Source organism: Helicoverpa zea, chromosome 7 (genome assembly GCF_022581195.2).
Source record: "Helicoverpa zea isolate HzStark_Cry1AcR chromosome 7, ilHelZeax1.1, whole genome shotgun sequence".
NCBI classification, from domain to species: domain Eukaryota; kingdom Metazoa; phylum Arthropoda; class Insecta; order Lepidoptera; family Noctuidae; genus Helicoverpa; species Helicoverpa zea.
In genome coordinates, this window is record NC_061458.1 from 6,036,326 (window position 1) to 6,266,646 (window position 230,321).

General features: G+C 36.0%; 10 protein-coding genes and 2 long non-coding RNA genes across 20 annotated transcripts; 4 read left to right on the forward strand and 8 right to left on the reverse strand.

The window, feature by feature from the left end:
- Positions 1–32,234: 32,234 nt before the first annotated feature.
- Positions 32,235–33,410, forward strand: LOC124631796 (retinol dehydrogenase 14-like). Its single transcript, XM_047166402.1, has one exon. It carries the CDS (start codon positions 32,301–32,303, stop codon positions 33,258–33,260), a length of 960 nt encoding a protein of 319 aa, XP_047022358.1. The 5' UTR covers positions 32,235–32,300; the 3' UTR covers positions 33,261–33,410.
- A 359-nt stretch (positions 33,411–33,769) lies between these two features.
- On the forward strand, positions 33,770–34,837 carry LOC124631797 (retinol dehydrogenase 11-like). The gene has a single exon (XM_047166403.1). It carries the CDS (start codon positions 33,866–33,868, stop codon positions 34,820–34,822), a length of 957 nt encoding a protein of 318 aa, XP_047022359.1. The 5' UTR covers positions 33,770–33,865; the 3' UTR covers positions 34,823–34,837.
- A 2,209-nt stretch (positions 34,838–37,046) lies between these two features.
- On the reverse strand, positions 37,047–38,335 carry LOC124631979 (retinol dehydrogenase 14-like). Its single transcript, XM_047166633.1, has one exon. It carries the CDS (start codon positions 38,092–38,094, stop codon positions 37,138–37,140), a length of 957 nt encoding a protein of 318 aa, XP_047022589.1. The 5' UTR covers positions 38,095–38,335; the 3' UTR covers positions 37,047–37,137.
- A 4,204-nt stretch (positions 38,336–42,539) lies between these two features.
- Positions 42,540–43,683, reverse strand: LOC124631951. Its single transcript, XR_006984562.1, has 3 exons — positions 43,548–43,683; positions 43,233–43,444; positions 42,540–43,164 (listed from the first exon to the last, which is right to left on the reverse strand). It is a non-coding gene; the product is annotated as an uncharacterized LOC124631951 (long non-coding RNA).
- Positions 42,728–45,595, forward strand: LOC124631949. The gene is made up of 2 exons (XM_047166595.1): positions 42,728–43,171; positions 45,214–45,595. The coding sequence occupies exons 1-2, from the start codon at positions 42,728–42,730 to the stop codon at positions 45,259–45,261; spliced, it is 492 nt and encodes a 163-aa protein (XP_047022551.1). The 3' UTR covers positions 45,262–45,595.
- On the reverse strand, positions 45,594–49,695 carry LOC124631950. The gene is made up of 2 exons (XR_006984561.1): positions 49,103–49,695; positions 45,594–48,945 (listed from the first exon to the last, which is right to left on the reverse strand). It is a non-coding gene; the product is annotated as an uncharacterized LOC124631950 (long non-coding RNA).
- A 13,394-nt stretch (positions 49,696–63,089) lies between these two features.
- LOC124631793 (alanine--glyoxylate aminotransferase 2-like) lies at positions 63,090–68,446 on the reverse strand. The gene is made up of 10 exons (XM_047166399.1): positions 68,296–68,446; positions 67,356–67,438; positions 67,138–67,256; positions 66,766–67,000; positions 66,205–66,298; positions 65,563–65,777; positions 64,586–64,805; positions 63,856–64,100; positions 63,490–63,664; positions 63,090–63,330 (listed from the first exon to the last, which is right to left on the reverse strand). The coding sequence occupies exons 2-10, from the start codon at positions 67,415–67,417 to the stop codon at positions 63,250–63,252; spliced, it is 1,446 nt and encodes a 481-aa protein (XP_047022355.1). The 5' UTR covers positions 67,418–67,438; positions 68,296–68,446; the 3' UTR covers positions 63,090–63,249.
- Positions 68,447–73,905: 5,459 nt separating this feature from the next.
- LOC124632181 (zinc finger SWIM domain-containing protein 8 homolog) lies at positions 73,906–94,783 on the reverse strand (the record flags this gene model as incomplete). Its single annotated transcript, XM_047166896.1, has 27 exons — positions 73,906–79,866; positions 80,337–80,486; positions 81,394–81,627; positions 81,721–82,004; positions 82,112–82,540; positions 82,899–83,104; positions 83,488–83,665; positions 85,461–85,558; positions 85,633–85,745; positions 86,080–86,247; positions 86,476–86,837; positions 87,255–87,422; positions 87,940–88,131; positions 88,209–88,302; positions 88,384–88,601; positions 89,216–89,515; positions 89,677–89,891; positions 90,021–90,105; positions 90,186–90,335; positions 90,475–90,744; positions 90,854–90,961; positions 91,482–91,610; positions 91,759–91,954; positions 92,149–92,459; positions 92,954–93,120; positions 93,376–93,624; positions 94,510–94,783. Coding segments are annotated over 27 exons (5,415 nt in total), but the record flags the coding sequence as incomplete, so codon positions are not given.
- Positions 94,784–95,953: 1,170 nt separating this feature from the next.
- On the forward strand, positions 95,954–111,581 carry LOC124632163 (probable E3 ubiquitin-protein ligase HERC4). Of its 3 annotated transcripts, none has more exons than XM_047166861.1 (20): positions 95,954–96,265; positions 96,577–96,748; positions 97,894–98,130; positions 98,386–98,542; positions 99,784–99,892; positions 100,441–100,572; positions 100,976–101,158; positions 102,053–102,076; positions 103,794–103,985; positions 104,250–104,429; positions 105,038–105,172; positions 105,448–105,609; positions 105,687–105,863; positions 106,030–106,296; positions 106,484–106,661; positions 107,006–107,184; positions 108,656–108,847; positions 109,153–109,295; positions 109,378–109,486; positions 109,613–111,581. In XM_047166861.1, the coding sequence occupies exons 1-20, from the start codon at positions 96,200–96,202 to the stop codon at positions 109,763–109,765; spliced, it is 3,147 nt and encodes a 1,048-aa protein (XP_047022817.1). In that variant the 5' UTR covers positions 95,954–96,199; the 3' UTR covers positions 109,766–111,581. The 3 variants fall into 3 exon arrangements, with proteins under 3 accessions (XP_047022817.1, XP_047022816.1, XP_047022819.1); XM_047166860.1 differs by lacking the exon at positions 102,053–102,076 and adding an exon at positions 102,676–102,750; XM_047166863.1 differs by lacking the exon at positions 102,053–102,076.
- Positions 111,582–111,823: 242 nt separating this feature from the next.
- LOC124632164 (altered inheritance of mitochondria protein 3) lies at positions 111,824–147,499 on the reverse strand. 6 transcript variants are annotated; one of them, XM_047166865.1, is made up of 11 exons: positions 147,350–147,499; positions 146,894–147,005; positions 142,506–142,648; positions 122,506–122,612; positions 121,715–121,885; positions 117,830–117,891; positions 117,173–117,616; positions 116,542–116,764; positions 115,033–115,151; positions 114,314–114,403; positions 112,656–112,802 (listed from the first exon to the last, which is right to left on the reverse strand). In XM_047166865.1, the coding sequence occupies exons 3-10, from the start codon at positions 142,625–142,627 to the stop codon at positions 114,356–114,358; spliced, it is 1,296 nt and encodes a 431-aa protein (XP_047022821.1). In that variant the 5' UTR covers positions 142,628–142,648; positions 146,894–147,005; positions 147,350–147,499; the 3' UTR covers positions 112,656–112,802; positions 114,314–114,355. The 6 variants fall into 6 exon arrangements, with proteins under 6 accessions (XP_047022825.1, XP_047022820.1, XP_047022823.1 ...); XM_047166869.1 differs by lacking the exon at positions 121,715–121,885 and having other exon boundaries at positions 111,824–112,802; positions 147,350–147,498; XM_047166864.1 differs by lacking the exon at positions 114,314–114,403 and having other exon boundaries at positions 111,824–112,802; positions 147,350–147,498.
- Positions 147,500–165,244: 17,745 nt separating this feature from the next.
- Positions 165,245–219,831, reverse strand: LOC124632100 (short neuropeptide F). 2 transcript variants are annotated; one of them, XM_047166767.1, is made up of 7 exons: positions 219,740–219,831; positions 197,635–197,662; positions 180,398–180,499; positions 171,778–171,953; positions 168,200–168,310; positions 166,427–166,513; positions 165,245–166,005 (listed from the first exon to the last, which is right to left on the reverse strand). In XM_047166767.1, exons 3-7 carry the CDS (start codon positions 180,495–180,497, stop codon positions 165,943–165,945), a joined length of 537 nt encoding a protein of 178 aa, XP_047022723.1. In that variant the 5' UTR covers positions 180,498–180,499; positions 197,635–197,662; positions 219,740–219,831; the 3' UTR covers positions 165,245–165,942. The 2 variants fall into 2 exon arrangements, with proteins under 2 accessions (XP_047022723.1, XP_047022722.1); XM_047166766.1 differs by having other exon boundaries at positions 166,427–166,525.
- A 4,948-nt stretch (positions 219,832–224,779) lies between these two features.
- On the reverse strand, positions 224,780–226,464 carry LOC124632137. Its single transcript, XM_047166822.1, has one exon. The coding sequence runs from the start codon at positions 226,387–226,389 to the stop codon at positions 225,175–225,177; it is 1,215 nt and encodes a 404-aa protein (XP_047022778.1). The 5' UTR covers positions 226,390–226,464; the 3' UTR covers positions 224,780–225,174.
- Positions 226,465–230,321: the final 3,857 nt, after the last annotated feature.

Consider the following 230,321-nt stretch of genomic DNA (forward strand, 5'->3'; position numbering starts at 1 on the left):
CTCCTAACAAACTGCCGCGGATTTTTATCATGCACTCGGACCGGCTCCACTCTACCGAGAATAAACAAACATTTGTCTATTATGCATTTTTTATCCAGTCCATATATCAAAAACTATCACGGCCGACAAAAACAAACCCTGCTGTTGGATTGTTCGGCGCAGTGAACTTTAAAAAAATCTTTTCATTGTTCCAACAATGTTTCAATTTTTATGCGATGTAATTTCGCGATAAATAAATATGCACGCTTAACGGATTTTTGTGTTTACGGAAAACGCTTTCAAAAATGTTTTGAAGTTTTATGGCTAGTAAAGCATTTAAAACTTAAAAGCAAGCTTTTTGCTAGGTACTAAAAACTTTAAAATGTGGCGATTTGGTATACTTAATAGGCTGGCCAGTTGCAAAAATCTTATTGTAGGTACTTGGTATTAGATATAATTTAAAGTTTTGTGTTGTGACTTTTACATGTGAGAAACCCTGACCATTTCATTCAATTTAATTTTAGAAGCCCATAATAGATAAATAGCGCATACAGTAAAATGTTCATAGCAGTAACCAAAACCGATAAAAAAACGTTTAAAGAACCACGACTTATTGAAGCTGTCGGTTTTACTTCTACAACTTGACTTCATCCCACAAAGGCAAGTGACACAAAGGCTACAATAAAGATAATTAAACAAATCCGCCGTACAAGGAAAGTCTCCGCCAAGAAAATCGGGGAAATTTATATTTGACGGGAACATAAAGAGTCCATTTGTAGCGAGTGACGTGTTAAGGGACCCTTGTTTATGGGTGCCACTTAACACGGAGCTAAGCCGTCAGTCGCCGAACATTCCGGAACACTTGCTAGTACACTACTACGTCATTTTTATACCGCCCCGGTGAATTTGTTATCTGATAACACTCGACGACAAGTGTACGTAGTAAACGTCGTGTCATTTTTCTTTTTTCGCAGATAAGTAAGACATTATTGCCTGTCATGACTTGAGGAAATGCTTTCGACTCACAGTGCTAGTTACGATTTACGTAGCATTAGTAAACCTTTGAAAAATTATTAACATAAGTTGATATTTAAAAGATGGACAAATAAATTTCATTATTTAAAGAATAATGTGCTACTGTTTTATGGTAAAAAAAAAATTCGTGTTTTTTCTACTTTCTTAACTTTTACACAAATACATAACAAAGGTAATTGAATTCAAGCGTAAAATGTATTCCCAGAGTATTATATGCACCGGACATTGGACATGGGAAGCGCAAATAGTCATTCTAAGTATAAAAGAGTGTATTGGGCGAAGCATGTGTCAGCTGCAGCTACAATCTAATTTTCAGGTTGTCCGAAGGTCGTAGTTTGTGCATGGTGCAGTGATTCCTACGGCCGAACGACGAGAACCGAATCGACGTCGAAAGCCGAAAGCCGAGAGCCGAGTACCCCCGCCATATCAGATTTTCCTCTTAGCTCGGCGAGGAAATTGATTTCAAGAGTTCTCTTAAATGTAACGTAGGCTGTCAATGGCGCTCACCATTTAATGATTTATCGCATTTCTGTGACCGCTTTCAACTTCTGATTGAGATTATAAGTTTCAAGTTACAAAGTTACGGTCTTAACTTGATTCTGTATGAATCATACTTAACTTTTAATATTGGCGTGTTTAACGGTAGGTGTTTTCGAATGAACTTGACGATAAATTGATAAGTACTGTGCTTAATTAACATTTGAACACACTTATTGGTTCTTACATCGTTTTAGAGCTCTAGTTCAGCTCGTAACTAGGCCAGTAAATCCGAAATAAACTCGTGACAAATTTCTAAGGTTGTTATTAACTTGAGGTTTATATTACATTTGAATTTCATGATGTGCCTATTTATATGAATGAAACATGTATTATATTATTCGCTCTTCAAGGAAACATGGAGTGGTAAAGATTCCTACATCCTACAAGTCCTTATTCTCATATTGATAGCTTAAATCTTTTTGTTCTCAAATCGCCAATGCGCCTTCATCAAGCGTGTTGATTGTCGCTCATTGTTTTTCTGTGCTGAAAAGAAATGAGCATTTATATCAACACGCGATGTATCAGGATCCAGTTTTTACACGTGGCGAGCAGTTTGTTGACATCATCTTTCGGTTTAAAGCATTTTACATGCATAAACGAAAACTGCATTTTACATGCATAAACGCACCTCATGTTTCATACAGGTAAATTATATTTTTAATTGCCGGCCCTATTCAGGCTCCGGTAACTAGTCTCCTTAGCTATTACATTTACGGTAACGCGAGGTATTCGCCATAGAACCTAAAAAAACAATATCGACGGTCTACTAAAGCGAAAATACGACACAGAAAGCGAATGAAAAAAGCAATATGTCGCAGGACACATATGTTTGCGAATCTGGCGTTAAAAAACAGTGGCATATCAAAGAAACTCCTTCAGGAAATCAATCCGTAGTTTAACATAACGGGACGTGAGGCTGGTTTTTGTCAATGCGGCTTGCTAACATATGGCGGTAATATGTAAGTTACACGATTGCTGTTCAGTGATCTATCGCCGTGACGCTCGCGCCTGTTTACGATTCACTCCGACTCCGTTCAACGAAACTGATATTTTTATGTCCGAAGCGCTTTGCAAGGGGAGCGATTAGATTTGGGTCGTACCCTTGTGTATCCTTTGCTTCCTTGGGGTTTTGTGAAGTTTGAAAAGAAACAACCAATTTGTTTAAGTGCAATTTTCTATTTGATACATGCAGAATCATGTAAACTATCTGATACAATAGTGATAATGATAAAGAGCCAATTTTAACTCTTGTTTGACGTTGATCATTTAAATGAAAATTAAGTTCATGTTGAGGTTTTTTTTTACAATTTCCTATCTTGATTTAGCATTTGCCCTTGCCATGAAAAAAGCTTAAGAAAGCTGGGAACTTGTACCTACACACGAAGTCATTTTATGACACGTAATTTAATGTTTATTACAATCTTACAATCTACACGTAATTTAATGTTTATTGCAAAAAAGGGCACTTGACAATTTTGTTAGTACAAAAAATGCAATGTTTCTTGAAAATTGTCAGCTGTCAACTGCACAAAACATTCGATATCGAAAAGATATACAAACAAGTAAGTAGTGCAGCCTCGGCCGATTTGATGCAGTCGCGGCATGTGCGGTCGGCAGCCAGCATTCAAAACGTACCTTAACAGTACTGATCTCAACAGAATGCTTGGGCTGTCTATGACATTAACTGTCAATATTATTGATAGTCAATAGTTGGAAAACGTAACGTGCGCATTATACTTGCCTACCGGAGATCGTCACAGTATCACTACATGTATGTACATAACGCAAAATACTCACAAATTAGATGAGCCCTATTCTTTTCGTAGTATACATTCAAAGTAGTGTACATTCAGTATACATTCAAAGATACATTACTCAGTGAGGAAAGAGCAATGGACACCGTTCGCTGACCGTTGCATGTCTGTGGTCGACCGCGACCCGAAAAGCAGTGTTCAACGAATGAGTTCTATAGGTACCGTACCTAGGTACCAGTTAGGCATTCAGTGCGCGACAGACCGACGAAGTGCGCTGTAAATAATTTTCACGCTGGTTTCGTTTGAGTATTTTTTTTGTCCATTTTTTGCACTGTGTAACTCAGAGTACACGCTAGTTGTTTTGTCTTTGCTTTGAACATTAAAATGGCGGGACTCGAGTTTTTCTGTGTACACGCTTATATTAGCTTACTAGCTTTTGCCCGCGACTTCGTACGCGGATCCTGTTGCTTATATGCCAGCGATAACGAAGTCGCCAAAATCAAAGATTTTAAAGTCTGATGTCGAAGTCTAAGAGCCCATTTCCCAAAATAAATTATAGCTTATATTTTGCCCAGGCTTAATACAATAAACTATACAAAAACAAATAACTTTCTAAAAAATCTTTATAAACAGTATTTGGGATTTTTCCTTCAGGCGCTAGTATATACAGACCGGAGGCGTTGCTGACCCTTGCTAAAGCAACATATAATTGGCCATGAGAAAAGCATCGGGTTGTCAGGGCAACACCAACTGCTTTATGCGTCTGCCCCTGTGACTTGTTATTATGATCGGAATGCTCGATTTCGTAAGACTTTAACACCAACGCCATCGCAGCTAGAGCGAAAAGAAAGCGTCGAGCGTTTTGTCCAAAAAAAGTAAAAGTTAGATATATGTCCGAATTATTTTGTAAATTATTAAAAGCTTGTTTTTAGTTTTTTTTTTAATATTTTTATAAATAAATCCATATGTAATTTCGAAAATATAAAATGAAATAAATCTAAATCGATAATTAGTGGTAAAACGAATCAATTACAGCTACTTAATTACCTCTTCTAATACATTAATTGGAATTAATAAGTAATGTGCATTTGCGTCACTTCTCATAGCGTGCTACATGTTTGTTCCCGGACAATACACGCACTCAACGAAGCTTGTTTATTTTTATTTTCTAAGTAAATTAACTATGTGCCTATTTAATTGGAAATTCATGTTTTCACATACTTTGCATGCGTGGCAATATAGAAAGGAAAGTTACGGTTATAATGGATAATTCCTTTCAATACCTACATTTATACAAGAACAGTAAGAAACAAAAAAACAAGGAACCAAAGTCTTTGCTCAGAAAATAACTTAGCGACGCCCTCAGAATAACATTAACAGAAGTTTTGACCAGCTTCGATTTACAATTTGTTGTAACAAAAATCAATCAGAATTAAATTATTCAAATGACTCTAACTCTGATTAAAATCAAAGATATTAACTAACTTTCATTTTGGTTATAAAGTCAGAACGTCCACATTGGTATTCAAATTCAAATTTGGTCTAACACAAAAGATCCATTCTCTCCTCACATCGAGGCATCCGGCCATCAGCTTTATGCATACTTCGCTCCCTTATCGTAAAGAAGTCGCAAAAAACCTATCTAAAGAAGTTATCTATCGTATTTTGTACCTTTCTGCCCTATCTGGGATTTCAATCCTTATCAACATCCATTCTCATCGGACAGCACATAAATAACTGTTTCAATTCACTCCTCCAAAAACACAAACTGATGTATAGGTATTGTGTAACATCAGTTTGCAGAGTATTTGTAAACGACACAAACTCATATTAAAGTTTTATCCCTGTTTTCGGTTTTAAACCCTCGCATATTAATTAAGTTATTAGTAGTGTGAAATAATACGAAAGTTTACAAGTGTTGCGTACCAATTTCAATTCTAAATTAACAGACTACATAATTAAGCCTATCCCTTTTAATCGATTGTGGATTAGTTTGACTATGTCATTAAAATTAATGCAGGTTTTGGTGCTAAACCTGGTTAATATTGTATGTGCACCGAGAGTTCTAATGATATGAAACAGTAACTACGTAAGTGTCGGCCATCGATCGACGCAGTACCGCAGTAATAATGTGACCAGGGAGTACGTACATTTCCAGTAATAGAGCAAATCGGTAGGTCGTTACCGCAATCGAATGGCTTAATAGGCTGCGTTAGGCTAACGCACCATTTAAAAAGTCAACAAAACTCGTTCAAAGTACTTTTCTTTCATTGTTTCCGGCCGTGCGGAGTGCCCTCAAGACTCGAGGAAATTGACAATGAAGGTAAAGTTTATCTTCCACCGTCAGCCGTTTGAGGGTCCAAGACGTGACCCGACCCCTTGATTCCATTACGGCCTCGCCGCGACCGACAATAGAGAATTAAAAGTTGAATTTTTACAGAGCCAACGAGCCGCTTATTCAATCGCAAAATCAATATCGCTATTCTCATAAATGAAGTGTTTCTTCGAGATTATTTTCTTGACTAGAGTTTTTGGTCGTACCTACCTACTTATACATTTTTATTGAAACTTCTATTCAGAAACCAGAAATCGTTAGTATTTATAATAAAAATAGCGTTCCAATTACTACATAATAATAAATTGCTTTGCCTTTGAGTACTTTCAGAGTTATTACATTCTATACTTAGATAAATATTACCTGTTCTAAACTGTCAGTAGTCAAGACATTTTACAAATATTTCTAATTAGAAGTCCTCTGTAATTAAAAGTGGACGGGTGGCGCGTGGGGAAAGAAAAAATAAAGCGGACATTAATAATTCGTAATAATAAAACTCAACAAATACGCTTTAGCTGAGTCCGTGCGCCTACACACCTTTAATCTTTGCAATACGCTGGGCACCTAAGTACCTGCTTGAATGTGAATAGCGGTCGCGGGAATGTTCCATTTGCATAATTATTCCAAAGATTTTGCATACTTTTATAGCTGCTCTCTAGGTTATCGCAGCGATAAGTTACCGACATTACCGAAAAACTACAGGCATGGGGAATCGGCATCTGAGAATTAAGGAAACATAATCGCACCTTTTAATGAGGTCATTACCGTTCATTTTAATTTGTAATGGTAATGAACGGATTCAAAAATTGTCAAATTTAATCATTTAGTTTTTCAGGAACAAATGTGCCATTTTAATACATATTAAGTAGCATTTCAGTATTCAGCCATTAGTTCACTTAATTTGTGGTTCTCGAGGTAGACACCATTTTCCGTAATAGGCGTTCAGTTCCTGCGATGTTGTAATAAATTACTTCATATCATTTACTTATTAGCAACCGGCCGTAAAATATAACACTAGTGCCTCCAATGACGTTATAAACGTTTGAATTTGGGTCACACACTGCCGAACCTACTGATATCGGTCACTTCATATTCAAATTTCAGTAGTTATAACTACATATTTATAATCTACTAGCTTCCGCGATCGGCTTCGCCCGCCTAGAGTACGGTTATCTCGCGTTTCCAAGAGAATTCTTCAAAAGTCCGGGATATAAACTCCTATGTTCTTTCTCAAGGTCAACTCTATCTCTGTACCAAATTTTATTAAAATCAGTACAGTGGTTTAGACGTGAAAGCGTAACAGACAGAGTTACTTTCGCAATTACAATATTAGTAGGGATTTACAATTGTATATTTTCTTGTTTCTGAGAAAATAAAATATCAAAAATCACAATATGAGCAGAAATAAAAATAAAAGCGTGATGTATTCCTAGCATAACAATAAGCTTTTACAGACTACGTTGAATGATCGATGAAGAGTCCGTTGCCAATTTCACTCCAAATGATTGCTTTTTAAAAATGGGTAGCTCTAAAGATTTTTTAGGGTACCGGACATCCAAAGAAAACTGGACATTTGACTTCTCTTTAAAAACAGTTTACCTATGTTCGTTACAGAAATATTAGTATGCATAGGAATACCCTTGGTGAACAAAACCGCCTCGATTTATTTTATAGTTATTGATGTTGAATTTACATAAGATATCAGGGTATATTATTCTAAGAGTTGACAGAACTATTATTCACGAAACTTCAGTATGTCCCGTCATCGATGCAATGAACCGATGCATCATAATTTAATGATTGCAGATGCAGTAACTGCTCTCCACACATAGTTGTCCTGTGTTTCATAAAATCTATCCGTGTTTTTCATTTTCATACAGACGTGAAATAATCTTACGATTTTTCCTCCAATTTCTAACAATAGCCACTGATAAGGAAATATTTCATAAAAATTGCTTCAGGTTTTTGTGGCGCAATTACAGATTTTATACAAGCTTCATGTTACAATGATGGACGCCGGAATTTCTTACTGGTGTAAAAAAATCAAATACAATCTTATACTTATTCTAGCTAGCTATACCAGTGGAATAGGTATAGATATCAATAAAATTATAAGTTTAAATATTCAATTATAATGAAACGATAATATATAAGTATACTGCCTCTGCCTCGTTGGTCTAGTAGTCGCAAGCGCGGCTGCTGTGCTCGAGGTCTCGGGTTCGATTCCCGGGTCGGGCCGAAATCGCTTTGTGGGTTTTCTTAAGCTTTCACAAAGCAGCCCGTTCTGGAAGTTGGTGATTGATTCACCCGTGCATCGGAGAGCACGTAAATGTCGGTCCTGCGCCTGATCTCTTTCCGGTCGTGTCGGATTGCCGTCCCATCGGGTTATGAGAGTGAAGGAATAGGGAGTGCACTTGTGTCTGCGCAAATGCTCGTGCACTATAATATGTCCTGCGCAGCTGGCTGATCTCCTTAAAATGAGAGCAGCCGCCGTGGCCGAAATCGGCCGTGGACGCCATTATTATTATATAAATATGTATAAAATACTAGTAATACTGATTATAATGTATTGCGAAGTGCAGAAAAGTAACAGAATCGAAATATAAAATAAACGCCACGCAGCTTTGTAACAAAACCCGATAGTTGTACACGTGGAGGCGACTACGAAAAATGATGAACAAACACTTATCAGAATATTTTTAGGTAATTTAGTTATTAAGTAGACGTAATTAAGTAAAGAAAAACTTCTTTGACGCTAATTACGTTATTTTATTTTTATCTAGTACCTAGAAACGGGTCTTTCGTCATCTCGACACACTTAACTCACCACGAATGTGTTCAGTTGGTGAAACTCAAAATTTTAACATTTATCATGTCGTCAACTCGACACGTCAAGATTTTGATGCGTGTCCAGTTGGTGAAACTTAAATTATTCACTTTTATGTTTTCACCAAGTCGACACGTTTTATAATTTAACCCGATTTCAAGCAAAAAGTTCGGGCAACTACATTCATTTTCTGTATCACAAACATCATTGGCCACTGAACGTCCGCTTAGCAAACGCTTGAAACGAGAACATGGATTCCCAAACTACTTACACGCATCAAAATCTTGACGTGTCGAGTTGACGACATGATAAATGTTAAAATTTTGAGTTTCACCAACTGAACACATTCGTGGTGAGTTAAGTGTGTCGAGATGACGAAACACCCCTAGAAACTATCATTGCTGTCGACAAGACTTCAAATTCATTTTACAATTTTGAGAAGTTCGTAAGTCGAGTATTTGGTTTCCATGTCGGCTTTAGCAACAATCTCCTTTGGGATCTGAGCACGGGCGACATGCCCGTCCCTAGCCTTCCGAACAACATCGCAAACCATTTCAAGCTCAGTCTTGTTATAAATGGAATGCAGCTTTGTGTAAACATCATATGCAAGTAATTAATATCAGATTTCATTACATCTTTGGCTTTTAAACTTTTAGAGTTTTCTGTAGTATTTAGCTCAATTGGACAAATATAAACAAAAATCCTAATTCCGCATGTACCGTATCTTTTCGAATCATTTTCACTCCCAAAACAAAACACCACATACCTACAGCACGAACCGAATCTATTGTTCCGTAGTCAATGAAGGCTCTGGGAATGTATACAATTTATTACTGTAGCCTGTCTACTCATCCGCCTTCATACAAAAGTAGGTACTACTGACGCTCTTTCACATGCAAATAAGTATGGAACCGCGACTCTACAGGCCGGGGGATCCTCTCACGGCCCTAAATGGGCGACACGGAACACGTTTTAGATATCGAATGCGATTTCATTCTATTAAATGTTTGAATCGAATTGCTCCGACAATGACGCTGGATACGACGCTGCTATTGGAACTAATTTGCTTACTATGTACCCATACCTATCAATATGCAATAATGTGATTCCATTTCTATCGCGATGCACATTCATCTCAGCGGAAAGACGTCCTGTTGACCAAATCCTCCCCTTGTTGTGTTCAAAACTTTGCAGTTTTCAGAAACCTTCATCTTCTACTTGCTTATGACCTTCCTTAGGTAAATCTTCCTCCCATATAATGTAGGGCTTGCCCACGCTGAGCCTATCGAGGTATGGTCGAGGACCAAGAGAATGTTATAGCTTTATTATTTAAAAGTTTAATCATGTTTTTGATGGTATCTACAAATTTTATTAATTATATAAAGAGAAAAAAATATCCTGTTTACGCAGAAACAATATAACTTAAAAGGTACTGAACATTATTATTAACTCCAGGCGAAATTCTTTAGATAATTTTCGAAGTAAATTTCCTGTAACGAAATTTTTCAACCGCAACATTTTAAAAAATCTTTTTAAATATTAAGTAAGCAAGAAAGAAAAAACCATTCCATCGATCAAATTAATTACGTTATAGGATACTTTCCTTGTGGAAGTTTTAATATCTCATTAAGATAATTAAAGAAAAGTATGGTGAGGAGGATAAGTTATCTGGAAAAATCCCAAAAAAGTGAGATTATAAATTATCTTCAGTCATTTCTTTATATAAGACCGAGTAACTGTTCTACTTGAACTATTGGGTAAGTATTTGAATAGAACGGGTTTCCCTGAAGTTGATTCTAATTTGCTTTTATATTAACTTAATTAAGTAGAAATTTATTATAAACAACGACTCCCACCACAGGTTTTTGTCTTTGTAGCTTTTTGTGGAAAAGGGTTTTAAGATGACTTACAGTTTTGCTTTGAACCTTGTTCAAAATCTATATAATGAACGTTTGATCTAATAAATAATAAAATGTCTTTCTATGTTACTTAATTGTATGTTTTTGTGAAATAAAATCAGCCAAAACATTAAGTCATTGTCGGGCTTACTAAATGTAAAATATATATTTTAATTTCAAAATAAAAAGTTAAATGATATTAAAAATACTTACCAACATTCTAGTGTTTATGTGTATTAGGTATAAGAATAGAGTCGCATTTAACTTTCGTTTGAGACATTTTTTAATCGTGCGCTTCTACAATCGACCCCGACGCACTGATGTCTTACTTTCCTCTCACCCTCCGAGCCTTTTTCTCAATTATGTTGGGATCGGCTTTACTTTGCTCTCTTATCAATAAAAAATATATCATAGTATATGGTTGAAAATATACCTAAATATGCTCATTATTCACAGCGCGGAGCATTATTCTATAGTTCCCCATATAGAGAACTAACCACATACATACATAAAAGGTTGTCCGAAAAGCATTTTTAATCCGTTTGTTTGAATCAAAATAATTTTTGGCATACACTCATTTCATTTTGGGAAATTATCGTTATTTTAACCACAAACCAAGTTCTGTTTACAATTTTATTTAATAAATGTGTTATTTGATCCGGATTTTGTAATACAAATAAAATATCACGTATTTTATTAGCACGTTTTATGGTTAATTACATGAAATGGGTGCAATTTAATTGAGCACTTGGAAATAAATACAAATAATAAGTAAGTAGATACTCCTGCTACTTAACGAAACCAATATAATCAATAGCTTACAAAGGTTGTATCGCGTCATATTTCTTTAAAAATGTAGCACTTTTCAGGGATTCCTATCTTTGATCCTTTTCCACTTTATGAAAGAGGAAGTTTTTGATCATACAATTTTTTATTAAAATACCCACGGCAAGTCTATGCCTATTAACAACAAACAAAAAGTAAGCATATAAGCACACCGTTTTCAGCCACTTAAGTAACAAAGTTATATAATAAAAGTCAATTTGCTTCAATAAAACGTTTATAATGTACATTCACATAACAAAAAGCTATAATTATTCAAATAGCAGTTTAAAATACAGTCGCTTGCTCTCAAACAAGAACACAATGAATAAAAGCTCAAACTATTACCAAAAAGTAAAACCACATGGTAGCGTGACAAAGTTCGTTTTCAAAAGTTAAATTAAATTTAAAAGGATACATAAAACCTAACGTAGGACATATTACGAGTTGGGAAACTCAATAACAACTTGTGTAAAGCCAACATTGCAACTAATTGATTTCGTAAACTTGTTTTATTTAATTGGTCTCGAGCGGCTGCCTCCCAAGTTTTTATTGACTGACACGCAATTCCAATTATTTTGATCGAATTCTAACTTTAAACGAATCAAGATTCGCTTTTTAATCAAAAATAAACATTTAATTCTGCTGTCACAGTGGCCATTATTTATAGAACTAAGCTAAGAAAACAGTTTTTCTTTATTTTCTCTTAGAAAGACTTCACTGGATAGCATGCTGTTCTGTATATATTGTGAGAAATAGATAGGTACGCATGTGGACTATACGCCGATTACTATGGCTTTTGAAGACGAAGAGAATTTGTACATCTTAAAAAAAAACAAAGAAAATAATAGATACGTAGGTAATATGTAAAAGTATTACATGAAAAGAAAAAGGGGGCACTTCTTTAAGCGACGGCAACGTGAAAATCAATTGATATATCAATAAACACGAAAGTTGTTTCACAACGTTTCGTGCAATAGGTACTCAATAAGAAGTTATGTCAAACAAATCGCAGGCCGTTGATTCAGCTCTCGAATCAAATTACGTTTATTTAATTGAACACTCCTAAGCTAACGACATCGGCGACTTCGTAGAAATGTACCAATTTAAAAAGTTTGTTTACTATGACATCGTATTTTTCTATTAAACTCTTCCAGTGATTAACTGGTACAACCTGTTTGTAGCCTGAAAAATTAAAAATAGGTAGGTACATGATTAATATTTTGCAATTCTTCGAAAATAGTCGTCTATGAAAAACACATGGATGGTGAAATGTATCATGATGCCCCCCTAAACAGATATAGGTATGTACATAATCAGTAACCTTGAAGGTACATAGACAAACCTATATGCTCCATTTAAAAAGTAGTCAGCATCAAATGCCCCAAAAAATAATGACGCAAAAATATGGCGCACAAAAACAATTTCAAACCAAATAGATGTCCTTTCTAGACTTTAGTAACTTCAAATGCAGCTAATGAGCTGGTCATAGTGTACTATAAAGTCCTCACACACACATAGACAAGAAATAAACAGTCCACAGCAGTAGATCGTTAACAGTCGGCCGCTAACTATGAGCACTGTGACCCATATCTGCCACATAACAGACGTGATAAGCCATGAGTTGTTGCTTCAAACTTACAACTTCATGTTTGATGCAAAATCTAACTTTCGTATGTTCTGTTCGTGTGTTGAAATTAATAGTAAAAGTTTAACTGTAATTTCAATTGCAAAACATTTTACAGAAATAGCAAATAGGTACGCAGTATCACACCTTTAAAAGAAACAGACAAGAATAACAGTACTTATTATGATTCCCAATTCCGGAAACTTATTATGTCCCTTCATTTCTGAAAAAAACCCTTTCTGGAATTCGCTCAACAAAATACCTGTCTCTACACATCAAGCTACGTACGGACTTCGAGAAATGCGTCCTTCATATACGCAGATGAAAAAAGTATTACCTAGTAATTAAAAAACATAGTAGCGACAAAAAAAAACACCCGAACGAATACATCCTCAGTATGAAGTATTCAGTGCTGGAATGCCGCAGGCAACCATATGTATTTGTTTTTCTATTTCTCGGAGCAGTTACGTGGAATCCGGGCACAGACTCGTTGAAACTTTTCTGATGCGAGAAAAACATACAAAAAATATTGTTGTGTTTTGTGATTAAAAGCTATTACAATAACTAGAGGTTTTAAATATTCCATAAAAATAAAGTATAATTTTTATACTAAAGTGGTCACATATTATATTTAAAACTCAGTCCATCCTATTGGTTACATTTTATTATGAGAGATAATCCTTTGCTTTTTAGTTTTGTTATAAAAAACTTTTTTACAAAAAAATTAACTTTTCAGCGTTTTGGGAAGTCGGTTTAATTTTTTTGTAAAAATGTTTTTTATTTACAGCTTTTCAGTGATACGAATAGTTGTCACTATCCATATAAGTGGGAAGTTCTCATCAATACAAAGAATATAAGTCCAAATACGAGGTATTTTACATATTCAGTTGTCGAGTTCCCTCGACTTTCTCTGGTCTCCATCATCAGGTCAGCTCCAAACCTACACTGTTGCAAAGGTCTTGTCAATACAAATAATTTAAGCCCAAACACGAGGTAGTTTACATATTCAGTTGTCGAGTTCCCTCGGCCCTCTCTGGTCTCCATCATCAGGTCAGCTCCAAATCTTCACTGTTGAATAGTGCTTTTAGGCGTACACCTGAGTGTCAAGTCAAGTTTTTACCCTATGTATGCCTACAACTTTCGAAGGTTGCCCTCGATTTCTCAGGGTTTCCATCATCAGATCCTGACCTGATGACTATGGGACTAACTGGCAGCTATTCCGAGTCGAACAAAAAAAGAATCACGTAAATCGGTTTATAAACCTCGGAGTAATCGATGTACATACATAGAAAAAAAAAACATACCGGCCGAATTGAGAACCTCCTCCTTTTTGGGAAGTCGGTTAAAAAATGAATATTATTATATGGATGATGTATTAACCAGTCAGCTTTGTAGCAGATACGGAATATATGTATTTTGGTTCTATAGGTACAAAATTATGTAATGTAGAACTACTAATAAGATATCATGTCACGCGACAATGCCTCAGACGACACGACAAGGCACTAAATATAACTTTGTACTTAAGTTAATGCTAAGCGAAGTTATTTCGATCTTCTCTAATATTTATGCATGAATTATTACACACAAGTATAATTCGAAACTGAGGTTATTTATTTATTTATTCTTAGGAAAGCTTACAGACTAATGATAATTTTAATAACTTACTATATTTCTAATTTGCTAACAACAAGCTTCCGCCAATAAAAGACATAATATAGTACTTATAACTATCGTAGACCACATATAACAACAGTTTTGAAAAAAAAAGAGTAAACATTAACAATTAAGTGATACAAATTTTATGTAAAAATTAAAGTATATATAATATGTAGGTATAGTTTTAGGCAACGCATTAAGGATATTAGAGATCAACATTTATAGACGCGAGTCAATCTTTTAAAAAAAAAATATTCGCTAATAAACGTTTCACTGTGAGAGCTTTTGTGCAAAAGAGATCTACATCCAAGTCTTCTGGCATATTATTGAATGCATGTGCTGCACGCAAGAGAAAGCTATTTTTAAATTTATTATTTTATAATGTTCTTACTATTGTATCAATCCTTCAAATTCTTAGGGTATTTAAACAGGATCAATTTTCGTATGATGTATTTAATTAATCTTACTACAATTCAGAGCAAGTGGAAACCTTGTAAGCGATCGTGTTAAATGTTAAACATTAATGCACAGACGCTACAATGCACCACTGTGCAGCGACAGGTGCATATTGTCGATAACACGCTCCCAGTACACGATCACCATTTATTATTAAACGATAAGGGTTTATGACGTCATAGTTTGAATCTAGTTAAACTGCTATACTGGAAGTCCACAGATATTATAGGTTTCCAATGAGGATATTATCGGCGCTCGACAGGGAGATTACCATCGTATCCTACATGTTATTGTCTATGCCACTTTACCAAATTCGAATGCCGTGTTTGGAACCAAAACATTCCAAAGTTCGTGATTTGAAACCTGGCTTGTTATTGTAGCTATTTGTAATCCATCTTTCTCGAATTGTTTTGCTATTGTAAGTAGTCTTTGGCTGTATTGTTCCACAGGCATCTCTTGCATATCAAGTTTTCGTGTGCTTGAAGTCAACACTGACTTCGGAGTCACCAGAAATGAAGTGTTACTATTTTAGTTTTGTTATTTCCAACTTTCTTGACAAATATATAAATAATTGTAAAGGAAAATGTTTCAAGCCTCACAAAATTATAGTTTCATATAATTATACTGGCTATCGATCTGCCTACATCAATTAAGCACAAATCACCCTACAATTTTGTGAATGATAGTTTTCCGCTCCATACTAAGCTCATACGTTCCATTTCACTAATTATCGAAGCACGTTCCGATAATTTTGTTGTTACTTTACGACACAAAAATCATAGACTAAACAACAATGTCGCGTGTACTTGTTTGCGGCCAGCACGCAATATGCCTCGGTCGATTGTACCCTGAAACTACCACTTTTTCAGTGCTGCTTTGTAATACGAAATAATATTTGTTGCCAGCGCAGCTGTTATTGAGGCCTACACTATCCAATTATGTATTTTATGAACAATCTTTCCGCTACAGATTGAGAATTTTGAATACAGAATTTGTGAAAGAAAATTACAGGATCAGTAAAAATCGTCAACTGTATGAATAAGCCTAAACAATAAAGTAGCCATAGATGAGAAAATCACTATTTATTTTTATGTGTTTTATTTTTTACTATTGCGCGTTTTGAATCAATCCTACCTTGTCACCGTCCGTTGGCGTGCAGTTTCGCCAAATTCCCAACAAACAATCAAAATCTATTCAATTCGTTGAAACTTCCCTAACAAAGGGTCCTGACTCTGCACATTTCGAATTGATGGCTAGCAAACACCCCAAATATTCACGATGAAGAAACAAAAATATACAAACAGGAAATTTTTAACACGAAATCAATACCTATATGTACCTACTATATTTTTTGATGATACCTAAACTTCTTCCTAAATAAGCCACTTAAAAACATTACCCCCTCTACGTCTCAACAGCACTTGGCTAAAACAATGTCGCCAAGAAAAATACTAAAGACGATTTTTCCGCATAACAATTTTAAGCGACGCCTCCAGATACTAAACTTAAGAATATTTCAGTGAAAATTTTATCAGGAAGTAAACTATTATATCTACCGGAGCCCCGAGAATCTTCCGATTCAGCGCGGTATTATTTAATAGGCGGTTCCCTGGCACTCCAAATTGAATAACAAAGTGGCGATTAGGGGACAATACAAAAAAAGGGAAAAGACGCCAAGAGCTCGACGCTCAGTTCGTTATCGATGTTTTAATAAAAGATAATGACGAGTTCAGTAACAGTTCTCCTTTTTAAACTAGACTTTTAGAAATAGACAGCGTCGTTGTTGGGTTAGTAGGCTCTGCTAAGCCATTGATTTTTTTAGGTCGTTTGCCGATAAAATTAACATGGTGTACGGTATATACTTAAAATCATTTTTGGAAAAGGAAATCTATCATCCTTATCGTTGTTTATTAAAACTTTCTTTTACAAAGCTTCTTACAAAGTTACAAAACCCAAAAAACCATTAACTGCTATCCCATACAATACAGTTATAATGTAGTTAATTAAATGTTACTAACTGACTATAATCCAGTTAATTCCAATTAGGCAATAGGTAATTGATATCTCGTCTAATTTAATTAAAACAATACATAAGTTCTTGACATCTAAAGCGTTCTACTCAGCTATATTTGAGAATAAGCAATTTCATATTACCCCCTGTGATCTAACTACCTTGTGATCCCACGACGTAATTGCGTATTTGACTCAAGCGTTCAATTTCGATGGTACGGAATTCTAGATTTTGAGAACATTTACGTTAACAACAGAATTGTAGATAAAATAGATGATATTTTAAGCTAACTGAACGGAAACAAAATAAGGTAATACCAACTGTTTTCATAATTCTCTTAAACCTTAAAAAAAATAACCATACTATAAAACTTGGTATCTCAAAACTGTATTACTTTCTGTTCAGTTCCACAAGGAAAATCATTATAATTGTGTTCAAGTAGATTCTCTGAGAAAGCGTTTACTATGTTACATTAAAATGCATCGTTCCAAGCGCCCTACAAGGGTACGTACCTACATACCCTTGCCTCGTTGGAACACGCAGTTTCAGATTGAACATGTTAAATATTCACATAATAGACTCAGTGTTCCGGTAGTTTTTAATCTAGTGGTACCGTTATATGCTACTTTTGTGCAAATACATAAGGAAGGCACAGTGTATTTACATACCTATACATTACTCAATACGCTACCTTATAATAGCACTTTTTGCTGTAAGTACCTACATGATTATCCAAGTGGAACATAAAGCAAGACGGAAAATAATACCTAACAGTATTATTTACATGTTATGCTTTTATAAAGTGCATAACAATACTTATCCATATTGCAAACAATCGCGGCTGTTACAACAACTCTTTCACACAACATTATTCAACAGTAAAGAAAAATATTAAAGGCAAGAAATTGAAATCGCTACAATACAAAAAGTTTAATATCTCCGAATCAAGTGCATTCATTTCTATCGACTTCATCTAATGCTGTGGCCCACTGCTCGGGACCAATTCAATTTACTTTCATCCCTCTGTACGTAAAACAGCTTTAATTCGAAACTCTCCAGTTCTTGACTGAGTCTTAAGCGCACAAATAGTTTTACTAAATGATTTAGTGTTCATGACGCTACTTTTACTCACACTTTAATATTATTTTTATGAACTATTTTAGAGTAAAATAGGTAACGGCTTGCTAGCGGCGGTGTTTACAAAACTCTCGGATATTATAGTTCGGCCATTCAGAGAATGCGTTCCTGACACGTCGCGATTGAACTGACGACGTAACTTTGCAATGGCGTTGCAGTTACGATAAAAATATTTTTGCTGGTTGTTTACCGTTTTAACAATTGAGGAGCATTAAAACAACATTATTATATCAATAATCAATGAATGTAGTTACGTCGTCAGTTCAATCGCGACGTGTCAGGAACGCATTCTCTGAATGGCCGAACTATAGTCTGTGGTGTACAGCATGAAAGTCTATTTTTGTTTGCATGTGTACACAGTCGCGTGTTGAAATATGCCATCCCCTCCAATTAAGGGGCAGGCAAAGTGCGACGAGTGTACGTAAGCAGGTCGCGGCGATATCATAACGTTTACACATGACTTTTAAACGAGACTCCGCAACGTTTATGAAGCTTTCCGTTATAAAACGCACGCGATACACTCTGCATCGCTGCACCCTCCTTGGAACTCACCAAAGTTAAACTTAGCCACTTGTAATATGAACAAATGAGAATAGTGAGTATTATGTAAAAGAGTTAGTTCGAGATTTGCCAGTTTCTCGACGTGTGGGCTTTTCCTCATTCCAGGGAAAACTTTCAAGTTCAAAACTACTTCATAAAAGTTACTTACTATTTTCGCGACGAGATGTTACTTATCTTCGTATTTCAGAACAAAAAACCAAGGCATTTTGGAGATGTGTCTAAAAAACTTTCTCATTCACAGGCACCACTTACGAACTGACATAGAGCCTGAAAATACCGTCTGTCAAGAACAGCAACTTATATAGTGAAATATCATAACATGAATGTAGTCAGACATATCTCAATCTTGATTCGCGGATTACTTGCAATTAGCAGATAAATAAACGAGTCCATTAGCTTTAGAACAGTGGACCGTAATTACGCGGGCGAGGTTTCTGTTAGATTCACGGAATGCCAGATTAGGGGTAATTAAGTCTTGTGGGAGTGCAACCCAGCGACGACCATTATATGGGATAATGAGGTGTCCAGTCAGCCGCCTCTTGTAATATGTAAATTGAATTTTCTATGCCCTCCCGAAAGGACGACTAGTTTTAAACAAGTTAGACAGAGTTAAAACAACGAATTCAACCTTTTTACGGTCGTTGTTTCTATTCGAAATTCCAATTAGTCACACAACCGCACTAATAATTAGGTTCAATCACAACAATCATAGCAATCAAACGAAGTAGGGCGTGTCGTTTCCTTTCTGTTCATAATGCTGCCACAACTAGAACACAGGTACAACCATTATTTTATTTATTAAAGGACAATGAGCGTAATTTACATGACCTGAGTTACAGTGTGATGGAACATTGTAAAGCTTTAATTAATGATTAATTGTCACGCAATAAAGCATTTAAATCACACTAAAAGTATTTCAGTTCCATGCTCTACGCCATATATTTTGGCCATTTTGGCCAAACCTTTCACTATCAACGTAGTTGTTACCAAAAAACTATATAATTTTATGTAGCCGGCCAAGCATTTGAAGAGCCTTTGTGCGGATTTGGCGGTATACGTTAATAAAAACGGATAGGTGTCGCCCACACACCGCTATAAAAGAGGTCCACAATTATTTCTACGGGTCCCTATCTCCCGTGCCCCTGAAAGAGTCGTACAGCGAGCGGCGAACAGCGTCAAAAATTCCAATACCCTGTGTTAACGCCGCCACTGTTGCGTGCCACACGCTTTCGGGTCACACGAACCACTAGCAGAAAAAGTAGGCTAAAATCAAATATTCATTCCATCTAAACAGAAAAATCAACCAGCCAAAGGAAAATTTCACGAATCCAATGAGCGGCTTATGTATTATTACTAGTACAATGATTCCACGAAAGCATAAGTATTTAATGAAGTATACTCGGTAGTTGTTTGCAACGAGATGAGCTGAAGGCTCTAGAGTAATCTTATTAAAATTAACGAACTTCATATTTTATTCAAGATCGCTAATTACTTAATTTTTTTAAGCAAGATCTTGTGAATGAAACGTTATCCTCAAGGGTTTATTTCGTTAAAAGAGAGCGCGTCAAAATATGAAGTAACTAATTCATTAAAAAGACGCATTTTTTAAAGCATACTTGATTATGCAAGCCGTTGTCTATTTTTTAATGCCTTCTAAATCCAAAATGGTAATAACAGGGAATTTCTTTAAAAAGTGAACGTGACAAACTTACTAAAAATTAATCGGATTATATAATTATATCGATGTCCAGACAATTTTAAGGGTTTAATAGGTAACAGAAAAGCCGAGGATAAACAGTTTTGTAGGTATACCGAAGTCAATGAGTGTTGTGCGCTCAAACCGTTGTGGTCGCCATCCAATTTACCTTTGAGCTTCACGTGCAAAGCTGAATCTATGGAACCGACCGTGAGGGTATCAACTTTGTTGCAAGTTAAAGTTTGCATGTGAAATTCGGATATAATTAGTGTGTTGTTCTGAACAAACATGTGTTTTAATAATGGCTATTCGTCTTTGAGCTAGGTTGGTCCTATTTTTATATAAAATCATCTATCTCATTTATAAAACATATTTATATTAAATAATCTGAGGACTTACTAACACATTTTGCGGAAGAATCTTATTTAAAGAAAAATTGTTGCAAGCTCAGGAACTGTAAGGTTTTTAGGTTTCAACCAACTTACCTACCACTACCACTTACACTTAACCTTTCATTTAATGTCGACGAGTTTATGGCTCTTGCTTGATGATCGATTTCATTATAAATCAAATTAAATGCAAACTTTGTTGGATGTAAACTTTAAGTTCATCTCCTATGTTTCCCAGAATCCACAACATGGTCCCAACTGCTTTTATTTGCCCAACAAAAATAACGCTAGGTATCGATATTAAAATTCATCGATCCCGTGTATGTATGTATACTGCAAGCAAACACTGGTGGGCAATAGAGGGCCATACCAAGTATTTTTTATTACTTTCATCATGTTTTTCCAACAAGTGTAGTAGAGCAACTTTTCAATAACCGTTAAGTTGACAGATGAAGTATTTTTTTCCAACGCATATTTTTTATCGTTGACGTATATGTATATACAGCTCTCCAACTTTTAGGCTGTGCCCTGTCGGGTTCATATTGTTTCTAGATGATAAAATGTATCACCTGTATAAGACATGAAATGGTTATAAAGAATTGAGTAGGTAAGTACTTACCATGCATGAACAAAGACAATTCCCTTAATTGCTAACCATCAGATGTATTACTTCAAGTCTTCAACAGTCCACTTGACCGGTTGTATTTGAGGTATCCAACCGATTACGAGCCGATAATCGTAACACGTCCTTGGTACACTACCTACATAATTGATAACCATTCAAGCCTCTAATGTCATTACAGGTAATCTGGCGGCTATGGAACTAAAACAAGAAGAGGATCAGGATCGACTGACAAACTACTCTGTTACAATATTTTTGAAAGAAGAAGTGTCCCGCGGTTCCATTCGCGTCTCGTGGTAGGTACTTACCGCATTCTTTTAAATATAGTAAAATAGACCATGTTCATTCTGTAGCTCAAATATAATTATTCTGTCATTTTAGTGTGAAAGAGCGACAGACAGCCATAGTTACTTTAGCATTTGTAATATTAAAAATAAGTTATGATTAGCTCACGACATAAATACCTAGCAAGATACAGCAGAAACTCTTAGTATAAAGAAACAAAAAGGTATTGTCCGTAGGGTTTGGACTTTGTCCAGTTTTCTTATCAGCACCCTGCTCGCTACAGAGGAACACCTGTATTTTATGAGTCCTATGTTCATTTATTCCTTTAATTGGGCACGTAGCCAGGTTCTAATCTGCTACTGAGGATTTCATAAACAAAACTCAACATTTACTTTTGTTTACCGTGAGAATCGAGAAAACAGATCTTGAATTGTAAGTCTAAAAGATGAAGTTTGTGAGGGCGTAACATCTGGATCTACCAAAACGTTTTTTTTTAATGAATAAATATTATGTCTCATAAATTGTTATGTATAATTAACAATTTACTTTATTTTCTATGAGTACCTATTCCTATTCTACGCACTCTTCTCAACTAATATAGTTTCGCATAGGCCGTGAGAAAAAGCTAGTCTACAAAAAAACAACAAGAATACTGAAGGCACTATAACAGCCTCGGTACAGCATAGCCCTCCTAATGTTCAAGTAAATACCACTTAAATCACTGCTCTCCCAGTAAGTTGCGGAACGTGACCAACACATAGAAAATATCTTTCTAAACTCGTAAAATCTCAACATCGCAGTAGGTACACTCCCGTTTCCCGTCTTTTTGACTTCGGAACAAACTTTGTTGGGGGTTTCCTTGGCCCGCCTCTTATTGTGTCGTAAATACGGAAAAATGTTTAGAAATTGTATAGTGTCAACATCATTGTAATTAAGTAATCAAGTCAACTAATTTGACGTTTCATAAGAGCCTGCAAAGGCCTATTTGAAATAAAAACAATTTGATTTTGATTTTGAAAGTAGGTGAAAAAGTTGTGTCAGAGACATAGACGTGTCAGAGATCACACTGACACGTTGATTCACCTTGGTTATAAGATTAAGATCAGCACGTCACATATTTGTGTGGACTTTATTTTCTATCCAACAAAGGTTTCTGCCGTAGGGGACCAACAATTTAAAATTATAACTCTTTATTTTTACGATAAAAACAACGCCTGTGTAAAAATTACGAGCAACTGACACGTTCGAAAGCTTGCTATGACAAATATTAAAGGAACACCTGTCCGAAGAAGCTAAAAAAAGACCACCAAACCTAAAAATTAAATCAAAACTCAAATATAAACAAATCATTATAGATTTGGGACTAGAGAGTAATAATGAGGCCCGAAAGCTGTAGATTCATCGCGGCAAGGCCACTTAAATCGGCAAACGTAATTAACTAGGCACATTAAAAGGCCCATCCGTGGGTAAACCAACATTAGAACTGCGAAGCCCTGGTATCAGATTGAATTTATCTTTCATTTACTAAATTAGGCTTTTAGTTTTTGTATAATTTATATTTTAGGTTTCTTTACATTTTATGAAAAAGAGGCAAGAGAAGTTTCATAATAATAATAATCTATTTCTAAGTAGATACCTATCCTACGCAAAAAAAACATAAGGAATTTGATAGATATTTATAATACTTATTCTATATTAGTAATTTTGCTGATTATTGTTATCGAGGCAAACTCGCACCAGGTCCGGCTATTTATTCTCTTGTCATTTTTGGTTGTGCTGAACAAAACAATACGTCTGTCTATTATTTAATCAAACAACTATTGCATTACAAAGATGAATGTACAAATACAATATTACTCCGAACCCCAGTATCTAGTCTGTAGCAAATACTGTCGTTTATAACTCGTAGACAACACAAATACTGAAACACAAATCTGTTGTCTAAACCCAACATCGTTCGTAAGCAGACTAAAGTCTCTGCAACATATAGGTGGGACCTAGTTCCCGTATATCATTAACAAAACAGACGGAACCCGTTCGAATAAGTCCGGCAAACAAGACTCCGCCATGACGGTACCAGACCGGCTAAACGTAATCTGTCAGTGGATTTGCGGTCCTCTTTAACAGGCATCCCCTATCGTTGCTATCGAAAATGTCACGTATATGTATATCTATAAGAAAAACAGGTATGCAGATTTCATGTATTGTGTCGCATTGTTTTTTAATAAGCATATGTGAGCTTTTTTCTGTGCATACACAGTTATACCCAGAAATAACTTGTTCCATGCAAAAATTGTCTATGTAATAAGCATAGCAATCACCAAACTCAAACTGTCCTATAAACATTTTTCAATGTATATTTTAATGACAAAAAGTCCTTACCTACCTACTTCTATTTCTGCATCTACATTAGAAAAGTTCAAACTGACCAAATCGTTAAATGCTGATTCGATCACATTGGGTGCCGACTTAACTGTGTGACCTATATAATAATTGCTTCGAATTAAGGTGCTCGACCGCAATCAATATTCTGGATACACGTTCTTGGTAATTACTAGACATTTTTCAGCGCAAGAAATAGCGATTTGGGAACTAACATTTGTAAAGCAAAATGTACTAAAAGCTAAAATCTTGTGTTCAACAATTAGAGACTATTTGCACATCATCGCCTTCTTTGACAATTGTCCCATTTAGACAATGTCCCAAACACTCAAATAGCTATTGTGTCTATCGTACAGTCGGCTCGAGTAATTAAAGTTAAATTGTTATTTTGTAAGTCTTCTGCGCTTAATATGTAAGAAATTGAATGTATTTGTAAGAATATTTATGAAAATTAAGTATTCATCATTTAAAATAAAGATGTAATAAATAGATAAAACACGCATTTAAGAACATCATCAATTAACACACACAGAAACAGTTTGCATTGTTCTTAGAGTATATATTTGCGCAGTAGATATTGCTCGGGCCATGTAATAATTAAGAAAGGTACAAGCAAAAGGAAGGAAAGTGCTATGACCCTTGAAGTGGACCCTCCTCTATTGTTTAAAATGAGGCACAAGCCTCACGTAATGGAATAAGTCTAATTTTGTAAGGAAACTTCTTACATCGTTCCTAATTAAAATGAACAACGTAGACTATGTCTGTAAGTAGTGTAGAATAAGCTATTTTAATATTGGTATGCCTTGTTTAATTTGCTTTTAGAACAGCCTAGCTAGAACCACGATGAGCTCACAGAAAAATAAATTACCGTCGTCATCAGTGTCTTTATTCATTATTTTTATCAGCCATTTTTTATTTAATTATTCACCCCGCCACCGCTGCATCATAGGTGGCCCGAGATCTTCTTCTTTTAGAATTTTTGGAATTGACTCCAAAGTCTCAAAGTGTACCTATTCCTCTATGACATTAGAAACTTACAACCTTTATCTCCTTACAATATTAATGAGTAGGCACCACTTAATACCACCATTTAGTATAAGGTTCAGGATAGGCTCCCTTCACAACTCATGACAGAATATGTTCACACTGGCGATAAGATTTATGCCTAAAATTATTCAACGCCTTGTTTTTTTTCTAATTACTACGCTGACCCAACACAAACCGGATTATCCCTTTGAGAGACCAGCTTTTGAAAACCTGTGAACAGAACATCCAACAAGGCCATTGTTTTTCGCAAAATATTTGTTCTTTTTTACTACGGATTGACTTTATTCTTTTGTTTTTCTATCGCACAGTCACGCATCATAATTGAATTTTAGTCATCATCTCGGTATTTGGTGCAATTAACATTGTGCTATAAGATTTATCAATCGAAAGTATAAGTCTCTTATCTGTACATATTGAATTTACCTATTTACCTCATGATCATCACGTATGTAGGTACATAACAATCCATGACTTTCGTGGACAGATAATGGAGCGTTGCTTTATAAGCGCGTGCTCTTTGGCAAACAAAAATATGCTCACGCGCCTCTTATGGCCTCTGTCACGTTCTGCGCATGCAAATTATTCAGTCTTCGTCTCATGTAGGGTCAAACGATCATGTGAAGTAATTACCTAAGTGTCTTCAAAAATTTAAAAAATTCTTACTTAATAATTCTGAAATAATGGGTACAACCGTATCCGTACATATTTATCTACAAAATCTAACTGTTAAACATTTGTTTCCCAGAAATTCCATAGATTGTTCCGTTCTGGTAATATAGCTCTTTGACCTTGTTATCAAAAAGTAATAAACATTTATAAATAAAGATATTCTCTGCTTTAGTTATTAGGTAGGTATAACATAAATATTTCATGAAACGCCAAAAAATGTCTAAGTAATTTTCCGCCCTCACTACTACACGGACGTATGCTAATGGCTTTCCTTAGGTGTGTCAATACCATATTCTGTTATATCACAGATTGCTTTCCGAGTTTCACGACATTTATCGCGAAAATATATAAAAATATTTTCATCAGAAGGAGCGGAATATTTTAGCATCGCATAAGGTCTTCGAAACGTATGATTTTACACGCTACTGCTCAGTAAAAGGCGCAAATTAGATTTCAGGATTAAACATTAAATTGTGTTTACTTATGCATTTGAGATTTGGAGAAGATTTGCCGTAAAGAACCCCGAATTTGACGCCTCGGCCTCGGGTGAGGCTTGAATGCTTGGAAGTGACTTAAACCTTGACCTCCTTTGGATTTTCTTCGGTAACACAAAATAATGCTAAACTATGTATGGATCTGAGTATTTTTTATATGTGTAATTATTTTTTATTTAATTATTCATGGCCTATTTCATCGCACGTTCCTCTTGACAATGTTTATCGAGACAAAAGATGATGTCATTCTTGAATAACAGTTTAAAGCCCATAAAACATTGTAAAGATTTAATCGACCTATTCAAGGATAGTTTGTCCTTAATCGCACATTATTTCCTGCGATATCGACATAAACATTCAATATTGCACGGTCATAATGATCCGCTAAAAAAGTACGGTAGACACAAAACGACACTTCATGGAGGTGATTTACTCGAATATGCAAGTATAGTATCAGCACGGAGCTTTGCCAATACCATAAAGGACTCGCTACACATTTTCGTTGACCATGTTCACTATAAAACCAGCAATTCAGTGGCTTACCACGGTCATTGTTGCCCGGCGTGTACCGTGAACAAAAACACAAATTGTGTGTCCACTCTCCTTTTGCATCGTCCCGACTGTTAGGTGCCAACTGCGCCTAATTGGTCTCGAACTAATTTCGACTTAATATAGTCTTTAATATGCATATGACTAGCGAACTCGGGTTTGCAAATCGTGGGTTTAAAACCTTCGTATTACAAGAGTATTTGCATTTGTAATCCGGTTATTATGTACATGTTACATACGCATGAATACTAATGTTAGGCACTCAATGAATCATCTGAGAGGTAATTAACCTTTAATCATTGACTTTGTACCTTGGTCTTGGCACTGATGTGGCAATTTACTGTGAATATTTTAATTACAACCTGTTTTTTTCAACAAACATGATAAGGTTTGCCGACTATTTGTATACTGAATATAGGTAATGCAATATCAACGTGTAGACGGTGTAGTGTATACGCTCATAATTAGGTACATATTGCAATTACAAGCCTGTTTGCGTAGCGCTGTGATTATGCAAATTCTATATGAGTTTATTGCAAGCATCTTGGATAGGTAGTTTCATGTACATAGTATCATGAACTAGATCATATTAAGGAACGTAATACGTAAACTGTTAACGTGCGATGTTTATTACATTTCTGTATATTATTATTCTTACTATATCGGATCTAACAGAGTTACTCATTAGAAAATATCGCATTCACGTGCCATCAATATGTATACCTAACCAGATAATTTTACTGCATCCCATGGACTTAATTCTGCCACTTTTGAACAACCTCAACACTACGTATACAACTAAACATTTTGCTTATTTTATTTTAAAATTCTGAATTTAACAAACAGCAACAACATTTGCAAAATCTCAGAGACACGAGATTTTCACAAAATAGTAGTTCCAGCTGGGTCACCTGAACCTTTCGTTTATTTTACGACGTCTCCTGGGAATAAACGAAGCAGGCTATTCTTTTCCGGGAAATAGGTACACGTCATACGAGTAATGCCTACTTTTATATGTAGATAAGGTATATTATGTAATTTACTAGTTTATATGTAGATGAGTGTAGAGAAAATTTTCTCTATGATACTAAAAAAATAAATATAGAAGAATGGCTGTGCAATGTGAAAAAGTTCATCTTTATCAAAAGTTCATATTATGTGATAAAGATATTTGTTATATACTTATTTATATTTTTATGATTCACTGTAATTATCTACATTGTGAGCTAGTATGTTATCATATCTTGGGTTCAATAAATAGGTCGAATAGATAAGTATAGTAATCTTTGACTGATAAAGTTAAAAATCACATAAAAATATAAAATATTGTTATGGTGTAGATCAAAAGAGATAGATAAACTTTTAGGCACACATCTTTTCGGATTGTGATTTTAATAAGAAATCAAAGCCATAAATAAAATAAAGCTGAATAACTGTTTCCATAATATTCATGATTATCTGGAGAACAATGTAGACAATAATAAAGAAAAACATCTAAGCAGAATATTAATAGTTTTAAAGTGGTCAAAGGAATTCCAAGGCCTTAGTTATTTCTTTGACCAATTGGCTCCTAGACTGGGCACTAATTTGATTAACAAGTGGCTACGATACTAATATTGACGGCAGCGCCTTGCCACCACACAAACTAGAAGCAATACTACCATTTGCCAATCTTCGTCCAATATGAACATATTTTGAAAAGAGCTAAATCCCAGCTGCCGAGATTTGGAAACTGCACTTCTACTAACTACGAACTGGACTGCATTCAAGAACGTCAAAGTAAATTATGAGGCTAACCCGCGGTAGTTCCAACATTATTTGAACGTATGTGTAACTGAAATTACTCACTTCTCTCATTAATTTCATCAGCCTGTAATCAGTCCTTTATCATCCAATCACACTTACCTACACGAGTCACTAAAATAATTAAGTAGGTACATACTTAGTTCAGTAAAAAAAGATTAACCCAATGACGTTTCATTCGTGCTGAGCTCGCAGTAAAAGAGCTAGACTGAGGAAATCCTACCACTACGTAACTTCTACCTGTATTTACCGCTAAGCAGCATTGCTGAGTTACACTGAAAGGCACATTAGATTTTCTAACTTTTTATTGGAGATGTCCAAATGTTCAACATTTTTGCCGTTCATTGGGGATGCATTTGAATTTAGAATGTTTTAAGTGTCGATATATACATAGATATACAGGATCTTTTTGAAATACTGACTGATGAAGTTTTAAGTAATGAAACCGATTCAGGGGAGTTATTAAACTTGAAGCAAAAAGGTCCACCTAAATGGCAATTTACCTTGAAAAAACGAGTATTTTTTTTTCTACTTTATATTGCTAACTTTGTTCCGAGATTTTCAAACCTAAATACAAAGGTGAAGTGTACCTTGCATAATCATGTTTCCTTTTTTATGAGAAGGGTTATCTACGTAGTACTTAATGCTACTGATTTGTATAATTTAATTGTTTAGTTTTAACGTCAACAATTTGTAAATGTTTGCACGCCGAATGGCAAAATATGGCAGAACTTATTTATTTTTATTATAACACCGTTTACTTTTGTACCCATATTTGCAAAATAAATATATCTTTATCTTTACGTAATGTTCTCTTTAAAAAGATCCACAGATTAATCGTAGTTGTCAGAAGTTCATTACAAAGTCTGAACTGACTCTCAGTTCAGAACTGTGAAAGAAGAAATTAAATGACGGTGTTATTCGCAAAGTCTAGTTTACCATGATAATCATAAAAAAGTAGTAGTAAATGTGGAGGAAAACCTTTGGGAGCGCACTAATTGAAAAGAACTTTATAACAAATAAGTATAATAAGGCATGTAGAACACCCTTTCAATTCCTATGTTTTTAATAAAGTGTTTCAGAATTTACCATACTTTTATCACAGAAGTAATATTATCTACTAGGTAGTAGGTATTTGTTTCTTTAATTAGCCCCCTATTAATTAAAAATGTTGCAATATATCTGTAAGAACGTTATTGTGCGAAAAACGAGTAATAAAACTCATGCAAATAAGTTAATTTGCGTCAGACACGGAAATTAGACGAAAATCCCAACGTGGCCATGTTACGAGAATATATTTTTTAGTCACCAAAAAGGCGAACTGAAGAGAATATGCTAATATTGTTAATTAGTGGCGTCTGCTGTCTTCCGGACGACTGCGAGAGAAAAATATGGGCACTGCCACTGACTTATGGAACACATTAATATTGTCCGCACTTCCGACAGCTAACTGCCTATTTTCCAGCCTCTAAATCTGACCATACCAAATCACGTGAACTGGCGAAATGTTACTCTAACTAAGGAATGGTCAAATCTGGCAAAATCATGTACCTAGTTATTACATTCTTTACGAATTAATTCGTACATAAGTTTTGCGCTTTGAAATTGAACAAAGTGTGTAGGTAGGTACTTGTCTGAGTAATATTGCAATACTAAAAAAACATAGCTCAAATCGAGATCGCGAAATATTTTTGCTGATTTGAAATGTAATACGAAACGTATTTAAAATACGATTGCTGTAGGTACTGTAATCTCTAAAACAACACGGGGATTTGAAACCACTATTTTTAATCGGATATAGACTAATAAATTAAAGTTGTATAAACCGAAATTGTGTGAGTATATCGCCGCAAAGCCCCGCAAACAGTGAGGTGAGCAAGCACAAAGAGCACTACTGTAAATCAGATGTACCGCGCGGGAGATTTATGAGCAAATAAAACGACCACAGCGACGCCCGGCCATCGCATGGAATAATTTCAATTTAACGCCAACTACGTACGATAAATTAATGTTAAGTGTACACAGTACAAACTATTGGTACTCTCGTTAGTGTCCACTAATTATATAACTCGTAATAATCGAAAATTACATAATGCGTTGAATAGTCCATTCAGCTTCGTGATCAAATTACAGGTTATTAGGTAACTGCCTTGTAATTTGCAAACATTCGGTGCGTATTTTAATTTAAAAGATTGCTTTAAGTTTATGGCTTGACATTTTATTCTGCGCACTTATAAAGGTCGACAGGTGACAGAGTTGCAACTACATAATTCATTCCTGCAATTAAAAAAAACGTCATAACTATTTCTCATTTACCTGGTAAGTATAAGCGATAACGACAATAGCGCTAGTAAATAATATATTATTACGTTGCTTGCAAAAAAAGTAAAACCTCCAGTTACACAACTATTCTAACAAGTATGGTAAATAGCACGATGTTTAGGTAAATAATGTCTATAATACTCCCTGTCTTGTGAAAAGTCTTGGAAACCATAACGGGAATACCGTTTGCATCTAACTAAACAGCAATAAATAGCGATGTGTCTTAAGACCACAACGGTGCTTAGCGTTGCTTGAATAATTGCTGGACCATTACTTACCTATCATAATCACCTATATCCGTCACTCAGCGGCTGTGTGTACTACATCACAGACTCTGATTTACGCGTAACAGCACTTTAACGCGCTGCTTGTAATCTCTGAACATACATTTATTGAACATGCATAACGATACAATGGTACATTTTGTCACGATACGTTATTGTATACTACGAAGCTGAAATTTATAAGATTGTTGGTTTAGAATGGCTATGAAACTATTTTAGTACCTCTATAAGTACATAGTTACACTTCCTATATTTTACTACTCGTAAAATAGTGCTTGCTTTCCCTGAGGAGTTTTGTAGAAGTTTATCTAAGCACATCTTCAATGCTAGAAATGTTCTTGGGTAAGTAAAATATCGCAGCTATCAACTCATTTAAAACCTAACCTCATTCGACGACCTCGATGGCGCAATGGTCATCATGCCGGACCGCCGAACGGTCGTGTTCGGTCGACATTTGTGTGATGAGCATGCTTGTTGGCCGTGGTCTGGATGTTATGATATGTATTTATAAATATGTATATATGTAGCTATATGTAGTTTATCAGTTGTGTTAGCACCCATAACACAAGTTAATGAATAACTTACCATGGGGCTAACCGACCGTGTGTGAAAAAGGTGTCCCGACATTATTTATTTATTTAACACTACCTGTAGGTATACCTATACGATTTGAAGTAACGATATAATATGCATGATGAAATAAAGGATCTAAGTACATTTTGTATTATTTCTTAACGATTTCAATTTTTGCTTCATAATAAAAGTCACCGTGACTCGGCAATACAAGTTTTTTATCACACAGCAACTGCTCATACGATAAAAAAATAGCCACTTCATACTACAAATAGGACAATATTCCCATGTGTTAATGATTGCATTGACTTAGTACCTGCTACTAATTTAATTATCTACAAATGAATAATCATACTAGAACATACAACCACTTTCGTGCAAATAGAAACCTTGTTGAAAAATCTTCCGGTTATCTTTAAGTAATGCGATTAGATCATATTTCATATTCTTGCATCATTTCGTCCTTGGTACATATATACTAGCCATTAAATTATACTAAGTTGATATTCATGTCGAGTGTGTGCAACTAGTGTTGTTGTCTGCCATGATTTTCATTGTATCAGTGATAATTTTGATTATCACAACATTATGTGTTGTATTAAAAGTTTATTGTAAATTGACAACGGGAATATGTAAAAGTAGTAAACATTTAGTTGGTAAAGTTGCCATAGTGACGGGTGGTAACAAAGGCATTGGTTACGAGACGTGCAAAGATTTCGCTGAACGAGGAGCTAAAGTTATCCTCGCGTGCAGGAGCGAGCGATTGGGAACAGCCGCACGCGACGCTATCATCTCCGCCACGGGCAACTCCGACATTCACTTCAAAAAGCTTGATCTCTCCTCACTGGCTTCTGTTAGAGCATTCGCTGAAGATATAATCAAGACTGAAAAACACATTGACATACTAGTCAACAATGCTGGTGTTTTTGAAGTAGAAAAAGAAAAAACCGAAGACGGACTATTATTAGCGGCGCAAACGAATCATTTTGGTCCGTTTTTACTGACCAACTTGCTCCTTCCGTTATTAAAATCTTCTGCGCCCAGTCGGATTGTAAACGTGTCATCAGAAGCATACAGATTTGGGAAACTCGAATTTGATAATCTGAATGCAGAAAAAGAAACTGAAGAGACCTACAGCTATAGCCAGGTGTACCAAAACACAAAACTGTTTAATATATTGATGACTGCTGAATTAGCCAAAATACTAAAAGGAACTGGAGTCACAGCGAATAGTTTGCACCCGGGTTTCGTAGCCACAGACATAATACTGAATGTTAAAAAGGGCTTTTTCAGACTGTTCGCACTTTTTGGAAATGCGTTTAGTAAAACTTGGTGGGAAGGAGCCCAAACAACAGTATATCTTGCTGTTTCCCCTGAAGTAGAAGGCGTTAGTGGAAAATATTTTTCTGATTGTCGTGAACAGAGTTTGAGAGGAGTTGCTAACGACAAAGATTTGGCAAGAAAACTTTGGGATGTTTCAGAGAAGTTAGTTGGACTTAAATGAAAAATATATACTTACATTAATATTAATATACATTTTAAGTTGTTTATATAACATGTATTAGTGTATGATTTAAAGTTGTAATATTTATGTATAGTATTTTCTATGGGCCTTAGATGCCTAATTTAAATAAATAAATAATAGATTAATATTTGGTTTAATTCTGAGCCTAACCAATATTTCTGGAAAATCGTCTAAATTGTTAATAAACAATGGATTTAAATGTATGGAATCAAAAATTTAAACAATCGTCGTATTTTAACACGCCTAACATCGGACTTACTTAAATATGTTACATTGAAACGTGGAAGTCTTTGCGCTGCACAATTTATACCCAGACATCCAACTATGTATAGGTTATTGAGTTTTTAGTCTCCTCAAAGTATTGATTTGACAATGTAAGTATGTATAGCCATTATAATACGAAGCAATTTACCTAATAACTGATTGTTTCAGAAAATTGTGCCTTATTATTCCTACATTGTATTTCAATGTCGTTCATTCAGTATAAAACCACTACATATCACGAGTATGAAACTATCTTATCAGTGCCTTCCTGAGTATAGGTAATGATATCGATTTAGTTCATCAAGGTCTGTTACCTTAAGATGGCGTTTTTAATATCATTTGTAATTATTAATATAATTGTGCTTGTTTTATTGAAAGTGTATTTCAAACTGACGACGGGCATATGTAAAAGTAGTAAACATTTAGTGGGTAAAGTTGCCATAGTAACAGGTGGCAACAAAGGCATCGGTTACGAGACGTGCAAAGATTTCGCTGAACGAGGAGCCAGGGTTATAATAGCTTGCAGGAGTGAACGACTGGGCACAGCCGCACGCGACACTATCGTCTCCGCCACGGGCAATGATGATGTTCACTTCAAACAGCTTGATCTGTCTTCACTGGCTTCTGTGAGAGCATTTGCTGAAGGTATAATCAAGAATGAAAAGCGTCTCGACATACTAGTCAATAATGCCGGTGTGTATGAAGTAGAACATCAAAAAACCGAGGATGGACTATCACTAGCTGTACAAACTAATCATTTTGGACCATTTTTATTGACTAACTTACTCCTGCCACTACTTAAATCATCAGCACCAAGTCGGATTGTCAATGTGTCGTCGATAGCTCACAGTGGTGGAAAAGTCGAACTTGATAACCTCAATTTAGAAAAGGAAACTAAGGAAACTTACAGTATGAGTCAAGTGTACCAGAACACCAAGTTGTTCAATGTGTTGATGACTGTTGAATTGGCAAGAAGACTAGAAGGAACGGGAGTCACTGCAAATAGCTTACACCCGGGAGTAGTAGCAACAGATATATTATTCAACATAAAATCAATTTGGGTACAACCGATTAAATTAATATTGAGTGTGTATAGCAAGACTCCTTGGGAAGGAGCTCAGACTACAGTACATCTTGCAGTATCCCGTGAAGTGGAAGACGTCAGTGGAAAGTATTATCGTGATTGCCATGAAGCGAGTGTAAGCAGTCTTGCTCAAGACAAAGATATGGCACGCAAACTTTGGGATGCGTCTGAAAAGTTAGTTGGTCTTAAATAAAGTAATTGAGTGAAATGTTACTTTTATTTCTTATTTTGCATCTTTCGGAAGACCTGCTCAACTGTGTTCTTAGTAGGCAGCACAAATTCGGGGGACCTGTCTTGCCAAGAGTTTTGGCACCACGCGACAGTTTCATTTGTAGTGTGTGTAAGCCGTAGTAAGTATATCATTATATTGTGCATGTACGTTTTAGCTAAGTAAGGCATTTTCCGATTGAGTGTGAGAAAGGTCACAATAAAGTAAATTTATGAAATGACGGGCCTGCCGGGATTCGAACCTGCAATCTTCTGATTGATCGCACCCGACACTTTACATTAATTGATATTTTACCTAACCACACACAATAAAGAAAGAATACTTATCCATCTGAATAAAGAGCAAAAATAGAACAGAGCGGTAGTTGTCTAGACATCTATTTGCCGTAAACGTCTGAATTTCCTAGCCGGAAAGTCTTCATTGAGAGACCTGTACTAAGGTACGAGTAATTCTACTCTCATTTAGTAACGTTACAACTGATCCCGAGAATATTTAGTTAGACGGAGCTCATCGTATCTGAATTATTTTACATATATGTATTTAATATCCCATTTTACTAGTGATGCTCAAACAGAATGGTTAGATAATATAGGTACTTTCAAAAATTAAAAAAAAAAACACGTCCATTCTGTGCGTGTTAACACATTTATATGAAAAAAAAGCCAAAATATTCTGTTCGAGGGAGTCACTACGCTTACATTAGATTATGATTTTCAGGGATGCAAAAGTTTGATGTGCTATTGCATACTTTTTTTTTCCGACGTCAAAAATCATCAAATGACCCCTCCCGCTGTGGGTTAGCAGCGGTGGGGGAGTGTCAGACTCTTACTGACTAAAAACCGTCGTGTTCCGTCATAGGCCTTTTATGTACCAGGGCCGCGGTATCTCTTTCGAACAACCCGCAGCCCCGGCAGGCCTTGGCCCTGCTGGGCCCCGCTGGGGTTGCTGACATCTCTTTGAGGAGCGCGTGGAACAACGCGCGCCGTCGACACGGGTCTGTCGTCTAAGTAGACAGAGGGACGATGAGCCACCCGAACTCACCGCCCACAGACCCACGCCTACGGTGGCCGGGAGTCATCTCGCGACACCCGGCACCCATGGTGTCTACCTGGTCCAGCGCGGCGGCCGGGATGAGAGGTGCGAACTCTCTGGCGTTCCGCCTCCTCCTTCTCGAGCATGACCGCTTCGCAGAAGGAGGCGACGGCATCCCATTCCCTCTCGCCCCGGACCATGGCCTGAACCAGGGCCGGACGCGAGAGGTTGCCGCTGCCCAAAGCCTCGACGAGGACCCGGCGGTGCCCCTCCCATGCGGGGCACACCTGGACTGTGTGGTCCACCGTGTCCTCGGGGCTGTCCGCACAATGGTGACACCCGGGCGCCTCCTCACGACCGATTCGGTGCAGGTACCTCCCGAAACAACCGAGTCCGGTGAGGACCTGCGTCATGCGGTACGTGAGGGCGCCGTGACTCCTCCCGAGCCACTCCTCAAAGAGGGGACTTACCGCCACGATGGTGGCTTGCCCTTGCTATTGCATACTTCAGCTCGTAACACCAGTTTTTCGTGATTATAATTACTATGGGTAAAATTTAAAAAATGAGTTTTTTATTTAGTCTTATTACCGCCGAGTGTAAGCGGATACAATAATTTCTCATCGGTGGTAGGGAAATGAGGTAAACAGAAAAGGAACCAGGTGTTACTATAAAGGTTTTTACATAAATAATATAATTTAAATAATTATACTACAAAAATATGGTTCTTCACAACAAGATAAGCGATGTTGTAGGAATATATTAATTACAAAATGTGCACCTACACGTAATCTACTTAGTGACGAATAGATCTAATCGATTTCGGGCATAAGCACGTGATTTGAATTGTATCTAATAATAATATAGTTTTCTCAGATTCCTGTACAAAGAAAAGATACATTGTATTATTTTAATGCAGTTCATAGCATTACGTGCTAAATGTTGCAATAAGTGTAACGTGATTGTTGCACGGACCATCAAACAAATCGATTCATGACCTACTATTATAATACTCTTGAATGATTTACAGGTCTTACACGAGTGCTCAAAATTACTTTTAAACATAAGGATGTCACATAATACATCATAAAAGCTGCATACTTATTCCTTATTCATCACTTCAGAATGTCGCACAGATAGGGTAAATAAAACACAGATACTTAGGAAAACATTTATATAAATAAACTCTTTTAAATACATCCTTTATCTACATTATAATATTGTGTAAATTGTACAGTATTAATTAAGTACTAATTGTCTGGCAAAGTATATTTAACTAATTTCTCCGATTCTAGCCACAGCCTCTTAGCCAGCTCAGCGTTTTGCGAACACTTGGAAGGCATCTTCTGACGGCAGTCACTAAAGTATTTACCTGTCACACCCTCAACTTCTGGGGAAACTGACAAGTAAATAGAAGTTTGTGCAGCTTCCCAAGGAGTTTGGAACGTAAACCCTATACATTTTTCTACTATATTTCTAATAATATTGCTAGGAATGTTCCTAAATATATTCGTTGCCGCCACTCCGGGATGGAGAGCGTTCACTGTAACCCCCGTACCTTTCAGTCTTGAACCTAATTCTAGTGTCATTAAATTCAGGAAAAGTTTACTATTAGCATAGACTAAATAATCACTCCAATATTTTTCCATATTCAAATTTTCGAAATCTAACTCTCCATACTTATGTATCATTGATGATACATTGATAATACGGCTTGGGGCAGAAGACTTCATCAAAGGCACTAACAAACAAGTTAAAAGGAACGGAGCAAAGTAGTTGACTTGCATTCCTACGTGAAGTCCGTCAGCTGTTTTACCGTTACCGAGCCCGCCAGCGCCGGCATTGTTGATGAGGACATCGACACGCTTCTCGGTTTTATATATCTGATCGCAAAAGTCCCTCACTGAGCGTAGCGATGCTAAGTCTAGTTGCCGGACGTGAACATCAGTATTGCCACTAGCTTGAATAATTTCTTCCTTAGCGGCAGCAGCACGCCGCACGCTCCTACATGCCAATATAACCTTTGCACCGCGACTCGCCAAGTCTTTACAGGTCTCCAAACCTAGTCCACTGTTTCCACCAGTCACTATCACCACTTTACCGACCATATGAGCACTGGTCCGACATATTCCAACAGTCAGTTTTTGGTACACCTTCACTATGAACACTATCAATATTGTGATGCCGAATATTGCCCACAAAATCATTTTACTGATTAAATTATTTATTACTATACGGATGGAAACGCTCGTTGTACTAAATGGTGACGACAAGTAGGTAATCAGTGAAGGGGGTCATGTAAAGTAACCTCAGTCATCAGACGCGCGAGCCGTATCAACGAGTTTATCGGCGATAAAGTGTTCGTATATATGTACGACTACATTTTTAGACGTCTTGACTAGCTACACTCCACTCATGGCCGTATTTCTAACTACACTAGTTGCCAAACGTGCGTACGCGTCGGTGCGTCGTCGTCGCGGCCCGGCGACGACGTTACATAACTATGTCATTGAGTAGCTATATAATAGTATGTTCGTTTTAAACCGATATTACCTTGAGTTTATAAAACACGAACTCATTTTAACTACAGAATAATCTCCGGCACAAAGTCCGTATTTTTTGCTACCTACTACTATTATAAATTGTTCAGGATGGTCGTCGGATGGTAGCAGTGATAAGGCCGATTGTCACTTGCTTGTCTAAAATTGATTATCTATTATACTGACCACAATTATTATAAGCCCTTCACACTTTAACTGCCTAACTATTGAAGAAAAGACAGATACATTTTCTTCTGAAAAGAGCAACGGTCATACATATTCTCGACTGCACGTGCCCAACTTACTTTAGAACTGATAGAACAAAGTCACCCAAAGGATTGACCTCAATTCACCCAAAATTAATAAAATAATTTAACACAACTTTTATGATGGTATCTATGGAATTATTTTAATCATGGAAATGTAGTAGCAAAACTCAATTCGTTACTTTATTGCGATCATAATATGTTCAGTAATGTCTTTTATATGGAGCGTACGTTATTATGTCTCAAAGAAAATTGTTTACGAGTTGGCAATTAATGCTTTATTGTAATAAACGTTGCCTTTGAACACATTTTGCTCTCATTCAGAATAAGGATTTCTCACGAAACTTATATAAGTAGTCCTTACTTACAAACTTTTTGAAGTAACCTACTTGGACCTAAGTTATTTGTTAAATTATAAATAGAGATCTTTCTGCAACTTTTTTGTAGAAACTTTTATCAACATTCAAATATTTAACTAAGTACCTTCCACTTAGTATCTACTTCAATAGAAAATCTTGATGGAAAATCTCTCCTCCATATTTTCCAAATCGTCTCACTAGTAACTTAGCGCATAAACCATATGTAACATGCGACAACAATTTTGTGAGGCAGCAGCACTAATGAGGTACGTATAATAGTCCAATAATATTATGTTTGTAAGCAAACAAACAGTAAGCTTCCCATTACGTTAACATAAGGGGCTCCCATAAGGCCACATTCAGTTTAGTTGACGCCGTTACACTACATCATAACAACTTGGATCACTAAACATAATTGGGATCCGTTCCATTAGACAAAATGCCTGTCGCCGCTAATCTGACAATGGATATGTTCACTGAAATTTGTTGTACTGCTTTATTCAGATTGGATATGATATACGGATCATATGAAACCACATTAATTATTATTGTCTTTCTGACGCAAAAGAAATAGAAGTAGATATGCTAGTGCTAATTTGATTAACCAGAGAGGCTACTTACCTACGAGGTACCTCAAGATTGAAAGTATGGTTTAGAATTCAGGGTACCAATGAGACTACTCTACGTACTTACACGTACTACCCACGTATCTACGTATATTTCAGTGTGAAACCACTGACTACTTGTTTTGTACTAAAAACAACAACAATCTTTATGAAACCAGGACTAAAAATATGAAATAACACTGGTTCTGCTTTTACTCCTCTGTACTTACTTTTACTTTGTTTTTATACTATCAACAGTTTTCAACCTTTTAACTAGCAGGAACTATGAGAACGTTTGAATTCTGATAAACGATGTAACTGTGAGACGAAGTTACTTTAACACAACATACAAATTAAAGGAGCCACCCGGGTTTATAATGAGACGTCGAACGGCGTATGTCGTTTAAGTGTCGAAGGTGTTTCTCGAGGAATTGCTGAGCAATTTGTCGCGTCAAATCACATCAAACGACCTCATTACGGAGGCTTCCCGTGTGTCCCGAGGTATCGAGACACAACTTATGACCGGGCCCCTAGTTTCGCTTGTATACTGTTTGTCGGCTTCATTCAGAATGCTGTTTCTATTCACCAGGTGTTTCTGTTTTTGTTTTGCAATACTTATAACAACAGATATACTTATATGTGTGTTAAATTTTCATAGACAAAAGTTAGGTTAGGTATCTATTTTTTCTAACAGTGATTCTGTTATCTTTCTAATGCTTGGTATTTATAAACGATAGTAACCATGCATGATTAACGATGTTTTATGTATAACTAGCTTCCGCCAGCGGCTTCGCCCGCGTGGTGTGTTGATAAAAAGTAGCCTATGTGTTAATCCAGGTAATCACCTATCTACATACCAAATTTCAATCAAATCGGTCCAGCCTTTTGCGTGATTGAATAACAAACATACATCCATACATTATCACAAACTTTCACATTTATAATATAAGTAGGATTAAGAAATTCTAAGTCCTATCAGTACAGGTGTGTGTAAATTATGATAATCCTCAAGCTAGGTATTCTAGATATTGATAACGATACATAGGTATATGTCAATGTGGGATATTCTAGCTAGGCAGAAGTATTTTTTATTTGTACTAATTTCCATGAAACTACCAGAAAACTCGTAAACTCGGACAGAACCTAGGCAACTGCATTTAAAATCCATAGACCTAAACAACTCAATAAATTAACATTAATTTACTTAAGTAGGTATATCACAATATTCGTAAAGCATCAGCAGCATAAATAAAACTTAGTTGAAGACTGATAAATCGCACGACGAAGTGTAAAATCTTGTAATAAATTAATTATGATCTACTTACCTAATTAGCCATCAAACAAAATTGTGAGAGCATAGAGTGTACATACTTCGGCCAGGGTGCTTCGTTTTACGGGCCTGTTAAAGTCTTATTGTTGAACTTTGGAGCTCGTAATTCCCCAACGGCAATTAATGTCACTATAAAAGCGATTTTATAATGCGCTCTGTAGTAGGTGCGGCTATGAAACAAATCTGTGGTATTTAACGTGTGCTTACCTGCATTGTTAATTTGTCACTTCGGATAATGGTATCCAATTGAGGTCCTACCAACAAAAACTATGACCTAGGTATCTACGAAAATAATGTAGACGCCTGTCACTAAAGTTATAGCAAAACGTCAAAATGGAATTCTTCCATTTTATAACCGTAGGCGTTACAAATCAAGATTTCATTAGCAAAAATTATCTCAACACTTGTCGGGCATATTTTTATAATGTTTATTAATTTATCTATAAGCCTCAAGTATTTATTGTAAGTATTAGCTCCTCTGGACTCAAATATAACGTAGGCGTAATAATAGGTACGTATTTCGAAAATTCTATTTTTGTATCAACTATTTTTTGCTTTCTGGAAAAATAAATGTATTATCAAAAAAATATTTGACTTTCAATTAAATTTATTGCCATCGTATTGTTGCCAAGAATAATATTACAGAGATTTAAAACACATTGTATAAAATATAATAAATCACATTGACGTTGGCTCAGATCTAATCTTTTGCACACAAAACTTTGGCTATGAAATATCAGCAGAAGTTGTAGAAATAGCATTCAAAAAGAGCTTGTATTGAAAACATCGAATATAGACGACTTTGCGAATACTGAAGTTTTGAGCAAAACTTTACCAGATACTTCTTTATTCGTTTCAATATTTTAAAAATAAAGTTATAAGTTGATTTGTTATATAATGTATTCGTTGAGTACCCACATATCTCTTCTAGCATGAATTCTAAAAATAAAAGGCTCTGCAATATTGCCTATAGTTTCAAGTTGCTTTGTTCAAAAGGCAGCTTAAATTTAAGGCATTGGCCGGCAGACTTCTTGTCATGGCAGTGTTTTGTTGGTTCAGGAGACGGGTGGTGTCTCGGCGAACGGTCCACGGGAATTCGATATTGCCTCAAGTGAAGCGTTCTAGCAGCATTGTGCACTTTTATTCGCTATTGTCAGTGTGAGCGATGCCACTTCGTCGTGCTCGGATGATTGCGGTATCGTATTCTTTCTTTAGAAAACACTTAGACGTGAAAAGGATTGAAATTCTGATATTCTAACTTGAAAAGGATTTTCCATTCCTTAATGAAACAAATCAATGGCTAAAAGGATATTACATTAAGAGCATTGTGCTGTAAAATCGTCTACTCGAAGCTATCTTTGTTCCTAAAATGATTTTTGTAAATATAACATTAAAGCAACCGTCGAATATCAGGAATTCCAAATAGAAAATCGACAAATTTTATAAGAATCCCGTAATTCGTTATTAATTATTTCGTACCTTATTCATCTCTTATTTCGTTCCTACTTTTAGGCACTATGCACCTATATGAGGTAAAAATAAGAAGTGTTCAGTGGTTTAATGATTTATTTCAAAAAGTTTTGTTTTCTGGAAACTTTTCTCATCTTTATCATAGACCATCTGTAGATCTGTACTGATCAAATATGTGACAGACTTTTGACAGCCTTCACATCTGCATAAATTAGGTTAGGATGAATACAAATATAATAAAATTAATGTGAGATTAATTGCATTGTCAGCATGAGTCGTGTGGACGAAGCGCCTACCACCCATGTAACACCATCCTACTTTTGGGAATGTGTCACTTTTTCCAGCGATTGTCCATTCTTCTCAATCCATGATCCAAATTTATATTACTTTGGGGTCGTTATAGTCTGTTTGTACGCTGCGTTTTTGCTCATGATTCTTGCTGACTTGAAATTTTATTGGTCCGTCGATCATTTCCAACATCAAATAGATTATTACATAAATTTAGTAAGAAAGAAGGTGAGGCAAGTGCAGTTGGACCAGAGGAGATTGATGTCAACGCAGGAGAGGACAGAGAAACAGTTGAAGAGAAGCGAAGATTGCAAGCGTGTCGTGACGGGTATCAGAACAGCACTAACGATGGACGACCCCAGACAATTTACCGAGTTGACATCGTACTTCGCTGACACAAAACCTCCCAGCAAGAATACCTGGAATGTAAGTGTCATTAATTTTTCGCCTGGATAACACTGTTGCGTCCGGGCCGCTCTCCGCATACCTATACAAACTTATTTTCAACATCGGACGGCAAAATTCTGTCGCTTGTAGTTCCGTTATATTTTCAGCTTCTCGTGCAGATATTTGGATCGAAGGCGAGTCTCTGTTTGCAAAAGCAAATACCTTTTATATTTTATCTTTCTTGTCTTTTACACTACGTCGGATGTAAAACTCAGTTCGAGAGACAGTTGCCAGAGAAAGATAATACATTATCTGCAAAGTTATAGCTTGACGTTAGTAATTCTTGAAGAACTTATTTATTTTATGACTGAAAAATAAATTTCTAAGTACAATACACAACAAAACTATAAAATACCTTCTCAAACTACTAACTAGTTCACTACTCCATTTTATCAAATTCGAATTTGTGAATTTTCCGTTTCAAACGTCTGCACAATAAAGTTACGCAAGTGAGAACAAAATAAGTACCTAAAGAGTTTTATCTATGTTTCCTTGACTTCCAGCAAACTTATTTAAAGTTTCTTGTTGTTGAAATACTTGTACCTCTAAGTTGACTCATTCCAATACTTTGTGAACATAAATGTTTCTTCGTGAGTAAGTATTTGCGTCATAAAATTAGACTGGGTATGAAGCGTATAAAAAAAGATAATTTAATATTTTCTGCCAATATTACAGCCATAAATAATATATCAGTAGACGGTACATTTTATAAAAATACAGATAAGCGAAACGTAAAATATCGTAGCGGAGTGCGAGGTGTGAAAAATCGGTGCAGCCCGAGATTAAACTATCGCGTTCAAATGTAACTTGTTCTGCTGAAGTTAGAAATATGAAACGGGTATGTGAGCTTGAATAGAATTATTAAACTAGTCCTAGTTCAGGCTCGTATATACGTAAAGGATTTATAAGTACGAAGTGAATAAAAATAACTTTGAATATAAATCTGTTACTAAGATGTATTGTTTTAATAAAGATGGATCGCGACGCTCCTACAATAGAGAACGCTACATCACTAAAGATAACTAAAAAGAATGAGAAATATGATAATAGTACAGTAACTACCTATGTCTCTGTTTTTTTTAAGAAGATACAGCTATGACTATTAAGTATTTAGATTATTATGAAAATTAAAACGCACAACTAAAGCTGCATTAAATCTCAAAAAATTAAGAAATGATTTTTAGATCTATTTTGTGTGCTATTAAGGTAAATCTGATATGAAACTTAGGGATTATAATAATCAGCCAATAAACCTTAGATACCTACATTTATTTGAAGGGGTTGTGGGATATTTGCGTTTCCTGCATTTACTGTTGGAAGAAAAACTCAAATAACAACTAGGAAAAGGAAGCGCTTTATATCCATTTATTGGTAGCTAGTTTTGCGAGATAATATCCATTGAAAGTTTTATGTATAGGTAGGAAAGACGCCCAAATATTAAATACTTAGGGCCTTATCATACTAGCGGATTGCGAGCGTCTTCAAAGCGGAACGGACGCGCAACGAATACGTTACGGGCGCGCAACGAAGACGCTGCGCATGCGCAGCGAATTCATTGCGGACGCGCAACAAATTCGTCGCGAAAAGCAGTGTTTTTTTCGTTTGCAAAAAAACACAAAGTAGTCGCTCTCTTCCATTCGATTATTGTTTGAATCCATTTTGTTACTGAGTATATTGAACGTCGTTAATTTGCTACAAATACGCGACGAAAACGTTGCGAATTTGCCGTACGTCCGCGACTTCTTCGCTGAACAGCCGCAGCGTGTTCGCGTCGCATTCGCTACGCGCCCGCTCTGCTTTGAAGACGCTCGCAATCCGCTAGTATGATAAGGCCCTTTGCATTTCTTCTTATATTTAGAATGGCTTCAAATGGTTCTGGGTCGTCAGGGTGGAGATAAAATTAGGTCTCGAGAATTGACCTGACCTGATTGAGGCACTTATTTTTTTAAAATAAACATATGACCTAAGTATAATGTTTAAGTGGGATCGAATGTTAACACTAGGTATTATTATTGTTTCAGGCAACACGGCGGTGCCCGCAGACCGAAATAAGCGACTGGTGCTTATAAAGGCGTTATGTGGGAAGTAAAACAAATTGTGCGTCACCACGAATTGGCTCTGGTTTAAAGTTAAGCAATTACGAAGAAGCAAGCTGTGAGATTGCATCAGGCGAACTTCTTGTTTTCCCTACTGAAAACTATCTTCATTACGCTGGATCTGTGTATCTGCTATCTAAATCGTACACAAACATTGTTTTGCAACCACATTCACGTTGCACATACCCTGTTTCCCGAACTAGATTTGGTCGTATATGGCTAAACAGTTGGCTCAGCTCCAATCGCTTCCTTAACCGTTTTAAAATTATTTATTCGCAGAAAGTAAAATAAATAAAACCAAAACATAGTTGTTTTTGTATTTAATTCACACAAACACACGCACTGTCATACATCTCTAATAAATAGTTACCCTAACTAACCTATTTGTTAATTTTATACAAAGCTTTGGTTTAACATACCAGTTTCATAATACAGTTACTAAGATTCTCTTAATACAAACATCTAAGATCTTAAATACAAACATATACTACAATGTTACACTACAGTAAGTTTGGTGTTATTCGGTGGCCTTAATGTCGGCAAAGAACAATGAACAATAATCGTTAAAACGAAAACTTAACATAAAATTAACAAACACAGCCATGATCAATAAATTAACAATAATATCACAATTCAAACTTAACAACAATTCAACGCTTACAACTATGTAACATTAACAATATTAATTGTTCAACAAAATTATACCAAATGGTAAAAACAATAGGTGCGTAATGACAATTTTATCCCCAGTTATGTCCTTTATTCTCAATCACTTTTGGAGCTATTGGTTGATAGGTTTAAATTTCATTATAAGCTTAACAATGCAATTTACATCGCTGCTGGGTAACTAGACGCTCAAATTAACAATATTGTGTGTGCAGGTAATGATGCTTTTACCATAACAAAACGTTATCGAGGGGACAAAACGGTCATCAGGCTAGTAACACTAACACATAGAAAATGGACCATGATTATAGCATTTATTGAAACATATTACAATTCGTGATATTGAAGTCTTAATTAATATTATTAATGTAATAATACTTAGACATTCAATAGAAAATGTAGATGCTCATAAATAGCCACAATGCATGGTCAAAATGCATCTAAATAGGATTATGACGACGGTCAAAACCCTATTTGGAGGCAAAGAACACATATGAAACAATTTCAGGCACATAAGGTTATTAAGGCACGGCGTGATTGTTTCAAGAAATATAAAACAAAACTTAACAAAATGAAGAAACTGAAGAAAACTGTCGGAAAGGAAATTAAAATTTTCGTTAAGGAATTTAAAAAATGAGAAAGGCTGAATATTTCAAAAGGACAACGTATGAATTAATATCAGAATTTTGGGTTGAAGGAAAATTTAAGAACAAAACAAAAACTTAAATTTTATTTAACAGTCAAATCAACAATTTGGGTGGATAACGTAACCTAGCCATAAACAAAAACTCAACAAACTATATTACAAGAATGGATAACAGTGTGTCTGAATTAGGATAACCATACTGAGAGTATAGAAAGTATTCACTGTATTAGATACTGAAGTGAACAGTACTATGTGAATCTGTATTTTTTTTAATAATGGGAAAAGTATTTTTTGTTCAAACGTACTAAGCTTTTAAATTACATAGAAGTACAAATTGGTATTTCACAAGTATGTCAAGAAAATTAAAACAATACACGAAATCATGTGTTTGAGTTGGCAGCTAGCAACAAAACAAAAACTTAACTTGAATTCAACAGTCAAATCAACGAGGCAGTAACTTCAGGCATAAACAAAACTTAATAAAAACAATAGATGAGGTGATGAAGGAAGTTATTGAATTGTTAACATAAAAGGAAAGTTTATGAGGGAGGATTTCGTCTTATGAGTGCGAGTAAGGCGTGTTGAAAGATAAAAGGGAAGGGAACTTACAAGGAATTTGCAAACAGTACTTTTGGTTCTGTTTTATGAATCTACGAGGCTTGAAAATCAAAACAAAACAATTGAAAACAGTGAAATCAACTACTTAGTCAAACGATTAAACAAAAACTTAACAATGCTGTAACAACTTCGGTGGTAGATGAAATAAACGCTGAAAATACTCCAGGCTCTTATTGAAAGAATACTAATTGGTCTATTTCGTGAGTTACCGAATTGTGGATTTCTATTTTAGTATTTTATTAAAACAAAACAAAATACTCTAATCGCTTGAGTTCAAAATTTTGTTTTGTTTTATTTAATCAGAAATATCTAAGAGCGCGTTTGGACAATTGTGATTTCAAAGGATTTGAAACTGAAATGAACAAGATAATAATACAGCACAAAGATAAACTTAAACCAAAATAACAGTCAAATCAACGGTTAAGAAGCATCTAGTATCAAATAACAAAAAACTTGAACGGTTTTGGTGAACGAATGAAAAATTAGGTGTTAATGCGACTTTATCAAAACTGAAAATGATACTGATCAACAAAAACTAAAGGTAACTTTAAATCAACAAATTCAAAACGAGAAGTTCCGGAGGTGTTAACAAAAAAAAAACAACAAATTAACGGCCAACTCGGAGCAAACTTGAACAGCAACAAAACATGTAACGGTTTGTGAGTACGTTTCAACAAAACAAAAAAAAACATAATGATTGATTAACTTTTGGTGTTAACGAAAGTGGTTTGGACTTTCTATTGAAAAACAAAAAATCAACAGATTTTGAAACATAAACTTAACTTGACATACTGAAATAAGGTACGTTAACAAATGATTACGCTCCCAGTCCAGCTGGTTTCCGTAAATTAAAACAAAAATTCAACAATTTTAACAAAAACATTGAACACAAGTTCTTGGTGTGCGATACCATTGTGTTATGATTGGTTAACGAAAGGTAACTTTAGAACTTTTGTAAGACCTAATTATCTGAGTTAGCCTAGATAAAATACAGTAGTTTAATGTTAATTACCAAGTATGTACACACATGTTGCAATTATAACTGAAAATAACAGCTGCATGTACTGTACATCGCAAATACTGAATTTTAATCTGGAGCCAAAATTAACAGAAAACAACTACTTTAGTAAAATACAACAGATGTAACAATAGCAAAAACATGTCCAAAACATGAACAATTGGAACTGGTGCAAACAAAACATGAAACGTAACTAAGTTTTGACAACAACACCGATCATTAAGGCACTTTTAGTTCAAATTATGAACTACGATGCTCTTAAAATTTGATCCAAGTACTTATCTAAAACCTATTTTTAACTAACATAGTGAATAAGGCTTCATTGGAGGTTAAACTAAATGAAATTTTATGTACATTAATTAAGGTTTTACCATAGAGGTATTAACTTAATTCCCTAAGTCACACGAAAATCTTAAGTTCTAAGTACGCCTATCCTATCTTTGGGGAGTCTAGAAATGATGGTTTGCATTCACCTCAAGTGGTCTCCTTTGGTTTGTTTGCTTTGATTTCCATCGTTGATACTGCTGGGTGGTAAGCTGTCAGGCTGTTGAGTTGCCATAGTGATCATTGGTACTGTTCACTGGTAACCTGTCAGGCTATTAAGTTCCCATAATTATCCAGCTTTGTTAATATTGGAATTTGGTAATGTTGATAATTTGAAACTTTTCCTTCCTCATTCTGTTTACACATTACTCTGTGTTCTCATTATCTGTAACAATAAAATAAAAAAAACGTTAGTAAAGCCACTTCATAATTTCTGTTTAAAACTCTGAACTGAATTCTGTTTAAAACTGTTATTTTAAAACCTGCAATTAAAATACACGTCACCGAACTTAATTTTTAAAAGTTAAAGAGAAGTAACTTACTTTAAATATCCGTAGGACAAGTCTCGGCTTCAGTCGTGAAGATTTTCTCATTGTTCACAATTTTATAGTTTACTTAATAGTAAATTAGCACAAGTTATTTTTGAACTCTTAATTCAAACTGAAGTTAGTAAAGAAATCTGGCACCACCGGGGGCGCAGTGGTGCGGTCCCCCGGAGCTGTGCACTGTAGCGCTTACTGTTTGAGTTTGATGCTACGACCAGGATTCTGTCCCTTTTATTTGATTCCCGAAATCCCTCCCCATTTGACCGTGGGAGCGCGCGCGCACGTGGACTCCTTGCGTAAGCGCACACAATGGTTCCCTGTTCTTTGTACGCTTTGATTTCGTCCCCTCGAACGTCTTACCTTCTATCTGTTACCTGTACTTTAGGGGAGAAACCCTGCTCGGTGGGAACTTGTGTAATCGTAACTGAAATTGAATTATTGTAGACGATAATCACACGATTTTATAAGAGGGTTGGCTTCTACTTTCACACGGTACAGAGTATTGTTATGCAAATAGTTCTAGAATTATCGGATCGTAATACAGAATTTGCCGTTGACTATAAGTATACTTAACATAGACTAATTAAGGTAACAGTAATTACCATACATATAATGCCATCCTGTTGATGCAGGCAGCGCACTTGCAATATTCAGAGCTAATCGACAAAGTTCAGGTCTCGCATAACATGTTTAGGTAATACCTACAAGTGATGTGCAACGCTGCTTTAGCAATATTGCTCAAATCGTGATACATAATCCTCGTAGCTTTTACCGTATTATCAAACCTTTAAACAAGATAAAAAACTGTATTTTGCGGCAAGTAAATGTCCGTTATTGCAGTTAAACTTTGTAAACTTTCTACTTAGCAAAAATAATTGTAATCCAAAAAATAATTTGTAACACACTTTACAAGTTTAGTTAAAATACAAACTTCCTTGAGAAGTATCCAAAAATAGCATTTCGCCAACTGCAACTCTGCAACAATTCTGCTGCATTTTGAAACTACTTACATCGTATTGTGAATTTTATCACAGATTACAGTAGGTGTACCTTCTACGGTTAACATGGTATTAAACATTTTGCTACAAAGTTCGTCAAGTAGTTTTGGTTGAAAACAGTATAGCGATTTTACCACAGTTTACCAACATCGAACTCAAAGCTCAATTACTCGAATTCGGAGCCAGTCTGTACATAATAATTAAGAGCAAGTGAAAGCCTACAAAAATCTAATAGGGTGTAAACAAGAGAGGAGAAACTTTAGACTGCGTACGCGACTCAGTACTTGTTAGTCATTAATTTGCAGGCTGGCACAAAGCTTAACGGGCCTCGCTCCACGATTGACTCGCCCCAAGTGTTTTGCTGCCGAACAAAAGATCTTTTCAGCGATACCGGAGAACGTGCTTTGCTTAATATAATGAGGCCTTTATTTTATTAAGGTAAAAGAGGGTGGGTAATGCAATGATTCTTTGACTTTAAGTTGTCCAGACCAACTTAAAAATACTTGGCTTTTTGCACAGAAATAACAGCGGTACGCTTACTTGTTCAACTTTTAGGCATAGAACTTTTCTCTTAAAGAAAAATAGTGAAGAAAAGAGATTCAGTATTTGTATCAAGGTTTTCATTTAGACCGTGATGTAATTAATTTGGGTGTCAGTGTAAGACTTTAATCTGGATCAATTAATCAGACTCGGACGCTAGACTTAGAAAAAGTCCGCACTAACTGGATGAGACTGTACTGAAAAGATATCATAGAAAGTGTTTGGGATAGACACTTTAAAGATCTTTTATTTTATTTCACCACGACTTAAGGTGCTTGAAGTTTGTAAGTTAATCGTCTTGACTGGCTTAAAAGAATGATCCTATCTTCAGCGCGGGCGATAATTTATTAGAGGTAATTGTTGCCCACAGTAATGGTCTCTATTTCGCAATACTGTGTTTAAAGCAAAGGATACATCCTTTCGCTGGTTGAACATGTATCTCGACGTGCAAGTTCCGTTTAACTTCATTTCTATTAAAGGCGGATGGGATACAAATCGATATCCTTGCGGAAGCGACCAGGTGCATGTTATCCACCCACAATACCGTCCGCTTTCTCACGCTTGCACAAATACAAACACTACTGCACTACTGTAACGCGTGTTACATGCCAAAATATCGGATATTCCGATTGTAGCACAAATTCTGTGCTACGATTATGCGTCAGATTTGAACAATTTCGGTATAAAATCCTCGGTGAATGTTTCTGATATCTAATTTAAGCCGCGTTCGCAACAAGCGAGTTATGGACACTCCACGTGTCCTATCAGTTCTGTGCCTACTGAACTTGCAAATTACTAGAAAATGGAGGTGGTTCTCTATTTGACACTTACATTTACTAATTTTATGTAAGGTTAATTGAGATGACTCATGTGAGTATGTTTGATGAAAGTCACTTCTTAAAACTCGTCTCTGTCTCTCAAAGAAGACAAGTTCCAAAATGATAAAATTAATAATTCAATACTTGCATCGCTGCTACGTACTATACAAACAACGAACACTTATGAATCTGAGCATTTAATTTTAATGTTCTTTCACCAACCCGACATCGATGTTAAATAATGAGTGTTAAGCTTTTTATCAAACGACGCAGGTTGAAAAGCTCCATTATGAAATATCATTGCAATGGGTACGGTTGTTATAATTATTGTACGTGGCTGTGAAAGAAAACATTTTTGTGGATTTCCTATAAAATTCATATAAAAACTTGAAGTTCCACATTATCAACCATAATAATTTATATTCTTGAAGAGCACACAATTTACTAGGTAACCAACGAGTATTGAGGCCATAGGCAAAATCTATATCACCAGAAATTACAACTTTTTCATAAAAGTGATCGTGAAAATGTGACGCAGTATAAATTTTCCCTTATTTGTCTGCGGGCGGGCATGTCCCTCTTCCCCGAACCAATCGAACTGTGGCTATGCACTCGGTTTATGCTGCGCCGTCTATTTGCAATGTTTCCACAGGGAATTATTTTCCTAGTATTCCGCTCGGATGTCTCCTACATAGGACCGTTATACATTATACAATACTTTCACCTTTTGGACAGTTAATAAATATACAGAAGCTTAATATAGAAAGAGGGAAAGGACTTGGTAATACTTAATTTTCTGCTATGTCCACCTTGGGAGTCGTTTAAGTAACTTTAGAAACGTTTTTTTATGTTAAAGGAGTTTTTAAAAGTGTAAGAAGACTAATTTTACGTGGACATTTAATTTTAAATTAAATAGCGTGTTGGAAATTATACCTTTCTAACATGTTGAGGATTTGGTTTTCCGATTCGTGATCTTGATGGACTTCACTATGGAGTCCAATTCGATTTGTTCAGTAAAATGGGGGTCTCCATTTTCAAGTTAGTATGAAGCCAATCAACTCTGCTCACACAAGTATTCTACAACTCTACCCTCTTGTCCTTACGAACAAGGCAGCGGAACATACCTACCAATTTATTGAAGAAATAACAAAAGGAGTGGCCTTTGTCCAACGGTTGCATACGTTTGAGCTATAAATGCATGCGCATGTAAGGTCTGGTTACATCAAGACTCGGGCGATTCAGACGTCCCACCCGGGGGAAATGCACGTGTGCTACAAAGACAATGAGATCCAACTCGGGCTCAATTTGTAATACCTTCGTGCATTTATTATTTCTCTTGTTTACCATCTTTTGTGTACGTGATTTTGTTTTGCTAATACTGTATACTGAACTCGGCAAAGTTCCGTATCTATTTGAGAGGTAATTCACATCGTGTGGATGTTGCAAAGTATTTTATTGTCGTGTCGTGTTCTATATTTTTATTTTGGGCATGTTTGCCAGTGTGTATATTTTAGCAAGCTCGTTTTCACTTATAATATTGCAGCCAATATCCGATTCGAGCAGATTTTCAAATTGGGAGTTCTCGTAAATACGGATTTGGATCCCAGGAACTATATCTAACCTACATATATCTGTCTATGTATTTTATAATACGGGTCAGGCTTTCTGCACCAGGCTACCCAAAACCACTGTCATATATTTCTGTTATAACCTGGCCGACGGTTTAATTATCACCCATCCATTGGCTAACCGCAGAAAACGCAGCTTAACCACGCGGGTTGATTGTTCCCCGGAGTAATATTAGTATTGTAGTGCATTTTTTTAATAATCATTCGTGTTTGAAGTACTTACCTAAAATTAATATTGTTACATAATTAAGTACACAGTATAGTTCGGCCATTCAGAGAATGCGTTCCTGACACGTCGCGATTGAACTGACGACGTAACTACATTCATTGATTATTGATATAATAATGTTGTTTTAATGCTCCTCAATTGTTAAAACGGTAAACAACCAGCAAAAATATTTTTATCGTAACTGCAACGCCATTGCAAAGTTACGTCGTCAGTTCAATCGCGACGTGTCAGGAACGCATTCTCTGAATGGCCGAACTATAGTAATAGTCAGCTTTAATCCACTCTTAGCAGTCATTAATATTAAAGACTTTGGTAGTTAAAATTACTTCCGAAACTTGTTCGTTATTATTAATCGTAATAGCGTCTTAGAATACATTAACGGGTAATTAACAATTGTGCCTTAGGTTAATGTCACTGCAATTAATAGGATTATTAGGAAAGCTATTAATTGTGTTACTCATAAACGTAGAATGTTACCAATACAATAATGTACATTGCACTGTATTTTACAGGATAAGTACTTATAGGACATTGTCATCTTCGATCCTAAAAAGAATAAGGCGTTTGTCCCCTTATCGGGAGCGATCGCCTTATTCATAATTTCCAGAATTAAATCAGTGAGGGAGGTAGACCGAGCATTACATACAGAACTTATTCAGTGCGCATCCTGTCCTTATTGATACAATTCAAATAAACCCGATGAGGAAGCACCTTTACGTAAGTTTGGCGTAATTAGTAACAACGTTGACAGAAACAATCGAGCCGGAAAAATCGATGTTGATATTTCAGTATGCTGGTCATATGTATTTAACAGATACAGCAAAGGTAGACGAACTATGTCGCTTATTCTTCATTTGAGGATACCTACTAACTAAAGAATTTCCGTAGGAAAGTTCGTAGGTGACAAAAAGAAAACAATTTCCTTTAGTTAAGTAAAATTCAAAAGTTATATTCCTATGTATCTCTGACTTAAATATTAAAGTAGATTTATATTGTACAAATTGTATGGCGTAGCGTGCATAATAAATAAAATGCGTCGTCTAACACATTCTCATATTTTATTGTGCGCTCGCAAATTATAAACGTTTTGTCGCTCGAATAGAATAGTTTTACATTTGAGAAAAATATTTTAAAGTTTATCTTAAATGTTTATTACGTATAGTAGGTACAGCTTACTTAGTTTTAACAAAATATAAGAATATTGTAACACCACCAATTCACAAAAAATCATATACCTGCCTAATTCTCATGAAAGTAATATTAAGATCCTGAAAAAAAAACGTTTATAACTAGGACAGCTATTTTTATGTTCCTACACTACTTACCCTACTTACACAGGTAATAAATACAAGAAAAGTGTGACATTCCATACTTTGTTACCTTTTCATTTTTCAAATTGCCCAACGTGTTCAAGATCATGGTATTATATAATATTTCACGATCGTATATCTTACAAAGTTTTATGTAGGAGATTGGTAGGATTTATCTAAGACGGGGACACGGGAAGTTCGGGAATGGTGGCAGCCGATTATCATAACCCGCTTCACTGCCAAATCCCTTCCGAAAACAGATCCCGGTGTATGGCGGGAATAATAAAACTCTAAATTGATTAATGTGAATCTTTTTTAGAGGTGCTGTTTTATTTATATTCCAAGAGTTTTTTTTTCAGGCATTATACAACAGAAATCCATGAGCACCTATAGGTACTTCGTTCAGCGAGATTTCTCTGGCAATATGCTTAACAAAGCGAAGTTGCCTTGATTGAATACGTAACTTTAGGTGCTGAAGCGAACCCGTGCAAGCAGCGTGGCGCACTTCCCAATGAGTTTTGTTTAATACATCTCCTCACAAGGCGGAGCGCCTCTCCTCAATTATTTACGCACACACTCGTTTTCTGGCCCCCGTTCTTTTCATGTGGGACAAAAGCGGATTCAGGTCGTGGCAACAACGGAAAGATTGCAAAGGACATACCTATGTAGAGTATAGGTAAGCAAGGATGTGAGGTGAGCTTTAAGCTTTTAATATTAAGCACCCAGAACGCGGCCGGGCCAACTTTATTACGCGATACCGTCACATGCAAACGACTAAATACGCGTATAACATTATTATGACACGGTGAATACGCTGGGCTAGCAGTGTTCTATTTTACTAGTAGTTTTTGTTCCAAACCCAAGAAAGTGTTACGGAAACAAAATAATTGGCTAATACTCTTGTGCGTAGGTAAACTAACCGAAAAGTAAATTTCGTAAAGCTCGAGAGCATGTAGAATTTGAAGAAAGCAGTTATTCACCAAGATCCTTTGAATCCTAATTTTAAAAACAAAAGTAAGTAGACGGTATTGTTGCTTCATAAAAAAGTATTTTCTATGAGCTACTGGCAATTTTATTACACATATCACAATTTCTGTGACAAAGTAAGTAGAATAAGCTTTCCAATATAATCAAAAACATCAATAGGAGGTCTAAATAAAACGTTTTTAAATAGAGTTACATTGTGACAATACAAAGATGAAAGATAACAATGGCACACAGTTTTTGCAGGTGTGGCAGCTGTACGAAGCCAAAATCCATAACATTACCAAAGCCAAGATTTTCACAACAAAAGTAACAATTGATTGACATGATTTGATGGACTGCTCAAGACTTTACAAGGAACTCATTTTACCGTCAATGCGAGATCCAATAAACGGGTTTCTTTTATCACCGTACTCCCATGTAAAACTGTTTATGTGGATAAAAAAACTCGTTCTACGTTGTAGTCCCCCTGTTTGATATAGCACTGCGGAATAACCCCAGAGTCCTTTTCAAATTCGCCCTTATTCTGGGCGCTCGATTGAACGTAGGTTTTTTATAGCGCGGATACAGTAATCTAGTTCAGGTGTGCTCTCGAAAACTCCTCTCGGATCTGAGGTCGCATACGTTTCCCGATTTTATTGCATATTGAGACGTACTATTCCTCAGAAATCTCCCCATAGCCCCGTATTATATAGAGGTCGTTCGCCGTTAAACTATTTGATACGAAATTTTGGGACACCTTATCCATTATCGTGGAGAATAACTTCGAAATGTTTTATAAGACCGATATGTCTTAACAAAAAATTTTAAGAGTCTTTCTCTGTTTTTTTGGTGATTAACAATCCTATCAAAGCACCAGTCGAGCTGTGTATCAATGATTTTTACAACTTCATACGTTTTATAACTTCATAGTTTGACAATGTCCATAACATACCTACCTACCATTAATACGGAAATACAAATTCAATTTTCTTGCTGAAAGCACTTGGAATTATAATAATAAAATTTATACCAATTTCAGTTTCATTTCTCATGGCACAATTAAAACATAAATCTGCAGCGACAAAGCCAAAGTGCAGCTAAATGTTTTCATTAGTTTCTCTCGTACTTTTGAATCTACTTTACAGATGGTCGGTCCCGGTCCCCTAACGAAGGAGTTCGTACTGATATCGTGGGAAAGCACAGCGAAGGTGCAAGGTGTATCTAAAATTTGCTTTTTATTCAACCAGCTGGCAACGATTCGAATAAAATTGCACGATTTCGGCGCTGCATTTTAAGCAAAAACTATTCTTATTCTCCGCTTACAACGTGCTCTACTGATAAATCACCTGTAGGTAGGTAGTGGTATTCTAATGTTTCGTTTTTTTTTTAATCAAAGAAGGACAATTCTGTTTTATGCATACTTAATTATTGTTCCCATGCTGTAGTATTTAAAGCGCCAGCGACTTTTTTTCTTTGTTGCTTAACTAGGCATTTTAAATTTTAATTTCCCATCGATAAACAGATCAAGTTCAAAACCTACATACATAATTAATGACCTATTGTATTTAAAGTCACCGAGGTCAATTTTTTTAAACTATTTTACAGCTATTTTTAAATTCTAACATAAGAATTTCGATCTTATATTACCATAGTAAATAAATGTCTGTAGTAGGTGTTCAGTATTGAAATCGAATTCGTCGTCATCTCGAGATCGTTATTGTAAAAGCATTATCTGGGATCGAGAGTTCGGGACCGGAATATAAATGTTGGGGATCGCGACGGACGTTTAGAGCAATATGTCAGTTGGGATCGGTCGAGGTGTCTGTCATTCGGTCCTTCGCTGCAACTACTTTCCAGAGTACGTCTGCAGGATGATTGACAGTCCTCCTGATACCCACGTCATAGCGATCCCTTGAGGTAAAGTGTGACGAATGCCCTGTTACTTGAATTAGATACTGATAGTGTCATTACTTGCAAACCGAGAGCCGTTAACGGGGACAGATTTGTATCAACACAAAAAAGGATTCACCCACGATTGATACAATCGAGACGTTCTACGATTAGATATATTTCATAGAAAGTGGATTGTGGATTCTATGAAATATGCTTGCAAAAATAATAATAATTACCTAAATTGTAGCTTTATTGTCATTGGATTAAAAAATAAAAGTGTTAATCAAATGTCAATGCAGTGTAGTGCAGTCGCGTGCCGCCCGCATACCCACAGTACCTATTGTTATTGCCGACATCATCGTTCTATCGCCAAAGGATTCACACGTTTTTTTATTCATAGACTATCGATCCCGAGTTGACACTTCTGCGAAGGATTATAATATTCCACTAACACATTCCTAGTCAGGAATACAATTTTTGCCTAGCACTTGACCATAATTAAGTAAGTATTCTAATCTTATATACAGCTACTAATACTTAAGTACATATTAAATTGACTTAATTAGACAACGCACATACCAAAAATTTGACTTCGTTAAAAAAGTGTCAGTTTTTTCTTGAGCATCAAGTGCATTCCCGAAAAAAAGCACTTCTAATCAGTCTCCAAGATATTCTAGCTTTGCTTCCTAGAGGTGGACTTAACCCTTTACTTCAGCTCTGAGCCTGTTATTGAATCGACACGTATCACGTTAGGTTTCAGGCGCCTCGCTACCGTGTTACAGCTTGCTACGTGGTGGTACACAGCTTTGATTTTAGGAAGTGTAGTCGGGCCGCGATATAGGATGACGTCACCAACCGACATGTGCCATCGCATGTCACATGCGGGCGTCGCGCGTGCCAAACCACTTACGTTAATCGTTTCCCAACATAATTGCTCCCCTATCACTTTATAATATGTGAATATTTTGAAACTCACGCGACTGTGGGATGAAAGTTCGCGACTTGAGATCAAGACTTTGTTCAATTAAACAATTAGCGCAATGTGGAACTCACGGAATTAATAATTAGAGTTATTTTGCAAAACTCCTTTATTAGAAATGTTTCTCTACGTTAACGAACTCACACGATGTCTGATTATTATCTGTTCCAATAAATAAGTTATCTGTACCTACATAAGTACATATAGGTAGGTATGGTATGTCTGGCTAGGGTAACCGTTTTATTTAACCTTGTACAGTTTGAATACCATGGAACGAAAACTCGATTAACATTTATCTTGTAGTAACGGCGACGGTTAAGAAAAAAGATAGGTAACCGCTACACAAACGCAAAAGACATTGTGATCACCCCAACCCTTCGCACGTTAAAATATACGGAAAGTCCTTTGGTACGCCTCGATATCTGCGAGGTCATCCCTAAGATCAGAACCGTTAAATAAATCCGGCTAATCGCTGCAGCACGGGATCCTCTCGCATTGTCCAGACGTTGAATGCCTTCATTGTCTACGGAAGGTGCCGGAACACCCGGTGACATAACGTCGTAACCGCTGCAAGGAGTACAAACACTTTTTTATTCAAAAGCGAGGGGACTAAGAACAGAATTTTAAAGGATCCGTGCAAGAAAAGCTTGCACAAAACATACCAAGGTAGACAAGATTGATGTAACGGTCGGTGGCAAGTTTGCGCACGTGCTTGGGCCGGCTGCGTCTTGCTCGTAACATAAAAAATATTGGACCAAACATAAAGAATACGGCTATGGGTTCTTTGTATAATATCGACACTGATAAGACTATTTATTTTTATTCTGGTAATTCAATAAAAAAAGGTTCGACAGACCCAGCGAAATTTTTTGAGAATTGGGACCTACACAGGAAGTACCTAGTTCCGAATAAAATGTAGCGTCTGCGACCAAAACGATTAATAAGTGAGTTGAAAATTAAAATTTTGTGTTGGGAAAGTATGGTGCTAACTTTAAAAGTGTCAGCTTACCGCCAAATTAATTAACATAGGTACGTTGCAACTTGCAACACAAATATGTAGACTGAAGGCTGGAACAAACAATCCAAAAAGCTATAGGTAAGTATGAGCACGTAGTGGCTCTTTAAAAATTACAATCATGGAAGAATCCTCATTATCAATCACTAGGATGGGTAAGTCTACGAGTACCTTACTAGTTATCTACTATTTATCTACACATAACTAAACTATGGCCGAGTCGAGAACATCTTTTTTGGTAGTCGTTTAAATATCGAAAATAATATTACTTATTACTGCATCGTAAGCACAAAAAACGTGCCAACGAAAGTACATTCAGCGTCGAAAGTTATTGTATATTTTTTTATTCAGCCAGTAAAGTCGGTTTGCTCAATAGATGGCTCAATGATAAAGACAGTTGGAAAGGTCTGATTTCTTTGTCGGAAGACTACACGCATTGACAATATTTGGAGCGGAAGATTTTGTGATTTATGTTTTTGTTCGCGTATAAAATAAATATGCTTGAGAATTGTCTGCAGAATCGTAGATTTGGAGATGGCAAAAGTTCTTACGTAGGGAATATCTCTATGCGATAATGAATGTCTTAAGGTGACGTGGCTGGCTAGGTATATAAAAAATAGTTTAGATAAATAGGTACCTAGGTAGGTAACTTTCGCAAACGTACCTAAGTATAGTTATCGGCACGAATCTTAAGCTCTGACCTTCACCTGCGCAGTAGTAATTTATTGGATCCCTTTTGTGGTATGAAGTGAGACGCGGGGGCGGGCTAAAGCGGTGATTGGCCCGCAGTACATCGCGTCATAGCCGTCACTCGGGATTGGTTCTTTGCTAATAAATCACTTGTGCGCATCTGACCTACATCTGTAGGTCAGAGCTCAAGATTCGTGCCGATAACTATAAGTAGGTTCTATACATATAACTCTTCCATAACGGGCCTGCTAGAAGGCACTTCTCCAGGAATAAGCAGTTCTTTCCATTGTTCTTGATCGTTTTATTGTTCTTCTTGTCTCATAAAGTGTGTAGGTTTATGAATAAATAAATTGGCACTGTACAGATTATTCAGAGTTATTCAGGTAACTATACCTAGTACATGAGCGTGTGGGTCAATAAGGGAGTTTATAAGGTGGAAAATAATGGAACCTATAAAGGACTATGGAATGACATAGGTAAGGGAGTATAGTAATTGGGGTATTAATTACCTACATAAGGAAGTACATAAGGGAGTATAGGTATTGTATATTTCTAGCTGTTTTCCTGCGGTTTCATCCGCGTTCCATGGGCACGACTTACTCTACTGCCCGTACCCATTTAAGATATAGGCTATATGTATTATTCGGAAGCACCCCATAGTGGAAGAATTATTCAAATCGGTTCTTTAGTTTCAGAGCCTCTAGCTAGGGTACAAACAAACAAACGAACAAAGAAATGATACCTCTTTATCATATTAGTATGGATTGTGCTAAAAATAAAATGAATTGCCCCCTCTGTACATAATTTAATGATCTGCACTTGAAGTTTGAACACACATTTTTTGAAAATTTTTAATTTTTCACATGTTTTGAAAAAAAAAACAAATCTCAAAACCTTGATCTTTGACGTCAAATATTTTCAGAATTTCGCTCTGGATTGATGGGGACTTTTGATATTTTATATAATGGTGAACTTAAGGCCCCACCAAAACTGAGCTATGTGCGAATTCATGTTATTTGACCAAAACATTCAATGATACATTTTTCGACTTCAAGTATAATAAAATAACAAACAAGTGCAATATAATTTTCGATCACAGCTACAAGTTTGCAGCTACGCAAAAAAATAAGTACCTACCTATTTAATTATTTATATCCTTGTTTTATGATTACTTGAGTCCTGATTTCATTATCTTATAATATTGTCAAAACATCTGTTCAGTCGACACGCATAGAATATAAGTTACTAACGTCAGTCACTGTGGCAGGCAGACGAGCATCGCCTTTGCCTGCGCCGCGGAGCAAAAACGAAACGAATCTGTTAAAAAAATTGAAACTAGATTTGGCGGGTTGTTGGTTGACTAAAATTAAATATTGTTTTTATTCTACCCCCATATAAGTCGTTGCCTAGCCAGTTTATAAACCTTTTGATTGTTGCATGCTGCATTATCGAGAGAGACGAGTAAGTACCTTAGAAAATTGTTCGCTGTTAAAACTAGAACTTTTAACAAAGTACGTAAAAACTAGTCTTTGTTGATTAGTTATTGTAGTTGTTTACTTATGCTTAAATCACGCAACTTGTAACCGCACAATAATTTGCCAAGACTCCAGAGAGACATCAAATTTTCACTTCCTTTTTTCAGGTTCTAAAAATGACGAGAAATCAAAAACAAAGGCATGGAAATGGAACCACGATCAAGAAACTTGCGAATGAATTAAAACAATGCCGGGTATCTGATGAGCCAGAGCCTACTCCGACTGATCCAAAAGGTAACATTGTTTTAGAAAGTGAAATTAATCCTGAACTTCTCGTAAAGTGGCCTAAACTAAAACATAGAGTACCTCCAATATTTCTGCATAAACCAGCCCAGTTTCAACAACATGTCAGAAAAATATTGAACATGGGAATAAGGTTTTTTCAACCGCTCCTCAATAAAAACTTTGCTAAAATTACTTGTGAAAGTTTGAATGACCACAAGCACATGATAAAATATTTTGAAAAAAAGAATTTGCCGTTCCACACATTTGGTAATCCTTCAAAGAGAAAAATGAAAGTCGTCATCAGAGGAATACCAAAGGAGACTGAACTGACCAAAATCAAAGATGTTTTAAAATCTGCTTCTATTCCTATAATTAGAGTGCACAAAATGTACACTAAAGAAGAAAGAAAGGATAATACTATGCTTGTACTGGCTGTAGTGCCTTATGATGAGGAAGGAAAGAAAATTTTGAGAGTTACACAACTGTTGGGACACAATGTTAAGCTGGAGCCACCAGAAATTAAACCTAGACAATGTTATCGCTGCCAGAAGTGGGGCCACTCTCAGCGGTACTGCCATGGGGCATTGAAGTGTGTTAAATGTGCCGGAGATCATTTGTCCAAGAAGTGTGACAGGGTTTCAAAGCAGGATCCGCTGAAATGTGCAAACTGTGGTGCTGACCACACTGCCAATTATAAAAAGTGTCCTCATGCTCCTACCTTGTATAAATCTAAGATTATGCAAGAACTCAAAAAAGTCAGCAATGCTTGTTTTAAATCAGCTCAACTTGTGACATTGGATAATTGTACTGCATTATTCGGAAATGGAGATTAGATCAATATGTTCCTATTTCACTTTGATCCACAAAATATTTTGTAAGTTTTTTTTTTTTATTAACTGTTAAATTTATATTAGTTTACTAATGAATGGTCAAGAGACTGCTACAAACAGTGTTTATAAATGCTTGCCCAGTAGGTGTAGGTAGGTACTTAGAAGGTTTGTTTTTGTAACTTTTTTCTTATTTTTTCATGTCTTAACAATTTTACTAGGTTTTGTTTAAGTTGCCAATGTTAATTGTCGTATTTAAAGTTTGTTTGTTGTTCTGCTACATCTGAAGTTATTCATTTTGTTTGGACGTGAGTCAAAATAATAAAAAACATTTTTGAAAGTATAAATTTACATAATTATATTATTCTTAAAAATATTATTGCATTGATTCTTTTTTAAAGTAGGTACTTATGTTTAAATTATCCTAAGTACATATTTCTATATTTACAACCTTAATATTCGATTAATACTATTTTACATTAATATTCTGGTCACGAACTTTTGATGCTCTGCTTAACGGTGGTACTTAACGCTGCCTCGTTTTTCGTTTCATCAATCGGCGTTACTAGGACCTGTAAATAATATCGGAATGAGTAATTAGCCAAAAAAAAATATGTACCTACTTATTATTAAAAATATTCAACCAACTTTTAACACATCAGAACATAATAGCTGACAGTACTAACAGTGGGGAACTTAAAAAATCTAAAAACTTGAAGGTTTAAAATTACCTGTAACTTGATGTTGGTAACTGATGTTCTTGACCCGTCTAGCTCTTCAAGAACTCTGTCTAACGTATCGACAAGGCGATCAGCGTCTTGAGTTGAGAACACCATAGGCGGTTTGAATTTCAACACGTTGCTGTCGGGACCGTCCCGACTTATGAGAATCTTCTCCTCCCTCATTCTATAAATATGATATTAAAATAGTATCAATAACATAATTATGCGATTTAGTTTGTCGGTTAGGTACGCATTCTCAACTAAACCGATTGATTAGAAATTTGCCATAGATGTAGAATAACGTCCTGATTCGGGTGTGGTAAGAATTTCATTCAACAGCTAGTGCTTGAAAATAAATAAAATAAAGGCCCCTACCTATTAACAACATGCTTAGCTTCCGCTGTCGCTGGAGTCCTGGTTTCTCTATCCGTTACTAGCTCCACTCCCACGAACAAGCCTCTACCACGAACGTCACCAATTAAACTGTGCTTATGCTTCAGTTGTTGACATCGGTTCAGTAAGTGGTTGCCGACGCGGTTGGCACGCTCCATAAGACGTTCTTCTTCGATCACATCCAGGACTGCGTTTGCGATGGCGCAGGAGACAGGGTTTCCACCATACTGTAAAAAATACACAAGAATGAATTAAAAATATTACTTGGCAATAAGTAACGGTAGAAGAAAAGATTCAGTTACTATATCTGAATACATTTTACCTACTTTTTTATTATGATTTTGGCTACCTGCTGATATAGGTACAGAAGATAATGTAACAGATAAAACCTATTTATTTTTATCTTTATATTTAATACAACAAAGCAGTGATAGGTCACGCACGTCAACGATATTCATAACGAGCTGATAACGTAGATAAATATTTATGTCTGTATCCATAGGTATCATATCAGCACGTTTTGCCAAACAATTAGCAGGTCAATATTAAAAACGTGGGTTATATCACTCCATTAACAGTGATATGGTACTGTTTGAAAGACTTATATTATTAAATCGCTGTTAATTAGTTATTTTTCCGTTGCTACATAGATAACAAGCTTGACTCATCTTGTACGAATATAGGTTGTTGTCGGAACCATTTCTATAATTACCGTGTTGAAATATTCCACTCCAGTATCGGCGAAACTTTTTGCGATTTCGGGCGTAGTGATAACAGCTGCAACAGGGTGACCATTGCCCATCGGTTTGCCCATGGTAACGATGTCGGGCACAACGTCTTGCGTCTCAAACGCCCACATGTGTGTGCCGACACGGCCGAATCCGACTTGGACTTCATCAGCTATGCACACACCGTCAGCTTCGCGAACGTGTCTGAAATTATATGAGGCATTTTGAAAATCTGATTCAAAATTTATCGTATCGTCTTTAAGTTATAACTTTAGGAAGTTGTTAGCCGTAGATATTTTACAGCTGAGTGCATTTTTTAAGTTAGGGAAGTGTATGATTCAGAATTAGATACGATTTACCAAAAAAATAAAATTCGATTCGGCAAATAACAGAATCTTCTTTAATATCCAATCGCCATGAAATCAAAGGCAATATTGTTTAAATGTTCTCCTACTACCTACTAGCATAAATAGAGCAAGTAGATACAAGGCCAATTGAGACAATTATTATATATCGACATCTTATTTGACATTCATTAGCAGAATGTATTCATATTCATATTATTTATTTGCATTCCATAATGTATATTGGGTAGCCCGGGTAACTGAGTTGAGGAGGTCAGATACGCAGTCGCTTCTTGTGAAGCACTGGTACTCAGCTGAATCCGGTTAGACTGGAAGCCGACTCCAACATAGTTCGGAAAAGGCTCGGGACAGAATGTATATCCTACTTATATTATAAATGTGAAAGTTTGTGAGAATGTATGGATGTATGTTTGTTATTCAATCCCGCAAAAACGGCTGGACCGATTTGATTGAAATTTGGTATGTAGATAGGTGATACCCTGGATTAACACATAGGCTTTTTATCAACACACCACGCGGGCGAAGCCGCTGGCGGAAGCTAGTAACTTTATAATTTATAAAGACAGACTAATATTGGATCTTAAATAGGTACTCACTGGAATACTCGTTTGAGGTAGCCATCAGGTGGAATAATTTGACCTCCACAGCTTTGAAGACTTTCCGCGATAAACGCGCAAACACCGCCATTTTTGCGTTTACTTTCCTTGCAGATCTTGCCGACCTCGTCAGCGTAAAGTTTCCCTAACTCTTCTTCATTTTCTGAGTCGTTGGGATATACGTATTTGCCTCTGTATATATCGGGAACAGGTGCCTGAATGGGAAAATTAAATATTAAGTATATTTTCGTTTATACTCATCTGTTATTTGTAATGCAGATATCTTGAGCGCAATTAAGACTGGACAGATATTAAACTAGATTTAACTATTTACATGGACTAATCACTCAAGCTAGGCAAAATAGTAGTTATCTACCAGACCCAAAATATTATTTTTTAAAGTAATGCACTTAACTTTATTTTAAGAAGAAATTAATTAATTACAGATGATAGCTCCTATCTTCGCTTCAAGTTACAGAGATTGTATTTATCACATTTTAATTGTAACAACAGAAATAGATATCTGTACAATTACATAATATCTTTCAAATATAGTCTCGAGATAAGAACAAAGATAAGGTTTGTCCTACCAACAAATTTAGCTCGAGATCGTGTGCAACCCAGTCAATATGTGTAACTTACCACATGAACCCACTCTGGCTTCTCTGGCCCTCCGGGTAGGTTTAATTTGTAGGGAGACACATCAATCATAGACGTAAGGTGACCATGATATGCGCTGTAACAAACAGGCGCTAGTAGCACCCTAATAACACTTCGACTAGTTCGAAGCAACGACTAAGGAATGATGGGGACCTCAATGTCAAACGAGTGTTGCATCAGTCAGCAACAATATATTCGGTCATAGATAAAGCTTATCGAACATGTCTCATTAATTAGAGATATGCGTTGGTACTTAAAGTATGTCTTCTTTATTCCGTGTTTTCAAAGACAGCCCATTCTTATACTTTTGGAAGGTAAATTCTGTCATCGTGGGTCCCTTATATGACTTTCCGGACATGACGAGATTATCAGATCTAATAGGTAACATTACTGTAGCTGGACTTTTATTGAATAATAATTAAAGTTAGGAAAATACGTTAATTGCCGATAAGTTTCATCTTACATTAAATGCCCGAATTATCCTAACAAGAGAAATCCCCGAAAATTGAGAATATGAGGTAAAAAAAAAGATAAAACACTTACTGGTCTAAAGTTATAACATCTTTGTTCTTGGTGTGAATCTTGGCGAGCCTCAAGGCAAGATCGTTCGCTTCCGAGCCTGAATTCACGAAGAAACAAACCGACAGTGGGTCTGGCAAGGTTTTGACGAGCCTTTCGGCAAGGATGACTAGTTCATCATGGAGGTACCGATTATTTGTCGATATTAAGGACATTTGGTTTCTACCGGCTTCCACAACGTGAGGGTGGCAATGGCCAACTGCAAAAGAAATATATTTTTAGATTGTAGTCTACGTAATAAAGTGATAGTCATTCAGTATCAGCAAAAATCAGTTGTTACAAAATCCTAAAATAAGCACAATGCATAATGCGTAAAAAGATAAGAGGAAAACTAACCGTGTGCAACATTGTTGATACAATCGAGATATCTTTCACCGGTCTCATCATACATGTACTGGGCGACACCCCGTACAATTTTCAAGGGAGACGAACGAAAGAAAAGTTGGCAGGCAGCACTGAAACAAAAAATGGCTTATTCAATAAAATACATTAAAAAATAGTACAAGTAAAAATATAGAAAGCTCAAATAAATTTCAGGTGTCTTGTTGACTTACCCAACATGTTTTTCGCGAAGCCTGATGGTTTCAGATTTGGGCATGGACTGTAGATAAGCCATTTTTAATTATTCTATTATTATCTGTAACAAAACAGCAATTAAAACGTCAGTAAAAATAAATATGAAAATGTTAAGTATGCGCACAAAGCCCCCTTTAATAATTATTGGTTGTAGTTACACCTTTATTTTAATTTAACACTTAATTCTGAAATATTAATTTAGGTTATTGTTCGATTCAAGTGTTTCAAAAATGTACTTAGCAAACACAGCCCAATAACTAGAAACAAAGTAAAGATTGTATTCGCGGATAAACTACTCAAATACAATAATCTATGCGGCTGTTTAATCAGTGCTGCGAAGGGCAAAATACATTATGGCACGGTGTCAAATAGTAAATAGATGAACCTACCTATAGGTACTCTATGTCTGTTTGCTAGGCGTCGCCAATATTACTAATCAGTAAACAGGAAGACATTCTATAATTAATTATAGTACCTACTATCTTTAACGGAACTACCGTAAACATAAGGTGGTCTGTATCTTGCAACACGATTTAAATGATTTTTTAGTGCGTTTCTGAATATGATCAGTAGGTGCAGTTAAATAGTATCTTTCAATTTCAATACTGAGGTAACTTGGACAGTATTCTGTTTTTTAAAATCATGGTTCAGACTTCAGCCGTATTATTCATGGTGGATGACCTTTCGACTATTACTAGTTGCAAACGTTAACTATGTCCGTTGAATAATTTTCGGCTAAAAATTACTTTCGACCACGATCCTGTTATTGATTATTCCCAAATAATTAATTTGGAGCTATTTTTGTTCGTTCATAAAATACATGAACAAAATTAGCTCCAAATTATACCAATCAATTCGTTACTATGTATGAAAAAAATATGTAACGAATTGATCAGTTAAGTTATTAATAAGACTTACCGTTAAAGAACTAAAATTAGAACTATTATTAGGGTATGATTATGTTACGTTTGATACAAACGTAACGCGACAAGCGCGGCGCGTGAGCAATAGGTAAATGTAGAAGTATTTTGATGTATGTCGATTTTATAGAGGCAGGCGGGGGCGCGCACGCCCTCCGCGCAGCCAATGAACACAAAACCGCTCATATTATCAGTGCAATAGCGTCGAGATAACGTTACATGATGACAAAAGTCACCGACCACGCGGCCAGCGTCACGCTGCCATAGGACGAGCGCATGAGCACTTAAGGCGAAGACACATTTTAAAATATTAAAATAAAAGTATTTTTTTTATTAAGAGACTTATTTTGTTGTTAGGAAAAAGGAAATTCCGCTTAGTAAGAGTATTTTTATGTACCTAATTTACTTTGAAAAGATGCTAAATAGTCCACGTCTTCATAGAATAAAAAGTATTGAAATAAAGACTGTATTCACTTAAATATTTGAAACTTTATGTTAGCTGTGTGTATTACAATGTAAGATGCTTAATTAGGAGTAGCTTCTGCAATCATTAACATGTTTAATTAATTCACGACAACGAGGGCAATCAATTAATTCGAGACGTACCTAGATATCACAGGCACTGCCTGTTTGCAAATAAGCTAATATCGATTTATCAAAGCGTAGATACTTGTAACATGAATTATGTTTCTTAGTCAGACCCGCCTTTGTATACTATTTATTTCTTCGTCCCAGTATATTTCACTTATAAAAACTATATTCAGGGAGACGCAAAATTGCAACTATAATTTATACACTTACATAAAAAAGAAAGTGTTTCTACTTATTATTTCATAATCACGAACCATTAAGATATTACGTTATTATTGTTAACAACTAAGTAGTGCTATTAAAATACCAAATAACACGTAGTTGCTTTAATTTGCTATCTGTACTTGTCTAGTACCGACTTTAAAACCTTGTCAAATATTTATCCATAGAAATTATAGGACGACACAAGGCACAAATGAGAAAATAAAAATATTTTTTAGACATGGTTGCATTAAGTACCTACCTATGAATTACTATCCCGAGCCTTTTTCCCAACTATGTTGGGGTCGGGTTCCAGTCTAACCGGATTCACCAGCGCTTTAGAAGGAAAAGCGCTGGTACTCAGCTGAATCCGTAAAAAAATTAAAATATGCAACATTTTTTACACAACAAAGAATTCAGAAAAATATTGCTGCAAGTAAAATCATAGCTTATGTCATCAATGCAGATGTTGTCAAGTTAAAGTTATCTCAAACAAAAGCGACAACATGAAGTCAAACTTCATATCAAATCGCATTTTCTTATTGCATCGTATTGAAAATTATGACTCAAAGGGAAAATATGTGTAATTCAATTCTAAACATACACATGATACAAAAACAATCTTGCTGAACAATGTGTACAATACTTGTTGAGTATAGCATTTCAATATTATAGTAGGCAAAACTTTTGTCTTTTTTTCCTAACGTTACAAGTTATTAAAAAAATATATCAACACAGTTGAATGTTGATACTACACACACTGTAGCGATACTATCATTAAGTAATAGTAGTAGTTAAACATTACTTAAACAAACATGTACTCTGTATTCGTATGGAAAGGTTATTTTCAGTGGGATTTTCCATTTAAACATCTTATACAGCGTGTTGTTCTATTAAAAATACGCACTAACAAATATTTTCATGAACATCCGGTCGGAAATGAAAAGGTGAAATGGATTTTTAACGCGCAAAAGCATTATGGTTTTTTTTTTTTCTATTTGCCGAAATTTTCGTTATTTATTGTTTATTTTCAATTAAAATAACCACAAAAGGTTTTATTTATTTTGGTGAGTAAAATTGTTTTTTCGCGCATTGAAATAAAAAGCGTCCTAAAACGATATTCGAAGTACTTACTATATTTAGTACCTGGTAACCTACAATCGTTCATTATATTTTTGAAAACCCTTAAATGATATAAAAGTCCGTTCGAGATATAACATCACTTTAACGTGACGTAAGCGTCCTATTTACTCTAATAGCTAATTGAACTTATTCATCGATACCGGTCAAGTCATTTGGATTTAATTAGAGCCATTAGAGCCTTGAAGAAAAACAGTGTAAAATGTGCGCAAAACAAAAGCTCTGCAGAAATGCGTAGTTAAACAAATTGTGGTCATAATTTAAATGCACCTACCGTGAATCATAGTAATTGTTTTGGTACCTTCTTTTGTATGTAAGTTTTTTTTTTTCATTTCAGTCTCAATATTTAACATTTTCACGAACGAACTAACTTTGTTACCGCTCCTTTAGCTTTAGGTATTTGTACCTGTGTAAATCATCTTTAAATACTCTCATTATTATTTAATTAACTTTTAATACATACTGCAATCAAATACAGTTTATGGTTGGCACAGATGTTTACGAAGGCTATTAGGTGTAACAAATATGTAAGGCGATCAGTAAATACCTAACTACGTCAGATGCCTAGTAAATACCTAAACTAGCACAAACAAACTAGCTAAATGCGTCAAATTATTTGCTTATCGTTGATGAATATAATAATAGTACCGCTAGATAGCAAGGACATTACCGCTTGTTTATGATCTCTAGGTATTAAAACGTTCTATTTTAATTACGCTTTACCTAGGTTGCTTATTGCTATGACTTTGAATCGCAACCCTGATTTCTTCAATAACTTATTATTTATTGGACATTTACAAGTCCAACTAAGAATAGATATATTGTTATCTGCAATCTAATTCCATAATCTAGAAGTTATTAAAATAAGTGTTTTACCCTTACTATATTACAAAGCAACTTTTGTCGAGTTTCATGCCTGCCTACGCTACAAGAATCACGCTTAATGAGACGTAGAAACATTTCTATATCACTACCTAAGCATTGTCACAGTCACACCTTCCTTGTTAACAATCCGCTTTATCAACTGTGCGAAATTGCGTTTATGTCATTATGATAGAAAATGATAGTAAAATTGCAACCAGTCTTATCTATGTAAATACCGACACCCACTGTGTACATTAGCTCAGTGCTCACGTGCACAAATCAAGGCAAACTTCTATTTTCCGGATTGTTTCGTGTACCTTTTCTGTACATAAATATATTGTCTGAACAATTGATATCAATACAAAGTTTCATAAAATAAAAATCGCAAAACTCAGAAATTCCCTAGTTATTTTAAATCTCTGATGAAATGTAAACAGCTTGTTTTCAATGATGCCATATCTTCACGACTTTGGTTCAGCTTCTTGGTTTAACATAGAATTGATTTTCTGAAGGCAAGCCTGAAGTCATGCCTGTCTATGTATATTTCCCTTAGGAATGCAACGCAAATAACATCGCGCGAAAAAGTTTCGCGATCGAACCCCTTATCATTTTGTTTTGAAAAACAACATAATTATTGTAAGTTTGCAAAACATATCAATGAACTTATTTTTTGCAAACACGTTACTCCGCTATATTATTAGATTCAGTTATCAATGTTTATGTGCGTAAGTACGTCGTCGAACCGAAAAGTAGTGATGTTTTGCTATCGGTATACACGCACGCGTGAATCACGCCGGCCTTAGTGGATACCATGCGTTCCAGTGGCCGGTGAGCCTCGCGACGCCGATCTTATCGGTACTCCACCTTAAACACGTACTAATCGTACACTTAAATTTTGGTGTACCGTAATGCGATTAAAAAACCGTAGAAAATTTATTATACCTATTAACATAAAATAAAAAACTATTAAAGCACAGGGTAAAATTATTAAACTCCAGAAAGTAAACCAATCTGATATTCACTAACCTTTTTTATTAGAAGCGTCAGAGGGTTGTGATAACCCGAAGCCGTTTGCGCAAGTCGCCAGTTGCCCTACTGGATACACCTGGATTTCTACTGGCATCTATAAAATTACAGTTCGTTCTTTATTAAATAAAATATCTCAATTATCTCATTGCACTTGCACTATGCACCAGTCAATATTTACTTACATGTAAATGACCATACCGTTTTACTAAACATACTTACCCGTCATACGGAACCCACATCATTCTACAGCAAAATCCTACGTCCGACCTACATGATATTCGGTATCATCACTTATCATAATTTAAGCGCACGCTTATTGTAACCTAAGCTATTTAGATAGTCCTGCAGATGGTATTATCGGGGAACAAAACGATTAATTGGTTATGTAGGTATCAGAATTGATAAAGGGGCTCAAGTATATATCCAATTAATTAATTCTGAATAATATAGAGCATGGACCATATTTGAAGCCAAGGTTTTTGGGTTGATATTTATAGCACTTGTTGCTAAGTGTACGTGCACACCTATCATGCTATCTACATAACAATAACAGCATTTTTTAAGAATGCTCTCACTTGCATTTTATTCTTAGTCCGAACTGTCCCACTGCTGGGCAAAGGCCTTCCCCCATTTGGCTCCACACCTCTCGATCCTTTGATCGTTCCCACTAATCAGGGTTGCAGGTTTCCAGGTCGTCTCGCCTTGTGGTATTTTCAATTGCATTGTGGAAAAATATTTGTTCGTCGATAACATCCTTATAAGAAACTTATGTTGTTCTTGGTACTATGTAAATCTAAGTATTTACACAGGGCCAAATAGAAGTTTGTAAAAGTTGTGGATACATACCTACATCCTGATATACCTATTCACTTTTGTAAATTTTCCTTTGACATAATCTTCACAAAATATCTCTATTACTTTAACCTCTGGGGACACGAGATAATATTCATAATCTTTTTAAACGTATCTATTTATCTTCGCAAACGTTCACTCTTATCTTAGTGATGGATTGAAAAAAAAATGCATCTTTGGAATAGCAATGACACAAAAGGCTTACGGCCAAGAAGATTAGAAATAAGTATTTCGGGGAAACATTTTTTCGTTTATTTATACCCCAAAGGCTTCGAAACTACTGAACTGATTTGAAAAATTATTTCACTGTTACAATATTCCTAAGAAAAATAGGTTTTATTTCATCCGGGTACATGCAGAAACCGGGACGCGAGTGAAACCGCGGGAAAACAGCTATCTATACTAATATTATAAAGAGGAAAACTTTGTTTGTTTGTTTGGTTGTAATGAATTGGCTCAAAAACTACTGGACCGTTTTTGAAAATTCTTTCACCATTCGAAAGCTACATTATCCACGAGTAACATAGGCTATATTTTATCCCGGTACGGGCAGTAGTTACCACGGGACGCGGGTGAAACCGCGGGAAAACGGCTAGTTTCTAAATAAAATAATAATTTCTCCTTCATGCGTTCACTAATATCTCAAAATGTCAAAGGTCTAATGTTAAGATAAATTACCTCGTGTTAGCTAAATGTGTAATCTATAGAGGTGTCATATTGACTTCCGTTTATAATAAGATTTTCCTTATCAGTATGTATTATGGCTTCAGTACCTATTGCTTATTCGAGGTCTATCGCTCTTTGGAAATAGGAAATCCTTGAGGTAATGAAGGTAGTTTAAGAGATAAAATATTTGAGTATAACGTTTATAGAACTAGAATAAACTAAATATAACAAAATACGGGCGAAATTTCTTTAAAATAAAACACAATTTTCTTAATATAGATAAGTATATTGAATAATTAAATAATATTACTTCAAATATGTTGCCAAAAAAGACTTAGGTATAGTGTAATCGTAAAAGTAATAATAAAACGTTCAAGAGGTCAAAATATTTCGAGTTTGAGTAGAAACATACATTTTAAGTGGGATAATATTGCAATTAGGTTTAATGTACCGAATATCGAAAACGTTGTGGGTTGACATGCAACCAGCTAACTTCAGAGCAGAACTTGTCATCACAAAGTGTTCATATAATTCGTTTGCATGAGAAGTGACAACGTGTGGAAGAGTTGACACGGACAAACCAGAAGTCGTGCAAAACAGTCTATCATTTTACTAATTAATATTAACTATACTTTTATAATTACAACCATTTGCGACAACGGAGCAAAATGTCTAGTGCTATATATTTAATAAATACTATATGTATGGGCACTTTCTATAAGTAAACAGGATGCCATAAAACAATTTGTTCCAAATCACAAAAGGAATAACTAAGTAAATGTTAACCAGATCAAACGTACAGTACATGATAACAGTATCGTTTTTAGACACCCTGGATTACATTTAAGACTCCACTTTCGACTATTTCAATGTTCTTGTCAGTCTTACGTCCTGCAAGTAAACATGGCGGACAGTTTGAAACGATCGTGGCACAAAAAATTAAACAGTTCGTTTGATATTTGCGCAAAGAATGCAATAATGTAATACGAGCTGAAAAATATTAAACTTGGATACGTTGGTAAGTGTTTACTGTTTCCTATGCACTGTTCCTCCGTGTGTTGCACTTAAAAAGTGTAACGACAAAACAAGAAATGTCACTGTGAAACTACGATAACACCATACTCGTTCTTACACTTGTTGTTGATTTATTTATTTATCGATAAAATGATAAGTGCAACAACCGGTATGACTTTCACTAAAACTCTTATGATAGTCGAAATTATTTAAGTAAGTACTTTTAACCCGTTAATGTCAAACGTAGACGTTCTTTGTTTTGCAACTACACTCTTCAAGTAAGATAATATGCGATATGAACAATAAAAATATCATCATTATATAAATTTATTACGTACACTAATAAGTAGCCATTCGAACTCTGTAAATGGTTAAATACTTTAATAGGCGGAGACACCACACTTACAAAGTGCAATAATTAAACTACAAATCCAGATGTATAAAATAATTATGCATCTTCGATTTAGAACTAAACAAACTTGCTAGACTGTTATTCTCAATACCACTAACTGACTTGTGATGTGACGTAGTTCGACATGCATACATTGCCATGAGTATTAAAGAACAAAACTCAGTACAACTGTTGCAGCTAACGACCCATTGCCCACGATCCTGAATTAACAATATGCTCTAGTAGTCGTGCCCTACCAATCTAAAGATGCAGACCAATATTGTGGAAAAGACATACGATTTCCTCTACATCTAAATCATTACGGTTACATTTATCTGTTCTATTAGATAGAGGCACTGGCGGCTTTACGCCTTCATTTGCTGTTCAACTGTTCAACAGACAGTCGTCCCAAACCTGGCAGTCGTTCTTTACAGTTCATTCTGCTGTATGTCCAATCCACATTACGCCTATGACTTAGAAGTTAATTTAATATTTGACGCTACAATACAATCTTTGAATTGTGATTTAATAAAATTATGCTCATTTCAGAAGTTGGATACTATTGTTCTGACGTTTTGCCAGTACAACGTGTCCCAAGTGAACTACGACTGAACTGATATGTGATACCGATAACTGCAAATCAATGGGATACCGCAACACCTCGCGAACTTGCCTGACACTGGGCGAATTAACTCTATGAACATGCATTAAACGACTAATTAAAATATGCTCCGTACTAACATTCTATATTTACGAAACTAACGATATATTTAATATTTTTTTTTTTTAGTTTAAATACGCTTTATAGTGTAAAAATAGTTTTCTTGAGACAAAAATGTCAAAGCGCTCCTTAATGCCAATCGCGAAATGAACATGCTTTTAGATAAAACTATACCAGTAAATGTTAATAATGCCCGACGAGCAATATAAGATAACCATTCGTTAATATTGGATTATAAATATGTACGTTGTATTGTTTTTACTTCTTAATAGGAAGATATTATGAAAGAAAGACTACAGTTTTACAGAATTGCAAATAAATTTCTGGACGGCAAATCTCTATGATAACTATGTCTTTCCAAATATCATTATTTATATAATAAATATTTCATGTGAATGCGTTAAAAAGAATAGATTTCGTGTAATCGCAACTTAATTAATCCAAAGGTTCACGACATAAGGAAGTAGGTATACCTATTCTGATAAATAGAAAATAACATTTAACAAAATTATTATGTGAGCCATTGAAGAGACCAACTTGACGTGTTTTAACCTAATGACATTAGATAAACTCTTGATTGCTAGATTTCTAAGTCTGGTAAACGAGGTAGTCAAAATCAAAATAAATAACATGACTGAGTAAATTAACGGACGCGATTGGGAGATTGACTGTTAATATACCTACAGAGAATGTTTATACAAACAAGAATTCCTATTCAGATTTCATAATGATAACAATTTATGTTTGTATTTCTTTAGTCCTATTTTAGCAGGTATACAGTATCTGAACAAATAAGACGGTACGAAATACTATTCCTTAACGATCACACAAGCGAGACCAAAACTCAAAGTGCATTATTAACGAGTTGGCAACGGTAAAACCTTTTGTGCAGAAGATCTAAACATGATTATCAAACTGACAATACTATATTCAGGGAACTCTATACAACCATCCTTCTGAGACATTCTGAACGTTATTTAGAAGACATTAAAATCATAAACCTTAGCTTTGATCCAATTGTTAATTACCTTCAATTTATACTAACTAGCATTCTAAAAATTTACTATCTACTGAATGCTGAAAACATCCACACTTAATGAATGCACATAAACATCTAATTTTATAAAGATATTGAACTAAGCCTACTTGATACTTGAGCTGGCAATAAATTCCATTCCAATGTCAGACCAGTATTCTGTCAATTAACAAATTGCATTTTGCGCAGCAACTTACATAACACTAAAACAAGATTAAGACTGTGTTATAACGAGGCCCAACACGTTATTTTTCTGATTATATTGTTATTTGAGCAATTTCATACAGTTTTCTGGGAGAATGAACTGAAAAACGCGAGATGGAACTGTTCGGGACGAGATAATACAAAGCTAAGTAAGTTACATCATTTAAATTCATCAGGAAATATAATCTTACTTCATAAAATTTGCAAAAGGATATTCTCTTTTCTGTCAATCTTCATTCTTCAAGAAAAAATATTAACGAAATAAATACCAATTCATTAAAATTCCTGGCATTGGCCAATGTGATATCAGTCCTTTAAAAAATAAGACATTGTTATATTATCTGACTGTGGAATGGCAAACATAATAAACTTAATTATAATGAATGAATTAATTATATATTTATTTGCAAGGTATATAAATTAAATGAATGCCGTAGGTCTTGAAAAGACACTAAAAGTCGCCTTTAGCAATGATACGACCGTCATTTAGAAAGGGATTTTTATTTAGGTAGTGGTACTAATTTATTGCCAGCGCATCCATCATAATACATAAATTACATATATTTCGGAGGCTTTCAACGCTACTATGCATTACAATATATTTATTATAATTATATATATTATAATATATAATGTAATAAAAACGTGTAAATAAAGTTACTATAGTTAATAGAACGTACGTCTACATTTATCTCCGCAAGACGTTATTACTTAACATTCATGAAACTGCAATTTCGACAAGAGAATATCAAAAATAGTGTATCGACGGTCATCGCCTACATTCTGTCTAATATTCTGTAGTCTAATGACGCTATTTAGGTCACTTGAAACATCTTAAGCCAATTCACATTATAATATGGACTATGGTTTAAAATGAAATTTCGTAATTTTTGCCATAATAGTTAAGAGTCACATCCAAAAACATTGCGATTTATAAATCGACCACAATAATTACTGTTCTAGGATTAACAAGTCTAAAATACATTCAGTAAACAGACAGCATGTATACTGTAGTCGCTTTATTTTGTATAATAGTTCACATAAGTTCATGTAACAATACGTTCTTGAGAGTAGAACCCAACGAAGTAATATAAATAGCGCAATTTATACTTAAACAAATAATCAAACATATACCGTAACACAGTCCTCTACTTCCACATCTACGAAATAGGTAATAACCCACATTACACTAAAGACGGTGAAACGCGTACAATAAATGAGTGACGTACTATTTTCTAAACGCTTACAAAATGATAGAGATCTTCACGATAATCCGCTAAGTGGACACTGATTCATAATTAAGTAAGCAACGCCTTCATTCCTTGATCTTGGTAAGAAATCTTGATATAAATGTCCACGTCAAGCTATGAATAATCCAACGGCAATATTTAGTTCTTCTGATAGGCCGAAACTCATGGAGCTTATATCGATACTACGACTTGGTTAGAGGGGTAAAACTAATATAAGCAACACATCTCCCTACTATTTTTCCAACAGTAGTCAATTCTTCTATATTATCAGATGCCCACCTAGCATATAGAATTAACTAAAAGCAACAAAATGCTAATCATAACTGAAACAATTCGGCTCAAAATTTGCATTTAAATTATGGTTATAGTTTCTGCTACTGATTAACATTCTTTATTAATTCGTCATCATTTAATACCTTTTACGCGAATGCAGTCATAGGGCACTACTGGCCCCTATGCATAAATAGACATTAAATTCAAACCAAACGTCTTACATTACACTATTCAAAGAAAAGAAAACTAAATGAGCTACAGTTATGAAGTTCCACTGGTTCTCCAAATACGGATCCTCAAAACCACTGACTAGTTAAGTGTGTCAAGAATATTCAAAATTCACGGAAAAGACAAAAAGAAGTTAGAGATGATATTGTGCAATGCTTTATACATTACGCATGCATTTAGAAGACGAAGTTGTTAACATTAGAAGTTACACTGCACACTCTAAAAGAAATACAAATTAAATGTTGCTAAACTCCCCAATAATTAAATAGCAAAGGTGCAAATATGATTTGTCTTACAATAAAACTTCAATAACAACCAAATCTCAGACTATTTAAAGCACAACCTTCAAATGAGCTTAAACTTGCCTCTCATGTTAGTAACTTGAGTTCAAACAACAATGAAGTATGACTAACGAATGTTCAATAATCTCTTGATATTTACTACGACACTAAACGGACGCTTCTCGCGGAATTCAAAACGTACTGAAATTATACGACCCATACGAACATTGTATGAGTGTGCCAAAACGTTCAAAAGAATATTAGGAGTTAGCAACATTTTTCTGTGATCATCGATACATTCCGTTTGTGTATATTGAGATCGATTACCCTCAAAGTCGAGTGTTACTATTACTAACAGAGGTTTTCTATCCTTCTCCAGTCGGAATTATATTATTTGTAATTTAAGTTATCCTCACCACAGTACTTTAGGCGTTCTGCTCTTTCAAGTACCAAGATTTACAAAGCATACATACTATGCCACAGATATATCAGGAAAACGTCATTTTCTTTTTAATATTACTGGCGTGTATTCCATTCTCTAATCTGTAATTATGTTATCACTATGAATCGGAAGAATAGTTTTGGCAATCAGAACGACTTCTGTAACAAGATGATGGCGTGCACATAAATTACAAATAACACAACATGTAATACAGTTAGATATTATGTAGATGGTATACGAGCCGATAACGCGGCCATCGCCTGTGTTGTGACAGTTTGCGCGCGGTACACCGCACTCTACAAACTATCGGCTGCCGACGTCATTTGCCGTTTGTCTGCAGAGCCGCATTCAGCTGCGTCCACAGATCTTTCTTGCAGGATTTTGATCTGAAGATAAACATATTTCTTTCTCACATCTCCACATATAGATTGAATTTAAAATATAATATAAAGCTCATCAGTTTATTGAAATGCTATTCTTGGGTGATTATTCGGTTTATTATTACAGTTTTTTGCATACAGTTTTCAGGAAAACTATTATACACAGCTACCTAGTTTAATCCATTTAAATGCAACCTTTGTTGCCCAAAGCCATTGCTAATATCCGTACCATTATTTATAAAATGAGCAAAAAAATCACGTTTGTTGTATGGGAGCCCCCCAAAATATTAATTTTATTTTAGTTTTCAGGATACATCATCTGTGAAAATTTCAACTCTCTAACTATCACGGTTCATGAGATACAGCCTGGTGACAGACGGACGGACGGATGGACAGAGGAGAGGCGAGGGAGCGAAAACAATAAATTAAAAAGGAAACAAGACACACCAGCTTAGATTTAGAAATAAAGTACAAACCTGCGCAAGGAAGCAAGCCACTCCTTGAACTGTGTGTTTCCCTCTGGTGTGAGCTGGAAAGCAGTACGGGCCGACAGAACGATGCTCACAAATTCCTCATACTCCACTGTAGTCAAGTGGTACAGCTTCTGATGAATGCATTGAATGTACCTGTGAAGAATATTGCATTTTTTAACTCAATCGTCGTCATGGTAAACAGTGTTACCTATACATAATAAGAGAATCGACCTATGAAAGCAAATTGTCGCGTAGTGTCATTCTCCGAAATGGCATTGGATATAAGATGTCAAATAGCCACCGGCGTGCTACATTACCTAAAGCAAAATTATATGTCATAATATTGACCAGGCATGCCTGGGTACAAACAAGTAAACAGTAGTGACTGCAAGATACCCAACGGAAAGTACATCACAATAACCTGACAGTTGGAATAACAAATGAAACAAGTAGGGCTGAACGCTGACTTCTGACCGACTTTTTGTAGGATATGTGCGTTCCGGTATTGTTAACCAATTTGCTAAAAAGGAGGAGGTGTTCAATTCGTCGTTTTTTACGTATGTTCAGCACCAACTCACAGACGCTTGGACCGATTTGAACATTCTTTCTATTGTATATTTCCCAGGTGGTCCCAGTCTTTAGGTCATGATGGAACCTCTGAGAAATTGAGGGCAAATTTCGAAAGTTGTAGACATGTAGGATAACAACTAAACACTTAGGTTATGTCTGAAAACATTACGAAAATAAAGGCTTAAAGCTGACCTGATGATGGAGATAAGCAAACATTTTGGGAACTCCGCAACGGTATGTAATAATTACCTCGTGTTTGGGTGCATTATTAATCAATAGGGTATTGATTTCTGACATTTACGCGCATATTAGTTATTTAAATAAATCTATTTTTACGGATTTTATCGCGGTTATATTAATATAACTGCTATAAAATCAGTACAAGTAGTTTTATTTAAAAACCAACAGCGTCGGTTCTATTTTTCTCCTACAAAAAATCGGTCACAGATTATCGGAGGTAAGCGCGCAGCCTGGAAATGGTAATACTTACATCTGCTGACACTTCTGCACGAGCGGCGCCAGCGTGCCGCGCAGGTGCTGCATGACGAGGTGGTGCGGGCCGCCGCGCGCCAGCCAGTGCGCCGACTCCACGCACAGCTCGTACAGCACGAACGGCGACACCACCGAGTTCACCGCGCACACGCAGAACTGGTGCAGGTATTGAGCTCCCAGCCGCTTTGATATGCGGAGCAGCCATTTCACGTGCTCGCCGTATGGTGGGTTCCTGTTGTAAAGAGGATGTGAAGATTTATTTAAACCATTTTGTTGAATGCTAGATATGTTAAAAAAAAGTCGTGGTGGCCTAGTGGCAACATACCTGCCAAATTTATTCTGCGGACGATCATCATGTACCCGACGGGCTTGCGTCTCTAGGGCCAACATGCCTACTCGATACGCCGCTAACAATCTCCGCAACTGCGTCTGATTGACGGCGGGGGCGGGGGCCGCGCCGTTGGGCGGGGCTCCGTTGCCTACGCCCACATTGGGGGCGGGGCCTACTCCGTTCACGTTGCCCACGTTCACGCCGGGAGCGCCTGATACTCCGGGTACTGGCACTATCTGTTGTGGAGCTGGCATCGGAGGAGGAATCGGTGCTGGATGCTAAAGAAAAGAAGTGTGATTTTAGGAACAATTCTTCACTACTGGTCAGGTCATACACGTTAATTTAGCCACAAAGCGCCATGAGCTTTGAAGATAGATATACTTACAACTTGATGCACAGTCGCGTTGACTTGTATAGTCTGTGGATGCGCAACATGTTGCGGCATGGGCGGGTGTGGCGCGAGTCCTGGATGCTGCATCGGTTGATGCTGAGGATGCGGCATCGGCTGAGTATGCTGTAACGGTTGAGGATGTTGCTGCAGCGGCGGATGCTGTTGTAATGGCGGATGTTGAGGCAATTGCTGATGTTGGGGGATCGGTGGATGTTGGGGGATCGGCGGGTGCTGTTGCAGCGGAGGATGCTGTTGGAGCGGCGGATGTTGTTGTAGTGGGGGGTGTTGTTGCAGCGGGGGGTGTTGTTGATGCTGGGGATGTTGTTGCAGTTGCGGGGCTCCCGGCGGTGCCACGATGCCGCGGACGAAATACGGCGGCAGCGCATACTGTGGTGGCGGATGCGGTGGACCCGTTCCAGCGTACTGTAAACCAAAAATAGGTATTTATAATTTATTGTCTCAATCTTATGTGTTAGGTTGTTTTTAGGGTGTCCGTTTATTACTTCGTAAGCTTTCATAACTAGCTAGATTCTTCTAATAGTCTTATTACTATTTTCACCAACAAATAACGAAATTTAGGGATCTCCTAAGAGCATTTAGAGAACACTTAATCAGAATTTCGTTTTCACCAAAGTTTTGGTGTCCCTTATAACCTTGAAGTAGGTGTTCAAATTGGGGGAGCTTTTATTCTAAGTGACACTCAGTTAACGAAACGGGTAAGAGATTGTTGGTGAAAACGGGCATTAGTCAATTAACAGATTTCAAATTGTTGTGTACTAACCGGCAGCTGGTATATAGCGGGCGGGTACGGATGGTAGGTGAAGGGGTACGGTATGGGATAGGGCACTGGCACGGCCAGAGGCGGCGGCTGGGCTCTGTACTGTGGCTCATCCAACAGCGGCTCTGATTCTTCGTTAGCTTGACGTAGATACAACTCGTGCCAGTAGCGTGCCACTGTGTATAGTACTTCGGGATACACGCCGCCACCTGTATAACGGTAAATTAAAGTAAGTTAGAAAGTGTAATATATTTTTTTTTTCTGAAAAAATGATACACATTGTATTTAAATGCATGTGGTCTGACTAATACCTGGTTCCAAAAATATGAGTCGATTTTTAGGTACCTATACGCCTCATAGATAAAATTGCCTCAACAAACAACTTCTTGTTTATATAAATCAGGCATATACGCTTCCCAAGTATAAATTAAGATTTAAATTTGTGCAAAACGTTAAGCTTTTAGCTTTTCAGACCTTAGCTATTAGCGGTGCCGTTATAATCTTCAACGTATTTTCTATCTATTGCATGTTTCCCTTACTTCTTCGAAAGTTTTACAAATTACTTATACTGAACCCTTTTCGTCGTGAGTACCTTTAGCAGCAGCTTCAACGGTGAGGCAGGCTCGTTCCAGCATAGCGTCGCTTTGTTCCTTGCACTGCAGCACGGCACGTTGTATCTCATTGTAGTTGAGAGCGTGAGCGTGAGGCAGCACGGATAATGCTAGCTCGGCGGCCGCACGGACTGTGGGTACGTCACGACCGGACGACGCCTGAACGAAAGTAACAAGTTTGAAAAGTCACTATACAAACAAACAACAGAACAAAAATCTGGGCTGATAACTGTTTTAAGAAGTATTTTTTTTATTGTAATGATGTCAAAAATCATCAAATGATCCCGCTGTGGACTAGCAGCGGTGAGGGAGTGTCAAACTTTTACTGACTAAAAATCCACCATGTTCAGTCGTAGGCCTTTTATGTACCAGCGCCGCGGTAACTCTTTCAAGCAACGTCGCAGCAACGGCGCACTAACGTAGATTTGACCAATTTAGCTGGCCAAAAGTTTTTTTTTTTTAATAAAGGTTATCATCAAATTTTGGGTAAAATGGAAAGAGGTACCCCAGCAACAAGAATTTACCACATCTACCTACCAAACATGCGATATGCGCTTGCACCAGTAGTTAGAACTTGACCTAAGTGCAAATTTTACGTTATACGTTTTTAGAGATCTCAGTAGACGGTATTAAAGAAAAAATATTTTTGTGCTATCTAATTGATATTAAGCAACTATTGTGATGGATTCGAGTTGTGCAGGTAACAGTTATTATATTTTAATGTATTTTAAGTGTGATCACTTAATTTTTTATAGTATTATTTCAATTTTAAAAGAGGGTGTGTAAGCAAAATATTTTTTTAGTAATTTTCTTGTTTAAACACAATTTTGTTATATTATCGCGTTCGACCGCGTAACATTTTTTTTTAGTTTTAGATATTTGACATATTAAACTAGCTTGCGACATATTTTTTGGCTGCGGATAGCTGCGGATGTCCGACTTACAGGCTTTTTAAGATTTGAAGCTCATACAAAAATAAAATACTTTTTTCTTTAAAATGTAACAAAGTGCATTTTTTTTTTTGCTTTGGGTACCTCTAGCGTAAAAATAGTGACCCTACGTTATATTTACAATAAAATACAATAGCAAGATCTGACTAATTTGGACGAAAAACTAAATTACCTAGGAAACTATCTTTTGATCTATTAGGGTGACACACCTGATAATATAAGCAGTTTTAAACAAAGATTTGCATATTTTAAAACAGCTATGAAAGTAAGAAACTGAAACTGTAAAAAAAATCCTTAAAACTAATGAGAATTGGTTAAGCAGAACATTTGAACGCCCGACAAGTGTTGGAAATCGACCGGGCGGCCATCTAAATCACTTAAAGATTGTAGTGAGAGGACTAAACGAAGGAAAACTAAAGAAATACGAAACTGAATAAATATGACAAACAAAAAAAGCATCAAAGCAAGATTATTTTGCCCTGAAACAATAAAATATGCTACTACCACCTGAATCAAACACAGAGTCTGATATATCAGAAGCAAAAAGTGAGGAATAAAAAAAATATTAATTATTTTTTTACTACATTACATATTATTTTGAAATACATATAATAAAAAATATCATAACTACTTCTGTAATGAAAATATATAATACTCTACATTTTTTTTAATTTATTTACGGTTTTGTTCAATAAAACATGCTTATTATCAAAATGCAATGCTTAAATAAAATAAATAATAAAATAATGATAAAATAAAGATAGAAAAAATGAAATACATTGTAAAATATTTTTGGCCGCCTAAATTGGTCAAATCTACGTATGTGCGGCGGGCCTTGGCCCTGTTGGGCCCCACTGATTTAAGAAGTATCAAAGCTTGTTTATATTTCAAGTGCACAAAGTTATAAACTCAGGAAGTGGATGAAATCGTAGGGAACAGCATATATTCAATAAACATAATTGAAGAATAATGATTACAAACAATGAAATTAGTCTTCCACTTACCTTATCCGCAATGCTAGCAGCTTCGGGAGGTGTCAAATGACCTTCCCATGCGTCAATCAAGAATAAGATGGCAGGTGCGCCAATATCCATAGCTTGACCTACAAACAACAATCAATATGTAAATAAATAAACATTTGCACAAACCTTAAGCTTGTTTTGTATTAATACTTGCCTGTGATCCAACTAACGTGTGATGAATAGGTACGGCTGAGCCAATTAGCGCTCACACAGTTATGTAAGCCGAGAGCGTAAAGTCCCAATTGGAAAGCCGCCATGTGTAATCCTCTGAAAAATTCACAATTGATCAAGTACTTTGTAAGGCAAGCAATTTGAAAGTAGGTTTTTTTTGCAAAGTCTAAAGCGCTTTGTACACAAATCAACTTTAGTTGAGGGAATGTATGTAAATGGCTAGTTTGTTGCTATTCAAATAAAACTACTTTTAAGGATTTTACCGCGGTTATATATATATTATTTAGTCCCGACGTTTCGGATCATTTACAGCATCGAATAGACTATAGTAGTTTACTTTAAATGTCTAATATTCGCGTAAGTGTCAGAAATCAATAGCCTAGTTGCTGCAATAGTTTCTCCATTTTCATACTTCGTCCTTCGTGCTTACCTATGCGGTCCATGATGTTCCCTAGCACACGACGGCTGAGTGAACAGGCTTGTACTTGAAGAGCCGCCGGCTTTGAACAGCACGGACTTTGCCAACTCGAACATAAAGTGAGCAGACGCTTCAGAGGGTTGGTTCGGCACTGAAGGGTATAGGCGCTTGCCTTTGTATCTACAAAAATTAAAACAAATGTTATTATGATAATTGTTCTTCAATAGGCATCCATGTGCAAATTTTGTGGCAGATTTTTTTATTACTATTAGCACTCTTTGGCAGCAATAAGTAGGACTCACTTGGAAGTTGGCTACTAGTGAAAATATATAACAAATCACAACTTTGGAATTAAAATGTAACTGAAGTGATCTAACTCAAATTCAAAGCACACAAAGTGATAATAACCTGGAATCCTTCGCCCTGGAGATGGGCGGGTGCGAGGAGGAAGCATGTGGCGTCGGATGCGGCGTGTGCGTCGTATGGGTTGCGTGCGTCGTGTGAGACGTATGCGACGCGTGCGATGCGTGCGACGCGTGCGACGCGTGTGATGCGTGCGACGCGTGCGATGCGTGCGACGCATGCGATGCGTGCGATGCGTGCGATGCGTGCGATACGTGCGACGCATGCGACGCATGCGACGCATGTGACGCGTGCGACGAATGCGCGGGAGGCGAGGCGCCGCCCTCGGACACCACCAGACGCTCCATGTCCCCGCTCAGGCTCGCCGTCTGTGCTCGCCACTCATTCGACCCGCATTGCGTGCTCATCTACAGACGTCACATAGTAATTAGTATAGCGGACAACAATATTACATTTACAGGTGCTCAAGCGTTTTATGTGTGAACTGTTTATAAGACTACAAAGCTTTATTGTCACAGTTATGATAATTTGGTGCACTCATTTTTGGTTTCAAGACGTCTATCATATTGAATATCAATATCAAAATAAGTCAGAATAGGTACTGCAGAGAGCATTGTTCTCAAAATTTAGTTATCCATTTATCAAAAAGAGACATTACAGAACAGAAAATAATATTTTAATTTTTGCTTCATATAGAATGGCCGCATAAAATCATGAATCTATCGGATGTTACTGAGCAACACTTAGATACATAGATCTACAAAAGGCATCAGCTTTGCACACTATAATACTACATCAGTTCTATAGCAGTAAAACATAGGTACCTGAGATGGAGTGGCGCTGCTACAGTGCGGCGGGCTGGGGTGCGCGTGAGCATTGTACGCGGGATGCGCGGACACGTCGGCGCGGTACGCGGCCAGACGCGGGTTGTTCATGTAGTACAGGCTCACCATCGGACTCTTCGTCAACTGGTGGATTTCGCGGTCTAGAAGCTGTGTGGAACAAACAAGGATATTGTGGTATATTAATAGTGGTAAACAAGATATATGTATAATATAATTAAGTACTTTTAAATTTTGCATGCCTGCTGGCAGAATGTACGAGGATTCAATTTTCTTGTAACACCTGATTTATGTACCTACAGTTTTCGCAAATAAATGATTTCTATTTCTATTGTGATAGTGTCATTATTTTGTCACCAATCATCATTAACATTGAAAGAAATTATCATAAATTACTTTAGTCTGAATTCTCTAGCAGCGACAGATTCGCGAAGTGTATATAATTATTTACTTGCATTAAGTAATACTAAATAAGAACACAATGTAATTTTAATATACATATTATATGGGTATATAAATGTCTTAAAATATAATAAAGCTCAGTCGCATTTTACTATTAGAGCCATCCCTTGAAGATTGAGTATTATATGACAACTTGATTGAGTAACTATAGTTCATATGAGTGTACACACCATATACGTAAGTATGAGTATAGTATAGTGCTTACTTTATTCATAATCCTGGCCAGTTTGACCGGATCGTCCTTATAGAAGGAAAGTAGAGTTAGAGACAACTCTCCTCGTTGCCTTCTTGTTCCCTCACAAAGTAGAGGATGTTCTGCCTCAGACACATTTGCCTTCAGTCCTAAAGCTGCAACGGCTGCTTCGAACCCTAAGGTTTCATCGTTTGGCGATCTTGCCTAAGGAACACATATTAAAAGATTAGCTCACAGGATATTTGTGTCCAATGTCATTGAATTAGTTAGAGAACACTTACAGGATGTTTATTCTCTTTATCAGTAGCTGATAAAACGAGAACATCGAAAAGGAAGCTCGCCAGTGCAATCGGCAATAGAGCAGGTCCACGGTTCCTATAAAATAGTGTGAATTTAATAATTTAGGTTAAATACACAACAATTTACGGACATGACATATAATTACGACATTCTTACCTCAATGTACCGTCACGCAGTTGCTCAGCCTTCTCGCGAGCTAAAGCCAACTGTTCGGCCCCTGTCGGTAGCTTCTTCAGAAGAGCAACCAATTCCGTCTCTTGGTTGTTCAGTTTTACTTCCAATGCTTTGGTACTCGCCGGCGGACGAGCCATCTCGAGCGCAAATAGACCTATGCGGAATGCAAGCTCGTGATGTTCGCTGAATTCTGCTAGAACCTAGAAAACGGCATAACTATGATAATAATTATTAGGAGATTCAATGTGTTACTTTATATTGAGGTCTTAGGTATCTTATGGGGAAAGCATTTGGGGCTCTACCACGAACTTTTAAAATTATTTAAGGACCATCCACTTTGGCACTTAAGATTAACCTTTTGACCTGAAAAAACCTTAAACTCAGTTTTAGACGAATTAGCAGCACAAAACAAGTAAGAGTTCATGGTAATGTTCCCCCTGAAATGTACTCACAGTGCCGAGGAAGGCGCACTTCGATAGCGTGGCAGAAGCGAGACATAAGAGGCGATGCGTGGCCAGTCTAGGGCTGATCGTATGCCGCGGTCTGGGCCGGCTGGGATCGTACGGGCCTCGCTGCTGTCCGCTCGGGGCGGCCGGCCGCGCCACCGTCTAAACGGGTACAAGTTTTAGGAAAGAGAAAACCTTTTCGTAGGGTACTCACGGTGCAATTTGCGAGCGTGGACGACACACACAAGAGGCAGTGCTAGGCAGCGCACAGTCTAGGACTGAGCGCATTTTGTTGTCGATCGGATCCAGCAGGCTCGTTGACGTCACAGAATCATTCCGGAGTAGTGAACATGGGAGGTGTTACTCACGGTGCAGAGGAAGGCGCACTTGGCGAGCGTGGCGGAGGCGAGGCAGGAGAGGCGGTGCGAGGCGGCGCACAGGCGCGGGCTGGGCGTGTGGCGGCGGCGCGGGCGGCGCGGGTCCAGGGCCGGCAGCAGCGGCGCGGCGCCCAGCGCGGGCGGGCGCGCCAGCAGCTCGCGCGCCAGCCGCGCGCCCAGCGCGCACGCGTCGCGCGCGTGCCCGTGCGCGTGCAGCCCCTCCGCGCGCGCGAACGAGCCCTCCCAGCCGCACGCCCAGCCGCCCGCGCATCCACTGCCTGATGCGATCGCCTAAGGACAATACACGGTCAGACTAACTGCTTCAAAATTCACATCTATGATTGTGCATCCCCTGTTAAAGTATCACTAAATGTCACACTGTAATTTAAAAATCATTAACCTAAGTAGGTATATTTATCTTACATTGTCTTATTAACAAACGTGAAACTTACAACACCGGAGCCGGAGCTGGTTCCCTCCCCCGAGACAGCGCGCCTGGCAGCCGCCGTGTCGTAGAAGTACAGGTTGCAGTCGTCATCCGACACCGATTCGTCATTGGACACGCGCCGCTGAGCATCATCAGACGAAATGGGAGGAGAGCTAGACTCCTGAGAATCCGTGTCTCCACCGCTCTGCTGAAGAATCTCCTCTTCGTTCTCACAGAAACCTAGATAAATAAGTTAACTTTTGTGTAGTACAATTGCAAAATACACTATGTATTATAATTTTACTGAGTTTCAGTTAGCAATGAGTATATGAGGCAGCAGAATGACATAAAGAGAAGTACATAAGTTACCTTCAGAAGAAACACTCGAGTGGTTTCCATCGCTTGGTCCTGAATCACGCGGAGGATCACTTGGTCCTTCCTCAGAGCCACAAGGCTACATAACACACATTTACATTAAAATTTTCAATAAAAGAACATTATTTAACGCTTGGTATATTTACTATTATACAATACCTGATTTGAGGGTCCAGGAACAGCTAAGTCCACATTTATATGACTATTCCTATGAATGGTAGTACGGTGTCCTAGCAGTGAAGGATCGGGATTTGTCAGCCTATAGCTCAATGACATCTCGTTATTCAACACTGCTTTAGACGAATTTACCTGAAACACTTTCGTAATTACACAAAGAAACCACTGTGCATTTTAAACAACAGCCTTATATGGTGTGCGGCATCCACGGTATTTTACGCTTTTCAACCGCAAAGCATTTTACATTAACACCTTACTAAAACCCACATACCTGATGTACACTATCATTCTGTTTATCAGCATGTCTAAAGATAGTGAAAGGGCTGTGGTACAGCGGGTTCAAGTCTTTAGTGTAGGTCACCCCGGGTATCTGATAGTCATCCCACTCTAAGAAGCAAGCTTCCATAGCTGGGTGGAACCCTGGGAACACTTCGTTCTCGCTGATACCGTTGATGTAAGGAGAATGAGAATGAGATCGCGACGCGTGTCTAGCGTGCGAAGACGAACTTGTAGTTATATGGGTGTTGCGATTCTTTGCCACCTGTTAAAAAATAAACTAATATTTAAGAACAATGTTGGTTACACAGTACAAAAGTTTTAGCAGCAACTCTTTGCCCACTCAACTTCAAAGTTCTGTACGTCGGTCTTACCTTATCAAGTACTTTCATGTGCCATTGGGCAAATTGTTCGTGAAGCGTATCACGCTCGTGAGGCGCCAAGGCCGGGTTCAAAGCAGCGAGACGCCACAAGACGACAACCTGTCACAGAAACAACACCATTTATCACTTTGAAAGGGATTTAGTATTTCAGTGATTTGAATAGTGTTATAGTTCGGCCATTCAGAGAATGCGTTCCTGACACGTCGCGATTGAACTGACGACGTAACTTTGCAATGGCGTTGCAGTTACGATAAAAATATTTTTGCTGGTTGTTTACCGTTTTAACAATTGAGGAGCATTAAAACAACATTATTATATCAATAATCAATGAATGTTATTACGTCGTCAGTTCAATCGCGACGTGTCAGGAACGCATTCTCTGAATGGCCGAACTATAATGGGCCGAAATTTCTAGGGCAAGGCCGGGTTTCACAGGTTACTTATTAAGTGTCCAGATAAAGGCTGGTTATAAATTCTGACAGATATTTATATCCGAGACCTGTGACACCAAGGTTTAGATAGTCAGTCAAATAAGTTCCTTCATTGTCATATCAGACTATATCAGCAACCTGTGAAACTGGCCATAAACTTCGATACGATAGACAATAAGTACAGTTACCTCGTCACAAAGAGAGGAGCAAGCATGCTGTGCAGCAGAATTTCCTCCACTGCCGCCATGCTTACCGCCGCCGCCGTTACTGCCCCAAGCCACTAGGGCCGCCTTAGTCGTGTACCACCACACTATAATCTGCGAAGAAAGAGGAAACGACTGTTTCTTCAACGATACAAAAAGATAGTGACGCGACGACTTTGTGTATCGTTGACTTTGAGCCGAAACTCATAATAAAATATCTTTCTAGTAAAAAAAACCTTGAATTTTATTCCTAAGACCTTACCTGTTCACATGCCATGACCTCTTCAGTTATGATTTCCAGAAGGGGTATAGCATTTCTATCGTTCCTCTTGAACATCTCTCTGACGATGGAGAGCAAGTTCCACATGCCTTCTGGCTCCCTGCCACGCAGCGGTCTCAACAGTGACGACCATTCCGCCGCGGCAGGGGGCGCGCTTGTACTTAGATAGTTGACATCGCTGCAGAAACGTTGAAAAACATGAATAAAACGATTTTGTGTGGATTACTGATAATCCACACAGTTTCAAAATAAAAATTGTCATTCCATGAAAAGTAATGGGGTGTGAAATCGAAATAAACTTGTGTATTTGAATCTTGAAAGAGGAAATCAATAACTTCAACAATTTTATTTGAAAAATGCATTCGACATTACCTAAACACAATAGGCGTTGGGACGCAAAATTTGACTAAGATCTTGTTGATGTTATTGTGCAGTGTCTTCTCATCAAGGAACCAGGACGTGTATTCGTAGGCCGAAGCGCCCGCGGTAGGATCCGGTGCACCACATGTGGTGTTTATGGAGTTCGGCTGTGCCGACAGCAGTTCGTCTAGTATACGTTGCGCTGTTGGCAAAACTTGCCGAGGCAACTCCGATATCAAGTACTGTGCGAACTTCTGCAGTTGGTCTCTTCGCAAACGCTGCAGAGATTCCGACACAGGTGCTCTGAGGCATACTTGAGTTGGCTAGAAGGGATTAACCGCAATTAACATACAAGTTTAATTAATTGTTTAAGTAATATGTAAATAATATAGAACTTTAGTCACTTTTATAAATAGATGTTTATTCATGCAAGGAAATCAGACTTGTGAAGTTTACTGAAGAGTCACTTCAAATGCATCTGACTCATTTATACTTTTAGAATTACTAGCTCTTTAACCAGGGTAGAGTATTTTAATAATTCATTTAGAATCTCAAGTGTAATACACATAATGCTTTTGAAAGACTTTTATAAATAAATTACCTAGTTGCAAGTTGGGTCAGTAATTTCAAAAGCATTATCAAATTAAATAGATCATGACACTTTACGAACATCAAATTAATGAAATTCAGCCACTAAATCACCATTTTCTGTTTCCAAATCAGAAACTTCACAATTCCTTCTAAGACTTTAATTAACAAGCAGTTGTTAACAAACAAAACATGGAAATATTTATTGTCTGCACACATTATTACTTACAAGATGTATCCTGTACAAGCACACAGCTACAATATGAGAGCACCAATGCGCCGTTGAGGAGCAGGTGCAGTTACATGACGATATTCTTTGTCTGTCAAATGTGACAGCAACATTGAACTGAGCCCGCGGCATGCTTAGAACAACCACTGTTGCAGACAAGTGAAAACCTACGAAGATAAGCAAGGTTATGTACATCTGTATCTAAAGAGACACTCTTGAATAAAATACTCAATTTCATTTTGTTTTATTTATTTTGATTAAGTATGTACTTTAAACAATCAAAAGAATATTCAATTTAACTTTATTTGAATAAAATAGAGAATGGAATTTATAGGTGTTACAATATTTGTAAATTAAGGAAAATGAGCAAAGCTAGTCAAATTCCAATGTCTATTTATAGCAATCAAGATCAGAAAACTAACCAATTTGTAGAACGTCTTTCACTGCTCTATCTCTGAACAGGTGTTCTCCTTTCTGAAACTCATCAGCTGAGCCATTTGCAAGGCAGGAGTACAACCTGATGTCATCTTCACTGTCTGGGAAACTCCAGAAAGCAATCTGGAGTTGCAGTTGCTCCGGTACCGGTGGATAGACATGTTCAACTAATTCAAATGGTATGTGAGATGCTACACATTTTGCTGCTAGTTCACTTAGTGTTGAAACTGTCTTTTCTGTAAAGTTTAATTTATATTGTTTCATGTAACTACTGTAATTCTGTATCGCCACGCTATAATACATATTATAATAAAAGAAAAAGTATATTAGTATCTGAAAACAAACTTAAAATAATCAATTCTTTAAAATAATTTGTTTGCCTACAATATTAATACTATGGTACAATAATATTGAAAACATAATAATATTATAATTACATATCAGGTATGTAAGTATATTATCTAATACAAATTAATGTGTTTATAATTTATTGCATGTAATTTTATTTATAATCAAAGAATTGTACAATAATACATAATAAAATTTGTATAATAACCTATTCAAATAAATAATTAGCTTTAGCTGCATATTTAGCTGCTATTCTCATTTGTTTTGAAATGTATTCTTTGTTATTCCAAAATATGTTACACAAAATCAATACATTTTCTTCCATTTTAGAACTTTACTATCTGATATTGGAATATCACTCATGTATTATTACATAAACACATATTATCCACCTACAAACCTCAGTGAAAGTTAGAAAGTTGCCCAGAACCAAAATATTCCATTCACTTTGGATCAATACTTAGAAGGATCCTGATGCAGTAAAAAATGCAAGGATTTGAAACCTAAGGTATATCACTGTACTGTTCACTCAAAGGTAAATGACTTTTAGCACCTGTTCTTTGTATCACTGAACACAATGTATATTCAATTACTACCTATAGATCATGACATCCAAAGTATTTACTGAAAATATGAGCTAAATAAAGCTACTTATACAATTCATGACATAAAATTAACATAATATCGCCTGTAAATGCATGATTCGTCAACAAATGTTAAACACTGTCATCATTTCGTTAGTTCGAAACAAAGAATCAGCTGTATAGAGTTACCTTGAATATTCTTTTTAGTTGATCGGGATCCAAATGAGTTCTGAAGATTTGGACGCCGCCATCCTCGCCAATTGTTGCATAGGCTCTCGGGCTCTGAACTCCAGCTACACAGGGAATCTTCCTCGAACCGTTCAGAATCCTCAAAACTAAAATGGTCAGCCTCCTCCCAGTCGAGTAAGGGAGACCCCACATCGACTGGGGCGGCTTGTCGGCCCCCTTTGCCATTATTATTTGATGCCCCCGCCACGTTAATGAGATTTATTGAAATAATCCCTCAAGAAAATTCGCTGGAACACTTCAGCGATCTACCACAAGGGGGTATCCACGGTCACTGAATTAACATAACTCTTTCGTTTTTTGAAGATATTATGTCACTAGATAAAAAAATTCAAAAGGAGAATACAATGAAACAAAATACATCACAGAATGTAAAACTTTCTAGTTTGAAATCAAACGATATATATAAATCCCCATCAGCACAATAACAAATATGGCCGAACAACGTCCCATAGTCTACATCTATCTATATCTATGTATCTATACCCTACGTATGAGTACATAAATATAGATTTTATACATACAATAGAAATCGACTATTGGAAAAATCAATAATCGAATAGTAAGAAAGTTAACTGTTGAAAAAACTATTCGATGTAAAGTCTACTTTGAAAAACCAACACGTTTTAATCGAAATAATGTATTACTATCGTATTTATTTGTAGCATGACTGTTTTTTTGGCACAGTATATCGGAGAATCCATGTCCTGTTCTATCTATAGTTTCGTATGCATATTCAGCCAGAATATTTAAACTAAAGGCAAAATTTTAAGCTGGTTAGCCTTGGACCATTTTACATGCCCAGTTCGTGAAACTAGTGCATCATCAGGTTCCCATTGTACGATTTGCCTTTGACGACCACTGAACTGGTACTTTTGTAAGGCGCCCTCTAGACATCCAAAATAATTCTTTATTATAAAAGATATATTGTGCACTTAAAATGTGTACCGCTAAAAAATCATTATTAATCTTATAATCAATAAATTGGCTCAATATCGCAATATTACGCAACTGCATTGTGAGATCTAGGGACCGCCTAACTCTGGAACCATCAAAATGCAAAATCGATCACGATAACAATGTGAGCGTCAAACATGCTAATGTTTTTTTGTAATATCACCATAACTCCCTCATTTCTAAGAATGTAAAAATAATATTGTAAGCCATTTTGTATGGTAATGGTATGGTGTAAGGTGTGGTGAGGTGACTGCAGAGTACTTACTTTATTAAACCACGATGACTTATACATTTTTTGAACATTGAATGTATTTATTTGCATGATTGTAAGAATAACAAATAAAAGAATATTTCAGCCAAAAAATAATGCATTCTAAAAATCGACTAAAACTTTCGACCTAAGATTCTTGAAATTACTGAACGCGACTTGTGCGACATAAATTTTGAGTTTTTGACAGCGCGAACGACAGCCGAAGTTGAAGATTGTTCTCGACTTTTGAAAATGCTTTTTTATTATTTTTATCCACTATGTTGCAAATAAAATTAACTGTGTAAAGTCACCGGTTTAGTATAATCAGATTCCTAACTACCTCTCAATCAGACTGATCTGGATCGGAAGTAGAGGTTATACATTAGTTGTAAAATTTAAAAGTCATTGCAAAATAATAGCACAAAAATGTTTTGTTGGGGTAATGCGACTCATCATGAACTGTGTATAGAAGGACCGGAGACTCTGGATTTGGTAAGTAAAATTAAAACATTTCTGTGGTTATACAGCTTTACAAACGGATTAGTAAGTAGCTTGAGTCTACTTTGTAAATACTATTGCATAAATTAGATTTACGTAGGTATTCTCTGCGTTGAATTAATCGAACAGATAACCAAGTGATGTTAAATTAGTAGCAACAATCTTATCTTTAACTTTCTTTTATTTAAAAACATGAAATGTTTATGACTGTCCAAATATCGACTGGTTTAACTGCATACTTATTGCGTAGGTAAATAGATTTATATTACACGTAAATATTCCTTTATAATTTTAATTTTTACCAGGTGATTAAACCAACATTATCAAAATGGCGTGAGAGTAACCATATAAAATCAGTAGCTGCCGGAGAGTTTCATTCAATGTACCTTACAAATACTGGCCATTTATATTCCTGTGGAAACAATGAGGTTGGCCAACTGGGACGCCATACAGACAATAGAGAAGGAAAAACTCCAGGTATTGTTACAGTTTTACATTTTTAATTTTAGTTTTGTATTTCGAAGTGGTGGTCCTTTTTTGATACTAGGTGAAATAAACCTATTCATAGTGTTTGGTTATTAGAGACCAGAATACAATCTAATCTAAATGAATATGATGAAAATATCTTGAGTATTGTGTAATGTCAATGTAAAGTTGATAACCTAGCTAATTAAAAAAAGATACAAATAGTATTTGAGTGCAGATAGTATTTGAGTGTAGAAAGGATGCATGCACAGAATTTTTCAACAAAAAAATCTTAAAACTTATCACAAAATATCTTTGATTTAATTAGAATTAAGTGATGCATATCCCAAAAGACATTTGTTTACCATACCAAACAATATAAACCTATGTATCCACATGAACCTGTCTGTTATTTAGATGAGACTTAATAAAGCTAAACAAAAATCTAGTAGGTAACGTTCGGCCATTCAGAGAATGCGTTCCTGACACGTCGCGATTGAACTGACGACGTAACTTTGCAATGGCGTTGCAGTTACGATAAAAATATTTTTGCTGGTTGTTTACCGTTTTAACAATTGAGGAGCATTAAAACAACATTATTATATCAATAATCAATGAATGTAGTTACGTCGTCAGTTCAATCGCGACGTGTCAGGAACGCATTCTCTGAATGGCCGAACTATAATATATTTATTATTCATACACACACATGTTACACCTTGATTTATGGGGGAATACTTTCAGCTGAATTTCAGTTTCTGTCTGCATCAATATTTGTGTTATAGTTCGGCCATTCAGAGAATGCGTTCCTGACACGTCGCGATTGAACTGACGACGTAACTTTGCAATGGCGTTGCAGTTACGATAAAAATATTTTTGCTGGTTGTTTACCGTTTTAACAATTGAGGAGCATTAAAACAACATTATTATATCAATAATCAATGAATGTAGTTACGTCGTCAGTTCAATCGCGACGTGTCAGGAACGCATTCTCTGAATGGCCGAACTATAATTAATGTACAAAGTAAAGGGATGACTATAGTTTTTCTTCTTATCATAATTTACCTTCAGTCAGTATCTCAATATTGCAATATTATCTTCTTCTTGTAACGTTTATCATGTTTATCTTTTCAAACATTTTTTTATTTATTTTTCAGCACTAGTTGAGACTTTCAAAGACTGCACTGTATCGGCAATAGCTTGTGGTATCCAGCACTCAGTGGCTCTTGATGAATGGGGCCAGCTATTCAGTTGGGGTTCAGACAGTATGGGACAGTTGGGTAGCAATCTAGGTACACATGCTCAGGACAAACCTAAGTTTGTAAAAGGTTTAGCGACAAGAAATGTCATACAAGTTGCATGTGGTGCATATCATTCCATAGCGTTAACAAACAGTAAGTAGATTTGTTATGCATAACCAATACATTGCAGAATACAAAAAATACAGTAAAATATTGGCATAAACTGTGAGGTTTTGACACTGATGTTATAAAAAACGAAGATGCATGTTTCCATCAAATAATGTTTGTAAACAATACCTCTTATCACATCCATTTATGACATAGTAGTAATGTACAAAACCAAAGGTTACTTAACTTTACAAAACAATTTAGTTGTCCCAATAGCCATAGTGTTTATTTTTCTTCTAGATGGTGACCTATTTTCTTGGGGTGCAAATAGCTATGGCCAATGTGGATTAGGTACAATGACAAACAAGGAAATGATACCACAAGCAATCACCTCTCTGCTTGGCGTTCCTATTGCTATGATTGCATGTGGCAGTAACCACACATTTGCATTATCTAAGTAAGTGCTTATTAGTTACTATTAAACTATTCATTAAAAACATCATTTAACACTCACCAAAAATGTTGAAAAATAGAAATATATTATATGTATTTATTTTTTGGAAATAGATGGCAATGCAACCATTTAGATTTGAGCTCAGTCAAAATGTAACCTACAGTACCTAGTTCCCCTTAAGGCCTCATTTACGGAGACGCGGGGCGTCACGCGTTGCGTTGAGCGGCGCGGCCCGCACTGAATTCAAATATATGGCGTTGTATGAGTGCGTTTACGGAGAAGCGATTTTAGACGCGTTTGTTTGAATTAGGGCGTTTTTTGCGGCCGAGCCCGCGGATGGCACCGACGCGTCCCACGCGGCGTTTATCGCGGCGGCGCACGCAGCGGCAATTCTCGAGGAAGCTATGTCCAATACGGAATCTTCTGTCAGTCTTATTTAGAAATCGCGTAACACAGACGTAGTCACCGTCGCAATGGAGCATGATATGATCGACTTTTTTTTAGAAGAAAATTCAAAACTAGTCAATTTGATCGAGGCGAGCGTGCGCTGCCGCGATGCCCGCCGCGTGCTTCGCTACACGCCAGAAGATTCGCCGCGGGCGCCGCGGCGGGCACCGCCACGCTTCCCGTCTCGCTTCTCTATGAACATGGAGGTATATTGCTATAAGTTTGTGTTTACGCGTGCGATGATGCGTGCCGCTTCACGCGCCGCCCCACCGTATACAGAAAAAACGTCCGACGCGCTGCGAGACGCCACGCCACACGCGACGCGAAACGCCCCGCGTCTCCGTAAATGAGGCCTAACATTGCCAATTCAGTTGTGCAAATAACTGACTTAAATGTAAAATGAGTATGTATAACAAACATAAATAATGTAAATTGCTATGATGTAGTGCATCTCATAGTGCCACACGTTCCACTGTAAACAATACACAAACTAAAGAAACTAGTTTACATAGAATAACAATTCCAGAAAAGTATGGAACACATAAACAGTTGTTATCACAAAGTAGGTATATTTTGTTAAGTATTATAGAGCTTTATCAAATTGTGGTCAGATAAAGTTTGGTTTGCAAAATGTTCATACAATATTCTGCCGTGTCATTTATTATGAATAATACTAAGTATTAATAAATTGAATCCAATTTATCTATACATTCTTTTATCTATTGATCTAGGTATGCTAGAAATTACAAATCAATGCATTATCAGTCATTAAATTTAATTAAATTATTATCTTGCAGATCCGGCGCCGTTTTTGGATGGGGTAAAAACACGCACGGCCAGTTAGGCCTACAAGATAGAGAGAATAAGTGTTACCCTTCGCATTTGAAAACTTTGAGGAATGTTAAGGTATCAGCAATATCCATTTTGATGTAGTTTGATTCCAATTTCATTAAATCGAGTAATATTTCGGTTAAGGGAGCGTTCAAGTATTACGTAACGCAATTTTTTATTCCCCCTCCCCCCACTTTAACGTTTTGTAACGCTTTTCTGTCCCCCCCCCCCTGTCTTAACGTTACGTAACACTCAAGTGATCATTTTTACCCTGAAGTCGCAAAAAGTTATGTTATAATTTTTATCCTTGGTATAGTTTTAATTTTCTACTACAGCAATCTACATAAACACTAACGAATACTAACAATGACGTACTATACAATCTAGAGATTCCCCGTAAAACGTAAACGAAAACGGTTGCCAATTTAGGAGTTTTAATTCCCTAATATTTTATATAAAAAAAAAGAAATAATATTACGTAACGTGTTGTAAAAAAGACCCCCTGCCGCCCTTGTCACGCATTGTAACGTTTTAGGAGACCTCCCTGCCCTCCCCCAAATTGCGTTCCGTAAAACTTGAACGCTCCCTAAGCTACAGTAAATATAATCTGTATATTGTTCTAGGTGTGTCATATTGCATGTGGAGAAGACTTTACGGTGTTCCTAACATTAGACGGTGGCGTCTTCACATGCGGAACTGGTGAATACGGTCAGACTGGACATGGCACCACAAAGGATGAGCTTGTTCCCAGAAAAGTAATTTGTTATAATTTTATAGTTGAAAATACCCTAAATTAACTAAAACCAAAAGAAGAAATGTTTTCTTTTGTAATCTGATATTAGGTCTATTTTGTACTCACTGGCAGACACATAGCTGATGCAATACGTAGTACCTATTGAAGGCTACTTTCATTTCTCAAAATATCAAACTCACTTTTGCATCATACTCCAAAAACCAATATCAACTTTCTCCAACCACAAGCCCAAAAAAAGCTTTCTTAATTTTTTAAAATAAATTTACCCCCACACTCGGAGACATTTAATGATTACCTACTTAAGTCACTCCTTAGTGACAGATTCTCATAGAAATTCTGCACTAAGGAACGGCTTAAGTAACCATTAAATGTCTCTGAGTGTGTCCATTAATCATGTTTCCCAGGTTATGGAGCTTATGGGCAGCACGGTAACGCAAGTGGCTTGCGGGCGCCGCCACGTGCTGTGCCGGGTCGGTGACCGCATCCTCGCGTGCGGGTACGGCGCTCGGGGACAGCTGGGCTGCCCACACATGGCCTTCGCGTTAGTGCCCACGCCGGTCAACTTCACGCCTAATGATGAGTCGCCTGTAAGTCGCTTTGATTTTAATTTATCAACTTAGGGTTGATTTATATTAGGCCGGGCCGTGCCGTGCCGTGTCCGGGCTTTTACGAAATTCTAAAGACGAGCGTCGTTTGTGGCCACGGATCATGCACGGTGTAATATAAACTGCTTCATACAAAATGTATGTAACGTTTCACATCCGTGCCCCGTACGAGCCACGCACACGGCACGCCCCGGACACGGCCCGGCCTAATATAAATCACCCCTTACCCTTGCTTACATGTAACGTTGTAACGGCCGATCCCAACGTTCTAAATATATTTGCATATTAGAGATGGGTTTGGGGCTTATGTCAAAATTCTACCTCTGGTAAGCAAAACATCAGGTTGATAAAATATTGGGAACTGTCTTTAGTCGGGTCCATAGATTCCGTGTTACGGAAGGCACGTTAAATACATTCTTATCATTTGTTACAAGTAACTATAAGAAACGTAAAAAAAGGTAAAGTAAAAGGTCTGAAAAGCAGCCTTATCAAGTGGTATTAGTTTGACCAATTTGCTTGTCCAGCGCTGTCGCATTTTATTTAAATGGATTAACGATGTAGCGCGGCTGAATCTGAACGCGCCAAATGCCTTGTGTGTTGTTTGTTAAAAGAAGAAAATTGTTGTCAAATGGGTACAGTCATTAAGAGATGTTAACATTATTCAATAATGCAAGCCAGGCATTATTGATTTCTTTGCGTGTATTCAGCATTTCCTATTGCTAAGTAACATAACGCTCAGTATTTTAATGCTCGCATTATTCAATTATATGTTATAATAATATATAGTCCACTCTGCTACGCCCATTTGATAGCCACATTTATTAACTAGTAAATTCATTTCTATCATAACATTCAATTCTATTGTTTTCAATACAGACTGAAAACCCTGGCCAGAGTAAGGTAAATAAGTATTTTGCTAAATTATAAGGCCGTATTAGTTTGTAGTTTTCATTCTTTCTTTGCATTTTCTTACTTTTTGACACCTTTAGTGTAATACTAGCACAGTGGTACTATCTGTGCTATACAGTCGATCAGTTTCTATTCAGATGATGGTGATGTTCAAGCCAATTATAGCGACTTTGATTAAAAATAATACTATTCCGTATGACCGATTGTATAGACATAGATATGTATAGACTGTGAAACTAGTCAGTTTTATGTAGGAGTTTATTTCTTATGGATTCCGTTCTGGTTGCTAATATTCTTGTTTTATTCTTTTGACTCAACAAAAGGAATAATAAAGAAATGTTTTTAACCTAGTAGTGAAAGATCGGCTTGCCACTCTTACTTATGCGAAGCCTTAGAGTGGCTAATGGCTATGTTTATTGAAATTTAATGGATATGTTACTCATATCGTTAACAATTATTTCTATGTTTTAGAGATAAAAAACAGCAGTTTTATTTACATTTCGATGTTTATGATATTACCATCAATGTTTAAGTACATTGGTGTGATAATAGCCTGATACGGGTTATTAACATGAACTATTGTTCTTCAGCTTAAGAAGAAACCGAAAGTCGAGGCCGCGACAGCAATATCTCGAACTAGCAACGCGGGCGTGTCCAAACTAAATGTTGAGTCATCTGTATAATATTATAAAATGTATTAGTATTATGTTCAATGTGCTGCAGTTTATCAAAAAATACTTAGATTTCTATGTAATGGTCTATTCTGTAGCTAGGCCTTTTTATTTGTTTTTAGTTCTATATCATATTTTTTCTTGTAGCTAGAACTGTTAGATAGTTGCATGATAATTTTTATTGTTAGTAGTTAAATCTAAAAAAAGTGATTAAATTACAATGAAAGGTATAAATCGCGCGCTAATCTGAAGGCTGGCTACGGATCTGAACTGTATGCTGTTATGTATCACATGATTGTTTCAAATGTTTTGGGGACTTCCCGTAATTACGAATGCAATTTTACTGTGCTATTTAAAGTCTCGGCGCGGGCAATCCCCTAAACAAGAGGTGGTTGCTAATGACTACTAATGAGATTGTCACACGGATGTGTGCGCCTAATAACCAGTATACCTATACAGTAGCGATAATTTACCACGATGTTTGATATATTGACACTATTTTGTGTAAAGATAAAAGTTTATTTCTAATTTGAACGACCATTTTCTACATTATTGTCGTCAGCTTCAGGTTTGAATACGTAAATGGTGTCAGAGGTTTCTTAAACCAAAACTAAAGACCTCTAACGAGGTGAGGTTACTTCGTAATTTATTTATCAAAAACATTTTAACGATCCCATAGCCTGCCTTCTCTAACGCGCGATATTTTATCTCTTAACTGCTATCTGTGTCTAATGACAGTGCATCGATAAATAAAATTGCTTTATGCACTGTAATATAAATGTCATGTCATGATCATAATGAGGAAAATAATAATTTACGTTTAATGTTATTATTAATTTAATTAACAGGGTGTTTATTTGAAGGCTAGGCTTGTTTAAAGAAGGTGATAAATATAGACATCAATTCAAATATTTATAATTTATATTATTTTTTATATCCTAAGAAATCAAATCACCTAATTTAAACATGCTTAGAAACAAATATTCACCTTGTATCAAAATCAAATTAAATTAACAAAAATTTTACGTTGATTGCAGTTCTCGCAAGAAATCTTCAAGGGTCCTATAAAGGTGTTTGCAGGCGGGGACCACAGTTTTCTGATCATAGACCATGATAGGTCTGGCCCCGTAGATTTCCGTATTCAAGACCATACGAAACAAATTATGACCCTGACTTTATCGAAATTGGCTGCTTGCGAAGTATTTAAAGACTGCGATGTTGTTAATCAGGTGAAATATGGTGTTTTTCTACAATGTCATAAATATTTAATTAATAATACTGTTAGGTAGATCTCCTAAATAATGTTGGTCAACTTGGATCACTAACAACATAAACGTCAGATTTCTTAAAATATGTATTACTATCAATAAGACGTTTAATTTTCTAAGTAAACAGAACTCAGGCCTTACTATCTCAAATTTTATTATTTTTATTAAAACGTGTGTGTACATAAATTCTGCAATGAAAAATCAAATTGTATCATTGCCTTACAGGATACACTGGCTTATTTAGAAACCGTGTTCGGATCCCTGGCATGTGTAAACGGTTCGTTTTTAGCGGCTAACAATGCCCACTTCGGCTGCAATACTAAAGTGCCTGGCGTTGATCTAAGAAAGGCTGAGGAAGCATTCACACTAGTTAGCAGATTTGAAAATACTACTATAAAGGAACTCGTAAGTATTATATACATAGTTGACTTCCTAATAGAACTTTTAGCTCAGTTACTACTGCAAGCTTTATCGATTCAGGTTAAATTGTTTGTTTTTCGACCGACCTCTGATTTTGAACTTGACCTTCAATTTCATACCGATTGGCGTGAGCGATCAAACAAACATGCAATAGTTCTATTGAAGTGTGATTGAGAATTCTATAGAACTTGCCTATGTCAAGGCCACATTTGTATTAATGCAGGTTATGTATAGAGGCATACGTAACCTGCGCTATTGCACGTAAATGTGGCGTTTTGCTACATTTTAAATACTGCACAGATTTTATAGACGTATCCTGCGCTAATATAAATGTGACCTTTTACTACATTTTAAATACCTACTACAAAGAGAATCTTTGTTAAAATGTTTTATCCTGGATTACCCATTCCTGCTTCTCTGGTGAACTACTTCCGGATAAAGAGAATATATATTATTCTAAAGTATAAGCTATATTATGTCCGAATTTAGTCAAAATTCGTTCAGGCAAAATTTCCAGAAAAAGTAGCAAACAGAAGGATTCACTTTTGTATTATTGGTGTGTGTAAGAAATAGCCCATTATGTTTTCTTCCAGATCTTCAACCATCTAACAGAGAACATAATAAAGAAGATGAAAGTGTCTCCCCCTGACGCGGAGGCACTCCGAATGTTCCTCATCTTGCCTCTGTATCATGAAATGCGTAATCCTCGACGACATGTTGAATTGCAGGTAAAATTGCCTTTTGAAATGTTATACATATTAAAGCATCTGCATTTTAAATGACCTAAACAATAATAAATCATCAATTGACTTAGCACTTCTCAGCAGTAAGAGATTGACAGCACATCTCATGATCTTCTTACCCACTGAAATGTGGTTCCATAAGAAGAAGACACACTGGTAAATATACCTTCGTACGAAAGAGCACGGACTCCTGAAAATTCTTCCTTCCTCTAACAGAAACACATTTTATTCAAGTACTTACACAAATTCTTGCTCCCCAGGGGCCTTTTGCGGAAGCATTCAACAACTTATCTACACACCCTCAGAGAATAGTAAATCTATGGTGGGAGGCTCAAACCCCGGAATATTTCGAAATGCTAGTCGATATATTCAAAAGTGTAATTGTTTACGAACTTATGCAACCGTCAGTGAGAGCGAACAAGGTAAAATATAATACACAAAAAATATGTGTAAGGAATTTGATTTCAAACTATCACCGCCGATATCTTTCTGTTTACAGAAAATATACTTTACACATAGCATAATACAAATTTTGAATACTCTGTCGTCGTTGAACAAAATAAACTTCACAAATCCAAAGAAACCGAAAATCCCAGCGGAATGTTTTTATATTGAAGACTTGTGTGATCATGTGGATATTGCTACCGATTATATTACGTGGCTTTCTGATCATGCTGTAAGTACTTACCTTGACAATATTGTTACATGTTCTACCAATTGTCAAATACTCCTTGCTTGATGTGATGTTCTCAGTTTTTTTTCATTAGAACACCGGATACCTACTTACACATTATCTAATTAACTTTAATGCATTTTGTAATAGATTTTGTGTAACTTTTCAGTCTGCCCATCCTCATATGTGTAACTACGCGTTCCTATTCGACGTTCAATGCAAATCATTGTTACTAAAAATAGATCAACAGTTGCAAATGCAAATAGCTATAAGTAGAGCGGCCACGCAGATATTCACCCGATTGTTTATGGATCCTACGTATGAGTACCAAAGAGACCAGTTCCTTAACCTGACAGTTTCTAGGAACCATATTGTAAGAGACACCATGACGCAAATCAGTAACCATGAAACTTCGCAGTTGAAGAAACCGCTTAGAGTGAGTATTTGTCAACACTCCAGATAAAAAAAATCTTCAGTCAGTTTGTAATAATTTATTTCTGAACACATTAACAATAGAGTAGAGTACTAAAGTAACAAAGAAATAATTTACATATCTCCTTAGTAAAAAGGCAAAAGAGGAATAAAAATTGCGACAATTTTCGTGACATCCAATGTTCTTTCAGGTAGAATTCGTTGGTGAGGAGGCCGAAGATGCCGGTGGTGTGAAAAAGGAGTTCTTCTTATTGCTCCTAAAGGAGATATTTGACCCAGTATACGGAATGTTCAAGCAATCTGAAGAAACAAACATGATTTGGTTCTCTAACAACCCGTTCGAAGATGATGTCATGTACTATTTGATTGGTAAGTCGATGTCCAGTCTATGGATATCTGAATACCCTTAAGGATATCATCAACCTCCTTCCGATATCCCAATTTTATTTAGGGTCGGCGCAACATATTTTTTTCACTTTCATATTAATCTACCTGCCATCATCATTGTTTCTCTACTTTTTTAAAAGTATATAGTATTACGAAATAGGTTCTGTAGCTGCTATAAGACCACACATTGTACCCACAATTATTAGAACGATGGAATTTTTCTATTCAAATTTGTCAATGGGTAGACTGTCTATGTTTCTATGGTCAAATTGATATCAATAAATTGAGTTTAATTAATTTTATATTATTATTATTCAATGTTATAGGTGCGATCTACGGCCTAGCTATATACAACTCGATTATAATCTACGTTCCGTTCCCGCTGGTTTTGTACAAGAAGTTGTTAGAAGAAGCTGTCATGTTGGATGACTTGTCGGATCTGTATCCTACGCTTGCCAACAGCCTTAAAAGTTTACTGGATTATCCCGATGAAGATGTAGAAGAGGTGAGTTGAACTTTTATTTAATACTTATTTTAATAAAAGATACTTATAGACACAGGCAGCTCAACCTACCCGAATCTGTTCAACAGGCATGATGACAGTAATCAAAAATCATTAAAATAATATATTTATTAAATTAAACTTGAAGCTTGGAATATAAAACGCGCATTGTTTTCTTTATTAATAATGTGATTAATGTGTATTTTTATAAAATAAAATTACGAAATAAGGCAATCCGCCATGATATCTTGAACACCAATCAGAGCTCGTGACGTCATCTCTCGAAACAACTCGCGCGAAAGCGCGCGAACGTCACATTTTGTTATTGTGAACTTCCACTGCGATCTTTGTTTTTAATTAATTAATTGTTCATAACACGAGTTATGGAGCCCGGATTTATCAAGGCAAACAGCGCTAATTTGCCTAGAATTGAAATCATAATGCTGGGAGAGTTTTTCGCATCAAATAAAGATTTTTGTTCAGCTGAATTTAGAAATGTTAAAACTTCCATGTAGGTATACTAGTTTAATTAAAAAAACTTCCATGTAAGTGTATTAGTTTAATTAAAAAAACTTCTATGTTAGAATATTCGTTTAATTAAAAACAATTTTAGTTATAAATAATTCCTTAAAATTACTTTTGACAATGTATTTGTTATCAGGTGTAAATGTTAATGAAATCTATTGTCATGGTTCTACCCTTTATTTATAAATTGATTTTTCTTTTAGGTCCTCCAGGCCATCCTATGGTGATGACGCTGTGAGTTGCGTACAGCTGAAACGCAAAAAATAAAACAAAAAAATAAAGTTGTACCCTGGGCAATATTGCTTTTGAATCTCGCCTTGCAAGTTTAAGCCACTTGTTTCGTATTTTTTTATTGTGAGGAACGTACACAAATAACTTATCAGGAGTTGTTTTGGATGTGTTCTTACACTGGGGGACCCCACAACACCTATGCACTTTCGAATTCATATTTAATAACACTAAAAACTTAATTATTGCACGTGCGTTGTTTACTTGCGTCTTGTAATTTCAGTCGTGACGTCACAAGTGACGACATGACACTGACAAGCGTTTTCGCGCCGGATTCAAAGTGGACAGAGAAAAATGCAATTATTTGATAAAAAAACTTCGCATTTTCTTAAAATTAATAATTTTTCATATAAAATAGACGTATACCTACATCATACAAAGGAATTTAAAAATTTGTCATCATGCCTATTTTACCAATCGAACATTTACCTTTCACTATTGTGATAAAGTTGAAAATCTATTGACATTTGCTATCGTCAGTACAATTATGTATTGACCTTTATTTGTCGTCCCATGATGATGAATTTACTGAACATTGTTGATATCGGTGCTAGACTCAGTCATCGTATTGTAATACAGGTTGGGCGCAGCCGTATCTTGTTCCTCTAACACTGAAATTATTCTAATTGTGTATATTAATTAGTCCTGTCTCCTCCAACAGGTATTTAGCTTATGTTTTGCAGTAAATACAGAAGTTTTCGGTCAGATACAAGTACATCCCCTTAAAGAAAATGGTGAAAACCTTCCAGTAACACATGAGAACAAACAGGAGTATGTGGAACTATATGTTGATTTCTTGCTCAATAAGTCTGTTGAAAATCAATTCAAAGCTTTCAATCAAGGGTTTCAGAAGGTAAGAATTATTTTTTAAAGGTTTACACACGATAAGCTGTAGGTCCCAACTGTCATTTGAACATCTTTGACAGTTGTTACGAGTAGTCAGAAGCCAATAAGTCTGACAACCAGTATTACCTAAGGGTATTGGGTTGCCCGGGTACCTGTGTTGAGGAGACCAGATAGGCAATCGCTCCTTCTAAAACACTGGTACTCAGCTGCATCCGGTTAGACTGGAAGCCGACCCTAACATAGTTGGGAAAAGGCTGGGCAGATGATGTCTTATATTTTACACTTTTGTTTATCTTCGTTTATATTTTACAGGTATGCGGTGGTAGAATAATCAAACTATTCAGATCACATGAAATGATGTCCGTTGTAATGGGCAATGAAGAATATGACTGGGAAGTGTTTGAAAGTAACTGTGAATATAAAAATGGTTATACTGCTAGTGATCCACAAGTCAGGTAAATATGTTCTTACAAGAAAAGATGCTTATTAAAATTAGATCTTATTACAAAATATATAAAAATATTCCATGTTTTACAGGTGGTTTTGGGAAACTTTCCATGAGCTTCCATTGGAAGATAAGAAGAAATTCCTTTTATTTTTGACTGGCAGCGACCGTGTGCCTATTCAAGGAATGCGTGATATTAAGGTAAGTACATAGTGGCAAAACATTTACAGCTAATAATAGATAAGATGGTGTGGATGAATGGTATGGGAGTAGTAAAGAGTAGTAAAGATTTTAGGTTTCAACTAATGATATTGTATTTTGTTACAGATTAGGATTCAAGCGGTAGCTGACGACAGGTACTTTCCAGTAGCCCACACATGTTTCAATCTCTTGGATCTTCCGCGCTATAAAACTAAGGAACGTCTCAAATACCACCTTGTCCAAGCTATTCAACAAACACAGGGATTCTCACTCGTATGATTCTGTAGTATGTAGTCTATTGAAATTTTACCAAGATTTCAGCTGTATACACACTGCGTATTAACGCCGCATTCGTATTCAGTGTGTATAAAGCTTAGCACTATAGGCTGGGGCTTAGAGCGTAGTAGTGGAAGCGAGGTTTTTGTTGCGTCTAAAATATATCAAAAGAAATCGTCCAGCGAAATGTGCGAACATTCGTTCATACGTAGAACCGTTATAACTCAAGGAAATTTCATTTACACAATATTATTTCGCACGTTGTGTGTTAATAACTATTACGATTGAAAGGTTATACCTCCTCTACACTACTCGCATAATTCCTTGACGAAGTGCGTGGGAAGGTTGAACGAAGTTAGACGAAGTGCGACACTGCACACTTGAACTTCGCGGAGCTCTTCGGGCCCTTTGCCTCGGTCGAAAAACCACCGACAACAAGCGGTACTCGTTCGAGGCAAGGTGAAGTTGGACGAAGTAAGACGAAGTACCTTTAGACACTCTTGTATTCGCCAAACTTTGGTCAACTTCGCGAGTAGTGCAGAGGAGGCATTAAGAAATGACTTTCCGTCGAGGTTCCAGTCTGATGTGTGAGAATGTAGCTCATATTTTTGATTGCTATTTATTATAAATTTAAAGTACACGTGGGTTCGATGCCTCGTTTTTTAGCTGAACTCCATTTAGAATAAACACATTTGAATAATGCAACAAAAATATAATTACACAAACTAATTATATTTTTGTTTTGTTAATGTTACGAAGCTGTCAAATAAATATTTGTCATATAAATTGTTTTAAGTGATGACTTTAGCATACTCACGGTGCCTTTCCATGAAAAAGTATCGATATTCCTGATATTTATATATTTTATATTTATATATTTTATCGTGTAATAAATCAGTTATGTTATGCAACTTTTATAAAGAGGAATGTTTTATTTATTAGTTCCGATGTGGAAAATTTGCATTTAATTGAATGCTGTAAATCTTTATGTGATGACCGGGAGTATTCTGATACATAGCTGGGAATGCGTAGTTTGGGTAGCTATGTGTCGAATAACTTTCGATGGTAATGTAAAAGCCGAATCACAATAATGTACCCAAAAGCACGCACTATTATGACAACATAATTTAGACCATATGAGTGATCTACAAATTGGTGCGTTTCCACGCAATTAAGCAACGCATGAGAGAATTGGCTTTCTATCATTTATGACTTATTGACTTTCGTTGTGAGTTGATATCGGTTAACCCTCCGCCATCTTTTCAGAAGACAGTAAGTAGGTATTGACGGCTGCACATAGTATTCGAAATGCAGGACAGATTGGGATTTAAAATATTGGTTGGCCGAAAACATGACAACTGTATTTATTGATAATTAATATTGTAAAAATATCGGTGATTGCGATGCCTAGGTCATAGTCATATTAGTGCGTGCTTGGGTTGTTGTTTTAGAGCTTTAGAAAGTTATCAATAGTGTGGGATGCCATTTATTACAGTCTCGAACCTTCTCATGGAGATGTCTGGGCAGCCTTAACTATGGTGACGAAACATGTAGCCACAATGATTTTGTACATAAATCGGCTACCTCTGTGATATTAAACGTATGTCATTGGTTACATTCGGCGACAATACAACGGCTTATTAATTGTTACTGTATTTTGTTATAAATTGTACATGTTGTACATATTCGTACTGTACGTAGCTTGGCTAGATTGCTGTTATTATTTGGAAGCATTTATTGAGCACCTCAGTCTAGGTACTCGGCGTGGTTTGTACACGATGTATGTAATGTATGATAATATAATATTTTCATACACAAATATCGTTTTATTTCTCTGCTAGCTACCATAATTTATGAAACTGGTCCTAAAACTTCAGTAATTTTGCTCATATTAGATGTATACCCTGTCGTCAAACTATACCCTTGCCCATTCTGCTGCAGGGTGGCAATGAATAGCCTTGGAAATTCCTAATGCTTCTTAGCAAGGTGTGAAATTGTGTAAAAGCTGGAGTAGTTCTGGTATGATACCTCACACCTGCTTACAAAAAAATAAAATTCAAATTGGCATTTAATATAATTTATTTAATTTAAAATATAATTACATAATGAATACCAAATCGATAAAGCCATTTAACATTTTATATACAAAATATTCGTATAATCTCTTCATGACTAGGAAGGTACAATAAGTTTAGCCAATTGTTAATTGTACGTTGGCGAAAGCTTCGAATTTATAATTATCCAATATCACAAACATTTCCTTTACATACTATGATATTTTATTTAATAGCTGTTATATTAAATATGAGTGTTATATTAAAAATCTAAAAAAAAAACTGTTTATGACATTGGGTAGTTGAGCATTATTTACAGTTACATTTAAAAGCAACTTCGGATTTGTTCGCAATTTATAAAGCCGCACTTTTATAAAGAAATAATATAATTAAACGAAAATGATATTATTATATTTTTTAATTATCATTTATGAACATGACTGTTATTTTTATATATTTTTTTAAGTTTATATATTTACTTACATCCTAAATAATGGTTAAAAATAAATTAATCCTACAATTAAGTACTGATTGAATTCCAATTCGTACATGCCTCAAGACTTTATCACCTAAAGTCTATACAAGTACCTACTCAAAATCCCCGCGCTTTAAGCGAATCAATTAAATTGATCGATGTTTACTTTGATGAGATGATAACTACTATTTTTGTTGACGTTACAAAATGTTTTGTCCCCTAATTAATTAGATATGTAGACACTGGACATTCTGACATGAGTAAAGTCAACAAAATTAATTAAATCGAATTTGAACATCTTTGTGAATATTCCCATTCGGGTTATAGACCGATTGTCAGACTATAATATTCATTGTAGTGAGGGATATGTTAGTAAATACTAAGATCTAATTTAGTATGAAGATCGGCCTGAGTTGTCATCATAGTGTTGTGTGCCGGGGGGCGCGCGGTATCCGGGGTAGTTGTGGTTGAGAGCATGCTGCGCGAAGAAGCTTGAATAGTCCTTCTTAACCTGTAAATAGAGTACAGAATAGGTATATCACAAAAATTGGTCTCATACTTACGTGCTTTTCGCTATTTTTATGGACCTAAAGTCTCTAAGACTTCGAAATTAATTATGGAATCGGTGATTGCAATGATTGAAAAATCAATTTAATGGGGTATTAAATAATGGTGCTCGCTAATAAAATACTAAACATCGACATACGTTCACATAGATCATAGACTCTTGCTAAAACGTTATATATTTTTTTTTAATGTTGGAAGTAATTCAGATTTTCTAGAAACCATGCACTTTCGATTCTAAACCTCTACATTGCAAAGCTTTGCAGAAATTGAGGAAAATGAATGTCTTGGTTTAAAAGAATGATCTTAGTCTATTACATGAATGGTCGGTGAAATAGGTGTACGACTCCGTGATCTCAATAATTGTGGCCTATATGATTTGAGTAGTGGGTAGGTATATTTACCAACCTATTGAAGGAGTTGGTATATTTATGATACCTAAATGATGAATTAAATGTCATCCTCCGAGCCTTTTTCCAAACTTAGTTGGGGGTCGGCTTCCAGTCTAACCGGATGTAGCTGAGTACCAGTGCTTTACAAGAAGCGACTGCCCTATCTGACCCCCTCCAACCCAATACCAATACCCCTTGGTTAGACTGGTGTCAGACTTACTGGCTTTTGACTACCCGTAACGACTGCCAAGGATGTTCAATGACAGCCTGGATAGGTCCCGGCTGTCATTGAACTATAGGTAGTTTAACGTGCCATCCGAAACACAGTCATAGGTGTCTAAGGCCGCGAACGCACAGGCAGGTGGCTTGCTTAGCGCCTAGTGCCTAGCGGCTTTCATCCTGGCTATTCGACGAGCTAGGCGCTAAGCGCGCAGTGCAGCCGGTCGCGTTCATTTTAGAACGTTCGTTTTACTGGGCTACTGGCTAGGTGACGCGCTAGACACTAGGCGCTAAGCAAGCCACCTGCCTGTGCGTTCGCGGCCTAAGATATACTTAGAAAGTACATACAAACGTAAAAAAGTTGCACTGTTAATTGCCTGACCTGCAATCGAACCCACACCCTCATACTCGAGAGGTTGGTTCTCTGCCCACTGGGCCACCACGACTTTTTAAAGGCATAAAATGTAACCCACCTTAAAATCGCTTGCATTAACAGATGATTGATCGTCGGCTAATGTTGTAACATGTTCCTCAAGTGTCAGCAAATTACTTTGGAACTTATATTTGATTTATTAATCTTCGTAAACAGCCAGGAAAACAGGTGAACAATAGACCGAGTAATTATTTGCTAATATCTCATAAATTAACACTTGTGTAGTATCGGTCTTCATGTAAGAGTCGTACACCTAAATAAAGATATTGCAAAGCCTACTACAGTGACTATACTACGCGAGTGAGGTGCTCGCGACTATAAAAGAACTAGGTTTGCCCTTCACCAAGTGCCGAGATCTGTTAATGGAAAGTTTGTCCAAACATATAGTAGCACTATGACCCAAACTGCACTTACACCTTCGGTAATAAAGTCCGGCTATGTACGGACTGGGAACGCCTACACCTCGTTCATTGCAACTAATTCTGCAAGCGAATATTGGCGCAGCTAAAACAGACAACGGTTTTGTTCAACACTGTAGGTACGTCATTCTATCAATTCTCTAAGTTACGTTTTTCTCCTGAAACTTTTCTTAACAACTGATGTTCTTTTTAATGTAGTTAACGTTAGAGAATTAACTCCGTGGTGTGAGTGGAAGTCCCAAACTAATTCCCTTTTGGGAGATTTCTAATTATATCTGTAGTAGAGGTGTTCTGTATTTTATACTGTGTCGTTAAGATTTCACTTTATAAACTAGAAGTTATGGAAAAACTACTTAATAGATTTTATGATAGGCGTTGTAATATTTGAGATGTGATATATTTACAAAGTGTGTTAGGTCAAAAGTCAAATATTTACATCATAATTATTAGCTAACGGTTATAAACTTTATTTTCTGTTCTGTGGTTGTGAAAGAAAATAAGTACTCAGAAAATTGCATGAAATAGTTAAAACTTAGGTAGACAGATCTATATACAGCATGCGGGCTTGTTAGGTTTGAGGAGGTGTTTTTTTATATAATTGCTTGATTTTTACCCGAGTAATCAATCTTAGTTTTATTGTATTTCGATAAGACTTATGTTTTTTACTGATAATAATTTACCGTATTATGTTAATAAAACAGAGATCATGATTACCTTGCGCGGTCTGCAGGCAGGGCCCCTGGCCAACTGCCTTCTGGCTTCGTTCTCAGCGGCAACCGCCTCCTTCACCGACTGCGGTGGCCACTTCTGGTCCCCACGCATGTTGACGCCTCCTGTACAATCGTAAGCCCCTTCATTAATATTCACAACGTTCATCTATTTATATCGGAGCCTTAAAATATTTACTTTTATCAATGTTTCTTCAAAATAACTCATGACATGCTTCTAAAACATTCGTTGGTATGGAAAATTTGCCAAAATTCCGGCGACAGCAAACATATTCTTAATGGCAGTGTTGTCATTGAGATTACAATTCACAACTGCTGCTGTCGATCCTCTTGGCATAATCCTTAAGTCACCTTTTGTTGTTATTTTATTTATAATCTAAAATGCGGAATAGATTTGGCTTCAGTTAGGAGTCGGTGCACTGATTAGTTCACGACACCCCTAGAGTATTTGTGCCGAGCCGTCGACACATTTAGGGTTAGTTAGGCATCCATCAGTTTGAGTCTGTTAGTGTTTAGCTTAGCTTTTAGACTACGACTGGAGCGACAGAGGATTACAGAGGTTCCGCTTGTCTCCTCGGAAACGGCAATTAATTGCAAGTCTATTAGCAGCTCTACGTCTCATCACGGTTCTTAATATCTTACTAATAGCACATCAGTAGGTACTTCTGTTTGTTTAAAATAAAGTTTCTTATTAAGGGGCAATTTGTAAAATCTTTTCGAAGATTTTTTTACAATTTGACCTAGAACCTGCTGAGTGCCTCTTCTTTTTGGAAATATTGTTCTTTTTTTGGCAACCCTAAATCCCAGCTTGCGACGTTTTCACTTTGTCTTGTGGGATTGGCACCGCATAGCGCACCTGCCGTGTTTCTAGTTTTGCTAAGGACGTATTGACATTTTGTCACTCAACATCATGATGATTTAAGATCTTATTTTTTTTAAAAATTTAAGATGCTTAGACTAAATAAAATATTTTATTTCAGACTAGGTAAGTACTTTTAGTTTTCCATTAGATAGGTAGTAATGTATAGAGTGACAAATGCCATTGACGCATTAAAGCAACGTGTGACAATCTTTAGTCTAATAAACGAGACAATATGAGCAATAATTGAGTAAATAGTAAAAGTCTTAACGCGTCGTAAGTCTCTTTTCTAAAGCGACATCGCATAAAAAAGCGATTCTATAAACAATACACGTGGAACTCAGCATATTATGTTTGCGAAGGCGTCTTCAAAGTACCCAGTTTCTTTATGTTCGTTAATATTGCCATTGAAAGAAATGAAATGCCATCCCAGTTCTCAAAAATCTGGTACACGATTTATTTGAATGCATGTTCAAACGAGGTAGACTCTCAGAAATAAATGCGATTCAGGTTATAGATTCCTGTAAGTAGGTAGGTACATAATACCTTAATATCCGCCTCTTTCTTTTGCTAAGTTCCATTTCATATTAAGATATCTAAAGGACTCTAAAAATAATTTTAAGTGAGAGGACCAACCTTGAAATGAAGCTGTGGCGGGTTGACTAGGGAAAACCGGTGGAGGTTTCTGGTGCACAGGCTGTTGCTGACGAAGGGTGATCGTCGCTGGTGGGGGCTCGAACTGCTTCTGTGGGGCCTGGTACGAGGGCTCCGAGTACGATGGCGAGTACTGCGGCTGTGGCGAGTACTGCTGAGGCGACAGCTGCTGCTGTGACGGGTACCCCGGCTGCGAGCCTTGGATCTGCACACAGGAACACTGATAAAGCATATAACCAAAAATTAAATGTAATTGTTAATCAGATACAGCGCAGATTATCACAATTGTGTTCCACTACATGTTTACAAGTGAGTAGGAAACTAAAATAATAACACTGCGTCACCACCTTGCAATCAATTCTTGCTTAATAACTGATTGAACTTATAACATCAGTTTGCAAAGTGGCGACGTTTGTACAAAGATCACTCTAAATTAATTGTAGATTCCATTCCAGAAGTATCCAACAAAAAAGGCATAGCATTCGTTATGAAATAGCGATCTGCATGTACATACTTACCAAGATAAAATTAGTAAATGAAAACGTGCAAGTCAGTAATGAAACTAAATTCTATTCGACGACGTTGACGTTGCAACTTCATTGGTTCCTGGTACCTGAGGGGAAAGAGGGGCTGGTACTGGTGCCCAGCGGCTTTGTCCCGGGCGATAGGGCTGCGGCGCGACGCCTGGTGATGGTGGGCCTGGCCGGTAGGACGCGGTAACACCGGGACCGACAGGGATCAGCTTACTCAGCCCTGTGGCCTCCTGTCGCCGGCCTTCACAATACGAAGGATCCGACTCGGGGGCTTGGTACTGAGGCTGCGGGGACTGGGGTTGCTGGTGGTACTGGGGTTGTGGTTGGTACTGGGGTTGTTGTTGGTATTGCGGCTGTTGTTGGTATTGCGGCTGTGGCTGGTATTGGGGTTGTTGCTGGTACTGGGGCTGTTGCTGGTATTGGGGTTGTTGTTTGTATTGGGGCTGTTGTTGTTGGGATTGGTATTGGGGCTGGGGGGAGGCTGGGGATTGCTGCGCGTTGTTGTAGTACGCAGGAGTCTGTTGCTGTTGGGATTTATAATGTAGCGTATAATACATATCGTAATACTTGTAATAGCTTCGTTTTGCATGCAATTATTGTTGCTTCGCCACCGTAAAGCGTTTGCTATGTGCAGCTGTGATGTCATTTGCATCTAAACCAATCCCGTATGTACATACATAATGTATTTGTGTTTCGATCTGAAAGGTGGTAATTATAATGAACTGTTACTTAATTACCTGTTGTGGTTGATGATATCCGTTCGTTTCGGGCACTGGTGGCCACACTACTTTCTTCTGGCCTGCAACAATGTAATATCCTCGTAAAACAGTGTGTTACATAAAATTGGTTTGGGTATCGTGCCAGGCAGAACTTTCAATTTTTGTGACATGCGTTAAAAATACTTGTTTCTCGAAATGTTCGTAATCAAGACGTACAATCTCAATCGTCGGGCGATATGATCTTGAGACCACGAGACTCGCGGTCTTCAACACTATGAAATGCTTATTATGACACATCTCTCTTTAAATTAGCGCGACCCACCAAGCAGTTGGAAGTACGCCAGACCATCGAAAAAACAGATTTCGAGGATATAAGTTCGTTTTATTGTGGGCGAACACAGATTTATGATTCAACCTGGGTATTCCGGGAGCTTACAATTTGTTCCAGCCAGTAATGACTGACAGGAATGCCAGAACACTAGATGAATGACATGTTAGCACTATCTAAATAAATGTATCTGTTTGAGTTTTATGTCTGAAAAATGCGTAGGAATACTGGAGTTACGATAAACAGATGCTGTAAGCCTGCAACAGAAATTCTTCAGAACGAAATAAACTGGAACTCGGCCTTGCATTTCTACGTGCATAATAAAATCTAATTAAATGAGGTAACGACAGCATACGACTGTTATTGATGTAACAAATGTACTGTGTACAATGTCAACAAGGTTATGAGATAATTTCAGTGTTGAGAATTTGAACAATAATAATATGCTTGTTATTTTGGTAAATAGATACGAGTACCTACATTGTAATATTCTAGGATGCAAAATCAATAATGCAAATTGACTTATCGATTGATCGCTCTGGGTATTCTTAGAGGCTTGCGGAAGTAACGTACTTATGCAGCAAGAAAAGTAAAAACCAAAACCTTTATGAAACTATTTTAATAGTTAACGCAAACTTTTTGATAGCTGCTATATACTCCAAACACGACAGAGCGAATTAAAAATGAAAATAAAACACATAAAACATTTTTCTATAAAAGCCTGACTTAATCAGGCTTCTATACCAAACATTTTATAAACCTACTAGGTCCACCGTGGTTATACGTTTCTGTCCGAGAAAGTCATTGGTTCTTGCATTACCTAACATTGTTTGCAAGTTCGACCCGCGATATGTAGGGAACCTATTGAGTTTCAATTTACTCTGTATTAAGGAAACCTCCCTAACTATGTTCAACTGTCCAGAACTAAGTTACTTAGCTGAAGTTTCGGCAAAATAAACCTGTTTATCCTTTAATATGTGAAGTCCTTTACTTACTTAGTTGGCAAATAATGTCACAGTTGCACTCAAAGGCTAAGCAAACATAATTAAATAAGATAATAAATAAATAATGCAATTCAGTCAAGTTTGAAAGCTTTGTTCAACTGTAATCCGGATCTGGCAGGAGTGCACTCTCAATGTGTAAAAAAATAATGATAAACTAAAAGCTGTCAGGCCAAACGAGTTAGATAAAAATGATTAATAAATCAGGAACTCACGATTAAATTAATCAATTTGGGAAGTAGGTACGTGAGACGCGGCAGCCGGCCGGCCGGAGAGCACTACGTTTGACTACTCGACTAGCCAGCAGGTGCGACGAGCGCAAATATCTACCGCATATTATATTTTGAGAACGCACATTTTTAGGACACTCATTCGCTAACTCCCTCACGCCCGATGATACCCACACCTGAAAAATGGACACACCTACTAAAATCTATGACCTTAGACTTCAAGCACCCTAAACGTGCCTAATAATAATTTATAGCAGTTGGAATAGAAGCATAAAACCATTTACATTAGCTACGTACACTCCACAATGAGATCGTAAATTCTAACAAAACGGCAAGACGGAAAATATATTTCACCTGTTGCGAAACTTGCATACCAACACAAGTGATGAAGGTGCATCATATATTAAAATAACAGCCATATTCCTAGAATATAATACGAGGGAAATTGGTACCTAAGCAATTAGTGCAGTAATCTGATCCATTTGGGATTATGGGACGCAATTGCAATTACTTCATCCATTGGTCCATGAGTCGTACATAAATTACAAACGGTCCACATAACCGATAGTCGCCGACGGCCACTTGCAAGTTATTAACTTGTTTGAACGATTTAGTGAACTTCAACGTCACTTGACCAGTTTGATGGGCAGGACGAAGAAATAAATAACGATTAGAAATCAGAGCCTCGGTCGCAAGATGATGTACCTAATTAGGCTGAGTTAGGTACGTGCCTCGGCAGGAAAATTTGTACTCCCATTATAGACGTTATTAACAATTTTAAAGAAAACCAATAAACGATCAAGCAAACATATTTACCTAATAAACAGTCTTTAAAATTCTGTATAATAATTTCTATATCGAAGGCAACTGTAAAGTTATTGGCGAACATATTGCCAATAACTAGGAGAGTGAACGAAAAATCTTGCTCTCAAGAATAGTGCACACCTGGAGAAAACGTGTGAACTATGATACTTATGTCGTTTGCATATTCAACACCTGCTGTAAAATTAGATTCTGATTCATGAGCCTACTGAGAGGAACACAAGTAGAAATAGTCTGCGTGACGTCAAACAACGTTTTTATAGATTTTAATCCAGTATCAATGTCTAGATTTCATAGAAATACGAATAAATCGCTTTCTTGTAAAATGGGTTTGTGATGCTAGATTATGTATTTTTAGGATGCACGGTATTCTTGGAAACCACAGAGATAAATTCACAATTGAGATCAATAACTTATTCCCTAGTAAGTACAAGAATTTTCATCGGCTATAGGAGTACAATTATAATAATTACGCGTGGACTTCGTTAAGCACTTTTTACTTCTCCGTTCCTATCATACCGACAGGTGTCTAGGCACTGTTGGTTTCTTTGGAAACATACTTCTTCTTACAGCTATTTTTATCTTCAATAGATATCGACACAGAATAGGACTGTGAGTAGAAATGAACTTTGTAATCGTCCCTCATATACTTAACTATTTTGCGAAAATTAAAAAGGTACCAAAAACACTTCGTACCTAGGTATTATTTTCGTAATCAAACATCTGAAACATTCATGTTTAACTTCACGGATATAAATTAGGTTTATATTCACTAGAATCTTCCTACGTTTATTTTCGTTAGCGAAATGGTTAAGCTAAACATTCCGATTTCAGGCACTTCAACAACTTTAGCACTTTAACAAATTAATAATAACGAGCACTTTACCAAGGAACACTGTTTCAGCCATATTTTCGGTTTGTATTCTTCCGTTGTCGACTGTGTACTACTAGAAGAAATAGCAGGTAAAAGCACATTATGCGAAGCTTCCAATCCTTGCCAAATGCTTTCCACTAATGAACATTTAGTGGGCGATTTTTTGACAATACCGAGACGAACAAAATAACGGATGTGATTGAACGTTAGGACGTTACTCTCATCCTCAATGTTTCATTCATTAAATCGAGATCAATGAATCATCTGGTGTCGTCTAAGCTTCATATAACGTCTGGTAGCTGAGGGGTTTCCTGTTGAACCAGTTAGTTGTCTGTGTAATATTAGCAAGTGTAGCGGCTTCTTTGTGCGTGAGTTTAACTCTACTAAGGCATACGTCCTCAATGCAATATGAAGCAGCATTTATTAATCACATAAACGAAATGTATGGAATTTTTGATACATAAAGTTAAAACCACGATCTACATTTGTCTACTATTTGTAGGTAATAAAAATTGTGACGCCTAGAAATTAAAACCAATGGCTTTGATTGACCGATGACGGATTGATGAGATCTGACTGATGTTACGAGTTTATTTACAGAGCTTGCACAGTCAAAGCTGCATCTATTCTACCAGGCTGTGCTGGTACCTTTAGTAGCCTTCATAAAGTCTGAATAAATATTCCCTGTGGCGTTGAGCTGGCCATCCCAGCTGCGAGCTGATCGCATCCTCGTGTTATCCGGAGGCCAGTACCGGTCAAAGGGATGGCGCATGTATACCATGTTCCGCTTGATCGCCAGCACTTGGGTGGGGTCTAACTCTGATAAAGCAGGGAAACTATTAGTTGATTAATAAGCTTACCGTTCTCGTTGAGGGGTTTGAGTGTGTGAAATGTGAAGATACCTCATCAAACGTGTGTTTTAAAGTGAGATTGAAGGTGGTATTTATCAATTTCAGTGCGCGATACGAAACGGGATCATTCGATAGTTGTGTCTAATTGTTGTGTGTGACTAACAAATTAAATATTAAACCTTTCTGCAAGTTGAACAGAAATGCAGAAACTATTCAAGAAAGTAGGGAAAAGGATCAGGTGTGGCTAAGAGAGCTTACCTAATAGATTATATTATTATACTCGAGCCAGCTAGGTGAAGGATCTTGAAGGACGAGTGAAATGTTCCAATAAATTTATTTCACCTCGCCATTTCTAGACGCTTACTAAGAAGAACATACAATTTATTTTGTTCTACAGTAGGTACTAATTGAACTTACAAAAATTGCATCATTCAGTTTGATATCTAGTACTTACTACATTAAATATGTATAGGCAGTAATACAACATGAGTTAATTAAAAAAAAAATCGAGTTCCCAAATTAATCAGTGTATTTTGTAGGTATGAGTTAAGAAGGTTATGTATAAAAATAATTTACTAAGTTACTCACTGGGGCGTCCCCTGCCACGGTTGCGTTCTTCTTCCTCGAGCATCCGCAGAACGGCAGAGTTGGCCAAGTTCGCGGGCTTGTCTGTGGTCGGGTCACTGAAGTCAATCCTGTCACAAAAGAAAAACAAAGATTAAATATGGAATTATTGTACAATAAATAAAAAAAACTTTTAAGAGTACCTATTCTAGAAATTATTTATATTAATTATTTATATTATTCTAGAAAATAATATTGATTAAGAACAAATCCCCTTTAGTTTCGTCAATTTTAATTAATAAATATACTTGGTACACCCCTTTAAATGCCTATGTTCATAATTACACGTTACCCGAACAATACGAACGCGACCGATCATTCCGATTCAAACATGTTATCAGGTACCTATCAATCATAATGCTCTAACTATTAATTATTTGATTTCTCAATTGCTTTGTGATTGATTATAATTGTCCCCTATTAGTACATGTTAGCTAATTGGGCAGAAAGATGGACTGCGATTTTCAAGTAGCTAATGGTTGGTTTTAGTGCCAGAACACTAGTCTTGAACAAATTATACGCGTCGGTAATAATTACTTCAGTTTGTTATCACGCGATTTTGTTTACGAGTGTCTTTGACAAATGTTTTGAACATCTGCAATTCCTTTTTAGCATACCGAGAGTAGTTTTACCTTCTAACCAATAATACAGATTTGTAAAAAAATAATATCTGACTTTGTCCAGACAATTCGTTGACACCACGAACGTATGTCAACCAACCTGTAAATATTTGTGTCATATTTTACGACATCTCGTTTCAAATTAGATTTGACAAGCGCTATTTTTTATTTCAGTTTCCGAGAATATGTTGGCAGGGATAATATATAATGCGTAAATATATTTATTATAATGACAAAATATACAATGTTTGAACGTCATAGAAAGCTGTTTAGTTTTACAACACGTGTAATTTATTTTAAAAAATATCGACACCCTCGACACTGGATTCGAATTTATGTTCAAGGAATGGACCTCTAGAGCTCTATATTCATATTTTCCTTTTATTGGTGAAAAGGTAGTTCCTGCTTCATTTGAATTTTCGTAGCGACAAAGCTTAGTAAAATCTAATGAACCGTCGGTATTCGATAGCTATTACGAACTTAATTCCTTATTGTTTTTCCCTCAATCAATTTGTGAGGGAAATAAACAGTTAATATTCATAATAATCTATACATATAATAAATCTGTAGAAAAGTAATTTTTGTACATTGAAGAAATTGACAAAAAAAATAGCCAGCATGTTAAAGGATAACTAACAGAACCCATTTCCATCATTTTTGTTATTTTTGTCTGTTTGTCTGTTTATCTGTTTGTTTGTTCGGGATTCACGTAAAATCTACGAATTAAATGCAGACAATGCTTATATACAAAAATTATACGTAACTTGGGGTATTACTTAGTTTTTGTTTCATCGAAATCGATTCACTCTATCGAAAGATATGATTAATTTTGTGAATTCAAGATATAAAATATTACGACACGCAATCTATTTGTCAAAACTGTACATTTGAATGTTGTACTTATATTAGTTGATCGGCATATTATTATCAATCTTTACACAGAAAATCACACCTTTATAAGTAACTTCGGAAGAAAAAAAAAATGAAAATTTTGTTTAGCCAAGGTTAAAGTAGCTTCATCTGTGGTAAATAAAATACATCCAATTTGTCAAAGGAGCGAGGTGGTAAATGACAATATTACCATACATTCTTTATAGAGGATTATTATTTCAACAGATGGAGTTGTGTATTTTCCGTAATTCACCATATTTTAACACGTAGTGTAATTTTTCGATAGACATTTCAATAGTGTTTGTCAGTTTGCCGTGCCACATCAAAATCCAACTAATAATTATTACCTTGATGAAAAGAAAATTAATAGTTCTCAGCCAAATTTAAAACGGTGCCATCTAAATTATTTTTTGAACATTATGTCAAAAATGATTACTTTAGTGGAACAATTAATTATCATTTAAAGTTACAGATGGAGTTCATATCAGGATTTTTTCATAAACATAGTTTAGCTTATCTTCCACTAATGTGGTGGCCTTAAAACAAATTACTTTGAGTGAGTAGTATTAAGTAGACCTTAATTTTTTTTTTCTGATGCAAAATATGTAAACTTAATCCTAGAAGAAATGAGGATCTATCTCTCGCAAGCGCTGCTAAGCGTGAGGTAGGTAATGTAGGATTCTGTAGCTTTAAAAACAAGCCCAGATACAAAGTGCAGATAAGAAATGGGAGCTCTCTCTATTTAATACCATACACACGTAAAATGCTTTATGCGTCTGAAAACGTACAAATTACGCGCCGCATATCAGAGACATGCTTACTTTCAAATTCTGATCGCAAATACACTGTTCACGATTACGAACAGTCTCAGTAAGACCCGAGCCAAGTCTAAAAACCCTAAAAAACACCTTTTATATAAAACTACGTTTGATGTCATTTAATCACAAAGACAGAATTGTTCTCTGTTGCAAATCCTATCCACCTATATCCTATCCTAATCCAGAATGCATTGCAGGTGTGCATTGCACAAAAACCAATGGTATCCTATTCGAGAAGTCAAAAGAGTTGGCCTGCCAACGTCAGCTTCTGCGCTAAGCAAGTGTTCTTAATAGTACCATCAGAATTACATTCATCGTTGAATGAGGTGAATAAATTTTCAGAAACCACAATAACAGTAGGAGCCAAATCGTATTATCGCTTCATAGAGTTCTGATTGGTCCCAGGTGACCAAGTCAGGTCTGATTTGTTCGTTCATCAGATCTTTGAAAGTGTTTCGGTGGATACTTACTGTCGTCCTGTTAACGTGTGACACAAAATATGGTATATAAACGTCCTCCGCAAGAGCGAAATTTTCCCGGTGTGCGGTAGTGACGCACAGTATACAACACTTATGTTTCTTTTGATTTGCTGGCTCCACCAAGAAATGACAAATTGCGAGCGTACATTCTGAAAATCTTGGCAAAACTGCAGGTTTCAAGTACGAACACATGAAGTGGACTCTCACAGATACGTACATTTTGCCTATTCGTGAACTAATGCAAACATTTCGGTTTAGTCCCGGCTTAGGCCTCCCCCACATTAGGCGTGCGCGATCCTCGGGCGTGTGAGTAGCGCGGGCGCCGCGCGTGCGTCGCAAGCGCGTTGCGTGAGCGTCGCGTTTTGCTGCCCTGCGGCATTTGCAGCGCGCTCGCGGCGCGCACGCGCCGCTCTCCTTGACGTTTAACTGCTAAGGCGTTTAGCGGGCGGCGGGGATAGCGGGCGAAGGGTTAAGAACGCAACTCGAGCGCCGCGTGCTCGCCGCGAGCGCGTCGCTTGCACTCTTCATACATGCCGCAGGGCAGCAAAACGCGACGTTCACGCAGCGCGCTCGCGACGCCCGCGCTACTCACACGCCCGAGGATCGCGCACGCATAATGTGGGGTCAGCCTTACCATGAGTAAGTGAAACTATCCTACCCTATGCGCCTGCTGATGATGATGACTCATTTTATCATCCATCCAGCTATTCCCCAACTATGTTGGTGTTGGCTTCCAGTCACTGAATCTGTTTGAGTACCAATATTTTGCTTGGAGCGACTACCTATCTACAATCCAGTCAACTACACAAGACGATATCCATATTATGGTAAGACTGACAGACTTTCTGGCTTCTGATTAGTCGCAGCAGCTGCGGAAAATGTACAAATGACAGCTTTGTCAGACTCAAAGCATGTAGACATAGATTATAGCTGTTTCCTGTGAAAATTACTTACGCACCATACGTAATAATTTTCCAAATTGGCTGAACAACGACACAAACTTTACTTCTTTTGTTTAGATAAATGGTCACATCCACAACACAACCTTGATCAATGAATCTATGCGACTGCTAAGTGCTAATCCTAATTATACTGTCACGTGAAAGAATGCAGCTACGGGATAAGTAGTATTTTGACGATTCTAAATTGCCCACGCAGACGAAGTTGCGGGCAACAGCTAGTTTGAAATAAGAACACTAAAAAGATGAGTGAACTCTTACATTTCACTTAACACTTAAACGAAAAGGATCTGCCTACGTGGCAATGATTTTAATAGTGTGTGGGCTGTAAATGATGTTGATTAATATTTAAGCATTTAAAAGAAAACCTACAGCTATTTTGAGAAATATTTACAGTCTGTACCTTCAGGCTGAAAGATTTAAATTGTGTACCAAACTTTTTATTGAGTGGCGTCACTATTATTAATCAAAGACTGAAACGAAAACAAAATGACGTTAATTTCCTCAGAATTCGTGAATCAGTCTGTTAAGCAACTTTCACTCACTTTCGAACTAAATCGATTATCATAGCCATTCGGAAAGTCATGTAAAAACATTAACTTGGTTATACAAACACAGGAAACTACGTGGGAACCTGACACAAGAAATCGTGACAAAGCGTTGACTCCACCTTGATTGTGTTACCGAGTTTAGCCGATCAATCCGCGTATTTAGAACCGTACCAGCCTGTTACAAGTTCTTGTTATTTATTGTCTTGGATTTTGTACGCTATTATATAATAATTGGATACGTGAAAAACTTATTTTTGGGTGCTTTAATCACAGCCTATTGAATCCTTTATACTGACAGCTATAGAGCTTATAATAGACACGTATCTAATATTTCATTTTATAATGAGAAACTGTTTTCAGCTACTAATATTAATGAAACTAAGAATTCCCATAATTTCTGGACTACAAAAGTTAGTGCTTGTCACTCTTTTTACATGCAAAAGGTTCGATATACTTAGTTACGAATAGGTAGGTTAATTACGTCATGTTTTCAGGACTTACAGAGTGCAGAGGCCTCTTGAAGTCCGCATAACATTTGCTATTAAGATTATAAACTTTAAATAGGGTAAATCAGGCATATGTGCCCCAGTCGATAATGTGCCCCACTCGCAGAACTGACAGATGCATTTTGAACTTGCCGCGAATTTGGTCCGTTCGGGTTAGCGACAGAAGTATGGCGTCGATGTAAACAACTCAGTGCTGTTATTTATTTGTTTTAACGAAGAAAAAGTGGTCACAAGGTATGTATCATAGTCTGAAAATGTTTTGTGTCTGTTGTAACATTGAGTTAAAGTGTTTGCTTTATGTTTTTTTTCCGTTTTTAAAGTTTTATTCTAAAGCTAGCCTCTTGGAACTATTGTGCACCTACAATTGCGTTTCGTTTTTCTTAAACTTCTTTGTTGAAATCAAGTGGGGCACGTTGTACTGAACTTTGGCTAATGCGCCCCGATTTCTTTCGGGTAATGTGCCCCAAGTCTGTATTAGTTTAATATTTTTATTTTTAAGTATTTCTGATCGGTTATTTTATTTTAGCAAATAGTGAAGGAAAAAGCTACAGATTCAAGAAAATGGACAAAATAAAATACGAAAAAAGCTATAGAAGATGTCATAAGCATGTATTTTGATATGTATTTTAAGATTTTATTGAAAATGTTGACTGAAACTGATTTAATTGGTAAGCCTGAAATAATTTTCAACATGGACGAAAGTGGCATTCAAATTAACAATAAAAATGGAATCGAAGGAAAGGAAAGAAGACTAAGAAATGAGAAGCTTTATTGAGGCACATATGACTGATGTCAGCCCCGGATCTAGGGGGGGGGCAAACCGGGGCCTGTGCCCCGGGCGGCAAATTTAGGGGGCGGCAAAACTCACACTTCACAGACCAATGGATAACTAATTTTGACCACGGAAAAATTAACGGTTAAATAAAAATAGCACAAGTACAGCCATTTCATGGCCATATCAACTTGACCGATACCCTGAGCGCCGAGTGAGACATGCTGCATGACTGCACGAACATTTATTATTCACGAGGCGAAGTTTTAGCAAACTAAAAAATTATTTGCGATCATCTATGAGCCAGGAATATCGCATATTTATTTTTATTTTAAATCCTACATTACAGATTACTGTAATAGTTACCTACAGCGCCATATTAACCTATGGTGCAAGGTGTGCGAATAACCCGGGCGCCTCGGTCTCAGGGGCGCCCCGGGACGCCCCACCACCAGGAATTTTGGATGAAATTACACCCGTTTGATAAGGAAGTTCCACATTGTATCACGATACTGACAAGCGAAGTTCCTAAAAAAGTCGCCTTCGCTTTGTTTGATTGATCATTTTGATTATTTTTTACTTTTAACATCCTCCAACTAAGTAAAAAAATTCTCGCTCGCTACGCTCGCGGTTAAATGACAATGTATGTCCTGTTTTTCTGATTGTTTATTATTTTTATTGACTCGGTCGTCGGTCATTGATTCGGTCTCTAATCACGTTTTTTTTTTTTATTTGTACGTAATTCCCAGTTTAATTTGTGAGTCTTGTCAGTGTACTTGATCAGGTAATTTTGTGTCATAGGCTCAAAAAATTTCGCGCTCGCTTCGCTCGCGAAATATTATACATACATTGCCTTGATAACTTCGTAAGTCAAGTCCACGCTGTCTTACCTTTTATAAGTCAAATGTAGAAAGGATGTTTTTTATGGAGTCCTCAAAACCACAAAAAGTTTGCGCTTCCGACTGCTTGTTACTTACAGCGCTTTTGAAAAATTTATTAACTTTTTGTGTCCCAAAATTGAAAAATTTGCGCGCTCGCTTCGCTCGCGCTACTTTTCACAATTGCATTGATCTGTCTCGACTTTCATAACTTAAACCTGGCCAACAGTTTGAGCCTACAATGAATTGGACACATTTTCTAAGTCCTTTACCTACCAAAAAAGTGCACTTCATTCGAACGTTCTTATTTATATTCCTTGTAACTACTGTAAGTACTTCAATACATAGTTGGCGCTCGGGTGATGATTGCACCCAAGCGCTACATGAGCTAGAGACAGCCCTGCCTGCCTACATATTGATAGCTAATATTATATAGATGATAAAGGTGAAAATAAACATAAGTAGGTAGGCAGGGCGGCATTTTTCAGTTTTTGCCCCGCCTAATAAAAATTGAAGATCCGGGGCTGACTGATGTATCCGTGAAATGTGCCCCACCCTAGACTTTAAGAAATCGTTGATATCAGCTATTTTAATTACTTTTAAGAAGTTTTTTTTTGTTATTGTTATACCTATTGAGTCAGAGGTTTAGACTAATTACTTTAATAAACATGCTTTAAATAACACTGTTTATTATTTCAATTTTTCGAATGGTGGGGCACAATTGCCAGGTTTACCCTACATTTTATACAAACATTATTCGTATTGGATGTTTATGCAAACGTAACCGATATAATACAATAACCTTTTTTTAGATTAATGTTATTGTAACTGATCGCGACGCCCTGTATACCCAAAATAAATTATGTTTGCCCATTTTGATGAAAAATTCTTTATCAAATTATTTTGAGAAAAAACGACTGTTATCTGACCTCAATCATAAAGCCTTCTTATATTTCTTATTATTTATTTAAAGTAAAATTAAAACCTTACTACCATTGTTTCAATTCGATTGGAGTTTTGGAAAAAAAAGATTGTTTATAAAATGCAGACATCAAACAATGATTTGCTAATTACTTACCTACCGAGTCAACTAAAATGTAGCGAAGATAATTTAAACGAGTAACAGGTGCGTGGAAAATTTACAGAGAAATCTTTGTCTATATGATCTATACAAAGAAGTAGATATGTATCATTAGGAAAAGGGGAAAGATTTATCTATTAAAAATGTTAGTAGCGGTGCCAACATTTCTTTTATAAATGAGCTTTAAGTCGTAAAAATAAATAGAGAACAAAGGATGTGTCTGGCAAAGACCCGATTGAAGAAACAATTGAATGTAAACATACAATGCATGGCACCATCGCATGTGTGTTGTTGCATGATACCTTTTTTGTTTAAACCAACTGCAGGCGGCCAATTGAAAGTTTAAATACACTTTCACTCGACTTCATTACCGCCGTACAAAGTTCACGATCGTGATCAATATCAACATTACCAAATCGTGCGTTCTCTCTCGTTATGAAGATTATGTCATGGCGCATATTACGTCTGCTTATAGGAGAATAATTATGGAGGTTTGAGAAAGTACTTGACACCAGTCTAAACGTGAATCAGCTGAAAAGACGTTACTATCTTCACTGCGAACTTTTTTATTCAAATTTTATTTAAGCATAGGAAACATGGCCTTTTAATACTTAACCAGATTATAAAAATGTTGTTAAGTTAGTAATCAAGTTGTAACATCAACGATGGTTAACGCGGTGGACCCTGACCGAGTAGGTACACACGTCATTAAGCTCAAGATTACATTATATATTTTTAATCTAGACGAGAGCATGAAGTTTATCGCCTAACGCCCACACGTAATTGATACAATTAAGTACTATAAGTAAATATTTTGTCCTTTTCGTAAAATTACAAGGAAAAAAGCTCTGGTATTTAACAGAAGTTTAATTTGTACTGTTAAAAAGCACATCAATTAATAAGTTTTCAGGAAAATCTATTATATGATAATGAAGAATTTTTCCGCTTCTTGTACCTAATGTATAATTCGTCATACTCTTGACAGAGTTCGGGAATAAAACAAGTTCATACACAATTTCAAGGATATACTATAACTCTATAACTATACTTATGACACACAATGCCTCATTCTTAGCTTGCCAGCAAAAATCCATGATGAGTAACTTCTTTATAAGAGCAACGTAAATCACGCGAAAATGTTTAAAACAACACGCCGTTTGCCGTTGTATTACTTATTGTTGGTTGTATTTTTAATGTTTTATGCCTGCTACAATGTGTGTGTAAACTTAGTAGGTACCTAATTGTTATGTCTACTAAGCTTCGTATTTTTGGTAAAGCTTAAGTTATATTTTAAATATCTGGATCAGTTCATTTACCTACCTATTAAATAATAATTTAAATTGATTATATGTAAAATACGCCAAAGCCACTACAATTTTAAAGGCAAGCACTAGGTACTCTACGAAGTTCAGTTTCCGACGTTCATTAAATTTTATGCGTTTAAATGCATATACGGTAGAACACGAAGATAAATCTAGAAAAACTTTTAATGGTTCATGCATCATAGAAAGCAAGTAGGGGCAGATAACCTTTTTAGTATCGCGCTAAAAGAACCTACCTGGGCTGGTCTTGTTTTAATTCACAGCATTTTAATATTTCAGTGAACAACGCTACGCCTGCATTAATTGGTAAATGCGATACTTTAGGAAAAGGGATGTATTACACAGCCTTCGATAACGATCTCTGATTAGTTTTGATGGAAAACCATTGAAACGTCTCTTTAATTGAAATTATGTACCCTACTCAAAATGTTAACTCCTGCTATGGTTTGGTTTTTAGCAATAATTCAAATGTTATTATATTATGCCCTTCACTAATTCTACAATGTTAATGTCGGGCATCTTTTTATTTTTCTATATTCCCAACAGATACATAGTACAACAAACGCATATACTCATACGTATATTTCATAATCCTGCAGAGATGTGTGATTCAGATCTATAGGGTGAGTCTATACCTTCGGCCGCACTTAGTGCAGTTATATATAGAGATGTACGATGATGTACAATGTAGGCACTAAATCGACATTGTGCTCCAGAAACACTACCCTGTTTATGTGTTGAGCTCTGAGACTGAGATACGAAGCTGGTATTCTATAAGCTTGTTGCATCTTTGACGTTTGCAATGCAGATTGCAGATTAAATTGATTTTGGGATGTTTAAAATTGTGCCGTCTTAATAAATTACAAGGAGATTCAATCATAAATTGTATTTTATTATTGCAAGTTGCATTTGAAATAAGTTTTAAAACCTTTTTTCCACCTCCCCAAAAAGAAGGAGGTTTCCAATTCGTCGCAATACCTGATTGTTTTTTATATTATGGTTAAATAACCAAATTGCATTTCATAGTATCAATTCCCAACACCTAGGCTTAACCATGTCACCAAGCCTATAACAAACAGCTGCCATATAAAGAAATCGAGTTTACATTCACCTCAGTGCACCTTTATTGGCAACGTGATCAGATGTCAATGTCAGATAATTATATCTTGTGTCAGTGCACAAATATAACAGCCTGTATGTGAAATGGTTATTCCGTCATATTGCAGATTGATGAGTCTTATTAAGTAACTACATAGTAATTACATTTACGCAAACAATCTTGTTGTTAAATATGTAATTTAGAGTTTAAGAATCTCATAAATCTTATTACTGCGAAAACTTAAGTTGTTGCATTTTCCACAATAATAAATAACAAATATTAAATGAATGAAATTCTTCCAATTAAACCCATAAATTGGCCAAGTTTCCACACAGTCATTTATCAACCAGAACACGTAAAATATTGATTTATAGGATCGAATAAGTACCTCTTATAGAGCTGTATTGAGAATATTAATGGTGAATTAATGTAAATATTACAAAGAAAGTAATTACTGCACGCCAATAACGATCTACACGTCAATAGGTGGTCTGTCTTCCGTCTGTTTTGAAGTACATACTTATTTGAATAAAACGCAGGCACGTAAATTCCCAATAACCTGAATATTTCTTACCCGTTTGTCTCGATGACAGTACCCATTGTAACTAGCACTCACAGTACACTTTAGGACAAATTAATTAGCTCGACAATGTATTAATTCTCCTTTATATTTATATAGCGATGAGTGTGCGGTCGGTTTTATGCCAAATCCTGACTCGCTCGTGAGTCTGCTTTGGTTCAGGCTAACTTCTATTTTTATGATTATGATATCACTGTGATAATTTTGCAGGAGACAATGCAATGAGACATTCAAATGGGAGTAGTATTTTATCAAAATATACATATAAATGCACTTCAGTAAAAATATGATTTTTCCATATTAAGTAATTTCAAATTCCACATAAAATATCAGTCAAATATTGTTTACTTCTTTACATAAAAAGTTTTTAAATTAGCAGCTATTTATTTTTTACACAAGAATTAAATATGAATTTTGAATTATGAATATGGAATTTGAGTATTCGCGCGCATGCGTGTTGTGCGCGGTTACGGCCGCGTCGCGACTGTGCCGGCGCGTGCGCCTTCTTCCTCATTTGCTTGTTTATTTCCACTTTTTGTCGCTTTTGCCATTAATAACGAGATAGGAGATAAAACACGGCGTTAGGTAGCAATTACTCGCACGAAATAACATTCAAAGTGATTCCATTGTACTGAATACATTTAATTTGTTGATTAAAGTAATATTATGACCGTAACAGGGGTTTCTTATTTTTTGGCGAACATAAATTATTGCGTTTAATTAAAAGGTGGTTTTGCATTCATTTACAAAGATAGAATCTTTTGGCCCTATTTGCAATAGGTTGCTATCTCCGTAAGGACCTCCCTACGCAATGTCGAAAATTCAACCTTTTTTGCATTGCATTGATAAACTGTGTTAGATCTTAACTACTAACAGCGCCTGATTTCATCCTGGCTAGGCACCATTACTTTCCATACACACCTAAATCAAAACGCAAGCAATCTGTCTTACATCAGATAATACTCTCAAGCAAAGCAAATACACTGAGTGCTTCCATCACTAGCGTTGAACGCAGACATTTACCAAGCGTACTTAGAACGTTCCAACACAAAGGTATCATGTATTGCACCAATTTATTTTAGCATTACTTTGATGATCCACATGCACAACGGAATGCCCAGTATGTTGGCGCGCTGCTAAATTTCATCTGCGTAAATGTCAGTGCCCCTTCGGTAGCGCGCACTCCATAATTGATCGGTCAACGGCATTCAAATCGGCACAACGTTTATCTTTGGATGCAGTCTTCAATGAAGGTACCTTTGTCAACAGGTTGGTGTCATTATTAAAGGCCGTCTATCAATTGTTTATAAATGAGAGACTGCGAGGCAACTGTGTGTGGGAGCTCCCGAAAGTAAATGACACCCGACACACATCACAATGAATTAAAGTAATGTCTGTAGTACAAAATGGGCCTCGTTAAAAATGAACACTTCAGCGGTCAAAGCTTGTTTTTAATTAACAAGTTAGGTACCCTTATTCAGTATTCTATCAGCAGATGACAGTGTAACCGGCGATGGTGGGTGGGAGGCAAAACATGTTTTGTAGACTGCACGCATCTATAACTTATGTCACCCGTTTAACGTGAGGCAGGTTAAGGTCAACCTGCAAAAACGGCTTGTTTAAATATTTATGAGTAACTCCACGCCTCTTTCCAAACTTGTATTAATACAACTTTATAGGCGAACCAAATTTGACTTATCATTAATCAAGTGGTGAAACAACGCTTTATACTGTTAAGGGTTTGCGTAAACCGCTCTTCAGTGTAGGTCTGTGAGCGCTCCACACTTCCCAGACTGGGTATTGTAGGTTGGTTAATTGGTAAACAATGTTACGCTTGCATCAAAGTCGTTTAGCTGGAAAGTGAGGACGGTCAGTAATTGAAGCCACATCTTGGGTGTTTGACCTTCAAGATATAGCCGATATAGGTGACCCAGATATTATATTGCGACACCAGTCAACAACAACAAAATTACATCTTGTTTATTTTATCAATTTATTGAGGCTGTGTCTACGTTTTTAAGATATTCATGGAAAAATGTTTTCAGGTCAGCCTAGAACCTAAAAACTTATCGCTTTTTACGACCTTCACTTGAAATCGTTCATCTTACAAGAAATATTTCCTTAAAGTTGTATTGAAGGTGGGGTTTCACAAAAGGATAGAATTTTGAAGAAGAGAGAAGTCGTATAAAAGCCAAAACAAATGAAGCCATTAAAATCAGGGCGGGATACTTTCTTTGAACAAATGGTTTTGTTTAAGAGTCATCCTGTATTTTGTTCACCTAAGCCGGTGGCGTCATCTATATGAGTGACTATTTGTTCGTTTTTGAATTGCACTTTCGAATTGGCCTGTCGCCCATAAGATAAGACACGGCTGCGGCATGTTAACTGCGACAACAATCTGTAAATCATTGTTATTGCACCGGTTAGGATTAACAGGTGGTAATAAAATGTATACTATTCAGAAGCTTTCAAGTAGCAGTACGTCGTATGGAAAGACGGCTTTCCGTAGGCGTGGGTCTGTGGGCGGTGAGTTTGGGTGGCTCATCGTCCCTCTGTCTTCTTAGACGACAGACCCGTGTCGACGGCGTGCGTTGTTCCACGCGCTCCTCAAAGAGATGTCAGCAACCCCAGCGGGGCCCAGCAGGGCCAAGGCCTGCCGGGGCTGCGGGTTGTTCGAAAGAGATACCGCGGCCCTGGTACATAAAAGGCCTATGACGGAACACGACGGTTTTTAGTCAGTAAGAGTCTGACACTCCCTCACCGCTGCTAACCCACAGCGGGAGGGGTCATTTGATGATTTTTAACGTCGGAAAAAAAAAAGGTGCGTTTTGATTGCTAAGTATTTTCAGTTTCTTAATCTTACTTTTTTTTATAAAGTTACTGCAGTCTCAGGTATGAGAACTCGATGTTAGTCCATTGTTACTAATTTTGGATGTATGTTACCTATATAATATTCGCTTCACCTACTTAATGTATCGCTATCGATAAATACTTGAATATCGAGGGAAGCTCCTCATTCGAAACACGATCCCTACCCTAATGTACTCTTACTGCTTCTTCCATATTAATTATCATAGTGATCTTCATATCAGAAGCGCTTAGATAAATAAGATCGTCATGAAAGCTCGTAAGATTATGGTACAATCATGGGTTTTAGCTAAACAAGCAAAGACAGAAAATGGGGGCGAGAAGCACGGTACGAATATTTGAATATGATTCTACAAATTGATGACGCATATACCAACCCGCATTGATCAAGTGAGGTGATTAACGCTGAATCCTTCTTCGTGTGAGGAGGCCTGTGCCCAGGCATCGGAACCATAAAAAGGCTGATAATGATAGTATTTTTGTGCATAGACCACGTTCTTTACTAATTGGATAATCCACATAATACGCGATGTTTAAATATTTTCACGTAACTATTCCTTTTTATTTTTAATGTTTATGGGTTTACAAATATCCGAATTTTAGTTCAAGCGAATGCGTTATCACAGTCAGTGATTCAAATAGGCTCACTGCACATTGTATTAGCGTCATAGATTTAGTTAGAGCTCTTCCATTAGAGGCTCACGTGAGCTGTTCATATATTTCACAGATAGAAGTAATGTTTAAACGGATAGATCATATTGATTCGGGGTGACTATGACTCATGGACCGCCTATTGGCACGTCTATTATTTTGTTTTGTTTCCTATGTTTGCGTGTGTGCGACTTTATTTATAACTCGCGACTATTATTTTTAACGCCGTGCAGTCAGTCTACATTCCGATTAGACGCGATAATGTTAAGTATTTTAGTGGTTTAGTTCGGGATTTATGCACAATGTGAAAGTTCTGTACGAATTATGTCTAGGTATAATTTGTGTAAAATATTCACTTTCGCTCTCAATACACTGTATAAATTCTAGATTTTTTTTGATTAAAATTAAAGGTTATCTAATCAGGTGGGTATATCTTTGTAGAAAAAATGTGCGTGAAATACGGTGCGTTACTACAAGAGCGAATTCTTTTGCCTTTGTTGTACTATTGATGTTATCGGTTGAATAGACAAATTACTCCACAATTGTATCAACAAGACGTCATCACCCTGGCAAATGGTCAAATACCGTGAAACAATTACTGAACTACTCATAAATAAACACTTTCTTGTACTTTTGACATTCCTATTTGTATTGCTTTATTTTTACACAGCCAATTAGGAACTTGTAATAGGTGATATATACAAAAATCATCAGAGCAATGCATCTAGCTTCGCTTAGGTGTTATAATGAAATAATGAAGCATAAATTAATTAGCATTATAACCATTAATTAGAAACCAAGTAATGACTGGTTTTATACAGGTGTTTACGGATACAACCGACATTAATTGCAACGTACATTTAATGTAATCAGTTTTTAAGTCTACGCACGTGTCTTCTTACCGGAAAGTATTTTGTTTTGAATTTGCTTTCATTTAATTATATATCTTTGTTCCCATTTAATAATCTAAGATAAAAGACGAGTAGCAATGTAATTTCTTATTTATTAGATAGTATTAAAAATTCCTGGGCGGAAAGTTGAAAATGATTCTTGCTTCACAATAGTGAAAGTAGAGATAAAATAAAAATCTTAACAAGCGGAAACAATAGAAATGAGTTATATTTTATTGAGTTCCAACGCTGTAAGTAGTTTTTGACATCCAACCAGAAAATATGTAGAATATCTGCCATTGGATTAATTTCAACGCAATGAAAAAGGAATTCAATGTTGTTTACTATTTAAGCATTCTACTTAAATAGTAAATAAAATTGCCGGTGTACCTAGTTTTAATCTCCCCGAACACTCTGTATTTTTCATCCAATGACATATCTAATAGTTAATATAATTTCATTTTGTTTTGCTCTGTTGCGTAAGGAAATAAACAATTGTCAATTCTATAGCCGAAACAAGAATACCGCCTGAAAACTTTCAATGTGATACCGCCTGAAGACTTTAAATATCAGATACGTATCTTACTGTTTCCGTTTGCACTTGACTGTCTGATGAGAACGACCTGCTTCCTACGCTTAGAAGTCAATGCCTCTCAAAATCCATAAATGCAGTGCTGAAAATAAATATAAGCTAAATATTTGGCATTTTGCTCTACAATAAATTCTAAGGTGACAGACTGACCATGTTGCCAAAACGGACCTTTTTTAACAAGATCATTTCATCACGCTGGGCACCAGACGCGTATTCTTTATAACAACGAGACCCTTATTCATCAAGTAAACAAGTAAGCAGGTACCCAATAGGATTATTGCCTTATTTATTACCGGAATGTAAACAAAACATGTGACAGTTACATAGACCTTAATTATTTATACTGCTTTCTTTTTAGTCATGTAAACATGACCCTAATCTCGGAAAATATTTTGGGTCTCCCATTATCAAGATTGAAACGTACCTAACTTTAGTCGTGGTCATTTCCATGATTTTTCTTGTTTTCGTGCGAAGAACAAAAGGATTCATTTTGATATACGGTACAAATATGCCACAGTGGCCAAGCATTCCACACCTGTCTATAATATTAATATTTCATTAATGTGTTCCTTATTAGAAAATATACGTCTTTATTAAAATGTGCGTGCGAATAAGATTATATCACACGAGTTGATGGATATGGGTAGTATCATTCAACTGTCACTGATCATTGTAAATCTGAGATAAAGCGGTCGGTAGCAGAGCTTTGTAAAACCAGAAGGAGTGTGACGTAAAATTGCCATTTACTATTTCCCTTGCAGAGCACGATGAACGGTAGCAGTAGCTTGTGATAGCTAAGTTAATTAAATACTTATTCTTAACAATATTTATTTTACCAATATTAGCAGCTTGGAGCTTAATATTTATCTACTCGGGGAAAATTACCTGTAGGGATATTTTTTGTGAAAAAAAGTCATTTGTACCAATTTAATGTATTTTAACGGGCTAAAATTATTTACCCTGAAGCTAAACTTATCACAGGTTTATGAAATAAGAAGGTGTCTGTAATACCGGCTTATTGCCCTTACCTTCTATGAACTTATCTCCTCCAATAGAACATAATAAAAGTAGACCAGACAGATTAATTTAATACGATCTCGAATTATGACGAGGGTAATCGATTCAATACATATCACAGTGTTTGATTTCACTCAAAAATTTTCCCTATGCTGTTTGTTGCATAAATGAATCAAGGAATGCGTTTAAAATGGAAGAGTAGAACACCCACGTGTCTATTTCATATACTTTTTTTTATAAAAATTAATATCAATTTCATGACCTTGACCTAAAAAAATCAATAAAAAAATTATGTAAGCGTAACTAATTACGATAAATATATTTTTTTGATATAGTTCCATGAAGGATCTTTTGGCGCTTATTCCCCAGTTTTGATTTTTGAATTAACACCTTTGGTCACTGAGTTATTATTATTTTTTCAGATTTTTGTTTTTATTTTTTTTCTCTTAAATGTCTTAAAAGTGCGGCTTGTGAGTAGCACTCAAAGATTGTTCTCAATTAGGTCTATCGTTGATAAAAAAACCACGTTCCACTATCGCGGCGTTTGGGAGTTATGAATAAAGGTCAAATGATGCGATTTAGGGGTGTCACTAAGGTCAAACAAATATGATATATATTTTTTATAGAAAAAATTATATGAGGGATTTTTATATCCAAAAACGACACATAAGATACTTCTTGCCACATTATATTCCAAAAACAACTTAGAGGAAATCACTTTATGTTATAGTGTCTTTTTGCAAGTTGGTTCTATATTATTTAATTGATTTTATGACGCATACAAATCATTTTCATTTTCAAGTACCAGCAGCGTGCAAATATCAATATTGGATGGATTTTCATTATCGCCCAATGATGAAGATGCATCGAACGATGGATCTTCATCATCGACCTCTGCCAACTGCAAGTTTTCTTCGTAGATTGGGTTCAGAAGTTCATGAACAGCTTTCGGCAGACAAATCCTTCTAGATCATAGTTTTTCTCCTGTTCATTTTTCGGCAGTGATGTTCCCTATCTGAGCGCCAAAATTTATTGCGCGATTCGGCCGCTTGCTCTGAGAGCATACCGACAGGAAGAGAACATTGTTCACATCATCCCGCGGAAAGGTACGTACGCGCCAGCTCGAGGAAAGGTACGTCCAGTCATATAATTGGCATCCGATGACTGTGACAATACACAAAATTTTAGTCCACGGTAAAGAGACTATAACATCTGTTCTCTTCCTGTCGGTACAATTCTCTGAAAAGTACGGTTGTTAAATCAGATGGTGTTAGGTCGTCAGGTGAGGCGTTCTTTTTATATTTTTTGCTTTCTGCGTGAAAACACTCAAAAATATGGAAAACGCGTATATAATCCTTGCATATTTGCGGTTACTTCCGGATTTTGAGATGTACCGGCTGTGGCGCGATCCACAGCATCGTTTGCCACTCGTGTACCAACATGAGGGTTGGCGCCTTCATGTAGTAAGTCCTCCGGTCGGGGCCCGGACGGACATCCCTCAGCAGGTTGGGTAAGCCCCTGCTGAGGCAAAATGGCGCCATGGGTCTGTAACGGCTCCATGGTTCCTCACCTCTGTTTCTCTAGTTCACATGTATCAGCGTAGGGTTTCAGCAAAAGCCTGACGAAGGTGGACCCTTTCCCACGCTACCTGTGAACCTTCATCGAAATAAAAACATGATTAATTGAACGGTCTCCGTTAGTCGATCAAAGCTTATTACGTAAATCTATCGACTTCGATCAACGTCGATTGTTTGATCAGTCTGTTAACACCTCAACATCCTGTGTACAAGATATATTTTATTTCTAAACAAATAGATTTGTAAATAAAGGAAAAAAATATCAACTCTGAAATTAATATAAGAAAACAATCGAACTAAACATGAAAGGTCAAGTTGTGTGACAACCCTAACATAAAATTTTGAAATTCAATAACTCCCAAACGCCGCGATAGTGGATAGTGGTTTTTTTATCAACGATAGACCTAATTGAGAACAATCTTTGAGTGCTACTCACAAGCCGCACTTTTAAGTCATTTAAGAGAAAAAAAATAAAAACAAAAATCTGAAAAAATAATAATAACTCAGTGACCAAAGGTGTTAATTCAAAAATCAAAACTGGGGAATAAGCGCCAAAAGATCCTTCATGGAACTATATCAAAAAAATATATTTATCGTAATTAGTTACGCTTACATAATTTTTTTATTGATTTTTTTAGGTCAAGGTCATGAAATTGATATTAATTTTTATAAAAAAAAGTATATGAAATAGACACGTGGGTGTTCTACTCTTCCATTTTAAACGCATTCCTTGATTCATTTATGCAACAAACAGCATAGGGAAAATTTTTGAGTGAAATCAAACACTGTGCATATGTATCTACGTGGCATTGACATTCACTCTTCTTGAAGAATAAGACGTCTTGGTAATTAAAACCAGATACGGCATATATCATGAAACAGTTTCTATATAATGTGCAGAATATTAATGTAAGTATAAGCACCAGTTCCTCCAAAAATATCGTATGTAACCTCTTGTCATTTTAGTACGAATGAGCTTCGAGAACGCACAAGAGGCAGTAATAAAATTGAGTCTCCCCACTGAAGAATGAATCGAAGTCGATCGGGACGAACAATAAAGGCTGGTTTCCAACTTTAGAATTCGCCGTAATTAAATGAAGAGTGTTTGAAAATCAACTAAGTGTGCTCTTCTGAGGTGTAAAATCAATCATTAGGTACATCTCCCAAAGGTCGCAACCGTTACACATTATCTTGCTTGTTACGCACGTTTTCACATAATTTTGTACAGCTTTCGTTTAACTCAATATGGCCACTGACTTGCACTACCTGTATCAGGCCCTTTGTACAACTGATTCGGCAGACATTAGGACTAGGCTACACTCCTTTAAAATGTTACAAAATTTACTTGTTTCTAACAAGCTCCTAAACAGCTGCAGCTTAATCGTAGTGCGGTGTAAGCCTTAGTCCCAAGTTCACTGCCATCATAAACGTCTGTTTTTGTTTAAACAACTGAGTGCCTAGTGCGAGTTTAGCAAGTTAAATTTTTCGATGCGAAGATTATTACACCATTGAATTACGTAGCACTTATCTTTGAATTGTTTATTTAATAAAGACTGTCATCGGTACTTGGTCGTATTACAGTCGCGCTCACTTTTGCGAGTGTAAACATTATTAACCGGAAAAATGAATGAAGATGTTAAACCCAAATCATGTGACGCAGCATACGACTCTTTATTTCAATAGAGTTATAATTACGGATCGAGTTACGAACGCTCAAAAAACTCGGAATCAGCACTCTGTTTACTATGAATTTTTACATTCTTTTGAATTAAACGGTTGTTTTAAGAAACCACTTAGATGCTTAGTTACTTACCCCACAGTGCCGTTGCCAAGGTTCGACATATGCTTGGTGAGCGTCTCCTTGATGTTCTGCTGGGAGTACAGCCCGATGGGCGAGTTGAACTGCTTGTGTACAATCTTCGGGCCGGTGGCCATCTTTAAGTCGTTCGTTCAGCGCTGGAACGTGAAACAATCTTGTTAGTAACCTTCGTCTTACATTTAAATACTGTAATTTATGTAATGGGAATGTAATACCTATGTAGGATACAAATCATCATAGATAATGAAGTAGGTACTTAGATATTTAATAAATAAAAACATAACAGTCGTAGATACTGCCGCATTTTAAATCAGATTCAGTTTAACTGCAGACTTGAAAGCATAATAAAATTTACGATGCATGCAGACATTCAAAAATACATTGGTTTATGACCCAAGAATGCATACAGAGATACATAAACACTTCGCTATATTAGAATTTGATGATGTAAATTATTGAATTAGTTTTGAAAGCTTTGTTAATGAATATCCTAATTCTCGTAGTAATCGAGTAATGTTATCTATTGCTTACATTTATCAATTTAGTTTCTTCTTACTGGCAGGCTTTCGGGATTGTTCACACCAAACGTATTGTCCGCCGCTGACTGTGAGTATACTCACAGTCGGCCTCAGTGTGAACGTCGACTCAATCTGCAGTACGCGTACTCACCAAGCCGACAATAGGCTATAGCGTACGATGCGCTACATGTGTGAACAAAAGAATACGCTCGTGTAGGTTCACACTAGATGCGTACGCTGAGCGGCCGACTATTCTACACATAAAAGAGCTCAGTATTTGAAGTTGCTCGTAGTATTTTATAAACGATCTCTGAGATCACTCGTGGTTCCCATACGATAAAACTAGTGTATTTTTAAAAAAACGTTTACTGATATTTCAATTAAATGATGCGCATTCAGATAGTTGCCATTTGCGAAGCTCTAGAGGAAGACGAAAATAATAAAAAGAAGAGATTGTGGGTACATCCCTTAAATTTGAAGAGATGTTTTCTTGGTCAATTTCATACTTTATATTTCGAATATAGACTTTATCCAAATAAGTTCAAGAAATATTTTCGTATGACAGTAAAAACATTCGATGAGTTACTATCTTTAATACGTATAAGTTTATATAAAAGGGACACTAATTATCGACGTGCTATTCAGCCAGAAGAAAGATTGACAATTACTTTAAGGTAAGAGGAAAACAACTTGTACTGTAATCAACACTTATTTATTATAATCAAATCAATCACGTTTAAACAATTGCGAAAAGAACAATGTCAGACGTCCATAGTAACTTAGGCTCAATAAAAATATTTCATGTACAGTGAAAATTCTTACAGTTTCTTGTGTAGTTTCCCGCTGATCCCCCCAAAGGATTGTTCCCCCCAAAAAATCCCCCGTGGGCAGAAAATACCCCCAAATTTGGGGGGAATCCCCCCAATCTGGCATCACTGCGCGGCGGTGCGGACGCGGCGGAGCGGCGGTGCGTACGCGGCGGAGCGGCGCTATTCGGCAACTGCGTCCGCGTAGCCAATCCGCGTCCGCCGTGCATAGTCGCGTAGTAAAATAATCGGCTACTGAGAGTCAGCTACAACAGACGACGTAACAGCGTATAGTCGGTTCGGTGTGAACGACAATTTCAATATATATGGAAAAGCAATAAACTGCGTAACGCGCGCTCACAGTCAGCGGCGGACAATACGTTTGGTGTGAACGATGCCTTCAGATCAAAAGTTCATTAAGTGTAACGAGAAGCGTTGCGTAGTTTATTTTACTAGTTCATTTTGTTGCCCTAGCTAGAATATACGACTATTTACCCCAGGACGCGTATCAGAAAAATTAGGATGACAAATTTTATCCTTCTCATGAGATAATTTTATTACACTCTCGGAAGATTCACGCCTCGGGGTTGGCGTCAGAGCACCTCGTGTTATTGCGTTTTTATTAGCCGAGCCACCGCCAACGACGGCTATCATATTTTTTCCGAATAATGTGTTGAAGGCAGCCAGCTTTGTGCGAATAAGTTTTCAATACTAGATTTCGGTGTAGCGTAGAATATTCTAGTATTGAAATATGAAGAAATCTACGATCAAAACATTGGCGCCTTTATTTGTACTTTTGTAAATAAACAAACGAGGTAGGTATTTACTGTCTAACTGATGCTTAATTAGTGTGCAATAGTATAGTAATTCATCGGCTTCAGAGAAATAGCTTGTCACTGGATTTATTTGTGTACGAGTGTCGTTGTAATTGCGAAATGGACACGGAAGGCGACTTTTCACACCTCCGTGACAGAATTAGCTTATTTCATGTTTCCACATCGCGGAAAACAACATAATATTTTACGATATTCGTTTGTAAATACGAACATTATTTTGCTTTGAACTGTTCGTGGTACAGATAAGAGATGATATGTATTTTTAACGTTAGAAGAAATTCAATTAGGTACGTAGGTACGTTTATGTTCACGCAGGTGGGTTTCAGTGACAAATTCACACTTCCCACATGTTAGGTAATACCAACAATTAAACTTGAAACGCGAAGGTTCTCTATTTAGTGTTTGGTTATTGTGTAGTTTTAATTCTATTTGCAGTGTCATAAAATGTGGATAATTTGAATGTCTGAACTGAAATACAGGACTGATAGGTATCTGATAGGTAGGATACTGAAATAGGTATATCCAAAAAGCAAACTCACATTAATTACCACAAAAAAAAATACTTTAATGACACGTAATAATTATATTTATCTAAAATGAAATCAAAACCAGGATCTGATATATTGTGTTTACATAATAAATGTACTACAATGTTCAGCTTACGGGCATAAACATAAACTCTTGTATTTAAATAAATTTATGTTAAACAGCAAGAGTGATAGGCTTAAGTGAAGATCAAAGGTGTGCTGGCTATTACTGATGCATGTTGAAAACTGACTCGATCTCTGTATCCGTTTGCAATCAACATATTGATGCATTTCACATGCTAATGTTATCCCTGTAATCTGGGAATCAATGAAACGACAGCTGTTTGTACTTCGCTGTCATAACAAACGGAAAATTGATTAATTTCTAGCTATTTATGTACGTCTAGAACAAAGTTGTCAATTTTATATAAACATTTTTATGTTCAGAAAGTAAACTAGAATAAGTAGCGCTTTTATTGTCTCTTAAAAGTGCAAGGTTTGTGTCCCTAGTATCATAAAACTGCTTCGCGACATTTCAAAGACGGAGCTTTGAGAAAAAAGCAGTTACTTTGATACGCTGATTGAAGCTCTGAAAATGAATGCATTTCAAACAATATCGCTGATGTAAATTTTGTTACAGAATGTGTGTAGGTGTTGGAAAAATAGTTCGTTATCTCCATGCTGCTCAAGATGCGATATTTAATGTGAACGCCGAGAGGTGTAGTCTATTTTCGTTCTGGACTCCTTGCCCGCATGCGTAATAAATATTTGCGCACTTATTTTCGGAATTATACATTCAAGATAACTGAAGATGTTTCACTAGAGCGTAATAACACTTGAAAGCTTTGTTACCTGCCCATGTGTTTAGTTATAGTAGCTCAATTACACTAATTAGCACCTATGTAATTAGTAAGACTGTTTGGAAGTTCGCATTGATAATAACATGCCCCGTGACGTTAACACTGTCCTGTTTATCAAGTAATAATAATGAAGCGGATACAATGTTATGGCGTCCTAGATAGGGGAGACACTAAACATGTATGGCCTTACTACAAAAACTTTAACGCCTGGTTTACAGTTGTCTAAAAATTTTGTGGCTGCAAAATGAACCATATGTCAACGTCATAATTTGACATTTTTTTAGACAAGGCTTAAACTGACGTTTAAAAGTTTTTGTGGTAAGACGGTAAAAGTATTTAGATAGTTGGAAGGTCAACAAAGATGTTTATAGCTTGGACGAGGTTAACAATATCGTCATCAAGGCTGAAAATAATCCACTCGTATAATTCAGACTGTCTGATTCTGTTCAAGAATAAGATTCTATTCTGATACAACATTACACATTCATAAACATTACGTTAGTCGAGATTGTTCGAAACTTTTATAAGCATGGTGTGATAAACACTGAACTTTATTATTGACATGTAGCATTATTCATGAAGTGACGAGGAAGAAAATATTCCCGTGACCAGCCAAAATGTAACAGCGACCGCTTGAACGGAACGCGTTATTTCAGTCGCATGAAGTCACGGCGAATTATTTTTGTAACTGTACACCTTGTTCATGAAGTTAGTCATGGATGTCGAGGTCGCCAGGTGATTAGTGTCGAAAAAAAAATACACAGACATTTGTAAGCTTTTATTAGTGCAAATGTTATATGAAGCAGTGAGAAGCGTTGTTTTTTAGTGTTTATACCTTGTGCGGCGTTCAGATTCGTGCGAGCGGCGGCGATGCCTGTCTCTAACTGAGTGCGCGGTCGGCGCCCGCCCACTGCCTGCGCACGAGTCTGGGAAATGGACGCCCTCACCTGCAATGTTTCAGCAATCACGGTTATGTTGTTTGATGATCCTATCGACGTATATAAGTCTGCCAATTGGAAAGTATCGGTGATTCATACTTCAGCACATTATGATTTATGATTTCAAACGCAGGCTGATCGCAGATGTAAATAGATGTGCACATGTGTTGATAATTGATGATAATTTTACACATAGTTTCAATTAATATCAGTTGATAATAACAGATAAAACAAGCCACGATAAAATTTATATACATTACTTCTAGTATTAAATCATATTTTTAAATAATAATTTCTTATTCTCCACCACAATATTTACTATTAATTTTGTAAATAAATGCTCACTTTCTCACCTGATATAAACAAACAAAGGTCCAACACAAGTCCTTGAACTTAAACTTCACCGAGATACGGACAGACGGTTAGTGATCACTGATAGCCGCGGCTTCCAACCAACGAATGAAAACGCTTTCCCTCGCTTTAGTTCGGAATTTTATCTAGTTTACATCAACTATTTTTAGTCGGCCTTATATTAAACTTGATGTATAAATTATAATTTCCAGCTTCTGTGTTCTCAGTTACCCGATAATCAATGTTAACGGTTTAAAAGTTGGTTGGTAATCGGCCATTGACCTTCATTATACAAGTAATAATTATCTTTGTGTAGGTTTGAAATATTAGGTTTAAATACCACTCATTACGCTCATCAATAAAATAAACCTAGGTATAGGTCGCAATTAATGTTTCCTTTAATTTGTAAAAAGCATAAGAATGCCCTATAATAGCATTCAAATTGTACTTACCTGAAACATCCATTGTTAAAGTTTAATATTTTACCACGTTTAAGATAAACAAGATCTTAAGGCATTTGAAAAGCAGACGCCACTTCTGAAATAGCAGATGGTAGGTACGCACCTAGATAGTATTCGAAACCACAATTCTGAAGAGAACCACTGGCTTTCTGCACCTGTCCAATACATAACCCAATAATAATTATGGGTTTCATGCTGAAAATCGCAGTTTATGCAAATAACACCCACCAGACCTATTTTGTGTCACAAAACAAGTATTTAACGAAATTAAGAACAAAAAGACAAATACAAATTAGAATGGGATTAAAGATCATACAGTGGAAATTAGCCAAATTATCAGAAATATGCAGATATTTTGCTAACGGAGTACCCATACGGGTTTTACAAACCGCCTTGACGTCAATGAGTGACAATAAAACAAAATAGTTTTTTTTTTCCAGGAAAACATTAAAATGTTTCTATCTTGCGAATGTACTTACGGTATATTTTATATCATCTGTGGGTTTACTTTTATTGTAGAACAAAAGAATATCACGCCTCCAAATATTTTGAGTGTTCCCAAGTTTGTTTTTTAGATTTTCACCTTTGTGTTTTTGTTGATATATCCGGCTTTGTCTGAAACCCTGGAGGGCAATTAAACACCGAATGTGTTTTTAAAAAAATGTTCATATTCCCATTCGTTGTTATTAAACAAATAAAAATTTACGGCGTACACAGCTATACAGTATACCACAGAGATTTTCGTAATGTTTCTATCTATGTTTTCTGCGTTTCTTTTGACTTTACTTTCATGAGTTTTTCAGCAGTTCCTATAATTTAATATTTAGAAGTGCCTACTTTATATGTTCTACATATTTTGTATTTTCTGCTTAATTATTTTGCAAAAACAGATCAAAAAGCTTCAGTACGAAAATTAGTTGGCTGAATTTCGTTAAGCGTCTGTTTATTTTGTATTTTATTGTAATTGTTTCCATGCGTCGCCGGATCCTCGCCTTGGGTGAGAAATGTATAAATATAAGCAGAGTCACGGACACATATGATATTGTGAACAATCGTGGTCAAGAGCAAGACATTCACTTGCTCCATCATAACCTTTACAATTATGTTTTAATTTAGGAGATCATTTGTAAACAATTTGAGATGTTTCCAAAGTGCTTACAAAACTGGGTGGGGTCTCAATTTCAATGCTTTTATTAAGTCTTTAATTCTATTTCGCGAATGCTCGTTGGTAAGGAGCATTATTTTTTAAAGAAATTGTTGATAGCCAATAAGTAAATAGGTATTTAGATTTCATTAGAGTGATGTCAATTTTTATTTTATTATTAAAGTTGTTGCCTCAATTCTAAAATCAAAATGCAATTGTCTTAGGCGGTTACTATGAACTATGAACCAAATCGTGTTGTCAACACTCACCATAAACATAATTATTTTTAGACCTAACAAATTGTACCTACTTAGCGAATGTAGGTACTACAGAATTGTTCTCATGTACCTAAGTGAAATTGTTGACTATCTTATTTGAGAAAATATTTTTTCTTACCCGGAAAATAATATTAATAACTCCTGAAAATATTTTCACGGATAATAAATAAAAAGTTTCTATTTTCAGCCAGGTACAAATAGTCGGACAGGTGTGTTTCACGTAACAGAGCTCTGTTACGTGAGGAATGGATCCAAGGTCGATGTATGATGCATTGCGAGCCAGTCCTATGAATCAACGTGATGCAATGACATGATATATAGAAGAAACTTTCTTTTTTATTAAAATAATGTACAACTCCTAAAAAAATGACTCCTAACGTTCCATCCCCGGTCGAAGATCTAGAACCTGCCCCAAAAATAGATAGAGGGATATAGTGGTGAAAGATATGAAGTTGTGTCAGGTGTCGGAGAGCGATAAATTGGAAAAGCTGTTCTTTCCACCATATATGTACATGTCATCTATATACATCTATGGTTGCAAGCAGGAAACAGAGAGAGAGACTCCTGATTGTTTATTTGTTTCAATGTCCATCTAGGTAGGAGCCTAGACAAAAATAAACCTTTAACTACCCTTTTGGAGGATGTAGGTACATGAAACTATACAAAATTTCAAAGACCATCAGGGCCCCAGGAAGGTACTTACCTGTTCTCAGGATTTCTCTAAACATGACCCCTTTTTGCGTGGCTGCCACACTGGTTTAGAATAAAGGGTTGAGAAACACTGTCCTAGTGTAAGGTCTCACGTCTAATTATTGGAGGAAGTGTTTTTGTTTTCATGTGGAATTTGTATGTGTGTAGTGGATATAATATTTGTATGTTATTTATATCTACTTAAGAAAAAGTAATCGTAAGAAGGCTTGGAGGATGATGATGATGAAGGAAAAGTAATCGATAAAATATTGTAAAACAAATGACCAGCAGTTAGTCGCTCTATTATGAAAAAGGTGAACTGGTGAGCAGTAGGTACCTACTTCCGTATTATTAAAAGTTAAAACAACACTTTACGAAGTACAAGGCGTTCAAGAATCTACTCTGTAATTATTTACTTGCTTAAGACAATTTGTTCAGGTACAAATGTTACCTTTAACCGCAGTATATAGTTATGTCTCTTTTAATAGGATCTAATATTACCACTAGAAGGTATATTTTGAAATAAGTTGCAAAAATACTGTATAGGTACATACATTCTGTTACCATATACCTATATAGCATTCAGAACTGTCTTTTCCCATCTTTACAATAAGTACCCAAAAGTGACTGTTACAGTTCAATACTCTTTGTCATATATTGACCTCGATATATTGTTTAAGAATAAAAATTGCTAAGAATAGAAAGCGTTCTTTTTTCAAATGTATTTTTTTATATTTCAGTTGACAAGAACGGTCATGTCGTTGAACTTGTGTAAAAATAATCTTGTTTTCAACTAGGAAGACAAATATTTGCCAAATAGCTTTAAGAAAGATGGTTTGTATGATTGATTGTAGCTGGATTTGTGAATCGAAAAGTCTTGCCATGAATATACTTTTACATAAAGCATGGATTGTTTAAACCTCTATGTTTATTGCTGTGAACTTGTCAAACGGTGTTCGATTGTCAACTGTCATTTGTCCATTCGTACATTGTCACATACCGACGGAATCCCGCTCCTACATTTTATTTTTTAATTTTCACTTTAATTAAGTATAATGTTCGTTAGTTAAATAAAGGAAAATGCAAATATTCTTGGAGAATAATAAAGTTTTTTATTAAAAAAATCAACATGACTGCTGCATAAACTGCACGACGGCGACGTGATGTTTAAAAACTTCGTAAACACTGCGAATCACGTGCATTTCAAAGAAGTCTCATCTAGAGTCTCAGTGAACAAAATCATCGCAGCTTTTATTAGAATATACAGTAAGTATATGATTTCAACCCGTGAATGTATATGGAAAATACGTGCTAAGTTTTCCGAAGAAATGTATACTTTAATAAACGCTACAGTAAATATAGCATAAGTATTATCTATCCTTAGTTAAATAATCATATTCCAGCGTATTTTTACCAGGTATTTACAAAAAAAAAATATGAAGCATATCTAGGAAAGATATCAGACACCTCATTGGTCTAATTGACAAAACAATACAATTAGCATCTCAGAGCTGCGAACAAAACACTATCAGGTAATATTGTCCTTATCGATTGGATAGAAGAAGCGTGTTGGTGACACATTGACAAGTGTTCTTCCTCCTAAGATATTATTGGCAGGCTGCCCTGCTGCGATTGCTTGCAAACACTTCAAACGCTCTCCGTACCTATACTTGGGAGACGCTGGAATATTGCGTAATACCGTTTAGAGTATTGTCTAGAGGAACCCGTGTACCTAGTACTATAGTGACCTATTATGTGTAGAGGGAGTTTAATTCATGGCATAGACAGGCGTTGACGCGCACGATCGGTGCTTCCAAAGGTTTTGAAGACTTACCTTACGACATGAACATTGAACTTCCGCCTAGCCTATGTTGATATTTTCATTAGTTGGATGTTTTGTAGAAAAATAAAATATAGTAACCTACATTAAGTATACATTAAATAGTTTCGATAATTTTGACTTTTTGTTCACAATATATTTACATTAATTGAAAATAAAATAAAATAAACTTATATATATATACAACTTAAAACTAATACAGTGCATCAAAAAATTGCTCCTCATCGCTGTCACTGGGTAGTGTACCCAAAAGACTGGCAGCATTGCCACGTTGGATGGCAATGCTCAACCTCTGTGCGAAATAAAAGCCAGCCTTTGGGTCCCGGGAAGTGTCAACCAGGCGCTGGGAAATATCCCTGGCAAGAAGGTGCGCCCTCGGACCCCACGGCCCCAGAGTTTCAACCCCAAACGGCTCAAACATGTAATTGCCTATAAGGTTACTATATTTGCGCCGCTTGAGGTTCTCTGCTTGTGCAGCGGCGGAGCCAGCACAACATGCAGTTCCGGGAAGGTGAGATGGCGCAAGAGTGTCGACGCATGTCGCGTCCCACACTAAAGTCCTACCCACCTTCCACGGAAATAGCGACATGCCGTCTGGTCTCTTGCCATCGTCGCGTGCCAAGCCATTTGGTTCGAGTACGGCTGGCACGCCGACGGCAACAAGAGCGCGACGGATCACGTCGTTTATGTTGGCATGTCGTGGTATGCGGCCGGCACTCCGGCTGCACGACAGGCCGTGGTGACCGAGGCTGTTGACAGCTTCCCCGCAGTGGCAGCGATGAGGAGAGCAGCATGGAGCACCTAGTCGGAGGCAAACGACGAGTCTGAAGGTGGTGTCATCAAACATGGTGCCTGTGTTTAAGGACGGAAGTGCAAGAAGCCATAGACCCGACTCCCATTCACCCACAGCCAGTAGGCGCGCTCGCTCTGCAGAAGTAATTGACGTATCGATTAAACTTTTCCGTATTACTCTGCAGAGCGGCTCATCCCACTGTCTCTGGGAGGACAGGTTGGCGGGTAAGTCGGTGTTCGGGCATGCGACTTTCCAAGCATTTAAAGCCTCAGTCAGGCTTGGTACCTCAAAATTGGCCAGTGTGGTGGGTAATATTTTCCTGATCAATTTCTCAGTGCCATGGACCGAGGAAATAAAGGCTGGTAAACTTACACTGGAAATTTTACGGACGCCAAGTCCTCCCATACGGATGGGAAGAGTCGCTTGAGACCAAGCTCTGTCGTCCAAGGCCACATTTAAAATGGATGATAGTGTATGTCGTATAATTTCGTCGATTTTGTCCAAAAGGCTGGTGTGCTTCCATAAATGGGAAGCACGCAAGTTATACGTAAATTTTGGTCCAAAACAGCAGTACCGTATGATGGTGATGGCTGCATGCATATTAATTTTGAGTAGCCTTTCCGAAACATTATTAAAATTTTGAATTTTCATTTTTGTTGGATGTTTTTATATTGTAAAAGTGTAATTTGATATCTTTCTCATTTGAATGCATGGAACAAAGTTTGACAAATGTAGATAGAATCTAATATTATATAGATTTTACCAAGTCCACTTAGGTATGTTTAAAAGCTCGTTTGCAGCAAATTGTTAAATCTGCTTCGTTACCATTTTATTTCGATCTGAATATCTATTTCACAAGAAACAACACAGACACAAAATTAAATTATTGTTTGGATAACCTACTAAACGCTTGCTAACATTCGCATGGCTGGCCTAGATACGATTTTTAATGTTAGCACATATTTACAGCTAAGTAGATAGGTTATGTTTAACAAATTGAAACAAAGCTTCAATGGATAAACTACTGGCTGTTTTCCCGCGGTTTCACCCGCGCACGGGGCAATTCTTTTTTGGGGAAGAGTGTAGCTTTCCAAGAATGAAAGATTTTATCAAAGTTCAGTAGTTTCAGGCACTTTAGGGTACAAACCAACAAAAAGCTTTCCTGTGTATGTAGATAGCATAGAAGACAAAGGGGAATTATAAAACGTGCGATTAAAAAAACGCTTTGCGACTGATGATGACATACTGTATTAATAACTTGAGCGGTATGAATTTGAGTAAGCGAAAAATTAACTAAACTAACAACGAATATTGATTAATAATAAAATCCAGAACGAGCTTACAAAAAGTGGATTGTGATAAATCCATTTCATATACTAAAATTTTATCCGAGCGACTACATTACTAAGTGAGCGACTGGCAATACAGAGAGGGCAACTTCAATATTAAGATAGAATCGATTTTTCTAAGTGAGGTAATACATAACGTACTACTAAAAAGTTCACTTTGAGCAAAGTTTTGTAAGCTTCTTTATTAATGATTATTGGTTCCTGATATTTTATTTTAAGATGGCAGAATTTTGAAAACGAATCGCTGCAAAACCGACTCCACGTAGTCTTGTCTGTTTGCCCTACCCCTAGAGTGCAATTCAAAACCGCGTAGGCGCGGAGGGGCGAGGCGGCCTGCGAGCTGAGGCGCAGGTAGTGTTAACAAGCCGAAGCTGCGGTGGTGAGCGTGAAAACCATCTGCGACGATAAGCTCGCATGGGACCGCCGGAACCCCGCAGCGCCGGAGCCGTGACAGAAGCCATGCTTGCTGCATGTTGCATTGTGCTTCCATGCTGCATGCCTGCTTACATGCTTCGCTTCAATCCATTTCCCTCGCTCCGCTATCCGCTTACCCCTTGATATCTTAATTACACATTTCCGATAACTATTTAGGAAATGTATAGATTTCCTAGGAAATGTGTCTAATGTAATTTATTTCACACATTTTGTTTTCGAAACACTTCATTTAAGATAAAATGCCGCTCAATATAAAAAATACATTTGCCAAATATTGAAAAAAATGCAGGTCATAACGTTGACACTCAAACAAATATTAAGTCGCTCAAATATTATGAAGCTGCTCATTTTGTATTTTAAGTAACTCAAATTAATGTTTGTAAGATACTATTCTGTTGATTTTTCGTCACTTGCAGTCAGTCGCTCACTTAGTAATTATATAACCCAAATTAATTAATTTTGGCACTTAAAATTGTAATTTACAGTCACTCGTTTTATTGCTATCCGAAGACAAATACCGATGCTCCTACTTCGTCGCCTACTACAGGAACACTGTTCTGTAAATTAAACTTATTAGGATGTTGATCTAAGTATCTATGTAGGTATATAAATCTGATTTCATAAAGTCCGACTGAAGCGGGGGTGGAAAATGTATTATTAGTTTTATTAATAACTTCTACGTAAATTATTGTTGCTTGACTGAACGCTAACAACTACTCTACTAGGATTATAGATTTTTATAATAGCGCCTAGCGCTAATCGATTTAATCATGAACCAATAAATAATTTCCTGGTTCTTCGTCTCCGTAAAATATTTTCAGAAAGATTTTATTTTGTTAATTAATTCGGAGCAAAAAACACGTTTCTTAAGATGAGTTAAACTTATTAATTACTAGACATTTTAATAAACTTGACAGATCTCAGAACTAGTCACTTGGCTCTATTTTTTGTTGGTTCATCTTTTGTTATCCAATCCTAGGATACAAAAGCTTGTTGTTATGTACGGATGGCCTATTTGTGTTAAGGTTCGAGAGTAAATGACACGACAATTGATGAGTAAATACTGACTTTTATTAGATGATTACATGGTTTTATATATTCTCCCTCACATCTCCCCCATATTATAAAAATAAAATAAAAAATACATTTTATTTTATTACTAAAATACACAATATTATGACCTTAATTTATTGAGTACAATTTATATAAGTATTAAACGATGTGTACTCCTCTCGTACATAACATTAGAATATAAACACAAGTTAATATATAAGTAATTAGACATACGATTAACACATACATTGCAGTACATTTCAAGCTCGAACCTACAATCTCGCGACTGCGATCCGTCTCCGCTTACCACTGAGTCTACGGATTAACCTAAGCAATTTGATACTGTATGCGTCACAACACATTTATCAATACAGTCTAAAAATAGATATTAAACATTAAGTAGTTCTAAACATAAAACAATTTGGTTCTGTTTTTGTGTACGATGTCTGTTTTACCTTTTATTTCCACTTCTACATTGGGTGACAAATCTCTAATTACAGTATATGGTCCAGAGTACAGTTGTTTAAGTTTATTGCCAGTTTCGTTTTTAATTAAGATTTTGTCATTAGGCTTATAGCGTACAGGGTTAACATACCTGTCATATCTACTTTTTCGGTCTACTTTACTAGTAACTAAATTTTTTCGCGCTTCGGTTTGAGAAACCTGAAGCCGGTATTTTAGTTCCAGTGGGTAGCTATCGTAATTGTAAAGAGGTTCTACACGTTTTAACAAATTATTTGGCAAATTACACCTTTTACCATAAACAAGTTCGAAGGGTGTGAATTTTGTTGAAGTGTGAACTGTCGTATTATAAGCAAAGCACCAGAACGGTAACCAAGTACTCCACAACTCAGGTTTTTCTTCGGTTTGGATTCGCAAATAGGCGCCGAGGCTTTTGTGGGTATTTTCTAGCGCTCCGATGCTTTGGTGATGATACGCAGTTGAATTTAATTTTTTAATATTAAGTAATTTGCAAACCTGTACAATGGTTTCAGACATAAATTCTGCACCTCTGTCGGTAGCTATTTCCCGTGGTACGCCATGCTGTAATATAAAATTATTCACAAAGGTACGAGCTACTTCAGCTGATGTTTTAGTGATTAGGGGATAGGCACATACATACTTTGATAGCTCACACTGTAATGTAAGGATGTAAGTATAATCATAACTGTCTTTATCTAGTGGTCCTACTATATCTAAAAAGATTTTATCAAAGGCCGAATGAGCTGTTGACGTAATTGTCATAGGCTCTTTCACCTGAAACGTATACTTATGCTTTTGACATTGGGGGCATTTTTTAACAAAATTTTGAACGTCAGTTTCTAAGCCAGGCCAAAAATAATATTTTTTAATGTTAGTTAACATTCTTCTCATGCCCGCGTGGCCACTCGTGGGCAAAAGATGAAAGTCATTTAGTATCACTTTCCTATCATCCTTGCTTTCTATTCTTTCGACGTCTTGTAAGATACATAATCTAGGCCCTTTCCAGTTATTACACTTTTTTATTTCACTTGTTAGTTTTTCTACAAATACGTAGTTATTTTGATTTTTAATAAAATATACTTCAACAATATTAACTTTTTCACAAAAATCGCTCAGGTCTCTCGCAAATTCGGCTCGCGTAATTTGTGATTGAGACGCTGGATTTATAAATATTGTCTTCTGTTGCGCAACATAGAATAATAAATTACTTTCAAATGTTATTAAATGATCACTTCGAAGTTTATTTAAATTACTAATGTCAGTAAATCGTAGCTCTACTGCGTCTTTCGGCCTGATATGGGTTTCCACAACTCTTGGTTGATCAGGCCAATCGTTGGTGGGTAACATATCATCCGAAGGAGCAGCGCCTAGCTGTCTCTTTTGAGCGCGCGTCATGACCATGGCATGCAAGCATTCATTCATTTCTTTCAGTTCCTTTGAAGTCACTTTTATTCTGGACAATGCATCTGCAGCTGCATTCTCCTTTCCTTTCACATATTCGATTACGTAATCATATTCTTCTAAAATAAGTCTAAATTTGAACAGTCTGCTAGAGGGATCTTTTAAATTAAATAAGTACACTAGGGGTTTATGATCAGTACGAATTATAAATGTCCGACCGTATAGGTAGGGTCTGAAGTATTTTACGGCCCAAACCACAGCTAGGAGCTCTTTTTCTATTGTGGGATAGTTCATTTCCGCTTTATTGAGACTTCTACTAGCATATGCTACAGGCCGGCCATCTGAATTACATAAAACAGCACCAATTGCATACCCAGAAGCGTCAGTTTGCACAATGAATTTATTCTGTTCCGAAAAATCTGGGTACTGTAGAATTGGTGGTGACATAATACTTTGTTTAATACTTTCAAATGATTTTTGGCAATTTTCGTCCCAAACAAATTTTGAATTTTTCCTACATAAACAATTTAAATAGTATGTTTTGTTTGCAAAATCTGCTATGAACTTTCTGTAATAGTTCGCGAAGGCAACAAAACGCTTAACGTCATCCGTACTTTTGGGAACTGGGTAATTTTCTATAACCTTAATTTTGTCTGGGTCGGGCAATATACCATTGCCTGACACCACATGGCCCAAATATAGAATTTCCTTCTTAAGGAAATCGCATTTTGAAGGATTTAACTTTAGATTTGCGCTGCGCAATTTTTCAAATATTTGTATTAAATTTTTATTGTGATCTGAAAGGCTGCGCCCCATACATATTAAATCGTCAAGGTACACTAGGCACTTGTCATATGATAACCCGGCCATTGCTATCGTCATCATACGCGAAAATGAACTCGGGCTGGTCTTGAGCCCCATAGGCATCCTAGTCATCTGGTATTGACCGTCCGCACAAAATGATGTATATTTTCTACAGCTTTTCTCAAGTCCTACATTAAAAAAACCTTGGTTCAAATCTAAATGTGTGTAGTAAATGCATCCAGACAGGGAATCTAATATGTCAGAAATGTTGGGCAGAGGGAATTTATCGTCCGATATGCAGTTATTAAGTTTACGGTAGTCTATGACTAACCGCCATTTCTTTTCTCCGTTAGAGTCAGATTTTTTCGGCACTAAAACAACTGGGCTAGACCATTCACTAGAACAAGGTTCAATAATTCCTTGCTCCAGTAAATTATCCACCTGTTTCTTTAATTCAGCTTTCTGAGCATGCGGCAATCTGTAGGGCTTGACATATACGGGGGCTACATTCGGTTTCAAAGTTATTGTGTGTTCATATAAACTCGTAGTACCTAACTTATCACCCGGAAGAAAAAATATGTCCGAATATTTCGCGCAAATGGATTCGATTGATAATTGTTCTTCCTTATTTAAATGTTTAAGCGATAATAAAGAAAATACTTTCTTAACACGATCAGCATTATGAGTGGTTTCATGAAACGAACATATATCATATTCACTCGCTTTGTAAAGAGTGGGTTGTATAGAATTTAAAACTAAGTCAGACTCGGACGTATTTAAAACGCGAATGGGTATTAATCCATTTGTGGGCTTAACTAGACTACTGGCAATAAAGACCCCTTCTTGCAGTTCTGTTGCATTGACTAAACATTCATCAGTCTCAGATACCGGAATAAAGTGAATCGACTCTGATCTCGCCGGTATAGTTATATTATTATTCGTCATCACCAAAGGTAAAGATATCTTTAAATTGTTATTCCATAGTAACAAAGTCCGGTTGCCAAAATTTAACACCGATTTATACTTACTTAAAAAGTCCTGCCCTAGAATACCACTGCCCTTACATGGCAATGATTTAAAAACAAAGAATTTATGGTTGAGAGTATGATTTCCAATAACAAAGTTCAGATAAACGTATCCTATTGCCTGGACTTTGCCTCCAATTCCATTTACAAAACTTTTCTCGATATGGATCGGAATGTTTTGCTCGTGCACATGTTTATATTTAATGGCCGAAATGGATGCACCGGTGTCAACTAACAAGTTATAAGAGTAATTATCACGAGATTTAATATTCACGTAGCCTACACTATTACATGATAAAATAATGTTATCAGTCCCGAAAAAACTGGTTTTCTTCTTGTTCATTCTCCGTGGTATTCGAACTTTGCTGCGAGTCTGAGTTACTCAAAGTATGTATTTGCGAATAATGCGAACGCTGGTACCTTGGTGAATAAAAATTGGACCTACCTCTGTTTCCGTGGAATGTCCCAGGAGCCCTGCGCCCGTTCGCCTGTGGTCCTCTCCGTACCTGAGTCTGATCACCGTACCGAGTAGTCGGTTGATAGCTAACTCGCCCGCGTCCTCTCCCCGCAAACGAGGGGCGGCCACCACGATGTGGCCTATTGTGTAATGATCTGCCTCTGTAATTTAGGGTTAAAATTTCATTGGAAGTCAATGGAGTTGTGACGTCTTCGTCTACAGCTGATTGTATGGCGTCTTTTAGTGACGTAAATTTTTGGGCAGAAATTATCGTGCTTAGCCGGCGATTTCTTAACCCGTCTGCAAAATACTTAATGGCCTGCTTTTCATTTAGGGGTTTTAGGACTTTAAAACTTGCATCGTTGCCATCCGATTGCGAAATTGTTAATTCGACAAACATTTCCGTTATCTGTTTACCGAACTCGTCGATGGATAAATTATTTTGTTTAAAATTTTGAAGCCTACGTTGAATTGCAGTAGCACATTTTTTGGGCAATAATTGTGTTTTGATGTCTGCTATAAACTTATCAATATTAGGGTAGGATGAAGATAACTTCAGTTTCGCGGCTGGGGAAAGTCTACTTTTTAACACAAAATTTAACAACTTTGCCTGCGAGCTTACGTCTAATTCGGATTTATAGTATTCTACGCTTTCAATAAACTGTCGTACACTAGCCTCATCATCTTTACAAACTGGCAATAAAGGACAATGGGCACAAATATATGGGACCTGGTATACCCCACCAATAGGAATGTCATATATACCATTGGATAGGTCTTTTTATGTAGAACAATATTTACTATGACAGCTTTGTTGAAATGTTTGTCCGTTCTGAGATATGGATCAAAAACTGTGCAAAAGTTAGAACTAAATAATCTATTGATAACTCAAGTTTTTAAAGGAAAATCTAAGTACTACCAAGTGTAAGTCTTGTAAGTGCTACCTGCTGTGCCCGTTAGGGTCCATAATTGTTACTATTAGGTATGTAGCATTTCAACCTTTTATAACGGACAAACAATAGAACAAAGCTGTCATTGTAAATATTGTTCCAATTAAAAAGACCTATCCAACGATATATATGACTTTGCTATTGGTGCGGTTTCTCATTACGCCCAAAATCCAGTTGATACAATAAAAGGTTGAAATGCTACATAATAGTAACAATTATGGACCCTAACGGGCACAGCAGGTAGCACTTACAAGACTTACACTTGGTAGTACTTAGATTTTCCTTTAAAAACTTGAGTTATCAATAGATTACTTAGTTCTAACTTTTGCACAGTTTTTGATCTATATCTCAGAACGGACAAACATTTCAGCAAAGCTGTCATAGTAAATGTTGTTCTACATAAAAAGGCCTATCCAATGATATATATGACATTGCTATTGGTGGGGTATACCAATCTGCCCATTGTCCTTTAACGCAACTTTAAGATCAAACTTAGAAGTCTCTGCCATTTTTACTGATACACAGGGTCTCTCTGAGCATAAATCGAAAACTTGTTTATATAATTTATCAAAACTAGCACATATATCATGAATGACTGAACATTCAGTTGTGCTTAAAGATTTTTTGGCTGAAGCATAATACTCTAAAAATAGATTATATTCACTTACTATTTTTTCCGCTTCCTTCAATTTAACTACAACAATATTACCCTTTCGTCTCTCTGGACCAATCTTAATTAATTATTTTCTTATTTCAAACAGACTATCATATAAGCCCCTTAAGTTTTCTTCCATTAAAATATATTATTTATAGCATGGTTATAAAATTATGTACTATCATATGCATACATTTTAGTGATCCTTACATCTATGATTATATACTTTACCCTTAACTATGTCCTTTAAAATAACACTACACAATACACGACATTTCCGCGCACTACAAAACAACACGAAATTATCACGCACTGGTATTTTCACCGTACTGATTTTTCTCCGCCTCGTAACTCAAATAACGTCCTCAGTCCCTTTCCTGTAACGTCTCGCCTCCGGCTGGTCTCTCGGATCCCTTTCTCTATCTTCTCTTCTTCTCCATAGCGAGAATCGTAATCTGTCTCGCCTTATCTCATCAGCCATCCATCGCCGATGACATCTTCTATATAGGGTGAAGACACCATACAAAAACGCCAATGATATTATTAGCAATAACACCAACAAGATGATGTTGGTCGAACTGGCGTGCACAGCCAGCTGACGGATGTCCGCGCTGTTATTACCTCCTGCTGCGTTCTGGGGTACTATTACTTCTTCCTTGGTGTTAGTGGAGCCCATTTTTCAGATTATTCAAAGATTTTTCAAGATAAAGTAAGAACGTAGTGATAATTGCAAGTCCCGAACAAAGATTGCATTTGATGCACTGCATTGTGAAGCTAAGTGTCCCGATTTGGTCAAAGATATGTAAACATCGCGTATCGCACTTACTGCGCTGGCAGGGTCGCCATGTACGGATGGCCTATTTGTGTTAAGGTTCGAGAGTAAATGACACGACAATTGATGAGTAAATACTGACTTTTATTAGATGATTACATGGTTTTATATATTCTCCCTCAGTTAATCAATAACGAAAAACAACCATAATAGGAATATAAATTTTTGGGAGCAATGTAATTATTTAAAGGATTATCTTTTAGCCTTTTTAGTTCACTTCACACGCTATTTCTGTGTACGTTGAGTGTACCTACACGAGTTAATCCCCCGGATCCGTACCTCTATTCACACGGATTCCCCTTTCGTCTGATAGGTCGGAAGTCCGTAATGGCCGTCTATTGAACGTCTCGAGCTCAACTTGAAAGACCAGTTGAAGTAAAGGTTACAATCAATTGTTTTATCCCTAAATAAATTCCATTGTCCTTTTGTATTACGGTGATATTGATTTTAGTTGTTGTTTGTAAACATATGTAAATACGCTTTCTGCATACTGTAACTGTTACTGTAAATATTTAAACTACTCATTAATAATTTAGAAAAAAAAAATCAGCTTCTCTACTGCTAACAAAACTTAATTTTATGTCAAAAATCACCGATTCATTCGTCTAATAAATTATTCTTATAGGGTTCCTATTCGCTTTCAGAATAATAATTGCCTTTAATTTTTATTTCAAATTGTCTTAAAATATTCATCAATTTTCTGTTGACTTTACGCGATGTTAGTCTAGAAACGAAGGTTTCACAAAAGAAGTGCTAATACTTTTATTTTTTATTCTGCTACAACAATTTAAAATATTTCCGAGTATAAATTATCTACCTGTCTGATTTATTGGCGGCACTTCATTGTTTTATCGGGTAGATAAGTTAAACAAAAAATTATGATTTATTTTAATTTCCATATAAATGCTTAGGAATACCATTGTGGCTTTCAACGTAAGGTTGATGAATCATGAAACGTATCCAAAAAGATAAGCAGATGAAGTTAGAGTGTCTGTTAATTTATGTAAATCAAGGCTTTTAAACACAATGGCCCAGTCGCAGCTAGAATTCAAAGTTTCTTAACCCTTCATAGAGGATCCGCAATAATAAGTCACTACTCATGAATAGGTTATTTACCTCTAAAAAAAGGTGCTTGCTTCAGTAATTTAATTAGGTTGTACCATCAAAAAATAGCCAGTCGCTCCTTGTAAAACACTGGTACTCAGCCGCATCCGGTTAGACTAGAAGCCAACCCCAACATAGTTGGGAAAAAGGCTCGGGAGATGATGATGTACCGTCAAAAATATTTCTTTTACGTGTAAAAGATTAATAATGAGTTCCATTTCGTAATATGCCGCAAAACAGTATCTTAACTTCCCAAGATTTTAAAGCTTGCGTGACGTTTTTCCACGTTTTTCTGCCTTCAAAGCATTTTTGTTTTTCCGCGATAACGAGTTCTGATTTATGGCAAAGTAATTTTAAGAAAAACGGATTTATTGATGTTGATAAAAACCTTTCGTTTGTTGTTAGGCAAATATTAAAATTGAAGTTGGAGTTTATGGAATTGGTTATATTTTTCAGGGATAAGAAATGATTACGAGTATGTGATTTATGTTCTCGTAAATTAGGTGCTATTTTTAATGTTATTCTACTTTTAGATTTCTATGTTCCTACTTCCATAAATAGTATCTACTTACGTACATACTTGCACCATTTACTTTACTTACCTATTTTTAAATCTATTATTTAATTTGTGCTATTCACCTTGTTTGATTTATTTTTTGGGTTAGTGCCTAAGTAATCTTTATTTGTCTTCTACTTAAATAACATGTCGTAGTTCGGTCGCTTTGTCAGTTTGGCTGTCCACGTGTAACTACAAGAATCATCGATAACCAAATTATAGACGGACGGTTACATCCCTGAAAACATATATTAAATACCTACGAATCCATGTGTTAGTTGTCCTATAAATATTCGGCGACGCGATTGATTTTCCAATGAATAGTCTTTGGTCATTTATGTCGTAGGTATTTAAAATAGCATTTAAGTGACCATATACTATACTAATGTAAAACCTTGTACTTACTATGGATAGAAACCACATCTTAATACCAAGAAAGATTGGTGAATTACATTGTTTTCTGTAGATATGTTATAGTGCTATACGTGTATAGGCATTTTTAACATTGTGTATCTTTTCTTTTCACAACCACTTCCAGAAGTGTCAACTGACAGGTTTTCTACACGTAGGTATTCTGTTTCAAGGTCTGATTGGGATTTATTAATAGGACTTGTATAATGATTTCGGTTAAGTAGTTTTAGGGGGAACTCCCAAGTAACGACTGACAACAGTAAACATTCTTGATATATTCCCAGAAGTTACCTAAACGTAAAGTAAGAACAGAGAATTTAAACAGTTCCAATGATTAAAAGGCAAACAAACAGAATCTAACTGCTAAACAATGATTTTTCTATATTTTAAGAATTTCCGGATTCATTAGGAAACTAATAAGGCTTGTGTTTATAATAATGTTCCTCAATGTGGTGGTGAAACCTGAAGAACCCAGGAAAACTCGAAAATAGGCTCTCGTTGAGTAATAACCTGACTACCAATAACTACAAAGCAGTGAATTTTTGAGCTGTCTTTGACAGCGACGATATCGGATCAATGGAACTTCGTAATGATGTAAAATAACTACCTCGTGCTTGAGTTTATTTTTCCAAACATTTTGTCTTGAATTTTCCCAAAATAACCCCTTATTATTTATATTTTATTTCTGTTGAGGAGTTTCGGTGTAACCCCGAAATAGCATAACTCCCACATCAGGCTCAATAATTAAGGTAAAATATAGTTTAAAAAACTTTTTAACGGGTAATAGCAGTTTTCTCGTGTTTAGGATTTTTGTATTAGTATTGAAATCTATCATTCATAGCTTTATTGCTGCCCTGAGGGTTGGAATTGTTAAAAGGATTGACAACAATAAAAATCGAAAACCCATATACAATTTACTTAGGAGTAGCCTTTTATCTATATTTTTATCCTGAAAATAGGTACGATTTTTAAAATCCCACACCAAGATTTTTGAGCATTGTCAGTGAGTGTTTTTACACCCACACCCGATATTTTTATCTGCATGTAAGTAACATTCAGAGGTAGGTAATCTTGACCGTTGAAATATACTAAAGTGGCCTGTCCATGAAATTTTAAGGTTATTAGGTACCTACCTAAGTATTTCTGAAATTAAACTCTTAATGAAACAACAATGTGTCCCTTGGAAATATTTTTATTTTTCAACTCATTAATTGCACTATAATATCCATACAAAACTAAACATAGTTTCACTACACTTAATATAATAAATAATGTATTTGCATAATGTACTAAATTGAACTACGAATTTTTAAATACTGTTCTGATAGTTACCAAGAGATCAAATCAAGTAGTACCTACAAGTAGCGAAGTAGTTTTACATTTACCCAGCTCTAAAAATGTACAACTCTTCGCGGCAAGTTTTATAATATAGAGATAATATACATAATATATATCTAATTGGAAATAGAGATCGAAATCAAAGGAGACAGTCTTAATTCAGTATTGACTAGAGTATCATCGATATTTATTACATTTATAACACGTTAGCTGATGATTTTGAGGACAGAAGCGTTTGATATTTCAAAAATGTATTTATTTAATACAATATTGAACAACTGAGTACTGATGATAACTACGCATTATATCCTGGGATAACATTTCGGTTAACAACATACAAGGTACTAACTGATTATTATGTACACATAGCTTATAATTAAGTTGAATAACATCTAAAAATCGATTGTATTTTGTTTAATATGACACATATGTACGGGCAGGACGTAATGTCCTTAATTAAGAATTGTTAATAAAAGTTTGACGGGGCGGGTAATATTTCTATGTAGTTAGTTGGTATATGCGGATATGTTGTTTGCTTATTCCTGTTGTCTGTCGTCTTCCACGGAGCCGTTGGCTTTCACTTCCTGGGGCAGAGCCGACTGGAACACAATTTATAGAACATTAGTAATGCAGCGCGTCTGAACACTTCTCGGAAGTTACGCCCGCTTAGGGAAATGTTAATGTTCCTTTCTTTATGTACGAAACACCTAGTAATGTTGCCTCCATTTGAAAAACCGCAACACAGCGCCTCGTGTGAAATGTTATTCTAAAATTAACACTGAGAAAATTATGTCCTTGTTAAATCTGGCGTCATCATCTTAACAAGCAAGATCTTATTTACAAAGTAATTTAGTAATTTTGGGAGGATTTCCAACGACATTCAAAGAAACTTGTAAAGTGTTACCTAATTTATGCTTCATAAAAACTTTTGCTTTTACAGTGGACTACAATAATTTTTGCAATTGTAATAAGAACCCTTTACAAGAATTACCATGTTTATCAACAAATGGAAACACTTACTTCGTAGGGCAGTAAGAACATGTTGTTGTCCGACCGGCGTCCGAACCGGAGACGGATGGACGGGGCACGCACGGCACGGTCCTGCTCCTGTGTTAAAAACTAAACTTCATTTATTATACACACATAAAAATACACTAGGTATTCTGTAGAGGCCAGAGGTAAACTTCATATATCTCTGTGATTCAGCTTTTTAAGAATATTTGTACGCCTCTAACATAAGTCAGTCCCTAGATGCCTTATTTAACGTCAAAGAGATCTTCTCTTAGCTATGGGCGAAGTAGACAAGTCTAGATGGAATTCCTTTTACTAAGCTATTTGGTTTCAAACCATATGGGATATGAATTTGAGTGACAACCTTAAGCATGTTTAACCAATTAATTACCAATTAATGATTTTATGAATACCTACTACATAAATGTCGCGACAAAAAGGTGTTATACAAATATTGACGTCATTGACACATTTTTACTGGTGATTGATTAGTTAGTCGTTTTCAACGGTTACCTACTTCATTGCTGTCTAATTAACTGAAATTCTTCGAAAATTATTTATTTGTAGGTAATGTTCCTTTCATAATTTTGTGGGCACACAGTGTTTAAACAATTAATCATAAAAAATGTGCCAGTTTTACTAGCTCTCATGGGCTAAAGGTTCTTTTGAATCTTATAAAATAGGCAAAAGCTAACGTAATTAAAATTGTTAACAACTCGACGGCAAGTTAAGTTTTGAATTATAAATAGAATACTTATGTCAAATCTTACATTTTTTTCTGAAAAGGAGGAAACTTTATCTCTGCAATATTTATAATGCCTCAAGCGCTTTAAACTTTTGAATGTGCTAAATTACTTTTTGCTATGGCTGTTACCTAAGACTCTACAAGCATTTAAGGAAATACGCTCGCTTTATTAATAAGTTCAGGCCAATTCTTCAAGTACCCAACTTAACATCACAATTTCAAAATGCAGAAATAACACATTTAGGATCGGTGAATGGGAATTTATTCAGTATTTGAAACCTGATAATATTAAATACCAAAATACAATTTGCTTTCCAAATAATGGTGTCCTCTGATTGTTTTAGAAAAAAAGGTCGAACATAAAACTGGTCAATTGTCGTAAAAGATCTTATAGTGGCTTGTTAGAGGGAATAACTTCATTACACGGGTTTACACGGCATCAAGGGTTTTACGATGTTCGAATCAATACGATCTTGGAGTAGATACGTCTCTTTTCACAAGATATTTACCGTCTTACCACAAAAACTTTTAAACGTCAGTTTATGCCTTGTCTAAAAAAATGTCAAATTATGACGTTGACATACGGTTCATTTTGCAGCCAAAATTTTATTAGACAAGTGTAAAACAGGGGTTAAAGTTTTTGTAGTAAGGCCATTATAGTTTTATGAGGTTTTATATAGCCTGCTATGAGTTCGTGCAAATTAAATTTTGTTGTTATTTTTATGTGTGGTCTAATATTGAGGGTTTGTTTACACCTTCACATTAAACATTTATTCTCAAATAGAAGTAGACGTCCTAACAATGTTTGTATTTGCCTTCGACGACAAAATGAACGGAAAGAAAAGGTTAATTTTGATAAACCACGTAGTATTTACTATTTGCAAGATCATTAAAATAATTTATGTAATTGACTTGTATTTTTGTGTATTCTACGGTTTTTTTTTATATATATTTTACATCACAGTTGAGGATTTGTATCTTTTTGTGCTACAAATATAATAATATGATAAAATATAATTGTGTGGTCATTTATTTACCTCCTGAGGGAAGATGTGGGGCACGGCGCGTTCCTCCGAGCGGCGGCCGAAGCGCAGACGTACGGGCGTGCGGACCTCGCGCAGAGAGAGCAACTCATTCATCTCGTCCAGCTGCAAGCATGTACCATTTAGTATAACGTCATAAATATATTTGAAAGTAAGAAATAAACCGGCATACTGGTACCTATCCATTTAATTAAATCAATGATTTAATTTAACATTTCATATTTTATTTACATGTTGAACGTATTTTTTTCCTTGTAAATTGTTATAAAATCACAAATTCACATTAACGTGACGCCTATGACAAAAACAACTGTATAAAAACATAATACTAAATTCCCGTTTCAGAACTTGCCCGCCGGGAAAATGTTGAGCTTAAGAGGAAAATGGATGAATTTTTAGACCTATTAAGAAAACTGCCTAAATATCTTCAAAGTACTCAGGTGGGTAACATTGCTTTTAGCATTATATCTACATTTTTAATGCCGCTTAAAACTTAGTAAAGTTTTTGTGGTCACTAACACACTGTCCTCAACAAGTTATTGATATAGGTACACAAAATTTTAATAGAACCTAAAATGTTTAACACAAGTGAACTGAGAAATTTTATCGCTAAGGTGACATAATATTAAAGGCCAAACTATTAACTCGTTGTAGGTATATGAGTATCTAATGGAGTGAAGGATAAGACGGGCTTCATAAAATTAGGGATGAAAGGGTGTATAAGTTAACAAAATTGAGTTATACAAATGCGTTGACGGTTTTGTGACGTCATAATCACGTAAAACTGTGACGTGTTATGAAAACATTGTTGTTTACTATATTGCGTCGTTATTATAGAATGCGTATTTTAATTAAAATATCATGATTGTTATAGATCTATAAAGATTCCAGGGATCAAGATTTTTCCTTAAAAAAATTGACCGAATCTGCTTCCGATTCAGGAAACCACGCCAAATTATCTGACTCCACTACAACAATTTAACAATCCAATTAGACACTTATGCTCGCCATTACATAATTATACTTTCTCTCAGAGTATCTACTGTTGCCATGCATGGTCCGCCAAGCGTAGTTTCAAAATTTTACCTTTTCGAGTAAGTAAGTTTGTTCAGTTTTAAGCTTGATTAACCCAAAAAGCGGTTGACGTGCATTCACGAAGCGCTTTCATAAATTAGCAATATTGATTAATGGAGACTTCTGTTTATGAGGGGTTCTTAATTTTCTGCTTCTTATTGAATTCTCGAAAGTCAGGTCTTAGAATAGCACTTGTTATCAGAACCAAAGGGATTATAGAATAACTGCTCATTAAGTTGCAAGTCTATAACGATGACGAAGAATTTTTTTCATACTGACGAGTATTTTTATCTCAGAGTATTATCGTAATCGCTGATAGAAGATCTTTTTATAAGAAAAAAAGCTGTTTAACGATGATTACGGAAAAATGGGTTTTATTGGCTCAGCGCTAAGTTTTGATTTGTTTAAAATATTGCTTACATACAACCAAATATTCTCGCTTAGATAAAGTGTTACGTAAACAATAACATTTTATAGTAAGTGTGTCTGTGTCTAGCGCTCGCTCTCTTTACGTATCCACTTATACGTTAATGCAATAAACATAATATACATCAGTCTGTCTTCGTATACGATAACTACAAGCAGAGGGTAACTGATAATACAGACCAAGTCAGATATGACAAATCGAATTACTCTACGCATTCACTGGTTTAGGAAATTAAGATATAATTTACCAAAAAGATGAAAGGTATGTCTGCGAAGTATGTTAAGGACAACTCAACAATTAAGATCTATGTAAAAGATAATACAGGAGCCATAATAATAGGTTTAACGATGAATAGGTAGAATTTAATGAAAACGTGAGGTCTTTTGATCTTGAAACTTTGGTCGACAGAGTGAAATGAATTGTTAGATAGCTTTTAGTAGGTAGCTGTGTAAGGATATCTGGTCGTCGGTGTACCTACATTATAATGCATTATCCACTTGAGAAACACTTAGAGCCTCCGACAGAAAACTGTTGCGGTTCTGTGGGAAACCAAGCCGGGGTACGCTGCGACTGTACCGTTTTAAATATAACCCTTTACTTTGCTTTTATTCTTCATTCAAGCTTTTTGTGGAACAGGTGTTTTGTTAATTTACTTTTAATGTAACTTTTTTTTTGGTTTTGGCAAATGATGCTTTGCGAAGTCTTATATTCTTTATCTGAGAGAGAATGTAATTTAAAATGTATAGCTGGTACTATTTTATGCACTTTAATCATATCTTCCTATTTGTATTTTACTACGACATTACTTATTGGCTTATTCTTAAACTGTTTGTTTAAGTATCTCTGGCTTCGCGGTGTAGATACGATATTGCATCCCTTTCTTGAGCCCCGTTTACCCGTACTTAAGAACTTGTAAGAGTGCTTGGACCTTTCAAGTTGTTAGGATATAAAGCTCTGAGCTTGAATGTTTGTATGATAAACAAAAATATATCTGTATGACTTTCTCAACAAGCAAAGAAGTAATCTTAAAAGATTTTGTATAGGGGTAAATTTTCTTTACTATACTTAAATGTCAACTACAAGCGTCTCGGCACGGTAACTTAATATAAACTAGGATTTAAATATGAGAGTCTGATAAAGATGATTCTTGAAAGCAGTTCTTGCAGAATGTGCCTTTATTGGATTGACGACGAACCGTCAACCGTCAAATTACTAATGTATTCAAATTAATACAATTGTTAAATGCGACTGATTGAAACGGATTGACGAACTACAATTATATACTCCATTTAAAATAACATTAGAAATTTAAGTAAACCTTTTTTACTGTTTGTTCAACCGATTTTGACTTCTTATTGCGTTAGTAGTATGATTAATGACGGCTGCAGTAAATACTTGGTATTGTAACCACTATTTTGCTTTCAATTCCGTTCTTTTGTCTACGGAATAGAAGTCAAAATCGGTTGAACAAACAGTAAAAAAGGTTTACTGAAATTTCTAATGTTATTTTAACGGCCAGTTTCTTCATCAAAAGTTAAAGTTAAAGTAATGTCTTAAGTAAAAGTAACGGTCAAATTCGTTTTTCAAGGCTAAAGTGACAGCAAAACTAATAGAAAAATTGAATTTAACCGTTACTTTTACTTTAGACATTACTTTAGCCATAACTTTAACTTTAACTTTTGATGAAGAAACTGGCCGTAAATGGAGTATAGTTAACTTTGAAAACTATTAGTTTTTCATGCAAATATCCATAGACATGCATGTCCATATCCATAGACTTTTGTCTATGGATACAATTACTCGGAATTACAATTAATTGGATTTTATTCCATAGACTTTTGTTTATGGATAAAAGGTATTAGAAAACTTTTTTTCCGAAAAAGTATAAACCGACATCACAAAACGCTGAAAGGGACAAATTATTAAAATGACAATGGGACCAATCTGCAAGCATACTCTTTCATATAAAGAAAGAATTTTCCAAATCGGTCCAGGCGATTCCCTCCTTCTTTCTGACAATCTTTGAGAAGATGGTTTAAAAGTGAATTAGTTAATTTTATAAGTGACTTACGGGAGCTTGAGGAGGCATGTCGGGGTCGGATCGGCGTCCGAAGCGCAGACGGCGGGAAGGCGAGCGGACCGACTTGCGGGCGAGCGCGTGGCCGCCCAGTGCGTCGTGCTGCGCTAGTAGAGCGTACAGCCCGCCTAACGCGCCCCAACCGTTTTGACTGTCCGACGCTGCTGATGCTGTTGACAAAAGAACAATATTTTAGGTGAGCCTAAATCCAAAAAAATGAAAATATTAGGTACGGCTCAAGTGCACCGACTACACAAACGTCTGTTCTTATTAAAACATCGGTTTACTATTTCACGAATAATCACGTTCAATTCACAAAGTATACAATTGTTTTAAGCTAAACGGACGTTCATGTGGTTGGTAAACTTGGAGCTAAATTATGAGTCTTGAGGTTGGTTATAACCTACTTTTTGTGACATCTTCCTATCCAGCCAAAATCTTTCACGATCACGCCGAATCAGATAGTGGGTGACAAGAAAGCATTTGAAACTTGAGGTTGGTTATAACCTACTTTTTGTGACATCTTCCTATCCAGCCAAGATCTTTCACGATCACGCCGAATCAGATAGTGGGTGACAAGAAAGCATTTGAAACTTGAGGTTGGTTATAACCTACTTTTTGTGACATCTTCCTATCCAGCCAAAATCTTTCACGATCACGCCTAATCAGATAGTGGGTGACAAGAAAGCATTTGAAACTTGAGGTTGGTTATAACCTACTTTTTGTGACATCTTCCTATCCAGTCAAGATCTTTGACGATCACGCCGAATCAGATAGTGGGTGACAAGAAAGCATTTGAAAACTTTAAGTGTAAGATTTCAATTCAGTTATCCACAATAGGAGGCCTGAACTTAAAACTCAACAATGGTATACAATTACTAAATAAGAATACTTATTTACAATTAACATGTAACTATTAATAGCTTAGTAAGTTCATCAAAAGGATTGACACAGACCTTTGATACAGGTATTTCTTGTAATTAATAAATTAAATTATGTCAGACAATAGGAGTTTTGGAGCGTGATTTTGTACTTTGTAGGTGGTTATATTAAGGGTCCTAAAAATAAATATCTATCAGTTTATGAAGGTTAGGTGTTTGTAGTGTTCTAGTTTACACGGGTAGGTATTGTTACCCTTCAAGTTGTTTACGCCATAAGAGATTAAACCCCTGCGCGGTCGGCTGAATACGCACTAGTACTTTGACAACTGCTTTACATGAGGATCTATTCATAGAAGAATATCTGAACTCGTGAACAATTGATAGTGAGATGAAAAAATAAACTTTTTTTACACTTGATCATCAACTCTTTAAAACCTCGAAGTGATTGCAGATATTTATAGAATCCTAGCTACAAAGAGCATGCAGCAACATGAAAACTTTATAGACAATCTATCGCTTCGCATCGATTTTTTTTTTGCATCCCGTACAATACTGAGATAGGTTGTAAAATATATTATAAATAAATGCAATAATTTATTGCTTATGTTAATAATATAAAATGAATAAAAATAAAAGAAACCATAAAAAAGAGACAACTTTTCTTATTAATCAAGTAATATAAGTTTGTATATCAAGTTTTATTGGAACAAGCCTTTTGGGAGACAACACAAAAGTTCTTGCAACTCCACTGCGGTACAGGTTAACTTGTTTAAAAAGATTTATCCTCTGTATGTTTGTGAAACAATAACTAATCTTTGGAACAAAACTTTTACTATGTCTGAGCTTAAATGCTGTGTTGACTTCACAATTTAAGTGAAGGTTTAGACACTTTTTCGTAGAATATCTCAGGCTTGAAGGGGGCTAGAACAGAATTTGCCGCTGTGTACAAAAGATACTCTTTACACGGAACAACACTTCTGCCGTAACAGTTCAAAGGTGTAATGCTTTAAACATGAGACTGAAGAACAAATGTAGGGTAAATACGCCAAATGTCGGCCCCCTTAGCGATTTTCTGATTGCGGTTCGCTATAGCACCGTCAGTTTCCAACGAAAGATAGTTTCTGATGCGGTTTTGGATAGTTTGATTAATCTATGACATGTTTATGTAATAAGGCTTAGATGCGTCGAGAACAGAAAAACCCTAAAGTCGGCCATTCACGGCCCAAGGTCGGTCGCGTTTTTTCCAAATGTCGGCCGGGTATAGGCTGTTTTAAATTAAGGCAGTGACAAATATTATTAACATGATTTATTTTAGCAGAATTATAATATAATACTAAGTATACATTTGTAATTGTATTTGTTTAATTTATAGTAAAATATTTTTTTGTTTCCCCTAAACAAAAAAAGTCGTATTCACGACCAACCATTTATATTTTTTAAGCTAATAAGAACGGTTTAATAGATAGCAAGTATCAAACTATAAAGCTACCATAAACATGCCTACAATACTGTCAACTCCTACATTTAAACTTAACTCCTATACGATATAATGAATTATGATAAATAAATTATTTCATTTTGAGAAAATGAAAAAATATAAAAGTATTTTTTCATCAGCCTGTATAGTGGCGCTTGAGTTCGAGGCTGGTCGACATTACGATTATTTACGATTCTAATGTCGGCCCCTATTTCTTGTACCTTATTTCTCGAGATTCAACTAATATCACCCCGGCCGTTATTTGGCTATTAAACGTAAAATAGATCTATTTGCCTATAAGCTTTGCAAATTCTCTTGTTAAGCCAACGGAATTAGTATAATAGGAATTTATAAAATAGACTGCATTTGCTTTAAGTCGGCCACGGCCGAGACTCCGGTTTTAAGTCAAAACTGTTGTCCTAATGGCGGCCTTCTATTTTTCCTTGAAAAATATACGCAAAACGCTGAAAAAACTATCTTAAAATATAGTAAAAATAACCCATTAGTGATAATCAAGCTTAAAACAAAAATAAATAAATGTTTTATCGTTCTAATATCAATCCCCAAAATGTGAGTATTCACTTCGAGTAAGCTACTTTACGTGCGAATTTGATGTTTCAACGGCGCAATCGCTACTGACGCTCAGTATGAGAAGAGTAAGTGACAGAATCGGATAGTAACGATTTGTACGTATAGAGTATAAACCAAGGTTGCAATTCGAGGAGCAAAACTAACACTTAATTACCTTTTGAATGAATGCAAGCTGAAAATGTACAGACGGCCGAAGTTTGGGGGGAGGCCGACATTTGGCGTATTTACCCTACTTCAAAGAAAATACACAATGTCCCGATAAAGGACCATTCTGTACATTATCCTTGTAGTCTTACTTTGAAGGACGATAGTGTCGTAACTCTACCTCTAACGTTAACCCTCTATTAGAACTATAAAGACACAAATAAATGGAGTGAATTATATTCATTCACCTTACTGAAATCAAAAATATTTCTTCTTCCTTAGTTTTTAGATTTTTTAACTAAACCTGTCTGTTGAAAATGTAAACGTCAATTTTTTGTTGCGTGAAGCTTGCACATAACGCTCAACGTACCTATGGAATCATATTCATATCACCTATATAAACAAATGCTTTATATTTGTGGATGTGAGCAAGAACTATAGAAATAACTTGTAACTACTTATCCTTACGTCCTTACATAATTCTTTTGCCATACCTATAATACTCACTCACACTGGGCACGCACACCGGCTTTTCGGATATTAAGTACAATCTATCATGACTTTGTTTCTTATAAACTTGTATGAAATGAGGGTTCCGGTAAACACGAGGGCATCGTATTATAAAATTAGATCCTCCGTAAGATTTAGCGAGGAGTGCGGGACGGTCTAAGGGTCGAAGGGCAGTCAGCCATGCTCAGTGTCCCCGACATCCATGTGACATTTACACGGACACGTCTTCATTTATTATAACTAAGTATGATAAAAGTTGAAGTTTGTTGCCCTATAATGCATTGGTATTATGAAATAATTGGGCTTTGTTTTCCATCTGCAATTTAAAATACGCTATACACCACTGGAAACTAAAGTTCGTTACTACACGTTAATCTTTACAAATTACTTGTACTATTACACACAATTAAATTGGATTGGGTATGATCTATTGTAACAACTGTAACATTGTAATTCCCATAACTGGGGAACGATAATCGGATCTATTCGAATGTTACAGGCTATAATTAACCACACTATTACACAATTTCTACTAACGACTAAATATAGGCGTTAGAAGAAAGATATTATTAGATTTTAAGCCTTTTACTATATACCTAACGCCTAGAAATAACGTCATGATTCCTAGAACAAAATTATGGATTAATTAATACCCGACTGAAAATTATTTTTTAGACTGGAAGTCGACCCCAACTTAGTTGGGAAAAGGCTCGGGAGATGATGAAGATCATTTTTAAGAAGGATACCTATTGATAAAATACATATGTGATTTACTTAGTTACATTTCCACGAAAACCTGAAAAAATGTTACATATTTTTCACTCCATATGATTACAAACGCATTTCATTTTAATTCTAAAGTACGATGAAAATCTGAATGACAGGAAAACCGCCTTTGACGGGAAAAATATCAAGCTCGTACATTTTACACAGTCGCCCTTGACTCGTTTCATATGGCTTCATTACTGATGCGAAACTGGGTTGTTGTGTGTTCTACGAAATGATAATGGAATCTGTGTTACATTGTGTCAACATAGCTTTGACCTATTGTACAAAAACCTAATTCTGAACTCATTTTATATGGAATAGTTTATCACGCCGTAGTTTAAAACAAAAGTGTAATTTTAGGAATCTTAGAATATCCTGTAAGGTATACTGGATACAGGTAGTAAGACTCGTGCAATAACGATCCTCGATATTTATTACCTATCTACATAGGAAAATAATACCTAAGTGCTGCACTGACATCGTACTTTATGATCTGCCGTCATGTTCCATAACTGCAAACATTTATCTATCAAGCAGAACTTGCGGTAAATAATGCAGATGCAACTACAGATCTTCGTAACAGCTCGGTATTAAGGCCAAGATAATAAATGACCACCGTTCTAGTATTTCGAAAAACTACCAACAAGTTTGGAAATAATAATTACTGACTCCATCTAGAATAGAAGATATAATAATGTGGAGACCGCGAGTTAGTTTAAATTTAATCTTGGAACAGAACAAAGTTTTCAATAGTAACATATCGTTCACCGTCAAAGGGAAAGTTCAATATTCAAAATTATGTTTGTGATACACAAGTTCCAAGATCTTAATCCGTGTCAACCCGGGAATGTACACGGTCTTAGAACTCGACATAAGTTCACAAGTTAGTTTGCTACAGACCTATTAATTAGGAATGTTGCTGTGCTTTGCCAATCATTTGTGCATCCCACACTTAAACTTTGTTCCTTCGAGGTTAAAATCTAAGGTTTAACAGAATTATCTCATTGTTTCGCAAGACTGAAATTGCTCTCGCATCGAAAAAGGAGGATTCCTCAGTGGTTTGAAAAGTAATTACTCGTGGGACTCGAAGTGGTTGACTCTTCAATGTTACTTTAGTTGTTTCTTAGAGAGAAGCGTGACAATTTCATTTCGTTGGAATCAATAAGGGAGTACAAATATCTCCGGAGTAAATGCCATTTAATAATGAAATACAGAACTTTCCACCTGAAATCTTTATTTGGAAACTGTAAATACGAATAATTTAGGCAGGGTTTAAAAATGTGATCAGAATATTCAAGAAACTTTGGTGGAGGGTGCAAGATTGAGTCTGTATTAAGAAAATTAACACTTCTAGCTGCTGAAAATAATTATTTTATAAAACAGTAAGAAATTAATTCGGAATACAAACAGGTCTTAACAAGATAGTTAGTATTCAAGTTGCACACCTTGCATTTCAATTTTGAGAGGCGGCCCGGATTCGGAATTGACTAGCCCAAGGGAATGCTGATTACGCACGAAGCTAGATAGCTCATTTGATAGTTTATAAATAAATATTAACTTTCGAATACTTTGGAAGATAAATTGTGATACATGTCTACCGTTGAAATCTCCCTTATAATTCCCAGAATAAGTCCAAATAGTAATTAAACCAAGGTTACCTATTTATCGCTACAATATGACAGTCGGTCTAATTCTCTATCAAGGATTACGTGAAACAGGAATCGCACAGCGTTATAAATAAAGTGAAATACGAATATAATACTCGGGGCCACTGGGCCGTGACTAATGAGTTTTACCCATTTTATTTGACATCGACATTCAATGCGTCTTTGTAATATTTTTATTTTGATCGAGTAACGCTTTTAATTATGAAGCGTACAATATTTGAAAACGTGTTGTTTCTACTTGATGAATTTGGGGAAGAACAATATGAATGTCAGAATTGTGTTTTTTTTTGTGATACGTGCCGGGATTGTCTCATAAATTGGGTCTTTTTAAAGGTCAAAACTGAATAAGTGAACTTTAGTATGTATTTGTTGTAAACCACTTAAATCCTTACACTTATGCTAATCAGTGAGTTACTGGTGAAAATAATAACACTGAAGTCGTTTTTATAACAAAATTAAATGTTTTTACTGTACAACTTGTTAATTGTGTTTTACATACAATAGGGACAAAATTATGCAAATCTCTCTGTTATCCCTACGGGCGCTTTGATTAATTTTCTGAGTTAGCTTGATTGAATTTATGGAAAATTATTTGGAAATAAAATTGACAAACATTTATGGTCTTAATCATGGTCATGGTCTTTATGTTTTGTAAACTGTTGTTTGTCAAGTACTTAAACTGTATGGTGCATTGGGCCTAATTTAGACAAAGAAAAAAGTTCTTTTACACTTTTTCATTTTCATACTTTGATATAATTCCTTATTTCATATGCATACTAGCATTCCACTGCCTTGAATACACAGTACAGTAATTTAAGTTCATACATTAACTTTAGATGCTTTAAACTCTTGAGATTTAAGCACTTACTCGATACAATGTTTACTTAGACTCGTGTCGCGAACAGAATGTTATTAAAAGCTTGACAAATCGCCTGTTGTTTGACAAGCCACATTCCAATTGACATATAATTATCAGTTCGATATTTATTGAGATGAAAGAATTTTATTTACCAAATGAAGTGTTTGGTAGTGAACCTAAAGCCATGTATTCACTGAGAAACAATTGTTTATAAACACTGTTTCAGAAACAATATCTACGTGTTTCTGAAACAAATAATTTTGTTTCAGAAACATATAATTTTGTTTCTGTGGACGACATGGACGGCAGAGTTTCCGAAACATTGTTGCTGTAAACATCTACGTGATGTTTCAGAAACTGTGTATCTGATATATTGTTTCCAAGTGAATACATGGCTTAAGTGACGTTTCAGTTATCTGAATCTTTAGTCCAAGCAATAAGATGAAATTTTATTAATATTTGTGCCAGTATAATTTGTTACACAAAGTAATAGGTAAGTAGGTACATTTAAGTTGCAGTTGAAAGCTTGAAGTTACTGCAGCACCCTCAAAGGAGTTTAAATAACTTCTCACCTCCCTCGGGTATTAGGTCTTTAACTGCCGGTTATTTATTTTTGAGCCTCCCCAGAGCACTTAAGTATAGGAAACTTGTGATTGAATAGTTAATTATTGTGGAAAATAATTATGATTTTTTATTTTCTCTCATAAGTAAGGCACGAGTAGGTACACATACCGTCAAAGTAAACTATATTACGTGTATTTACCGAATAAGTTACCATTCGATTTCTAACTTCATATGCTTATTTATTATTTTTAATAGTAATGTAAGCTTTAGAATCAATCGAATGAAAATATAAACATTTAACATTACTTTGAACTATTCTAGTAATAAAAGCCTTTCGATTGCAGAGGCGCATTATTTATTTATCGGATTACATAAAGTCATTATATTATTTTACATTGGGGCTCGAGAGCACGGCCTTGTCTTTACTGAAGATCAAATGTAGGTACCTACTTTAAATGTTAATCCCATCTACCTCGGTCTGTATAGCGGAATCATTCAAACGCGTTCAACTGTTGTAGCGTAATTGAGCATTAGACATCCAAACATCCCCATTTACAATATTATAGAAGAGCAAAATTAAACGAAATGTAATAAACGGGTTCATTTAAGCGTCGAAGAACCTGGTTATGGTTCCGGAAAATGCTAAGATGTACACATGAGTAGGTGTAATAAGGATTCTTAATAAATCCCCCAAAATTTTAGCGTACAAAGTTTGAAGATATGTTGAGGCACGTAGAGCAGCTTTGAACAATCGTCGGGTGTTAAAATCATATCATGTTTTAGTACCCGAGTCGTTAGTATGACATGAAAGCACACATTGCTATAACGTGGTACTCAAATTCTGAGTATTGAATAAAGTCGATACTTAATACTTCTTTTATACGTGCTGCTTATAAGTGCGTGTTAAGTTACATAACATTCGTCACGCAAGGATTATTCAATGGTTAGGTAACGATACGTTTCTTACAGATGTGCATTGAAGGAATAAAGTTTTAGTTAGGCATAGAGAAGGGCCCAGCAGTTGTATGTTAGTAAAATTGTTGTATGTTTCTTGCTTCTTTATGATGACGTATGAAGATAACTTTTGAACTTCCAAAAAACAAATCCAAAGTTTTTATCCTCTTTATCAAAATTTATTTATTGAAATACTTACATTCATAAGGAGAAACCAGCGCCTGCGCGGTGGACACGGGCAATGAGCAGATCGCCGCGAAACCGCAGACAGCCAGCGCGCAAACGAAGCTGGGAGACATGACTGAAACAATACAACACATTGCATTTAATACTCATTTTATAAACAGATATTTCCTAACAAAAATATTAAAAAGAATATAGGAGATAAATAGTCTAAAACTAAACTGAACTTCACATTAGGCCTGATTGATTGAATGCGGCAAAGAATTATAACATAGATTAATTCATTTAGAAAACGCAAGTCACATAGGACACTATTACGCAAATTGTGAGTAAACAATGATACTACCTTCTAAATTAACGCGAGGTTTTAAAATCTTTTTTACTTAACCAAACTATCATTTATTTAAATTACACTGAACCTTTCCCGTCTTATACATAACACATCATAGTATCCTATATGTTTTTCAATGTTTACATTGTAACTATTTAGTGTCGGATCTGTACGTTATTTTTGTAATTGGCTCTAATTTTCATTGCAAAATGAAAATATGAACATCACAAAAATAGCATCTGTTTTGTCGGAAAATAGCCATTTTATATAAAGCTGAACTTTTTTTTTACAATACTATACTTGTAAGTATCTCAAGATGTTCTATTTAAAGATACGAGTATATAAATAGTTATCAATACGGCTTCAACGTTTGTCGTGTTTAAGAAACCGTTTTGTTCCAATAAACATCTGTCCAGAGCTATGAACAAATAGAGATGGAAAATACACTCGTTCGAGCGGTCCTCTCGATAAATATAGGATGTTTAGAAAAATAAATGAACTTGCCGGTCCAGTACATTCAAAAATATCTACAGGTTGTAAGTATTTATTGTTTGAGGAGTGGATTCTTTTATATTTCTTTCATGTGCATCGTCTTACTGTATAGGAAATATTAGTATAGATGGTTTCGCTTACTATAAAAATGAATTTCTTATCTATGTCTAAGAATTTCATGACTAACAAAAGCTGTAAATCTGCACCCGGAACTAATGACCAAAAGTCAATTATGTTCTCTAACTAGTTAAGAATAATTGTTTAGCAGTCTGTTACTCACTTCATTAATAACTGTCACTGTTTAATTAGGCTGAAAGCATTCAAGTATCAAGATTTACGGATTTTTACGGACGTATGAGGTTCTATTTGTATGATATTTTTGGCTTCTCGTAGGACGGTATGCAGGTAAGAGAGATCCATTTGTCACTTTCACATTTAGCCTTTTTATTCCGCTAGAGGGCAGCATTCATTTGTCCGAATTATGTGAGCATGTCCGCCATTTGCGAACAAGCTGGGCCAAGCTTAACCAGATGTTATGTGAATGTAGCATTAACCCCTTTTTGTTAGTAACGATGTTTTGTCGCAACCTTTACCTAATACGTATTCTTAGGGAGATATTGTCTTTGTTTCATGAACAGTCTGTAAGATACTTAAGTATATTTAGTTTTAATTTAATCTTATTAATAAGTTCCATTGTATATTTTGCCAATTATTAGTTTACGAGTTTTCTTATAGCGAAAAAAACAAGGAGGAAAACGTTTCAGAACAAAAGTATTAGTTTATTATATTACAGAAAATGTTTTATACTTTTAGATAGGTCCATTAACTTTGACATCTCAAGTACGCCATCGGATACCAAGAGTTACAAATTATGTACATCTTTGTCTCATTTCTTTTTAGGGAGACAAAGAGTAAATAATACACATTTCCGCTGTATTAAATGCTCTCACAGTATCATCGTATTTTATAAATTGTGCCTAAATTATGCGTAACCTAAGCTTAAATATGTTACGAACATGGAATTATTATCACATTACGAATGACATTTATGGAATATCGCGAGCGTGCGAATAAGTACGTGAATATACGAGCTGTCAGTCAATATGGCTGACGCCCTGACGCCATGGATATAGATGTACGGCCCTCAAGCCGTCGTTATAGGCTGATGGAAGGCTCAACAAGTAGGGTAATGCCGTGTCGTCGACCCTCCCCCGCGGACAAATGTCGCGGTGACGTCATCAATCACGCTTATCACTACTGACGTGACGTGCTGACGCGTCACACGAACCTCTGCTACTACATACTCACACGCGAATGCTAACATTGAACAAGTACGTGCTACGCCGTAGAGCCTAACTGCTACGAAATTGCTACGTTCAACTTTAAACACCGTTTTCGTAGCGGCCAAATAAGTTATAAAACAATCCTTCAAAAAATACAGTAAACAATAATAATTGTTAGATTGATGCAATTATTTTTTTACGATCATTAAAAGTTTTTGTTTATCGCACCTTTATTTTTACACTCCTATAAACACAAATAAATGGAGAACAAACAATGTCAAAAAAAGAAGTTGAGAACAATGAGTTAACGACATTTTAACTAAGTTAAGTTATAAACTTAGAAGTAAAATGTTGACAGACCGAATTATATCAAGATTGACAATGAATTAACCTTTGGGAAAACGGTTATTACTCAACTAAAAATATTAGTCTGTACAAAATGTCACAGAACTTTTTTGTAATACAATTGTATAAAAAGAGGTTTTATATCATGGCAACACTAACTAAGCTGCCCTCTGATCTCGTGTAGAAGAGACGACTGCGGTAAATTATGTCTGTTGCCGTATACTGCATAATATTAATGATCGTTACCATTTAATTAAATCCCACTAGTCGCGTAAAGTGTGTCTACAGCTTTATAATGAGATATTTTTTTCTAGGATGGAATATTAATTTACATGGACCTAAAAATATTAATAATTTTTTATATGTTTTCGGAAGGCACCGAGACAGAAGTATGTAGTTAGTTTCAATTAAAATGTAAGATCTAGTATGTTTAGAAAATATTAAGTCATATATCAATATTTATCGGAGTATTCACAAAACGTGTCATGAAATAAAATAGTATGTACCTACCTATCTATCTTTTACTCCATTTAAGATAAAATATGAACAAATTATACGAAACTGACATTCAGTTACAGAGCGCACTTCAGAGAAATGCAATTTGTAAATGCTAAGCAACTTTTAATTGATGGTAATGCAATTAGGAGTTAGGCTGCAATCGAGATGTTGCTACTATATAATATACTTGCTTATACTTGTGTATACAAAGTTAGCCCCAAGCAATTTATTGCTTTATGAACACCGACACTTCACCCATAGTACCTCGTATTAGCAATCCATTTTAGTATTTTGAAGACATTCTTGCATCTACATCTGAATAAAAATGGGAAATTGGAAATACATACATAGTGACATATATACCTGCTTGTCCTAAACATAGCCTTCATTCTCTTGGGAATTCCCGTTGTAAGCCAAAAAAATACGCATGAATTGAATCCCTCTCAAATAGTTTTATGAAACAATGTGCGAGTATGTTTGTCTGTACGAAAATTCCAACGTAAAATAATACTTCCTGCAATCAGCAAAATTTTTGTTGGGGTTTCACTGACCATGAAGATCAATTAAAGCATTAATTAACTCTGCCCAATAATTATGACTACTATTGAAATATTTTAAACTAATAAATTTCCTGATTTGTGGGCCATAGAAAATCATACGCACCTTGCTGTAATTCTGATCAAAACGTTTGTTGAGTTCTTTTATTTTAAACCATTTTATTATTTTACATGTGAATCCGGAGTCGAGAAACATCCATGACCAGCAATGGTTCAATAAGTACACCAATGATGATGAAATCAATTTCAAAGAATGTATTGTAAAGACTCCCAAATAATGTAAAAAGTATCGAAAATTTTCCCTAATTCCATATCATTTCCGTACGTCTAAAGGAACGCAGATCAAAAGCGGATTACAAAAACATATTATAGATTCGCATATTATTGTACAAATAGTAGAATAACATCAAAAGGTTCTTTGAAATATTTTATCAATGGCTATACTAGTCAGTCTCGTGTTTTCAATTATTTGATACCACAATATGCCCTTCACGTATTTTACAAAATAAAGAAGACGGATCACAATCCATACAAAATTGCCCCACGTCCTATAACAATGTGACATATCTCAAAAAATAGATAAAAATGTTAAAAAAAATATGGCATACTCTCTAATTTATTTTTTTTACACCTTCATACGAAAAAAATGCTTTAAAAATTGTTCAGGCGCTGTTATGAAAACATCGTTCATAGGACTATTTATGGACTATTTTATTAAATTATTTTTTTGTTTGATAGGGTATACCTCACAGGTCGTCCCATAATCATCAGGTCAGGATCTGATGATGGAAACCCTGAGAAATTCAGGGCAACTATTGAAAGTTGTAGGCATGCGCAGGATAAAAACTTGACTATAAGGTGTGTCTTATAACACTATGCAACAGTAAAGATTTGGAGCTGACCTGATGATGGAGACGAAAGAAGGTCGAGGGAACTCGACAACTGAATAAGTAAACTACCTCGTGTTTGGGCTCATATTACTTGCATTGAATAGACCTTTGCAACAGTGAAGGTTTGGAGCTGACCCGACGATGGAGATCCGAGAAGGTCGAGGGAACTCGACACCAAAATATGTACACTACCTCAGAAGTCGGTGTCTAATGGATGTACCTAAGTTTATTTCCCCACCGACTTCTAGGCCGATGCTCCTAAGAATAGTTTGTTTTGCTTTTCAGTGTTTTTGGGAGTTTTTTTTATTGTAAAAAGTTTTTGTTTTTATTTTTGGCTTTTCAGTGACAAGCACAGTTGTCACTATCCGCATGGGTGGGAAGTTCTTATCAATACGAATAATATGAGCCCCAACACGAGGTAGTTTACATATTCGGTTGTCGAGTTCCCTCGGCCTTCTTTCGTCTCCATCATCAGGTCAGCTCCAAATCTTTACTGTTGCATAGTGTTATAAGACACACCTTATAGTCAAGTTTTTATCCTGCGCATGCCTACAACTTTCAATAGTTGCCCTGAATTTCTCAGGGTTTCCATCATCAGATCCTGACCTGATGATTATGGAACGACCTGTGAGGTATACCCTATCAAACAAAAAAATAATTTAATAAAATAGTCCATAAATAGTCCTATGAACGATGTTTTCATAACAGCGCCTGAACAATTTTTAAAGCATTTTTTTCGTATGAAAGTGTAAAAAAAATAAATTAGAGAGTATGCCATATTTTTTTAAACATTTTTATCTTTTTTTTGAGATACGTCACATTGTTATAGGACGTGGGGCAATTTTGATCCATCTTCTTTGTTTACGTACTCATCTTCCTATCCTGACATTAAAAATTGTTTTAATTTTTACAGATAGCTTCAGTATTGTCTGCTCTCTTACACCGAATCAAAGAGTGGCCGTACCTTATAGAAAAAAATAACAATAGACTTCTAATTTTTTTTTTTTTTCTTGATAGTAGAAAATTAAATCGATTCAATAGGTAATGGCTAGCAAATAAATTATAATAAGGGCATATAATGACACTGACGATACACTTTTTTACAAGTATGAGCGATATTTCTAAAAGGCCCGATCCCATAAGCTGAGGTATCCGTTTTTGCAGGCAAGTTCTTTCATAAAGCGGTCAGTGGTCACGCGCCCTCTATTCTGTAATGTCGTTATCTCATGTTGTTACGTCATCATAAAATAATGTCACCTCATCAATCAAATGTTTTTCCTCACGTTTTTGGCACAAGTCAAGTATTTTTTTTAAATAGACTATTATTAAAATTAAAGCGGTGTTAGGTATTTGTGTAATGGCTTTTTTATTCCGTATCGTGAACTTTTCGGTCTTTAAATATCTACATCATCATCATCATCGTAGGGATCCCCCGCCTCTGGAGGAAAGCCAAAACCATTGCTATTCTAAAACCGGGGAAACCTGCTGATGATCCTAAAAGCTTCAGGCCAATTTCTCTCCTGTGCCACACTTTCAAGCTATTTGAAAGGTTAATTTTAAACCGCCTTGCTAGCCTGGTCGATCCAAAGCTGATACCGGAACAGGCTGGATTCCGACCCGGAAAATTATGCTGCAGCCAGACCCTCAACCTTACCCAGCACATAGAGGACGGCTTTGAAACCGGCAAGGTGACAGGCACTGTATTCGTCGACCTTTCTGCGGCTTACGACACTGTCAACATTAAACGCCTGCTGTGGAAGGTGGGCGAACTTACTGGAGACCGTAAATTTGTCGGGGTCCTTGGTGAGCTCCTCCAGAATCGCCGGTTCCAAGTACACCTTAGCTCCGATAAAAGTCGTTGGCGAGCCCAAAGGAATGGCCTACCCCAAGGCAGCGTCCTAGCTCCGTTACTATTTAACATCTACACCAACGACCAACCATCTACCCCAAACACGACTCGCTTCCTGTACGCTGATGATCTGGCCTTGACATCACAGGGATCTTTTGAGGAGGTAGAGGAAAACCTAAATAAGGCACTCGAAGACCTGAGTACCTATTACCAGGAGAACGCCCTAAAACCAAACCCCTCAAAAACTCAGTCGTGCGTATTCCACCTGCGCAACAGAGAGGCGAGTCGAACCCTTAACATCCAGTGGCGAGGTGTACCTATCAGTCATTGCAAGCTACCAAAATATCTGGGTGTAACTCTTGACAGGTCGCTCACTTTCAGGAAAAACTGCGAGAATATCAAGCAGAAAGTTGCCTCCCGCAACAACCTGTTGCGAAGGCTGACGAGCACGACCTGGGGAGCCTCACCAACGGTGCTGCGAACCACTGGCCTGGCACTCTGCTACTCCGCGGGCGAATATGCGTGCCCAGTGTGGAGTCGTTCCGTTCACGCTGGGCAGGTGGATGTAGCACTGAACGAAACGTGCCGCATTATAACTGGCTGCCTCAAGCCGACCCCGTTACAAATGCTGCACCCACTGGCCGGCATTGCCCCACCAGATGTTCGCAGAAGCGTAGCCTCTGGCATCGAGAGAGCCAAACTCGAAACAGACCAACGACACCCCATGCACAATTACACCTCTGTGCCACAACGGCTTAAAAGCCGCAGGGGTTTCTACAAAACCGTTGCTCCTGTCGATGGTGAGGCCTCTCGTGCCAGACGGGATCTTTGGCGATCGAGGAGTTTACTGCCCTCCCCGTTTGTCCCGCTCTTAGAAAGTCTCCCTCCTGGACACGATCTCCCGAGAAGAGTCTGGCAGTCTCTAAACAGACTCCGAACACAGGTAGGCCGGAGCAACGATAATCGATCCAGGTGGGGTTTCGCGGGCGGGGCGGACCTTGGGTGCGAGTGCGGGGCTGCCGTGCAGACGATGTCCCACCTAATCGCATGTCCACTGTGCCCTGAAACCTGCTCGCGGGAGGACTTAATGAGCGCATCCGGCCGTGCTCTCGCTGTGGCGAAATATTGGGCTGACATAGTGTAGTCTCATATGACATGTCATCGACTCGAAAGAAGAAGAATCATCATCATCATCAGCCTATCGCAGTCCACTGCTGGACATAGGCCTCTCCAAGTGCACGCCACTGAGATCGATATATATATAATATCTACATCACTTTTATGTAACTAAATTATATGGCAAGTCTAAAAATAATGTAATAAACTATGACATTTACGAATCTCGCCATTTATTTAAGTAATTCAACGGTTTTTCTTCTAGCTTCAGTCAGCTCGTTCCTATCACTGTGAGTAAAGAAATTTCTTACTGAGCTAACAACATAGTTATTTATCCTCGACAGATGAGACTTCGTACCTATAAAAATGGATTTGGTAGAAGATTTGAAATACACTCCAATTCGACCGAGAGTACGATTGTAAATTCAAAATGGTATCAGACGGTGCAATAAGAACTAGCTACTAAGTTATATAGAATTGTTATGTACCTCAGATTTTCAAAGTTAAAAAGGAGAATGTATAATGATTGATTGGATAGTTGACATTTAACTAAAACTAGTAAAGTGAAAATAATGTACAAAAAGGTACTTATATTTCAAAGGTGAAAAACATTCCACTTATAAACAAAGAGACATAACTTTTTTAATAATGCTTTGTTGTGTCGCAAATACCTTTCTGACAGGACAGTTAAAATGATTTTCGTCATAAGACCCACACGTTTTAATTAATTTTAATTTAAAATATATATATGAAACAATAATCATGTTTCAGTTTCATGCATAAAAGAAAGTAATTATATGGATTCTTATTTATTAACATGAGACGGAAAAATATTTTCATAATTATTAGTTAAGTACAGTGTTCCGGTGTCGATAAACACACATTGTTGAACTACGGGAAAATGGCGATAAAAATAGCAATTTGCTTCTCCTAATTAGATTCCGTATCCTCCTCGTGAACACTTCATACGCCATTCTCGTAAACATGTCAAGTATATATTTATAAGCGTCCATAGGTTTCGAGTTCTCTTTATCCTGTCCAATAATTTGCCATAGTGAGGGTCTTTTAAGGATGTTCATGTTTCATATTTATGTATACAGGACCATTATACATATAGATACATAGATGTATACTACTTAAATCCAGCAACCCTCTTACTCAGATATTCTTTATGAAGAAGGTTTATGTTCAATTGGATGATCACATACAATTAATTCAATCGTCTTGCATCAACTTTGAAAACTGCAAAACAGTTGCTAAGAATAGAATAAGTACTAAGTTATTTTCTGTCACTGCCTACACTATGGTATAAGCTCCTAGATGCCTCAGAGATTTAAAATGTTTTCGTCAGTCAGGTAGGTGTCTATCTCTTTTCCATGTATTTTTACATTTTCCTGAAATAACAATAGTTGTAAGAGACTCGTAGGCGTCCGGGAGTCTTTGAAATCGTAGTCAAAGAAGACTAATAATTCCGTATATTTCATTGATAGTTTGTATTGATTCTTTGTCACCTTAAAGTTGTATGTAACTTTGTCCAATTATTTTGGACGAGTATTTTAAGCATTTAATACGAACAAAAACTTATTGTTGTGCCAACACTGAATTTGATTGATGGAGTTTTCGAAACACTTCGAAACCTAAGCAAGCGGTTCATTAGGTTCGGAATCAAAAAGTAAGTTCACTTTAATCATTAATATTTGTCAAGAGGTACTATATTTTCTTAAGAAATTCTTTTTGTGGTGAGTAAGGTCACATTTTGTTCCTTCATTCAATTTTCCATTTAGATGGTTTCATATCACAAGATAAGATGTGAATCAGTCTGCAGTAGCTAGACTGAAGATAAAAAATACCTCTAGATAAACAAACTTTGTCTTTCAACTCACTGTTTATACAACAATCTAATTTTCTACAAGGGGAAACGGAATGATCATTTCTGCTCCTTGGATGTCTTCAACTAAGATTTCTTTTCGTATGATTCTTCTCAGATTGGCATACCTGTGTATGTCAAGGAGAACTTGAATGTCAGTGTAACCGCACTATGTCAAAGTCAATTATAAAGTTGGCACCAAGTAGATACCTCATAGTTACTGATAATTAACAAGTTTGTTATTAAGTATATTCAGATCATAAATAGAAACATTTATACATATTTCGTTTTACGAAAAAGAACCCTTATGACGAATATTTCAAATTTGAAAATCCAAAGAAAACTAAAGCTTGTAAAATGAAACGCATGATTCGGTATCGGCGACTGGTTATTTAACGACCGGTGTGCGGCTGTACGCGTACGGTATTAGCCATACGTGGCTGTCTTTGATCATTCGAGCGGTAAATTGGAACTCCACACGAAGCTACAGGTGTGCACTAGCCTAACACTATATGCGCTTACCCTATTCACTGACGAAAAATCGCTTCGAATACATTTTTAGATTTTTTTTATCATTCCAGCAATATTCTGTATATGTAAGCTTTTTGTAATTCTTTTTGCACAAAAATGTTTGTGGGACTTTAAAAATTCGTGTATAATATCCAACATCACCGACGACGGCCAACCGAGGTAAATATCAAATGCGAAGTCGTCCTTTATAAAATGCAATTTACATTTCCCGCATTTGTCACACAGATGTGCACCTGACATTTTGAGCTAAAAAATGTTCCACAATTTTACGCTAAATGTTAACTGTCTCTCACAATAATACGGTGCATATGTCAATTCGACTTGAGCACTAGAATCAGCATAGGATCAACACCATCCTCTGATTAAAATACTTGAAAACACCTGCGTATAATCGTTTATCTTTCCGTGACACTTCGTCGGATATCGAACGATAAACTTTGTTATTAGTTCAATCAAGAGAGAAACTTGTAATCAGTTTAAAATTGTTTCATTTCTTTATTAAGTTTTGATATGATTTCCTAGGATTATATTATTAGTGGTAATTTTACCAAATTGCATTGGGTGTAACTCTAATGCCTGCCTCTCTAATGAAACCCGTGTTATATGTCAGTGTTAGAAACCCAATTAATTCGATGGTTCAATGTCATCAGAGGGCAGAAGTCAAATTTCTAAGCGTCGTCGTATTGTTAGCGCGGCGAGGTTACGCCACTACCGGGTAAGTTTAATTGGTTCCCCACCGACTGGCTCCGACGGCCGCCCACTAATAGCAAAAACCTATTTAGTCTCAGGTGAATTTTAACTGACGAAATTATTTTAGCTTTGCACTAATGAACCCCTACACAAAGTTCTCTAAAAATGTAACTCCCACTCGCACCTAAAATAATCTTACGCGACTCGCGGCAATCAAGAGATTATAGGTTCACCAAAAATGTCACGCAAAAACATATCTATTTAGCTAATCCTCTTAGTAAACTTCGAGCTCAATACCAACTTCATAAGTTATCTTAACGTAATCTTTTCCAAAGCTATGAGATGAACAGGTTTTGTAATTAAAATTGTTTTAGTATCGGCTTCCAAAATTGACTAGAAAAGCGGGAATGAGTAGCGCGCCAATCACGGTGCCGGAAAACATGCAGTAACGAACCTCTTTCATGAAGGAAGGGGAAAACGGAAAAAAAAACATAGTAATGGTTCGTGAGAGTAGGGCAGTTTTATTGACAATATCGCATGCAAATGTAAAGATAACAATCCGTCATTTTGGACTCCTAGTTTGATGATGTCATGCATCGTTGCAATCTTGACATAAATTGCACACAAATTGTCCGAAATATCATGGTCGCGTGCACGAAGCACTATTAAATCTGACAACTCTGATATCGATTCACAAAGGTCGTTTAATAAAATTACCATGAAACAGCTTGGGATAGGCGGTAACATAATTTTTAAGTGTTTTTTTCAGTGTCCTGAGCTGGATTATTTCTTTTCTATTCAAATCGCTTCCCAGTGGGATATGTATTTTTTGGTAGATATATCGATAGGCAGCGACTGTATTAGGGAGATTTTGTCGAGAATGACTTGTACCAAAGTAGTTTATGGTCCCATATTTTTGGATTCGGAGTTCTTCGCTCTATCGATTGATTTTTTTTTGTACTACTTTTTGTACCTTAAGCTAATACTGATCCTGTGTATATCCAAAAAGGTATTCACTGTACTTTTAATATATAGCCAGCATTTTTCATACTCCACAAAAGAAAAGCCAGGAGATAACTTTTACAAAATAGCTCGTACAATATACTTCCATAGGTATGACGGTTCACGGTAGCTTTCTAACTCGCTTCGTAATGAACCTCTTTCGCTGGACAAAGGACGTCTTCCATTTACCAAAATCTGATTTTGCAAGCGCAGACTAAGACTTCCCGGCTTCATATTTGTGGATTTAAATTTAACTTATGAGAATACGACTAAGCTTATTGCAAATCAGTGAGATTTCTAGAGAAATCTTATAATGTTTTTAGAATAATTGAAAAATATAAATAAGATCAGTTTATGAAATGAACGCTGGCTGTTGACTCGTAAACATACCAAACGATATTTCATTAGAAACCCAATAATGCCATTTACTTTAGGTGCCATTGGCTTATCAATTTAATTCATGACCTTTAAACTCACTTATATTTCAAAATATATTTTTAAATTGAACATTTAACGGAGCATCTTTATCATTACAAAATCTTTTTTCGTGATAAAAATAACAAATTGTAGGTCAACAGGAAAAACGTTTTCCTACGAAAGCCTCGGAAATCAAATTATTAAAACAACGTTATTTTTTATTGAGATAGCATTTTTTTACATTAGGTACCTTAAAAGCTGTGAGTTGGCCAAATCAAACGCTATTGAAATGTAGTTGCGAGTTTAGCTGTTCTGAAATGGCTCAAAGGAAACATGTTACCAGTTGTCAGTGATATTTGTATATTTGTTTCTCTTTGAGCTATCAAAGAGGACATTTTAGATCCCATTTCCCGTTAACTACACCTTTTTTCTACAAAACAGTAAACTGCAAATAGTTTCTTTGAAAAACAGGATACACGTATTTCCACTTCTACGTATGTCTTTAATTAATTATCTGTAAACGGATCTTATTTCTATTTATTACGGAATACTGGGATGAGGCAAGCAGCAAATAAAATACGATGCACATACATTACAAGATGATAAACGATGACAGTTTAATTCTCATTGGGCCGCAGTAATTCTGTCTCAGAGCCGCCCTGAGTGTTTCAAGAAGCCACAATACTGCGGCCGTTTGGATTAAATTTTCCTAACAGAGTTAGGGGGAGAGCGACGTTGATGTGTATGCGTAGCAATAACACGGATTCACCGGCCTAGGGCTGGCAGACAACCCTCGGGGTTTTTTTATAAAAGTTGAGGACATAATTTATCATCAGAAGACGAAATTTAATTGGTATGTTGGCATTTTTTTATCTTACGCTGAGTGCGTAAGATAAAAATTAGCATTAAGCAACTGTTGACTTGTTCAAAAATAATACGTTTCCTGTAGTTTTCATAAAGTACCTAAGTAAATAAATATACATACGTTAAGTGAACATTTACAAAGGTAATGCGTCGTAGAAATGAAAGGGCCAAAATGAAATAACGTGTAGTAAATTTAAGTATAGCACATAAAACTATTTACTATTATATAGGGCAGTAAGAGTGACACAGTAGTTCAAACTTGTATTTAACAAATAGAATGAAGGTTTCCGTAATATAATTTTGAGCCTCGTTTAATACCGATTTGCATTTTGACGTAAACATCGAGTCGCCGCTTTGACTTACAACTGTATGTTTACGATACAGAGTTACCTCAACCTTCATAATATATGAAGGTTAGCCTAAGATACTATATCCTGTTTTGGTTAGTATAGATCTGTAGTAATTAAAAAATCTAACATCTCTAAGTAAGTAAGTGGAAGTTTTTTGTTGATGTAATTATTTTGAATTGACTTTATGATACATATAGTGATAAGTCAATTTTCTCATTAAAGTTTCTACTAACTTCCGACACCGATTGCAAAGAGTTTTCGTTCATAATAGCGCACCGGTACCTATTAAGGTTCAATATACGGGTAAAATGAAAAGAAAGGACCGAGTCATAAATAGGCTATTACCGAAGAGGACACCTACATTGTACCGTTCAGTTCGAATTTTCCTAGAAATAAAAGACGAAGTTATTAACACGCAATACTAAGAATCACTCTGTTATATAAAGTAAAATTGCTAGCCTTTGTAATTACAAAAAAAGATAGCAAGGATATAATTTATTACCCATTGATCAGTTAAAAAGGGTATTAATTAAATTACGCGATGTCAAAGAGCACAGCTTGTTGACTTTCCTCCAAAAAAATGTTGTAACCTGTTAAATAGAATAAGGTATCAAAGAGTTTTGCAAACTTCCTTTTTATCTTTGAACCCTGTCTACTTAAAAAATACAGTTCTTTGAATATTCCTTTTTAATGTAAACTAGGCGTTTTTTACTCCTACAGTGGATTATAATTAAACAACTCTTTAATCTTTAGAAGTAGGTTAGGGACCTAATGAAATTAAAGTTAAACAAGTCTTGTGTATCTGCGACTACTTTTTATGCTCCTAGAACCCTACTTCATTTATAGCTTGACATTTAAAACCCAGTATTTAAACAATACTTTGTAAAATTACGATTTTTAGAGAAACAAATATACTTTCGTCGATCTATCGCCTATAGGCCACTTTACCAACCTCCCGTTCTATATGATGGAGCTAAGCGAGCGAAGTAAAGACAGAAATAAAAATAATATCGGCGACAATATAACGCACGGAGCCGTAAAGCGCGTCGTTCAACAAACACCATTCGGTCAATGAACGATCAACCGTCGCCTTGCTAATTGAACGGCTTCGGATCCCAACAATGTATTAATGAAAATGTATGAATTATACGCATGTCCTACTTATCATACTTCTTCGTGCTGAATAGCGTGACTTTGACATAGGTCACACATTAAATATCAAGGCCTACAAAATTAATAGATGGAGACTAGACAATTTCTTCTTAATATATTTTTCATTCTCAAGATGAACACAAAGCTATTATTATTGCTAAACCTAACAAAATATATAAAACATTAAAAAGTTTCGCTTTCTTTCTGTTACATTCCTTTGTGATCCAATGCATTTTAAAAGCTTTCTCATAGCAAGAAGAAACTTAATCCCAAACGTTATAGGCATTTATTTGGCGAACGTCCAAAAAAGTTTAGCGCAGCAAAAGACGCGCTCATACATTGAAAAGTCACAAGGCTGTTTAACAGACAAATAAATCCAGACAAAAATGTTGACTTAAAACTCAAAGTGAAAAATTGAAACCCATTTTATGCTCCAACAAAATAACGTGACGAAAGATGTTTATGACATAGCTACGTAAGATGCTTATTTTTGCTGATATGTTTGCGATATATTTTATCGTCAATTCACCTCACTCTATTCAATCTTATTTGACATTCAACTGGAATACCTTACTTAATTTCATAAAATGGCTTTTCAATATGGTATCTAAGTTTAAATTAGCATTAGTTTGCAAGGTTTCTTCAGTCATCCTATCAGGTCTATTGTATCGATCTCTCAGAAATAATGGTTAATATAGAAGCAATGATGCGGAAAAAAGAAAACTGAAGTATGCTATTAAGATCGTTTACATAAGCCGGGACCGGCAAACATGGGCTCCTTGATGTGAGTGATACCGAGTGCCTCACCATTCTGTCGAGGGCGCATATTATTAATACAGCACTGATAAGCACTCTCGATTTTTATAGGCACACAAAGCAAGGGGGACGTATAGAATAAGTCAATTTCCTTCCAGGTGGTGTTTAAAAATATAGTTTTCGTACGACTCTGATTTTCACACTTACGAGACATGCTTCCAGTATTTATTTTAGTACTAAACTAAACTATAGCTAATATATATATAGTATATAAAATAAACTATAAACTATAACTATAACTATATATGAATTATTTTGTTAATTTCGTTAAATGAATTGTTATAGTATTGAAGTTTGTTACCCACAAGAATGTTATTTACTTAGTGTTTCTTTAAAACTTGTCCATAAATGACTGAAATTTCCGCCGTCAGAAGTCCCTAAGGCGAAATAAATTAGTAGGAAACCTATAGAACTACGATAAATACAATACCATGATCATGGTGGGTTAAGATTTACGAGACTTAACAAAAGTGGTAATATACAGTCTGAGAGTGAAACGAAAGCCATGATTATAGCTCATTTGATATCATTCATAATTTTGAAATACAAGTCGAGATAGTGTACTGGTGTAAATAAAACATACACACTGAAGCATTTTTCTTCTATACTAGCTTCCGCCAGCGGCTTCGCCCGCGTGGTGTCTTGATAAAAAGTAGCCTATGTGTTAATCCAGGGTATCACCTATCTACATACCAAATTTTAATCACAGCCGTTTTTGCGTGATTGAATAACAAACATACATCCATACATTCTCACAAACTTTCACATTTATAATATAAAAGTAGGATTTGAACACTCATGAATAAGTCGTTTCAATAAACAAACGAAGTAAAGTCCAATACTGATTAGAGAATCATTCGCAAATGCACCTACCGATTTAGGTTTCCGGGCTTATAAAAGTTTCATAACATCGACACACGAATGTATTCAAACTATTATTTCACGTAACATATTCCAGATAATTTAAATTGAAAACCAAGCAAAGGCTTTCTAAGAATAAGTACTGTAAGAATCTGTAACAAGAATGCTTTGAAGTAAGAAGGATATAAGTCCTCTTATAGACGAGTTAATGATGTACATGCACGGTTATCCAGGAAAAGCTTTATATATGCAAAGAGTGCAGTGCACACAGTCGCCGGCACAATAGGAGTTTTGTCCCTCTGAATAAAGCACCCACAATTGTTATTCAGTACCCGTTAGAGCCCCTGAAGTTTCTGCTTCGCTCGAAAATTGTTGCTCTCTTAATATTATTATTTATAACATTCAAGCAAAAGGTGAATTCCCCCTGGGTAAGCCCTTTTTAAGTACTGTATAACCATTTCTTTAATATCTAGTCATTTGAAGCCTCATCGTTTTTCATTAGTGTTATTATACCTTGTGTATGTGTATTTTGATATTTTCTTTTTATAATTCCTCTGGATTTTCCGTCTTGTCATTGAATGAATTATGAACTACCTACTCAAAATTGGGAGTTAGATTATGCATTAGAGACCGCATATTAAGGATAAAATGTATAATGAGTTGCTGATATTTTTATGTCAAAGTATAATTTTAATAGTAAAATTTGAAAAGTTGCTATATATAGTCCGACGTGTTAATGTAAAATTCCTCGCCCATAAACGATATTTTGTCAGCATTTCCCTATGATCGCTTGTTCATTTTAAAAGGGTTCTACTTCGCACGCCATTAGAACGCTCTTATAGGCGTCTATTGTTCCGCTAGCAGCTATATTGAGGCTAAAAATACAGGCGTGCCTAGACAAACTGAGATTCCGGTCCCAATGTCAGCTTTTTGTTGAGTCCCATAACCAATTCACACCCTCGGATTTCCGTGGGTGTTAGGTACCAATAAAGATTTTGTTGAATGGATAGTATGATGATAGTCAATTCGTTTGCTCAAGTGATAGTTATAGACCTAAGCATTATCAATTTCTAGGGCCATATATTGAACTAACGGTCATTGAGGCACCTGAATTGGACATTTACGGGGTACATTAATACTGGGTCTATTGACAGCAGTGTGTGAAATGTGAATTTACCGTTTTAAGGTGAAATCAGTGAACACGAGTGGCGTAAAAATGTATATTGCACGGCCTCACCTGTTAAATAGCAGGATAGCACGCATTTATAGTTATATTCGTATGATAGATGTGCTTATAACATGAAACAGTACTACTAATTAACATTATGGTTGTTGTACAGACCTTTGTATTTTTGCTGCTGGTAGGCAATCTGTAACAAAGTAATGGTGGATTAGAATTGTTTGCGTCTTAACACAAATCATAACATAAGCTTTTATAAATGTAACACATTAAATGTGGAAATGAAATAAAGTACTCGATTATTCTCAGCAAATATACTTATTTAGTACGATTAGCTATTTTGCTGTCGGAACCAGAAACCTTTTTAATAAAAATAAGTAATCATTTAATTATTTTTGAACATCAGCATTTCATTTCAACAGTTATCTCTCTTTGCTTCCCAAAAATCTTAAAATAAGCATACAAATAATAGTCTGATTTGTATTTTTCGTTCAAAACATCTCTGCTTTACACACCATTTCATGGGCACCGTTATTTCCCCACATTTAGGGCAAGGGCAATGGCAATGTTACCACTTCATTACCTACGCAACATAAATTTAATTTTCACATAAGTATATACGTATACCATTTTTATTCGTAAATTAATCTATTGCTCTTCTGTCAAGAGTATCAAGAATTTAACTGTTTAAAAGAGATGTACTTGTGTTTACTGTTTATTTTACATTCACAAATATTATTATTATGACATTAGTAAATGAAAACGCATAAAGATTAAGTTGCTTTGAACTGCTTAATTCTATTCAATAAAAAAAGATTTTAAAAGAAAAATACGCTTATACTCTTTGGAACACAAAACAATCAACAAGCCACAAAATATTAAAAAGAAATTGGAATTCTCAATTTAAATTCACCAATTTATGTAACACCTCTAAACGGTCGACCTCCGTGTAATACTCGGTCATAAGCTAACACGATGTTTAACAAGATTCAGCCCTAATAAAATGAAGCTCGGGACCGGTAATGGGAAACTAATTATGGATTCAAAGTGTTAAACATCTTGTCCGCATATACTAAATGGGAAATCCTATGTAAACTTTGGATGTATAGTTTGTTGTATCAATACTATAAACGTGGACATCTCATCATTAAACTTTAGGATTAGGTGTAAAGGTTAAGTTAAGGCTTTGACTCATCAATTGTATTCATGTAATGTACAGGTAGGTAGATACATTTTTGGTACTCCCTATCGTTAACCTTTGGCGGTTAAGTACTGAAACAATCGAAATCTTAATCGAATATTAATGTCTTTGGAATAAGCGTCGGAAAACAAAATGCAAAATACTATAAATAAAGGTGCTGTATTGTTTTATAAGTCTTCCAGATTTGACCATACTTTATACCCGCTTTTGCCTTAAGTATGGCAACAGTCAAGTTGTGTTTTATCCCCGAAAAGCTTTTGCTCAGTCTATAAACTTTTACTTTAAAATACGTTAGTCTAGTCGTTACTTTTTATGAATATTATCCCATTTCAAAACAGCATTACCTACCTGAATTTACAACTACTTTATTTTAATTTCAAATGCGAATTCATTAACGGGAGTTTTCATTATCAATTAACTGACAAAAATTATACAAATTTTGCTATAGATATTATTAAATAAGGTAAATTCTGTTTAAATATTCTTGTTTAAAATGTTTTAAATTAACAACTCAGAGGGGGGAAACTCACTGATCGTAATTTGAGCTGAGTAACTTGGCTTTTTTGGGGACCTCAATTTAAAAATTATATTATACAATTAAAAAGAAAATTCAGTAACCTTCAAAGAGTGTCGGTTGCCCTTTCAGCAAGGTAACGAATTTAAGGGAATAATAAAATAATTCTTATCATTGTGAAGTTATCGTTGATAGAAAATGTTTGGTAGAAACTGCGTAATTAGAAAGGCTGGTTTCTTGTAATTGGAAATATGCAAACTCAGAGCATCATAATCCCCTGAATGTGTGCGACGTCTTGCCTCGTAAGCGCCGACAGAATTTCGGACGGCCTGCAAAATTACCTTTTAAAGTAGTAAGATATATATGTACATATTTGTGTACTTAGCACAAACAAAGAATTGGCTAAGTCCGACTTGCACTATACTTGTACCGAAACACGTATGTTATACGGGAGTTACATATCTATATATTTTTTTATTTAAGTTTTACATTTTGTAATAACTTTCCTGCAAATGTACAAATAACAAAAATATTATCATGAAAACGCAAAACCGCTTATTCTCAATTTAGAAATCAGATAAAATCAGTAAAGGATTAAGCAGATTTCATTTTTTCCCGAAAGTAGCTTTAATCAACTGCGAATTCACACTGCTGCCCGTTTCCAATTCCTAGGAAAATCTTTCAGTCTTAATCAAGTTTAGCGCCGTGCAGGGGTTTATCTGTATTGAACAGACAGATTCGCACATTCACTAATTCCGAGTTTGGCTTCCTACGAAATAAAGGAGTGCTCAATGTTACGTACCTACAATTCAACTCCAGTTATCCATCCAAGTTTAATCAAAATTAACCCTTTCCTTGTACCTACTAGGTATATGTTTAGTTGACTTGACTTCTAATTACTAATTTCGTGTCTGAAAATGTTAAGAATACATGAAATTTCTGCAGTTTGTGGTGCGAAGTAAATTTCTAGTTTAAATTCGAGACCGCTTTAAAGCAATTTCGTGAAGTATGTTTCACGTTGGTGTTATGTACTACGTTGTAAATCAAAACATGTTTTAACACACGTCTCTATTATTTTATTTAGTGTACATACATTAGGGTAACGCTTATAAATACTCGTACCTTTTAGGGATTAAACATTAATTTAAATTTAGCAGACCCTTTGAATGTAACTGAATATTTTATAAGAAATATGACTCTTTATTTAACTCATACACAGAATTTAATTGATACATACCAACAGCGGTAGTTGGAAATTCCCACCAATTTTTAATTATAAGCCAACTGACCTATTAAAATGTACCTAACTAAATTTTGTTCTACCTACGCAACGTAGTACTATAAATAAAAGTAGGTTATAAATAAAACCTAAAAGTAATTCAAACCATATTTTTAAAGTAAAATGTGTCTGACAAACTTATGAATGTTGTGCGCTCTAGGTCACATTGAAACGTTTGCTTAAATCTAATCTACAAGCTGAATATTCATAAGTAGTCAGTGAATACGATGGGTCAGCCACTAATTTGTGTAAATCAAACGTGACTAATCTTAAATTTAATTTGCTGAAGACCTATTTGTTTCGCGTTTGTATTACTGTTATGGCCTCGTGTGTCGGCGTCCTCGATTTATAGCTTGTATTGTGTGCGTTCATTTAAGGATTTTATATGTTTGTTTACGGTAATTCATTTTACGCCTAGAAATTTATTGTTTCACTTCTGATCTTATGATAGTAAAAAACAGCAATAAATTGTTCAGTGTTGGCTGCAGAAACACCGTATTTTTTCTATTAGAACTCGAGTTAGGGGCGTGTCAGTTATGAATATAAATTCAATTACGAAGCAACGAGTTTTTGTCCCGTAGATAAAGTTTCTAACATTTTTTCACAGAGTCCTACCGCAGCATAAATTAAAATTGTACCAAAGGCTTTAGTAATAAATAAACCCAGATGATTGCCGGAAAACTGTAGGGAAACTTTTAACGAAGTGATTTTTGTGTAAAAATAAAGTTGGTGGCCATTCCACCCGGTTAAACGAATACTGAACAGCTTTTATGACGTAAAATTATTTCAACTATGAGAACGTACAAATTGAAAGCATTTTTGAAAAAGTGCTTTTGGTACCTAATTTGAAAGCAAATGTTTGTAAATAGGTACACTTTCTAGTCCAACTGGCTCGGTGAAGCCCTTGCCAAGTTCACATGATTGTACGTAAACAAAAAATAACATATTACAGGTATACACGTACACTTAACTGTTTTAAGACCGTCCGAATGTACCCGAAATACGTCAAAAGCAAAAAGGTAAAAATTGAAATGATGCGATGGAATTAAATTTCCTTTGAATATGTTAGGAGGGTACATAACAAGCGGTCGCACCGGATGATGGCGAACAATAAGTCAACCCGAGCCCTGATCACTGTGCTGCGGGTTGTTCGAAAGAGATACCGCGGCCCTAGTACATAAAAGGCCTATGACGGAACACGACGATTTTAGTCAGTAAGAGTCTGACACTCCCTCACCGCTGCTAACCCACAGCGGGAGGGGTCATTTGATGATTTTACGTCGCTAAAAAAAAAAAAGCCCTGATCACTGTGTAAATTCGAATTACCTTCTATTTGCCTACCTACGATATCAACAGGAGTTCACTTTTTTTCGTGAACATTCGGTGTCCTTAAAATATACCTTTAGATTGCAGATTTATCATTACGTAAAACATTTTTTTTTTTGTATTTTTTATAACTGTGCATCTAACAAGGAAAAAACAAAAGTTCAGTAATAAAATCAATCAGTGATATTATTGATTGATAGAAACAAGGAAACAGCTACATATTTATTTACTTTCATCGTCTTCGGGGAATATTACACCCTCAGAGCCTGAGGTACCAAACAAAATGATTCCTATTATTAGGTATTATTTTAGTAAAAAGAAACGAATATGTTCTTTAAAAAGAAATCTTCGTGTTTATATTCATTTCATCACGTAGCTGTCTTAGCTCGTAATATCGTACATTATTCATGAACACTAATGAGTCAACCCTTCACATTTTCAGTCTGTCCATTGTGCAGTTCTAAATATAAACGTTTGCACTTTTCAACAATTGAATAAGTAGGTAACTTTAAAACTCCAGAAGCGCAGCGAACGATAAAGATACAGAAATTTAACTAAAGGGCAAAAGTAAATATATCCATATTTTCTTTTATAATTTAGGCAGTCTATCATCCTTAAAATCAGACAAGAGGAATCGGAAACCAATACGATAATCCAATTTTAGACATTCATTTGTCTTTATTATTGTTGAAAGCCAGTCAACGATTGAGAGCCCCTTGAGAATTATTTCAATTTGGGTCAAAATATTACGGGTTATCAACGGCCTATAACAGCATCTTAAAAATTATTGTTGCGTATGAAATGTTACAGATTCTCATGTAAGACCCAAAGTCATATATAATTTTATTACTAATTGCGTTTCAAAGTTCAAAATGTCAATCAATATAGAGAGGTCAAGTCGTAGGAATGAGGATTAATTGTTAATAAATAGAAACAATTTTACTGTTAGAGTAACGTGAATCTCTTCGAATGTCAGTAGGCCGGGAAATTTGGGCAGAGGCACGTCACAGGCTCTTAGTAAAATACTCTGTGTGATACACAAACAAATGCCGTTGTTTTATTAGGACTACTTTAAATATGGAGTCAAAACAAATTTTGTTTGAAGATCATCGATAGAACAAAGCAGTAGGTATGTTGGCTTTCGTACTTTAATACTGATCTAGACTTGTAGTAGAATAAACAAAAGCCTGTGGTAGTTAAGCTCCAACATGCTCAGTGAGCATGCGAAGCATGGAACGTGCGAAGTACGAAGCATGAGCATTGCTCACGCTTGAGGACTGATGACACACTGATGACATTTTACACTACACGCTTATCTAAATGACAAACCCCTTGTGAACAATAGATATTTTATTACGACACTATTTACTAAGTAAAAAACGTTTTTTTCACTACAAGCAATACAAAGGCCCGGAAAACGTTAATAAAATCAATAACAAGCAATATCCGTGATTCCATTATTGATGGCTAACAAAAAATCTTAAATAGAGGAAATTGTATAATGTTTTGTTTCTTTTAAAGTTATTGTAACAAATAAGTTTATCACTGGGGACGTCAAACACAGTCCGTTCGATGCGTAGGCGGCACGTTTTACAATCCGACACTGGCGCATAGATGCTGCTATCGTATTTATTATGAATCTATATCGCAACTGGTATTAGATTAAGCATTTTAAAGTAGACTGTAGTCGGTTTATAGCAGCATACAGAGAATAAATATACAGAAATGTAATAACGTTTTGACTCACAGTAACTTATATGTTGTACGAAGTCGACACAGATCGTAAATGAGAACACATTTAAGCATAGATTGTTCTAATCGACTGATATTGATATGCGCTTCATTACGTCAAAGCAAACGCGCACTATGATATCTTAAATGCCGAATTAATGACGCCATAGCCAATCTATCTAGCCTTTAACGGCCACTGATGACGTTGCAAGAATGTATAGAATCGCAACAAATGATGGAACATAGATTTCCGCGACAGTGTGTCGGACATGTGCCAGCGACGGACGCGATTCTGAACGGTGACCACAACCGACGTCCTATTGAGGCACGCCGCAAATCGATCAGAAGCACGTCACACAATGAATGTCACAAACAAAGATACGAAACTCGACGTGTCGACCAGTCGACGATGTTTCGTGTAAACTTGCATAATAGCCTTCTAGCGGGAACGGTGATGTAAAAACGTAGACGCTTTGACAAAGGTATACGCACAATAAACTTCTACCTACCCCATATGATCGATCACCTGTGTGTGTGTGCCATGTATGAAATGTCCACTTTAGCATACAATTATAATGAAAATAACCGTACTACGTAGCAATCTCTTAACACAAAGTCGAAACATGTTTTCATTTGATTTTCACCATGTACTTGTTGACCTTGTGTTTTACCATGGTTCACATAAATTAACACAATAAGTACGTAAAACTAGAAATAAATTCACTTAGGCACTATTTCGTTTTTTTTTTCAAGAAAACTGATACTTAGAAATCATCAGTTAAGATACTTTCAGACGCCATTGATAAACTTTAATAGCTTTCTACAGTTACCATGCAAAACTATCTCAGACAATATAAAAAGCTGAGTATTTGAGCAAACAAAGCGGTCTTCGGTCATGAGAGAACACGTAGGCACAGCTAGTCTATCAAACTACAAAGCTGTTTGCCGAACACGGTCTCTCGTTATCCTCGTAGTCGGTCGAGTGTGGGACGGCTCTTTGTTAAAACCTTCATAGGACCTCTTAAAGTCTCCGTGTAGATCGAACGAGGAACTGTGTCATCGAACAATAGGAATCGCTCTAATATACGTTTATCTTTGGACAGATGCCTACTGATTACGTCGTCCTACCCTTTTTATTGCCAGTCTAGTGCTGGTACTGAAGATTTAGCGATGAATACTAGCGTAAGTACTTATGAGTAGGTACTCTTTTTATAAAATAGGAGTTATGTTCTCGAGAACCTCTGGCTTTAAATCTGAACAATGCTTAGGACATTTAAAAGATATGAAAATATCTAGATAGATACCGCTAACTTAGACAGATTTATATAAAAGTTTTTAGGCACCTTTCTAGGTTGGAAACTCAAAAAAGATAACAAATCATGATTAGGTAAATAACACAGTTTTTTTTTATGAACACAATGAATTTATGTAACAACTTGACAAGCAACAAAAAGTAAGAAAAATGTAAACCTACGTAATTTTGTTTCGTAACTTTTGAGTAATAATTTTCCGGCCATCCCAAGGCTTAAACTTAGACACACAGAACGTGACTTGTTAATCTGTTTTTGTGCATCGGTCGCCAACTCTTTACAAATTAAGATTTAACTCTGAACTTTTATTTTTGTGACTTTGTTTGTAGCGTCTCTGTCTATTACTATGAGCATACGTTTTACATAATACTGGACATACACAATATTCCATTTAATATTTTCAAAAATCTCTTTAATAAACATGTAAACGGTTAAGAGATGACTACAGCAAAAACAAAATAACATTAAGTTGATGAAAAAAATGCGCGTTTATAAACCTCATTTACTAAAATATCCAAAAACACATTTTCCGGGACTGTAAACCGAAGATTCCATTAAGTAATCACAGGCCCGTTAACTTAGATTTTTATGATAATGAAATAGTGTGATTCCGTAAAAGCTTTTTAACTGCATATCAGGATGCATACAACAGTCATCTGAAATGTCTGAGCGTCAATGAAACTGTAAAATAACTTTACTGCCGTCCGGTGGGGCACAGGAACGCATAATTTCACCGTAAAACTCAGTTTTATTATCAACAACAAGGCACAACTCTTTACAGTTTACTAAGCTGCGGACGTAACGCCTGCAGACGTACACAATACTTCATATTTTTATATCGCCATCGTTTTACATGAATATAAAAAGTTTTGCATAACACCGTTCTAAGTAATATACGTTTATTGGGACCACCATATGCAGGGTACCTTATAAACTACTGAACAGTGAATATCTCAATATAGGAAGTATGTTAAAACTTTATATCCTTGATGGTCAACCCTCGACTTTGTTTCAGATTGTTTACAACTAAAAGTTAGTAACTTTACGCGTATAATATTCACGGTAACCAGTACCTGAATAGGATTCAATCGGGTTTGTCACTCCACATCAATTTGCATGGGGAATGACACCGAAATCGACAACAGAATAGTCTTTATTTGATTCACGTCGCCGTCGTCGGGTAGTCACAAAGTATGACGTGATTCACCTTGAATCTCTACTAAAAGGAATTTCATTTTCACCCCTAGCTCTGAATACTTTTGAAATATTTGGAATCTTAGCAACTGGGCCAGTAAATCAATTTTTTTACGCTTTCTTAAAAAATAAAATAACGTTTATTTATATTTACAACATTTCAGGATATTTCATTCACGAAAATGTATTCTTCAATACAAAGACCTCACAAAACATGACGTGTTTTCGAGTTCCCATAAAAAGTTTAAACTTGTTATCCACTTTACGTACTAACTTGATATTCATTTTAAAATCACGTACACGAACGTTACAGAGTATTAAAACACCTTCACGCAACTAAAGACTAACTTCATTACGTAGGTGGCGGCGTAGCAAGCTACGTGATCTAAAATCGTGCTACGAGGAAGCTACGGCGTAGTCTCGTAGACTTGGATGGTAAACTGAACGACCCGCGGACAGTGGACTCAACTAGTGAGCAAACATTGCAATTGGTTTATAAATGAAATCTCAGAGCAAAGACTCTTGGCATTGATGGAGAATCCCATGGAGTCGAGTATTATATCTATACATTCGTACGTAACATGGTTTTTGTTTTCTCGACTATATCGTTAATTTTAAATTAAATATTTTAAGGACAGGCAGAAAATTGTTGATTCAATAACAATGTTAAATTCGATAATTATCTAGAACCACAGAACCCTTGTATAAATGCACTAAATACCTGCTACCGCACTGAGTCCTCATCAAGTGCTTAATAAGCGGTGCTATGTTCATTGGGAGGCACAAATCATATTTGGATGAGTGAAAATCGCATAACGTTCATCAGCATACCACAGATCGTACTCAATGAAGTGAAATGTTACCGCAACGTGCACTAATATTGAATGATAACTTATTGTACTTTATCAGTATGTAAACTTTTGTATGTGAGAAATATCAGTGAGTGATTTGTTTTAAATACTCTTTTTCTGTTCAAGAGTATTGTGCGATTCAGCCTTCACACAATGAGATTATATTACCATTGACCCGACGAGAAGAGTGATTTTTATTTCTACTATCGATATTAACTACTGTAATGAATAATTAATGACATGCTTAGGGCTCAAAATAGCAATTTGAAACTATAGGTACCTATACTATTTTAAAAAACTCACATCAGTGAGGTATTTACTGAACAAACGCAAGTAACTTCAAATATAGAAAGTTTTTCGACCGAGCTGCTTCCATTGCTCACGACTGTACCTATCTCCTTCAAGTTCGTGCACCCGATATCTAAAGTTCGCGCCATATTGCATCAAAATCCGCTTAGTTAATTAAACACAAATGAGCTACCACAAACCTAATCCTTTCTTATTTAGAAAGCAATCTAAAAGACTTTATATGAACACATTTCACAACACTCACGAAACTATTTCGTTCAACATTTAAATATTTATGTGACAGTAAGACCTTTGTACCAGAATATTTCGTTCAAAAATTATTTCTGACGCGATAAGTTTAATAAAATAAATGTCAATTTGATTGGTGTTCGCGTAACTCCTGAGATTTATGTTGATCTGCTTTGGAAAATTAATTGGTGTTCTAATCTGACGATTTTGGATCCGTACCGTTTTTGTGAAAATATTTATTTTTCGTCCGTTGATATGTTATACTAACAACACCGTCACTAAGCGGCGTGTGTTGAAAAATGAATTAACTATTTTATTGAATACTAGTGGCCCGTGGCTATGCAACCCTTTTTTACAAAAAAAATGTGATAAATGAAGAACCGCTCGACGATTTTATGCAAACTTCACAACCATCTAAGCCTAAACATTTGGTTTCGATAGATGAAACCGTCCTTGAGTTATAAAATTACTACGAAAAGGGGCACTCATTTTTATATTTATAATTTCTTGTGTCAGCTGTATTCAATTAATATAATATGAACTAAATGAAAATGAATAGATGAGTGGATACTATGCAACATGATTTAATCACCTTTATCTACACTCAACTCTCTTTGTCGGGCCGCCCACTCTATGACAATAAACCGATTCTCTATGAGCATTAGCAAATAGACTGTTAGCGCGCGCGGGATTAAACTTTAATAACATTTTATTGATACTGATAGTTCATGAACTAATATATTATGAAGTCGACTAGTTTTTACTATAAAACGCAGGTGTTATGATACTCAGAAAGTAACATGTTATAATTTTATATCAATTTACATCAATTTTAGTTTGCTCGCGTTGAAAACTGATACAATATTTTACATAAGTAATTTATTATATAACTAGCTGTTGCCCGCAACTTCGTCTGCGTGGGCAATTTAGAATCGTCAAAATACTACTTATCCCGTAGCTGCATTCTTTCACGTGACAGTATAATTAGGATTAGCACTTAGCAGTCGCATAGATTCATTGATCAAGGTTGTGTTGTGGATGTGACCATTTATCTAAACAAAAGAAGTAAAGTTTGTGTCGTTGTTCAGCCAATTTGGAAAATTATTACGTATGGTGCGTAAGTAATTTTCACAGGAAACAGCTATAATCTATGTCTACATGCTTTGAGTCTGACAAAGCTGTCATTTGTACATTTTCTGCAGCTGCTGCGACTAATCAGAAGCCAGAAAGTCTGTCAGTCTTACCATAATATGGATATCGTCTTGTGTAGTTGACTGGATTGTAGATAGGTAGTCGCTCCAAGCAAAATATTGGTACTCAAACAGATTCAGTGACTGGAAGCCAACACCAACATAGTTGGGGAATAGCTGGATGGATGATAAAATGAGTCATCATCATCAGCAGGCGCATAGGGTAGGATAGTTTCACTTACTCATGGTAAGGCTGACCCCACATTATGCGTGCGCGATCCTCGGGCGTGTGAGTAGCGCGGGCGTCGCGAGCGCGCTGCGTGAACGTCGCGTTTTGCTGCCCTGCGGCATGTATGAAGAGTGCAAGCGACGCGCTCGCGGCGAGCACGCGGCGCTCGAGTTGCGTTCTTAACCCTTCGCCCGCTATCCCCGCCGCCCGCTAAACGCCTTAGCAGTTAAACGTCAAGGAGAGCGGCGCGTGCGCGCCGCGAGCGCGCTGCAAATGCCGCAGGGCAGCAAAACGCGACGCTCACGCAACGCGCTTGCGACGCACGCGCGGCGCCCGCGCTACTCACACGCCCGAGGATCGCGCACGCCTAATGTGGGGGAGGCCTAAGCCGGGACTAAACCGAAATGTTTGCATTAGTTCACGAATAGGCAAAATGTACGTATCTGTGAGAGTCCACTTCATGTGTTCGTACTTGAAACCTGCAGTTTTGCCAAGATTTTCAGAATGTACGCTCGCAATTTGTCATTTCTTGGTGGAGCCAGCAAATCAAAAGAAACATAAGTGTTGTATACTGTGCGTCACTACCGCACACCGGGAAAATTTCGCTCTTGCGGAGGACGTTTATATACCATATTTTGTGTCACACGTAAACAGGACGACAGTAAGTATCCACCGAAACACTTTCAAAGATCTGATGAACGAACAAATCAGACCTGACTTGGTCACCTGGGATCAATCAGAACTCTATGAAGCGATAATACGATTTGGCTCCTACTGTTATTGTGGTTTCTGAAAATTTATTCACCTCATTCAACGATGAATGTAATTCTGATGGTACTATTAAGAACACTTGCTTAGCGCAGAAGCTGACGTTGGCAGGCCAACTCTTTTGACTTCTCGAATAGGATACCATTGGTTTTTGTGCAATGCACACCTGCAATGCATTCTGGATTAGGATAGGATATAGGTGGATAGGATTTGCAACAGAGAACAATTCTGTCTTTGTGATTAAATGACATCAAACGTAGTTTTATATAAAAGGTGTTTTTTAGGGTTTTTAGACTTGGCTCGGGTCTTACTGAGACTGTTCGTAATCGTGAACAGTGTATTTGCGATCAGAATTTGAAAGTAAGCATGTCTCTGGTATGCGGCGCGTAATTTGTACGTTTTCAGACGCATAAAGCATTTTACGTGTGTATGGTATTAAATAGAGAGAGCTCCCATTTCTTATCTGCACTTTGTATCTGGGCTTGTTTTTAAAGCTACAGAATCCTACATTACCTACCTCACGCTTAGCAGCGCCTGCGAGAGATAGATCCTCATTTCTTCTAGGATTAATTTTACATATTTTGCATCAGAAAAAATAATTAAGGTCTACTTAATACTACTCACTCAAAGTAATTTGTTTTAAGGCCACCACATTAGTGGAAGATAAGCTAAACTATGTTCATGAAAAAATCCTGATATGAACTCCATCTGTAACTTTAAATGATAAGTAATTGTTCCACTAAAGTCATCATTTTTGACATAATGTTCAAAAAATAATTTAGATGGCACCGTTTTAAATTTGGCCGAGAACTATTAATTTTCCTTTCATCAAGGTAATAATTATAGTTGGATTTTGATGTGGCACGGCAAACTGACAAACACAATTGAAATGTCTATCGAAAAATTACACTTCGTGTTAAAATATGGTGAATTACGGAAAATACACAACTCCATCTGTTGAAATAATAATCCTCTATAAAGAATGTATGGTAATATTGTCATTTACCACCTCGCTCCTTTGACAAATTGGATGTATTTTATTTACCACAGATGAAGCTACTTTAACCTTGGCTAAACAAAATTTTCATTTTTTTTTTCTTCCGAAGTTACTTATAAAGGTGTGATTTTCTGTGTAAAGATTGATAATAATATGCCGATCAACTAATATAAGTACAACATTCAAATGTACAGTTTTGACAAATAGATTGCGTGTCGTAATATTTTACATCTTGAATTCACAAAATTAATCATATCTTTCGATAGAGTGAATCGATTTCGATGAAACAAAAACTAAGTAATACCCCAAGTTACGTAGAATTTTTGTATATAAGCATTGTCTGCATTTAATTCGTAGATTTTACGTGAATCCCGAACAAACAAACAGATAAACAGACAAACAGACAAAAATAACAAAAATGATGGAAATGGGTTCTGTTAGTTATCCTTTAACATGCTGGCTATTTTTTTTGTCAATTTCTTCAATGTACAAAAATTACTTTTCTACAGATTTATTATATGTATAGACTATACACCACGTTTTCTAATTATCTCATGCTTCAATGAAATCCTCATAAAAGTAGGAACTTACAACCTAAATGTAGACTAATCTACTTTACTGAATTAAAACTGTCACCAAGCAGTCGCGGTCAGACTAATGCTCTAATCACTATCTACTTTTGATGACATCAGGCTAATAGATCACTGAGAATGGACGCACAAATCGAAATCACCTAAAGACCTTGATAAATTGGCGACATACATAGAAAAATAACAATTGATTTTATAACGATACAGAAACTATTAGAAGTTACAGTAACAAGATTGTATCCCGATATCAATACCACAAATTCAATTTAGATGTTCTACGTCAAAAACAGACCCAAATCTCATTATATATTAAGATACATAAACTAGGATAGTAGTTCTTCTTTTAAACTCAACAAATACCTACTTAACATACTTCCATAAGCTCACTAAGAAAGGTTAATTGTTAACAAGGGCAACAGGTGACAAATAAAATTAGTCGACCGTTACTAATGAAAGGTGGAACACCTAGGGACGTTAAGTGGCTATTGCACAGATTACCTACGAACATTATTCCGCTGAAATATTCGCTAGACTAGAAAAATATCGAGTCGCGCTCGTCCTCGATAATTCAATGTACGGTATCTTTACATTTACGACAGCTACATGTGGGGAAGGAAATAAATATTCCCTTCTGTTTAGATGTAGAGATTTGTGTTGCCTGCCAGCCCTAATCCAATGGAATTGGAAAAATAATCCAACAATTTCAAACTTGGAACATAGACATCCAAGATCCACGCGATTGCATTTTGTAAGAGTGCTTTCTAACTCGACGCTTAACTCGATGTCAGCGAGTTAAATCGAGTAATTAAGTTAAATTGTGTAATTACATATTTATCTCAGAAATTGGAATATCTTACGTAATAAGCATGTGAAACTAAACGGCAGAAAATTACCTAAGAAATTAGCTTTAATTCCAATATTTCGTGTCTAACTACGAGATTATTTTAAATTACAGAACATTTAAGTTACCTCCTCTTATTAGAGACTTGTTAATTTATTCTAAATCGTGTTACATACATTTACAGTGCTAACGATTTGAACTGTGTGATCTTGAGATCTTGCGACAAACACTTTTCTTAAGGTGTGTTCTGACTACATGCACTTTATTTTTTCAAGAGTTTATCGTCATTAAAGTTTGAAAATGTAGAAATCTTTTTCTTACCACATTTCCCAAAAACTTAATATCCCGTCAAAGTGAGTCTAGACTGGCCGTCACCGGTTTAGTATTCTAGGATTTACTGCAAGTTTACGGTTATTTAATGGTTCATACGTTAATAACTTTATATTAAGTGACAACGTTTCGGTTTAGTGCCAGACACTATACATTAGTTACTATATTAGCGTTGACCACTTGACTGTTTTCTAAGTTTCACTCAGAATCTATTATATCTAGCAACTGTTGGTAAGATTTAAGAAAATCTTTGTTAAATTTTCCCATCTGTGGTCTTGGATTGCGGCACCATCGGAATATGTGAGTGAATAATTAGAGAATGCGTTTGCGCATACGGTCGTACGCCAAATCGGTCTAGAGGACATAAGATCAATTAATCAAAACTATCTACATAATTACGTAGATAAATTATATCAAGAAAAAGTTTTGACACACTACCCGAATTCCGATTACACGAAGGGGTGATTTCAGTTACGTGTCGGGAAGTCGGAAACTTTCCCCGATGGTCGAGGTTTGTGGTGAACCAGCCCGGCTTGTTGGAACACCAGCACCAATTTATCCCACCAAGTAATAAATACTTTACTGCTTTATATTAACCAGAACTTTATAAGAGTTCTCTTAGTACTGGGTTACATAAATTTTATTCGATTTCCCAGTAAAACTTGTTCCATTTCTATTATATAGTTTGGCAAGTTTCCGTATTAGCAACCCTTACCAATTGGATTCGCTACACTTGCCTCGTAATAATTTCCTAAGTGTTTTTGTTCGAAAGCCTAAACAAAAAAGTTTGGGATGAATAAGCTGTTACCAACTATTAAAACAGCCTATAAACTTATAAGAAACTGATATAGATTTGTGTTAAGAAATAACTTTGTGGTTGTATTGAAATAAACTGATTTTGAAATGATCGTATTAACAGATATGCTGTTCTACTTAATTTAATCCACAAGCAGGCAAGAAAGGCACACAATTATAGCATCTACCTACTAAATGTGTGTCATTTCGTCATTATGCTGAGTGAATCCCATTCTCTAAGAAATCGGACCCTGTGCTACTATAAAATCCCACGTAGAAGATGTTGGTATAAATTATCCAAATATGGAACTGTATCCATGACTACCACAGTAACGAGACATATCAGTCACTCCCACGGATAAATAAATTTATTTAGTGTTTATTTTAAAATACATGGCACGACATCTATCAGCGAGCGACTTTATAATTCAGCGGCAACAAAATTAATATTCATTGCCGCTTCAGCACCTTAATATAGCGAGAAAAAGAAAAAAAAAAACAAATAAGCTTAATTAATTTAAGAGAAATTTATTAGCACCTCGAGTTACGTTTTTGCAACCCTTTAAGGCTTATCCGGGCGTTTAATTACTGCTTGCAAGAGACTGCTGTGTCATCGTAGGCAGTTCTTGAAATTACCAACTACTCGGCAGACTTTTGGAATGTTCATTTTACTCTTAGGACCGCCATAGAACTATGTAGTCTAGCACGATTGGTACGGTCACGAATCTAGGTACCTTTATCAGACTATTCCGTTTCTTTTAATTTGCGAACTAAACTTCAATATAAAATACTGATAGGTATGACATTTTTATAAGACTTATGAGTTTTGCATTTCAGGCAAACCTAATTAATTTTAGGGGCAAACATAAATGTATTTTTAGAAATTTTCCCAAAAAAGGTCTTATTTAAGAGACAGACATTCTATTTTAGTTATTGCAAACACAAATAGTGGGTGACATTTGAAAGGAAAGACACTGAGCTTTATCTAAACGTTTGCACAATATGCTTAAAAATTCATGCTTATGTCAGAGAAATGAAGACGACTAAACTAACGTAAGTCAGTTTAAAATATTATTATTATTTTATCATTTAAAACATTCTATATTTCTTCCTAAATGTTTTATGAAATTGTTCTTATTAAATAACAACCTCCGTGATAGACAGGTAGACTTGATTGATTATTATGAACGACTAGCTGTTGCCCGCAACTTCGTCTGCGTGGGCAATTTAGAATCGTCAAAATACTACTTATCCCGTAGCTGCATTCTTTCACGTGACAGTATAATTAGGATTAGCACTTAGCAGTCGCATAGATTCATTGATCAAGGTTGTGTTGTGGATGTGACCATTTATCTAAACAAAAGAAGTAAAGTTTGTGTCGTTGTTCAGCCAATTTGGAAAATTATTACGTATGGTGCGTAAGTAATTTTCACAGGAAACAGCTATAATCTATGTCTACATGCTTTGAGTCTGACAAAGCTGTCATTTGTACATTTTCTGCAGCTGCTGCGACTAATCAGAAGCCAGAAAGTCTGTCAGTCTTACCATAATATGGATATCGTCTTGTGTAGTTGACTGGATTGTAGATAGGTAGTCGCTCCAAGCAAAATATTGGTACTCAAACAGATTCAGTGACTGGAAGCCAACACCAACATAGTTGGGGAATAGCTGGATGGATGATAAAATGAGTCATCATCATCAGCAGGCGCATAGGGTAGGATAGTTTCACTTACTCATGGTAAGGCTGACCCCACATTATGCGTGCGCGATCCTCGGGCGTGTGAGTAGCGCGGGCGTCGCGAGCGCGCTGCGTGAACGTCGCGTTTTGCTGCCCTGCGGCATGTATGAAGAGTGCAAGCGACGCGCTCGCGGCGAGCACGCGGCGCTCGAGTTGCGTTCTTAACCCTTCGCCCGCTATCCCCGCCGCCCGCTAAACGCCTTAGCAGTTAAACGTCAAGGAGAGCGGCGCGTGCGCGCCGCGAGCGCGCTGCAAATGCCGCAGGGCAGCAAAACGCGACGCTCACGCAACGCGCTTGCGACGCACGCGCGGCGCCCGCGCTACTCACACGCCCGAGGATCGCGCACGCCTAATGTGGGGGAGGCCTAAGCCGGGACTAAACCGAAATGTTTGCATTAGTTCACGAATAGGCAAAATGTACGTATCTGTGAGAGTCCACTTCATGTGTTCGTACTTGAAACCTGCAGTTTTGCCAAGATTTTCAGAATGTACGCTCGCAATTTGTCATTTCTTGGTGGAGCCAGCAAATCAAAAGAAACATAAGTGTTGTATACTGTGCGTCACTACCGCACACCGGGAAAATTTCGCTCTTGCGGAGGACGTTTATATACCATATTTTGTGTCACACGTAAACAGGACGACAGTAAGTATCCACCGAAACACTTTCAAAGATCTGATGAACGAACAAATCAGACCTGACTTGGTCACCTGGGATCAATCAGAACTCTATGAAGCGATAATACGATTTGGCTCCTACTGTTATTGTGGTTTCTGAAAATTTATTCACCTCATTCAACGATGAATGTAATTCTGATGGTACTATTAAGAACACTTGCTTAGCGCAGAAGCTGACGTTGGCAGGCCAACTCTTTTGACTTCTCGAATAGGATACCATTGGTTTTTGTGCAATGCACACCTGCAATGCATTCTGGATTAGGATAGGATATAGGTGGATAGGATTTGCAACAGAGAACAATTCTGTCTTTGTGATTAAATGACATCAAACGTAGTTTTATATAAAAGGTGTTTTTTAGGGTTTTTAGACTTGGCTCGGGTCTTACTGAGACTGTTCGTAATCGTGAACAGTGTATTTGCGATCAGAATTTGAAAGTAAGCATGTCTCTGGTATGCGGCGCGTAATTTGTACGTTTTCAGACGCATAAAGCATTTTACGTGTGTATGGTATTAAATAGAGAGAGCTCCCATTTCTTATCTGCACTTTGTATCTGGGCTTGTTTTTAAAGCTACAGAATCCTACATTACCTACCTCACGCTTAGCAGCGCCTGCGAGAGATAGATCCTCATTTCTTCTAGGATTAATTTTACATATTTTGCATCAGAAAAAATAATTAAGGTCTACTTAATACTACTCACTCAAAGTAATTTGTTTTAAGGCCACCACATTAGTGGAAGATAAGCTAAACTATGTTCATGAAAAAATCCTGATATGAACTCCATCTGTAACTTTAAATGATAAGTAATTGTTCCACTAAAGTCATCATTTTTGACATAATGTTCAAAAAATAATTTAGATGGCACCGTTTTAAATTTGGCCGAGAACTATTAATTTTCCTTTCATCAAGGTAATAATTATAGTTGGATTTTGATGTGGCACGGCAAACTGACAAACACAATTGAAATGTCTATCGAAAAATTACACTTCGTGTTAAAATATGGTGAATTACGGAAAATACACAACTCCATCTGTTGAAATAATAATCCTCTATAAAGAATGTATGGTAATATTGTCATTTACCACCTCGCTCCTTTGACAAATTGGATGTATTTTATTTACCACAGATGAAGCTACTTTAACCTTGGCTAAACAAAATTTTCATTTTTTTTTTCTTCCGAAGTTACTTATAAAGGTGTGATTTTCTGTGTAAAGATTGATAATAATATGCCGATCAACTAATATAAGTACAACATTCAAATGTACAGTTTTGACAAATAGATTGCGTGTCGTAATATTTTACATCTTGAATTCACAAAATTAATCATATCTTTCGATAGAGTGAATCGATTTCGATGAAACAAAAACTAAGTAATACCCCAAGTTACGTAGAATTTTTGTATATAAGCATTGTCTGCATTTAATTCGTAGATTTTACGTGAATCCCGAACAAACAAACAGATAAACAGACAAACAGACAAAAATAACAAAAATGATGGAAATGGGTTCTGTTAGTTATCCTTTAACATGCTGGCTATTTTTTTTGTCAATTTCTTCAATGTACAAAAATTACTTTTCTACAGATTTATTATATGTATAGATGATTTCTGAGGCTGATAATCTTGTAGCTCTCTCTTCAAATAAAATGTTACAGGCGGTAGGTATATTTTTTATTAAAAATTAAATTAAGTAATTTGGATTGATGAAATTAAGATTTAGACTAGAAAATAAATAAGGAAAGCCTTAAAAGATTTTTACACGTTAATATTACAGCCTCACTTAAGTAAATCTTAATTTTTACATAAATTATCGACATTTAAAATTTTATTTTCTTTACATGAATACTGTTTGACAGCCGCATGATACCGAGATAATGATGAGAAAATATGATGAAGTATGACATGTTTGTAATTAAAAATTTCAATCGGCAGCTTAATTTATAATGTCTCAATTTTGATAAATCTGTTACCCACGCATCGATAATTCTTTCATTTAAAAATTGATCGGGCATATAAAATCTCTTTGGTCGATTTCCGATGTAAGCTTCAATGCACGCTTCTCGCATGCTGGATTAGTATTAATGGGATTATGTTTATTTAAAAATATAACGTCACATTTTATTTTCGTCTTCTAACAAGTATTCGCGCATTCTTAGCTCAAGTATGTTTTTTTCTGAATCTGAGACGATGGTATAAAATAAGCTGATAATGACTGTATTGTTTTAAAGCCCCGCAAAAGAGTGATATGATTTAAAGGTCACACTTAATAGGTACTCGGATTTTTACTTTTGTTATTTTGCCTTTTCTAAAGAAAAATAAATTGGGTTCAGATAAAAATGTCGCTACAATCAATGTAACCACGACGCTGAAAATATAATTATCATTTTCAAAACTCTTTTCCTTAAAACTGATCGTATACAGAGCTTTCCCTACAATAAAACATTTGTACTGAAAGATACACTGGAACAATGTCCTATTGTACTCCTCCACTTGATCTGAAGTCCATTGTATGAGGGAATGTTGGTGAGAAATTATTTTCAAAATATTTTTGTAACTTCGAATCTACATATCTATACTAATATTATAAAGAAAAAACATTTTTTTCTTTGTTTGTATCCCAAAGTCTCCGAAAGTGATAATGCGGATTTGAAAAATTCTTTAACTTTTAGAAAGCTATACCATTTCCGAGTAACAAAAGCTATATTTTATCCCGATACAGGCAGAAGTTTCCACGGGACGCGGGTGAAACCGCGGAAAAACTGTTAGTCTGAAGTTTAGAAAGTCAGTTGGCTAGTTACAATTCAGATGTGAGGCATATTACGAAATATATGTTATTGAAGTGCTACTTTGAATAAAGGTCAAGCCCAGTTGCTGTCAAAAGTAAGAAGGGCACATACCTACATTATCAATTACTTGTGTCCATATCACTTCTGGTAGTAGTGACGTAATACAAGTGAGAATGTATCTGTGCCGTGTCTCTTATTTTCAGAGAAAATGTTTCAATTGTTTTCTAAATGAATACTTGAAAATCGTCATCGTAAATAACAGCTTTAAGCTTATTGTTGAAGTTGTGTTTTTATTTATTTTGGCGTGAAAACTATGCAGCTTACGTATCAAAGGAGATATGTTTTGACCAAAAATTACTAGCTTTATTATTTATCACTGATTCTTACTACGATTTGACATTAATAAGATTAATTAGGACGAGTGTTAATTGGAACACTGTGACAATACCATATTTAACACCTTTCACGAGTTAGCCACATTGGTTTTTAGGTACTAATGTGACTTTACAGGTGACTATTGCAATTTGCTAGATGTTCATTTGATTACGTGTGACTAAAAAGCCTGGAAGCTAAATGTCCGAATTAGTTCGTTTTTCACTAGGATTTTGGAGTTAGGAGTTGTATGTGTTAGCAGTTTTTCAGTCCAATAATAAAATATTGATGTAATTTGTATTGGTGTTATAATTGTGTAAAATTTACATTGCGTTGCAATTAGAATTTTATAAAACGAATATTTTAATTTAATTAAGCTTGAACTTGAATTTAAAACCTCTTAAAATATTATTGAGAAATCTGATCAATTAATTTAATTATCTTCTTATTGAATTTACGTTAAAATGTTGTTGGTGGTTTTTTTTTATTGCTTGTTTAATAAATGAACGGCGCAAAGAACAATTATAAGTTTTTAATATATATTATTTCAATAAAAAATTATTTTAATACAGAAAAACTACTTAATGATAGTCTGCACTCCTTATTACCTGACGTTCTAACGAAAAAACAACTTTTGAACTTATATGTTGGCTTTACAGCCAAGTTTATTTTGTAACGAACTTTCAAAAACTCTGTCAAAGTTGAAGCGAATAAGTATAATAATTTGATATTGCCCTTAACATATCTAATATTGTTTTTTTGAATATTTATTTTATTTTGTAGTTAACTAGTATTTAAATATTATTTTTTATCTAAACAGTCCGGAACCGACAGTAAAAATAATTTGTAACCAGATAAATATTTACGAAGGTGCATAAAACCCATAAATCAAATCTGAAATAATCGAAAACTTAACATTCATAACGCATCTAACAGCTCACATTCAAAGTACGTGATATTTAAGTCATACATTTCCATGAATATTTTTCTACACGATGGAGCAATGTGTTACATACCTGAGCTCTATGTGTCGGGAACAGGAACGTCGGATCGTCACAAGTGAATACTTCGAATCACGTTTTCGAAATGATCGCGCGCATTCAATAACAAAGTTTCAGGCATGCAAAAGCTTATATAGGTGTCCGCCCCGCCCACCGACCGCCTTCGGGCGGGACGAGGCGCGCGCTACAGCCTTCGAGCGTAAAACTTAACGCGACCACAACTTTTGTTCCGAACTTAATTGTAACTTAGTAACTTTTTAACTCCCGAATTTGCGTGAAAGGATTTTTTGGCAACCGTAACTTTTGTACAGGCATATTTTTATTTAGACAACCTGTCATTTCATATTTGTTCAGCTTTTAAACCAGTTTCTTGCGCACGTTTAGTATTTTTACGAAATTTTTATCTCTATATTTTTAGGCGATATGTAATCATTGATATTTTGTCAAATAATATTGGTTTAAAGAAATCAAACCGGGTTTATGTAAACATTTCAAATACTTTTTCGAATTGGTGACATGTAAGTGTGACAAATACTTTTATTTGAACCCAGAACTTAGCTAAAATGTTTTTTTACTCTATTTATATTGCGAAGTGTTTACAATAGTACAGTGCAATATAAAATATAAATATAAAGAAAACATTTTTACCAGTAACATTAGGTATGATTAAATAAAATGTTGAGGAAAAAATACAAAAGTAATGGAGTTTCGTTTTCAATAAAACATCAATTCCCAGATGGAGGTACCGCCTCACCTAAGCCTAATTGTAATAGAGAACAGATCTTCACGAAATCTATGAAAGTATTGTTATGTAAGTGGATGCATCTGATGAAATAACTCCTACGCCGTATTTTTCTAGAAAAAACGAAGTTTTAGCATTATTTAAAACTGAGCCCGTGCAATCAATGCCGAAAAACTTTTGAGCGAGTGTTGAATCTTAAAGGGAACTTATCTGCATCTAAAGACAGGGAAAAAGTAAAGACTTCATACCAGTTTACTTCATAACTCAACGTGATTGTAAAAAAAGAGTTTATAAAAAATAAAGGGTCAATTAGGTTTCATCTGCAATACATACATAGTGCCTAATAATACTACACCAAGCTGGTGAATGTAGCCTTTCTATTCAGGCTTACATTAATTGTACTAAAGGAGCACAATCTACAGGTGTCTGTAAGGTTATTCAGAGCTATTCCCCATTCACCAGTTTGCAGTAGGTACAAACATATTATGCGATTCTATACCATATCGTTAAGGGTTTGAATAATTCAAACGTATTATGGAACCCTTTTATAAGTCGTGAATAATATTTGTATTTATGCATGCCAGGGTTTGTAATGCAACAATATTGTAGGGTGTGCTTTGAAAATATTTTTCAGGTTATTTTTATAAATAAAATCCTGCAATGCAAGATGAATGAACTAGTAATCACAATGTTGACAATATTCAGAATTATTCTTGCTTTTCGTCACCATCAACAATTTATATTGGTCTACTGCTAGGCACAGTTTTGTAAGGTATAATCATAATTATAAAATTGTTAGCACTAGATATCATCAGACATCCTTACACCTACGTAGGTATACATAGGAAGCTACCGGACATCATTTCCCATAGACATTTCCTACGTCAAAACACTCATGCAGCAATCAATCACTCGAGAACCACTTGAAAACAATAATTACTTACACATTGTGTTTACATAAAAAGCAATTAAAAACGATTTTTGTTTGACGTACTCCAATTTCACAAATAGACGGTGCCCATTATGGATATGTGATCAGCGTAATGTGAATGATCTTATAGTTAGGGGAAGCTACTTTCAAGTATTATTATTTTGGAAAAGTGAAAATATTGTCCAACAGTTAAACTGGGCTCTAAAATAATAGTGTTTCCTTGCCTAACAATACTTCATAAATCAAATCAAAAACAATCAAAAATTAGGTACGCTTTTAAATGGTAGATAAATTCCTCTAGTTTCTCCCAGCTAAGTAGCGATCAACGGTATTAGTGATCAACATAGTCAATCAGGCGTAGGTACGTACATCGTGACCTACAGAAACAGTTTTTTGGGACACTCATAAGTGACAACAAGATTGCCAATGAAAATAAAACTGTCTACACAAAAACTTAGGAAGGACCTTTTTGTAAAATTTCAAGACACACTCTTTAATCTGAACTTTATCTTGTGAAGAATAAAGTACTTTTTCGGATGGACGCCTATCTCGTGTAGTTTATCTTTCTTAACAGATGAATGAACCCTCACGCAGTAGAAGAATATGTAAAATTTATCCCATTCTCAGTGGGTGCTTGGAGTAAACTGCTATCTACTCGATATTGTTTTCCAACGATGTTTTCCACATTATAAAATCTTAGAGATGTTTTATTTTAACATGCCATGAAACATTTATTAGTTATACAGCTGCTTTCAGGAATATTGCCTGTAAATTGCATAAGTAGCCATCCTTATTTACAATAAAGGTGCTTTAAGTGTAAATTGTAGAATTTGTATCAGTTCCGCTATGGTTATAAAGCTATTTTGTCACAATAAATGCATGGATATAACAGTAAATAATACATTATGTATAATTCATATACCTAGGAAATAAATGGCATATAAGAAACTTTCCAAAAATAAGAAAATGGCTTAGGACATGATTATGACAGATGTAATGGAGAAATACACCATTCTTCCGAATACAAGAAATTCAAATTCAGGAATCATCCTTTACTTTGATCCTTTTAGATACCTTATCTCATAATTCTCAAGTAAATTGCGTGGGCCAGTTTGTTGAAATAATCTTAGAATTGAGGTAAACCCACACGATTGTATTCAATTCTTCATATCCCTAATATGGAATAATTTTTTCGATTTAGGTATACCTATTTCCGTTGAAGAAAAATGCTAACGTGGAACATTTGAATCCCACTATTTATCTACAAAAATATGTATTGAGACGTAACCAAATACAATAAAAAATGTTGAAAGCTCGTATCATTTATCTTTCTAGGTATGTAGATTTTTCCGTCCTTCTAGTATAAAAAAATCTTACTAAGTCGACCCAGAGGCTTGGACTAGTTCATGCAAAAACAATAATAATAATCGAGTCCTTATGATCGTGACATATGTATCCATGCTAAACTATCTTACTTACTTACAAATCTGTCTGGCCATAAAACAAGGCTCTTAATGGACACTTTCCCTGAAGCCGTAAAAGGAGACCCATTAAAGTTATACCTTACCGATTTTGACGTGCCAAGAGTATTGCTAATGTACATTACCCATTTTCTATTTAGCACAAGAATTGTGACTAAATCACAACCAGCAATGGATGTGCGAAAGATCGGTAATGTAACACAGTGTGAGGCAGTGATTAACATTTTCGGCGATAAATCGGTCATTAATATCACACATGGGAGGTTAATGCGTCTGTCTGCGGAGGGTTAGAAATGTACATTTCTACATTAAATCAAATACATATTTTGCTCAACTAGGTACCCACGGTACTGTAGTGTAACTACTAAGAACGTATCAAACAGCAAGCTAATCAGCTTTAAAACTGCCATTACATCGAGAACTATTAAATATGTCCAATAGTGTTATATGTCCCTCTATATGCATATTGGGTATGTAGTATGTCATGGACCTCACATTTTTTTACAAAAACCTTTTTTCTGATAACTTTATTTCTTAAACAATAATGGCGTCCAAGGCCGATTTCTACCACGACGGCTGTTCTCATATAAGTTCTTAAACAATAACGGACATACAACAAAAATCCATACAAATTTGATTTAAACATTAGTCGAACGTCAGATAACTGTTTTTGTAATAAGACCATACCTACATGTTTGAAGACTACCATAGGGAATTCCCATAGTGATGCACCCGGTAAACCACGAAAAATGCACGTCATCCAGTCGGTTATAAACTTCAGTCCCGTCAGACGAGATCGATGGAAAATAATAAGAGGACAAAGGTCTTCTATTAATAGGCCTGCATAGGGTTGCTGCATCAAACATTAGAAAAAAATATCTAATTTACCTATTCAATTAAAATGTGTAGTTTTTGAATTATTTGAGGATTTAATTTGAGCTATGTAAACTTGATTAAATGTAAACTACAAAATAAATAATTCAAAATTATAGTTGGCAACTCGCAACAAATTAACATTATTTTGTTCTAATTATATTAATGGAGGAAGATGGTAATCTTTATTACCATCCAAGATTGTGGTACTTTTTCCACAATCTTATTTTTTTTGTAGGTACTTTCTTAAAATTTTATTCATAATTAATGTATGAACAAAATTTCTAATTAAAACAAAATTCATATAAAAAGGTAAGGAAATGCTGAAATGAGGTGAGGAATGGCGATGAATAGATTTATCAGTTAGAAAGATCTATTCATCGCCAACCCTATTTACAGTGCATCCGAGCGATGCTTCCTACGTCGGTGTATCTCACCACCTGCCTCATATCAGTGATTTCATTTAATACGAGTAGTTAACAACCAATATGTTGCCAGTAAGTTAATCATTATTATTGACTGTACCTATATTTCTATTCGTAAAAAATAGTATTTTACCGACTGGTGTCAAAGATATGAATATAATTTGTTTCGGGTTAAATTATATTTTTAGATAGACAGAGATAAGATTATAATTGATAGAATTCTATTAGGCTCCTAGATCTGCTGGAATTAAAGCAAATGTAACCCAAATCGTCAACAAACTCCCAACAAACGTGCATGACGTTATATGCTATGGACACCAAATGTTGCCATCGCCACTGTCATACGCGTTGCATTGTTACCGCAAGTCTCGACCGAACTGTGCAACAACTATGAGAACTCGCAAAGATTTCACTTTTCTTTTCATCCAACAAATTATGTGTGTAAGTCATAGGTTCTGGATTGATGGAGCATAAGTTTTAAATGGGGTGGTTCAAATATAAACTTAGTTAACGTGAAAAATAAAAAAAAATATACATATTTGTAAGGCTCGCTGCTTGATTATAATTAAGTACCTTTTTTTTTTTTAAATAAATAAATTTTTAAATAAATTGTTTATTACTTCTCTTTGAACATCATTTTACAATATTTTGCTAATTCTAAAAAGTGCTGATGTATAATTTGCCCGAACTAGGTAAAAACCTGTGTCTCGGGCGTAAAAGTGCTTATTATAATATTTATAGCTAATTAACAATAAATTGCTGCTAGTTACTAAAAACTAGGTCAATGTGACAAATACAGAGTTATTACACATGTTTGTTATAATGCTTACATACTAATTAAAATATCCATATTGCGTACCTACAATATTACATACAATATTTGAGTGTAAATATGCGGGCCTAAAAATAATCAGTAATCCACTATCCCTAAGTAAAATATGAAATTATATAATGTGTAGAAATGATTACAGCTAAATATTATCTCGAGTTTGACGCTATCAGACGCCTTTATAGTCTACGGAGTTGATGTACCTATATTCAGCGGCTTTTCTAGCAGGGCATTCGGAATCTCCCGTTTTGTGATTGTAGGGTTTTTTAAAGCGCTTACAGGTTGCACATTTCGGCGGTTCTTCCTTTGAAGAGCACTCTTGAGTCGCGTGTCCCTCTCCTCCACAGTGGCCACAAGTAGAGGTAGCAGATTTGCATGTCTTGGATGCATGACCATACTGCTGACACTTGAAGCACCGAGTCACAAGGGTGAAATCATGTACCGGGCACGACGTCCAGTTTATGTAAAGCCTGTTCTGATTTACTAGGACTTTCCGGATGCTGGCTGGAACTTCAACAATATAGTTGCAGCTGTCAGCATCCCTTTTTCCTGACTTGTGGCTTAGTTTAATTGAGGTCAAAAAGGTATCCTTGGTCAATGTTGGAAGTTTGTCTACGATATTTTGGTCATAAATACTTTTGAAAACTTCTTTCTCTGCCATATCAGTGGGTACCCCAATAATTATAATGCGAGGCTTCCGCTTCTGAGGTTCATCAACAGTAAGTGCAGATGTGGAACGCTCGACAGTCTCTTTCACTTTTAGCATGTCATCCTTAGTCTCTGTGCTTATGATAACACCTCCGTTTCTTGTTTTCCAAAGTCCACGTACCTTTAGCTTCATTTCCTCAGGGCATACAATTTTTTGGACTAAATTTTTGGTCTCTTCACTGGTCTTAGTATGGTCACTAGGATATATAGCGACAGAGCTGGTTGCATGAGGCATAATAAGGCTTTTTGTACCCTTCACCATGTCTGCGAAGGATGTGCTTTCCGGCTTATGTTTGATGAGAGTATCTTGTAGTTCCTGCTTGATCTCAGTCAAACTACTAGCGAGGTCTTGATTTTCCTTCAACGTTTGCAGGGTGGCGTAGTTCTGAAGGGCTTTATGTTTCAATGACTGATATTGCACAGCCATTTGAGAGACTCCGTATCCGACTTTGCGACAAAGGCTAGTGACTCTTAGTTTTTGTTCGGAATTCATCTTGCCTTCCGAAACCGTGATCGAAACCTCATTCAGGCACTGCTCAATACTAGACATCCAGGATTGAATTTCAGGAGTAGAAAAAACCTCAATTGTTTCATCCTGTGCGTGACTTCTGGGTGTTGCTGCTGGTGGCGATGAGCAATGTGGCAGTCCGCCACGGTGGGAGGGGCTTCTATCCATAATTGTAGATCACTTTTTGTCCATATTTGTAATAAATACTGTATAATTTCACAACAAAAAACGCTATGACTCTAAAACTAGGTCACAATAAAAAAATTGTTAATTACGCTATTTTTAAGTTGCTTGATGAGCACGTCTGTGTTCGTCGATTAACGCTAATGAAGGACCTATCAGTAAAAAGAAAATACTTATATATTCTTTATATCTCAGACATTTTGTGTAACGGGATGTGTATTTTATGTAGGTACATAGAAGGAGCATATTTCAATATACGAAAAAGAACAAAAATAGAAAATCTGTGGTATCATTTGACTCCCACATCCAACTTCATAGTAGCATCCTAATAAAATGTATGGGAACAAATTGTACACACGTGCCCCGTGCAATATTAGAGTCGACAATCGACACATGCTTATCTACATTCAACGTACACACCATAGCATTAGCGTAAGCGATGTCAGAATTACATTCGTTTTTAATATAAAAACGCGTTACAGAAAAACGCGAGCGTCCTACTCGCTAACGGGATTCACTTTATGATATGTAATTTGTGCTCTCGCTCCTTCAATTTTTCCCCTCGATTCTTACTTAATTTTAAAAATATTTTGACATCTTAAGGAATGTTGACTTGTTTGTTTTATGTATTTTTTTTCTAAATGGCTGGTTATTTGTGCAATGCATGTTAAGATTTTCTTTAAATGATCTTTACGAATAAAGCTTATATCTGTATCAATTATTTATGAAAAATGCTAATTTGAGTTTTCCTCATAAGCCAGATGCTGTTCATTTTATTGCTTTTAATTCACGCTTTTTCTTTTATTTGCTGGAAATACGGCAAGACCACTTTTCATATACCTACATGAAAAAGCTGTACCTAGGTAACTGTATAAACAGCTGCTTCATTTTGCAAGAAATCCTGTGAGCATGAATCATGACAGGTATTACTTAAGTGCAAATATATAGTCTAAATTTAAGCAACTTAAGTCTAAAATAGAAACAAGTTTAATCTTATTGTAGATATTAAAGCCTATTTGCATTTCTATAAACGTTTTCTGTTATTAATTACACTGAACCAAATATCTCTCTCGTTAATCAATTGCCACAGAATCTCTTTAGCTTAATTCGACACAATCAGAAGGTGATACTTGAATGAAACATTTAAATATTCAGTTTCTATTAATTTACACAGCCACCTCTCGTTATAGAAGCTTTCTAATTAAAGCAATGATTTTAATTAGATAAAGTAAATTTCATTGCAAACAATCCAGTTGGACCAGAGAGAAACGTCTTTCTTCAACACCAAAATAAATTAACACTGAAAGTAGGTAGTAGCTATCTAATCTCTTGTGGCCTCGGGGGGGTGAATAAAACGAACAACGAAAGATGCTGAGAGATCTCTCTTATATCTAGGATTACGGTTATACTTTGTAATAATGCATTTTAACTAATCATATCTGTGTCTTAAAATATACAACATAGACACATTTTATTTCAGAAAATCAGGTGTTAATCTTCTGTAAAGTTGTTTCCTCTCCTACCCATTATTTACTAAGTATAAGGGAAAAGGATATACCTAACCAGCTGCATAGATACCTACTTACTGCGTATAGTTTGATTGCATACCAACTGTTTTCCTTCTTTTCTTTCTAAACTAGGTAATAGTCATGCAAAATTTGATTTAAATCCATGCAGTACTTTTTGAGTTTATCCGGGACAAACATACAGACAAACAGATAAACAGACAAAAATTCTAAAAACTACATATTTGGGTTCAGAATCGATTATGGATCACCCCCCAAGTATTCTTTTTAAAAAATATTCAATGTACAGTTTTGACTTTCCTATCATTTTATTATATCGGGTGTGTCGTTCATAGTCACATTAAATCCTATGGCATATACTTTATAATATTCTATGGCGGATTGTAAAAAAAATAACCTAATCCATTCAGTGGTTTAACCACAGGAGTCATTTTTCGTTTTTATAATTTACAACATCATGTATAAAGCAAAGATAAAGTTAGGAATATCGAATGTTTTCATCAGTTGACAGCTGTCAGTTTTCAAGGGAGAATTTCAGTTGTTTGTAATGACTGACTTTTATATGGTGTTCTAATTTTCGCACATTTTTATTCTATTTACTTTGTTTGAAAAATTCATTTTTTTATTTTTACGTATTTTTATTTTTTCTTTGTGTTAATCGACATATATTAACGCATTTCATTTAATGTGATTGTGAACGACACACCCGATATGTTTAGATAATTTCCGCCTGCATCAAGGGTTTATTTGCTAATGCAGTGATATAAGGCGCGAAGCCGTTACAAGTGTCGGAGTCAGCTCACTACATACTTACTTGCCGGATACTTGTCCACGCGCGCCTCTTAACCCTCCCTAGTCAGCCAGGCTCGTACCTACAGTTTACTTCGGGACTTTCAAACTATGAATATTGAATGTTATGGACTACAAAGTTTAGCTCTGACCCGATATGTTTATAGGTAGCAAACCACTGGACTTGAAAAAATCTGCGGTTGAGTTGCATTATTGAACAGGGCCATGAAAGTGGTTGTTTGATTGAATCAAAATTCAAACTTATGTTTTTTATCCAAACAATCGATCATGATACAAATTTCTGTGCGTAATTTTATAGAAATGAGCTGGTGAGCATTCTGCGTCTGCGACATAAGATTATCTAAGGCCGCCATAAAATATTCGAATCAGTTTTAATGCCTCTCTTCCCATATAAATCTTAATTAACGACTTTACCAACAAAGTTGAGATGCGCTTACTAGGAAATAGACATGAAACTAACACGATCGAGCATTTCAATTCCAATTAAAACAAACTCATATTTGTCCAACTCCATCAATGCTCATGCATGTGTGAAAAGCAGATTAAAGTCAGATTAGACTTTGTTGCTCGTTCCCTGTATTGGAATGCATGCGGTTACCTACGATTTTACAGTAATACCCGCGCTAACTTCACTAGTTCTCAGCTCTCTCTATAATGGAAATATTTTGTTTTGCATTCCTAACCCCGCTCTAAGCCCGTTATACTACTTCGAACCTGAATTTTATGTGACTATAAAAAATGCATTTTAGTTTTATTCTGCATAAGATTTTCTGTACATGTTTTTGCTATTAATTCTCTTAGGAAAAACAAATACAATGTAGGTAGCTGCGAATACTTTTTCTTTATATTTTATACTTAGTTACTCTATATTTTTGGTCATTTTGAACTTTAGTAAAGTTACCTATTATAAAAATAAAGTAAGTAAGTTTAGTAAAGTTTTTAGTAAAGTTACCTATTTACCTTAGGTACATAGGTATAAACAATGTCTATTTTATTTACCTAAGGTAAATAGGTAAGTAAAATAGATATTGTTTAGGTAAGTCCACAGCCGTAATCTGCACTCAAATTAAATACCTCTTAATTGTACACTCATACCTAAATATAGGTATATAGGTAAATTAAGTAAATACTTACCTATGTATCGTTGCTAAACGCTTCCCTGCAATAACCTCGTGTCTCCATGTGAACATAGCGGAACCCAGTTCTTTAATCCCTCATCATCATCGCATTACAATTTCTAACGAGTCCTCAAAAGCGACATAAAGGGATTCCTTTTATTAGGAAAGATTCAGCTGCTAGTCCCAGACATCGTTAACGACGTACTCCCCTTTCATTGATAGAATTCTTACTTAGGCGGTGTAGGAATGTCTGTAACATTGCGTCTCACTCGGTCTCACTTAGGTATAAGTTACATTTAAGTCTTTTTTACCAAAAGCCAGTTTACGAACTCTCAGATATAGTTCGTAAGTACCTCTCTAGATATTTGAAACCTATAGATACTAAAGCTAATGTTAAATGATTATTTTAAATATCCTCTCTTCTTCTTTCCTTCTTTTCATTTCATGCAATATACTACATACA

Bases quoted from the DNA above. Each gene is read 5' to 3' on its own strand.
- LOC124631796 (XM_047166402.1), top strand. From the start codon at position 32,301: ATGATTTTCATTGTATCAGTGATAATTTTGATTATCACAACATTATGT.
- LOC124631797 (XM_047166403.1), top strand. From the start codon at position 33,866: ATGGCGTTTTTAATATCATTTGTAATTATTAATATAATTGTGCTTGTT.
- LOC124631979 (XM_047166633.1), bottom strand. From the start codon at position 38,094: ATGATTTTGTGGGCAATATTCGGCATCACAATATTGATAGTGTTCATA.
- LOC124631949 (XM_047166595.1), top strand. From the start codon at position 42,728: ATGAGTCGTGTGGACGAAGCGCCTACCACCCATGTAACACCATCCTAC. The intron at 43,172-45,213 runs GTAAGTGTCATT...TTATTGTTTCAG, and splicing joins CCAGCAAGAATACCTGGAAT to GCAACACGGCGGTGCCCGCA.
- LOC124631793 (XM_047166399.1), bottom strand. From the start codon at position 67,417: ATGGCTTATCTACAGTCCATGCCCAAATCTGAAACCATCAGGCTTCGC. The intron at 64,806-65,562 runs GTGAGTACCTAT...ATATAATTTCAG, and splicing joins TACCTCAAACGAGTATTCCA to ACACGTTCGCGAAGCTGACG. The intron at 63,665-63,855 runs GTAGGGGCCTTT...TCATATTTATAG, and splicing joins GCTAAGCATGTTGTTAATAG to AATGAGGGAGGAGAAGATTC.
- LOC124632163 (XM_047166860.1), top strand. From the start codon at position 96,200: ATGTTTTGTTGGGGTAATGCGACTCATCATGAACTGTGTATAGAAGGA. The intron at 106,297-106,483 runs GTGAGTATTTGT...ATGTTCTTTCAG, and splicing joins AGTTGAAGAAACCGCTTAGA to GTAGAATTCGTTGGTGAGGA. The intron at 107,185-108,655 runs GTGAGTTGAACT...CTCCTCCAACAG, and splicing joins CCGATGAAGATGTAGAAGAG to GTATTTAGCTTATGTTTTGC.
- LOC124632164 (XM_047166864.1), bottom strand. From the start codon at position 142,627: ATGGCCACCGGCCCGAAGATTGTACACAAGCAGTTCAACTCGCCCATC. The intron at 122,613-142,505 runs GTAAGTAACTAA...CTTTTGTGACAG, and splicing joins CTTGGCAACGGCACTGTGGG to GATTGACTTCAGTGACCCGA. The intron at 112,803-115,032 runs GTAATCATGATC...CTCTATTTACAG, and splicing joins CTGCCTGCAGACCGCGCAAG to GTTAAGAAGGACTATTCAAG.
- LOC124632100 (XM_047166766.1), bottom strand. From the start codon at position 180,497: ATGTCTCCCAGCTTCGTTTGCGCGCTGGCTGTCTGCGGTTTCGCGGCG. The intron at 168,311-171,777 runs GTAAGTCACTTA...ACATGCTTGCAG, and splicing joins ACATGCCTCCTCAAGCTCCC to CTGGACGAGATGAATGAGTT. The intron at 166,006-166,426 runs GTAAGTGTTTCC...ATTGTGTTCCAG, and splicing joins TGTTCTTACTGCCCTACGAA to TCGGCTCTGCCCCAGGAAGT.
- LOC124632137 (XM_047166822.1), bottom strand. From the start codon at position 226,389: ATGGATAGAAGCCCCTCCCACCGTGGCGGACTGCCACATTGCTCATCG.